Genomic DNA, 280,653 nt, shown 5'->3' with positions numbered 1-280,653 from the left:
ACTGCACACCAACAGTGAAGTTTGGAGATATTAACACACAAGGATGACTAGAAAAATGTACCAAGACATTCTTGATAAAAAGTCTGCTGCCATCTACCAGGATGATGAAGATAAAACGAGGATGGTCGTTTCAGCAAAACAATGATCTCAAAACACAGCCAAGGAAACTCTCAGTTGGCTTCAGAGAAAAGAAATGGCCCTGCTGATCACCTGAGCTGAATCCAAATGGAAGTCTATGGAAAGAACTAAAGCTCAGAGTTCATAAAAGGGGCCACTGAACGTTCAGGATTTGAAGTTTGTTTTTGTGGAAGAATGGGCCAAAATCCCAGCTGAGCAATGCATGCGATTAGTTTCTCCGTACAGGAGGCGTCTTGGTGAAAGGTTCTCGTTGAAGGAAAACATATAACCATACAAACCCTTAAGAACCCAGTAAGTACAAGCAAATAAAGTGAGTCACCTCACTTTGCAGTTTTGCACTGTCATGGGATAAAAACTCCCCGGAGAATTCTGTTAAAATCATTAATCACCATCCCTTTCATCCTGCGCTCCCACCCACATCCTTTCCTCTCTTTTCTCCTCTTTGTTTCTGATATTTGACTCAACCGCTAAATCATGCACCTTTTTTTAAGAACATTAGGCTTTCCACGTCATTTTTAATTTGGCTCATTATTTTACTAGATTTAATAGATGGCTTGGATCTGGAGAAACATGCACATTGCCAGATTGTCCCTCCAGTGAAATCTTGCGGAAAGAATATTTGACATGAAGTTTTCCAAAAATCTGTATAATTTAAACCTTTGTATAACTTAAAAGTCTGTGCCGAAATTAATACACCAGCTTTAACAATCCTGCTCACATCTGTTACACTGATGGCCAATAAGAATTAAAAGCAGAAATCTCAGTGTGGGTTGGTGTATGTGTGTGTGTTTGTGTGACACTGACTGATAAGTGATGGGTTTTCATGCAGTTATCAGCCACCTGCCAGTTTTATGACATCTCTCTCTCTGTGTCTTCTTCTTTCTGCTTTCCTTCAATCTCACCTTCTTTGACTGACACCTGTCTTTGGGCAAGATTAATGATCCATCTGTGTGTGTGTGCTCTCTCTCCAGGCCTGTGTGTTAGTCTCTATGTATATGTGTGTGCACAAGTGTGTGCTTTGTTCTCTTCATGCGCTTTCAGTCGAACATGCACTCAGCCAAACATGCAGTCAGCCAAACGCGGATTGATCGGGGTCTGGACCGGCGGGAATAGAGGTGGGAGTCAGCATTGATAAGGCAGTAAATGAAGTGATTGGCAGGATCAATAGAGGCCCCGAGGGAACAATGAGCATTTCTGCCTGCTGGTCTGTCTCTCTGTCTAAGGATGCAGGGATGGGAGTTAGGGGAGACAGAGTGCAGTGGGAGTAAGTGCACAAGCAGAATGTAATACATAATAGAGCTGGCTTCAGCCTCTCTGGCTGCTCTCTGTCCCATCCATCCATATGACAGGACAATGGAACAGCATGGTGAATAACTGAGGACTGGCTCCCAGTGTGAGGAAGTCAAAAGACTGGGAAACCATCCATGCACCAGAGTTAATCACTCACCTCCTCAGACATACTTTGTGTTATTGCAGCAGGCTTTTATGTATGTTGTTTATCATATTTTCACTGTGCTGTTTCATCAGTTATGTGATATAATAACTACTGTATGAAATGTATTGCTTACTTATCCAGGAGAGTTTCATTTTTGGTTATTGCAGTAAAGTGTCTCCACAATCTCCCAATTCATCTATCTTTGAGGACTGGAGGTCTATCGCAATTTAAAAGCTATCACATATGTTAGATAAATATCAGTGATAGAGGAGGGTTATCAAAATATCCAAAGAAATTGTAATCCTGCAGAGTTGTACAGTTTAAGTGTAATAAGTAGGAAAAGAGAAGCAATTTTATTTCTGTGCTTTCCATGCAAACTATTGGCAACCACAGAAATCTGCTAGCCATCAAAGCTATCACAGAGAGGTTTTTGGTGAAGCACCGTGTTTGCGGCCAACTTCACCAAGTGACAGCTGGAAAACAGGCAGGAATTATGGATTTTTCCCTCACCAGCTGGTTTCTAGGCCTGTGTGACTGATGCCTACGCTAGCATGTATGCAGACAATTATTGATAATGTGAGTATCCAACTTGCAAAAAAGTTTTATGTGACTTGCCTTCCACATCCTTGGTAGAATTCTCATAAAGTGGCCGTGTACATTTGTGTTTTTGGACTAATAAAATCTCTAAGATCTTCTTTAAGGTTTCCACTGCGCTTCATAAAGCCTGTGTGTCATTGTGATGGTTTGCATAGACCTCAAATTTAAGTATGTGTTGAACCCTGCTAATGATCTGTGGACAACGCTACTTCAAACGCCCCTGTATACCTGCTACAATGATTGCTTCGCTCGCTGCTGCAACCTCGCCTTTTATGCATGTCTTCTATCCTGTCTTCCTTCTCTCACCCCAACCGGTCGCAGCGGATGGCCCCGCCCCTCCCTGAGCCTGGTTCTGCCGGAGGTTAAAAGGTGTCGCCAAAGTGCTTGCTCACAGGGAGTCATAAGATTGTTGGGTTTTTCTCTGTAAGTATTATTGTAGGGTCTACCTTACAATATAAAACGCCTTGAGGCGACTGTTGTTGTAATTTGGCGCTGCATAAATAAAATTGAACACTTGTCGCTTGTATTTATACCCACTGTTAAGGTGCAGGAAGCCGCTGCAGCGTTCTCAATGAACAATACGTGTCACGCACTCAAGTTTTTTCCAACATCTCCCTCTGTATATCTGTATGTCTCTGAGCTTCTGTGCTGAAATATCATTAAAACGGTGGGAAAAACTGACAATCTTACCCTCGTGTCTTCAACCCAGCTACAGCTGCAACTGCGTCTGCAGCGCAGCATGCCAGGTTACAAAAGTTGAGAGGTGTATGACCAGCCAAAGTGCCAAAAAGACTATGTCGCAGGGCCCAAGACACCAGCGAAGCAAGCGGTTATTACAAAAAATAACAACAAATTTACTCAATCTAATATACATTTAAATAGTCTGCTCAAACTATCCATCATCCAGCTCATAAAAAGAACATCTCATAAAAGAAGCTATCAGAAAAGCCAGATAGAATAAATTTATAAAATTAAAAATACAGATAAATAAGGAAACCGAGTATTGTCCTCCATCACCTCATGCTTTTTAATCAACCAAGGAAGGTGGAAGACAAGGAACAGCTCAATCATTCTTCTAAAAGATGTGAAGAATTTGCCTAGTTTTTTAACAGAACAGGTATTATTATCTCAAACAGCTGCAATTCTTACAGAACAACCTTGTGTAAAATCACCAGCTGTGAACAAAACTTCTCTCATTTCTGTCAGAACTGTGTGAGACTGTGAATAAAAAAACTCCACCTCACCACTTAATCCTGTCCCCACTCCTCTTTTGAACTGTAGTCTTTAAAAATCAACCATCATTAACGAGTCCCACTACATTATTCTTTCCCTGTGTTCAAAATCACCTTGGTCAAAACTCTTTTCAAGAAACAGTAATATCCTTAGTCCTAGCAAATCTCAGCACACATTTAACTAAACATAACATCCTCAATGAATTCAGTCTGGCTTTCAAATAAATTTAATTGTACTGAACAAAAACAAACATGTGTTGTTAGAACATGTAGGAACAGGGTGTCTTCCTTCCCTGACCCCCAGCCCTTTAAGGTAGATGGCCGCCCCTCCCTGAGCCTGGTTCTACCCGAGGTTTCTTCCTGTTAAAAGGGAATTTTTCCTTCCCTCTGTCACTGAGTGCTGATTGCTGGGTTTTTCTGTGTTATTGCAGGGCCTTTACCTTACATTATAAAGCACAGTGAGCTGACTGTTGTTGTGATTTAGTGCTTTGTAAATAAAACTGAATTAATGTGAATTAAAACAAATGTGGTTCCTTAAGGCTGAAAATTAATGACAATTAACAATTGAAATTAAATTGCAGCAAAATCGAAATTATTTTACTTTGTCGTAAAACCAAATATTGGGCCCACTCGGTGTGTTAGTTACGCCTGATTTGAAAAAGTTTTGCTGTCTTCTAAACTCAAGTGCAATCACTTCATTTCAACATTACGCACAGTGCTAATTATCAGCGTGACTGGCAGTGAATTGCACGTCCCAAGCGTTAGTAAATCCCTTTGGATCTTGAGAAAGAGACACAAATGCAACAGGATCACTCTCACTGACATCTCTTTGTACATACTGCCGCTACTTTTTTATGCTAAAAATCAGTTAGCATTGTTGCAACGTGTTAGTAAATCAGGCCCATAATCTGTGAATTCAGAATCAGTCAGCGGGAGGATCTGTGGTGTAGTGGTTAACACATACAAGTTAGACACAATAAAGGAGACTCAGGGAGTCACAAGCTAATCGACTACTAACGTTGGTCCCAGACCAGGATAAATAGGGCTGCATATTTTACCTGAACTACTGGATCCCAGTATGCTTCTGAATTGGCTTTAAATTAATGTTACACATATAAAAACCCTTGAACCGTGTGACATTGCTGCAAGTTGTCAGTTTATGCCCTGACCCACACCTGCACATTATCCACTGTCAAATTAAGAGCGAAATTGATAACACAGTGGAAATTTTGTTGATCGTGCCCGCAAACTCTGGAGCAGCCTCCCTCTAAATAATGTTACATCGCTGACAAATGATCTCTCTCTCTCTCCCATGTGTGTCTGTAAAGCCTTTTGGCAACTGCAATATTGAGTTATGCAAATAAAATTGACTTGACTTTGTTGCACCACCGTACTCTTATGGTCCCTCTTCTCTTTAGTCCGGATGACACAGTTTCCATGGTTTCCAGCAAGAATTTGAAATTTTGATTGGTCACACCACAGGACAATTTTCCACTTTGCATGAGCAAACTTTTCACTTGTGTCTGTTTTTAATGCGCTGTCACATCAACATCAACATGTTTATTTTTTTTTAATCATTGCATCCTGTTTTTATTTTCACACTGTCCTAACCTGTAAATGGGGTTCCAGTAGTAATAGATGCTCAGTTTCAGCTTGTTACTTTTTTAAATAAATCTGTTATCAGCTTTCCTTCTGCACCTGTAATCCCAGGTTCAACAAATATCACCCCTTAGACCACAAGATTCTTGTATTAGATAATATTTCTTTCCTGTGAAGCAAGCCTCTAGTTTCACCTTTAGCAGCAGCTTCTTTATGAATATGGATTGCATGTATACATAAAGGATTAAGATCTCTTCTTCAGTTCCCTTCTACTACCTTTCCTTCCTCACTCTCTCTGTCTCTCCTCTCAGCTGTTCAAATATTGTCTTTCTATTTATACTGAGCTTGGGGAAATATTTACCCTGGGCCAGTGAAGCAGGGTGGATATGAATGGGCATCATTTCAGCTTGTCAAATTAGCTGCCGCTCGCTGCTTGCTAATGTCTCTGTAATTGGAAAGGCTGGCAGCACAGCCTGTCTGACTGCTGCTTTGGCATGGACGTCACGTGTCGCAACCTGTCTCAGAGGGTCGGGATGCTACGCCACAGCCACAGAGGGCACCTTACCAGGTACTTGATAAAAGCAGCTATGGCACTCATATCCACAGCGGCTTACAGGAGCTGTCCATCAAACTGTTGAAGGTTTGCTTATTGTAAAAAATGTGTGGATGACTTTAAAAAGAAGTCCTTTTATTTGCATAAAATAAAGTGAAAGTTTGCATTCCGTTTCATTTGGGGAGATTACCTGAAGGTAAATGTAAAATTGATATAGCAGAGTGTTTGAATGATTAATAAGAGGCCATAGTTTACTGTGAAAGAAACAATGTAAATGTAGGTTGTCAGTCATCCAGGTGATTGTAGTCTAAGGAGCTTGGAAGGATAATAACTGGACTAGGTGAAACGTCTTGGAGAAACTTAAAGAAGTCCAGTCACTTTCTTTCCAAACTCCGTAAACAACAAGTGTATTGAAAATGATACCAGTATGACTTTGGACTGTCTGCTACACTAAGAAGTGATGCCTGACTAGAGCTAAACTGAAACACAAACACATCCTACTCCCCCAGGGAAGGCAACAGGCATTTTCTGTTCTGTGCACCAGTCATTGTTTACTAGTAAGGAAACATTTATAAAGATAATAAATAGCCTGATCATTATCAACTGATGGTTTGAGTCCATATTCATATGCAGATACTGAAGTTACATTCAGACCATCCAAAAATGTAAGTTCAGCTTGCTGTGCATTGTACACTGGAGCTTCACATCTATTAACCATTTTTAACCTTGTTAAAGTATAAGCCATCATCAGTAATGATCCCCTGACCCCTGACCTAATCAGAATGTTCTTTCAGGTCCTGTCAGTTTTTGTTGTCCAGTTTCTTCACAACATAGGCTCATCAACAATGACGACTTATACATAGGATTAAAACTATCAACATGTTTGCAGCAGGCTCATTGACTTTGAAACATATTGATGCTGGAAACGTCAAACAAAAACCATACAAAGCTGATAGTACCCCATGACTTCAAGTAACTACTGGCAAAATAAGTGTTAGCAACGGGGCGGGGGGCGGGGCCTGAGATAAACTCTTATTATCCTTGAAGCGAGTGATTGAAATGACTGCCAATGAGAGTAAAGAATGCTGTTAATACATTTAAAGGTTACCTAGGCAACCAGAGCCTAAAGTCTGCAACCAACAGGCTACACTAAGCTTCAAAACAAGGAACGACTCATTCTCATTCAGTATGGATTAACCCCATGGGACATTCATGTAACATCTTAGCAGGTTAACAAATAAATTCATCAGCTGTTCCATTAAAACTATAATTTTTTTATACATAGTAATTATGTAAGTCCTTCTCAGAGGTCTCCCATGGGTATGAGTATGCACACAGGATGTCTGAGAGTCTTCTGCGGCACTGTGGCTTTAACTCATGTGAGGTGTAGGGTAGGGTCTCCATGGCCTTTTTTTTTTGCTCTTTAATCAGATCGGGATCTGGGGAATTTAGAAGCCAGGTCTTCGCCTTGTGATCTTCTTTAACGTTCTTGAAGCTGTTAAATAAAGCTTTTTGCAGTGTAACGGGTGCATATTCCTTTGTGGGGGAAGAAAGCCGCCATCGGGGAGTACCATCGTCAGTAGCAGTGTGTTAGGTGGGTGGTACATTTCAAAGTAAACTGTAAGTGAATGCCAGGGGCATTACACTGTAGCAAGATGATAAGTGGCTCCAATGTTGTGGCTGATTGGTGCATAGTACATGTGAGGGAGAAACAAGCTCTTTGTGTAAGCCAAAAAAGTCTTTCTGCTTTAGTTTACTCTTTTTTAGTCTTTGGTTTTCAATTTTTCTAAACTAAACAATTTGAATGAAGTTTCTACTTTTCCTATACAAACCCCGCCAATTTATAATTCACACTAACTGGTCTGAAATGCAGACACAAGCATGCATCAAGCATAGGTACCCTCCTGTCATGAATAATTCAGAAGTACCACATTGAATTATGTAAGAAAAAAAAGAACGAAAGAAAATAAGGCCCACAGGAAATAAAAAACAAGTGGGTGTTTACCCTTTTGATAACAGCTAAAAGCAAGCGGGCTGTAAAACTGTGATGGAAATGGTTAACAGCCACAGAGAGCGAGGGAGAGAGCTAATGGAGAGCCACATTTCCTACTAAAACGGATCCTACAGCAGACCAGGAGATGTGCTTGAAAGTGAGAAGAGAGGGGCGGAGAGGGAAGGGAAGAAAAGCAGCCGTGGAGCTGATATTGATCTTCTGTCAGAGAGATTGATAGAGCAATAAGGAGCTGAGGAGAGGAGAGATGAAAAGTGGAGTAGAGGTGGAGGGAGGTGGAGGTGGAGGAGGATGGCAAGGTGAGGGAGCGAGAGAGAGAAAGAGGATTGGAGGGTGTTAGATAAATGGATGGCAGGGCGTCGGAAGGGGAGATGAGATGAGAGGGTGAAGAAAAGAAGAAGGAGAGGGCTGAGAAAGTGATACAGAATGAAAAAGCAGGAGAGGAAAGAGAGGGAGAGGCGATGTTGATGAAGTAGCCTGCGAGTGACATCACTGAAAGGTGAAAGATCAGCTATCACTTCCCTAATTAGGTCAAGGAGAGCAGAACGACGGGGTGATGGATGAATCGGGGGGGCAGAGAAAAAGAGAAAGAGATGATTGGATTTTATGTGTGAGAACGAATGGTGTGTTAGACCAGCTGAGACACTAAAGGTGACCTCCAGTTGCCTAATGGCACAATACATATTCTTTAATGAAGTCACCAGCAAAGTGCAGTCACATATAACTACAGCTCCACCGGCAGCTCCTGTGTGCTGACTGAAGAGATCAGCAAGTGCGTGTGTGTGTGCACGCGCATGAGTATGTGTGTGTGCATGTGTGTGCAATAGAGCCTTGTCAGTGTGACATGTGAAGCATAGCACAGTACCATTCATTTGAAGCCCCAGGTGTGCGCATGTGTGTGTGTGTGTGTGTGTGTGTGTGTGTGTGTGTGTGTGTGTCAGGGTGATGTATGGGCATGTGACGCTGTGAGTAGAGGACCCGCGCAGCCATCACTCAGGTTCAAGGCCTAATGGAGAGTCCTGGTAGACAGCTGGCTGATAGATAGCATGACCACCACAGACACACACACACACACACACACAGTCATCAGATAACAGTACTAATGCCTGACCTCACTCACTACACGTCCTTCAGCGGCAAGAGGGAGAAGGGAGAGGAGGGGAAGGAGAAGAGAAAACGAAACAACTGTGTGTGTGTGTGTGTGTGTGTGTGTGTGTGTGTGTGTGTGTGTGCTTTCCTGTGGGTATGCATTGTGCATTGTGAGTAACTGACATGTCTACTGATATGATCTCAATTTCCTTGTTAGTCCCTTTCGCCAGTTTGTCAGGAGCCATTAACATCACCAGTGATCCCAACTTCCTTGGCACACAATCACACACACAAAAACACACACACACACACACACATATATATATATATATATATGTGTGTGTGTGTGTGTATGTATATATATGTATATATAAAAAGACTTTTTATATATATATAAAAAGACTATATATAATAAGACTATATACGGACAATTGTACCACAGCTGCATCGACCGCTGAAGCCACATGTGTTTCGTGTTGCTGCGGGCCGCAGTACACAGGCAGCCTTCACTCTTCATTAGCCTCTGTTTGAATGAGATGCTCAGAGACATTAAGGTAAAGTTACAGGCCAATTAAGTAAGTAAAGTCCCCTCAGGCGTCAGTGCAGGAGGCAACACTGTGGTGGTGGACAGAGACTACAGAGTGATCAGTAAGCAGGAGGCAGGTCTGAAGGAGAGGATGGAATTTGACACATTAAAGTCTTCACGACAATATTTGTAAATAACACTTCATTCCTGCATGGCCTTCATGAAAACACTCATATTCAGAGTGGGTTGTTTTTTTAAATTCATGAGATCGCAGCTTTAGACGTGTTTCCATTCTGTAAACAACACGGTCAGGAAACTAGTGAGACACAAACATGTCAAAAGATATTATCATCAGAAATACAGTACATCTGGGAGCTGTGTGGGTCACTGACCCCTCTCTCTGATGTACCATCACATAGCCTGAGTAATGATAGCTTTTAGAGAGACCGGCTGTCAAACAGAAAAGTAATGAATTACACTTGGACAACTTTTGCTACTGTTATTAAGCAGCATTTTTTCCTAGTTTTGACTATGTGGTCAAAGCCTCAAATAGTTGCTCCTCTGAGTCACAGAGCTCCATTGTTACAATAAATAATATAATACTCTCAGCCACATTGTTGCATCATAATCTTTCATCACATTAAATATGGTCTCTGTTATTGTTTTTGATCATCCCACACACACGTGACGCTGCCATGCAGTATAAACTCACTAGAACTCCAAATGTATGTAGATCCACAGGTGAAATGCATTTTCCTTCTGGTTAAGCAACGTTATCTCAAAAGTGCAGCGGCCAGCCTTTTTAAGGATACTATGGTGACATTTTTGTACAGACAAAACAATCATGTGTTTCTGAGAATTTTTTTAAAATGCAGATATGAATGAATGACACAATCGTGTCATTTGGGGAACTGGTGATCTACTCAAGGTGTTTCTGTATTAAGGCAACAAAGAGGCCTGTCAGTCTAGTGTTAACCAGTCATTAGTTACCGTTGCTATTCAAGCCAATACTCGCCACTTCTGATTAATGAGTTATTTTTTTCACACACATCTGAATGTGTTGTGTGTTTCCTGTCTAGAGAGGTGTGACCTCTGAAAGAGAACATTTTCACAGGACTCTGTGCAGACCTGTGAAAAGCTACGTACAACTCACGATTCAGTAGCTTGGGTACAGGTCTGGACTTTGACTAGACCAGTGCAACACCTCCTTTCTTTTCTTTTTCGGCTACTTTCTTGTAGATTTGTTGCTGTGCTTGGGATCACAAGCTTCAGTTTTTGGATTCACGTTTTATTCTGTAATACTTCACAGAATCAAATTTTTAGCTCCCAGATCAAGTGGGTGCAAAACAAGCACAAATCATCACTTCTCCACCACCGTGTTTGAGAATTGTTTGAGTTGTTGATATGTTGTTTATATGAAGTGTTTGGTTTTCATCAAACATGGACACGGCCCATTTCGTTCTTGTCTTTCCAAAGGTCATTGTTCCAGAAATCTTTTGGTTTATTTAGATGCCATGTACTTTTTATAGATAAGAAAGTTCTCCTAACTGTCATGAAATAATGACAGGACAGTTCATGAACATGTGCTTTTATAGAGGTGCTCACATTTGCTGATGATCATGTAATCAAGTACACTTGATTAGCAGCTTATCCTCTTAATGCTTATGAAAGCAGTAAGGGTGAATTTTTCACAGGTCCTGTGGGAGCTTCCTTTCACTCTGGGAATGCCATATTTGATTTCATTGGCGTTATTGTCATTTAACAGCACAGTTGAAGGCTTGTGGAAATACAATCAAAAAATCTCTTAATGGATCTCCTTTTCATTAACAGAAGCCTTTTCATTAAAGAAATTCTTAGAGTTTCTCCTCTTGTGTCTTTCCGTAGAATAAACTTGTAGCCGGAGCATCAAAGAGGAAGATATTAAACATCGGAATAATGAATATGGAGCTTTCAACTTAAACGACTGCAGACACATTAGGAATGGATCTTGCTTTGTGGACAATGAGTGTAGTCTCGCACCATTGATTTCTCACCAGCTTTTATTGCACTCCATCGACGGCTAATGCCCCTAAGATCCTGCTGCAGTCTGAATTATTCAGCAGGAGTGTTTTGTTTGTGTCAGGGCTGCGGGGGTAATTCTAGATCTGCGATATTTGATGATCTGCTGCAGGAGTAAAATGTCTCATGACTCTTTTTTTCCCCCCATACTAACTATGGGGTCTGATGTGTATGTATCAGCTGATGTGGAGCATCCATATCAGGTTGAGAAGAGGGCCTTGACAGTGATATTTAGCGTTTGGCTGCATTCCAGTTTTGTCCCGAGCCGCATCAAGGCTTTTCATTTCAAAATGAGACAGACAGGTGGAATGAGACGGAACAGGAGATGACCGACTTCTCAGTATCACGGGGGAATTAAAAGAGACATTGATGGAATAGCTCAGAAGAGGAAACAATAGCCAAAAAGAGAAGAGACAGAGACACACAGGAGCACAAAAACAGAGAGTGTAGAGCCACAGAGAAAACAAGGCAAAACCACTGAGAATATTGCAACAGCACAGAGGAGCTGTATACAGAGAGAGGCAGAAAGAGGGATCCACGAGGAGAGAAGAGAGACAAGGAGAGAGGACAAAAGTGCGTTGGTTAAGATTCAGGGCAGGCAGTGGCACGGGGCTATCATTACCATACATCAGGACAATAAATGAGGCTTTCAGCAGGCCGTAATAAGAGTTTGATAAATCATCGGGGCCAGAATTAACTAGACGTCAAAACAATGTGAGGGCTCTGACGGATGGCAGAGGAGGGGCCGATGGCACAGATTAGTCTAGCTAGGAGTGAAGGAGCACTGAAGGGATGAAGGGAGGGAGGGCGTGAAGAGAATGGGGGAGGCAAGGAAGGGGAGATAGGAGGAGAGGTGAGGTGAGGAGCACAAGGACAGAGGCAGGGAGACTGTTAAACAGAGGATTGAGATGGTGTCTGCTCTGTCACTTTGATGTCCATGAGAACGTTTGCATCATGCTATTGTGGATGTGTGATGTCAGCATTTTTCCTCCACCTGTGTCTGTTTATCTCTCCTCACCTCTAACCTCTGACCTAAGGAAAAAGCTATGCAATGTGTTGCTTTTTTATTCATCTGTGTGCATGTGCACGTTCTTTAGTATGTGTGTCATGCTTTCACCACCCCACAGCTAATCTTGTTGGTTATCATGATGAGTGGTTGGTACAGTGTTGTTACTGTCCTTGTTTCTCCCCCCTCCCCGCTGCCAAACCCCTATTCACACCCCCCAGTGGGTAGCTTTAATTGCCAGGCTCTGACCTTTGCCGAGCAGCGGTGACAAGGCCTGTCTGTTGCGGTGGGAGGTGGTAGCGGCTCGATTAGCTCTGACAGCAGAGCCGGGCAATCGGAGGGCGGGTAGGAGAAAAAGGGGGGCGCGAGGAGAGCCAGCGCCGACTAATTGGAGCCCCTCAACCTCGGAGCAGTGAGCTAGAGAGCAGTTGCACTCGTCCGGGGCATGGTGACGAATCGTGTGCATGTGTGTGTGCGTGCCTGCGTGTGTGTTGGGAGGGTAGTGGACTATGGGGAGAGTCACCTCTACTCTACTAAGCATGAGCCCAGTGAGTGTACATGCGCACACATGGTTTGTGTGTGTTGTGTCCAGTCTGTAGCGTGTCTGTTTAACCAGTCTTTCTGTGATGTGTGTGTGTGTGTGTGTGTGTGTGTGTGTGTGTGTGTGTGTGTGTGTGTGTGTGTGTGTGTGTGCATGACTCGACTGCGCTGTCTACCACACTGTAGTCACTGAGCCTTTTGCTTTTGGGGGGGGCTAGAGAGAGACTAAGTGGAATGGACAGTTAGATTGAACAGAACGAGGCACAATTACCAGGTGACGCTGAGAAGATAATGTTGTCCCAATCTAACTCGCCCCTCAGCCTCTTCTCCCTCGCTTACTCACACACACACACACACGCACACACACACGCACACACACACACACACACACACACACACTGACATGCACATACTTTTTTCTCTCCCTCTCTCTGTTGCTGTGTCCTACAGGCTGGAATCGAACGATCTCTAAAGAATCACAGGCTGAGCAGCCCTGCAGGCAGAGACCACCCAGCCTTTATCAGCTGTCTTCCTCCTGCTGCATGCTGGGAGGAGTGAGCTTTCGGGCCTGCTTGTTGCACAGACCTACCGGGAAAGTGAGTCATATAGTTTGATCTTGGTGACTCTGCCTGTCAACAGCTTATTTTATGTTTTATCTGCTCTGTCCAAGAGACTTTCATAAGGTCAAATTCAGACTGACAATTTCCTAGGATATCAGTGTCTAACATGAATGCTGCATTTCTTTTATTTATCTAACAATTTCATGAGTTTAATAAAGTATGAAATCACATAAGTGAAAAATGAGGTCATTGTGAAGGCACTAAAAAAACCGCAGTTCCTTCAGTGGCCACTTGAGACTGGCTCCAAAAGTGAGTAAGTCTCATAGCTATTTCCCCCTTCACAACAACTGTACAGGAGGTACCAGTTTAATGGTCAGGATATAAAAGCTTTGAGAGCACAATGCAGTCCATGAACTTCTGCTTTTATAGAGGTGCTCATATTTACTGATGATAATATTTATTGACGAGTGTGTCATTGCTGACTGCTGAGTGTTTTATTGGTCGCTTCCTTGGCACTTACTAGCAAGTATCTGTCATGGCTAGTGCTGTGTGGACTCAGAAACAGGGAGTAACTTAGGGCGCAGCTTTATTGCTGGAAAACTCTTAAAACAATAACCGTTACAACAAATAAAGCTGGGAGTGAATGTGAGCGCGAATAGTTGTCTATGTCTATGTGTTAGCCCTGTGACGGACTGGCAACCTGTCCATGGTGTACTCTCCCTAAGACAGGGACTGGGAACAGGAAACTAGAAGCTAAGAAAAGTCATGCTAGGAAAACCAACAGGGACACAACGAGAGGACACAGCAAAATGAGGGTACAACGCGACAACAAGCAGGATATGACAGAGGACTAAAATACATGGCGGAATAATCAGGAAACGGGAGACAGAAGGGGAACACAGCTGGGACTTATTAGGAATTAATTACGAGACAAAGAAAGCAAAACCGAATACACTGACATAACACCCAGACTTTCAAAGTAAAACAGGAAACACACCGAGTAAACTTACACACTCAGACTCAAAGACACGGCTTCACATGACTGACTTGAAACCAGAGAGAACAAAGAGACAAAACATAAGGACTAGAAATCACATGAACCATGAACAAAAAGACTATTAATGATAAACCGTGATGAAATCCCGTCTGTGTAATAATGATACAAAAATCAAAACACTGGGTCACCGACGCAGGACCGCGGCATTATCTGTGTCTGTGGTATGCACTCGTACAGTTAGGTACAGCTTTCTAATCAGTCATAGTAGCATTAGGTGATCACTTAACATTCAGTTTTATTTTTTAGGGTTGATTCATATCAGTCACAACTAGTTGTCTCAACACATTCAATCTCTGGTTCCTTTTTATCACCAAAATAGCCAAGCCCCCCAGAGAGCACCAACCATTTAGTTACTGTATCCAACTATATATAGTCTATGCATAAAGCTTGTTGCTGCTGTAAAAACTTGTAAAAACTTGTAAAAACGTGTGCAGTGTTTGGGCACTTTACTTAATATACCTGTCAAATTTAATGCAATACAACACAAACCTTGGGGGAACCTTCACGGCAATGAAGAGACGCCCGATCTGATACCGTCGTGTTGGTGTTGTTCCCAGATCATCATACTAAATGTTGTTCCAGGATCAACATTGCAAGTGACCAATCAGAATGTTGTGATGTCATACTCTGCGACTTCAGGAAAAACCGCCGTAAAACAAAAAACTGTAGTTAAGCTGCGAGAAACCGCCTCTGTCCGCCGATCAATGGACCCTGACCCTAACCGTAACCCTTTAATAAACGGTAAGAAGAATTGATATTGTCCTTGCAACATTGGAATTTCATAAATGCACGAATGGCTTGGCGCGCAAAAGAATAACATCACAACAATGTGATTGGTCACTTGCAATGTTGAACCTGGAACAACATTTTCATGATGATCTGGGAACAACACCAACACGACGATATCAGATCATCCATGAAGAGACACAGTGCTGAACTAAGTGCTAGCAGATCCGATCATATATAATGTGTTCTGATGGGTGCAACCATAATGCATAGCTTTGAATGGTAGGAATCCCCCCAGTTAAGCAAATAGCTTCTAAGACAAAACTCCTCATAGATCAAAAAGGGGACTGATGGTTTTTAATCCTACTGCGTGCATGGGTAAACTAACAGCAGTTTTGGTATTTATTTATAATTTTATCACTGAGTCCCAATGAATAAACATTGATGCAGCTACTCTATTGGGCCACAGTCAGCATTTTTTAAATAGTTTTTTCTAGCCTACTTATTTAGTAATTCACTACAAAATCTGAAATTCAATTGCAGAAAGAAATCTAATCTGTGAGTCAAATATTTCACTGCTGATGAAATTACTCAGCAACTTGGGTTCAGTTTGGGAATCATCGCCCTGGAATCGCAGCTTATTGAAATGCACCAAAGATCCGGTGTATGACAAGACGGTGTGGGAAACCCCACGCCTGGTCGTGCCTCAGTCCCACAGTCAAAATCCTTTTCAGACTCAGCTCATTTACTCCAATTCTTCCTTTAATCCTAAACATCATATATTAATGAGTGACACTAATAAAGACGACAGACTGGGTCCAATCCCCGTGGATCCTGGACACCACTAACTAACTAATCTAATTTTACTGGAACAAAATATCTCAGTGCAATTTATGCACTGTACATGCGTGGCCACCCTCAACTGCTTCTAATATTAAACTTAGTACAAGCACATACTGAATCTCCCACTAAATGTATATTGCTTGACACAGACGTTGGGTTTGAAACATTGCCAATGTAAAGCTGCCTGGTTTAGAGTCCAGCTCTATTTAGGATGGGCATATGCCTCTTTTCTGTCTAACCCTGTTAAATGTGATACTGCTGTCAGTTCTTTTATTAGTGCATGTGATGATAGACGAGGAGTGAAAGGTCTAAATTGGTTTAAGTTGACCCAGGTGAGGCTCATGGGTTCACAGTAGGGACAGAGCCAGCCCTGCTGGGTGTGAAAGTTCAGTGTCTCGAGGCAACAACAGTTTTTTAGTCATTATACATGGGAACAAAGGACGGTTAGAGGTGAGGGGTGAATAGTGCTGCTCTAAGTATTGGGTACAAAAGTCAGACATGAGGAATCACGGTGGCCTGAGCTAGTAGAACATCACGCAAACTTCACATCTGATCTAATCTAACTTTGCTGCAGGGGTATTTAGGTCCCAAAACTAATTCCCACATGTACCAACTCCCCCAGCTCTGTTAGTAATATTAACTAGCCCTTGACGGTGTGGTGTCAAGTCTTTGACTGACAAACAGCAGTGTAATGACAACCATCTGGCGTAGTAATGAAGCCAGCAGTGGGAATGAGATGTTTTAATTAATGAAAGCCACTCCATTAACTCTGATGAGTGGCTTATCAGCTCCGGCTCATTATGCAAATGGAATTAAGATAGCTGAGCAGCCTGCATCGTTAATAACAGAGTTGTTAAGGCATTTTGTTCAAAGTGACTTCCTTTGACCACGGCTTGCCAAGAAGTCAGCTGTTTCGACACATTATATGTCCACATGTATATGTACAGTGTCGGTCAGGACTTTTCTTAGTGTGTCAGTCTTTTTTTTTTCCCCAACCACAGTATTATATACCCTTAAGATTTTAAATATGTCGTCTAAGTTGCAGAGACAAGTGGGAGCAATTTGTAAGTCGCAGGTACCAAGTGGAGGTAAAGCATTCGAGCAGATACCCACTGTTGCCAAAACATGAGTAGAAAACCTGGAGGGTTTTTGACCTGAAACATCAAAGCTGTGAGCAGGTGCAGCTTTGTCATGTTTACACGTTTTGGTCTATGAATAAGCTAAATGATCCATCCATCCATATCTCCATGCTCGTTAACAGGTTCTGCCAGAAGGTCTCCTCCTACTTGGGTATGCCTGAAACACCTTGTGGCTAGCTGAACTACAGCTAACTTTTGTTAGCCTGTGGACGTCAGTGCTAGAGTTTGACCATTTCCAAAGTCCCTGCAGCAGAATAATCTTAAGAGGAGTTTAGGCTAAATTTCTCTAATGACGTTTAAAAATTGTCATTAAATTTGAAAGTAAATGGGTAAAAAAAATCTACAGACTGAATCTTTTTCATATTATAGCCTGTAATGCACACCATTCTATATTTGAACAGGAGAGATCATAGATCCTTTCGAGGTGCTCTTTTGAACACTATTGTGTGAAGTAAATTAGAAAAAATCCTTATAATAAATCTTCAAAAATAATGGGTCTTTTTATTAGCTGTTAAACAAAGATATATTTTTGATCTATTGAATCAAAGACAACTGGTCAAATTCCAAATGTGCTATGATTAATATGTTGAATCCCATCCCCGTTTTACCTCAGATCTGCAGAGCATTTTAGCTCCTTTTAGCCATTTATGTTGATCTTCTGGCTCACCGTAATGACTGAATTATGCTTCAGCAGAAAATTTACATTATAACCTATGACGTAACCAGCCACTCCTCTTAACCTTATGCCATAACCTTCCATGAAACCTAGCGTGCACCTTTCAAGAAACGTGACTACACACTGGGTTGATCCTGCTGATGCACAATTCAGCCATAACTCCTGGCTGCTGGTAACTTTCAGTAACAAAAAAAGTTACTGAACTTTTGATGTTTGTCAAATCACCGCTAAATGCAGACAAAAAGCAGTCGCTGTTGTCCATAGTACTGTACAGCATTTACCAGATGTAAAGTCATGTACCAGAATCTGAAAAAAAGGAAAAAGAATGGCATTGTATTCAACATGTGGTCAGAAAAACAACATACGAATGTGTCATGTTGGCTGCTGACAGATTCATTGTAACATAGATGAATGTGTTGTGTTATATGTGATATATTAAATTATTAAAGTATAACAAAAAGTCAAGAAGTAAATACTGTTTTATTTAAACTTTTTATCTTGCTTTACCTCTTTTTGCGCACTCTTGTGTCTAAAAATGTTCATGTACATCTGTGTGTTTGTGTGATCATATTTCTCTGTTCCTCTTGTGTGTGCGTGCATTCGCATGGGGGGAGATGGTGTGACTCTCTTTGACCCTGTGGTCATTAATCTCACTCGCTGTCAGGGTAATAGACACTGATGGACAGGATTGTGTTTGCTCACTCACAATCTCTCACACACAAGACACACACACACACTCACTCACCAGTGCTGACAGCCTCAAACAGACCCCTCCACACACACCCACACAATTCAGTCACTCATTGAAAGCAGCTGACGTCCATTCACTGAATAGTCCAAAAACAGCCTTCCGCTGGTGCATGTGGGTGTGTGGGTGTTCTCAAGTCATCTGTAACTACCTCTGCTGGTCACTCGGAGCGCTCTGCTTTTATTTAAATTGGTCAAACCTATCATTGGCCTGGACCGATTCGCTGGCCCACAAGGTTGCAACAGTTCTCCGAAACATCTGCATGTTACATTTCCAGCAGCACCCTGATACCGCCGCCACCATCGATGCTTTGTCCAGCCTGCTTGCTCACTTCCTCCACATTTCAAAGCAATTACTCCATGTTGATTTAGCTGTCATTTGGGGCATGTGTTAGAGCATGTGATTTATAGAGCACCCGCCCGGTGCCAGTTGACTCGCGATAAATTGCACAATATTCCAAAAGGCTCATTTGCTTAGCGCTACATTAGCAGGCCGATGATTGCTACACAAAGCCATGTAAATGAGTTCTGAGAGGGGCCCCATCACTCAACATGTCATGTAGCCAATCCCATTATTATTTATGACTGGAGCTGGGCCGCATTTCCTCAGAGGCCAGGCAAGACTCATATGTGTGCCGTGACAGCTCTGCTCTGCCTCTGTGTGCGCGCTTGTGTGCAGGAGAGAGACAGAGAGAGAGTTTGATATAGGTCATATCTGCATGCTGAGCAGGAAGGAGCCAGGCTGTCTGTGTTATCTGCTGGAGAGTGAAGATTAAAAGATGGTGATGATTGTACACAGGCAGATGGGAAGATGATGGAACAATGACCAACTAACTTATTAACCAGCTTCTTCTTTTTCCTTTTTTCTGCTTTGTCTGGTTTCTCCTCCTTCTGTAAACATAGATATACACAATCTGAACAAACCAATAAATCCAGAGATGTCTCCAAACAAAAGCCTCTTCAGTGCACCGACAACGGAGGAGACCACTGCGGCTCACTGTGTTTATTCACTCTTATCTTCTTCATGTCAGGGCCAGTGTGAAGAGCAGCCCGGTTCTGGGCCCTACAGTATTTGGCCTTTTTCATGGTCGCTCAGACATGTCATAACACTGCTACTTACATTCACTGCTGTCAAACATGTCAGCTCTCCAAACCATAACAAAGATAACAGAGGCTCTGCTCTCAGATCCATCGCTCAGCGAGTGGATATGTGCGTGTGCGCATGTTGACATTACAGCTGAGCTGTTATTTGATCAGAACCATGATCTAAGTGTCTGTGGTGATTAGGTGTAATCTGCTTTCCAGGGCTATGATCTATGGTCTGCAGCTGTGTGGGAAGGGTGTGTGTTGCAAGCCTGGTTATTGGGGGCAGAAGCGACAGCTTTAGACAGCACAGGGATCTTCAAAAAGCATACATTTCATTACTGAACGTGTATGAATGTACTGTAAATAACTCTAAACCTGCATGAGTCAGTCTAATGATGTCAGGGATGCATCTACCATAATGGTAAATAACTTTTGGCCTGTAGCTAAATGAATCACTGATGATATTCAATACAGTCTTTGTTGCTGTTCTCTCATTCAGTCATACCCAACAGTAAGCAATAAACTAAATAAGCTACTGTCATCACTGATGGCATGCTGCTACTTTTGAGAGGATCATTAGTAAGGTTGCCCTTTATATTATGGCCCATGACCAAGGGCATAATTTCCCTGTGATTAAATCAAATGTTAAAGGACTTTTATTGTGAAATTACAATGTAAATATGTGTATGTATAAATACTTAAAATTAGCCACATTAGAATGACGAGGTCATTTTTTAATTTCAAGCACTACGCAATTTCTGACAGTATTTCCTCATCTTACGTCGTAAACACACAGTATTTTTCAGGGCCATGTTATGAAGTGAACTGAGTGAAAAGCACACTGTTCTAGCAATGTAAGATATATAGAAATATTGTTACACAAAATTACTTCTGCACCACTTGTATTTATTGACAATGTAGTTAGTTATTTGCATACCTTCAGTTATTTTCATAACTGAAGGTATGCAAAGATCAGAATTATTCATGCTCTATCTAAAGTTACTTACACATAATACTTCAAATTAGTTACAGTCTTCTTAAGTGTACGTATAGTGTAATTATTTTCTTTGTTTCCTGTAAAAACCTGACCTGGAACCCGCTTATTCTAGTGTACTCAATTGAAAGTATATGTAGATACATTTAATTCATTGTCATTTCAATAAAGATACATTAAAATTCCATTTAATTGTAGACTCGCAGGCCGTAATATAAAGTGCTACCATTGGAAAATTAGCACACTCACTGGTGAATAGATATAATTTGTTAAAAGTGTAAAAGGAGTGATTGAAGATGTAGACAGTGTCTGTTTAGCAGTGGTTCCTGTGTGGTACAGAACATTCAAGTGGTAAGTGCTTTAGCTTTGGTGAGTGAAATACTGGCATGTTGTTATTGTGTTAGTAATAGCATTGATGCAGCTTGCTAATAAGCTAGCTTAAGACACCACCATCTTGTCTGAATATTGTAAATGAGCCCAAAACACTGACAATGAGCCCAGAAACCAACAGGTGATGGTATTTAACTTAACCATGATATTCCAAAGATTTTGTGCCACCGCTCACAGTGCATCTGTTGCACACACTGCAAGCTAAAACATTCTGCTGTCAAACAGGGCACAACATTAAGTGTTCGGCCTTTTTTTTCTACATGCAGCTCCAAGATTTGCGATCGCATCCTTTCTCACCAAACTAGGGGGCAACAAATCTCTGCCTTTTTTCTGCCTGCAAATAAAAAAAGGGAGCAACACAAAGCTGCTGAGAAAAGACCGTGACATTCTGCTGTTGCGCTGCTGAGAGCAGTAAGTGAGCCTTGAATTAAGAAGCAAAGATCATGAAAGAGGTACTGTTTTCACTACAGTGAAATGAATGTACTGCCTTCAATCAAAGCGGGATTTCTAACAGTCAAAACATTTCTGGGTGCAGTTTCTAAGCGTGAGACAGAGTGTGTCATTCTGTCAACCAAAACACAGCGAAGTCTGCTATCAACCAGAAGGAGACAGATTGCCTAACAGATTTTGAAATGCATCCAAGTTGCCCATCTTCATTCATGCACAACACGGTGCATACTCAGATTATGATACAACATATCAGGTGGCCTGGTGCTTCATATCTACAAATCCCCTGCCCTCCATCATTCAGACTTTGAGTCACTTCGAACACTGCCCATGGAGATAATATTTACAGCAGTGATCCAGATTGTTACATCAGCGCAGATAAGCCCAGAACTGCAAGAGTCATCACATGCAGCTGTTTAACTGTTTCCATCAACAGTGGAATTACTGGATGTTAGTAATAATCTCAGAGGAAACTTGAGACAAAATTCAACCTCCTCCAAATCAAAGAGAGGATGAACATTGTGCCCGTGCTGACGCCTGACGGCAGTAGCTTCAATGCCGTGCCTGCTGGAAGTTTGTGGCGTTGATTGACAGAACGTTCAGACACTTCTGACACTTTTTTGGTTTTTACAAGAGTCCGATGTCAGGGCGGAGAGGCCAAGCTTCCTTTAAAACCTCACGTCAAACATTTGATACTCTGATACAAAATAAAATACATTTTGAGTGGCACGCAGGAATAACTAGTGAATAATTCCAGATGGAGCATTTTTAGCTCATCTCACTCCATTCATCTCCTCTGCTGTCTTTGTTTCTACTCCTTTTTTGCCTTTTTGTCACTTACTTGCCTCTCTTGTGCCCTTCATTGCCTCTCCCTATCTCCTCCTCCTCCTCCTCTCCGCTGGAGCTTTTTGTTTTTTAACGGATGAGTTATTGACTTAAGCAGGGCCAATTAATCAGGGTGTAATGGGGCAGCAGGGAGGCCCAGGGAAGCCATGCATCATGGGCCAGAGATGAGCTCTGTCAGCCTGCTCATACAGCCCTCCTCAATCACTCCTACATTAACGCCAGGCAGAGATGATGAGGAGGAGGAAGAATTGGGAAAGAAAAACTGGCAGCCAAAAAGAGGCAAACAGATGAGAAAGGCAGCGGAGAGCAGTACACGTACGTGGTCACGCTGAGAGTCTGTGAGCTGGAGAAACCACACACACACACAAAAAAAAGCCCATGCCACCCAAGACCATCGGTTGTATTTGGCAGCTGTGTATCTGTATGTGCATGTGTGTGGTGAGGGTTGTGTTGTGTTGCGTCTGGGTCTGATGAGATAAAACACTTGACTGCACTTTACACCCAAACACAGCATGCCAGAGATCAAACCTACTTCATAACATACAAACAGCCTGACATATCAGTGGTGTCTGCTTTGACAGAACGTACACATTTATACCCTCACGTACACACACGTGCAGCTATAAAAGGAAAGGGGCATTGTGGTGGACTTGACGAAAACTCGCAGTTTTATTTGTATAGCACCAAATCACAATCGCAGCTTATTTTAAAAAGAGGCACTTTTTTAAAACGAGTCTCTGCTGTGACAACAAATCTCAATGTGACTCCAGCGGCCTGTGTTCACAGTACAATATAAATAACCAATACGCAGTCCAGAAACGTAACATTCAAAAATAGGTTTGTTATGTGATCAGTAAAACAGTTACCAATCATCTTCAACAGGGGCGAGAGGGGTGATCAGTCAGCCCCCAGCTGGGCCTCCCATTCCTCCTCAACAACTTTCCTGCCTCTGGGCAAATGCAGCACTGCGGCATCGACTTCATGTAAAATTCATAACCGACAATGTCAGACACATGTTGTTTCACTCAGCCTGATTGACTTATCTGACACCCATTGGTAGAGCTTTTTACAAATATCACTGACGTGTGTCAATCAGTGGCTTTAGGCCTACCAAGCAGCTCTGTGTCACATCATAATCCTCGCTGTCACGACACACTTACACTGGAGTAAAATATCCACTTAACATGCCGTCCATCACTTTTATCTCCTTCAGCTAGTCCTCTTCTTCTTTTCTGTCTGTCTGTGTCTGTGATGATGGAACTTTAAATATACATTTTTCAAGTTTCTCTTTTTTTTCTTTTCTTTTTTTTGGGGGAGAAATCAACGCAGGCAAGATCTGAGAAAGAAATATTTTTACCCATTTTTACCTCCATGAACCATTAATGCATGCGTCTTTAATACGACTGACCTAAGTGACAGCCGACTGCAGTCAATGTTAGTGGCACGTTCTGCCTATTGATATGCATTGAACCGCTTTACTCTGCAGGCTACACAAAAATACAACCCAGTTTACACGTTACCAAGGCTAACACATTTTACTCAGGCCCCTTATGAGATCTGGCAGCCTTGGAAAGAATACTAATTTTTATAATGACTGCTGCAAAGCAAGAACACAAGTTAGCTAGTTATAAGGAATATGCAGAGCGATGGCATCCTTCCCTTGGAGTTGTGGAAATCTGGCGCTTGGTGGTACACACTGTCTTTTTGCCTGGGGGGCTAAAATGTGTTGCCAAGCTAAACCTGAGACAGAAATGCAAAGACAAAGTGAAGGAGTTTGAGGCACCAGCAGCTGGCATAAATTGATTCTCAAACAATGTCCTCTGACAGTGTGTATCTGCAGTAAGCTACGATAATATCTTTTTCATTATTATGTGTAAAAACCCTGAACTATAATTGAACCTGCTACAATTCAGTGACAGCAAAGCCGTCTGATTATGACTCTACAGAAATCCAAAGTACAATAAAAGTACAAAGTGCCAGTACAAACTTTATTATACAAAAAATGCCCAAATAAAGGTACAGGCTTGGTGTTCAGTGATTTCATATACTCTACTGATGTTATTATAAAACTTGACATTATATATAACATGACAAATGGTTAAAGGAGGACACAACACAAGATGTGTTGCATTAAATTCAAATTAGAGGAATGGGGGACCAATCATAAGAAGTATACTGTATAAGCATCATCACCAGCTGGGTTTTTGGTTGGTTTTTTTGGACTACTTTACTACTTAAGCCCTCACTGCCTTTCTTTTTTAGTTTCTTGTTGCTTTTTGTTTGATTGTAAGCTAAAGCTAGCATTGGCTTGCTAGCTTGGTTAGCTAGCAAAATGTGTCCTTAAACCTGCATCCTATCTGAAGGCCACCAGATGGCAACAACTGCTGTTTCAAGCAGCTGACTTCAGTTCATGTAGAAGCCTATGGAGGACTCCTCCTTTGATCTCTGTTAACTTCTTGATGAGTTCATGGTCTCGGTCATTCGATTTGATTCTCATTAAGTAAAAAATAATATTTTACCATATTATGTGTCAAAAAGAAGGATAACCTAATATGTGTTAATTTGCTAACTACTTGTGATTGGCAAGACTGACAAGCAAGTGGTTTCACATACCGTTATTATTGTCCTGCCGGAAACAGCGGGGTGTCCAAATTCAGACGCTGCATTCTCCTGAGGACCCGACCTTCACAGTCTATGTGGGCCGTGTCACTACCCGATCGGTACCACGCATGTGCGAAAGGCCACTACTTCCACTCAAAGCATTTTATGATAGGAAAGGTGGAGAATAAACTTAACCTGGGTGTCTGTTGTCTTGTGTAGTCTGGGAGACGATTGAATGTTGGGGTGGGTACAGTTTCCTCTGCGGTGGGGTAGGGTGGGCTGCCCCGGGTCCTGTGGGGCTTGGCAGTGCTACCGTAGGCCCCGGTCTGGATGGACCTGGGCTCCCTTGCCTTGGTGGGTACCAGAGGACGGGGGTGCCTACTGGGGTCAGCGGGGGAGCTGGCCCTAGGGAGGGGCATCCTCCCCTCCCTCCTTTTCCTCCCCATCCCCGGCTACCTCCCTCTTCCCGCTCCACCACACTCACCCACACAGGTAGGGCCTTGGGGTGCGGGTGTGTCACAAGGGTGCAGGGGAGACACCCCCCCCCCTCTGTCCCCTTCTGGCCACCTGGGCCTCAATTTTATCTCACAACTTAGACATCCACATTACTTACACTCTCATAACACACACATATATATAGGGCCTTGAGGGTGGGCACGTTAACGGCGTCCAGTGGACGGTCTGTGTACTCAAACCTACCTCTGGCGCCGGTGCCCACCTCCCAATTTTAAATCCATGTAGACATTGAGGGTTCTCGGGAGGGGCCGTGCTAACACCTGCTGCTCTCTGGCAGCAGCACCATGCTCTCCCTTGTTTTAAATGCACTTTAGAACAACACGCAGCAACACTACACATGAGCGGGAGGAGGGAGGTATGGGGTCTTCACACACCCCCGTTCTCTGCTAGCCATTGGGGCGGGGGGGCTGGGAGGAGATGTTAGCTGTCCGATTGGCCTCCCTGCTGCTGCGGAGCCTGGGACGGTCTGCTTGCCTCCACCCCGGGGGGAAGGGTAACATCTCTTGGGTCTGGGTTCTGTTTCCCCCTCTGGGGGCGAGGGTACCTGGACCCGGGGTATAGAGTATGTTTGGGGAGTGTGACTGTGTGTACATGTCCATTTATATCAATCCTTACGTTGGGTGAGTGCTGAGTGTTTGTATATGTGTGCATGAGGGTGGGAATGCATGTTTGTGTCTGTGTGTGCCTGTTTGTCTGTGTCTATATGTCAGGTTGGGTGTTAGACTCCACCTCTCTGGGAACTCCCAGGCCCTCCAAGGCCTATCTCCCCTCACCACACTCCCTGCCGGTGACTGATGCCCTTAGGGGTCGTGCATTGGTGGTTCTTGGTGTCCGGGGCTGGGCACTCAGGTATGTACCGGCTCACTCCCGGTGGCTACCTGGCGGGGCCTGGCACCTGTTGCTCGGTCAGGCCTCCTCCGGGGTGCGGGGGGCCCTCGGGCCTCCGGCCTCTGGGCCTGTGGCTCGGTTCACTCTGGCACAGCTGGCTGCCGGCAGAGCCGGCGGGCACGCCGGTGCAGCCCCCTCTAGCTTCTGCTCGGTGGCTACTGGGTGACGCCTCGTCTGGGGATCCTCAGCCCTTCCCATGAGGGTGGCACGGATGCCCCTCCGGTGGTCCTCTTTGGGCTCTCGTGCTCTGGGAGCCTCTGGATGTCTGGGGCCTGGATCTCCTCCATGCCTGCTTCATGCCCTGGGGGACGGGGCTATGGCTCTCTACATCCTCTTGCAGACCATTACATGTGGAAACCATTTGAATACAAGCGCGCTGATCCACACAGGTATGCACACGGGTGTTCACTGTTCGTAGACTTAAATTACACCTTTCTTGGCTGCTACTTCAAAGCACATTGTGCGCTGTCTGTCCTGCGTGCTGCACAACAACATTGAATATTCAGTATTTACTGCTGTTTACACTTAGCTAGATTAATGCGATGGTGTTGTGTTTAGTATGTTGCTTTGGGTTTTTTTTTGCTTGTTTTCTATTCTTCTTCTCTCAACAGGTGATCCAGGAGATTTTTTTTTCTCCCCCCCTTTCTCACTGTCCCTCTCCCCTTCTGTTTTTCTTTTCCTTCCTCTTTCTTTCTCCCTTTCCTATCCCTCACTCATGTCTGTCCCGTCTGTAACATCTGAAAATAAAATATAATAAACAATAAAAACAAAGGTCGATCAAATGGACCAATACGGCAATGCCACGATGATCCATTTGGCAAAGTAAATCCATTGGGTATCCTTGTTGGTCTTCAGACAACAATTCTGACGGCTAAAGAACCAAATGGGACAGGCAAAAAAAAAAAGGAAAAAAAAAAAAAAGCATTTTATGATAGTTACGGGTCAGAGTATCTGTTAAGATGTTAACAATAATAAGTATCTCTTAAAATTTTTGCAGTAATGAAACATTTCAATATAATGTGGACAAAAACGGAAAAAAAAGATCGTTACAGATCAGGACTCCCCGATCCATGTGCAGATGTTTTCTTCTTCTTCTGTTTGTTTAATGGCAGTTTACTCCCCAGTGTACGAGGATACTGCCACTTGCTGACCAAGCGAATGAGCCCTATTGTAAACTGAACTAGGGTCATTACAAATCGTGTTTGTGTATGCGTTAAATCTGATTTAGTAATAGCCGAGTGTGTTTATGCTTGTCTGTGTGGAGAGGATTGATTGGAATAGTGATGATGATGTCCGCTATCACTGTCAGTTGTCAGTAAACACTTAATTTGGCTGATGAATCTTCACGTGACATATTGCTAAGTCTGTATTATTAAGTCTGTAATTAGGCGCCATTCTTCTTATTTTACAGCGCTGTTGTTCAATCGGGGGATGCTCTCTGTTGAGGAGAAAAGCATGAATTTGTTTGTATACGGATTATCCATTGTTTAAATGTCCCAGGAAGTTGAAAAGGATGCAGAGCTGTTGAGAAATGCTAGGAGCTAACTGGGCGCTAACCGTGTCATTCAAATAAATTAACTGTCGCAAATGTTGGCAAAAAGGCATGCGGGGTACGGATCGGGTTTCCGGTACGGATCGGGTAGCGACAGGCCGGGTCCTCCGAAAGCCGGGTAGGCCGGAAGTGAGCAATTGTGAAATTGGACGGTCTAGCCTTCAGAATTACGTCACAAGCTCTCTCGGTGGAGTGAAACTCTGCCATCTGCTCCTTGCGATCTAAAATATAATCGGACGCTGGCGTAAAGTTTCGACCATCTCAACCTTCTGTTTAATCAGTTTTCTGTTTGACGTTTATTCAGCTGTGTGAAAACCTCCCGAGGGATTAATGAAGTTTTATTTAATATAATATAATATAATAATTTTAATCTCAGCCAAACCAATTTACTCACAAACAAATAGAACACTGAAAAAAGCCAAACAATAACATTTTTAAGTTATCTATGACTTATATATCATGTCTGGAATTCGCTGGGCTGTGCTATGAATTCTGGGATATGGTTTTTCAATTTTGTTGTCCGGGTGGAAAATCGGGAGAAATTCGGGAGAATGGTGGCTCCGGGAGATTTTCGGGAGGAGCAGTGAAATTCGGGTTGGCATGTATTCCGTCTATTATGCTGTCTATGTATGGTAAGACATAAAAGCAGAGTGCCATTGCCAGCACAACAAAAATATTTAGCTATTCGTTGAAGCTAGCATTTAGCATAGAGCCTACTGCATCCTTTGTGAAAAGGCCTTTATTTTCCTAGCAATATATACCAGGTATGTGTGCCCAAGTACTGCAAACATACAGATTATGAATAATCAGGCTTGCATATGGGGCGCCGTTTGTAAAGTGAAACATGCTGAAATTAACGGTAACATTTTTCCACATTTAGCTCAAAACCTTACAAAAACATGTTTTTTTGACTCATTTTTTACAACATTTAGTAAAATATTTGTAACTTTTCATATTTAAAACATGTTAAGTTTAAATATAAATGTTAAATGTTAAATCTAAATAATATATTTAAATCTAAATCTAAATGTTAAATCTAAATATTACATTTAAATGTTAAATCTAAATGTTAAATTTAGATTTAACATTTAGATTTAACATGTAACATTTAGATTTAACATTTAGATTTAATAGTTAACATTTAGATTTAATATTTAGCATTTAGATTTAACATTTGAAATTGTGTTTCTAATATGAAAAGTTACAAATATTTTACTAAATGTTGTGAAAAATGAGTCAAAAAAAACATGTTTTTGTAAGGTTTTGAGCTAATTGTGGAAAAATGTTGCCGTTAATTTCAGCATGTTTCACTTTACAAATGGCGCCCCATATGCAAGCCTTAACCAACACCGCTACCCTGTCGTACAAATATGGTCATTAAAAAAAAAAAAAACTAACATGAAATTGACCAAAACACTAATCTTGAAGCTTCACATTGTGAAGACATAAAACTACTGGTTGACATCACCATAGATACATTGTACAAATAAAGTAACCAGGACCTGAACATCAACCTGAATCTTTTGTAAACAGTGCAGTTCATGGCAGGGACTTTAGGAGCTAACTTCAAAAACTACATTTAGTGAGTTTACTTGGGTTCATCACATGTATTTATATAATATAAATGCAAAAGCTTGCTAGATTTCTGTATGAAGTATAAATGTCAGAAAACTCCTCTTATTTATGTGAAAAATTGGTCATACAAGCCATCATACCGACTCATAAAACCTGTTGCTGTATGTCTCCAAACAGAAGGAAGATTATCTTAACTGATTTACAGTTTTTAAAATTTACTGTCCTCCTGTTGACTGACACACACAAGTACACAGCACATAATGCTATAACATTTCATGCTAGGGGCACTACGTGTAACTGATATCACCTTTTGTTGCTTGTGTGTTTGTGTGTGCGTGCGTGCGTGCGTGCGTGTGCGTACTGTCAGTGTGCTCATTGGCAGGAAATGGAGCTGAGAGTGTTGATTGTGCCTTTGGATAGGGACTGAGTGACATGAGAAGAATGGTGGCGGCTGGATTTTCGAGGGATGGGGGCTGTTGTTATGGAGCCCTGGGGCAGACTGAAAGACGTGTTTTGACATGTGGCTCTTAACTCCTGTAATCCAGCTTGATCTGACCGCTTTACACAGCCAAACACCTACTGTATTTTTCAATTTATCATAACAAGCATAAACAGAGCAAGAAAGGAACCTTTCTAAGCCACAGTCTAGTTAGTCAGATTTACCAGTCTTAATACTTGGTATGCACCTGGTGTACTTGGCAGGCTACACCAGGTGCATGTTTATATGCTTGAAGCACAAATGTTGTTTTAGCATCATTTAGTGTTAAGGTGCCAGATGAAATTAGACCCTAAAACACATGCTCCAAAGCTGTAAAACATTTTTTACATTAACAAATTATTGCTGTATTCATGTTAAAGAAATATTATAACTACCATGTGTAACCCAGGACCATGGCTGGACTTTAACATACAACATTTTAATTAATTAATGAAAAAGAAACACATTGTTAAAAGAGACATTAAAGCTCCAAAAACAATCAAGAACAGCTTTTTATTTCAGCTTTTTATTTTATTTTTATTTCTATCTGGGCTAAAATTTCAGAGGTTCGTGTAGTTTCAGAGTCTGTGTTTGCCCAACCTTGTTTGAAATACTTTTCATACAAAGTCAAAAAAAGAAAACCATGGCTTGATGTTACTATTTAGTCTGTCAGATTTATGTGACACTAAGTTGCTGACTGTATTAACAAGCGGAAACACTGTGTTGAATGTGTTCCATTCATGTTTATGAGTAGAAGAATGTTTTCACACAATTAATTAAATATACAAAGATACATGACCCAAACATGGAGAGAGTACATTATTTTATTTTTAATAAGTGGAACTTTAAACTTCTGCTTGTTAGCAATGAGGTGCAGGAGTAAGGGCTGACGTTTTTCCCTTTATGTACACAGACCTGTGACTTTGACTCAGAGAACAGCAGTAAGAGCTGAGTACAGAACTGAGGTTCAAGTTACTTGAAAATAGTAATTAGTTACTAATTACTCCTCTAAGAATGCAACTGTTACTTTACTGATTACTTATTTTCAAAAGTAATTAGTTACTTTATCACTTAGTTACTTTTTAAAAACATGATATGTAACTGAATACATAATAAAGGAACAGACCTTCAGCTCAATTTTATTTTTGAGCTGACTACACCCACACATAAGCTACAAGTGCTACAAAACACTTGTTTTACTTTATTTGTTGTTTTCTATGTTATTTTCTATACTCAGAGTTAAGTATACTCGTATGGAGGCATGTGACACACGACACAGGAGCTCTAGTTTTGCACTACAACTTTATTCACCTCCAAACATGAACTGAGCATATTGCGCCCAAACACAACAGAACCCTTCCTCCCAGCTTGGGTGTGAGTGGAGCCCTCTAGTGGGTCGCCACACACAACCCGACCGGTGAAACCGCTCGCACATCCTGTTAGCCTGCGGGTGGTATGCCGTGGTGCGGTGGACCGTGACCCCCAGGCCGTCAGCCATGGCGGACCAAAGTTCCGACACAAACTGAGGGCCTCTGTAAGAGGTATTGTCAGCAGGGGGACCAAAACGCGAAACCCACATGGACACAAACGCCCTGGCCACCACCTCAGCTGTCGTGGAAGCCAGGGGAACCGCCTCCGGCCACCTGGTGGTGCGATCCACCACAGTAAAAAGGTGTGTGAAACCCTGCGACTGTGGGAGCGGTCCGACCAAATCAACGTGCACATGGTCGAAACGCCTACCAGGTACGCGGAAAGGTTCAGGGGGGGGGCCTGAGTGTACCTGTGAACCTTCGAGCGTTGGCACGGAACACATGCAGCAGCCCAACCCGTAGACATTGCCATTTTACCTTTTAAAGCAGCATAGAGCGGTTGTAACAGGTGAGCAGCCCGGGGAAGGAAACGATTATAAAAACTGACCATCCCCAGGAACTCCTGTAACGCTTTAACCGAGGCTGGACGCGGAAAAGCTGCGACAGCTTGGACCCTGTCCGGCAACGGGACCACACCGTCAGTGGAGATGCAGTGCCCCAGAAAATCCAGGACCGGCAAACCAAACTGGCACTTCGACGGGTTGATGATCAGGCCATGCTCTGCTAAACGCTGGAGGCATGTGACAGATGAGATTTGTGCTGTCCCGCCGAGCCGCTGGCCACCAATATGTCATCCAGGTAGACGAAAACGTAAGGTAGCCCGCGCAAAACAGAGTCCATAAGTCGCTGAAAGGTCTGGGCGGCACCTTTCGGTCGCCACCACCCGTCTGGCTTGGGCACCATGTGAAGTGTAGAGGCCCAGGCGCTGTTCAAGTGCTGCACAATGCCCAGGCGCTCCATAGCCGCGAACTCCTCCCGAGCGACGGACAATTTTGCGGGGTCGAACACCGGGGGTCTGACCGCTCAACTCCGTGTTTTGCTGCCGCGCTGTAGAAATTAGGAGTTGACAGTGACGGAAACTCTAACAGCGAATGCTGAAACACGTCTCCAGAGGCCACTAAATTGGCCTGGATGAGGGGGTCGGCGGCCTGGGTAAAACAGGGTAGTGAAAAGAACGACAGAGCGTCGTTGAAACGTCTGTGGGCAACATCGACTAACAGCCCATGGGCACAAAGGAAATCGGCGCCTAAGATAGGCACAGAGCTGGTAACAACAACAAAGTTCCACTAGAATTCCCTGCTGTGGAAACTAACAGTCACTAACCTTTCTCCATAAGTTGCAATAGGAGAACCGTTAGCCGCAATCAGCCGCGGGCCGTGGCCTGCCACTAAACGGTCCGTGGCGGTGGGCGGGATGAGGCTCTTCTGGGAGCCGCAGTCCACCAGAAAACAGCGCCCGGAGCGTGAGTCTTCAATGAAGAACAGCCTTTCCATATCGTCAGCGACTGCGGCCACCACAGCGCGGTGGCAGCCTCATTTTCCTGAGCCGGAAAAAGAGCAGGGTGGCAGGCAGCGACGTGCTCCGGCACCAAAACGCTGATGGTAGAAACAAAAATCTTCCCCGCGGGGCCGCTGCGTAGCGATTCCTGCCATCAGCACCAGCTCGTCCGCTCCGGAGAAGGTTGATGGGGGTGTCGCCGGCAGATCCACGGCCGGGGCGTGCGGGAGACCAGCAGGATGCGATCCGCCTCTTCAGCCAACATTTTTCTTGTAAAACAAAGGGGGGCCTAGCAAAAAAAGTTTGGGAACCACTGAATTAACCTAACCTAACTCTAATAACTGCATGATTTTGAACTGTGGTCAACTCAAAGTAATGTCAGTACTTTCAAGCTTTAAACGCTGCATGGTCGTACTCTCTCCCGCACTCCATATTATCCTTTTTTGATCTACACACATCTGTTGCTGCCACGGGCGTCGTATGCTCGTACATCATTGTACAATTACGTTTTTGCAATAGTAATCCATTACTTTACTCGTTACTTGAAAAAAGTAATGGGACTGCCCATCTCTGCTGAGGAAACATCTGATGTGATGTTGACTAATTTGAAAACAGTATGAAAGGAGGAGATGGTGGGTTCCAAAGCAGCTTGCAGCTGTGCAGACGAGAGCAATTTATTTAGGGGGGCCCGTAATGACATTTGCCAATTAGATGTATACGAGGGCTTTGGCTGATTTTGGCTTCCATTGGAGCTGGACTTGATTTTATGGCCTGCAAACACTGTGTTTGATTTCTGTATAAATCAAATATTTGGTGGCTTTTCAGTGTAAGTGACATTATTAGTAGGGTTTCTTTACCCCACGAAAGGAACCAGCTTCTGTCAAGTGTCCTTGGGTGCCTCTAGCCCCCAGAGCTAAGAACCAGTGCACCTTACGAATCAGATCTGAGCAGGAGCATGTGGTTAATGGCTAAGAATACACATGGAAAAGTAACAAGGTGACAAACCATTGTGCCACTGTTTACTTGCAAGTGCCACACACACTCGCACACATATCTACAGCTCTATCCTCCACTCTACTCACACTTCCTCTCTCTCTCGGGTGCTTTCTGGGTAATGTCGAGTGACACGTTTTAAGCCGGAACTGTCAGCCCTGTGCATGTACCACTGAATGGCAGGGCCATTGAACGCCAGTGACAGATATACGCATACACATACACTTAATTTTACAATCCATACATACATACCCCCCTCCCCCGTTACTGTCACTGGAATATTTCAGAGAGGCCTCAGTCCAATTTGTACTCAGTTAGCATCTGCGCACACACACTAAACCAAACCATCCATAAGAAGTAAGCACGTGGTGTCATGTGCAGACAATCGCAAACACAGAGCTGACATTGGTTGTTATAAGGCCCCCATTTCTGTGCGTGCTTGCGTGTATTCGTTCATGAAACATTATCTACCATCACCCCACCACTTCTTCTCGTTCGCTCCTATCAGCGCTCAGATCTTCTCTCTCTGTCAGCTGTGAAGCAGTCAGCAGCGCGTCCAGCCAGCCAAAAGTGGAGAGAAGAAGGAGGAGGAAAAAAATCTGGAACATGATGCTCGGCGCTGTCAGGAATCTCTTCTTCGCTGACATTTGGATTTACACATCTCATTTTCTTGAGTGACAAAGTACATAAACACACGCTTCAAGTTGAGGAGCTTGGCAAGCTGCTCCCTTCCAGCGCACACACTCATGCAGACACACACACACGCATACATCCATACAGCCCTCACCATTTTTTTATTTTTTTTTTGGATGAATTTAAGAAAGGGGAGGGGGACAAGACATCTAGTCTTTGATCCATGCAGCTCGTGTAGTCTCGCTATGCTAGTGATGAGCGATGAGTCAAGTCAGATGGGGGATTTTTTTTTCATTTGGAGCATTACAGACGGTGGTAATAGGGAGGGGGAGTTAGCCGCAGGCTGCCTTTGTCCTACATAGGACTTCTCCAAGACTCCAACCAAACTGTGTGCGTACAGGAAGTGGCTCGGCCTGAGCCTCAACCAACCCGCTTCCTTCATCGTGTCCTCCTGCCTGCTGACAGCTTAAATGATGAGGTGACACACACCTGTCAACTGTGAGCCTGACACACCCTGACAGAAATACACAAACATCAGAGTGTGTGTGTGTGTGTGTGTGTGTGTGTGTGTGTGTGTGTGTGTGTGTGTGTGTGTGTGTGTGTGTGTGTGTGTGTGTGTGTGTGTGTGTGTGTGTGAACCAGAATTTAAGAACACAACTGCCCTGACCTGTATTTACACAGGAGGCAGCTGTGGCATACCTGAGAGCACAGTTTCATCTTCATTTTCCTGCAGGATTACTCAGCTTGTGTTTGACACTCTGACTATAAATCAGTCATGACTGTCTGGCTAACACCCTGACAGCTACAAAATCACCTGTAAGTCTATTTGCGAATGCCAGGAATGTGACTTGCTGTTGAAGCTGTACACAAAGTGCACAATAAAGCTGTCAAAGTTATAAACAGTGTGGCAGGGCTCTGAACAAGACTTGGCCCTGTAAAGTTTGTGTAGCATTGATATAATGGTTAGCTCAAATGTCAGGCAAGTGTTGTCACTTTGTGCAATTGGATGTCAGCTGGTCTGATGCTGTAAATGTTCTTTTGTTTTATCTGGCCTACTTTCAACAGTCTCCATTCAGCTCAGTGCAGCTCAGTATGGTGGACAGGCAAAAACTGCTATGTTTTCCATTCATTTTATTATAATCTTTGCATGAAATCTTAACATCCCTTTTCACTTTGTGAGAGAAATTCAGATTGTTTGAATTAAGTGACCCTCTAAAATTACATTTTAAAATATCTAGTGTAGTGCAAAAGTTAAACTGTGATTCTTTGTAGTGACCTGCAGGGGGCGATTCTGGTAGTTGAAAATAAGTTTTTCTTGTATTGAAGTATTGGCCCTAGGCTCCCTTGATTTGTGGCTAAGGTGGTAATGGTTAAATCACCTAGCAACTCCACAAACCAGTGGGGGGTGACATCAGGACGGCTACATCCACTCATACAGTCTATGGTGTGGAGGAGCATTCTGGACTCTGGGAAAATGCCATATATATATATATATATATATATATATATATATTAGGGGTGCAACGATACACAAAATTCACGGTTCGGTTCGATACTTTGGTGTCACGGTTCGATATTTTTTCGATACAAAATAAAATGTTCATGCCTTTTTAATTTGTCATTTATTAAAATTATAAATATATATTTTAACTCAAAAGTACAGTTTTTAAATTTAACCCTAACCCTTGTGCGTGTTTTTTATTTTGACAGCGAATGCGCACCTGCGGACCACTTATGTGCACCCCTGGTTATTTAGCTCATCATATCGCAGCCACAGAAATTATTTTGTCCATGAAACCATAAAGCTGCACTTTCTTTTTGCCTTATAGTCTGATTTGTCATAACTTTTCCGTTTTGTGGTAAGCTTTTCTTTGGCTGTCACTTCTTCACCCTGACCTCTCTTATTTGGCTCAGCAGAACTGAAATATATATCCTGCTGCTTTTACACACGCACTCACATAAGCTCAGCGATTCTCTGCGCGATCAACCTCTCACATATTTAAGCTTGCTGCGGGAGATTTCACTTGTCATGTTTGCATAGTAAGCTAACGATTAATAAGACAATGTCAGAGGAATTGGTGCGCAAATTATCATCACTCACCAATCAGTGCTGTCGCTCTCTATACACAGTTCACGCCATTGCAAAGTGAAAGCAAAAAAAACAAGCGCAAATTCAAACGCGATTTCAATATGTCACATATTGACAGTGGCTCACCGATGCCAATGACATAATTACCCAGCTACATTTCTGAAAGAATGCAAAAGCATTGACATATATTTTTCCTTCCTACAATAGCCGGACGGGCAGGGCAGAGATAGATTTTGGTAGCCCGACTGGAAAAATCGCTAGCCCCAGGACGTCGGGCTAGCGATTTTGCGAGCCCTGTATCTGATTGAGGAATCACTCATCTTTGGAAAAGAGAGTTTATTACAGAGAAATGTCTCTTTCCAAAATAAAAGCTATACTATCCGCTTCTTCTGGGCTATATTCTCAGCAGCATAAGGAGAATCATGTGCTAACAGCTGTCTAAATGACTCGGCTAAAGTTAGTAGCATGCTTGTTGTTTTTGTCTTTGCACTAGGATGATGTTGGCGTAAATGTGCAGTCATATTCGTTGTGTTCCCACTAGTGCTTTCAGGTTAACCTCGTTAAAATGACCTTGACGCCACAACACGGCAAATCTCCGTTAACGAGCTACTGCCGATCGCCCCGTGCATGGGGCTAGACGGCCAACACGTTAACGAGCTAACTGCGCTAACACACTAGCCCCCACCCATGTAATTGAGCATTGCGTGGCACATCCAACATACTGTTTTACTTTAGTCCATGACGCGCTTACCTTCAGGGTCATACGTCACATGAAAACCAAAATAGTTCCAAACGCCAGATCTGAATGAGGGTGGGGGAGGTTCAATTTGCCATGTAAGGAGAGCTTAACTTCTGTCTCGCTAGCTTGCACTGCGCTCTTCCTTCTGACTATGCTGTCTGTGTGGAGCGCTCAGTGGATCTGCGCTCGACAGTGCAGCCTAGGCGGAGTAGTCGAACGCAGATTCACTGAGCGCTCCACACAGACAGCATCGTCAGAAGGAAAGTTGATAAAATAAATTACAAATGTTGTATTGTTCGATACATATGCGTACCGAACCGAAAGCACTGTATCAAATGGTTCAATATCGATACGAATATCGTTGCACCCCTAATATATATATATATATATAGTTTCACTCCAAGTCCAGCACCCTGAGGCTGTACGCTAAGCGGAGGAAAGGGGGCCGGGGACTGGTGAGTGTCAGCACCACAGTCCAGGATGAGACAACGAACATCCAAGAATACATTGGGAAGATGGCCCCAACTGACCGAGTGCTCAGTGAATACCTCAGGCAGCAGAAACCCAAGAAAGAGGAGGGTAGAGATAGAGGAGGTGGCTGATATCCAGAAATCCTACCAGTGGCTGGACAAAGCTGGACTGAAAGACAGCACAGAGGCACTAATCATGGCAGCACAAGAACAAGCTCTGAGTACAAGATCCATAGAGGCTGGGGTCTATCACACCAGGCAAGACCCCAGGTGCAGGCTGTGTAAAGATGCCCCAGAGACAATCCAGCACAGCAGGGTGCAAGATGCTAGCAGGCAAGGCATACATGGAACGCTATAACCAAGTGGCCGGCATAGTGTACAGGAACATCTGTGCCGAGTATAACCTGGAAGTCCTGAGGTCAAAATGGGAGACGCCCCCAAGGGTGGTGGAGAATGACCGAGCTAAGATCCTGTGGGACTTCCAGATACAGACGGACAAAATGGTGGTGGCTAACCAACCGGACATAGTGGTGGTAGACAAACAGAAGAAGACGGCCGTAGTGATCGATGTAGCGGTTCCGAATGACAGCAATATCAGGAAGAAGGAACACGAGAAGCTGGAGAAATACCAAGGGCTCAGAGAAGAGCTCGAGAGGATGTGGAGGGTGAAGGTAACGGTGGTCCCCGTGGTAATCGGAGCACTAGGTGCGGTGACTCCCAAGCTAGGCGAGCGGCTCCAGCAGATCCCGGGAATAACATCGGAGATCTCTGTCCAGAAGAGCGCAGTCCTGGGAACAGCTAACAATGACAGCAGCATCAGGAAGAAGGAACACGAGAAGCTGGAGAAGTACCAAGAGCTCAGAGAAGAGCTCGAGAAGATGTTGAGGGTGAAGGTATCAGTGGTAATCGGAGCACTAGGTGCAGCGACTCCCAAGCTAGGCCAGTGGCTCCAGCAGATCCCAGAAACAACATCCGAGATCTCTGTCCAGAAGAGCGCAGTCCTAGGAACATCTAAGATACTGAGCAGGACCCTCAAGCTCCTAGGCCTCTGGTAGAGGACCCGAGCTTGAAGGATAAACCGCCTGCAGGGGCGAGATGGGAATTTTGTTTTTAGATATATATATATATATATATAACTATGTGCTGCAAAAGCACACGACAAAAGTGCAAACACAATAGAAATAGAAAAAAAAGTTCAAAAGGCAACTGTTTTGGGGGAGACAATAACATGACAGCAGAGCTACAGAAGTGACGCTTACAGTAAACGCTAATAACGTGCAGGTTTCTACAGTGTCATATGAATCATGCGATTAAAACACATACTGCGTGCAGCGTTTTATCTCTCATAGCGCTGATGAATCATTTGCTTGTTTTGAGCATGGATCAGTGCAATCCTTCACGTTTTGGTCATTTCCGTAGTTGTTCAGTCACGTTAAAATCCTCCCAAAAACTCTTCCATTGTGTTTTGTGAGTTAGTTTTTATTTTTACTTCCATTGTGGGTTTTTTCTATTTCTGTTGGATTTAATTCAGCTACTGGTATGTTTTGTGTGTGTGTGTGTGTGTGTGTGTGTGTGTGTGTGTGTGTGTGTGTGTGTGTGTGTGTGTGTGTGTGTGTGTGTGTGTGTGCTTTTGCAGCATTTCTTTGTAGTTGTAGTGCATTTGAAATCTCACAGCCAGCGTACATTTTATTAAACATGAGTTACTACAATCTTGAATTCAGGGTACCTCTAAAAAAAAATATGAGAAATTTTAATGGTCTTCAGCTGAATGTCTGTAACAGGAAAACTTGGAAATTTACTTGCAAACCTACTTTTCTTTTTTCTTTTTTTAAGAAATGAAGCGCGTTTTGTGGCACGCGTGTCATCTCCTTAGTTTATTTAAAGCTAGTAGCCCTTACCATCAAAGGTAAATATTGTTGTGTTGAACAAATTATGCTGAAACATTAAACAAGGTTTTTTTAATGGTAAAAGCTCAATGAGGGCACAGTTATTGCCACTCCACTTCTGTTTATCATAAGCCTTTTAGATGTTCTCTGGTATTAAACAAGGCAACAACAGCTTCAAGGAAGCACTGGACATGAATGCTGACATGATGTGAATGTCTTCAGCAATAATTTCCCAGTAGATGCTTCTAGCATATGTAATTTGTATAAAAATAGTCTCAGTGGGCTGCGGTCTGTGTTCAGATCTTGCTATACCCTTAGGCTCCCATGAAATTGAGATCTGCTGGTTACTCAGCAGACTCGCTGCACCAGCACAGGGAGAGAAAATCCAGAATCTGATAAGTAAACAATGGAGCCAGAGAAACTGAGATAAACAGAAAATTCACTACAAAAATATGTGGCTTTTTCACATTTCTGCAGCTTCTTATTTTCTGGTTTAGCTTGGCTTTCACATACTAGCTCAAACTGGTCTTCTTAAGCAACATTACATTGAAGCAAAACATTGAGGCATGGTGCATGACTTTTTTCTGCATGACTGCAGAACAACTGGCTTCCTCAGTCCAACCAGTTTCATTCAACCATTTCCCCGTCTCATTCACTCAAGTGTGAACATTGGCCTCGCAGTAGAAGCTAGGTGAACTGATATCTTTTTTGTCTTTTACTGTTTTTTAGCACCATGAAGCAACTTGCATGAGAGTGAGTGAATGAGAGTTAATTCATCCAAGCCAGAGACCTTATCAAATCAGAGTTAGTAAGACGAATGCATGTTTGCATACAATAATATGAGAACATGAGAACTAAGTTAGTGACATGTATAAGTCTGGACAGGGTTACAAATTCATTTCTAGGGCTTTGGGACTCCAGCGAACCACAGAGACAACCATTATCTACAAATGTTGGAAATTTTGAACAATGACGAACCTTCACAGGAGCAGCCGGCCTACCAAAATTACGCCAAGAGCACATCAACAACTCATCCAGGAGGTTGCAATAGAATCCAGAACAATATCCAAAGAACTGCAGGCCTCACTTGCCTCAGTTAATGACAGAGTTCATGATTCAACAATAAGAAAGAGACTGGGCAAAAATGGCATCCGTGGAAGAGTTCTGAGGAGAAAGCGGCTGCTGACCAATGTTAATTTTAAAAAATCTACATGGAAGATCTACAAAGAAGAGTGAACCAAAATCGACTTTATAGTGACAGAAAGACTCATTGAGCATTATCACAAACACTTGATTACAATTCTTGCTGCCAAGAGTGGCACAGCCAGTTATTAGGTTTAGGCGGCAGCTGCTTTTTCACACTGTGTAGGTTTGGACAACTTTTTTCTCTTATTAAATGAAATCATCATTTAAAAATGTTTTATATTTACTAAGGTTATATTTTTGTAATATTAAATTTTGTTTGATGACATTTGATTTGAGGAAACTTATAAGTGTGACAAATAGCGGGGCAAATAGTTTCACAGCAATGGTTTTACCAGTCTGGACCCCTGCATTACTCTCACATGAAGACCATATGATTAAGTGGTATTAATGTTTTTTTCTACTCAAGTGAGCCCTGAAAGTACTTTCTACCAAAAAATGTCATTCACACAATCACACAAACATTCATGTAGCCCAGGACAATACATCACAAATCTTCCACATGATAAAGAAATGCTGCTGCAGTAAATAAAAGGTATCTTTGGGTTTAAATTATACAAAGTAAATGAGTAAAATTATGGAACTTAAATATTTTGGTGTATTATGAATAGCCATGTGGGAGGGCTTCATCAATAGGAAAAGGTGTAAAACTTATAAATACAAATACAATTAAAAGTCGAACATTTCTGTTCTCCATCACATTTTCCAAAGCTATCCAGTGGCCCAGATTAGAGTCTTTCCTGGGCTGATTCTGGCCCCAGGCCTTATGTTTGACACCCTTGCTGCTGTAGGAGGAGTAGCAATTCATGTGACATGGACAGACAACAGATGCCATGCGATGGCTTGAGCTCGTTGGTTCTTTGGCGGGACGAGCCAAAATTTGCTGTAAACAGTTAATGCAATGTTTCTTTTTTTAACCACGTGAATTAAAGCTAAACATCTGCACTCCAAAAGCATCTTGACTGCGACGGTGTAAAAAAATGTTGGCACTGCCCAAATAGTTATGAACTTAATTGTATGTATGATGCAGTTATAAACTTGTTATGAACCCCCTGTGCAAAAAATTCAGGGGACAAGAAAAGCAATTATTTCCCTGTAGCTTTGGGCTGGGTGGGGTCCAACCCTCAGCTATGCAGTAAGTCTGCTGTTGCGTATATAACTGAATTAAACTTGAAGGCTCAGGGATGTGAGGCAATGAGGAATTCAGATGTGAGCGGTTAGTTTTTGATGTGCTGCCTTTTTAGATTTTTGAGAAACCTTCGAGGAACACCTCTCTGCTGCCAGTTTGTTCTGCGTATATTAGAACCCACACAGGCTGCGATAAAATCGTTGGAGGTGTTCAAGCAAATTCAATAAAACCTTCATAAGAGAAAGGTCATCATTTGACCTGCAGAAGTTCATTATCTTCAGCATTCACTGTGGGACCTTTTCAAAGGCTGCACATATGTACTGATTACACACTGATTACATTTCTAAACCTTTGAGTCCTTTTATTTTTGATCTTTTCTTACATTAAGGTTTAAGCAAAAGCAACAAATACAAGTTGCGTTAGCACAAGAGGAGCATTGCTCCCATCCTAGCATATACTGTATTTCCCTACCAGTCCTTCCAACACACACACACGATCATCACTGACTGCGTGTGTGACTGTGGTGTGACAGAATGCCTTAATTATGGATTAATTGTGTCATTAGCAGGTTTCTGCTGTTGGCACCACATTGGGCCTGTCAAGGTTAATTACTGGAACATGTTTATTTGCTGTCAGCCACTGCAGCAAGCTGTCACTTGCATGGAAACACAGACAAACACACACGGACCCTGTTCACTCAAACAATTCACAGGGCACCTCTTGTCCCACAAGCCCTTGCCTCTTTCCTCTGCGATTTTTTTTCTGACTCGGCACCCTTTGTACAGTGCTCAATCAGCCACCTGAAATACAAACACGCAGTCGCCCGGCGCTTTGACTCCATCCAAAAGAAACTGGCATCACGAGAAGAGGAGGGACAGACAGCAGCAGCAGGTGAAGAGGTTAAATATTTTTTAAATGACAACTGACAATTTACAGTGAATCTGTCGTATCCTTAGCAAGATTGGTTGTTCTCTGTGACCTCATGTGTAAACACAGTTGCAAACTGATACAAACAAATGCGTGAAACACATGAGCTGACATGAAGTGCCAAACACCTGGGAAAGAAGAGATATGCATTTTTAAAAATGAGATGAAGGCAGCATCCTTTTTGAACACATGGGTCTGTGTTCAAAGCGCTCGTTTCCAGTGCAGGGTTGCCCCATCCTCTACTTACTGCTGCAGGTGACCTACAGAAAGCCTGCGATGTTAGAGAATCTGTGAATCTTATACTGAAAGAACATATTCATCTGCAAGCAGTTGAATTTTGGCAAGATGGGCCGAATTTGTGGTGACTGACTTATATTTTTTCTTACAAGATATACACTCATCATCACCTGAAGTAGGCACACCTTGCTAGTAATGGCAACAGCATCACAGAGTTGCCAGGCAACTCTGACCGGACCGAGGCTTATATCTGCAGGAAATAAGGACTATGTAAAACATCCCCCATTATCCAGCGAAGGTCAAACTTTGAATGCAGTATAGACCACAAACAATGATAAGCCCAAACTATCAGAACAAACTGGCTATAAATGAAAATGCCAAAAAAACAGCGGTCCTTCTACACCAGGTGCACCAGGCTTTACTATGAGGGCAGATACAGTCTAGTATCGGTTTAAGCAGTGCTGGTGACATTTCCATGGTCAGTTTATTTCCATTATTTGCACACTTTTCACACTCACCAAGTTTAATGTCAGTAAACAGTAAAGTTAAGCTGACATGCAGATGGGCAGTTCACCTCTTAGCCTGCCTTTGTCCAGTGTGTTCACCAGGGTATACTTGGCAACATGGCTTGCACATAAAACCATCAATTATTATATTTTTCTACAGTATATGTACTGTTAACTGTGCTGAAATAAACAATAATGTGTTTTGGTCTTTGTAAGAGATAGAAGTTAGACAGAAGGTGTTGTTACAGCACAGACTAAGTCATTAACACAACAGTATTTTATAAACTGGAGTACTGCTCTCCTTTCAATCCTAAGGCCTGATAGACTCCTGCAGGTAGTCTTTGCAGTGCTTAACCTATGTAAGTGGCTAACATTGCTGCCGACATTTATGCTTGTGCTGGTGCGTTGTGTGTTAATTACCATGTGGTTGTGTCACTGGGTTTTATTTGTTGTTAAAACAAATAAAATGCTGGGACTTTTTTCCCACTTTGGGTGTTGCCTCACATCAGATCCAACAGTTTCAGCAATCTTCCTCCAGGAATTTCTGGCTTTTGTGAGTACTTAAATTGATGCTATGATTATATTTAAATATATAATTTGATACCCTGATTATTATTCTTTAACTGACACACTCAAAAACCGCAGTGGAAAATCGATGCTATTGAACAGATCAGTGACAATCGTCATGGGCTGCGTTGACCCGACGTGTAGTTGCCTTTCTCAGGAAGTGCACCCTAGATGACAAATTATGACGTATGGTTGAAAGGGATTTCTGGTCACATTGTAAGTTGTGATGCAGATTCCCTGCAGAAGCAGAATTCAGGCAGAGAAAGGGTTGTGCCGTAGGTTATGGTGTAGGGTTTGGGAGGGGTTTGCAGCTACAGCATAGATTTTGTCATGGATTTCCCGCTGAAGCCTAAATCCCCAGTAAGTCTGCTTTTGGGGTTTGGAAGAAACATTTTAATATCACAATATATTGAGGTCATCATAAAAAATGCATCATATGGATGTCTTGTGTTAAAATAATCCCATATGAGTCATGAAAAACATCGTCACCAAGTTTTTAAATATTGTGTTTTGCATCTCAAGGACATCATATTCTAATGATGGCCCAGTTTTGGCTCTTAAGCTAGTGATTAAAAGTAGCCTTTAAACTAAAAGAAATGTGTATATATAATATATCATGTTAGCGTTTTAAAAAATGAACATTTAACTGATGTAACTAGAGCTGAGACACTAAAGGTTAGAAGGCCTGAACGTGATAAAAGAACATTTACTCTGTCAGGGAGTGGATGTATTTCAGACCTGATGTAATACTTGATAAAAGGGCTGAAACAAAGATAGCTATAAGCTGTTAGATCACAACAGCAGAAGTGTTTTTAAATGTTTAATTAGATCTGTATCCTCGCTCCCACACATTCTTCAGCTTTCTTTAACCAGTATGTGAGTATATTTCAGAGCAAAGAGTGAGCCTTTTTGAATTTTTTGGGTTTTGTTTTGTTCGAGTGCCGCAATAACAGCGGCAGAAAAAGCTGAGAGAAAGGAAGCGGGACAGACAAAAAGAGAAACCGAGCATGGCTGCTTTGATTGATTTCAGCTGTAATCTGCTCACTAAGTCATCTTCTGACATCTCTCTCTCCCCCTCCATCTCTAACAGACTCTCCGTCCATTAAAGCCCAGTCGGGTCCTGGCTGAGCAGCTGTGAAGAGACAAACCATTTATCAGCCTGTCAGCTCTTGCTGCCTGTTATTCCAGCCAGCCAGACTGCATGGCAGTCCAAGACCCAATAACTCAGACTGAGGAGAGCTGGCACCGATACCTGACAACACCCATATGAACATACACATTAGTATATGTACAGCGCTTACTGAAATCTAAAGGACACCTGTAACGTTTGGAGTTTTTTATTAAGAAAAAAAGAGATAAACTTTCTATGTGTGTGTGTGTGTGTGTGTGTGTGTGTGTGTGTGTGTGTGTGAGTGTGTGTGAGAGAGAGAGAGAGAGAGAGAGAGAGAGAGAGAGAGAGAGAGCGTTAACAAGCTGTCACTCGCTCACTCTGATGTGACAGACAGCCATTTGACATGCTGACAGACTAACTGATGGTTCTAGTCACACTGTGCTAAATAACAGCTGCTCCACAGCAACCTGTAGGAAACATGGACTGAGGGCGCCATCTAGTGCCCAGGCCTTCATTCACAGGCCTCAAGCAGAGAGCCTGCAAGAATTCCAGTTAACTCATTTTAACTATACCGTTTTAGGAATATAGATCACGTGAGTGCCAATACATAATGAGCATCTCAGAATTAAAGGCCTGCGAATTGCTTACTGCACAGTGGAGCTGGGGCTAGTTGAGCCTGCTACTACAGGTCTGTGACCCGTTTTGTTTTCTGATAATCTAGCTGCCATATCACACCGTTCTGCCAGTTAAGAATGCATATGAAGTCACTGGTACCAAAGTCCAAATTCAGTTCAATTATATTCATATAGCACCAAATCACAACAGTTGCCCCAAGGTGCTTTATCTTCTAAGACCCTACAATAAGCTGTATAAACAGCTTACACAGACCCTTCAGGACCTGTGGTCCATTTGGTTTCTAAACTTGGATATAAGGAGCTTTAACCACAGACAGGCGGCACTGTTTATGCAGTATTAGCTTAAAAGTGCAGCCAGATCACTGTTGTGACGAGTGCAATTTACAGTATTAAATGTAGCATGAGTTTCTAAATGTGTATTTTTCTGTGATTTTGTTTTTTTGGTAAACAGTCAACTCGATCAGCAGCACCGTGGTGGAGTGAACGGTGCTGTAGCCTCATAGCAATAAAACATCAGGTTTTAAAATACCAGCTAAGAAGCATCAACAGGCAGCTTATAGCATTTCCCTTCCTAATGAACAATCAAGTTTCACTGGTATAAACTGTTGGTTGTGTTGATGAAACATTACTAAGGTGTGTAACCTGACAGTTACAGTGTGGCGACAGAGTAGATTTCCCATTGAAACATAAACCCCCAGCAAGTCTTTGCATTGTGTTTTCAGGGCTTCGAACAAACATCACTTTGAGAAAACACATGGTTGTGCTTTTAAAAAAAATAAAAATATCACTTACAAGTCAAATGTCCTCTGACAAACTGTAAAAAGCTCCAGCCAGAAGGTGGTGGTAGAACTGTGGGAAATCCTTTTTGTTTTATGAACTGGAATAAATGAGATTCTTTAATGAACCGAATATTAAAAAAAGTCTAACAGACAACCTGAAGGCACAGTTTGTTTGTTTTTTTTAATTAAAATTCAAATGTATCTTCAACTTTTTTTGTGCTGAAGCCATCTCGGCTGCGGCTCTGAAGGTAGAGCAGGTTGTATACCAACTGGAACATCTCTGGTTTGATCCGTGGCTGTTCCAGTCTCAATGTGGAAGTTATTGTTAAGCAAGACAACTGCAACTCCAAGTTGCTCCTGATACATCCATCAGTGTGTGTTTAAAAAAAAGTGTTGAGGTAAATGAGGATTGTAGTAACAGAGCGTTGTACATGTAAAGTTCATTTTCTTTATGAACTGTAACATTTTATGCACGAAGTACAATAAAAATAAAGCTTTAAGTTCTTTTATTTTAAGCTCTAGTTTTAGCTGCAGTGTGCCTGACTTACTGTAATATGATTCTAAAAACACTTATGTGCTTCATTTTCACCTTTGAAGCCATTAAGAGTTTTGCGATCACATGACCTGATTTATGTTTGACCACGTTTCTACATTTTGGTGAGATATCTTATCTGTGCGCTTTGGCACCAAATAAAGTTCCTCTGGTTCAGCCGGACAGAATCTAATGTCTTAAACACACACAAGGCTGCAGATGTTAGAAGATTAAAGCGACCGGTGGCTTAAAAAAAAAAAAAAAAAAAAAAAAAAGATTTGGCTGAACTGCACCATGATACAGATCAGCAGGTTTTCTTCATAACAAATATGGTCAAGTACTGGCAGGCTATAATCAGCAAGACTTTTCCAGATGTTTCGTGTGATGTGCTTAGAGTTTTGGACACAGTTGCCAAGATGCAGTATTTCCATTTGATGCTCTAATATGACCAAAAAGAAACAAAGGGGGGAAACAAACACAAAGTGTGGTTTATGTGCATTAGCATTTTAATTGGACAAAGCAAGAAAACATTGATTACAGTAGCAGAGTCATCAGTTCTCAGGACTAACACCTTTCGAAACAAAAAGGTCTGAAAAGGTCTGTAGGCACTGCCTAATTAAAAAGAGTATCTTGTCAGCTAAAAGAAACCAGCTCTATAAGGCAACAGTTACACAATGTAGGCCTCTCCATCTCTCTGGCAAAAAGAGCAAGTGTAAAGCTGAATACACTCAGATTTGTCTGATATAAAATACTGGCGTTTCAATAGATATTTTTAAAAAAAAAAAAAAAAAAAGAAAAGAAACATCAGAAGTGTCAAACATGTTCACACTTTAACGTTTGAATCGTGTTAAATTTTAAAGTATGCACTGCATAGCAATGCTGTCTTATCCCTGCATGGAAGAGTCGCGTGTTGCACTGTGCCAGTGTCACCTTTGATAGTGCCACTCTGCTACGTACAATGTTCGAGTTAACTGTCGAGTTATCAAAACAAAAAATGAAAAGCAAGCACCCACAGTTAACAGTAGCATTTTACTTACATCGTTTCAAATGAATGGATGGCTATTTACACGTGGCGAAAAAAGTTTTGAGGCTGTCAGAAAGATATGAAGGAGAAATGGAATGCAAAAAAGAAAAGAAAAAAAGAAAAATGCTCTTGGTAGTCAAATTTTTCTGGGAAATCCAAGAGAGGAAAGAACTGTGCAATATTAATCTGCCCTTACAGAGAAACAGCAGTGGCAACAATCCCTGCAATTGTTTTTAATCCAAGAGAAAATTAGAACAAATTTCCATTCCTCAGATAATTAAGGATCATAACTTAGCATGACTCAGTTCCAAAAAAAAGAAAAAGAAACCTCTCAGTGGTCGAGAGGAAAGAAGTGAAAATGGAGGCAATCTGTAAAACCCGGGAAAAAAAGAGATTCTCCTTTACAGTTTTATAATTCATTTACAGTTAACTTAAAAATGGTAAGAGCCCTGGTTCATGGACAGTCTTTCCTACCACAAATGGTGTAAATACCTGTGTGGGTCAAACTGCTGCTCCCTGGCTCCCGTTACCTCAGCCCACCCCAAGAAATCCCATTTACATCTCCACAGACATCACCCTTCTCATTAGATTCCACATCCCAGTAAAGTCTCAGTCCTGCCACAAAATGGAGGCAGTGTTACACAGCCCCGCAGGGCACCGTACAGCCAGCAAGAGGCTGATGGTTGACAAATCTCCCACCCTGCCCACTTATCAGTGTGTGGGGTATCCTGCGGCTCCCATACCGGGCTGGTTGGCTAGCATACTCCCATTCAATCCCTGTGTAGGCTCCATAACCCCACCGTTACTGATGGCGCTCATGCCAGTCCACCCAGCACTGGCCGGTAAGTGACTGCAAAACAAAAAAACGAGGTAAAGAAAGACAGAGAGAGAGAGAGAGAGAAGACAAAATGCCAGCAGGTTAGAAGAGACAAGGCGAAAGGGAGCCAAAAGAATAGTCTGTATTAAAGCTACTGGAATCTGGACAGGCTAGAATGAGAACAAGAAGGCAAACAGAGTTATCAGAGGTTATAAGGGCGAGGGGTGGGGATTCAAGCTAGATGAAAACAAAAACACAAAAGAAAAAAAAAAAAAAAGTGGAGGGCTTTTGGTTGGGGTGGGGGGTATCAAAAGGAATTTGATTATACATGGGTGGATAAGCAGACAGAGAGCATACAGGCTAAGTCCAGCGAGCTAAAGATTCCTTGCTAAACCCCCCTCCCAACTGCTGGTAACTACAAACCCTGCTGTAAGCAGCCTACAAACTGATGACAGTGCAAGCACATTCGTTTCTCTAAATTTGGCCACAAAGTATAACAAAGTAGCAAGTTCTCACCCGGTTTTCACAGGCTTTCTTTTTACTGCTTCTGTGGTTCAGGCAATAAAACTAAAGGTAAGTTCAGAGTGGAGATTCAGCGTGGAGACGCAGGTTAAAGTTCATCTTCAAATTTCAAGTCAAGAGGTGTAACCTCTGTCTGAACAAACTGCCCTGAACAGTCAAAAGACACTGAGCCCACATCTGCCTGACACTTTAGTGCAGAGTATTTAGAGAGCTGTTCACCACACATGTTAGATTATCAGCAACTTCAGGCCCGTCCTTTATTAATCTTGGGTGCACAAAACATCACTGCACATAAACTGTCCAGATAAAAGCAAAAGAAGGTAACCTGCACATCATATTCGACATTTCCAACATAACAAACAACATCAGTGAGGGGGGGAAAAAAAAAAAAAAAAAAAAAAAAAAAAAAAATCAGTGAAATCAAAAAGAAACATGTAAAAAGCTACAACAAAAGATCAAAACAAAAACAAAACAAACATGCAACAACAAAAAAAAGGAACAAGTGAAGAGTCTTGAAGATGTCCGTACACAGAAAGTGAAATGGATTCATCATCGGCGAGCTATCCCAAGAAGAGGATGGCAAGTAAAGAATAAGAAAAAACCCTCAGCTCTGAGCATGTGGGTTTTTTTGTATTTAGTCAATTACATTTTTAAAAAATCAAAAATTTTACTTTAGCTTGTTCAAGCAGCTTTTCGTATATCCGATGCTCTGAGCCATTATGGGCTATAAATCAAGTGACAACACATTTTGGAACAAAAGCTTTCAGGTTTTACGATGAACTATGTGCACAGTAACTATACACTGAAACATGATTACCCTCAAATCTTGAGTTCAGATTCTTTTTTTTTTTGGTGGTGGGGGTCTGTTTATTTCTCAATCTTCTGAAGTTGGCAGGCTCGTGGGGGAAGGAGGGAGAGGTGGGGGGGGGGGGGGGGGGGGGGCATTGGAAGGCAGAGGGAGGTCATAGCTCCCTCCTGTGGCCAAAGCTGGATCTCACTGGCCTGGTCTTGAACTGATGGTGTTGGAGTAGGAGGAGGCAGAGAAGAGGAGCCCTGTGCTACTTACTTGAAGCCCTGCTGGTTCCAAGCCTGCCCGTAGACACCGTAGGTGGGGACCTGCCACCCATTGGGGACATACTGGCCAATCTGGGGCCCGTTGCCGTACCACTGTCCCCACTGGCCATAAGGCTGGGCTGCAGCAAAGCCCATCTTGTTCTGCTGCAGGGTATAGCACAAAAAAGGATAACTTCAGAATGGTTTAACAGCAGCAGATCCCACAAAGAACCTTGCAGAATCTATTTAACAGTGGCATAGCTGGCATGGCTTTTTATTTGTTAAATTAACCACTTATTTGCATATCAGGTACAATATTAGATAAAGCTGTGAAGTCATTACTGGTGACTTTTTCTTCCTGCTTGGGACTCCTACAGGTGACCATGTTGCAATAACACAAGCCAATGGGTCACTTGCCCGAGTACATCACAGTATCTTAAATATATCAACTTCATGTACAGGATACTCAATTATCCCCATACTTTTTGTAACACTCACATACCCTCATATAGCAAAAAAGCTGATACTTGCGCTGAACTAGAGCAAGACATACTGCAGCACTATTTGTTTGGTGTTCTTTGCCATACCAAGTCATTATGTAATGCTGTCCCCTCTTACTACAGTTCATAGGACCCTTACTTGTGGCACAGGCATCTGCTGCATGGAGTTCATCATGTCTGGGGTCTCTTTACCCCAGTAACATTTGACTATGTGCCCCTCTATAGACGAGCCATTCACAGACACAATGGCATGGGCTGCTGACTCATGGGAGTTAAACCTGGACAAACAGAGGGAGAGAGAGAGAGAGAGAGAGAGAGACTAAGGAAACGCTGAACATCATTTCATAAATATCCACTCAGCAATGATGACCACAATGCATGTGTTTGTTAGCAAACTGAGAGGGGGATAAACCATTAGATTCCTTGGCTATTAATGGCTAAACTACTAATAGTACAGTAGACATCTAACATTCATCATGGACTAGAACTGATACAAATGTGTTGCAGCACAGACCTGTAAACAAAATCTGTAGGTGTATGTGATGCATATACGTCACACCATTAAGACATACTCCGTGTCCACAGCAGTGCTGCTTTTTGCTTCCATTTAGTGCTACTGCTCTTGCAGTACAGTTTATGAACCCACTGGAACAACCCGTTTTATATTTTTTCTTTATGTTAAGTGTTTTGGTGTTTTCCTTCTTAATCATGCTAACTGGTGCACATCAAGTTCCCCTGTTCAGGGCAATAAAGTGAACAGAACAAAGTAAAAATCTGTACTCCAGGCTGCAAAAAGTAATCACAATTACACTTGTCTATCATTATGACCAGGGCCGGGGGATCAAGCTCATTCCAAAGAGTTCATTAACCTTTTCTTTCAGCTGTAAACTTTAGCATCACCGTTTGATCAAGCAAAGAAATGAAGAAGAAAACAGAAAACATCCACATACCTGACAAATGAATATCCTTTGTCAGGAAAAACTCTGACTTCCATGATTTGTCCAAAGGGGGAAAAGGTCTGTCTCATTAGTTGCTCTAAAAGACATAAATAATGAGACTATTAGAGACCGTTTCTACTGCTACCCAGAATACATGTGGATATGCCACATACAGGTGGTCAGCACATTTATAATCAACAAGCAGAAACTAATAAACAGACTGGGCTATGTAGCTATACTTTACCTTTTCCGGCAGTGAAAAGGTAAAGTATAGCATTTCTATACCTACAGTGTAGTTATAGAGTACATCACATGTCTCTTTCATTGAGGTAAACACGATCTGAAAAGTTTATTTTGGGACAAACTGATGCTTTTCTTTTTTTGTTAAATCTCTGCATTTAAAATGAAGCATGTATGACTATGTTAAACTCACTGTGAACTCAAGCAGATGCACTGATGCTTGAGCAGCTTCTTTGAATCTCTCTGCTCTTACTAATAAATATATACTCATTTTAATAATAAAGATTTGACCACCAACAGCAAAAAGCTTTGGCTACCATGGGTAAAGACATTTATGTATTAATTCATAAACTAAATTATGCTTAAAAATTTCCACAAATCAGTAGGCCTCCTGAGCCAAACAGTTAAACTCTGAGGTCTATTTATATCAACATATTTGCACTATAGGATTGGGAAAATAAAGAAAGAAATAATTGAAGAGCTCAAGAGCTCACTTTGGCAGCAGACCAGTTCTTGTCTATCACCTACATGATGCTAGCAGCGTTAGCTTGAAAGCTGGGCAGACATTATGCAAGCTTTATTTTACATGTTGGCTCCAAATAAATGTTGAGTTTTAAATTACCTTCCTCCACAACCAGTGTCTCCTTTGCTCACACAGTGATGGGTTTAATTAGCCTGACACTGAGGAAATCACACTGATCATAACTACTAACTAATTTAATGGCTCATTCGGTTTTGGATAAGGTAAAAATATGCCCTTTTTCAATCTTCTTGCAGTACTGAACATGATGTAAAACCAAAGTTCATACCGAACAGTGACATTTGTGTATCGTTAAACTCGTATAGGGGTGAGGCATTTTGGTTTTTTCCTGCTTTGTTTGAAAGATCATTGACTAATAACGAAAAGCTTAAATATGAGCAGTCATATCCATCTGAATAGCAACAGATCTGCTGTAATTATCATAGTTATGTTGTCAATGGTACTCATATATTTCATTACCCGTCAGTCCTGTGCTGACTCCACCACAATACACAGTGCAGTTACTGGGGCTGGACTGATTCACTACCTCATCAAAAGAGAGATGCTTGGAGTTATCTGGTGAGAAAAGACAAGCTTCTGTTAATGAATCCATCCATCCGTACATATAAGGACACCTGTAAATCTGCATATCTTACAAATCCTGTATAACATACTTTCATGGGTGGTCTTTGGGGCAGGAGGCTTTCTTGTGGCCCAGTTAGTTCGAATCTGTCTACCTCCTAACCACTGCCCCCCCATGTGCTGAATGGCATTCTCTGCATCCTAGAATGAAGAAAAATAATCTTATTTCATCCACTGGGAGTCTTAACATGAAATCTAAAGTGCACCTCTTCAGAAGCACTGCAAACAAACCAACAAGCAATCTATGTGAAAATGTTAATATACAGAGAGAGAGAGAGAATTCATAGACACAAAGTGCTTCCGAGCCTCATTAACAGCAATATTAAACTCACATGACGCCTACTTACCCATTTGTTAAAGAAAGACACGAAGCCATAGCCTTTAGATTTCCCTGTAGCCATGTCTTTCACAACACGAGCATCTCTGCAGACAAAAATCACCAAACAGCAGCTTGTCACAAACATTCAACACAACCAGAAGTCTCTGCTGTAAGAGGACTATAGCAGGTCTCTAAATAAGACAATGGGCCCTCTCCTCCTCTGCCTGAGATTTATTTTATTCTTTTCTTAATATATCTAAATGGGAATATGTGGTCATGTGTGTTAACCCAGACTTGATCTTTGATAGTAAACATTAGTTTGAAACTTACGATATCCTGCCAAATGGACCAAAGGCAGCTTTGACGTCTTCTGTGGTTATTTCTGGGCTGAGGTCGCCAACAAAAACATGAAAATGATCTATTTGGAGGAAAAATGTGGTTTAGACCCACTGTGCATTAGAGTACACACTCCGTTTTAAGCTTTATACTTTCCAAGAACCTTAGTTCCTATTAGAGACCGCTGATTGCTATCAGTTTGTTAACAGAGGAAGGACAAAATAAGCATAAAATCAATCAAAAATCAAATGCTTAAGTTCTGCAGTACTTATTCAGCAATATTATCACAGGGACTCTTTTAGTGTGTTCAAGTTCAAAACTTCACTTCTTCATATACAAATAGTTTTACTTACTACTTGTGTCTTTTTTCTGGCTGGTTGGTGTCGTGGCCCAGTTGACTTTGACTTCCTGTGAGAAGAGCGGAGAAAAAAAGAAGGCAGGTGGAGTATGTTTACAATATACAGTAAAACCTGGTAATCTCCAATACACAAGTTAATTAAAAGCCAATTTTAAATTAATTGTTTTTTTGTTTTTTGTTTTTAAAGCTGGTCTTGACTCCAAATAGGCTTTCAATAACCTTAAGGAAAGCTATGCATTTTTATAAAGCCCGCAATATAACAATGAATGATTAAATGAATGATTTAATATAATATGTTAAATATAAATAAAAATTCAAATAGAATATAATACATACATCTCATCTAAGCAGACTGGTCGCTCAGCACATCTATTTGACTTCTAGGTTAAAGTCCCAGCACTGAACTCATTACTACACCATTCCTGCACCACTTTAATATTCTTTTATCAGCCCCTGGGGTCTCTTAAATGTTGCCGTTTACAATGTTAATTATTTCCTCTATTGTTCTAGATTGTAGGGCTTTATCAAGTTCCTCTGTTTTAGAACACTGTATTAAATTACTGCACTCTGCTTAAAATATTGAAAACAGAGAGCTCACACTTAACAAAAGAACTATGTAGATTTCCTCAACATAAAGACTGAGTGGCCTAGTGGAACCAGTTTTCATCATATAAAGAAACTGTCATCACTTGCTCAAGTAGCCGCCCCTCGTCATTTAGAATATCTAATCAATATTATATGGAATGCAGAAACCCACTAGTTTTTCTTTCATGTTAAAAATAACTTTTTTTTTTCTCACATTTTCCACACCCAAAGCCCACCCATCCCCACTCACCCTGTAGATACGATAGCTTACCTTACCCATTATTTTCCTTCCATTCATAGCTGCCAATGAGGCAGCAGCATGCCTGTGGTCATAGAACTCCACGAAGCAGTACGGATCATTTCCAGCTGTCTGTTAATGGGAAATCAAGACTGATTTTAAGTCAAATATTTAACCACTAGAGAAAATAAAAATCACCTAGTATAGATGGGTGTGAAAGGTCCGATATAATGGATTACAAGAAGAAGAAATGATACATTGGCCGAGACTTCCACAAGCAGCGCCATAACCGCTCACGCCACTGCTGAAAGACAGCCACACCACACTGTATACAGCAGAGACAATAGCACTCACATCGACTATCATTTTACAGCTCTTGCAGGGGCCTATCTGTGTGAAGACCTGCAGAATGAGGGGCTCGGTGACATCCCTGGACAGATTCCCCACATACCTGCAAAAGGAGAGAGATGGGGGAGTTGAGCTTTAGTCAAACAGGAAGTAGCATGCAAACAAAGGCTAGTTAACCAGGCTAGCTTACAACCCACAACAATGAATTATAGCAACATAAAAGCCATAAATGAATTGGAACAAAATATTGTCGGGGACAGTGTGTGCTTTACAAAAACAGTCAGTGATTTCACCCCCTCACTGGAGATGTCCCACGCCGTCTCCACGAGCGTTGACGTGGCTTGTCCGCCAGCTAGCTAAAGATACAGCTAACCGGTTTACGGGCCTCGAGCTAAGTGTCTTGGCAGCTAGACACTTTATAAAATACTATCCTTGTTGTTACATTTTCGCTAAAGTGTTTACACTATCAATAAAACAAAGCGTTTTATTTTATTTTAGCTATCATTGCACGCAAAATGGAGTACTTTCGAAGAACTGACTTGCTAGATGTGTTCGAATGTTTAGGAGGTGCTAGCTAGCATTAGCTAACAATTCACTTTCGTTTGCAAGCAAATTAAGGTTCCGTCTATTTATCCAAATAAACCCAACAAACAAGGAGCTACGTGCGTTGTATTACATCCATGAATTGTAGTATATAATAATAGAAATGAAACACCCTTAATGACGAGGTTTAAAAGCTTTTAATTGAAACAACAACGTGGAAATATTTCGGACGCGCAGCAGTTAGACGAAGCCTTCCCGTTCCAGGGCATAGACAAGGCCGCTGATACTCACAAGGTTCTGGGTTGATCGTCCTCCATCATCAAGGTTCAGTGGTTTCGTCCTGAGATAGCTTTAATCCAGTGACATACAAATGGTTTGTGCTGAACTTAGCGACCCGAACGTAAAGACTAAATCTACTATTTAATAATATATCTGCGGTCGACTCTGCTCTCTCTGGCACACACCGCAGACAGCCTCAGTCTGATGCAAACAATAGGAAGTTGAAGATGGCGGAGGAGCGGCGTCAGCAGCGTCAACCTGCGCGCTGAAATTAAGCCAAAATCAAGCGCTCCTGCTCCCACACACAAAGATGCGCCCCCGCATTTTTATTCTATACGTGTCACACAGGCATGGTTAATACAGGCTTTGAGGAACACATTTTTATTTCTCAGTTCCTGATCATTGCTCAATCCGCTAAAATAAATAGAGCCATCTGGAAATCATATTATGTGAGTAGTAGTCACGATGAAACGTCTAAATATTTTAAAGGGTACATTTGACTGTCAAACATTTTGATCACATTACAAATGTCTTGAGATTTAATCGCCGTTGTAAAAGAAGCGTGCGCCGCCCGGGAATCGAACCCGGGTCGCAAGAATGGGAATCTTGCATGATACCACTACACCAGCGGCGCTGCTGGAGAGAGGTCCGGGAACGGGATATATGAAGGCTGCTGAATCAGTTGATGTTTATTGAGGGGAGAGGTAAGTGCCGTCAATATGATTGAAGACGTTTCGGTAAGTACGTTTCTTGTCCAAAAAGCAAAAAAAGAGATTAAACCAAGATTAAACAACAGTCAGAATTAGCAGAGTGAGCAGAGCTACTGTAGCTCGGTTTATGGACTTGAATTAGGAGGGATAAGAAAAGTGACAGCAATTGACTGCAATCTGCAATCTACTGACATCTAATGGTGAGATTTTACATGCTGTAACTTTAATAAAAATAGAAAATAATAAGTCACCTCCTCTACAAAGATGACATCAAGGCGTATGCCAAGAGTGAATAAGACATCGATTCACTGATACACACCACCAAGATATACACCAACGACATCAGAATATTGTTCGGACTGGAGAAGTGTAGTCCGATGATAACAAATAGAGGGAAGGTATAGAACTGAGGGGATCGAACTACCAGAAGGCAACATTGCAGACACTGAGGACAGTTACAAGTACCTGGGGATCCCACAGGCAAATGGAAACCATGAAGAGGCCGCTAGGAAAGCTGCAACCACCAAGTACCTGCAGAGGGTCAGGCAAGTCCTGAGGAGTCAGCTGAACAGTAAGAACAAGATCTGGTCTATCAACACCTACGCCCTACCCATGATCAGGTACTCTGCTGGGATAATAAGTTTGCCAAAGGAGGAGATAGAAGCCACTGACATCAAGACAAGGAAAATCCTTACCATGCATGGAGGGTTTCACCCCAAGTCCACCACCCTGAGGCTGTACGCCAAGCGGAAGGAAGGAGGCCGGGGACTGGTGAGTGTCAGCACCATGGTCCAGGAGAGACAATGAACATCCATGAATACATCCGGAAGATGGCCCCAACTGACCGCATGCAGACAGCAGAAACCCAAAAAAGAGGACAAAGAGGAGGAAACATCATGGAAGGACAGGCCCCTGCACAGTGTGTACCACCGGCAGATAGAGAAGGTGGCTTACATCCAGAAATCCTACCAGTGGCTGGACAAAGCTGGACTGAAAGACAGCACAGAGGCACTAATCACGGCAGCACAGGAACAAGCTCTGAGCACAAGATCCATAGAGGCTGGGGTCTATCACACCAGGCAAGACCCCAGGTGCAGGCTGTGTAAAAATGCCCCTGAGACAATCCAGCACATAAAAGCAGGGTGAAAGATGCTAGCAGGCAGGGCATACATGGAACGCCATAACCAAGTGGCTGACATCTGTGCCGATTGCCAAATATGGCCTGGAAGTCCTGAGGTCAAAATGGGAGACGCCCCCAAGGGTGGTGGAGAATGACCGAGTTAAGATCCTGTGGGACTTCCAGATACAAACAGACAAAATGGTGGTGGCTAACCAACCGGACATAGTGGTGGTAGACAAACAGAAGAAGACGGCCGTAGTGATCGATGTAGTGATGCCAAATGACAACAACATCAGGAAGAAGGAACATGAGAAGCTTGAGAAGTACCAAGGGCTCAGAGAGGAGCTGGAGAACGTGTGGAGGGTGAAGGTAACGGTGGTCCCAGTGGTAATCGGAGCACTAGGTGCGGTGACTCCCAAGCTAGGCGAGTGGCTCCAGCAGATCCCGGGAACAACATCCAAGATCTCTGTCCAGAAGAGCGCAGTCCTAGGAACAGCTAAGATACTGCGATACCGTCAAGCTCCCAGGCCTCTGGTAGAGGACCCTGCAGGGGAGAGAGGGGATATATAACAACAGTTAAATGTCATACATAGTTTTTTTTTTCACAGTATCTCAGGAGATTTACCAAAGTACCCTAATTTACCTGAGTTCACCCTTGCTCTTTTGAAATTATGCTATGTTAAAAAAAAATCATATTGAGAAAAATATTGCAAAATATTCACCAATACAGTCAGAATTAGGTTGATAAGTAGTTCAACAATTGCACAGTCTTTTGTAACTTTGCCTCTGAACACCAGTGGACCAGCGACTCATGTACAGGCTTTAATTTAAAGGGTTTTACGAAAGTGTTGTATTAACCATTCATTACTCAGACGTTTTATCTTAATGTCAGTCCCCCATTTTAAGGTACAAAACATAATTGAACACACTAACATAAATTTAAATGTAAGAATTGTCATTAATGAGTGGATGACAATGATTCCCATTCAATAATTACCTTGAGTCTATAAGTCATGAGCATCACTAAATGCTGTGCCAGGTATTTACTACAGCCGCTGCTTGTTCGTGGGTTTCTCTGCTTTAATCCTTGTCTTCATTCCAAAATTATATGAAATGTGTCATTGTCCAAAAACATATTAATCTAAGTGTACACCTATGATAGATCAATATCAGCTGAGTATATTGGATAATTGCTTGGTCAGGATCCATGTATTGAGTATAATTCATGCACAGCTGTTGAACATGTATAATGAGAATCACTGGTTTTGGGTTATTGTCTTACTTAGTGATGCAATACTATATGTCAATACTCCTAAAACTGGCGATTTTCACTATAAATCTTCAGGAGCTACAAATGAATCATATGTGTACGCTATTTTAGCTCTTAAAAATTGCATGCAAATTATTCTCTTATTTGTTCCATAATATCTAAGAAAAAAGTTTTCTTCTGGATGCTTCAATAATTTCGAACCATTATTAAACCAGTTGATTCAGACTAACAGATTTTTTTTTTTTTTTTTTTTTTTTTTAACAGTTTATGTGACTACTTAGTCCATACAAACGTGGATTCCATAGAGGTAGGTGGGGTAAAGATGAGTGAGAGTGTAAATGGTGTGAAAGTGATGGGAGTTGTATACACTAACAAGCCAGATTCCATGACTGCCACTTGAAATCTTATTGAAGAAAACATATTCAGCTGATCCCACCTAAAATCAGTTCAGTTACCCTTCAGGTAGCCTTCTTCTTTTCAATACTAAGATACTACATTTATGGATGAAAATAGTAAATACTGATGGTAGGCCTTCTTGAAATGAAATATTTACTACGTGAGTCCAAAACCTTTAAATTAATACTTTAAAAATGCCTGAAAAAAGGTGTCAGAATAAAGCAAATTCCAAATTGTGTGGTATTCTAGGCTGTATCCATATAGAGGTCAGGTAGAATAAACCAGAAACCCTCTAAATCTGCTCTGTTTCTGTTCATAAAGTCTAAAATCCTTGCATCTTATTTACAAGCACAGTCCCAGCTCATTTACCATGGCATGCTTATTGGGTTTATGTGGTCATGGGTCTAAAGAAGAATGAAGAGGCTTGGAAATTAGGCTTAGACACTCATAAGCAAATCAAAGGCCACAGAAAAAGTCTGGTGCACAGCAATGTGGTGAGGGAAATGGAACACTAAAGCAAAGGGGAGGATTCTATATTATAAACAACAAGATTATTTCAGAAATAAGAAATGTAGATAAAGCAGGGAAACAATACAAAAAGAGAATATTTTAACTTAGAATGAATCTTGCTGGTCTGTGTGAACACTGTTAGGCTGAAAATGAGATCGCTATTTAGGCTAAAATGAACCTTAACCTCCAAAGACCTGAACTCTTCCACAGCATGCATTTTTAAATTCTCTTTGATATTTGGGCTGATTGGGACCTGATGAATGTAAAAACAAAGAATTATCAGCGGGGTTTTTTTTGTTTGTTTTTTTTATCTAATTTTTGTTTCTAAGAAAAATGAGAGCCACATATGAGGATATTCGCCCTCATATCCACATATGAGGATATGAGGATATTCGTTTAAAATTTTGATAGGACAGTAGCAGTATAATGTCCTCATAAGTGGATATCAGGCCCTTGTAGAGCAAAATTGAGTATTTTGGTCTAAATAACCCAAAATGTGATGTCCACATATGTGGACGCCAGGTCCTAGGAGGTTGAAGTTGTGTGGACATGTTTAATGTTCTTTAAGAGACAGTATTTATGGGCGCAATAAAATACTGTATAAAATAGTTTCTTTTGTTTTGTATTAATTTTGTGTCTGTTTGTTTTTCCGTTTTTGTGTTTTGAGTCATTGGGTAGGATTTGTACAGACTGCGATCCACATTCCGAAGCAGAGGTGGCGCTAATGCAACCTCAACGATGACATAATCAACAGCACAGGAGCCAACAGTGCAACGCTCTAGAGCGGAGGGAGAAGAAGAAGCATTCCATTTCGGGGTAAGCATGGCTGCTTCTGCTGGTTGTGATCATTACATTCGAAGCTGCTTATTGAAAGTGAGTAAAATGCTTTAAAAAATGTTCATACATTTGTCTTAAATATACGGTGGAGGCAAATAGGCTTTGAATATGCCAAGTTATAACTGTGCTATAACGATTATGTCGTCGGTATATCTCTGCTAGAGACTGTCATAGTTAGCTAGCTAGCTAGTTATTTAGTCTTCAGCCGGCAAACGTCGCTGTAACAGGGTTAAATAATAATAAATGTTTCAGACGGCATGATTTTGCATAATATCTGCACGGCGTTGTTGAAGCGAGGGGCTTGAGAGTTTCTGGAGCTTTTCTCGCCTCCTTCCCTCCGGTCTTAGTCCTTCCCATCATAATTACGCGCGGAGGAGACAAGGAAGCCTGCTCCCTCTCACATTTGACAAATAGGAAAAATGAGAGTTTATGTATTTAGCGCAAAAGAGCACAAAACTGAATAGAATTTAAAATTGTTGCCTTCCTAATCGGTTGTACTTGGCCTTGACAGATAACGTCAGGGGGGGTCAAGGAAAGGCGTGGGGAATTTATCATTTATTTTATATACGCTTTAATTACGTAACCTTTACACACTGTTTATATTTAAATCTTTTACATTGTGTCCAAATTTGATGTACAGATCTATTAAAAGTGTGTAAACAGCCTATCTGACGTTTGATAAGTTGATGACTCATCTTTATATTTTCAAACAGCAGGGAGAATGTACTTTTTTTTTTTTAGGTCTTGGAGCCAAAACGTCTGATGCCACACGATATCATGTCCTGTTTTACCTAACACGTGACGTGACAAATATATTTTATCCTCATGTCCTCATTGCTAATTTTTAATTAATTACTTAAGGGGTGGTCAGGCCGTGTCATTAGTATGGAAGCTCTTCACTGTGAGCCAAGACCTTTATAACAGCACGCCTAATCAGACACTTGATTAGTAGCTGAACATGGACATGTTGGCTAAAGCTGTTCAGAGTTCAGTCAGCCAGCAGCCTGGGTATGAGAATCCAAACAGCTCCAGTTATCAGGGGAATTTATAAATGTTGTTTTGTTATATATCACCAGCTTTTGTTTGATAAAGTCAAAGATGTCAAATAAAGGTGGGTGTACTGCAGCAAATTGTTATTTAATTATTTGTACTTCTTTCCAGTAGCAGAGCATTTTTTCAGTTGTTTAAGAGAGAGGGGCTTCTTGACTTACTGCTGTTCGGGAGAAATTTAAAGTTTATTCATATATACACATGCATATCATATTTTCAGACACACACATAATTTCCATGACAGTGCCAAGCTCCCTCTTGAACTTTGTCAGCACTGTTTAATAAAGAATTTTCAGAATAAGGATTACATTTAGGCGCGCGCACACACACACACACACACACACACACACACACACGCTTAGTGACTTATTGCTACAGCTACACAAACTGTGATAGGACTACTATATGGACTCAAATTGTGGTCATAAATATTTTGTACTTGTAAATCAGGATTTGTATGTGTAAAAAGAATTTGTGTGTGTGTGTGTAAAACAGATTTGTGTGTGTAAAAAGAATTTGTGTGTGCGTAAAAAAGATTTGTGTGTGGACTTAGCCAAAAAATACGTGTGAAACTCTGCACTTAAGTTTCAAGTTACAAGTATGAATTTTGACCCGATGTTTCTTCCTTTCATCTGATTGGCCAATGTCTTGTCAATCACAAATTTAACTATCCAATCAGAGAACAGGTGGGTTTGGCTATTGGAGGGGTGCTTTATGGAGCTTCAGGTCCTTGAAGGGAATAAATGCCCTTTTATTGAATATTTGAAGAACCAGCAAAGAAACCAGAAACTCTTGTAGAGGACATAAAGTCAGAGATAGAAATGACAAGGAGCAGGTGCATCTAGTACAGGTAGAGCTGCTGCAAAAACACACAGAGCTCAGCAGCCAGCGCAACAAATTCTGGATCCTTGGCTTTTAGTTAGCATTAGCAGCACATCCTGCGTCCGATGTGAAAGGACCTTTATGCTGCGCACTGTGACTCACAGCCATGGTCCCGGGTCAGCCCTGACTTTGTGTTAAACTAATCCTAAAGTAATAATGGTATTTCTAACCACTGATATACCACAACTTTATCCTTTCAACAGCTACTGAAAGTTTGGGGACCTAGCTTGTATAGGATATTTATATAGAGATCCTCCAGCTTCAAACTGTATTACCCTTCAAGGACCTGCAGTTCAAAAAAGCGCCCCTCCGACAGCCAAACACACCTGTTCTCTGATTGGATAGTTAAATTTGTGATTGACATGACATTGGCCAATCAGATGAAAGAAAGAAATACGGTTCAAAATTCGTACTTGTAACTTGAAACTTGAGTGCAGAGTTTCACACGTATTTTTTGGCTAAGTCCACACACAAATCTTTTTTACACACACACAAATTCTTTTTACACATACAAATCCTGATTTACAAGTACAAAATATTTATGACCACAATTTGAGCCCATACTACTATACCCATCCCTGTCTGTGCCCTGTGTAATCGCGTTTCTGCTGTACTGCAGGCACCTTGCTGCGGTAAACTGTACGTGTGTCGGCTGTGCCACGATGCAGAGGAGAACCACCAGATGGATCGATTCAAAGTCAGAGAGGTGCAGTGCTCAGCGTGTCTGACGGTGCAGCAGGTAACTGAGGAAAAGCTAGTTAACGTGTTTGAGCTCCACCGTCGGTTACAGCAGGACGTCTCGATGTCACCTTAGTGCTTGAGTTGTACTTTTGATTATGGTTAGCTCGGATGAAGGGAAAAAGCTGTACAAATGTTATACTTTTGTAGACACAGCAGACTTGTCAGCAATGTCATTTGCTGTTTGGGGAGTATTACTGCGACATTTGCCACTTGTTCGACAAAGACAAGAAGCAGTACCACTGTCAGCCCTGTGGAATCTGCAGGTAAGAAACTGATTCAATATATTTCATGTTTATAGTGTCTAAATATTTCTATGTGTAACTTTAGTAGTAATAATGATACGGGTACTGGGGAAATGTCTTCTTAACGTTCCCCACAAAATTTTCCCATTTTTCTTAATTCATTAAGAAACTGTCAGAGATAAAAATCACAGTGTTGTGTTATCATGCTGATATTTCACTGTTCCCGAAACACGTGATGGCAAAATTTGTCATTTAGTGAGTTTTCAAATGTGCCTCTACAGGATTGGGCCCAGAGAGAAGTACTTTCACTGCGAGAAGTGCAATTTGTGTTTAGCTCAGGATCTGCAAGGAAACCACAAGGTGACTATCGCTGTGTTCCTGACTCGCCTACATCTATCTGTATGTTGAGCCCTCACAGTTTTAATTTCCCTTTATTTTCTATGTTTCAGTGTGTTGAAAATGTTTCAAGGCAGAACTGTCCTGTCTGCATGGAGGTAACAGCATTAATGGGATAGAAGGCGAGGAGAATGGTGGCTCTTTTTTTAATCTGTTTTCTCCAGAGTTTAATATATATTTCTTTCTTTTTTTTTAATGTTTTTTTTAATGCAGGATATTCACACATCCAGGATTGGCGCTCACGTTCTTCCATGTGGCCATCTTTTACACAAGTAGGATTCCTTACTCTCTGGATACTGTCAGTTCAGGGTTATGGGGTTTAATAGTGTATTTTTTTAATTTCTACCAGTGGCACAAAATGATATTTAAAAAAACACACCGGGCATTTTTCTCACTTCCAACACAAAAAGTCTTTCACATCTTAATCTTTAATAATGACTGATTTTACTTTACTGGAATTAGTCCTGTTAGACTGATTTGGTGACTTATCCATTGTTTTTCTGTGTGAAATATCTCACCTACACGACTATGCTGGTGGAAAAATAGTTACAGTCTAATATCAAAATCAGGTCAACACTCCTGTTTCTCTTATTTGCTGCTGCTGATAGTTCAGTGTCGCTGCTCACACACACACACGCACAAATTAACTTGAAAGCATCCAGAAGTCTGTGGAAAATTTGTGACAGAAAACTATAGTGAAGCACACTCCATTTATTATTATGACTCTTTTAATAATATGAATGTTTAATGCATGTGTAGGGAAATGAATCACAGATATTTGAGTAGGATCAGGCACCTATCTGACCAAAATGTCAAATAGGTGCCTGATTGCAACACTGTCAGTTTGACAGTATCTGTTCACAGACAAACACATAGTACTCAAAACTGCCTTTGTAGTATATCCTGCTGCCACAGTCTCCAAGAACACAATTTTGCAGTAATGACAAAACAGACTCAGCACTGACAAACTGACTGCAGATTAAAATATCTTCACGATCTGTTGTGACATAATAGTAACAATGCGTTTGTTCTCTCTCTTCTACAGGACCTGCTTTGATGACATGATCAGAACAGGGTATGTTTAATGAACTCCTTTTTCTGGTAAAATAAAATGTTGTTGTAATTAAGGGACCGGGTTATAGTCTGCTTTTTACCCCTCAGCCGTAAAAGGCTGACGGAGTATTGTTGTCGCCCTGCTAAGCATGCAGGATGTGTCGACACAAGTTTGTAAACGAGACCATGTAAGATTTTGAAATTGATACAGTAGTTCCATCTACTAAAAAATCTCAGATAAGTTTGAATCTCAGTGACCTTGACGTCAAGGTCAGAGGTCAGGTTTTTGTGCAGGCTTCTGTAATTTGTAAAAGCTTGTCCAATCTACCTGGTATAGAGCAAAAACGGTTTCTGATCAGCTTTTTAAAGGCTACATTGTGGCAATGTAGGGATTTTTGTGTCCTCTTATTTGATTGCTGGTGGCCTTCCATATGATTGTTTTTTTCCCTCCCCTGTGTTTGTTTCAGAGCTTATCGCTGCCCACTGTGCATGCACAGTGCTTGTGACATGCAGAACCACTGGAAGGAGATAGATAAAGAGATCGCTCAGTCACCAATGCCCACTGAGTACCAAGGAGCAATGGTCAAAGTAGGCCTTCGATAACACAATAAAATGCTGGTGCATTTATCTAAATGTGAATATGAAACCGATATTTGTTCTGTTTGATGATTTATTTTTATTTTTTTAATGTCCTTACTGCAGATTATGTGTAACGACTGCCAAGCTCACTGTACGGTGCCTTTCCATGTGCTGGGAATGAAGTGCACCAGCTGCGGCTCGTACAACACAGCGCAGGATGGAGGACTCATCCAGCTGCAGCAGCCCGAGCAAAACATGGAGCCACAGCAGCACGATCAACAGTAGCTTCCACACAACATTAAGAGTACATGCTTGACCAAAACCGAAGGCATGTGATGTAGTAACGAGCATCTAGGGTAAAACTAGACTGAGCCGACTTCTCCAGTTTGTACATACAAAAATGTATTTATCTATTTTCCCTACCTGCTAACGTTCATCGTGGATGGAATTTTTCCCAGGATCCACTTGGTGGGAATCACTGGACAGGATCACCATACTTACAAAGAAAGACAATTTAGAAGCATAGTCCGTATGACCTGCATGTTTATAGGAGGCGGCACGATTGAATCATTCAAAGCCACGCAGGTGATGGTGACAGTGGTGTGCAGTTGTGGTTAGTTAGCCTGATACATCTGGTGTATGTGCCATAAATCTTATTTAAATGATCTGAGTAAGATAAAGTGTTAACTAATGTGTGTTTGTCATTGGCATTGGTCAGCCTGTGCTGTTACTTGCATAGTCTCCCTGTTAGTCAAATATTTAACAGATGGCATTGTTTCTTCATTAGAGTTCTAAATACATATTTTAGTTTATCATTGTGGATCCCTCTCTCTATGATTTTTAGTTGGAACTTGCTACAAGGGTTGAAAATGGTTTATTGTATAAAATTCTAGTTCAAATCAAACATTCATGCATATCTTAAAAAAAGGCTCATTATATATAAACTTGATGATCTATCTTTAAAGCTTTGTCTTTAAAGCTGTCATCAAACCCCACTTATAATTGTAAAATACTATATGTGCAATCTGAAATTTAAAAAACTAAATTACATACAAATGGAAATATATGTGAATTAAATTTAGATGGCTTTGTAATGCTCCACAGCTAGCCAACATCCTGTATAATTTCTGTTGTGCCCACAGACTGTATATTAAAGAAAGATGCATGAAACCTCAAAGATTTCAAAAGCGGAGTCTGTGAGGAAGTGCCTTGAATTTGCTTTCTTTCTACTGACCAGCAGGGGGCGACATCTGTTTGCAAAAAGAAGTCAGACTGCAAAAAACTCCGCGATGATTGCATACTTTATACTTGATTTGTGACCTCGGTAAACACATTCTTGATAGGTTTATGATCTTAATTGTTCAATTCTTTTTGTAAATTATGGTGCCCATTTTAGAGGAAAGGAGAGTGTGCTGTTTAGTGTGTTTGACAGCTGCTAACGCACGAGCATGTAGCATCTGTTTCTCACCGAATTACGTTCACTTTGAAAACATCAAGACAGCAGCTGCCAAAATGCTGAGGATGAGACTTCGGTCTTTTATATACAGTCTGTGGTTGTGGCTGCTGTGATAAATGGCCCTTGATTATTTTTGCATGTTTTCCCCTTGCAGGTATCAGGTTTGCTGAACTGTACTCTGACTGTAATACACACTCACATTAAACACTCATTTTACTAAACAGTTCACCGGATTTGAGACAAACATTTAATCAGTTTAATTTTCAGCTGTTTATTAATTTATTTATTGTGACTGTACTTTTGTTATTGCAACAGCTTTAGATGTGTTTATTGTATATATACAGCATATACATTAGCACCATTTTTTTTTTTTTCCCATTTGCCAAGGTTGAGGGAAAAGTGGCAAAGTAAAAGCCAAGTGTAGTTAGGACATCTATATAAGTATCAAGTCGAGGTTGTGTATATGTACAGCCATAATGTGGTCTGTCCTGGTCACCTAGGCTGAACTAAAACTTAAATGAACAACAATTTCTGTGTTCTGTTGGGGATCAAATGCTGTCTCCTCTAGGTGGATCTGGCTCAGCAGTTGTGACCTGGAAAGTGAAACAGACAGGACCACCATCTAGTGTTGTTCCAATAGGGAGTATCAGTGGTGGGGCTGTAGGTGTTGGTTGGATGACACATGTAGGAAAGGGTGGAGTGACACCCTGGGTGGATCCTTGGTATGTGGTAATGACTTGTGGTTGAATTGTACCTATGACTACACCAGTCTCTGAAAGCCCTGAAGGATGCGTGTTTGGTAGAATGTGGGTAGGGTTAACAGCGTTAACAGAGTCCTTTGTGGGACCAGAATTGGGCACATCTAAAGAAACATCAACGCTCATCGCAGTATGAGACGGATCTGGCACAAGTTGTAAAGCATCTGGGTCAGCAGAGGTTTTTGGGTCTTCAGGAGAAGTGGCCAGAGAAGGTCCTGCATCTGCAGAGGGAAGCGGTGCTGCATCCAGGGGGTTCTCTGTAGCATCCGGCGTGTTTGACTGCAGGGTTTCCTGTGAAGACCTATCATTAGTGGTGGTCTCTTCTGATGAACTGGATTCACTGGACTCTGATGACTTGGGTGAATCCTCACTTTCTTTCAGCTGGACCTGTTTTATAATGAAACTGTCACAAATCCACCAATCTTTGCTATACAGTGGGAAAATGTAGCAGTAAAGTAGTATAGCTACTCACTGGTTTAGCTGTCACTAGAGTCACCATGAGGACAGCGCAAAGGGTGGCCCCCAGGACTGCCATTGCTGTCCTTCCTGTATTTGCTGAAACAAACTAAAAGAACCATATTGGTAAACTGGTAGTGTGTACATCGAGAGACAAACAGAGTACTTTCTTCTTGGTTCAGTTAAAAATGATTTCCACCTCAAATATTGTTAAAAAAGACATTTCTGGAATCATGTTTTTCATGTTTGTAGTGGCACAGATCTTTTTTCTTTTTTGGGGGGGGGGGGGTTGATTTACATTTAAATTTGTCAACCCTTTGCTAATATTGCCTTTAACTGTCTCAAGCATAAAATTCATTAAGTTTTAAATGAGGGTATTGCTGCATCCACTAATCTATTACTATTTGAAGGAAGAGTAACACAAGTAAACATTTTAGAATTCAATTTAAATGCATTATTGAATGTTAGTAAAGTTGTTCAACATCTTGAACTACAACAAGTTCAGTAAAGTGAAATGCTAAGTTATGATTGAGAACCTACCTTAATGGTCGAGTGTCCTCACCATAGAAACGCTCCAGACTGATTACAGTAAATTCTCACTTCTGCTCAGTCCTCAGCAAACAATAGAACATCTGGGTTGGCCTTCTTTTTATATAGCCGTGGAAATGTGTGGGTACCGGGCCATCATTGGGTTCCTGTTCCTGGCAATATATTATGCACTGTAGTGCTGATTCCTAAAACCATGAAAGCTAAATCACCAAACACCCCCAGCTAAACTGAAATGACAGATCGCTAAAAATTCTAGGACAATGGTTGTAGAAGAATAAGTCCACCAGAAGTGCCTATTCATAAGCACAGTAAACATGTGTTTTGTGGTATTGGTTTAAACAATGGTTTAGAATTTAAATAGATGTAAAATACCTAAGGAATTTTAGACAAAGTTTCATGCATAGTGTTTGCACTGAGTGCAAAAGTACTAACGTGATTTGGATTGTTTTGATGTTCCATAGTATTAATTAAATATCCAGTGTCTCCGCAGACACTGAAACAACATATTCTATATACGGACACCGTTTTGTCTCCCTGTGTTTTACAGAACGGTCAAATAAGACAATTCAGGGGAGTAAGGATCACTGCAATTCAGTGTTTCCTAGCTGATTGTGACATCACCATGAAGACTACAAAGCCTTGCAGAGTGTCTGTCCACAAGTGTTACAAACCATATGTCTCCTAAATACCTAAATAAAACATTAATCATGATAACAATAATAATAGCTTCAACTGTGTGCCATGACACTTAAAAGTGACATTTCTGATCATTTACAGTCCTCTGTAGTCTTAAGCCACCACTCATTTCTTTGTTTTGCTTACAGTGAGCCAGACTAGTAATTTTTAAAATGTGATCTCTAGCAAAAGGTCGAGGTTTTCTGAAGGTGTTCCATTTGCTGCTTTCCCCCCACTCGATTTTAGTTCAGTATCTGTCCATTTTTAGAGGATTTTTTGTTTCCTTAGCTACGAGCCATTCAAGAGTTGAAAACACCTACACAACAGAAAATGTAGCAAAACACCAGTTTTATGTTGTATTGTAAGGCACATTGTTACTAACAGCTTGTTGCCCCCCCCAAAAAATTTTTTTCTTTAGTTGAATCTACAAAAATAAAATGCTAAGGACAAAAGTTTGAGAGGCGTACATTGTAATTTTGCAACAAAAAGCTGCTAGCCAGAAACTGGACAAATCAACATGGTGTGTGACGATGAAAAATGGAAGAAACTGGAGGAGAAAAAAGTGAAAGACCTAAACAAACAAACAAAACTCTACAAATGAACAGTAGCTGGAAGTAGTGTTCTTTGTAGGAAAAGCTCCAGCAGAGACCTGACGATCTGGCTGACCCTAAGTTTCATGGGAAACAGCCTCAGTGGAAGGGTGGCTGTCAAGAAGCCATTCTTTAAAGAAGAAAAGTCTGAGGTATGCCAAATTATACAAGTGGACAGGGAAAATCTGACAATATTTGGGATTCATCAATGAGTGACAAATCAAACTGCTGTCAATGTGTATGCAGGTAGTAAGGAGAAGAGTACAACAGTGTTTGTAAAACAGGCTCCGTCATGGTTTTGTGCTGCATTTCAGCCAGTGTTGTTTGAGAGCTTGTCCCAAAAAAAAAAAAAAAAAAAAAAAAAAAAAAAACACAACACACCACCACGGAATTATGAGGAAAGTACAGTCAGATTTTGCCAATGATCATGTGTCAGACTAAATACTGACGTTTAAGTTTGTTAGAATTCTAACAAACGATGTCTTTGCCTCGTATCATTTTTCCTGTGCATTCACAAGTTTCATTATGCCACAGCACCCATTGCCCATGTTCCTAGGAAAATCTTGTGAAATTAGGGCTGACTCAAGACTTTTGCACAGTAGTTATTTCAGTTTAAGTAATAGTCCCCCCTTTACACAACTGTAAAGGTCTTTTAGTCAAAACAAGGCATTAAAGTCAGACTTTCACATTTTACCGTCTATTATAATCCAAGTGTTCATTCTTATTCATGTCAAACTTCGCAATGATGGTCTAACAGTAAACAACCTGAAATAACATGACAGGAAACTGTGGAAAATGCAGACTGTTTATTTAAAACATCACTTGTTCATAAATCAGCTCGATTCCACAGAGGATACGGCTTCCAAAGCGACAAAACAAAACGGGAAGCTGCTGGTTTAAGGGAGGTCCACCTCTGGCTTTTCTGCTGAGGCAGTATGGGATGTGGGAATGGTCTCCGCTTTGCTCTCCAGGTCAGTCATGCTCATCTCCTTGCCTGCTGATGGTCCAGTTCCCCTGCAGCAAGAACATGTTTAATTCTGTGATGCAGAAAAGCTCTGTTCTCAAACTGTAGAAACACCAAGTTGTTTTTGCTAAAAGTCTGAATAAGAATCAAGTTCCTGACTTTGTTTTTAAATGAAAATGATGCACCATCCATAACCACACTTCTAACTTGCCAAAAATTAGATTATCCAAACGTAACAGCATAGTCTAGACTGGATAATTGAATCAGTGAATTACTATGCAAATCTGTGCTGAGATTCATGGCCCAAAGACTGAAGCCTGCTCACTTTTCTTATCAACCATGTTGGATTTTTTTTCCTCTCTCAAATATTATGGTAGAAAGACTACATTGCATTGGTTCAGTAGCAGACAAATGGACAGGACAAACATTTTTACTCCCGTTGACATCATTCCAAGTGGTTACGCCCAGTTTTAGCTTTGTAGTCACAGGAAAATATCCTAATGCAAAGACACTGTATATGGAAGGTGGACAGACCATATAAGAAATTGAACCTGCTATCATGAAATCACCACTTTGTTTATGAAGTCTCATATGAAACCTAAGATGTGCATTTTTGTTTTGACCATCTTGGCATTTTCATTGTACAGTGGTCCACCTTTCCCAGCTTCAGTGATTTTTTTGCAATTTTGCATGTTTTTTTTTTATTTTTTTTATTTTTTTTTTTAACAGCGCGATGTGTTCTGCGTCCTGATCGGCTGTAGGCCATTCTCAATCAATCTCCTCCGTGCCACGTCTCCTGCACAGTTCAGAATGCGTTCAGCTTGTCAAATTCTCATAAATCTTGGAAGTGCTGTACTGTATGTTTGTAAGTTTTCTGACAAAACGTTTTGCACCGTCAAAGGCAACCATGGGTGCCTTTGGTTTCATTCTATAATACTGGACTTATTGTTCTACGAATGTATGAACTTCTCTCTTGTTTAAATACTCAAAGTGTGAAAATGTTCATGCCTGTCTGAGAAAAGTGTATAAAGTGTGTAGTGAGGGGGTTTTATAACCTTAAAATAAAAATAAAGTTGGCTACTTCACGGATTTCACCTATCGCGGGCTATTTTTAGAATGCAACTCCTGCGATAAACGAGGGACCACTGTACAATGAAAATAAAGGCTTATTCTATTCCATTTTGAAACCAGATGTGCCGACTAAGGGATTGATATGGCATTTTAAAAACCACACGCTTGAGATAATTCCAAATCCAAACAAACAGATTTTTCACAAATGGACATCTGTTCTTGCAGATCACCACTATCCTTGTTTGCTGTATATGCTTAATTGAGAGCCAATAGAACTAACCCCCAATTAAACAGATTTCAAGTTATAAAATCAATATAGTAATAATATTTTAACCCACATCTAATAACGTTGATATAAATGCCATCCTGAGCGTTAGCATTCTGTTGCTAGCATTTCACACCATATAGCCACTCTGCCCAAGTCTTAGAGCTGCTATTAGAAGAGCTGTAAAATAGTTATCCATCACATCAAACCACCAGTAGGTCAATGTGTGCAAATGCTTCCCAGTAAGGTGTACAAAACTAAACATTGCTGCAACCCAAGGACACCATCTCCTATTGCAAAGGGACAAGTGTTGCCAAGTCTTGTAGCCCACCCACACCAAAACCCACGGAGAGAGAGAGAGAGCAAGGAAAAAGTTAAATTTGAGATTTAAATAAAGAAGAAAAAAAAAAAAACCTTAAGTTGGCACTCTTCTTCCTCTTCACCAGCACTATTACAACAATGATCACAACTGCTGCACAGAGACCCACGGCAGCGTAGACAATGGGACCCTGCATGGTTTTCACAAGCCGGTTTTCACAGGAATCACCGCTGTAGCCCAATGAACACACACATGTAATAACTCCCTTCGTCTCTACACAGTGTCCGTTACTACTGCAGCGCCTCTGGCTGCACTGCTGGGCATCCAGGTTCACACGCTGAATGCTGACATTCAGTGTTGTGTTCAGACCTGTGACTTGTGAGACAGGAGAGACACTGGAAGGAGGAGGAGGAGGAGAACTGTGAGGTTGAGTGGGAGCCAAGACCTCAGCTCCTGGGCGCTGCTGGGTGCCAACACCTTTATGAAAGGGGGAAGAAAGAAAAAAAAAAAAGTTTTAGCCATGGTGCAATAAGGTGTCATCTACAGGAGCAGTTTTAGTCTTTAATTTTGTGTCCCACAGTTCTCATCGGAGTGGTCCGTGCAGTCTGCATGTCCATCGCAAAACTTCTCCACAGGCAGGCATGAGAGGTGATCGAGGCAGGGCCTGCTGCCAGCTGGGCAGTGTTGCTCTGGGCTGCACCGAGTGGCATTCAGAAGGATGTGGTCATAAGAGCACTTGCATGTGCGACTTGTTGGGGTGGCGAGGCACAAGTGCTCACAGTTCCCATTGTTTTCTGTGCATGGGTTAGAGCCTGATGAAATCAAGCAGATAATTAGGTATGAGGTAGTTTGGTTTTTTTGTACATGACATGTAGAAACATCTTTAAAAAGGGCAGGTTAGCCTTTCCAGGTGTTCCGTTTGTGGTTCTTACATACCCATCTGACTCCGTTTGCTGAATGCCTTTAAGCCGACCACTTGTGTGCCAACCTCAAACCATAATTTCTTATCCTGCTGAGCGTCTTTGTACCAGAGTTGGGTCTTGTCTGAAGGAACAAAAAGGTCATAGTTGTACCACTAAATTATACTCAAAGATGTTGATTCCTGTGGAGCCATTATCCATGTTATGAAGTAGTCATTTACCAAAACTGCTCGGGCCAAGATGTCATTTGAATTTTAGGAATTATAGTCAGTTATTACAGTACATGCTTGGACTCTTACCAGTGACTGTAATCCAGAGGAGGATGTTGTCACTTACAGCCACAGCAGCCAGGCCGTCATCAACCTTCAGCTCTGTATATCCAGATCCATCAATCAGGACAGAGCCAATGGTCCCCAAACCTGAGAACATTTGACTCAAGTCATTAAGAGAACAACCTATTGGAACAACGAAACTAAAGTAAACTAGTGTCAGCTTACTCGTGTCAGCCCAGAAAATGTTATCCCCATTATTAGAGAAGACCAAAGATGTTGGTTGGACAGCATCCTTCCACACCACTCTTTGCTCACCACCATCCATGCTGGCGCACACTATTGTAGCCGTGCTGCCCGTAGCCTCCAGATCGATATTCGTGAAACAAACTCTTCCACTGGGTGGGTGAAGAGCAATCGAACCCACTCTGTTGATCCCCTCCTTTATGAGAATGGCTGTGTATGTGCCTGTGACAGCAGTGACCTGCAGGTGGGGCTGTTTGTAACTGCTCCAATAAATGTTGAGTGTTATCCAGTCAACTGCCATGGCAGTGACGGCGTCATCCAGCAGCTCAAGAAGCTGGCCCCGAGACGTCAGGAGTGAGTCCTTCAGCCTGAAAGAGCTGAGTGAAGAAGTGGCATCATCTGTCACAAATAGAGTGCGTTCCTTGAAGATGTAGTCCATGAGATTGGCTTTGTTCACGCTCGGTATCTGCAGGGCCAGATGCTCAGGCCAGCCCTTCAGCTCGGCTGCTGTGTGTTGGGACTGCAAGTAGATCTACAGAGATTACTGGGATTAGAGTATTTATATAATAATTAAGCATTTATATAAAAGTCTTTCCATTTTTAATGGCATTACTCTATTAGTGATGTAGCTTGCTGTGTGATACAGCCTGTCCAGAAGGGCAGGGGTGGAGTTTGCTTCACTTTTGAGTGAAGTTCTGTTTTAACAATTAGTTTAGAGCAGAGCAATTTGCCAAGTAACCTTAATAGCATTTCCTAATAAATGCATCTAAATCCAGTTAGTATTTGTCGTAAGTATTTGTCCAATGACAATCTAATGTTTGCTTCTGTTCATCACCACGGTTGACTTTAGAATCAAACAAAGATGTGAATGAAGTGCATACTTTCAGCTGTGATTCAAGAAGTCGTCAAAGTCAAAATTCTAATTTTACTGTGGTGGTGTGCAGACGCAAAACAGAATGCTCAAGAGCCCAAAACCAAGGATACACATAAAGGAAAGCTGCATCAGTTATTTATACACCATTTCTAAAGACAAAAAAAAGGATGCATTTTATACGGGGGGGGGGGGGGGGGGGGGGGGATCAGTTTGATTTTGTCCTCTTTCAGAACCCAATTACCATTTTGAAAGTTTGTACCCAGAACAGATCGTTCCAATTTATCAGACATTTGAGTTGCATATCCATATACAGCATATTCTGCCAATGCAGGTTACACTGAGTAAAATTAAGGCATTTAGCAAAACCTGAGTGACACTGGACAGAGACAGCAACAGCAGAAATGCCGAGTTGACCAGGTTGGAGCAGGTGAGGTCATCCTCTGCCAGCAAGAGACCAGGGGGACACTTGCACACAGCCCTGGGCCCAGGAGCAAGCACACACATGTGGGAACAACCCATCTTCTTGCAGGGGTTCACAGTGCCCATCTGGAGCATTGGGTGGATGATCTAAAAGAAGAAAAAAAACAAACTTCTAAGCCTGTTTGTAACATTTTAAATTAAAACCTCTTCAGCAAGCTTTCCAGGACTAACCGTTAGGGTGTGCCCAAAAACTTCTTAATTGCTTCCAACAAAAAAAAAAAAAAAAAAAAAAAAAAAAAAAAAAAAAGGGGGAAAATCTTCAAACATAATGGAATAGCTTTGTATGAGCACTTATCACATGAAAGGATCCAAAAATTGTACATTATGCTGCCCCATTTCCTAACATGCTTTAATTCCACATCACTCCTTACCTTCACAGCAAAAGGCTGTCTGGGCCTTTTCAGCACAACTTGATGGTTTTTACCAGAGATTTTATGAGCAGCCTGCACCACTCGTTTCTTGGCATCAGACCAGTAGAGCATGTCATTGAACACTGTCACAGAAAAGGGGTTTGTGGTCTCCTTTATCTGTAGAATCTGAAAACGGCATTTATATATAAAAGGGTATTAGTCACCAGTTAGGTTGGACATTTTTCATTGTTACACAAAAATCATCATCTCTATATTCTTGAGTCATTTAGGGAAAAGACTTCCCTAAATTCATTTTATTACCAAGTTACTGTGTTGTGTCGTATGTAGTGCTGACATGAGACAGTTTTCCAATTTCATTGAACAATGTATGACTGCGCAATGACAATAAAGAGGTATCTTATCTAAAGTGATATTTTTAGTTATGGAAGGAGAGCGTGATAACTAAGAGGTTTGGAAAGAAAAGCATCTGGACTTCTTTAAGTCGACTGAAGACGTTTCACCTCTCATCCGAGAAGCTTCTGCTTCTGAAGAAGCTTCTTCAGAGGCTTTTCTCTTCAAGCTCCTTAGACTACGATGACTGAGAGCCTTCACAGACAGAGCTTGATAACCTTTTTGCTAGAACAGCAGATTTAGGATAGGTTAAATAGATACATTTTACCCTAATGTCATCGCCATCCAGAGTTGCAGATCCAATCGCCTTCAGTCTTTCATCTGTCCAGTAGACCCTCTCAGAGACTGCATCTACAGCCACACCACCCGGCCAGCCCAAACTCGAGTTCACCAGTGCCCTCCTCTCTGACCCATCCATCCCAGCACGCTCAATCTTCACTACATTACCAATCTCTGTCCAGAACATCAGCCTGATGAAATAAGAGACCACAAATGCCGCTTACTGTAAAAACTGAAACAGCTCTGTCTTTTTTTTTTTTTTTTTTTAAATTCATATCAACCCTTTTTGTGGTAGCAGGGCAAGAGAGCGGGGCTGATCCAAGTCTTCATCCAAGATGATGCTTTGGTCCAGTGAGCTTGCAGAGGCTGCTGCCAATCTGATGGCAGCAATACAACTCTTCACCCCATTGATCCAGTACAGATTCCTCCCGACCCAGTCCACAGCTATAGAATCAGCCCGAACACCTGTGGAAACAAGATGCCATCTTGTTTCCACAGGTGTTCCTTGATACAACTTTCAGACATGAGTAAACTGACATTCCTCTGAATGCTCCAGCCACATTCGAGTTGTACGAACCTTTAATCAGACTTCCTGTCATCTTCTGATCTAGAGAAGACCACATTATAGCAGCCATCTCCAGACTGACCCAGAAGACCTTCTGACCTTTCCAGTCATAGTCTAGAGACAAGACTGCCTTCTTTGCAGAAGAGGGCAACGCAACCAAGCTGTGACTACGCAAGCCATACAAGTAGATATCTGTTTGGATTGAGGACAACAGGAGGGGCTCACCTGAGGGATAAGAAAATGATCATAATGCATAAGTTATTCGACACTGAGGTTTTTTGCTCCATTTCACCTTTTTAATGTTGATTTAAAAAAATATAAGACTCAATAAATGTGAGCAAAGTCTTGTGAAAAGGCAGGGGAGAGTCTTTCAGCAGAATGGCTAGATTTTTGTAATGCTATTAAACATGATTTTGTGGTTTACATATTTGCCTGACACACAAAAGATGCCAGTTTGAGGAGAGCAGGAAGTGAGTCCCTCAGAGGGTTGTATCAGGAAAGTCCTCCAGATAAAAATCAAATATGCAGATCCATCTGCTGTTGTCACCTCTGACTAAGGAAGCAGCTGAAAGAAACTTTTGTATAAGGACATTACAAAAATAAAAATATTTCACCAACTGTGAGCCCACTGCTTCTCCTCCCTCTGATCCTTGCCCTTATTTGGCGTGAGATTTCTTTGGGCAGCTTGTGAGCGTGAGAATGAAGTGAAAATGTGTCACACACCAGAAGAATGAGTGTTCCTCACCCTGTATTTACCCCCGCTTCCAGTTTGTGGTCTCCTGCATGTGGCTTAGTTTTTCAACAGACATGCATGCGTACTCGTTAAAAATGAAAATAAATAAAAATGGGTGCAATTCCCAAAATGTCCCGCTACCCATATGGAAAAGAAATAGAGAAAAACAACCTTATAAAAGACTTTCATAAGACGTGGCCTACTTCATATAGTGAATCATACAATGCTTATATGATTTACTCATGAAAGTGGCCACTTTCTCATTACTTTCATATGTTGTTTTAGTAAGTATCCAAAACATACAAGTTTCATTTATATAATCTTTCAAGGGCTCTTATCTGTTTTCACTTGTGTGCTTTTCATACAAGTTTCACACAAGACAGATACAAACTTTATATATAAATCTGCTTTTGTCATATTTAACAGAATGTAGCAAGAATGTTATTAATCTTGAAATGGGGCATGGGCAAAAGTCAAACCCATTTGATTTTTGTGTGGCTGCAGCGTGCTGACATTTTCAACTTTGTCCAGTTCCACTTCAAGAGTGACAACGCCATGCTGTTTATTAAAGGGAGCTTTACCAGTGATTTTGCAGTGGTGTCCATCTGCTTCCATTATAAAGCCCGGCTGACAGTCACATCTGTACGAGCCTGGAGTGTTGATGCATAGCTGACTGCACACACCTGGAGTCTGAACTTCACACTCATCAACATCAGCACAGGCCAGCCCATCCTCCATGAGCCTGAAACCTGCTGCACAGCGACAGCGCTAGAGACACCAAATGCAAATCTAACATTTAGATTACTCACTTCGAGTCACTGCAGGCTCATAGCCTTCATATACATCTTTACTGGATCAACAAAAGGGATCGTTTATCCAGAACAATCAGACTTTACATGGCAATATTGCTACATACACCCTTCAGTCCATTTTCAGGCACAGTCTCTGCTGGGTAAATTTGATCGAGCACACAGAATTTTAAAGAGACTTCTCACCGGTCCCTGAGGTGTGTTGTAGCAGCCCTGGGAGCAGTGCATGTTATATTCCTCTGCACAGTCTGTATGGCAGCTTCCTCCCTCATCTGAGCCATCTGCACAGTTTGTAATGCTGTTGCACACCAGGTTTGGATCCAGGCACTCCTGACTGCCACACTGGAACTGGTGAGGGGCACATGTTACAGCCGGACCTGTAAACATGAACAGCATTCATGTACACAAGTTTAAGCAGCAGTTTAAATTACATGACTATCCATTTACTACTCTTCAGCTAGAATTTACACATTACAGGCATTTTACAGCTCACATAACTAAACATCCCAATTTGAATTAAAGAATTGGGACAGTCTCATTCTGCAAATAGAATATTCTCAGACAAGCATCGACATATTTTAGGTCCTCTTTTATACTATGTGCTAAACAGATATAGCAGGTGGTAAAACTGGAATAAGATAAAGACCCTTACTGCTACAAGTTTTCACATTGATGTTTAATTCTGTGAATAATTCCAAATTTACTCACATTCAGTCTCGTCACTGCCATCATTGCAGTCCTTCATGCCATCGCACATCCAGGCTGTAGGGATGCACTTGGTCTTGGATTTGCACAACCACTGGAACTCTCCACAGTTCACTGGAGCCACAGGACAAGCCTGAAAGTCCAATTAAATTTTAATCACCTAAACATGCACTTTACCACTTCACGCCTGATCATGGAGGGAGAAAAAACAAAAAAAAAAACCCCACTCCCCAAATCATTTTTAAAAGATTTTTATGGTTGCTCCTCAAAGTTTAGCATGCATGAAGCTGCTTTTTAGCATCCACCTTCTCATCAGTGCCATCTCTGCAGTCCTGGTCTCCATCACAGATCCACTCCTGCACTAGACACTCCTTGCTCTGGGGACAGCGAAGTTTGGTGTTGCAGGCTGGCACTTTGGTGCAGTCTTCCTCATCCGAACGGTCCCGGCAGTCTGGGTGACCGTCGCAACGCATTGTGGCCAACACACACTGGCCACTGGTACACTTGAACTCTGTGTCACTGCAGTCCTCCTTTTCTATATTGACAAGAGGGAGGCAAACAAAGCATTAAAGATTACTCATATGCAAGCAAAGCTGAAACCAGGTAGGACATTAGTATGCCCACATACCACACTTTGCCTCATCACTGCCATCAGAGCAGTCACTTTCCCCATCACAAAGGAAGCTACTGGGAATGCAGCGGCTTTTGTTGTCGCATTGATGAGAACAGCCCTCCATGTACTTTGTGCATTCTGCTTCATCCGAGCGGTCCTGACAGTGAGGCACACCATCACACACCTGGCTCTTCTCAATGCACAGCCTTCCATGGGCACACTGGAACTGGTCTACAAAGGACAGATTGTATAATGATTTTTTATTATGTTCACATTAATGTCTCACTTGGGCTCAGGCTTGTAGTGCATACATCTGTAAATCTACAAACGCATAGACCATCCTACTGCATACACATTAGATTGTTTGTAACTGTCCATCTTATCTGCTGATACAAATATCATCTGGCAGTTTGAGCTTCAGTTACAATAAGAGATTTTAATCCCAAATTCCACAGTTAGGTCTACATTTATTGATCTGCATATAGTGCCCTGGCTCCATGTAATGTCAGAGTTTGCAGTGGCAATGCTGGGGGGCTCATCTCCCAATCATAATGTCATATATGCAGTGCCTTGTAATTAATATTAGTTGGATATGCTGTTTGCAAATGAAAGCAACCCTTTTCACATTTGCACATCTCAAATAAACTAGATAAACACTACAATTTTACATTCAAAAGCAACCTAATAAGATGGGTGACCAGAGATTTCAGGGTGGATTAGATTCCCAATTTTCCCAGCAGACTAGTGGATCAGAAGGTTAAAACTGGCTAATAATCTAGTGATTTAAGCTACATTACCTAACGTTTTTGATGCCATTTAGAGAACAAATAGAATTAAGCAGACATTTTATAAGCTGCATTATCAGAACAGTTTGAACTGTTGCTATATTGCAGTTAGTGCGTTTTAAATTTGCATCACTGATCTGTGTCATGAAATTACCTCAGCATCGTCTTTCTGGCGCAGGAACAAGAGTTATTAGACTGTTAATGACAAACCTGGCTCTGTGTGAGTACACTGTAACATCATGACATCATCAACACTGGATATCTAGCCTGTTTTCATTCCATCCTGTCATCTACAGAAAAGTTAGAAAAATATAACTTTTTAAGAAAATACTATTGCTATAGTAATTTTTAGGGGTGCTCTGATAGTAAAAAGCCAAAGTGTCAACTGGCCATGCACCAATACTGATGTGAAACTAGCGTTGCTCACTAGATGGCAGTAAAGCCATATTAATAACAAGCGAGATGACAAACAGGTTACCCTTTTCACAAGACGATGAGCATTTTGCCTCATCTGAACCATCTCTGCAGTCTGCTTCACCATCACAGAAATAGTGGTTCTGGATACACGCCGAGTTGTCACTGCATGGTATGAAGCCGAAAGAACACTTAATGGGGTGAGAAGAGGTGGACTGTTTAGAAGGGCCAACCAAGACTGTAGGCACAGAGGTTGTAATGGTCTCTTCTTCCTTTTTGTCTTCTCCTGGATACATAATAAAAATAAAATACAGCAGGGAAAGCATTATAATTCAAAACCAAAAAAATAAACAAATGCACAAGTCCAACATAAAAACGAGTGTCAATTCAGTACTACAAATACATCAGAAGGTACCACAAGTGGCTTCATCTGTGCCATCTGTACAGTCCTCCTCGCCGTCACACAGGAAGTTTGCAGGCAGGCAGCGGGTCTTGTTGTCACAGTGATGAACACAGCCCCTCATTAGCGTCACGCACTGAAGCTCATCAGAGCGGTCCTGACACTGAGGTACACCGTCACACACCTGGCTCTTCTCGATGCACATCTTCCCATGGGCACACTGGAACTGATCTGCTTGTGTGCAGGCATTACAGGTGTTAGTCACATGCACAATCGTAGTTCTTCATAAAACATAGTACCATAATAACCCCAATAGAGCACCTTGTCTCCAGAATTCTGGTTTACTTGTATTTCGTTAGCTTCATAGCATAAGTGCCTAAGTCATTTTTTTGTGTTTTCGGCAGGCAGACGGACAGGATGATGCAGCAGTGGTAGGGGAGTAAAGTTAGGCAAAAATCTCAATTTGACCAAAAAATGACTTAGGCACTTATGCTATGAAGCTAACGATTTAAAAGTACAATAGGAGGCAAAGCCTTCAGCCTTTAGGTCCCTTATCTGTGGAACCAGCTCCCAGCTTGAATTCAGGAGATAGACACCCTTTCTACTTTTAAGATTAGGCTTAAAGTTAAGGCTGGATCAAGTGACCCTGAATCCTCCCTTAGTTATGCTGCACTAGGTCTAGGCTTCATTGAGTGTTTCTACTTCACTCACCATGCATTTAATCATTAGTTATTAATCTCTGGCTCTACATCCCCTCACCCTGAACTGTTTGTGGCAGATGGCTGTCCCTTCCTGAGCCTGGTTCTGCCAGTGGTTTCTTCCTGTCAAATAGGAGTTTTTCCTTCCAGCTGTCACCAGGTGGTTACTCCTAGGGAGTAATCTGGCTTCCCCTCAATTATTGTATGGTCTTTATTTGTGCTTTCATGTGACTGCCGTTGTGATCTTCAACTACTTCTGCTACTCAATTTGTCTAATCTAACATACACACTGTCTCATACCTTTGCTGCATGATGTTTCACAATCCTCTTCATCTGAACCATCCATACAGTCCTGCTCTCCATCACACAGATACCTGTAGAGCACACACTCTGAACCATCTCTGCACAGTTTAGAGTCCCGGGTGCAACTTCTGAGACCACTTCCAGCAGAAACAACTACATGAATTAAGTTGAGAGAAAAAGGACAAAAAAAAAAAAAAAAATGTAGTCACTGCAAAATTAGAAGGTCTAGAAAAGCAGTTTTGGTAGCCCCACACTCACCCTGTAAGGAGCCTGATAATAACACCAGACAGAGAAACAAACAGCCACCCATTGCCACAAAAAACAAACACAGGCCAAAAGAGGTGGATAGATGTAGCGTTTTATAATGACACCAGGTGAAGCCAATATAACCTAATTGAACACCTGCCTGAGGGGAGGAGCTATTGCTTCTGACTAAATTTTCAGCAAACCTGATAGCTCTAAAGATACATTTTCATAAATAAGCCGGAGTGAAAAATAAAACTTATCCTATTTTTCAATTTACTATTTAATTGTGTTGGGAAAATGTAAATAATGATAACCCAAGTAATAAAAAATGCTGCTATGAACCGGTTTTGCTTCCAATCCTCCGTAAACGATGACAGATATAAACACATGCTGTCAAATAAACAAAGAAGATTGTCAAGGACAAGAGCCAGTATTCAGTTACGTCTTCGTCCGATCCTCCAATCACGTTTTTGATAGGTGGGCCTAATCGCTTGCCCGTAGCCAACAGGTTTGTTGTGTTGTTCCGGTCTAGCTAACATAGCTAACTAGCTTGTGTAGCATTGGTGGCAAGTTGAGAAGAGCCTTGTCAAAATTAGCTGCAGTACAGCAGCGTTCATGTATTTTTATGTCACCAAGGCGTTTAGAGAGGCGCACATCTCTTCCTTGGAAACTGGAAGCTGGAATTTTCAGACTGGGGTAATTATTGGAACGTTTAGAGCGGCTTTCTTGACTTTGAAGCGTGTTGTTTTGTGTGGGAGATGTAGCTCCGTTAGCCAGCGGGAGACAGGGCTCAGTTTGGAAGAGTTCGTCCAAGATGCTAGCTCATTTTACTGTGTTTGAGTAAAAGACACAGAGAACGGGTAGCTTTATTCAACTGATAGACTACATTGTGTATACCCTTATGGTGACATTTTGTGAGATTGGATAAATTGTGTCTTATCTGTATTTGACTGCCTGATGGTAGGTAGAAAAGTAGCGCGACTTGACTGTTGCGCATAGGAGGCTGTTTCGTGGATCACAACAAAAGGATTTTTGGTAACAAGCTGGCAGCTAGCTTGCTTAAGCTAACGTTAGCTGCCTTAGCTAGATTATGAATTCTCCGTAAACTACCTATGGTTTATTGAATTTCATTATCTGTGGCTTTTATTTGCATTTCGCTCTTTGCTTGATTTATTACAGAAATTCACAAGCTAGCTCTGATAAACTGATTTGGTGGTGACTTGATCCAGGCAGGGCCCCTATCAGGCAGCTAGCAACCGGCCTTCCAAAGCCAGTCAGTGTTAGCACTAACTGGCTGTCACAAAATGCTCTCACATTGATTTGATATGATTCACAGCGCCCTTTAACAGTTTGTCGTGCTAGTTTCTGGGCACGGAAGAGACACACCCGGTCTGCTAACTTCATTGTTTTGCAAGCTAAATAGTTGAGGTGCCAGGCAGTGTTTGTGACTAGCTAACATCAGGTGGGCATTTCTTTACTTCACACAAGAGTCAGTGCTGCTGACAAAACAGTCCTGCTTATTTCTTTTTGAAGTAACCGTGTCTAGTACAATAGTGTGCAAAAGGCTTGAGCCCGCCCTCATTTCTTAACATTTTGCTTTTGTTTTTTGAGTGGTTTTGAACAGTAGTTCTCCGAGCTTTCTGAGGGTGTTTCAAAGGTTTTCTTTGGATATTGGCTCCCTTTTCACTCATTTTTAGCCTAGACCCTGTCCCGTTGTTTGTTAAACCATTCTCACTGACCTATGACTCATTCATACATATTTGTATCTTAAGTGATGCCTAAAGTGTATCTTTAGGCAGCCTCATAACACAACTTGTTCCCATTCCTTTAGTTAAATATTTGAGAAATGCAAAAGATGACTTGCCAGCATAAACTAGTATTAAGTAGAAATAGCTGTGGTGTGCCACATTACACAAGAACTGGACTGGAAATCAGTGGCAACAGGGTTTTATGGAGTGGTGAATTCAAATTCGAATTTTTTTTGTTTATATCAATAAATACAGATATGGCATATTGGTGAGCACCTACAGCAATTTGTAAAACATGGTGGAGGCTCTGTCATGGCTTGGGGCTACATTTCCAGTAGCAGTGTTTGGTATCTTGTCAAAACCGGTGAAATGACAGGCATTAAAAAGTACCATCAAGAGCAAATCTGACTGGTTGCTGCTTAATTTTACAACATGACAGTGATCCCAAACACACTGCCAGTGCAGTAAAACCATTTCTGGTTATAAAAACACACAGTGGAGCAAAGTCAGTCATGGACTGGCTTCCACAGATCCTTGACTTCAGCATTATTGAACAAGCATAGGATCATCTTGAGAGAGAACAGAACAAAAGGCAGACAAAATCCAAAGAATACCATCAAATGTCCTTCGGGAATCCTAGAGAATTATTCCCGAAAAATACTTAAAGACCCTAAAGGTTTTTGCCTTATAAACTGTATTTCATTTCTGTTTATGTTTGCACACATTTTAGTTAATCGCTACACTTATTTCCCAGTTTCCTAGAAAAAGTATAAAGACATGAAGAGTATCTCAAGACTTTAGCGTTTCACTGTATATGCCTGCCTGTTATTTTTATAAGCTTAAATGCTGTTGCTTTTCTGTAGTTTTTTTTGTAATGATGTACTTTGTGTATGCCTCTCTCCCAAGGTGTCCGTCTCTTCTGAGTTTACACTGCTAGCGGTGGAGTTCATCCTGTGACTCAGTGGTCAGTAGAGGGGCTCCTGAGAGCAAGGACCTGAAACTGTAGCTCCCAGTCCCCTCTTGTCTGTGTGTGAGAGAAAACTTGTATTAAGTCCTGTGGAGACTCCTGGCTTGTCCAGCTTAAGATGTCCTCCATATTGCCATTCACCCCTCCTGTGGTGAAGAGGCTTTTGGGCTGGAAGAAATCAACTAGCAGCCCGGGAGGAGCGGGCGGCGCAGAGCAGAACGGACAAGAGGAGAAATGGTGCGAGAAGGCCGTGAAGAGCTTAGTGAAGAAGCTGAAGAAGACGGGTCAGCTAGATGAGCTCGAGAAGGCCATCACCACACAGAACTGTAACACAAAGTGTGTTACCATCCCCAGGTACAATAATACTGCTGATTGTTGGTGATTCTGCTTTTTCATGTTTCTGTGACTAAAAGCTTTTATTATATTTGCTGTTAGACAGTTTGCATTAGTCCCATGGGAGAGAAACTCTGAAAGCTCAGTTGATGTGGATCTTTGTCAGCCAGCCTTCATGACCCAGACTTGCATTCAGTGGGAACACCGTGTTAACAGACATCTTTCAATGATGTTCCACCAAGTACCACATCAAATGTTTGGATGTCTATAGATAACTGTTTTTTTTTATCTCCTGAGAGTTGTTCTAGGACATTTAGGTTTTAGTGATAGAGTGACTGGCTCAGTGTGAATGAAATGGTATCTACGTCAGCTAAAAGTAATGTCATTCAAGCAGCTGTACTTATACTGGTTTGTTTTATAGCGTTTAGTGACTTTGATAGGTGTCACGTTGACATTAGGTTGCAATCATGCAGTTTCCTGCAGTAGAAATTGCTAATAACACAACTTGATATTATGAGCTAAAAGTTTCTGGGGTAAGTGGACTAAAATGGATTTCCAGCTTTGTCTTGAGCCAGACGACTCCAACTTTAAATGTCAGTTTAGAGATCCCACTGCAATCACAAAGTCTAATGCATGTTGTTGTGTATTTTTAGCTTATAATGCGTAGCATCTGTTATTGTCCTGTTATTCAGAAGCAACTACTCTCCATTTGTCTTAATTTCACATTTTTCTGTCCATTTTCTTGTCAGTGTTTTGAGAATGGAAAGGTTTTTTCTTCTTTTTCTTTTTTGCCAAGGTTGCCACCCCCACCCCTTCTCTTGTGCCATTGTGTGTCTTCAGTGTTTGTTTGAATGTCTCCAGATAAGTTCTGACATAAACAATCATAGTGAAAGAGTTATTTTCAGTGTTTGATACAATGCCACAATGTGAAGAATGCCCTTTGTCTCACTCATTGTGCATGCTAGCAAATTCCATGTTTGGGTTTTGCTTTTTTTTTTCTCTCCCTTGATTCGGTTGAAAAAGGCTTCTCTTATTTGAAGTTCCCATCTTTCATTTTCAGAGCTGAAATTTGATGTCTTTCTTTTGCCATGAGACTCCAATAAAAGAGGCCTTTTAGTGTTTACATACCCATACTGATATTTCTGAATGAGTCATGTCCCATGTTTATCATTTGTTTTTTGTTTTTGTTGTTTTCTCTGTGTGCAGCAATTGCTCTGAAATATGGGGACTGAGTACACCAAATACGATAGAACAGTGGGATACATCAGGCCTTTACAACTACCCTGACCAAACCAGGTGACTATCTCAACTATTGTGTATACAACTTTGATGTGGGAGAGTTGTCATCATAGTGTTGGAGGTGACGGTTGCTGAGAACATCCTTGTTTCTCGTCAATCCATCTCCATTACCTCTCCTACCTGGCCATATTATGTATCACTCCTCCCCCTCTACCTCCCCTGTGTTCTGCCCCTCTCACCACCGTCTCCTGTTTGCTGTTCAATCAGATCCTTGGACGGCCGTCTCCAGGTCTCCCACAGGAAGGGCCTTCCCCATGTTATCTACTGCCGTTTGTGGCGATGGCCAGACCTTCACAGCCACCACGAGCTGCGTGCCATTGAGGCCTGTGAGTATGCCTTTCACCTCAAGAAGGACGAAGTCTGCATCAACCCTTACCACTACCAGAGGGTGGAGACCCCAGGTGAGCCAAATCGTGCCATTTGAATGTGAGAAGTTGTAATGAATGGTGAGCGGCAACATTTTAAAGCCATTTTTCTAAATATGTAAATCTCTTCTGGTAATTTTTCCCCAACACTTTAGTGCTGCCTCCTGTTCTCGTGCCAAGACACTCAGAAATCCTGCCAGAACTGCCACCTCTAGATGACTACACTCATTCCATACCTGAGAACACAAATTTTCCAACAGGAATCGAACCTCCAAACAACTATATACCAGGTGAGTTTGCTTCTTGTATTTACATCATGTCGGGAAAGAAAATGTGATTTGAGAGAAGACATGCTTTCAAGATTTGTTCAAGATCACTTTTTTTTGTGTGTGTTTCAACAGAAACACCTCCACCAGGCTACATCAGTGAGGATGGGGAGGCCAGTGATCAGCAGATGAATCAAAGTATGGACACAGGTACCCTAGACTAGTGGTCCTCCTTCCTTTCCTGTCTGTCTCACATCACTAGTCAGATGAGTCGCAATAGCTGCAGGTTATACCTGAATGCAGGTTGGAAGGTTGGTGCTTCGATCCCCGCCTGCTCCAGTTTGCATGTCAGAGTATCCTTGGATAAGATACTGAACTCCGATGCGTTCATTGGAGTGTGAATGTTAGATTGAAAAAGCTTGCTTCTATGTATGGGTAAATGAATGAGGCACGTTGTATAGTGTGCTTTGAATGTTCAGGTAGAGTGGAAAGGTTCTATATAAGGACCAGTCACCAGTTCAGTTACCATATATAACTTGTTTGAGTGATTTAAGTTGATAACTGAAGGTACTGAGTTTTGATTGATGATTATAATATTTTCTTAAGATCATTTTTGGGCATTTTTGCCTCTATTGGATGGTAGAGCAGTGAAGATGGACAAGAAAGTAGGGAGAGCGAGAGAAGAAGAAGACATGCAGTAAAGGGCGATAGGTCAGACTCTACCTGTGCTGCTGCACTTCCATGTGTCACGTAGTCACCTGATCTACCTGGTGATTATTTGTCATCATGGATTAGTACCAATGACATCTGTCCATCAAAGCTCATCCTAGATCAAGTATGCTCATAGTAACACATAGTTTTAGATTGTTGCGTCAAGAGATTACAGTCTTATTCACTTACTGGTTCAAAGGTGAGTTTTTGACTGTACCACGCACTGGCCTTATCAGGCCACTAAAGTGAGAGCTTGGTGTCATTCAGACATGGGTATGTATATACAACACAGGAAGGCATGAATAAGAACAGTTTTAAAGCTGCTGTTATTGTCAGACACACTGTAGCACCTTGCATCAATCTGTCAGTGCTTGTTCTTTATTGAAAGTGTCTTGATTCAGTCCTCCACCTTGATTCTAACTCTTGTGCTTCCCCCTCTGTTTTACCTCAGAGGGTTAAATGTGTCGTATCCTTCAATTTCTTAAAGAGGGTGGCAGGGACAAAATCCAGATTGAATCTTTTTAGATTTTTTTTTTTTCCCCACAGAAACATGAGCAAACATGAGAAAAGCATTTAAAGTTTAAAGTCACAGAAGTTAAATGTTTTATTTTGTAAGATTCTATAGCAGCGCTCGGTGTCTTGTTATGGAAATGGATGTAAGAATAAAGTAGCTTGGTGTGCTGTTAATGATAACCTCAACTGCAGCAGCGAGCTACTTACTGTTTTATAACTAATCCATTTCACCCTTAGTGCAGTGAAAGAAGCTGTAGCTCAAACTTTATCTTCTCATCTAGAAGATGTACAGATCGAGTGTTATGGCAACAGTAGACAGCATCTCTTCTGTTCACTGTAAAGCAAGCAGATGAGTTTTATGGTATCCTTTTGGCTTTTCTTTGCAAGACAGCCACCAGGTTCATTATAAGATATAATCCACCTTTTTGCATTTTAATGCATCCACACCCATGACTTCTTGTTTTCTGGTTAGGTTCTCCAGCAGAGCTCTCCCCCAGCACTCTGTCTCCTGTCAATCACAGCATGGGTAAGTGTTGTTTTTAACTCAAACAAATTGTGTAACTGAATATGTTAAATCTGACAGAATGGAAGGGAACCATGTGAAAAAAATTAAATTAAATTTGTTATTTAAAAAAAAACACAAAAACAAGTGTTTAGCTTATAAAGAACAGGATACATTTTTATTCAGTTATTTGGTGTTTTTTGGCATCGCTCTATGTACAACTGATAATGAAGATTAAAAAAAAACCCAGCATGATGAATTAACAAGTATGTGTTTGCATACATGAGTGAAGCGAACAAGTGCCGCAGACTTGGCAAAACCTACACATAGGGCGGGGATTTTGCTGGTAATCACAATAATGGTAATAAATTAGTGAGGTGGTGGTTTTGGATGGGTCTTGTGGTTGCCTGTCAGTAGGAAAGCAGACACATCTGTGCATACACAGAGAAAACTTTTCAGTGCTGGTCTTTGCTCTTCTTTCAGTGCAGAAATGCTCTGTGATTCTTTCGTAACTGATGTGTAGTTTTGCCTCTCCTGCAGACCTGCAACCAGTGACTTACTCGGAGCCGGCCTTCTGGTGCTCTATAGCGTACTATGAGCTGAACCAGCGCGTCGGGGAGACGTTTCACGCCTCTCAGCCCTCACTGACAGTGGATGGATTCACAGATCCATCAAACTCTGAACGCTTCTGCCTCGGCCTGCTGTCTAATGTTAACAGGAATGCCACTGTAGAGATGACCCGAAGGCACATAGGTATGGCACAGCTCAGTATGTGTTAGGAGTGTATAACTGTGTGTAGGAAACCTGTTGCACTTTCAGCCTTCAAAATTACTTTCTTTACATTCACACGATTCAGCATGTCTGAATAACTGGGTTCTATCTGTGTTTACAGGAAGAGGAGTTCGACTCTACTATATTGGGGGGGAAGTATTTGCTGAGTGCTTGAGTGATAGCGCCATCTTTGTCCAGAGTCCAAACTGCAACCAGCGGTATGGTTGGCATCCAGCAACAGTGTGTAAAATTCCTCCAGGTGAGATGCTTAAGAAAAAATACGATGATAAAAGTTTCTCTCTCTCTCTCTTAAAATTGTGTAGCATCCTGCTTTAAGGTGAAAATGGAAATTACACTCCCATTGTCTCCGCTTCCATAGCAACCTTTCATATCACCTCTGAAAGTCCACTTCTCTGCAATGCACTCAGAATGCTAATTCACAGTATATCAGAATAAAAAGATTTTAAAGGAGTTCTGTGGGAAAAGAGGAATTTAAAAACTTGCTAAATTAATCAAATCACTAACTGGTGAAGGCCAGCAGAATCATCACATAAGGTCTGTGTAATTAATAATTATCCACAGCAAAAACAATAACAGACCACTTCCAACCAAAGTCTCATTGTGATTCATCTTTTACCACCAGCGAAAACCGACGGCCCTGTTTTTTCTCTTTGTCCTTTCAGGTTGTAACCTAAAAATCTTTAACAACCAGGAATTTGCAGCTTTGCTGGCTCAGTCAGTCAACCAGGGCTTTGAGGCCGTCTACCAACTCACCAGGATGTGCACTATCCGCATGAGCTTTGTCAAAGGCTGGGGAGCTGAGTACAGGTGAACACTGGTCCAGAAACTGTGGAAATCATGGGATGTAGTCATACTTAATATGTGGAAATTTGATTTGAAACGTTAACAGTTAATCTTAGTGGAGCCTTGTACGCTGAACTTTAGTTGCACCCTATGGTCCTTTGTGGGCCTTATTACTGCAGAGTCATGGAGTAAACGTTTTTCTTCCTCGCTATCAGTTTTGTTCCTAGTGAACTTAATGACTTGACTAATTGATTAATTTATTAGTCAAGCTTGAGGGGACAAATAACAAAGACCAAACAGAGCGTTCATAGAACAGCCGACAATGAGCCCAAGTTAAAGAGTCCAAACTGAGTTTATTCACAGAGCACTTTAGAAAACAGCATAGTTGCCCAAAGTGCTTTCTAATTCAATAGCAATAAAATATAAAACCACATAGTAAACAAAAAGTAATAATGGTAAGCTCCATAAAATAAGGGTTAAGTTATTTGTGTACAAATATTGTGTGTTAAAGAGTCATTTCAAACTCATTAATATCCTTTATACCGCAAAGAGCTACACAATTCAGCAGCACTTAAACTACTGAGGGATTTTATGCATTGCTTTACAGCTTCGACACACACTGGATGCAAGAAATGATTCTTCTATAACAAAATAACTGCAGGACTGAGCTGGTTCATGGGGCAGGAGGGCAGCTTTTTAACAGCTTAGAGCCAATCACATACAGGATGTGGACCGGCCGCTAACAGGCATTGTACGACTAATTAGTGATGAAAAGTTTAACCAGTTATTTCTGTTACTGATTAACAAAGGTGGCAAAGAGGGCTGTTCGATATAACGATATGTATCGGATGATGATATAAAAACATCTATCGTTTCATTTTACGCTGTCGTTTGTTTCGTGGTGTCGCAAAATAAACTGTTTACGGCGATATTTTTTCATTGTTTTGATGGTCACTGTAGTGGCTATATTAATTTCTTAAAGTTCTCTCTTTCTCTTATATTTAATATAACCACACTACGGACGGACAAGCGGCTGTTTTTATGCGTTGTCATTAGCAACAACGACGGTAAAACCATCGCGTGTCCGCTTGTTTATTTTCCACATAAACCTTTCACAATAAAGCTCAAGATCCTGTTGAGACTTTTCAAAATAAACTGAATCACGTGAAAGAGGATGCAGAGTATTTACGGATGAAAAGCAACAAAGAGCCGTCAGGCGCTAAAAAATAAACCTTAGACTCAAACGTTAGAACAGGCTTTTCCCCGCAGCACGCCGTGTAATAAATACTCACAAAGAAAACGGCGGCTGTTACAACTTATGTCTAAAAATGTATAGCTTCATGCATCGGTTAAAACACTTGACTCCAGGTACATGACGCGCAGCTGGAAACACGTCACGCAAGAATTTACAGAAAATGTTAAAATTTTGTGATTTATATCGTTATCGGGACGATAGATGTCTTATATCGGGATATGAGATTTTGGTGATATCGCACAGCCCTAGTGGCAAATGTTGTTTGTTTTTTTTTGTTTTTTTTTTTGTTTTGTTTTGATGCATACAGTTTGAGCCATTATTAGTGACATCAGCTAATAATGACCTGAACTATTTCCATCACATGGGATGCAAATGGTCCAGGTTATTCCAGGGATGTGTGATCAGATTTTCAAGTAGTTTTTAAGAATTTCAAGTAGAGAGCTGCAAACCGCAACATCCTCTTCCTGTAGAAGAAGTTGTAGAAATGGGTGCTTGACTTAACAAAGCTCATCATAAAGCATCATAAGTCACATGTCGTGAAACATGAAATTATCTTTATTTTCCAGGCGGCAGACTGTCACAAGCACTCCTTGCTGGATCGAGCTGCATTTGAACGGGCCCTTGCAGTGGCTGGACAAAGTTCTGACCCAGATGGGTTCCCCATCCGCACGCTGCTCCAGTATGTCCTAAAATAGCCCCTCCCCCTCAAAAAAGCCCATTATAAAGCTCATTAAATTCTAAACATGTGAGTCCTTTCATTTAAAAAAAGGAAATCCCACAGATTGATTTTTCTGTGACATACTTCATAGTATTTGTGGCCCAGTTCCACATCCCTCTTTTAACTTCACATACACACACAGATACAGACTTTTGAGTAAAACAACAACAACAAAAATTGGCACTTTGTTACCCCTCTATGTCATGCACCTTGTTAAAACTGTTTTCCCAAAACCTTAATATTAGATCTATTTGTGGTACAAATAAAATGTATATTGGTTTTTAGTCTGGGAGGTAGAGGAGATACCAAAAATATCTGTGAATAGTTTCTCAGTATTTGAAGATTGCTTGTATGAGTAACATGATTTTGTTTTTTTTTTAAAGCCTACCCCAAACATTGTTAACATAAGTTTACTTTTCTCTGGGAAACTCTGCCCCGTCTCTTGCCAGGGGGAGGTGACTTAGTGAAGAAATGATGGCCTTGGTGGCCGTTCCCCTCGAGGAAACGCCACGGTGTTTTTGTTTTGTTTTTGTTAAAAAGTGATTTGATTGTCTTTGCCAGAACACCCCTTCCTCACACACACACACGCACACACATACACCTCAGTTTTTGTTTTTTTTATTTTATTTTAGTTTTATTTTAAGTCTTGATGGGTGTCGTTATAAGACATTCCTCGTAATGGAGAAAAGAGTGTTGGTTGAATAAATATTTCAAAAACGAAGTGCTAACTCAGTCTGACAAGAGTTTATGATTTTTGTCATTATATGGCACTCTTATGTGTCCTTGGCTTAGTCTAGTTACATCCCCCACTTGAACAGCCTGGTATGGAAGCTGAAGAGGTGGTGGGCCAGGCTTTGCAGGGTGCACTGGGCAGGGACCAGAGAATATCAGCTGTTAATCAAAAAGCTTCTTGTTTTTTTGACAGACACTGGGAGTCCTGGGACTCTCCAAGGTGAAGTAGAGAGCGGTTCACTGGGAGAATTTGAAGGTTTCAATGAATGAATTCATTCTGTTTTTAGCCTATATCCCCATTGTTTTGCTACTTTTGTATTCTCATGTATTTTTATATATAAATATACTTAAAATTTCTGTCGTCCACTTTTTATTAAAATAATATTATAAAGACCACAGTTGTTTCCAAAGTGACATGGAGGGCATGGATCATTCCTTCATATATTTTTTTTTTTCTCTCCCTCAAAACTTTCTAAGCAGCTCTTTGTCTTGGTTTAAGGAAAAAAAACATCACTGCCACACATGATGTGCAGCCTGTATCTACCCTTTTTTCTCTTCTGAAAAAATCTGGTGCATTTAAAGTACACTAAAACAGCAACAGATTTGCCTGAAATCAACTTTTCTGTAATGGTTTGAATGATTCCAGTGGCATGTAAAACTTTGTAATGGCCATTTGTTCATTCAGCTCAGCCGTTCAGTTCATTCAATTTTATTTTATTTTTTTCCCGCCCCCTTTCATTTTTGGAAAAAACACACATGACCTCTTGTAGCCTTCTGGTGCTTACGGCAGGCAGGTTAAGATGAACCAGATATAATTGGCTTTCAAAATGTTACAGGAACGTCGGAAGGAGAGTGTTTATTTTCTCCTGTGAGAGGAGCGAATGTGCCTGCACACTGGGACATTCTGTGTTAGTGTTTGTATCGTACTTGTTCTGTCTATAAAATACAGTATGTACAACAAGACTTTATGGCTTCAACTCATTTTGTGGCTGTTGCGAGTTTAACATGTCCCCGCCCCCAAAATATGTTTACCATATGGCAGTAGTGATTGTACTTTAAGTGCACCTAGTGAAGTTTGGATTTGGGGAACTGAACCAAGTGTTAGGGTCCGGTGTTACATTGTTTTGACTTTGGCCTACAACATATGAATGTGGAAAAAAAAATTGCATTACAAAAACTGATGTGGACCAGACATGCATATACATATATACATAACAGTAGTACAGTATGTGTGTATTTAACAGTAATCTTTTTGCAAAGCAGTCAGTACAGTAGATGTGGCAGTTGTTTTACCAGTAGAGGGCGGTATTGATAGAGCAGTTCTTTTTCTCTTTTGTTTTTTCCTTTTTTTTTTCTCTGACCATAAGCTTCTCAGGCGTGCGCATATTATGCAGACTTCATAAAACACTAATAAAGATTTTTATTCTCATGATTCAGCCTCTTGTGTTTCTTAAATCGAGGAGTTGAGAGAATTTGTACAACACTGATTTTTATCTCCAAGGTCCTGCTATTTGAATCGTCAAATTCAAGTAGAGATTACTAAAGGCAGCTGATGACATTTTCATCAAAGGCAGCTTGTGGAAAGTGGTACATTTCCGTAAGTAACACTCAAATACAAATTGGAGCTGTGCAGCATATAGAGCTAAGTTTGTATGTTCAGGTTATACATGGGGGGAAAAATAAATTCCACCATTAAATATGTATTTTTTTTAAACACATTACATGCCTTACGAAGTTATCCACCATGCCAGCCGTGGCATGACCATCAATAATGACACCATAATAACATCATGAGATATTACAGGAGGAAACATCCTGCATAAAGTGGTGTTTTGAGGCTATGTTGCACATAATGCTCGTCAAACAAGGCTGTGGGAAGTAGGGATATTGCAGCAGCCCTTACCTGCCAACTGCCACGGTTTTTTGTTTGTTTTTCAGGGGTGGTGGCACTATGGCATCCTCAATATCAAGACATTTCCCAAGGCTCTGTCAAACAGCAATTATTAAACGTTTAGCTCTTGGTTATACATTTGCATCTTGTTTTGGTCAAGTTTTATATGAGTGAGGGGCAGATTGTGAAAAGCTAACTGCAATTCACTTTTTGTACTTGAAAAGCCAGATTTCAGAAAGAGGCCTTGTTCTCAGCTGCCTGTATATTGAGGGAGTTTGGCTTTATGGCTTTCTGTCAGACAAGCTTCTAAAAATAAATTTAACAGAAATAGTCTTCTCCTGACCCTAACCAAACTGTGAGTAAACGCTACAAAAATATAAAAGAAAAATTTCTCACAAATGCCCAAGAGGCAAATATCTACCAGTAGTTGTGGGGCACGTCAGAAGTTGTTGCTTGAAGACAGATGGAGTCCTTCCGTAGCAGTTCTTACGGGAGGGTTCTGGATTGGACGCGCCCCGCCCACTCCCTAAGCCCGACGACCAATCAAAGCAGAGCGGCCTCCGGATGTAAATAGTGCCAGCTACAGCTAACATATAGCTAGCTAGCTACTTGTCGAGACAAGATGGCATTTACCTTATACTCTCTTATACAAGCAGCTATTCTGTGCATCAATGCTGTCGCTGTACTACACGAAGAAAGATTTCTAAGTAAAAGTAAGTGTCTGTAATTCAGATATTAGGCTCTCAAGAGGTCATGCATAGAATTGGCCCAGCATTTAAGCTGGCTAATGCTAAAGGGCTAGTCAAATAGAACAATTTAAATGGCAAAAGTTTGTGATTTCGCTTTGTTTAAAGTTGCTACACCACCTTCTATCCATTTGACAGGAAGACTTTATGTTGTTCGTCTATGTTTACATTTTGTACTTTTAATTCCCACTCTACTTAATACAAATCCGTTCGTTTTAACCATCTTCAGTTGGCTGGGGAGTGGATCAAAGTGTCGGGGGATTTGGTGATGAACCAGGCATCAAAGTCCAGCTAATGAATCTTATCCGCTCCGTCAGGACAGTCATGAGAGGTGGGTTTCCACTTTATCACACACTCAGTATTCTTCAGACAGAGTGACTTGGATCATTTTAACTTCTCTTGACTCAGACCATGTCATGTTTTATTTTCCCCTGCAGTGCCGCTGATCGCAGTGAATTCAGTCTGCATTGTGCTGCTGCTTCTATTTGGGTGAAGAAGTTTAAAAGCGGGGACGGGACAGATGAGTCAGGACATCTCCGTCACCTCAGGAACCACTGAAGAAGACACAATGTCCCCTTCAGCCTGGATATGAATGTTCTCTTTGTATATTTCTATACATGAGTTGTTGGATGGTTTTGTTTTGTTTTTTTTGTTAAGCTCTCTTTGCAGCCAATAAGAGTGACATCTCCCTTTCGTTTTGGAAAAATAAATAACGAATTGCTGAATAGTTTGAACTTTTCAGACAGTAAGCAAAAATAAATATTTTTACACTGTACTAGTAAATTGGTGAGAGGAGCCGACTATGAAACAGCTGTAATTTATACTCTGAAAAATATGTAAAATAATTGTGGAATAAGTGATTGTGCATCGACAGTAAAGATTTTTTAAAAACGTCACCGAGTGCGAGTTTCATTGCTGATGAGCCGAAAGCGCACTGTTTGTCCCAGGGCGCTTGCCGTACTGTTGCATGCACTTGGAGCTCACCTTGCTAAGCGGTGTCTGTGAGCCTACATGGATATTATAATCGATAATGGGGAATGCGCAGAGTTACATTGTGGCCTCACTGTCTGTATGTTCCGTGTATTTAGTTTACGTTCACGTTTACTGCGCTCACAAGCTGCTGAAAACAACCGAACTGCATAGCGACAAACTTCCGAGTGATGCGTATGTTTACATGAAATACCTGAGCAGAAGAGTGACCCGGAGAGCAGGCTGCTTATACGGTACAGAGAAACAAGAAGCTGGTTATACAGTGGTCAGCTGCAGGTGAGTGCGGCCTAACGTTTTACGCATGCATTTGAACTGTAAAATAGCTGGGAGTAGGTCCTCTTTGAGTTGGTGTATGTGTCTCTAAGGGTGGAGGATGCTCTGTTGCGGAGGTTCTGCAGTGCTGCAGGTTATGGTTGGGATTATCCAGACAGTGAATACAGAGACATCCCGCTGTGCTTCCTGGAGTTTCTCTGCGGCAGACCTCTCCTTATGTTGTTAACTCATGAAAACTTCAGGCTCAGCCCAGCAGGTAAGACATAGATAACATAAGACACACATTTATAGCGCTTCTTCAGGGAATGATAAAGTATTATGATTCTATGACACGGCGTCTTTAACCGGACTGATTCTTTTGCTGATATCTCAACTCAGTGGAAACTTGATGGGTACATTTTATTGCCAAAATTGCTTTGATTTCAATATTTGATTGTTGTACAAAATACTACATCAAAACTCTGTGGCTACATTTAAAAGTAGTGATCCCAAGTGGGCCGTACTGTGGGATCATCACCCACAAGAGAAGTTGTAATGGTCGTGTGCGATGTTTGATCCCTGGTTGCTGAGGCTGGCTATTGGGGCATATAACATCACCTCTCTGGTGGGGAAGGATGCTGAGCTTAGGTGAGAGGTTGGGAGATCTTTCCTAGATATAGTCAGTCTCACCTCACCGCAGTCTGCTGGACAGGGGCTGGAGTTTGTACCAATCCGGAGTTGCCCTCGGTGAGAGGCAGCAGGCAGAGGTGGGTATTCAACCCCGATTCACTACCCAGTTGAACTACAGTTCAGAGTACCCAGCCTTCTTGGGGTGCTGGAGAGTGTCCCTACAGTGATGAATTGCTCCAGGGATCTGCTGAAGATCAGTGTCAAGATGGGGCCAGGTGATCAGTGCAGAAGGTGGCACACAATCTGGACTTGGTGCCTTCCTGGTCTTTTGTCCCGTGAAGAGTTGACTCTTTCTTCAGGTGGTAGAAAATGTATGGACAGATGGATTTCAAACAAATAGCGAAGGCACCAGTATTGCAGGCTCAAATGAGTTTCACTAGAAAACAAACCAGCTAATGCAAGAACCCCACAAGTGCCATTTTAATTTGCTGAAGACATACTCACCTTGGAAAACCACAAAAAGTATCTATTTATCCATTTATTTCACTTTGCTCACAAAAGCAGTCAGTCACAAGTAAAAGCAAATTCAAATTTACTGGAAAACACAAGGACAGGAATGAAAACTAACCATTTTTACAAAGCTTGACTTAGTGCACTGACTACATTGTTTACCAAAAAAGGTGTTTTTCCCAGTAAAAAAAAACTTTAATATTTAAATGTTTTTAGTCCATCATTTGAAATTACATATTTACTTTTTTAAGTGATTTCAATCTTCATCATTTTATGTGTACTTCAGGTTTTAAAAGAAAATTATCCAACTTTGAGTGTTTTAAATGTTTTTTTTAGGTCTTGTCCATGTGCGTCAGAGTTTAAAAACCTTTCAGCCAATCGATGAGCTGAAGAAGGGTCCATTCACCCTGCGGGTGCAAGTCCTGGGGTACCAGCCGACTGATCTAGGGGTGGAGGTGGACATCTGTCTGTCTGCTACTTCCCGCTCCAGATGCGTAGTGTGGGAGAGCATCCTGACACTGCTTTCCGAAAACAAGCTTCACAAAGCCATCAGATGTTCACCTAAGAATGAAAATGAGAGTGAGTAGTGTCACGGTGGTTTCCCTTCAGAATATTTGTGCTTTTAAAGCGACGGCACACTTAGAGCTTTAACTCACCTGATCACCATGACTTTGATCTTTGTTCTGGCAGGTGAGAAAGATGAGCCAGCACCGGACACTCTGAAGCAGGTGGAGCTCAAAGTTCCCTGGACTCCTGACCTGAAGTGTACATGGAGTTTTCCATGTAAGCTCCTCTCTCTGCCGGCCAGGCTCTTTAGATTCACACCTCACAGAGTACCGAGTCTCTGGATGTTCTCTGTCTGCTTGGCTGAAATTGAAAAGCACAAAGGTAATGCGATTTATCAGACGATAACAGTATTAATTATCACTATGAAGGATGGCTTTGTCCTGTTCTAGGGTGTCAGCTAGCTGCTCTGTTTTGCCAACAGGGGTTAAAGTGATCACAGCTCCCATCACCGTCACTGCCCAGTTTAAGGAGCCTCTGCTGGTTCCAGGAAAGGTGACGGTCAGTTTTTGGGAGGCACCGGAAAATAAGCATCAGTCCCAAAGCCTCTACTTTCAGATGCAGCAACACAGAGGGGGCAAAGCTCACCTGGTGGGACTGATTTCTAGGTGTTGATGATTAACAAAGAATGTTGTTATTTGTTGTTCAGATTTTCACTGTTAACAGTTTGACTGTCAGTAGATTGGCAGGTTAGTCAACTGAATTCTGTTTTCTTACCCCTCCCAATTCAAGTGCATAATCTCAGCTACGGTGGCTGTTATAGAACAAAAAGTTTTAGTCACCTAAGAGAGATCAAAACCATTACATTTAGCCAGCTGCTGCTGGCTGGCGTGTTTCTACTACTGTTTGTGTAAAATGAATATATTTTTGTACACAGTATTTTTGAATATGTTGAATAATGTCAAACTTTTCTGAACTTTTCTGTCATAAGCGCTGCTGTTTTTTGCTGCTGTTAGTCTGCCAGCTGCTCTTGTTAGCTGCTTTGAAGTAGATTCAGACACTTGGCGAATTAACTCTCAGATGATGTGAGAATATAATCAAGCTGTTTATCAGAGGGAATGCTGGTTTCAAGGATACTTGATCCTATCGTTAGCTGGTATCGAGTTAGCTCATAACCAGCTGTTTTCGTTTAGTCTGCTCATTGTCGGCTGTTCAGAGGAGAGTTGTGTGTCTAATAAATGAGGAATAAATGAGCACGCTTGTGGATGTTTTCATTCTGTTCTGACTAAATATTACTTATATACTATATTACCATTCAGTGCTTACCAGTAAGCAGATAAGGTGTTTCCAGGTATTTCCTTGTGAGTAATAATATCATTAATTGTATCTCCGATCAGTTAAAGCAGACCTTCCCAAAGTGTGGAGCCCGCGCCCTAGGGGGGGCGCAGAGTCATTGCAGGGGGGGGGTGCTTGGACACTGCTAGCACGGGGCGCCCACACAAACGCAAAGCAGGAGATGAAGCATCACTGAATATGTTTCCAAACCAACTTCATTCTAAGCCAAAGACTAGAAAATATGGTGAAGCATATCTGCCCTTTGGTTTCACCTGCACAAATGCCGAGGTAGGTCTCCCCTGCAGAATTGGTTTTCCCTTCATCGGGAGCAGCGCTGGGCTGTTCAAATCACGGACAAACAGTATCCCACAGTTGTTTATGTTTTTAAACCCATTTTGCACAGAGAGGCATTTTTGAAAAATGTATTGATAACAATGTTGAATATTATTACACAGGAAAAAAACAACTACATGTAAAATAGTTACACTGTGAGGCCTCTGCCTTTCTAAATAGAGGGACAGTAACTGCGTGTGTGTAAGCGTGTAAAACCTGAAGATAGTCAGATTAACAGTATTTTGTCTCTATCTGCCATTCTGCAATTCATCTCATGTAAACAATAACGTGGCGCACAGCGTGACGTGAATAAAGGCACATACCTTTGACGTTGCGTGAGGAACTCTGTATTCCTCGTCCACACGTAAACGCAAAAAAGGAGTTTTAAAAAATCTCCGTTTTACGTGGACGAAACAGCTGCGTTTTCAAAAATACCCGCGCAGGTGTGGACGTAGCGTTAAAGAGTTAGATTATTTCCTTACTACCTGTAAATTATTGCAGATTACTTGTATTTGCTTAATTGTTTACTAAATGTTTGAGGTGTGAAATAAACCGCAATGGTGCAAAATATGGGTGTGTGTGGTTGGAGGATGTGTTTGTGCGTGCGTGCGTGCGTGCACCCGCGCGGGGGGCGCGAACATTTTTCTTGTAAAACAAAGGGGGGCCTAGCAAAAAACATTTGGGAACCACTGAATTAAAGTGTCCCATTAAACCATGGCAGCATGCACAATGTCAGGACCCTGAGGCTAAAGCAGCTAAATGGTATTCAGGCATCGTTTGATTTATTCATGTGCTTTTCCCTTTGTGACAAGTCAAAATGTCTCAAAAAGCTAAAGAGCAGCTGCTCTCTCAGACAATAAGAGTAAGAACAGAGAGTAGAAAGCACTGGTTTTCTAATTTAGAGCTGAGGTGCACAGTTCCCGTGCACAACCGCCTCTGACCTAAAAACCTGCTGGAAAATAAGAAATCACTTGTGAAAGATCAGACGCAGTTTCAACATTAAGTGTCCTCTGCATCAGTGCACCTGGTGCTTTAACACATGACTCTGGTGCATTCCTCGGGGTTTGCTGCAAATATTCTTGCATTCCTTGTTTGAGCTTTATTTAGTTTACACCAAATTGTTGTCAAACATAATCTTAAAGACTGTTTTTCCTTCAACATAAGAAATACATTTTCTGACACGTGGCATCTCCTTTGAGCCTTCTCTTTTGCTGAAAAAAATAAAGTAATCCCCAGTTTAGTTATTATTGTAAGGTCACAGTCTTAATTTTAAAGATTTTTTTGAAAGGGGTGTGATGTTTGCTTGTTTGTTTGTTTGTTTGTTTTACTTCACAATATTTGTTGAATAGCTGAAAAGTTTAAATTCAAAGATTTGTCACAATATTTAACACTGAGACTTAGAGCCTGTATTATATATTAGAAAACGTTCAGTGCATGGGATTGAAAAAAGTGGCGTTTTAAAAGGACAAAATCAGGACAAGTGTCTGTTGTAGTTCTGCGTAAACAAGAATTCAGGAAGGGACTGCAGGTATAATCTGACTTCACTGCCAGGTCCAGTAAAAGTTAGCGCCCTGCTGGTTTTATCTTATCGCAGGTTGGATAGTTAACACATATGAATGAGAAAACAATATTTATGCAGTCACTGATCAAAAGGATTAGTTTGACTTCATCCAAATTATTATCACTATTATCATTTTGGTAAATAAAACTAAAATATAAAAAAATGTTTTTAGAGCTATTAAGGGATCGGGGTAGATTAAACAACATAAGAAGTTATTGAGTTGCACATTTTTAGCTCGTTTGTCTGTTTTGCAATCAGGGTAAAAAAATCAGTTTGCAGGCAGGAAATAGATTTGAGAGCAAAGTTACAGATGGGACTAAAGAAAATGATTTTTTTTAATCCTTTTGTAAATGTTTAACTTTAGATTGACATTTTGATTTTAATTAAAAACTAGCTGAAAAGAGCCTGTATTCACTGTATAAGCGGTGTCTATTTTAATGTTGTTATTATTAACTGTCTGCGCATAAGCACGTTAGCATATTCTCCAAAATGGCAAATAATGTGCAATAAATTAACCTTTCTTCATTTCCTTGTTTTGGGTGGTGTTTGCCTTTTTGCTATTTCTAATTTAATGAAAACTCAAAAGTCAACTCTGGGTGGTTAACATGTGAAGCAGAATCAATATAAAGGTCAATCCATTAGAAAATCACAAAGTTTAAAATAAGAGACGCTCTGGTGTGAGTGCTTCGAGTCTGTGCCTGCCTCTGTGCAGCTACAGCTGTGAGCAGTTGTAGTGGATACGATGAGGGGAGGGCGTGTGTGAAGGATTTCTTGTTTGTAGACCACAAGGAATACTCTGCAAGCAGGAGACATCAGTTTTGCCAGCGGCACAGCAGAGCAGGAGGAAGCCTGCTTGATCATCCCATCTATGCCATGTGATTTTCCTTACATCGACCCGGGGAAGAGTTCAGGCTTAAAAAGCTTAAGGTAAAGGCATGTTTTTATTAAATTGATGTGTATTTTTGCAGAAATGTGGATGTTCATTGTTGCATCAGTTGTGTGTTTGATGTGTAAAGGACAGTTTTAAGTAATGTTAGCATTCAGATAGCCATCATCATACATTAAGTGTACTCTATACTGCCCAACATTTTTAAAAAGTCAACTCTGTGATATTAAATTATTGTCCATTTTCTCCTGGCTGTGCCACATAGTTCCTCCTCCCAGAGATAAAGCTTCTCCCAGGCTGCTCGTACTCACTGCTGAGACAAAAGGAGTCGCCAGCCATGTGAAGCTAAAGCCATAAACCAATGAAAGTGTTTAAAACATTATCTATTTTTCATCTGTTCTTGTTCTTGCTCAGTCACCTCTACAAACTGGAGCATTCCCACTCCAACATGTACACTGCAGATATTATTCATTTATAGAGTCCCAATTCTGTCTTGCAGGAGTCAGTCAAGTGTAAGAGGGTCAGTTTGTAAAGCTCCTGTGCAGAGTGCAGTGCATTTAGCACACAGAGCTATAAATCCTCTAGAAAAGTCTTTCAATACAGTTTCCAGTGTGCATATTTATTGCATATTCCCATTTGCATTTGTTTGCGCTTGTCCTTTCTTTAAAACGGGACTAAAGCTTGAAGATTTGCCCACTGACACGAATCTGTCAGCATTCCACACCCATAAGTAGGATGGCAGATTTCCAGGATGTTCTGATGAGCAGTGCCTTTATCACTTCATCTGAAATGTTTCTGTGTGGCAGCAGGGGAGGAGGAAGGTGTGTTTGAAAGAGATCAAACACTCACTTTCCTTGGTTTGTTAAAGCACTTTTGAGGCCTTCATCTGTCTCCACCTTCACAGAGCCGGTCCTTCGGGAATTCAGGTTATTTTTGCTTCCTTTAAAAGTAACGACTTCTTTTATTTATTCAGAGAGGCCAGCGCATAAAACAAGTTCACTATTTGTTGCCCCAGTTACACTGTTAGCGAAACACTGTACTATAATGTAACTGCATGATGTAGTCAGTTTGTAATTGTGCATTAATAATTCAAAAAGTAAATAAATAAAGTAGGGGTAAATTTTGTTGACCTCAAATCATGTAGCAGCACCTTTATTCAGACCTTAGTAATAACTAGATATGTGACACCAGCCATGGTTTCTTGACTATTTTATTCAAGGTCAACTTTGACCGTGGGCACTAACAGTGAAGGTCAAGGTCAAATGTTTAGCCAGTCTAGATAGACAACATTAAAAATGATATCTTTAAAACTGTGGTCACTGGACCGATAACGAACAGACAGACAGACAAACAAATGGAAACGATTACATACATAGGGTTTAATTATCATTTTAATATACATGATGCAAACATATGCTTATTTTGCACCATCAGTGTCCATGTTGGTCATGATGCCAGTTTGTTTGAGGAGTTTGGATCATTTCTGTGGGAAGCAGTTCGAGTCAGGTGATGCTCTGCACATCACTGTTTCCTGTGATGGATCTTCACAGACCCTCAGACGTCAGAGGGCCAGTAATTTTGTAGTGCCATGTTCTTGACACTTTCTTGACATTGGCATCAATTAATTTCTTTGGTGGAAATTCATCAGATTCATACAGTTGTATTACAGCTAAAAGATAAAATACCCGTCCAGGTGAACAAAGACTTTTTTTTTGTTTTTATACAGATTTCATGAGTCTTAAAAGACTAGAAAAGAATGAACACAATATACATAAAATAATGATACAATTCAGGGCACAAACCCCAGTTTTCTGGGTGAAAGGTATTTGGCCTCCTAAACTGAACTGTATTGCTTTTTCTAGAATCTGCAAAGAAAAAACAATTTTCCCGTTACATACAATGCAGACTCATAAAATCAATAAGCTTCCCTCCAAAAGCAGGGATGTCATAATTTAATCATTTAGACCATTTTGTTTACTATGTAGTAGTAATCTTAAAATGATTATATTAGTATTTATTGTTTGCTAAATATTCTCATATTGTTAAAGAAAAAGGAAGGCCTATTTACTGGATTATTCTATATTGTTTTGGGCTCACAAAATAAACCAGCCCCAGGTGTCTGTTGTTGTGAGCTGGTGTTACATAAATAATATTGAACTGAGTCTTGCAGTCGTCCTCAGTGAACAGACTACAGTTTCTAAGGTCAGAGACTAACCTCCAGTTTTTTGTTTGGTCTCAGTGTGAAAGGCAGATTTACATGAAGAAGCAAGGAAAAGGAAACACTGCCAGCATCCCCATTTCTTCCCCAACAGGGAGCAGCAGTGTGCAGGTCTACCATGACTATGAGAAGGTGGCCTTCAAGATGCATTCTGGAAATGGTCATGCTGCAGAAAACAGTTCTCATCCCAGGAGAGACCAGCTCTCCAGCCGAGCTAGTGCCAACGTTCCAGACATCAACTCCATCAGCCACGAAGAAAAGCGCAGCACGAAAGACGAGATTGGCCACAGGAGCTTCATAAGGACGATGGAGTCAAGCAGCCAGGGCTACTCGGGGCCAGAAGACAACTCAACAGACCCACATGAGACCCTGACAGAGACTTCAACTCTGACTTTTGTGGATGGACGCAGTACGGAGGAGTCAGCAGAGAGCCGCAGTCTCCACGGAGTGGGGATGGTTTATCTCAAGGAGTTTGTGCTCATAGATGATGATGAAGACGGGGACATGTCGCTAAGAGAGAAAACAGTGACAGACGTGTCCTTGATGGATGGAAAAGCTGCAGACCTGGTGTGCAGCAGGCTTTTGTCCACCTCCAGCGGTTCAGTGTCAGAGTACAAGGAAACATCTGCTCCTGACGCGCCTCCTCCTGAGGAGCCTGAAGCTGCACATGAAAAGAAAAGCTGCTGTTTGTGCACACTTTTATGACCCTTCAGGATCTCACAGCTTTGTGTCCATCATATGAACTGTGACACTGTCTGTGATAGAAACCTGAGCAGTCACTCGTGGTATGGGAAGCAGAAGAAGATTACATTCCTGACATGCTTTTTTAGCAACCAGCAAAACATGTTCATGTTCAAACATCAACCACTAATGTGTTTCAGTCAAACTGCTTTTTCATTTATAAATATGAAATGTAGGAAACAGTATGGTGCATTTGATAAAAGTTACAGTAAGAACGATTTGATACATGCATGTTTCTGCAATAAATGGCTGGTTCTTGAAATATCAGGTGCTAACAAAAAATATAAGAAATTTCAGTATTAAAATGTCCCGCCTACTTATATTACTAATGTCCCAGTGTCATTTTGTCCATTTGAGATAACGCCACCTTTAATAATTGTAACAGCAGTGCACAAAGATCACAATGACTGATCATGCAGAGAAAGTCTTAGGTTTAGGTTGCCCTGGATCCTGTTTTACAAATAGATCCTCTTTTTAACTGCATTGTTCCCTCACCATAAAATATGTTGGCGCAATGGTTCAGTGCTCATCAACAGCTGGCGTAGGCAAAAATAACTGAGTGCCACCTGAGTGTTATTTTTATTTGGAAGGAATATGTGAAACACATTTGTCAGAACTCAAAGATACAAACTGTGTGTTTCTTTAAGATACAACCCTTTTTTCCTTACATGCACTGTGTCCATGAACTTCTCTGGCTATTACACTACGTTTTTATGTGTGATAATGCAGGAGCCAGTGCATTCTGATCTGCTGTTTTTATTCAGCAGCTACCTGAAAGCACAAGGTATGCATGATGTCCAGTTGTGCTACTCTCACACCAGAACGGAGCTAGTGAGTGGTTACTTTCTGCTCTTGATGTGATTTATAGTGAGAGCCTGACTGATACAAACTTAAACGATCTCTAAAGAAGGACAAATTCAGACAGACTTGATTCTTTGAGACTGTCTGGAGTTCACCTTTGGGATTATTTTAAAGGTACAGTGTGTAAAACCTCACCACTAGATGTCAGTAAATTGCAGTCAACTGGATTATATTTTGTTACCCTTTCAATTCAAGTGCATAATCCTAGCTACAGTAGCTGCTGTAGAACAATCAGCTCTGGCCACTGTTTATCTGTAGTGAGTCTAGGCTGTCAATCCCCTGTTTATTTCAGCTGTCAATATGTATCCACGTCTATTTGCTTTGGAAGAGGCTGAAGACCTTTGTGAAAGGAGTCCAAAAAGAGTCGACGAGACAGCAATGCTAAATTCTGTCCTATGGCAGTATTTCTGAGGTGAGTTCTTGAGGATATCTTTAACTTTTCTGTCAGAAAGCACTGCTTTGAGCCTCTGTTAGGGTCTGCTCTCTCATACAATGTGAGAATGTAATCAAACTGTTTATCAGAGGAAAACTGTTTTTAGGGCACTTGCCCTAACATTAGCTGGTTAGTTTATAATGTTAGTTTTTAACCAGCTGTTGTTGTTTAGCCAGCTTGTTATCAGCTGTCTGGAGACTTGAGAGTTTCAAGTCTAATCTGCTGATGATAAGGAATTACCAATATCAGGAATAAATTAGCATGTTTATGCACGTTTTCATGTGTAAGAGGCCTGTCTTCAGTTCAGGGGTCAAACACATGCTTGTCACATGATGAGTTTGAGGCTGAGACAAGCTTGAACTTGTAGTCTGCTTCTTTACATGGTTTATTGTTCGTTTGTGCATGTTTTATTGAGGAAGCTCAGTTTTAAAAGGAACTATTTGGATGTTTACCTCATTTGAAACCTTGCTAAATACTCTTTTCCCCTCAGACTTGAGGGAACTTATGGAAAAGAAAGGAAAAACACTTGTTCATGTTTTACATATATTGTATGTCCCATAGACTTACATAAATATAATTGTTATTTATTCATAACGGTTGGACATTTTGCATTTATTTCATGCAATATAATTCTAAGGACCAAGTATAAAGAAGTATAAATTCAGTATTGTTTTGAGTAGTAAAAATGTGAAATGTCTTGATGCATGCTCAATCATCCAGGTAAGCAAATCCCAAAAAGTTTCCTATTGACACTTACCAGCCAGTGGACACTCTTTCAATGATGAGGATGTACACATCCTGAATGGGGAGGAAAGCTGGTTTGAGCACGAAGTCATGAGGCCATTTACGTGAAAAGGGAAAGACCATCTCTGAATCGAGGAGGGGCCCTAAAGGTACATCTTTTACCATCTTACAATGCTGTGATTAAAGCCATTCCCCAACTCTCTGTGAATGGTACTTCTGGCCACTGATAAATCGTTGTTGATCATTCGTCATGAGAATTTGCATATTAATGATCAAGGAACTGACCTCACAGCCCATTGTTCATTCACTGGGCTGGTTTCAGTCACTGTAGAAATCTACTGTTTATAAGTTTGGGGAAACCTGCAGTCAGCTGAGACTGAAGAAGTCACTTGGATGAGTGACGAAATGTTTCTCCCACTGAAAACTCTACGTCCAGATGAACAGAATCAACCTTTTGGGGAAAATGTGAAATGTTTGAGGAGAAAATTATATAAACTGTGTATTTAAACAATCATGTACTATTGGATTGTAAGTTTATTCAGTTTTTTATTCATTTATTTTTTTATTTTCTCTCTTTTCCACGTGATGTTACTCATTTGTTCAAAGGGGTCACTTCCTTAATGTTTGACTAAACTAATGGTTTTGTGATTACCCAGACCTGATGTGTGCTCACACAAACACACAGTTTTCACTTTGATCTTTAGTTTGGACAAAAATGTCTAAAACTGGCCCGTGAATATATAAACACACACACACAGACACACAGAGCCACAGCTATGAAGAGTTTAGCTTACTAATTTGAGTGACAGAAAACCCCAGTTAGGACCCTGCTGGGCAGAGAGATAGGAGCTCATCAGACTTATCTCCCCCTCCCACATCACCCACTGCAGACCCCTAGTTTCAACATGAATACAAAAACTTAAAACACCGCTTATATATTTATAAGTGAGCCGTCACTTAGCATCGGGTAAACTGCACTTAACCTTCATGAATCCATAAGAGCTGTGTCAGTGGTTAACACCAAACTGGTGTAATGAGGAGTTTAATATGCACAAAACTAACTGTTACAAAGTGACACCATGTTTTTTAAGAGGAAATTCAGCAGGTTTATGGGGCCAAATATAGCTGTTATCAGCTCCCACAGCTGAGTGGGCAGTCCACTGTGAGTAGTGAACATATCATCTGCAGATGCGAGTAGTAACTGAACATGCCAGACGATGACAGCTAAAACCACAAAACTGCTAGAGGACCATTGAGAAAGGAGTTTCTTTCCCAGGGTGACCTCAGCTCACCCACTCACAATTCTGGTTATCAAATGCGCTCAGCTTAATAATGGTGCACAAGAAGGAAGTACATAAATAAAATAAAAAAATAGAAAAAACGAAGATGAGGACGAAGAGGTTTTGTATCGGGTGAAGTCCACGGGGAGACTGGAAGGATGGATGAAGGAACCAAAAGCATGATTGTGTTCTTTCTGCTCCTCGTTTTTTCAGGTGAGAATCCTGGTGACGTTTTTCTCCCCACAATTCTGATTTTATAATTACAACGTATGATATATATGACATAATGAACAACTTTAAGTATCAACATGATAATTGGAGAAGAGTCCTCTCTATCCTCTCAGGTAAGCCAGCAGAGGGTCAGAGTCTGTTGGATGTGTGCTCAACCTGCCATGCTAATGCCACGTGTGACGACAAGTCAGATGGTTCGGGCAAAGTTTGTAACTGCAAGTACGGCTTTGTTGGAAATGGAAGAACCTTCTGTCAAGGTAGGAAAAAAATAAATATCTGTACTGCTGCTCCAGTTAATATATTAAAAATTAATCAAGTAACTTTATGTAATGTAAAAGAGGCTGCTCATAGGGATAAACCCACAGCGAATCAGCATCCACTTGTACAGTTTTCCAAGACTCCAAACAGCTCTTTAACGACTTTATGCTAACTATTTTGGTTTCATCAAATTTATCGTTTTTTACCACCAACATCAGGATCATTTCTAGCAACAGCAGTGATCTCTTAGCACTCTGCTGCTGCACAGCAATCAAACAGTATGTAACCAAACAGCCCACAGACTAAAACATTACACGTATCTACCTGTTGTACAGTTTTCACACAAGCATCTCCACTGTCAGCATCTTGGCAGCAAAATGAGGGATGTGAGGAGAAGAGGCGGTCTGATTGACAAAGTGTTAGCCAAAGTTTTATATCACAGGCAATCATTTTAAAACAGAGTATGACCACAATTAACAAAGTAGATGCCATTTTTATTCCATATGACCCCAAACTAGTATTTACAGAGTTTAACATGTTTATAGAGGTCACATCAGAAAGACTTCAATAGGTCTGGAAGTTACATGAGTTAAGACAAAGTTTCATTGGCTTTATTTTCCTAGCCTGAAGCTATATCCATGTTTTATGCTGGCTATGCCACAGGCGAGGTTAATAAGCTGGTGAGCATGATGGAGTATTTAGCAGCTCACAAGCTACAAATATAGCTCCAAATGTTGCTTTACTCAGTATGTTAACAACCCCTTGCTTCCTGACACTTGAAGGTATATCTTATTATAGTTTCTATCCAAGAGGCCAAAACTAGACAGAGTCTAATCCATACTCACAGCTCTATGAGGTTGTACCTGTATGGGCTATTCTTGGGTAATGGTGATTTGAGCTAAATGCTAATCTGAACTGGCTAATACTCGCAGTGATCCTAATTTAGCATGTTAGCATCATATTACATTTAATAATTAGCAAAAACACAAAATGCAACTAATGCTGAGGGGTATGGAAATGGTTTAGCAAGTTTAATAAAGGTGTGAATAAGTAAGAAGTATAAAAAAAATAATTACAGAGTTGTATTAATACATACTACTAAAAGGAATGAGTATTCAGGGCCAGATTTTAAAAAAAAATTTTTTTAAAATAGATTAAAGTCCAAATACTATTTTGAGAAAAAAGTTGAAATGTGGAGTCATATGAACTTGGAAGAGTTGGCCGGATATTGTACAAAAAATAAACTGGCTGGCAGTGGACAGATACAAGGAAACTGATGGTTACACCCTCATGCAATAAAGAGGATTTATGTTGTATCAGACAACCTGATCTTCTGATACAGCCTGCATCCTCTTTGCTCCACAGAGGTGTAACCACTGATATCCTCACATCTGTCCATTGCAGCTATTTCCTTTTGCACAGATGCAGTAAGATTCCAAGATTGTTTTTCCTTCTGAACAGATGTAGTTTTCTGCACCATCTCTTAAAAATCCTCGACAGAAGTATTTTGTAGAGGGTCAATGCTAATTTCATTAGTGAGATTTGAAACAACAACTTATTTATTAAAATACTTTTAAAAAAATTCTTTTTTAGTTTATTCTTTTAAAAAGTATATATTTTAACCATAATATTCTATCATGCAGTTACTTATCTCACATTATTTGGGTTTATGAAAATGTCTATAAACTCTAATGGTAATTATTCCCATGGACCTTTTCCACACCTTTGACTTGCAGAAAAAAAATTCTTATTGATCGTTTTCTTTGTTTCTCCAGACAAAGATGAGTGTCAGATAGGATCCAGTAAGATCTGTGGCCAGCACACCACTTGTCACAACACTTTTGGCAGCTACTACTGTACTTGTCTGGCCGGCTACAGCCCTTCTAACAACATGGCTGTTTTCATCCCAAATGATGGCACCCACTGCCAGGGTGAGTTTGCGCTGTACCCAGGGTTTTTTAAGCAACACCTATGATATTAGAAATACATTATTAAATGAGCAAATTTTAAGCCACATGTTCATCATATCTCTTTGGCTGTGCAGACATTGATGAGTGCGGGATCACAGGGCAGTGTGGAGAGGGAGCTCAATGCAGGAATCTTGAGGGCAGCTTTGACTGCAGCTGCCAGGTTGGATACAAAATCCACAATGGAGTGGAACCCTTTAACCCACTGAGAGACAAAGCTTCCTGCAAAGGTGTGCTCATATGTATTTATAGGACATTTTGTCACTCATCTAGAGTTCTGGTGTAATGTCAAAAATATATGGCTCTCGGTTTGGCTCTGCCACACTACTATCTGGTTACTATTATAATGAAGGCTAATGTGAAGGTTCTCAGTCATCCAGGTCATGGTAGTCTAAGGTGCTTGGACAGAAAAGTGTCTGGACTTCTTTAAGTTTCTTGAAGACATTTCATCTCATCCAAGAAGCTTCTTCAGTTCTAAGAGCAATTGGTGGAGACTCCCAGATTTTTAAGCCCTTTTGGGAGTGTCCCAAAGAGGGCCCAGGGCCCCTAATCACACAAGCCAAGGTGTGAAAATGGGTGTGGGTCACAATCAGCCAAGGTTTCCAGTGAACCCATTGTGAAACCTAACCCCACCCTGTCATGTGATTTATTGAGAACAAATGACCCAGGATGTGAGTGGGCGTTAAGTCGTCTGAGAAGGGATCTCACAACTGGATTATAGATGGCAGACAGTTGGTGTTGTAAGCCCCGCCCTCTGTTCAAAGATGGTTGTTCACAGTGGACATAGATGGCTTCTTTCACTCCTCTTTCAAACCATCTGTCTTCTCTGTCCAAAATGTGAACACTGACATCCTCGAAAGAGTGACCTTTGACCTTTAGATGCAAACGTACAGCTGAGTCTTGACCTGTCGAGGTTGCTCTATGTTGTGCCATGCGTTTATGAAGTTGCTGGCCCAAGGTGTTTGGAAATGTTGTAGGTGTTGTGAGGTAAGATGGCTGAAGAAGCCTCTCAGATGAGAGATGAAACATCGTCAGGACACTTAAAGAAGTCCAGACGCTTTTCTTACCAAGCTCCTTAGACAATGACAGTCAATCTTGAATTAAATCCATGCAACCAGTTGCTGCAAAGAAAAGCTGGATGTAAACCTAAGTTGTGTATAATCCTGTCCTGCTCAGTTTTTAACTGTGGCCCACTTGCACTACTGGAGGACACGGTGCTAGTGTCAGTCACAGGAACTACGTACAGCAGCGTGGCCACATTCATCTGCGATGAAGGCTTTGTGTGGAGGAGGGGAGACAACAGCTCTGTGTGTGGTGCTGAGGGGCTGTGGAGCAAACCTAACATGGTCTGTGAAGGTAATGAAACTCTTTGGTGCTTGTAGCTGTTGTGATGTTCGGCTCTGCTTAACATTATGTGTTTTAAAATGCATTCACTGATATTTTCATGCTAACACTGGAGACAACACTGTGAATCTCAAGGTGATTATCTGCCAAATTTTTACTTATTCAGAGGATTTCAGGATCATTAAGCTCATTACTCTTTTGTTTGGGTCACTTTTGATGAGGTACCCATTTGAAAATTCATCATTAAAGGTCCTTATTGTACATTTGTGTGTTTAAAAATATGTTAACCCTCTCAGAATTAACAATGACTTTTTACAGATGTGAAGAAACAAGCGCTATAACTTTATTTCCACAGCATCTATGAAATGTGCGAGATATGAACTGAAGCTGAACGAGAGCCGCACATGATACCAATCGGTACCACAAGATACATTTGAATGTAACCTTTATTTTCCAGGCTAGTCATTCAAGAGACACGAAAGCAAAGCCTGATGAGGAAATAGAGAGATTAGAAACAGCAGCACATATCAGAAAATATCTGAACACATCCACTGGTGAAATGCTGCCCCCTGGTGCTGAAAGTTTTGTTAAATTCCATAAACAGAAATGACTAAAACCTTAAAGTCATGTGTCACATTGGAGAGTGTATTAATGCTGATTTTCTTCCTAATATGCTTATAAACCTAAAAAATGTTTAGTTTAGGTTTTTTTTGCTGAAACAAGTTACTCTAATACTTGTTAAGAGTATTAATGCATTATTTTTACTAATGTAAAAACTTGCTTAATAATAATAATAATAATAATAATATTTGCATGTTTTTTCCAACATCCAGAGAGTTTTAGCCAGTGACAGGATTGTTTATGAAATGGATCAGTTTGAGTTGTTGGAGATTTTCAGGTGAAAACATTTTCACGCAGCATGTCACTACTTTGGCTCCCAGAGGTTGACTGTGGTTCTCCACCTGCCGTCCCTCACTCACGCTTGCTGTGGAATAAAAGCACAAGGATGGGCACTGAGGTGGTTTATCAGTGTAACTCTGGATATCATAATGTTGGAAAGGGAAATGTCTCCATCTGCACTGCAGCTGGACAGTGGGCGGGTCCATCTGTGCTCTGCCGAGGTACTGTCACTGTACTTTCATGCTGATGAGGACTATTTCTAATTGAAAATGATTGACTGATCAAATTAATCTGAATCCTTTGTGTTACGTTGTTGTGGTGATTGTCGTTCCTTGTAGAGATCTTGTGTGGAAATCCTCCTGTAATTGAATTCACTGGGCAGGTGTGGAGTTATAACTCCACCCCTGGCAGCACTGTGCTCTATTTCTGTAAAGACGGCTTTTATAACAAAGGAGGAAATAATGTATCCACCTGTCAGGAAAATGGTCAGTGGACATCCCCAACTTTGTCATGCCAAGGTAATCAAACAATGGATTGTTTTCTAATGAAAAAAAAAACAGCATTAAATTATTAAATTCAATTCAATTCTATATAGCGCCGAAAAAACAACTGTCACCTCAAGGCACTTTGTATTAACCACTTGGTGACAGTGGGAAAGAAAAACCCTCTTTCAACAGGTAGAAGCCTCTGATGGAACCAGGCTAAGAGGAGGAAGACGGGAAAACATCATAAGGACTTTTGAAAATAAATAAATAAATAAATAAATAAAGGTTTAATGTAGAGATTTAATGAGATAATTCAAGATTAAAGAGATTTTTTAAAGGTGGCACTCAGTAAATTGTCAATTTTAAAAAGTCACTTGATTTTAAGACCCGGTCGGTCCCCTTTGATTATACCTGTTTCTCTTGCTATGACAAACTAAACTATATTGTTCAATATCTTATTGCGAAGTAAATTAAAATGTCTTGTGCTTTCAGTTGTTTTTATAATCCTCCATAACTCCCCTTGTGTATCATTTCCCGTCATAGAGATATTATGTGGGAATCCTCCAAATCTGCCTCACACTGGACAAGTGTGGAAAGGTAGCTCCACCCCAGGAAGCACTGTAATTTACTACTGTAAAAAAGAATTTTATCACAGTGACGGAAACAATGTTTCAGTGTGCACAATTAATGGTTACTGGACAAAACCAGATATCTCATGCAAAGGTAACATCTTTCTTCTGGTGCTCTCGAGACACAAATAACTGTTTATTTTCTTCTGTTAAATGATAGATTTTTTTCATCTGTAGAAGTTGACTGTGGCAAGCCCCCACTCATCCCTAATTCAGTCATGCACTGGGATAAAATTTCCACTGTGGGCTCAAAGGTTATTTATCAGTGTAAACCTGGATATCTCAGTGCTGGAACAGGGAATGTATCTGTTTGTAGTGCCAGTGGAAAATGGGATGGAGCACCGATCCTTTGTCAAGGTGACATTTAGCTATAAACTTGTGTGTTAATTACTGTAAAGTCATTTTAAACCACTGTGCAGTTTAACCATACACAATTCAAAACTCACTGAAGCATTGCTGACAACATACATCTAGCTGTTATCACCCACAATGACCAGCTTTCTTTTTGTTGTAGAAATCAACTGTTGGGAGCCTGTTTTAAAACCCAATGCTAAAATGTTATGGGATGGCACATCACGCATTGGTAGTGTGGTTTATTACCAGTGTGCAGAGGGATATTACACCAGGAGCCTGAGAAACTACTCAGTATGTGGAGAAAACGGACTATGGGAGGATATTGATCTGTGGTGTGAAGGTGCAGATTATTACGTAATGCATGTTCAGGGGCTGTTGTTGTCGTTGTTATGGAAAAAAAGGCATGTTTGATGGAGGATTGGACAGTGTGTCTGTCTTGTTGCATTTCTTTATAGCCCACAGTCTGTGCTCATTCATGTCTGTGTGTCAGACAGAAATAAGCTGTGGTCCCCCAGTAGCCCTCCCCCACGCTAACCTCCTGTGGGGCCACAACAGCACACCGGGCAGCATTGTGCTGTATGAGTGTATGGAAGGATTTTACCAGGAGAGTGGGAATAATATGTCAACATGTTCACTATCAGGAGAGTGGGGGGAAGTATCTATAAAGTGCAAAGGTAGAGTAACGATCTCTCTGTATCTGTTCAGCAGTGGGAGCATGATTATTTCTGATTATTAGCATGCTGTTTATGTGTTTGCATGCTTATTAATTTGTTTGTCCCTGCATGCTCTGTGGGTCTTAATATTTTTCTTTATTTCTAGGATTTTGGTTTCCTTTAGGTGCATGCTGAAAAAACAATGAATAGCACTATTTCTGAGTCATTAAACAATTCACTCTTGCTATTTTCCAGCTAAATGTGGCCCAGCTCCTTTTCTTGCCAACTCAGAGGTCGTGTGGCATAATAGAAGTGTTGTGATCCACCGCTGCGTGGCAGGATATCACAGCTGGAGGGGAAGCAATGTCTCTGTGTGCGGGAGCTCCGGGGAGTGGCAGAAAGCTACTCTGAGATGCATAGGTAAGTGTCAGCATACAGTTAAAGCCACGGTTCTTATTGTTTCATTACAGGCATCTGGAGGAGATTCCAAATGTTTAACTTGTATTTAGTAGCTTTTCAGTGCATCTTTCATTATGGCCCAAAGAGATTCTGATGCAAGTTAACAAGGCTGAAAAGCCCCCAAAAAGGAAAACCTTTCATAATACCCAGATCAACAACCGGTATTGGTAAAACAGATTACTGGCCTTCAGAATACTCAGTATTCTTAAAAGGAAGGACTGTGCTGGCCAAAAGGCCTGAAAGACTGCAGAAGACAACTAAAGTGGCTGACTGCATAATTTTCATTACATCTAGCCAACATAAGAACATTCTTGATGAGGTAGGTGAATGATTGTTAAAGTCTGCAACAAAGACATTCCTTCATGGATGGAAATATAGTGTGTTTACAACAAGGTGCAAACCACTGGTTACACTCAAGAACAAGAAGGCCAGATTAGTCCTTGTCTGAAAAAACAAACTAGAGGCTGATCGGTTCTGGCAAAGATTCTTTTGATACAAGAAAGAGATTAAATTGTACCATAATGATGGCAAGAGAAAAGAAGGGAAGAGAATGAAAGGAACTGCTCATGTTCCAAAGCACAGCACACCATCTGTTAAACACGACAGAGCCAATGCTTTAGCATGGGATGGCTGCCAGTGGAATCAGGTCTTTAGTGTATGATTGATGACGTGACTGTTGATAAAAGTAGCAGGATGAATTCTAAAGTGTACAAGGCGCTACTCTCTACTCAGATTCAGCCACATGCTGCACAACAGACTGGATCGTGCTTCACGGTACATGTGGATAATGACCTAAAGCGTAGCTTTATGTTGCAAAGAAATGGGATATTCTTCAGTGGCCAAGTAAATCAGCTGATCTCAGTCCAATGGAGCATGGTTTTTATTAACTGAAGACAGAACTGATGGAAGAGTGCAGTATAATTGTCATAAACTTTGTGGATTGTTGTTATTTAAAGAATCAAAGACAGGAGGCAGAGAGAAAACTCAGTGTAAGCTTTGATTTTGATTTCCCAGGTGATAAACAAAGTTCAGAGTCCACAGAGCAGTTTACAGAAAACTAGGAATCCATAGATCAGGAAATACTAAGAATTCCAAACACAAGCAAACTCAGCACTAGATGATCCACAGTTAGAGGGATGACTTGACAAAGGACAAGGAGAAGCTGAAACAATAAATACAAGCTGAAAATAATAATGGAAGATGAGAAAAGGGAAGTAAAATAAAACAGGAAGTAATTACTCAGAGACAAAAGACTAACATAATACGACACAATAGAAAGAATAAGAAAATAAGTGACTGTGCCAAATAACCCTAAAGCAGAATATTAATGAAATAATCATTAACCAAAACAAATAATTGAGGCTCAGGATACTAAGAAATGTGATCATCAACCACAATCAACTAAGAACCAAATGGAACATTAAATAATAAACAAGAATTACATCCACAAATTAAACACTGGTTCTGAAACCCAGGACCAATACAATAATAATACAGTACAACAACTGCATGACTGTCCATGACCAGCCTGTAGTGGGTAAATACTGTGGTTGACATGTTCATTATATCCCACAAAATGCTTTTTTTTTCATCCACAGAAATCAAACCACCTATCAATCACCTGCTTATTTTTAATGAAAGCTGCCTGCAGTGGAAAGCAGAAAAGTACGAGGAGGACACAGAGGTTTACAAGGTCAGATAAAACATCACCTACCTTCTTTAGCAACCAAGACTTTTCTCCATGACACGTTTGGTTTAAACTTTCTAGGTGACTTACACTGGATCCAGGGACTACCAGAGATCCTTTTATGACAAAAGGAAGAGATTTCTGAGCTCCAAAGCAGACCAGCTGAAGCTCTGCCTTGGCTTGCTTCCAGTCACAAACTATAGCATCACCGTCACTGCAACATCTGCCAGGTTCACAGCCTCTGTCACCACAAACACCAGTCTACCAGGTAGCAATTTAACCTCAACTCTGCTGTAGTCTGATAAAATTATTTCCAATCAATGCACCAAATATATTTCATAATTAAATAAAAGTATTGTGCATTTTATTCCCTTTGTTCCCTTTATACTAAGCAAAATACTTTATAATATGATCTTAATCAATAGTACCTCCAGGACCAGTTGTCTACTACAGGGAATTTGACACTCCTCTACCAACGTTGAGTCTACGCAGATCACCCAACACACTGGACTTAATAAGGTATCAGCATGGCAAGGGGAAAGATATCTGATATCTCTGAATCCTTTCCAAACAAAATCATGAAATGTTGCATGTTAGAGTTAATTTTTTTGTCTTTTTTCTCCCAGTTTGTACCAAGTGTTTGTGCTTCCTGTAGAGGGGTTTATGATGTTTAACTGTTCCTCTCCTGCAATCGCGCCGCCTTTGAGCACACTTAAGTCACCAGCGGAGTACATCACTGCTCAGTTTGAAGTCCATCGTGTTGGAACAGAGATGAATCTTACTATAGGAGATGGGCTGCTCTATGGTGGCTTTTATAATGCACCACTGGAGAGTGGCAAGAACTATTATATCATTTTACGGGCTGTCAGTCAGTGGAAATCGGTGAGTGCAGCTATTCTATGGTTAAAAAGTAATGACTGAATATGTTCGACAGACTTTAGCTGCATGTCTTCTCTCCTAGGCCTTAAAAAGTTCCTGTGTCCTGTGGGCTAAAGTAACAGGTAATGCACTGTGAAGCAGTCAGCAAGATCATTTTATCCACCATTATGACACTCTCAATTTACCCCAGTTTCCAAAGTGTCACTTAGTCACAGAGACTTTTCATTCCAGCTACATCGTACGCTCTGAGGGTTTCATCGCTGTCTGCTGTAGCTACCATAGGGCTGGTTGCCGTGGTTATTTGGGGAGGCTACAGTATCCACTGGTATGGAAGATGGCACACACTTCATTACATTTCATTTTCACACTATTAACATAATTTCATGTCTAAGTAGACACACTGATCCATCAGTATATTAGTATAATGATCTATAGTTATAGTTATAGCGTAACGTCCCTCTGTCCTTGTTTCCAGGTGTTTCAAGAAGACATGATGCTCCTGAGTGCTGACGTGCTCTAATACTGTCCTGAGTTTCTAGCAGTACATTTTGTAAATAGTTATTATTTTATATTAAATATTATCACCATATTAAACTTATTAAAATCATTTTTTGACACAGACTCACATTGTGATTATTGGGTGTGCAGAGGTCCTCTCTTCTGTTCCAGGATCTCAGGGTCAGTTTATGATACTAAAGTCCTTTAAGAAGCAAGTCTTTCCTGTCTGCAGAGCACATTAAAATGTGTCAGAGCACTCATCAGGACACAGAAAGTGTGTGAGCAGAATGTCTCTCTCAACTTCTGGAAGACTATGTCCTGGTCAATGGTGTGATGAAGAAGAGACTTGGCTTCCACACGTTGACCTGTTGTTTGCTGGTCATCAGTGAAACCAAACATCCTTGGTGATGTGGGCCCTCTTAGTTCTACTCTGTTTTGTGATGCAGTCGTGGTTTTGGATTAACGTTGCACAGTTTTGACACACCACTCAAGAAATGCTCTGAATGTCATAGAAATGCTCGTAGAGAAAGAAAGAAAGTGCAGACAATGTAAAGTGTATATAAATATCTATATACCCCTCACACTTTGAAAGTCTTATCTCACACTACAGCTGCAGTGCAAACTCACATATCCCTTTTTGGAGCAAAGATCCTTCAAAGATGGGAAGAGTGACACGATTCCAAGTGCATGAAACTCCTTTGTCGCTTTAGTTAGAGTTCTCCTGCAAAAGCAGAAGTGTTGTTTGTGATGAGATTCTTACCAGTTTGAAAAATGAATGGAATAAACATCATGCCTCTTACCCTTCCTTTTCATGCATGTGAGCTACAATGATCTTCACCATTAATCGCCTGGTGGAATCTTTCAAACTCCCAGTTTATTCATACTCATGGATGACAGTCACCCCTGCTGGTTTGGAAGTTGGAATCTGCTCCACTGTCTAAATAAATTTGATACAAACCACAAAACAACTGACAAAAAAAGGAGACAATTTTAACCCAAACAACTATTTGTTTTCCTCTAATCTGTTTTATCTTCGTGTTTAAGCTTTTTCAAGTAATGGCCACTAAAGAGCCAAGTGTGAGCCTATTAAGTAATGTATCAGAATCAGAATACTTTATTGATCCCTAGGGGAAATTATTTTGGTTACAGTGCTCCAGTTCAAACAGTAACAAAGACAGACAGTACAAAAAGTAAGGAATAGCACAATACATACAATATATACATGCATATATATATACATATAAGTTACTTATTGATAAATAGCTGAATAAGAAAGAACATGTGCAAAAAGGGTGTAGCTATTGCAGTAAGTGTAAGTGCAATATGTATGTATCTGCATTTCTTGCATGTATGCTGTCCAATAGAGGCTGAACCATTTTGACATCCAGCATTGCTTGTGTCACTGCTCTGAATGCTGGTGGTTGACACAGACAATGTATCTGTTAGACTTGGAGAGGAGGGCTCTTCCAGATGTTGCTGCAGGACAGTCAAATATGAGGATCACAAATAAAAATATTAGAATATAAGGCATATACAATCAAAAATCAACCAAAACAAAACTACCATTTATGAAACTTTTTGTCTAAAAAGTTTACTTTTTGGACTACACCATTATGAATGATCCCATAGCCCATTTCTATCTCAAAAATCCTATTCATCATCCTAGTCCATATTTTTTTGTGCATGTCATTATTGATCACTAAAGAGTTATGACGTATCATAATTTTATGATATTCATAAAAATTATAACTGTCATAGACACATATTGCTTCCCAAGTCATTTGACAGGGGTCCATAAATCACTGGTTTGACATAGTGGTCTTTGTGTGTATAGGATCACAAGTCAAATCTGTCAAAATTCTTCCATAGATTTCAATTCAAGATTCAACTACCAGCTCGCTTTAGTCTAGACTTGCAAAAGAAGTGTATAACCTTTCAGATCACCTTCTCACCTTGAGCTTATTCTATGGCTGTGAGCACTTGAAATCATTCACCTGCAAACCACTAAATTATGATAATAATCGATTATCTGTCAGAGACCTAAAAAAAAAAAAAATGCTGCCACAAGAAATACTGAAATATTACGTTATTTTACAAAGGTTACACTCGGGACCTTCAGCAGAGACTGAACCTGATGACAGATCTGATGGAGCTTGGAAGCTAAAAAAATCTGTCCACACCAATTATATGATCTCGAAAGGAGAAAAAGATGGCGTATTAACGATGGGGCTGGAATACTACCACTAAACAGTATTATGGGACATATTTGAATGTGGAACGCGTTTCCAGAGACAAGCCGAGAGATGTGTGTACTGGGCCTTTAAAGGTGTTTTGCATCCGGAGCAGCTCCCTCATATCCCCCAGACAGGCCAACGTCTCACCTACAGCATCACAAACCAGTTTGTTTACAAGGGCTTAAGCAGGTACGCAACACTCAGTACTGCGAGGAAAAAGTGAAAGTGCCGTTTTAGAGCTCGTTATAAAGCAACAGTGAAGCATGTTATAGGACAGCCTGGGCGGCTGGCTGAACAGTAAGGAGTAGGCCGAGGGGACACATAGAGCTGTGTGATTGATGCCATTTAGCAACAGTACAGCTAACGTTAGCCATGGACGTGTTATACCAGATTAATGTATTTTTTAGGGGGGTTTACTCAGGTTTACTCTAAATAAAGGCCAGACTTTAACCTTGCGTTAGCTGGGCGCTACGCTAATATACTCAGACAACGATAGTCAAGTTGCAGTGTTCGCTTAAAACAGATCGATAATTTCATATTGTCTTGTTTATCGGTGCATTCTGGCAATATTGTATCATTAATACACCCACATTTCCTTTTAATGCGTTTCTGAGTAAGGCTGTAATGGCTATTCAACACTTTAATATTTAATTTAAATATTGCTCGTCAATGATGTTACCGCCGTGAAAAGCAGTTATAGTAGCAGCCGATTTAAATTAGCATTTTTTGTTGTCTTATGTCACACTGGTCAACGCCGAATTAAAGCGTGGACAGTCATTTTCAATAGGACATTGAAAGATAACCGCTAACTAAGAAACTTTTGAAAGCGATAGCCTTGTAATTATTAAATTGACCGGTTTGTGAATGGAGTCTGGCCTCGCGCTCTCCAGGCAGCACACGCAAGGTTGATTGTTGTGGTTATAATTGGTATGGCTGTAATTGACACAGGTGACGTTAACTATATAAACTATATAGTGGGCTGGTACATACACACACACATATATATATATATATATATATGCATGTGTCTGTGTATTTATTTTATTTTTTTACATTTTTTTTAACAAAATCTTTAAAATGTTTACATCCAGGTAAAACCACCTGCCACCTAAAGTTAAAAATTTTAATCGGTGTCCAGATAGTGCGAGACCTTAGAACAAGGGTGGGGGAACTCCAGGCCTCAAGGGCCAGCGTCCTGAAGGATTTAGATGTTTCCTTCATCCAACACAGCTGATTTAAATGGCTGAATTACCCCCTCAACATGTCTTGAAGTTCTCCAGAGGCCTGGAAATGAACTAATCATTTTATTCAGGTGTGTTGACCCAGGGTGATATCTAAAACCTGCAGGACACTGGCCCTTGAGGCTTGGAGTCCCCCACCCCTGCCTTAGAACTAGACTTGAGTCGCAAAATTTATAGTAGCCTATTCCTAGGAGAGATATTCAGTCTTTGTATTTTCATGTTGGTCTACTACAGCTGCTGTGGTCCCCTGGTTCACTATGGCCCAGAACCAAGTGATTCTGCAGTTCCGCTTCGCCACATTTGGAGACTCCATGCTACAGAAGATGAACCTTCTGAGACACCAGAGGCGCTTCTGCGATGTTACTGTTCGCATCAACCAGCTGGAGGTCCCTGGTCACAAAGTGGTGTTTGCTGCTGGCTCCTCTTTCTTAAGGGACCAGTTCATCCTTCAGCAGGACTCCAGGGAGGTCCAGATCTCTATGATCCAGGAGGCAGAAGTTGGCCGACAGCTGCTGCTGTCCTGCTACACTGGCCAGCTGGAGTTTCCTGAGCTGGAGCTGGTGCATTACCTGACAGTGGCCAGCTTCCTCCAGATGGGCCACATTGTAGAGCAGTGCACTCAGGCCCTCAGCAAGTTCATCAAACCACAGGCTTCACGCCAGCTGGAGGTGGATGTAAAAATGCGGAGGGAGAAGAGGGAGGAGAGTTTATCCTCCCAGGCAAAGATAGAACAAGAGCGCTCTCAGGTGCAGACTGTCCATCAGGAGGAGGAGGAAGAGGAGGAGGAGGAGGAGGAGGAAGAGGTAGTGGAGCAGGTGGAGCAGGATAATAACGATGATGAAAGCGAAGATGATGATGTGATTATACAGCCCAAAAGCCCTGTCCAGATCTTGACCAGGCGTCCAAGGCAAGGCATAGTGGAGAGTGACATCACTATAGTAAAGGTGGAGTCTGTGTCTGATGTTGCAGAGAACTCCATCACCGGTCACTTCTCCACCAACCCTCCTGCAGAGCTCCACTCCCCTGAGCCCCAGCACTCGCTCATTAATTCCACCGTTGACAGCCGCAGCAGTGAGATGGCGGTTCCGCCTGGTGTGGCGGGATACCCACTTAGCCCTCCTCCTTCATCTCCACCTGCAGAGAAACACATCGGACACCAGAGGAACTACGACAAGCCTCTCCAGTGGTACCACCAGTGCCCCAAGTGCGCCCGAGTCTTCCGCCAACTCGAGAACTACGCCAACCACCTCAAGATGCACAAGCTCTTCATGTGCCTGCTGTGCGGCAAGACCTTCACGCAAAAGGGCAACCTGCACCGGCACATGCGCGTTCACGCCGGCATCAAACCCTTCCAGTGTAAGATCTGCGGTAAGACTTTCACCCAGAAGTGCTCGTTGTTGGATCATCTAAATCTGCACAGCGGAGATAAGCCGCATCGCTGTAACTACTGTGACATGGTGTTTGCTCACAAGCCAGTTCTCCGCAAGCACCTCAAACAAATCCACGGGAAGAACAGCTTCGATAATGCAAATGAAGGCAGCCTGCACGACGGCGGGGTGGACTTTGAATTCGGACGAATATGAGATCACTTTGGACTTACTGGCTGTGCTGTTTGAGAACACAGTAACAAAGGCGGCCACGTGAGTGAGACGTTCACTGACATGGATGATGGGTTACCTAAAGGATACAAACATGAACAAAGTTTTTCTGATCGGCACATCACTGTAGCTTCATTACTGTGGACTATTTGTCTTTCTTTTGTACAATACAGTGTAGATGCCTTCATCTCATACTTGAAAATTGAAAAACACTGAAACGCATCATAATGTTTGAACATCATTAGTTTTATTAATGCATTGCCATGTCTTTGTGTCTACCCTGTCCTTTAAAGAACTGCACAATGAACAGTATCCATTTTTATGTTGTTTATGTACACAATCTGCTGTATGATTACTTTTTAAACTGTATGACTATGGCAACGTGGACTTAGGAGAAACTTGAAAGAGTGGAGATGCAACATTATTTCACATAAGGCAAGCTATGTCATTTTGTCTTGGTGGCCAAAGTGTCTGTTAGCCTAAGGGGTCTTCTTTTTTTAATAGAATTTATATCTGAGGTACTATTGGACCAAAGTGACATTGTATCTGTCCTGTGTTCATGGAAGTCAATGTGAGTTACGAATAAAGAAATATTCTTAACTGTTGCTTTTGTTTTCTTACCGTTACTCATTGCTTCATCGTTCACGCACAACAGAAAATTCCCATGTTAGTGTCCAGTCTGTAGTAATGGCCAATGCCGTTCTCAGTGTGTGCTGGTTTTTACAATTTTTAGTCAGATCGAGTTGGCAGTATCTCAAAGTGGCATGGAAATTTCTGGTGCGTTGTTTCAACAAAGGGTTCTGTGTTTCCTGCACTTTCAGTATTTCCACATCTTGAAAGAAGATGCTGTACTCTTTTAAAGAGAGGTTTCGCACCGCTTCACAAAATGGAATCAAATATTATGTCTAATTCTATGCTTTCAGTGTGTATCCGATGTTGAACAGCAGAGATGACAGTAAGAACCTGTTAGACCTCGTTTGCAGCCAGGTCTTGCTCACTTTGGAACTGGTTTATTTAACAGATGGGTCCACATGATTCGTCATAAAGGTGAAGGTGCACGGTAAGGTGAAAGACCCCACAACATCTGAGAGAAGTCCCCAATCATAAGCTGACCGTTTATAAGCAAGCAATTGGCAACAGTGGGAAGGAAAACTTCTTCTCCTGACAGAACCAGGCTCGTGGATGGGCAGCCATCCTCCACAACCTGTTGAGGGTGAGAAAAGGGAGATGTGTTTATACAGTTACGAGTGACATTTATGAAAATGTGTTAAATTAACCACTGGCGACCTGTCAAGGGTGCACCCTGCTTCTCTCACTAAGACAGCTGGGATAGGCTCCACCCACCCACCCCAAACCCCATCCCCACCCACCGTGACCCTGACAAGGATAAGTGGAAGAGAATGGATGGATGGATAGCATTACCTTTGAAAGAATAAAATAATATACAGTTAAAATGAATAGGCCTACTGTACCCAAGACTAGGTAGGCTTGCAAACCTTTAGCAGGACTGATATTTTCTCCAGTGTAGTTACTTATAGTTACTGCCTTTGTATATGTGTATTTATATTACTTAGATGTTGGCCCAACATTTATTCTTCAGAAGTAGAAAGGTGGCAGGAATAAATCCTTCTGTTTTCTTGAGCCAAGGCTGGCTGTTATTGCACTCGAGGCAGCCCTATGCTGGAGCGTTGTGTTTTGACCCAATATTTGTTTTGGCTTTCTACATCAAATAACCCAGTACAAGTAGTTAAATAATCTTATTTACAGCAATGTACTTAAACATGTCCAACAGTCTAATGTCAGCATAAAATAAGTTTACCATGACAGTATATAAGTTGTCTAAACTGGAATTAGTGTAAAAGCACTATGCTTAAAATTGTATTTGCCAAGCAGTAAATGTGATTTGAATATAATGAATTTGAATAAGGACGGCTTTGTCAAGTCGTCATTGTTTCACATATCTTCATTGGTTCGTGGTGTAGCCATGAGCAAGTCAGCAGGCTGCTGCAAGAGATTCCTGCACTATGCTTTTGACTACGAAACACCAAAAACGCTGGTTATTCCCAGCTTAGGTGTAGGATTTGTGTTCAGGTTCACCCAATTCTTGGTGGTGATGTATGTGGTTGGGTAAGTACCCAATAAAATCAGAGGAGGGGATTGATTGGTTGGGGATGTGGTAATATGTGGATTATGAAATGATGTTTTTGCTTGCACAGTTAAACTCAGACATTTCTGCAAACCTGCTGTAGGTATGTGTGTGTGGTGCAGAAGGCCTACCAGGATACAGATACTGTCATCAGCACCGTCACCACGAAAGTAAAAGGTTTCGCTTTCACCAACACATCTGACACGGAGCCTCGTTTTTGGGATGTGGCTGATTACATTATCCCTCCTCAGGTACTGAAATGTGCATTTTAGGATTTCTGTCATTTTATATGTGAGGGGGGAGAACAGCATAACAGGTTTTGGCTTTTTTCATTCCCTGGAAACTTTTTCCCTGCTCTACTTTCTGACAGAGTGATCATTCATTCTTTGTGCTGACGAATATGGTTGTGACCCCAAAACAAGTGCAGTCACATTGTCCCGAGGTGAGTCACTGCTGTTACAAAACAGATAACCAGAGCCAAGGGTCGGCCATGTCTTGCCAAACTCACACAACCATTGATGAAGACCATTAGAGTGCCAAGTACATGGTGATTGTCCTGTATTAACAGCTTATTTTTTTCTATTACTACATTTCTCTGTGGCTATTGTTTTTCAGTTGGGGGAAATCATAAATGTGATTATAAACCCTTTTAAAGTCAAGTGTATCATATTTCCTGTGAGTTTTTGAGACTTCTACACATCAGTGTCATTTTTTTTTCCCCACGGCAAGTAAATTGCACAGAAATACCTGATGCAGCTAATATGGCACAAATTACAACTCATATAGCCAAATGGATACTTATCTAATTAAAAATTGTTAGAAGACTCAAGAAACTTCAGGCTTTAAAGAGTCCTAAATTTCGCCTTCAAATATACACATTAACACTGGAGATTTTTCCTGCAGCTTCCAAGCCCATCAACTACTTGTGTGGATGACTGCAACTGTGTCGAGGGACGCAGTGATCCCCGGGGCAACGGTAGGCCTTCCTCCCTGATGATACAGCCCCTTTAATATTTGTGGCCTCACGCAGCAAAAACTCAGCGTGAAATTTATTTTCCACCCAGGCATACAGACGGGACTGTGTGAGAACTACTCCACCACTGCACGGACCTGTGAAGTGCTCTCATGGTGCCCACTTGAAATAGACACTAAGCTGCCTGAGTAAGAATATATTTACCATGTTAGAATATTTGTTACTAGTTCCAGGACTGTGGAGGCTTGATGTGTTGTTTCATGTCCCGCAGGCACGCGCTGCTGGTTGCAGCAGAAAACTTCACCGTGTTGATCAAAAACAGCATCACGTACCCAAAGTTCAACTTTCACAGGTCGGTGAACTGCATTTGAATGTAAGAGGGAGATCTGTAGATGCTTAAGCAAACATACAGAGTCACAGTTTTCCCCATTAAACCGGAGCCTTGTCCTCCTTCCTCCAGAAGAAACATACTGCCTCATGTGAACTCCTCATACCTGAAGAGGTGTGAATTCAGCCGTCTCACAGACCCACACTGTCCCATATTCAGACTCAAGCATATTGTCTCAGAGGCTGGGGAGGATTTTCAAGACATGGCTGTGAAGGTGAATCGAATGATCGTTGTCTTTCTGTACTGGAATTCATTGTTCAAGTTCCTGTATGGTCTTCCTCCAGTATATATGTCTCATAAGCAGGATGTGAGCCAGTACAGCCCTCAGGTTCCCTGGCTCCCGTCTGATAGTCACTCCCACAGTTAGTGTAATGTATGCATTTTTTATGTTCTCTGTGGTCACTCCAGATCACAAGGCAAAAACCTTTCTAGCTTCTGTGCTCTGTGCTGCGATTAAAGTCTACCATGGGAGCTGAGAACAGCTGGAAATGCTGAACTCTTAAAGCCATTTTTTGGCTTTCCATTAAGTGTGGTTGAGCACTATGGTTTATTTTTATGTAGCTGTTTCATCTTCATTGTAGGATACATTGTTTTACATGGTTGTCTCTTTAAACTCTGAAAAGCGGGTATAAGTTAACATTTCATTCAGTATTGCCATATTTGAACTTAATAATTATTGTCTTACTCTGTTTTCAATTGTAGTTGGTGTTTTCAACCAAATTTTAGGTCCTTACAGGTTCTTATCTATATATATTATGATCATGGTTGCCTAGCAATGGCCATTGAAGGTTTTTTTTTTTTTTTTTTTTTTTTTTTTGCATTTATGCTCCTACAATAAAACACATTTTACTATTTCAGTTTCATGGCCAAAAGCACAAGCAGTCATTAAAATACTGTGGCATAGGCGTGTACTAGTTTTATACCATTCTTTGTCATTGTTTTTTGTCCAAACACTACTTTTTGTAGTGACTATTATATTTTAATTGTTGTGTTTAATTACATCAGTACAGATCTAACCTAAATTTAAAGGTGCTAACTGAATAATCCTGAACTGAGTGATTTGTTTTACAGGGGGGTGTCCTTGGTATTCTTATTGACTGGAGCTGTGATTTGGACTGGTGGGCAGGGGAGTGTTTACCTAAATACAGCTTCCGGAGGCTGGACAACAAACATCCTGTCAACAATGTGGCCCCTGGTTACAACTTTAGGTGAAAAACGTTTTTGTTTTTTTTTAAACAGACAGGTACTGATGAATGTATAAGGCTGAATAAAAGAACTGCTAAAACTTCTGTCTTTTAGATTTGCTAAATACTACAAGACAGCAGATGGAGAGGAAACCAGAACGTTAATCAAAGCTTACGGGATCCGCTTCGACGTCATTGTGTTTGGAACTGTGAGGCCTGACTAATCTTGAAACAGCAATGATTTTATCAAGAACGGTCCGTGTTTTTACTTTAGTCTTATGGTAGTTTGGGGTTCTTACAGGCAGGAAGATTTTCCATCGTTCCAACCATAGTGAACTTGGGTGCAGCCTTGTCATTCCTCAGTTTGGTGAGAAGAGAAATGTTCAGACTAGCATCCGTATAAGTGATGAAACACCAAATTTGAAATGTTTTGACTATTTTCGTTCAGGTGCCCGTGGTTGCTGACTGGTTTTTGGTGACTTGCTCAAGGAAACGAGATCTTTACAGCAGACACAAAACAACACATCTCACTGAAGATGCAGACAGTGCATCGGTAACTGACTTTTCTCCTTCACTTTCACTGATGATCTTAGTACTGACTAAGATCTTAAATGTCGGTCTGTTTGTTTGTGTTTTTTTTGTAACACAGGTGTCAATGGGGACCACCTATGGAACCCAGTAGCAGGAACAACATTTTTCTACAGAGAAATTGGAACCCTCATGAAACGAGACATTAAAACATCATTTGAATATTTCACTAAAACCATTAAAATGTGATAATAGAAAGAAGGAGGATAAACAGTGATGGAGGAAGAACTCTGGCTTTTATTTAAGTAGCATCTACAAAACACTCACTAGTAAAAGTATAAATGTGTAATCTTCAAAATATAATTATAATACCAGCAGCAAAGATGGAGAATGAAAGGTTTCAGAATAAAATACAGCTCTGGGCTACTAATTACTGATCATTAATATGTTCTTTTACAGCTTGCAGAAATTATTTGATTTGATTTATTTGCACTTTTGAGTAGTTTCACCTAAAATAATGTATTATCAGTTACCAGGTAATTGTATTCAGTAATATGAATTGAGTCAAAAACATGTAGTTATGTGAAAATAAATGGAAGTGTCGTTACAGATTATTTGTATAATGTATTAGGACATGGAATCACCATCATTCATATGTGCAATAATGATTGCGGAGCATGGTGTATTTTATGAGCCAATTGTTTTTTCCTTTTGCCACGAATACATTTTTTAACACTTGAAGACACGACAGACAAACACTTGAATTTCCTGTCCCCCTATTCTTCTAGTCACATGACTTATAGTGAGTAGTATACATTAAAAAAAAAACATCGTCCGTTTAAAATGTTAGTGAATAGAAATACTTTAGTAAAGGTTGCCTACTAATAGTTCAAATCTATGGTTCAAATAGATAGTAGTAAAAGTGCGTGGATACAGTTCTCATAAGAAGCGTTAAAGTCTCCTCCACACCACATGGTGGCAGTATAACGCAAGCAAACACAAGAAGCGTCTCAGTACGTGAGTAAACACGGAATAGAGCAGAGGAGCGTCTCGTTTCGAGGCATCGGCACGAAAAACCGTCCTGAAAATGAGTTTTTGTTACTGTTTTTCTTGTTAGTTATGTGTGTGCGCCTCGCAGCGGCGTGAGTCACAGAGCTGTGCGCGTTTTATCAGCAACAGAGCGATAAATAGTGCTAGCCTGGACGCTTGTAGTCGGGGAGCTAGTTTTTTTTTAACTAGTTAGCATCGATGAGGGCACCCAGCCTCGCCCTCAGTGCTGCAAACAAGACTGACCAGCTGGTACTGAGTTAGTTACCGGGCGGTCTGTGGGAGAAAGAAACCAGCAGAATGACAGGTGAGTGAAACAGTGAAGCAGTCTTGTGACATCGCTAGTATTTGTTTTGTTGAAATGTGAAAGTAACTCCTCGGTTTACTCAGATGATGTCCTGCTGGATGTTCCTGTTATCCGGCAGCTGTACCACTGGGACTGTGGCTTAGCCTGCTCCAGGATGGTCCTCAAGTAAGAGCACATCAAGGTTTTTACCTTCAGAAGTCATGTTTTTATTACACTATGTACTGTAGCTGCCATACAGACTGCAGTGCTTACTGTACTGCCTGTCAGCAGGCTCTTTTCTGAATTGCAAATCAAAGGTGCCTTGGCATTGTGTGAGGGATTCACACTCTGGTTGTCTGAATGTGTAGGTACCTCCACCCTGTCAGCGATGATGAGTTTCAGAGGGCGTGCTGGGATCTGAAGCTGACAGAAAGTGTGTGGACTATCGACCTGGCCTACCTCATGTGCCATCTAGGAATCAAACACTGCTTTTGTACACAGACTCTGGGTGTAGATAAGGGCTTTAAAAACCAGGTACGTAGTCCAAACTAACAGTGTAATTCTAACCAGTTTTGAACATTTTGATAGTTACCTATGATTGTGTCTTGATGATGTTTTGTTGTTGTTTACAGTCCTTTTACAAGAAGCATTTTGATACTGAAGAAAACAGAGTGAATGAGCTCTTCCTTAAAGCGGAGAGCAAAGGTGTGGTGGTGAAGAAATGGTGAGCTTCCTGTTGATGTTAATTTACCCACCTACTTTTTTCAGTACCTTAAAATAAATATATGACCTCAGTTGTGTGTGCCTTCTCACAGTTCTGTGTCAGTTCAGGAAATCCAGTCTCATCTGGAGCAGGGCCACGTTGCCATAGTGCTGGTCAATGCTGTGGTGTTGACATGTGAACTGTGCTCCCAGCCTGTCAAATACTGCTGCTTCATGCCCGTGGGTCAGAAGTGTTTCTGCAGGAAGCCGGACTATCAGGGTCACTTTGTGGTTGTGTGTGGCTTCAACAGAACCACTGGCTCCATCTTCTACAATAACCCAGCGTATTCTGACCGTGAGTATACTTGTATTTCTACTTCTACCATAACTGTAAGTAAAATTAATCTGTGGTATGTAAGAGACCGTCTTAGTAAATGTGAATCCTCCTTCTTAGCCTTACCTGTCATGACACTGCTCGTTGTGTGGAAGTTATTGTAGAAAAGCTGCCAGAGAAGTGGATGGCTCAAGGTTTGCAGGTGATCTGCTAGATTGAACTAGATTTTAATATTCCACACAAATCCATACTGGGTGCACAAAATGTGCTCACTGGTGTTTTGAGCACCACAAGTAACTGCTGCCTGATTCCATTCACTTAAAAAGAAAAAATCTCAAAGGCCGGTATCTCCAAAAGTCTTCATGTCACACTGGAATTATCAGGATGGCCATCATCCTGCTGTTGCCTCACAGCAAGAAGGTCCCCACCTGCTTGCTGTATACTTTGCCCTGTTGCAGATGGTCAAGAGACCAATTTGAAAGCAGAAGAAAATAGATGGATGGATGAATAGCACTAAAGCAAAATCCTCTTAATTTGAGTTCTGTGAGCTGTTCTTTTTAAGGAATCTTCAGAAATAAAATATATATGATAAAATTTAAATAAAACCTACTGTTAGGCTTAGACTAAGAAAGCTTAAATTTTGGCACACAGCGATAGAGTCGGCCCTTAAACAGCAGCTGCTCTGCTTTCAGGTTTGGTGTAATGCCACTTTTTGTTGCAGCTGTTTTCAGTCATCGTGTGATTCGTGAACGTCAATGTTTCCATTAACATTAACAAACCTTGCTTGTTTCCATGTCACCGCATGAGCTGAACCCCTCACATGGTGAATGACAGAAATGCAGAAAAAAAGCTATGTTTAAAACAAACAAACAGATAAACCTCTAAACGGCGGACTTTATTTGCGGGGCAGCTGTGCTCTCTTTTCTTTCTCCTCCTTAGTAGTGACAGAGTCAATTCAAGCTGGTAGCACAAGTTTATGCTGCCTGGCTTGATGTTCAGTGGTGCATTTGTGCAGTTTCTGGAGTTAGAAATGGTTCATGTTTCACAAGTCATTGTTTTTTCCATAAGCAAGACTCTGTTGATCAGAGGCTTATTTGTTGTTTCATATGAATGGAGTCGTGCATGAGAAAGGTGAACACTTACTAAAGGTCCACTCTCGTATTGCTTCAGCATAGACAACATAATATATTCAGACCCAGCACTAATCCGAAGTAATTCTAATGAATCCAGAGGGAGCCACGAGGGTGTGGATCAAATTTCATGGTAATCCAGCAGGTGTTGAGACATTACGTATAAACACCATGGCTGGTGGTATTTACTGTATGGGCACCAGTGAGTTTTATAGCAGTCCATGAACATTGCCATCTATAGAGCTAACAGCAGACCCAGAGTGCACTTTTTGAGCAGCTTATTTATAAATGTGTTTTTATTTATTTAACTTGGAGCTGACAGATCTGTGTGTGTGTATTTTTAGGGGTGTGCTGCACCAGCGTCAATAACTTTGAGGAAGCTCGACGCAGCTATGGGACAGACGAGGATATCCTGTTCGTGTTTAAAGAGAGTTGATGGATTTGGATTTTTGTCATTATAGGAATATCAAAATGCTGCAGATCCCCAGTCTAATGACACCTCCTCCTGTCTGCTGTCACAGATCCCCCTTTTGCAGGCTTTTTTCCTCCGGTGCCAAAAAGCCTGCTCACATATATACATGTACTGTATATGCCAACACTACTTAACCTTTGAATGATTCACCCTGGGAAGAATTAGGAATCCAGGATGGATCCTTTTATTTCTGTTTTTGTGATGAACAGATATTTCAGATTCATCTTATTGTCAATGTGGAAGTTTTTAATGACTGCAGTTGTACTGGAATCTCACACTGAGTGTACAGACTTGCACAACTGTGGCAGAACTGCGGGAAACATGAGCAAGAGTAGAATTTACCAGGAAATTGTGTGCACATAATTCAGGGCCGATGTTGATAATACTTGGAGTGTTCATTTCTTTGTTCTGCTCAGTGTTAATGTGAAGCTGCTCATCCGCCCCCCCTCCAGCCTCGCCTCTACCTGCCTTTTAAAGATCCTCCCGACTCACCGCATTTTAATCAGACGATTCTGTAAACAGGGAAATACAGGAAGCAAGTCACAAGAGTATCAGGTAATTAATGCTCTAAATTGTGACTCAAATGATGAAGCAAGTTCAATGCAATACTCCATAGATGTATGGAACTCATGGACACTCAGCTCGGACGTGATGAAACGTGACTTCACCGGATTCAATTGCTTCACTGGAAAAGCAGCTCCGCATGTGTCCTGTGCCTTTGGGGAATGTGCTGGATACATGGATGTGTTAGGACTAGGATAAGTCATTTTGGTTTGTAAATGAAGACGAGGTCATTTCCTCATTGTCACGGAGTTTTATTTTTAACTTACATGTTTTTGCACTACACTTTCATACCAGACACGATTATGTTATTTAAATTATATTGCTTTTCCGAATCAAGGAAAAGTGGGTCCTGTCTGGTTGTGCTTCTGGGTGAAAACCACAAGTTTTATTTTTTTATTCAGTATAGATAGCGCTTTTATTATATGTTGTGATTAAAACATTTGAACAGCCTTGTTGTTTTCGTCTGCTTTATATAGGTTTAATAGTGAACTCATACCTTAAACCTCATGTTATAGGTCAAATCTTATATAAACAACATCAAGTGCTGTGTAGTTGGGACACTGTTTAAAAGGGAATTAAAAAGATTTGCTGTTGCCTGCACTCCAGCGTCGTCTCCGCACCTAAACAGAAAAATGAGTACGGTCAGGCATCTGTGACCACAGTGTACCCATCTTCAGATAGCTGCTTCCAACAAGATAACACGCCAGCTCACAAAGCTCAGATCATCTCAAGCAGGTTTCTTGAGCATCAGTTTGCTTTATTCCGATCACTTCACCACAATCACCAGACCTAAATCTAGTACAGCACCTGTTTGATGTGGTGGAACTGGAGATTCACAACAAGTGAGGCTACTGAATCAATGTGAACCAAAATCTCAAAGGAATGTTTGTATTCAAATAAGGATGTTAGCATATGTCTAGTTGAACTAGACTGGTCTAAACACTCCATTTCCAGTCACTTCTCTTTTGCTTTGTATGATGTCAGTAGGAGGATTCAAACAAACAAACAAACAATTTCTTTCAGAGGACGAACTGAATTGAGACCCAGTATTAGATTTTAAAAAAAAGTATTGTTTTAAGCCATTAAATATAGGGGTGCAACGATACTTGTATCAATATTGAACCGTTCGATACAGTGCTTTCGGTTCGGTACGCATATGTATCGAACAATACAAAATTTGTAATTTATTTTATCAACTTTCCTTCTGACGATGCTGTCTGTGTTGAGCGCTCAGTGAATCTGCGGTCGACTACTCCGCCTAGGCTACACTGTCGAGCGCAGATCCACTGAGCGTTCAACACAGACAGCATCGTCAGAAGGAAGAGCGCAGGGCAAGCTAGCGAGACAGAAGTTAAGCTCTCCTTGCAACATGGCAAATTGAACCTCCCCCACCCTCATTCAGATCTGGCGTTTGGAATTATTTTGGTTTTCATGTGACGTATGACCCTGAAGGTAAGCGCGTCATGGACTAAAGTAAAACAGTATGTTGGATGTGCCACGCAATGCTCAATAACATGGGTGGGAACTAGTGTGTTAGCGCAGTTAGCTCGTTAACGTGTTGGCCGTCTAGCCCCACACAGGGGTAGCTCATTAACGGAGATTTGCCGTGTTGTGGAGTTAACGTCATTTCAACGAGATTAACGCTGACAGCACTAGTGGGAACACAACGAATATGACTGCACATTTACGCCGACATCATCCTAGTGCAAAGACAAGTGGAAGCAGACAAAAACAACAAGCATGCATGCTACAAACTTTACCCGAGTCATTTAGACAGCCGTTAGCACATGATTCTCCTTATGGGGACCTGATATGTTTAATATTGTGGCGAGCTCAGACAAGGAGGAGACGGAGGTATCGTTTGGTCTTGCTTCCCGTGAGCTAGCCAGGGAGCACAGCCGTTTATTGACAGAGTCAATGCGTGAGTGTTAATTTAAACATTGATCTAGGGATTTCCACCCATTTAACACGTTATTTTATTATATTATATTATATTTTTTATTTTATACATTTGATTTTGTGATGTGATTTGAGCGCAGGTGCAACCCAACAGGCCCCAAACGTTCCTGGCAGCAAGTAAAAATGAAATATAAAAACATAGTCCAAACAGGTAAGGTGTAATTGTATTATGAGCCATAGTGCTTGGTCTGTTTGTCCGATGTAAATCAATTGCAGTCAGAGGCTACATTACTTCCCCCTCTGTAAGCACTTATTGAAATTATCTGAGCACATTACAAGTACATATTTGGTTACTCTGTATGCTCAAATGTGACCCGTTATAGCCAACAGAAAAAAAAGCGGAGGCCCGAAGAACAGGTGGGGGTCCTCCACCACCACCACTCACAGAGGTTGAGCAGTTGGCTTCCACATTTGTGATAATGTTGGCAGCATCACATATGATCTTCACAGTGCAGAGAACACAAATTAGCATCCATTACTATAATGAAATAATTTGTTAGTTTGAAATGCTACAGGGAACTATGTACCTGTACATTAATGCTGTGGAAAGACTTCCTGTTCACATAGTCTCCTTCATTTACTGAAGGAGCAATGATTGGAATGTGAGTGCCATCTATACAGCCAATCACGCCTGGGAACTGTGAGAATAAATGTAAAATTTAAGTAGTAGTTCAAGTATCACCACATCATGAATTAAGTTTTGTTCATCCTGATACCTGCAATTTTGTGGCATCCCTCTTTGATAAATCTTGTGGGTCTATGACCGGGGAACACCACAAACGAGTACACGAGACGTTTCAGTGCAACTGTAACATTCCTGACTGCCCGACAGACGGTAGCCTTGGAAACGTGCTCAGCGTCACCAATATTATACAGAAAGCTCCCGTTTGCAAAAAACCGAAGTGCAATACAAATAATATGTACAGAACTGAGAGGATGTCCGCGATGTGTCACATGAGCAATATTAGGCCTGAGGATGTTATTCAAATAAATTATAGATTGTGCTGAAAAACGGTAACGTTCACACAGGAAATCATCAGGAAATGATAAAATGTCCGAACGCGCTCTAATCACTCTCTCCCGGCGGAGAGCTCTGCGGAGAATTTGGGCTTCAACATCTACTGGCTCTTCAAGGAAGGAGCACGCCATGTCTGACACTTCCTACAGTCAGGTTTCCGACAAAGAGGCGGAGAACGTCAGGGTTAGTTGAAGTAAACCTGCTAGGGGGCAGGTTAGCTTCACGGAGTGTGTCGTTATAGTAACTCACTCAGATTTAATCTAAACTCGCTTTGTGAAACCGAAAACCCAGAGTTTTCGTTAACTCAGGGTATACTTACTCAGAGTTTGCACTAAACCGGCTTCCTGAAATAGGGCCCGGAAGGACACAACGTCGCAGCGAGAGGGCGTCACCCGTCACTATGGCAACATAAACAAAACATAACTGTACAAACAGAACCGCGAACAGCCCTGACCCGCTACATAGCCCCCCACCTAAGGGGTCAGTCGTCCCCGACGACCCCATTGACCCCATTGCCCCACACAAAGTCCTGCAAATGTCCAGGTGCCTTCTTTTGGCGCACCGGCCGGTCACGACCGGCGGGGGAAAAGTCACTCGGGTCAGAACATGGGGTGCCACCATCATCCCACTTCTGACACCAATGTGGCGAGCTCAGACAACGAGGAGACGGAGGTGTCGTTTGGTCTTGCTTCCCGTGAGCTAGCCAGGGAGCACAGCCGTTTATTGACATCTGCAGAAGAACACTGCCGCTAGCTAACTGCTCAGCGCGGCAACCGCACAGCAACAACAACACACAGGGCGCACCTCTGACCCCGGAAGGACACACCGTCGCAGCGAGAGGGCGTCACCCGTCACTATGGTAACATAAACAAAACATAACTGTACAAACAGAACCCCGAACAGCCCTGACCCGCTACAATATGCTGCTGAGAATATAGCCCAGAAGAAGCGTATAGTATAGCTTTTATTTTGGAAAGAGACATTTCTCTGTAATAAACTCTCTTTTCCAAAGATGAGTGATTCCTCAATCAGATACAGGGCTTGCAAAATCGCTAGCCCGACGTCCCGGGGCTAGCGATTTTTCCAGTCGGGCTAACAAAATCTATCTCTTCCCTGCCCGTCAGGCTATTGTAGGAAGGAAAAATATATGTCAATGCTTTTGCATTCTTTCGGAAATGTAGCTGGGTAATTATGTCATTGGCATCGGTGAGCCACTGTCAATATGTGACATATTGAAATCGCATTTGAATTTGCGCTTGTTTTTTGCTTTCACTTTGCAATCGCGCAAACTGTGTATAGAGAGCGACAGCACTGATTGGTGAGTGATGATAATTTGCGCACCAATTCCTCTGACATCGTCTTATCAATCGTTAGCTTACTATGCAAACATGACAAGTGAAATCTCCTGCAGCTTAAACATATGAGAGGTTGATTGCGCAGAGAATCGCTGACCGTTATGTGTGTGTGTGTAAAAGCAGCAGGATATATATTTTAGTTCTGCTGAGCCAAATAAGACAGGTCAGGGTGAAGAAGTGACAGCCAAAGAAAAGCTTACCACAAAACGGAAAAGTTATGACAAATCAGACTGTAAGGCAAAAAGAAAGTGCAGCTTTATGGTTTCATGGACAAAAGAATTTCTGTGGCTGCAATATGACGAGCTATATAACCGGGGCTGCACATAAGTGGTCCGCAGGTGCGCATTCGCTGTCAAAAAAAAAAAAAAAACACGCACAAGATAAGAAGTTGCAACGCGTGTTTGCATACATAAGATTTTCTGGAGGAGGACAGACATTTGTTTAAAACTCTTAAAGATGTCGAAGAAGCTCCTTTAAGCAATTACTTTGGTGTTCCTCCACCTCCAAAGAAATGTCAGAAGGAGTCCGAACCACAAAAGAAGCGCGTATTCTCGGAAAAGTGGTTGCAGGAGGTGAGCTGGCTTCAAACAAATGATGAACGCACAGAGATGTGGTGCAGAATGTGCCGTGAAAATCCCACTCTAGCGGACAAAAACAGTGCTTTTTATATGGATGCAAACGCGCGTTGCAACTTCTTATCTGGTGCACGTCTTTTATTTTGACAGCGAATGCGGACCACTTATGTGCACCCGTGTAAATAACATAATGTTCTGCCGGGTGTGTTGTTGGTTTTCTCTCGATTTCTGAGTCGACAAGCGCCTTTGTTACTGGGACCAGTCATTTTAAGAAAGGCCCCCATTAGAAGCCATGAGAAATGCAAGAAATGCATTATTGCTCAGTCTGCAATATCTTTCCCAGAACAAACACCAATTGCAAATAACATACTAAAAATAAACCTGAAAAATCTGTTTAGAACAGCGTACTATGTTGCAAAGAGTGAACTACCACTGGCAAAATTTAGCAGTCTTTGCAAACTTCAAAAAGCAAATGGCCTAGATCTTGGTTCCACTTGTCTCTTACCCGTGACTTCAGTGCAAATTTCAAATTCAGGATCTGACACAGACTGATTCATGTCCTACACAGTTCTTACAAGTTCATAGAAATTTCTGTTCAATTAGAACCAAGTATTTGAGTTGATGATTGTAATTTTTATACAATGTTGTAATTTGTTTTTCAACAATTTTTTGATTAATGTTTTGTTTCCTTTACAATATTATACTTTAATGTATAATATTGTAAAGGAAACAAAACAGGAAACAAAACATCAATCAAAAAATTTCTCTCTTTTTTATTCGGGCTACTTACATTTATTTTGGGCTACCAAAAACTGAAGAGTCCCTGCCCGAAGGGCTACCTGGGATTTTGAAATTTTGAGAGCCCTGAGATATATTTATTTTTTTAATTACTTTTGTTTCAGCAACATTAAATTTAAAAACTGTACTTTTGAGTTAAAATATATATTTATAATTTTAATAAATGACAAATTAAAAAGGCATGAACATTTTTTTTGTATCGAAAAAATATCGAACCGTAACACCAAAGTATCGAACCGAACCGAACCGTGAATTTTGTGTATCGTTGCACCCCTAATTAAATACTACTGGTGGCTCCAGTTGAGTACAATGGCAAAAATATGGAAGTGAAAATGTGCACAACCCATAAACCCCATAAATTATGTCTACTGTGATTTTCCATCTCAGGCCTACTTCTCACCCAGATAACTTCCTTAAGAAGATTTATGTGTTCATTCTGAATGAAATGATAAGAATCAGTTGTTTGAAACAGGGAACCACTTTTTCTAAACCATTAAAAAGTACTTCTAATACTTCTAGTACCGCTGCATTTCAACCCTGGTGGTACCTTTCCCCTTGTTAGCTGTCTGCCACAGGAGAGCTGCGGGCTACAACGCCAATTCAAAAGCCAGTGTGGCCTGTAGGAAAATGTCTGTTACAGCCAATGATTTAAAAGGTGATTTGAAACACCAGGTTCATAGGTGATCTTTAATTCAGCAATGTTTCAGTTTAACAGTTCAAATGAGAACAGGACAAAGGTTTGACTTTGAATGTTTTTTATCACATTAAATGATAGAAATCAGTCAGTCTGACAGACGTGATCTTTGTGTCAAATTAAATCTGAACTAAGCATGTTTCCTGCTGCAATAGGCTATAATAAATGTGCACTATTTGTAGAATATGTTCTACTCTTTTACTATTTTGGGTTTGAAGTCATGCTGAACAGCTTTGGCAAGTTGTTCTGCGTACTCAGCATACCGTCCAGTCATCTGCAAAGAAAAAGACACTGAAGAAGTCAGTCAAGGTTGCAAAGAATAGCTGAAGTGAATATACAACCATCCAGTCATTGTGCATAATTTACCTGGAGAATTGGAGGATGCACATATAGGTGTGGTAGCAGCAGACATACAGACATGTTTGAATTCTGCATACATATAATCTTTTTGTGCCACTCATTCATTACATTCAAGGATTTCTGAGGGAAATATTGTTCTTCTCATCTTTGTTTTTGGAATAATACGATCAGAGATTTTAAATGAAACTTTATTTCTAATCAAAATTTCTAACATTTTAAAAGGTTACAATTTGTTAAATTTACCTTGAAACTCCACTTGTCACTTATTTGTCTATTCAGGTTGAGATCCATTTCTACCACGAGCAGCCCATCCCGGGTCCTAGAGAGGCCTGGCGTGCGACTGCCGTCGGGAGCTGCCACGTAACTGGACCCATAAAAATGTCCGAAGTCGTGGTGAGCTGAAAAAGCCAAGAAAATTGAGCTAAATCAGAGTCAAAATGTAGTTATTTGAAAAAGTGATTTGAAGTTTTGATATTTAAAAAATTAAAACATGATTTTTTTCTTCATAAAAAATTATTTTTATTCGAGTCCAAAAACTGCACACAAAAAAAACACTTTTTCAAATCAATAAAATTTTTGACCCTGATTTAGCGCCATGCAAGAACACCAAATCATTTTCTCTTCTGTTCATTAAGGACACCTTAAAGAATTAACTCCCTCAGGCAGAATTAGCTTCATCCACTTCACCATACAGTCATTTTTTGATAACACCATATGAAGAGATACGTGCATACATCCTGGGACTTAAGAAAATAAAACCTTTACCTTTTTTCCCATCACCAGACGTGAATTCACTTTTGAAATGTTCCTGTAGAAAAGATTATTTTTGGCATGATTTCATATTTTGTCATTCATCAGAAATATGTTGGAATGATTCCTGCAAACTTACTGTCCCAACACGGTTAATGGCACACGTAAAACAGTGGTTAGCGATTGCTGCATTTCTGGCCTCTATAGACCACATGGGTTCACTGCAGAGAAGAAACCAATATTATCATTGCATTATTTAGATATACTATGTAATAATGGTAGCGGCATTTCAATGATAACATTGCTTCAACCTGAATTCAGGGTCTAGGTATGGCAATCTGAGTATCTAATCGAACCTTTTTCTGAACGTAGGAATATGGATGACTAAAGCACATTATCAGTTATCACAATACCTGGATCACAAGGGCTGTCTGCACCATAGAAAGCTTACTGTTCCACTATTATTTTTGCATTTTCTTAGCTTACCACTGGTACCATGTGAAGCAAAACAATACTGGACACCATGGACATGGGGAGGGGGGGGGGCTCCCTTACCTCAGAGCTCCAACTGTAGCCGAGGGGTTGAAGATGATCTCAGCTCCATTCATGCTGTACATGAACCAATTGAGTGGATGATGACGGCCGTAGCAAATATTCACAGCAATCTTCCCAAACTGTGTCTGGAACACTGTGTGGCCAGTGTTGCCCTCCATGTAATATGTAGACTGAGTAGAAAACACGAGAGAATGACAACAGCAGTTTTTCAGTTCCTGCACAGCCACAGTGGATCGTTTAGATCACTCACCTCATTAAAGTCCCCGATCCTGGGAATGTGGTTCTTCCTGCTCTTTCCCAGCACGTTTCCAGAGTTGGAGATGACCACCGCCGTGTTCCACAGGGTGCCGTGTAACTCCTCTCTCTCCAGAATCGGTGAAACTATGACCATGTTGTACTTTTTGGCCAGCTAATTGTAGAATTGCAGAACTGTTAGGTTTGCAGTCCCCAACGTATTAACCGCACTGCAGCAAAGCTCTACAATCTCACCTCTTGGCAGAAGCGTGTGGTGTTTCCTTCTTCAGCAGACTCTGCAAACTCTGTCCATGGTTCTTTCTCACGGGTGCAGAACGCAAAGGGCATGGCTGATAACGAAAGAAACAAAAACCCCAGTCTCTGTTGGTACCCATTCTGTATGTTTGTTGGATAGGTTTATAATTCTTGCACATGGACACTCACTCCAGGTCTCCTGAAAGCAGACAATGTTTACACCACACATGGCTGCTACCTCAACCATTTCACCAATTCGGCTGTGCATGGCACTGATCTGTGAAGGGAGAGCAGTGATAAAATATTAACACCAGTCACTTCTACCAATGAAATGGAGCAGTATTATTCATGGTATTGATGCTTTTCGTCAGGTAAATTATTTAAGCAGATACATGTTGAATACTTCTCTTGAACAATGATGTACATGAAGAGTTTTACAGAAAGTCATTCAGTCACCTTACAGCTTCCTGTCTGTATCTCTCTGCTAATGTACCTCAACAGGTTTGGTACATGTGGTCTTCTGGTTAGTACTGTAGTGTGTAACTAGTAACCTGATCCAGGACGGGGGCATCAGTGGGCAGAACAATGTGGTGCTGAATGAGTCCCACTCGGATGTTTCTGGGTGGCCTGAGTTGTTCCTGTGCTGCATCAAACTTATATCCTTTAAGCTCAAAGTCTCGCTCAGAAGCAGCTTCCACAGCACAGGCTGAGAGTACCAGCTTCCTGTAAGGAGGAGGAGTTTCAGCTCCTTAACATGTGCCACCCTTTTTTGACTCAAAGGCTACATCATTATCAATAAAGCAGATAAAAGGCCAGGAGTTGATTTGAGGTGTGGTGCTTGCATTTGGAAGATTTTGCTGTGAACAGACAACGTGGACAAAGTAGCTCTCCATGCAAATGAAACAAGCCAACCTTAAGCTGTGAAAACAGGAAAAAAAACATCCGAGAAATTGCTACAGTATTAGGAGAGGCAGAATCTACAGTTTGGCCCATCCTGAGAAAGAAAGAAAGCACCAGTAAACTCATCAATGCAAAAACACCGCACACCCATGGAAGACAACAGCGGTGGATGATCGCAGATTCATTTTCATGGTGATGAGAAACCCCTTCACAACAGCCAACCAAGTGAACAACACTGCTGTCCTGCAGCTTTTAGATGCATCCCTACTCCAACACAGCTGAATCAAATGGTTGGATTACTCTTCAGCATGCCATCAAGTTTGGGAAAGGCCTGATAACAAGTCATTCATTTGATTCAGATGTGTCAGAACAAGGATGCGTCTAAAAGCTGCAGGACAGTAGCTCTCGAGGATTGGAGTTGGACACTCCTGATCTAAAGTGTACTAAAAAAAAGCGTAAATTAAGGCCATCATTGCCATCAAGAGGTTTTCAACCAAGTATTAGAAATGAGCATTTTATTTTCAGTTATTGAATTTGTCCAGTTACTTTTGAGCCCCTGAAATGAAGGGCTTGTGTTAAAAAATGCTTTACTTCCTCACATTTTTATGCAATTGTTTTATTCAACCCAGTGAATTAAAGCTGAAAGTCCGAGTTGTTTCATTTAAAATTCATTGTGGGTAATTTACCGAACCAAAATTAGAAAAAAGTTGTCTCTGTCCAAATATTTATGGACCTAACTGTTTGTAGGGTTTTTTAGTCTATACATTTATCAAACCTGTCTCTGTGCTGGCTGTAAGTTATCCTTCAGCTTGATCAAAGTCCACTGAGCAGAATAATAATTTACCAGGAACCAGAACAACAAAGAAGGAAACATAAAGAGAAACGGGAAAGCCCGATACTTCCTTTAGTAAATTTAAAAGAAATGCAGTATAAGTACAACAACTCACTTTGTCTCCTTCCCAAATAAGATGCGTTTCACCTCCACCAACTCGGCCTCTGGCAGATGGGACTCCAGAGATTTCTCCAGAGATTCAAACTCACATGCGGACATCTCTGCAGGTTTCTGTTGGTTTTGCAGCTCGACAGCAGAAGCAGCAGTATTTAATGGGTTACTCTCGTTATATAATCCTTAGTGATTTCAAAAGAGTAGAGGAGCCCCCAGCTGTGGTTTGTGGAAGCCGGTCATTGACCTGAGACACGGCACTGCTGGCTGTGGCGTTTGTGTTGAGCTGCAGATTAACCGAAGAATTTGCTTGAATAATAAATGTGTTACCAAACTTAGGAGCAGGCTGAGCAGTAGCTATACTCTTCAATATTTCCACATCCTTCTGTAACAGCAAAATGAGAACAAATTTAAGTTTGCTGATTGATATTTAACATCAGTTTTTTCATTTTTCTCCTTGCAGCACAGCAAATCAAAATAATTACTCACAAATAAAAATCGGTGTTGAAAATGGCTTTAAAACACTGGGCGTGATTGTCATGTGCATCTCTGTGTTCTATTGGATGCTGATGCTGCACAAGAGTTTAAATAAACGAGTGAGTAAAAGTTAAAATCCCATGCAAATAGCTCAACAGTCCACAATCTGTATAATCCAAAAATACATTCAAAGGACCTAAATTATATCTAGAGATTATATTGATCGTAAAATGGCTTTTTTCAGGATCATATACATTATATATTTTAGATTGCGACTAATGATCTTTTGACATATATATGTTTCTTTAATGTTGCAGCGTCTGCTAATTTTAATGTAGATCATCTGGAAAATAATAAGTAAATAAAGATTCGAAATAAATGGACTGGAATATTAAAGAACAAATATTTACCTCCAAATTTACAAAAGTATCATAACACTGAAGTACTTAAAGTGCAAGTATATTAAACCCGCACTTAAGTAAACTGCTAAAGGTACTCGGTTACATTCCTACTGGTCCTATCCATGTGCTAATCCAGGGGTGTCAAAGTCATTTAACATTGCTGTCCACTTTGACTTTAAGTGGAGCCAGACCAGTGAAACTCCCCTTGCTGTCAGTGTAAAGAAGTTACATAGTAAACGGTTTTTCTACATGATAAAGAAAAAGCTTCTATGACAAAGAAAGAAATCAGTGTTTAAGATTTGGCCAAAAGTGTTTGATATGAAAAATAGGTTTTGGCCACTAAGAATTTGTTTTAGAGAATGGAGTCTAATGTTTTAGCAATTCAGAAAAATTGTAATAGCTGTCATTAGTTCATTTGTTCTCAATAGCCAACATATTTCAAGGAAACTGAAATTGAATGAGTTGTTTTAAATGTAGCAAAAATTTAAAAACAAAGAAAAGAATACATGTTTCTGGTTTATCAGAGTCATGTTGTAATGTGGGCAAGGCTTTGGGAAGTAGGGTTGCTGAGAGAACTACAGCACCCCCTGGTGGATGGTAAAGGCAACCCAGATAGCAAGACGACATTGAATTGATGTTGATTTTTCATCCGATCCGCCGTTATGGTTGAAATGCCAATGTTGTAACAACATTGAAATACCGTGGTAAACCGACGGTCTTACTATAGGGACGTTGTAATGATGTTGATTTACCTTTGTTTTTTTTGTCATTGATATTTGATATTTTTGTAGTCGACCAGGTGACAACAACAACATCGAGAAAACGTCTATTTATAGTTTACCATCATTCGGCGCCGGTCACCATCAAAAAGCCATCGATTTGTAGTTGAGCGTTAAATTGCATTGCAACTGAGCGGGTATAAAGTACCGGAGAAAGTAAAAAATTTATGTTCTTTTGTTATCAATGACTTTGGTCTAGTTCACCAGCTTTAAAAAATCGTGTCGACGTGCAATTTATGTATAGTTGACCGGGAGCAGCGATCACTTGGACTATTCCGCAGCACCCCTCTCAGTGGTACATCCCTCCAGGTAACCATTGTCTTGTACAGTAGAGCGGGACATTAGATTTACTTTCAGCGGAATTGACCGGAGAAGGGGCATCAGTTCATGCACTGCACTGGCCTGCACCACGATTAGTATAAGGTAAGAATGAATGACTTTTTTTCTATTCGTTATTTTGACGGTTGCATTTGAATAACAGTAAAAAACTGTTAATGTAAAGTTTCGGACAAAATGTTTGAGCCCGAAATTGTGTCTACTTTCATCTTACAATCCGGCAACAAATAAAGTGCAGTGCGAACAAAGTCTATCAACAAAGAAAACATTTCGTTTCATACTTTTCCGTGATATTCCCTTACAAAGCTAGCTTTAACGCTTCGAGGGTTCCTTTGTTCTTGCCGTCGCCTCGGCGCTTGACCCAGACTTTCGCTCTGTAGTTGCTTTTTAGCATAGTACTACAAAAAATTGTAAATCTGTGATATAGGATTGATAAACGTAAAGGTAACTGTATAAATGTGTTCAATGACTTTGTTACTTTTAATGATTGGAGAGCACCCGCTTCAATTCGCACTCAATTCAAACTTTAGTTGCACGCTCACCTAACTTGCGTTTGCACCTTTTGTCCACACGTAAACTGCGTTTTCGTTAACTGAAAACTGAGATTTTTAAAGACGCCTGCTGGGGTGGATATTTTTCGAAAACTCCGTTTCAGCATTTACGTGTGGACGAGGAAAACGGAGAAAACGCAGCAAAGGTGTGCGCCTATTTTGATGTCACACTGTACGCCACGTTTTTGTCTCGGTGCCATGAATTCCTACAATGGCAAACTTAGACAAAATACTGTTAATTTTATTATCTTCAGTGTTTAAATGCTTACATATACACATGCAGTTACTGTCCCTTCACACATAGGACTCGGTTCAGCTTCTATAAGCCGTCTTTGTATCTAGTTTTCCCTCTTTATTGACATTGTGCCCTATTTTTCCTCTTTTTTTCAGATCTGATTTGGTAACTTCCATCAATAAGTAAGAAACTCACGTCCTTAAATAAATTCCTAGTGTTAAACAATTTGCTTATTTGGCTATTTCCAAATATAGCACTATTTGTTTAATCTGATATACACTGACAATGACATCACGCTGGTCAAGGAGGCGCAAATTACGGAAAATGGTTGAGGCAGCAGAGTCCGATATACTCAGGCACTTTAAAGAGATGGTTACTGAAAAACAAAAACAAAACAGCAATGCACAAGTCGAAGTTAAGCGACCGCAGGTTGCAGAAGAGTCTGGTGTGTCCCACTGTTGTCACCCAGGTATAGACAGTCAAGTATTTACCAGTCGCTATGAGCAGATTTCAGAAGTATGTGAGACCTATGTATCACCCGACAAGGATAATGACTGTGACCGCAGTTTTCCCCCCCAGCCCACTGACAGCAGGCATCATAATGCCCAGCCCAGCTTCTGGCACCTTTCGCCACTCCGGCAAAACACACAAAACGACACAGCTTTGCGATCTCCCCAGCATGCAGAGTCAGATGTTGAGGACTTCTCTATAGATGGTATGCTTTTAAAGCTGAATCACAATGTCATTGTGCTCTTATCTTCAAAACACCAGTTTATACTCCTGAATGTCATCTTGTTGTGATTTTTTTTTTTTTTTTTTTTTTTTTTTTTTTCTGTAGATTCCAGAGACTCTGTGAGGCCACTATTACAAGGCAAGTTCAAAAATCTTGGAATTTCACATTTTACATGGTATAAATGGTAAATGGCCTATATTTGTACAGCGCTTTAACTAGTCCCTAAGGACCCCAAAGCGCTTTACACATTCAGTCATCCACCCATTCACACATAATTCACACACTGGTGATGGCAGCTACATATAGAAATATCAAATATATGTGACATGCAAAAACTAGCAAACACTTTTAGCAGTTAGAACAACTTATACTTGAATGCAGAATGTTACACCGTCACTTATGGATATATTAGTTTTTTGCCTCTCACTGCTTAAGCCATTAATCTTTCTAGAATTGTTCTTTGAAACAGATGCGACCTCACAAAAGATGTTAACGATGCTGTCAGACCTGACCAGAGCAGTTAACGAACTCCGTGAGGAGGTCAGAGCCATCCGCCATCCCTGCTGCAATGAATCGGTAGATGCTGGGGTACTGCCTCTGGATTTGCCCTTGCACAACATTGAGGAGCTAAACAATGCAGAGGCAGCTCTTCAATCACAAGAAGCAAATAAGGCAATGGTAAGTATATAAAGGTTATGTACACTTTGTAACTATAAAGTGTAATAGCTGTCAGATGTGATTTAAATACATAACAACAGCATGTTGATTATACACACAAGCACTTGCATACACATTTAGGACATGAGACACGCTAATTCCATCTCTTAAAATGTGTCTATAGGTGAGACGCTTTGCCTTGATTGGAGGGACCACACTGGAGGTGCGAGTCCGCCATGTAATGGCTTATGCCATTACAAACGAGCTGGCCTCGGTACTAAACTGGGCAGGGAAAAAAACCAAGGACCAGACAAAGCAAAAAAGGGCATTTAAAGATACAGCGCTGTGCAGATGCATATTTGGTAAGTTTTACTGTTTATTGTAGTTTTATGAGCTTAAAGTGAACAATAAAGGGATCAATTGATCTGCTGGGTGTGTTTCACATTTCCTATGTCCGGTTTTTGCTATATTACTTTGTCTTTCTTAATAACAAGACTTTCATGTCCGGTTAATCTGGAGATGGAGTCTTTGGTCTTTGGCTTGTTTAGTCCTCGGGTTGTAGTTTTTACAGCCCGAGGACCCCATGTTTATTTTGTTTTAAAGGATACACGGGACACCATGCTAAGACTTATCACTTTTTCCGCTCATAGCTCTTTGGGAATCAAATGCGGCAGTTTGCAGATTTACGCCTGGTGACTTTCATGTTTATCAGCCTAGGAGTTTACATACTTTCTCCCCGCTGAAGACAGTTAACAAGAGCTTATTCATGTGCTCTAATTCACTTTTGTGCGTGTTTGTGTATTTTTGTTCTAGATGGCCTGACGCAGCAGTTAGGGGCAAACTCTATGTCCGAGTTTGTCTTTGCACAAGCAGTGCAGAAATGGCTCCGATACGCCCCAGATCGTTTGGGTGGTGCAGGACGCACATCATGCATCCCCATCCCAGAGTAAAAAATTACAAACTTCTGTGAAACATATAAATGTAAATAGGAAACTGTCTTTTAATAAAGTATTCAGCAAACAAAACATGTCTATTGACCTTTCTTTTTGTTTAGTTTTTTTTCTCTGTTACATCACATGCAATGCTTTGTTATTTTAGGATATTAATATTGACATGATACATTGTGAGACATTTATTTTTATACATACATACATACATACATACATACATACATACATGGGTGTCCAATTTGAGAAATAACTACAATTATGTGTTTAGGTGGTTTCAGTGTTGATGGAAACATGCAGTAGTTTAGTATTGGTTAAAATACCTATAAAGAAATGTAGATTTCCAGTCATGATTTAACTGTTTTAATAAAAAGCAACAGTGCGAAAGAGGTGGAAAATCAACACCATAGCTCAACAGTGTTTCAATATCAGAATCTGACATTGTTTCATTGTCAACAGTATTAGAAAATATAACGTCGAATCAATGTCAGGTTTCAACATTGATTCAACATCAAAACCTGACGTTTCAACATTAAAAAAGGGTGCAAGAATGACGTTAGGTCAACGTCACACCTCAACGTTGATTCAATGACATCGCCTGATATTGACTCAATATTGTTTCAATGTTTCCTTGCTATCTGGGAACGCACAGCAGGAAAACTGGGTACAACGTTTTTTAATTAGCAAGACATCCTTTCATGGACAAACCTTGTGTTTTTAATTAGATTGTTCTATACTTATTTTAAATCAAATTCAAATTTTATTTGTCACGTACACAGTCATACACAGTACGATATGTAGTGAAATGCTTGGACAACTGCTCGTGACCTAAGGACCATAATCGCAGATGAAAACATGCATTGTAGATTTACACTTAAATGTTTATGTAAATCTTTTTTATATTTATGTTGAGAGCGCACCTTCCACATCCTGTGGAAGCAACCCCACCATCTAACACGTTCCCGCAGCTGTGTGCATGACTGAAAATCAGTTTAGTTCAATTTCTTTCGTTCCCTTGAGTTTTCCTAATGAACACAGCAAGCAAGTCCTCAATGCAGGCAAATCCAATCACATCATCATTAATTCTTTGGCAGTGCAGTATTAGCAGGGAGCGCGCAGACTGTAATACACCGCAGTTAGATTTCTGGTAAAGAAAAACCTGAGACAATTTTTCCATCAGTAATTCATTAAGCGCACTTATTCTGTTTGATTTCATTTTTATTTTTATATTATCTTTTTTTTTTTTTATTTAGCGCAAAGAAAAGTTTAACGCCAACTTGCAGAAAGTAGCGAAAGTTTAATCCAAGTGGTTCAAATTTCAAAAAATCCAAAAGGCAAAATGCAGGAAAAGAGGGAGGAAGAACTGTGGGAAAGGATTCAGACTAAATACACAATATGGAGAATATAAGGTGCAGGTGAATGAAATCTGACAATAAGCAGGGCGGGAAGAGAACAAAGGCAGGAAGTCAAGAAAATAGCAAGGAAACAGCTCTCAAAATATATCAGAAAGTCACTGAAAGACGGACAAAAAGGAACTCACACAGACAGGCAGGAAGCCACAAAAGACACGAGGAAAAGGAAAATGCTTAGAAACACAAGAAACTAGGAAGATACACAGCAGCTCATACTTCTGATTTACCTCTCTGTTCTGGTTACAGTAACAATTTAATGCAGAAATACAAAATCTCAAAATGTAACTTATTCTATTGAACTTCTTCAATATAGAGTTTTATTAACTAAAAAGAAATCATCCACTTCAGCTCAGTTAAAATAGAAATATAGCAAAGTATTCAGATTTATACATATAAATTGACAGTGTTAAATTTAGTGGCTCTTGCTGTTTGCAGGAATGTTTTTGGTCTGAGGCATCCGTCTCTTTCTAGTCTTTCTGTCTGGCTCTTTGTCAGTCAGCCTCTTCAGCAGTTCTACAACACAAGCAATGACAAACCACATGAGGTAACTTTATGTTTGTTTTGTAGCATTTTCACAATGGCAGGAATGGGTTTGTCCAGCAGGAGGCCTCAGAGAGCCACTTCCACAGCCCCGATGTTATTCTTATCATTAATATTATTTTATTGTTACCTGTTAATTCAGGATGACTTTGACTGTTGTTGTTCTGAAGGGAGACATATTTCTGACCTCCAGCCTCATGGTCTCCTGAGGGAGCACAAGAAGTCACGGGCATGCTTTCAAGCATAGGTAAAATCATACTTTACATTCAGCTTTCAAAAAATTAGGATGGCAACATGCATTTCATTCACGATACCCCTGAAAGCACCAGAATTAGTTTGTCCTGCCACTTACCACTTATCATTACATCAATATATTTGGAATCTAATTATTTAGATCAGACACTGATAACATAATTAGGTTTTGAAAATGCTTTTATAATCTGGGTGTTTGTTCCTCTGAAGTCCTGCTGATGGATGGACCAGACGGACTCACGGCAGACTCGCAGGAGGACGTAGTAGTGTCTGGCTACCAGCACACTGCTGGCCAGAGCCAAACTGTGCTGCTTGGCTGCCAGGTTCATCACTTTACCACTGCTGTCCATCAGGTCCACACAATCTGCAGGAAGAATTTTGTTGCTTTTAGAATTTGTATAAGAACAATTTAAAATGATCCAGCATTTCAGTCCAGTACCTTTGGAGTCCACACCGGCCCTCTCTTTCAAATGATTGAGGAAGTTTATCAGCTTACAGTTGAGATTGAACATTTCCATCCTGCCCTCTGCCAAGAAGTCATGCACATGCATTCACAAAAAATTTGGAACAAATGCTGTAAGGTGCAAAAAAAAAAAAAAAAAAAACACCTGCATGCCTGCAAACCTTTAAGCCTGCATGCACAGTATTAACATGCCCAGAAACTTTACTAACCTCCAAACAAGACAGTCACAAACATTTTCAGGTCCAGACTCCTGACAGCAGTTAAGCTCCAGTGATACTAGAGGTAGAAGAAGACTGGACTGGGCACAAAGTGGAACAATAAAAGCACTTTAGTGTTGTGGTCTGCACTTTTTCACACATCCACCACCCTGAGAGAGTTAAACACACACACACGCATGTTCCCTCATTTGCATCCACCTCTCCTCGCTCACAAAGCTTGAGTCTTTTAAAAGGTTGAACAGGGGACTGTTTCTGCTTGTATCCATGGAGTCTCTACACACAGTGAGACCGGCACTCTGGACTTAACAGCTGCATGGGCGGAGATGTCAGTATTGGAAAAAAAAGAGCTGGCTTTATTGTTTCCCGCCACAGACTGGAACCCAACACCATTTGCACTTACAGTAACTGACTTATAAAGACAGATACACCGAGATTTCATTTTGGTACCACAGAGGAAGGATAGAAGTTTAAAATAACAAAATTCAAATAAACAGCCAACATCAATAAAAGATAAGTTCTATCATCTGTTCATTTTTGGTGTATAGTTACATTACAGACACTACTACACTCAATCAAAAGCAATGTGGAGTCTCTGTAGCTCAATCTGCCACATGAATGACTGATTCCTTAAAGCCTCTGTAATTAGTATTTTATAAAAGATCTTTTCCTACTGGCTACTTTCAGCTGCTACTTGTCATACCTCAGCTTTAGGTTTGAGTTCATTCATTTGCTAATGAATACCAGAACACACAACAATGACACCTGTTCAATACCTGTCCAAAAATAACTTAGATTTGCCCAGAAGCAAAAGTCATTTCCATTTCCCCATTACTAGGCTGTAGTATAAGGCAAGGCAAGGCAAGGCAAGGCAAGTTTATTTGTATAGCACAATTCAACAACAAGGTGATTCAAAGTGCTATAAGAGACTGCAGGACCAGACTCACCTGGATTGATTACAAGAAGGCCTATGACTCAATGCCCCACACCTGGATCCTGGAATGCCTAGAACTATATAAGATCAACAGGACCATGAGAGCCTTCATCAGGAACTCAATGGGGATGTGGCGTACAACACTAGAGGCCAACCTCAAGCCCATAGCACAAGTCACCATCAAGTGCGGGATCTACCAAGGAGATGCTCTGTCCCCACTGCTGTTCTGCATAGGCCTGAACCCCCTCAGTGACATAATTGACAAGACTGGCTACGGATACCGACTACGGAACGGAGCAGTTGTCAGCCACCTCCTGTACATGGATGACATCAAGCTGTATGCCAAGAGTGAACGAGACATCGATTCACTGATCCACACCACCAGGATATACAGCAATGACATCGGGATGTCATTCGGGCTGGAGAAGTGTAGTCGGATGATAACAAAGAGAGGGAAGGTAGTCAGAACTGAGGGGATCGAGCTACCAGAAGGCAACATTGCAGACATAGAGGACAGTTACAAGTACCTGGGGATCCCGCAGGCGAATGGGAACCATGAAGAGGCCGCTAGGAAAGCTGCAACCACCAAGTACCTGCAGAGGGTCAGGCAAGTCCTGAGGAGTCAGCTGAACGGTAAGAACAAGATCTGGGCTACCCCTGCTGGGGTAATATGCTGGCCAAAGGAGGAGATAGAAGCCACTGACATCAAGAAAAGAAAGCTCCTTACCATGCATGGAGGGTTTCACCCCAAGTCCACCACCCTGAGGCTGTACGCTAAGCGGAAGGAAGGGGGCCGGGGACTGGTGAGTGTCAGCACCACAGTCCAGGATGAGACAAGGAACATCCACGAATACATCACAAAGATGGCCCCAACTGACCGAGTGCTCAGTGAATACCTCAGGCAGCAGAAACCCAAGAAAGTGGAGGAAGGCGAGGAACCATCATGGAAGGACAGGCCCCTGCACGGTATGTACCACCGGCAGATAGAGGAGGTGGCTGATATCCAGAAATCCTACCAGTGGCTGGACAAAGCTGGACTGAAAGACAGCACAGAGGCACTAATCATGGCAGCACAGGAACAAGCACTAAGCACAAGATCCATTGAGGCTGGGGTCTATCACACCAGGCAAGACCCCAGGTGCAGGATGTGTAAAGATGCTCCAGAGACAATCCAGCACATAACAGCAGGGTGCAAGATGCTAGCAGGCAGGGCATACATGGAACGCCATAACCAAGTGGCCGGCATAGTGTACAGCAGCGGTCCCCAACCCCCGGGCCTCAGACCAGTACCGGTCCGTGATTCGTTTGGTACCGGGCCACGAGAGTTGAGGCCCAGGTGTGAAATGTATGGTTTTCAGGGTTTTTATCGGTTTTCAGCATTATTTTGTTATCGTTTTTATCGTTAACTCGATTTTCCTGGGTCTTTTCACGTGTGTTATGAATAAATCTTCTTTTTTCGGTACCGGTACTAGTTTCATTTTGTTGTATTTATCCGCGACACCTTAAAGGCCGGTCCGTGAAAATATTGTCGGGCATAAACCAGTCCGTGGCGCAAAAAAGGTTGGGGACCGCTGGTGTACAGGAACATCTGTGCCGAGTATAACCTGGAAGTCCGGGGTCAAAATGGGAGATGCTCCCAAGGGTGGTGGAGAATGACCGAGCTAAGATCCTGTGGGACTTCCAGATACAGACGGACAAAATGGTGGTGGCTAACCAACAGGACATAGTGGTGGTGGACAAACAGAAGAAGACGGCCGTAGTGATCGATGTAGCGGTTCCGAATGACAGCAACATCAGGAAGAAGGAACACAAGAAGCTGGAGAAATACCAAGGGCTCAGGGAAGAGCTCGAGAAGATGTGGAGGGTGAAGGTGACGGTGGTCCCAGTGGTAATCGGAGCACTAGGTGCGGTGACTCCCAAGCTAGGCGAGTGGCTCCAGCAGATCCTGGGAACAACATCGGAGATCTCTGTCCAGAAGAGCGCAGTCCTAGGAACAGCTAAGATACTGCGCAGGACCCTCAAGCTCCCAGGCCTCTGGTAGAGGACCCGAGCTATATATATATATATATATATATATATATATATATATATATATATATATATATGTATATATATATATTTGTTTGTTTTTTTCATTGTTTTTTCATCCAATGTTAGCTGAGCTCGCCATATGAGTTATTTAGTGATATTTAATGTTAAGAAGTATTCTACTGACTTTATTTTGCAGTGTTGTGAAATTCAACTGTATTGCATTCAAAAATTTTCACTAGTTGTCTTTTGCATTGTGACTTTTTTTTTTTTATTAATACTGGGCTTTTTTTTTTTTTTTTTACACAATTTAACAATCATTGTTGTAACCTTTTATGATGTATCTTTTAAAAATTATAGAATCTGATTCAATTTGATGGTAAGAACGACAAATAAAAAATTTTGGCTTTTATCTCATTGTTTTGAGACATTGACATTCAATCATTGCCTCATAGTTCAGTGCAAAACAATGTCTTGAAAGTGCGTCTGTGGACCATCATTCAAAAGAACCACATCCAGAAAAGTATTTATTGTATGAAGCTAAAGTTTCACGGCCGTAATGCAAAAAAAAAAGTTTGCTTATTTGAGATGAAGTGATCCAGCTGAGGAGATAAGATTTACAGCTCAAAAGATCTCCTGTGTCCTTTGCCCCACAGGAGGACACAGGACATCTTTTTTGGCTGTGAAATCTTTAACAAGGAATAGGCCTCAAGAGCTGTTCTGATAAAAACTGCAAAAATAAAGAAACGCCAAGAAATGATGACAATTTAATCCACCATTTCTCCGAATGACCAAATCACGAGCCTGTCTGCTGAAAAGTCAGTGGGATGTCTGGAGGTGTTCCTGCAGCTCCTGAATAAAGACAGGGATATTGCGGCCATTGCAAAAATGTATACACAGCAAGCACACATTAAAAGTGTGAAAGGATTTATTTAAAGACAGCACTTGGTGCCAGTCTACTTGTGAGAACATAGAGGGCAGTAATGGACATCTGCAAATAATTTCCCATTATTCATCAAACTGTGTCAATTGTATCATCTGAATTTGACTTAAATAAGCATACATTAAAGCGTCATTATCACAAATGTATAAACAAAAGTAAAAGGAAACATTACAGCATTAGATTGCCAAGTTACTGGTCTTTGCTTTAGAAAATGTGAAGCATTTAACAGATATTCTCACAACCACAAACCTTCTGCTTTTAGTCCATTAGGAAACAGCAAATAGGAGCAATGGGCTGAAACATTCATCTGGAACGTGGTTATGTCTGTTAATCTCTACCAAAAGTGTGGAAATTACAAGTGAAGAGAGCAGAGTATGTTGTGTTTATGTTCAAATCCCTGAAAGAAAGAAAATAAATGTAATAATTTAAAGACACATCACATTCAGACCTGAAATGGCACACTGTGGTTAAATAAAGGTGGCTATCCTGACACGCCTACAATAAATGCTCCTATTCCATATAGACCATTCTATCAACTGCCTGCATTTTTACTGTATTTCAGCTGTTTGCAAAGAGGAAGTAAAAACATTCATGGATGGTGTTGAAATTTCCACAGAACAACTTGTGAAGTGGCTGCACATTACAAACCACCCCCGGTCATGTGGGTTGATAAGACGTAGCCTTCCGGTAACAATAGCGGTGCCTTTTAGACTTATTCTGAGTTAAATTGACATGTCACTGTATTTAAATAGTAGAGACAGTTTTCAGTCCTGTTTCATTTATCTCAGTGAGTGACATTCATTGTCTGTCATCTGTTTACAGTACTCCCATTGGAAATTAGAGATTCATGGTGATCCTGAGCAGACATTCACAACTAACTGCGAGGAATTAGCAAATGATCCCTGCGGCGCATAGATCAGTGCACTTTATCTAGCTCGCTACAGCAGCTCTTCCTGTCCTGGGTGTTGAACAGCAGTGCAACCTGTGCTGGAGCGAGGTTCTGTTTGCAGTTTTCCTCCAGGATCTCTGGTTCAGAGCAGTCGTTTCCCGCCGGGAGCTGAGTCTGCCTGAGGGCTTGAAGTGGACACGTCCCCACTTTGGGGCAGTGGGCGATAACAACTGACAGAGGCGGGTGAGACACTGTTGCCAGACCACCCTCTAAAGGGGAGATGTGAGCAGGACAGCGGCAGGAGTTCTCACAGGTACTGCTGCTCTGCTCTGTGAAAAGGTCAAAGCTGAGGCCATTTGCTTTGAGCCTGATGGAGTCCGTGATGCTGTTGTGAGTAGAGTTCCGCTTACTCCCGCTGCTCTCAAACACCTCCCGCTTCCCCAGGATGTGCCGCCTAATAATCCTACGGAAGGTGTGCCGGAACTCTCGGATGCGGTAGGCGTAGATGAAGGGGTTGACCACAGAGTTGGCATGGGATAGGATAATGGCTACATACATAACCAAATCAGGAGGACGATCACACTGAGGACAGAAGAGGGTGAAGCAGTTAATGATATGTAAAGGCAGCCAGCAGACCGCAAACAGGCCCACAATGATGGCCAGAGACTTGGCAGCCTGGACCTCTTTCTGCAGGACGGAGCGGGACTTTTCCCCATGAGACGCTTTTACTTCAATCAGCATGAGCTGGTGGCGAGCTGCCATGAAGATACACAGGTAGATGGCCAACATTAGCAGCAAGGGGATCAGCACACAAGCAAAAAAGTTGAAGTAGACCATGTACTCCATGTCGACAACAACCTCAAACAGGCACTTCATCATGCCCGGCTGGCAGGGGCTGCTTTTGGTTTCGTTGGTGACGTTTCTTGACTTCCCACCATGCCAGCCCATCATGGGGGTCAAACCGATGATGATGGATAAAATCCAGCATATGGCAATGATGCCTCGAGCCCGCTGTCCTGTCACCAAGCTGTTGTACCTGGACAGGGAGACAATACACGTGTCAAGCTTCAATTGTCTTTCAGCTCCTGAGAACTCAGAGATAAAGGTTTGTTTCCCTCTGCCACAATGACCTCTATAAACCTCATAAGAAAGCTTCCGTCCCTTGTTTGAATTAATTATTACTGTATACGAAAGTACCCCGCTGATTTATCATTTGCTTATGCGATCGTTCTGTGGAAGCAACTCTCATACCGGAACTACAAGAGACAAGAATAAACAAACTGAGTCTTTCAGGGCTCCTCAAAGGAAGGAGCCTATTTTTGGTTCGCCTGTAGCACAGTGTGGGAGAGCAGCTGAGACGTTTGGCTTGTTTCTATCACATTCTTCAGATGTTAAAGTGCAAAGGTTAATACTGCAAAAACAAGCGCCCCCCCCTCCTCTTTAGGGATGTACAAACACAACGCAGAAGAGCCCTCACGTACGTATGTTCGGCAGGAGGAGTGTGTTCGAGCCCTAAAGGGCGAGACGTCTGACCGGCGCAGCAGTGCGGTAACAATGAGGTCACAGCATCACTGTCACTGGTTTAGCCTGTCAGGTCTGCAGATGCACCGTCGTTGGCAAATTTGCATGTTAAATCAACATCTCACTGTGTTTGGAGTTTTTTTGTTGTTATTTTTACATTACAATAATAAAAGTAAGTTTACAAAACAGACTTACACAGTCTGTGTAAGCAATTAGAGCGATATTTGTTTGATTGCTCCGGGGGGAATTTGCCCTGTGGGAGACGCTGTTTCTGAACAGTCTTATTCAGCCATGGAATATCTGGTTCAAATGTCAAATGTTTTAACCGACAGAAATGAAATGAAACGTTGGGCGTCATCGTGCGAATTCTGCTGCTTCTGATTAAAAAAACACATTGGACCAAAGTAAGAATTAATTAAGAGTTAAAACATTCCTATCTTGTTTTCCAAATCTGATCTTTGTTTCTTTCTGTGCTTGGACATGTTGGAAAAAATGGTTTATAAGTAGTAATCAGCTGTTTTACTAATGCTAATCAACTGTTTATTGGTGCCTTATTAACACACGTAATAATGCAGTTATAAAGGATTTCACTCATTCTATTAACTCATTAATTTTGCACCAATAAATGATAAATGATCCATTTTTCCTCATGGTTACTGACCTGAGTGGTATCTTGATTGCAATGTAGCGATCTATAGCGATGGCCAGCAGACTAAAGATGGAGCTCTGTGTGAGAACCAGCACAAAGCACGCAATAAACAGGCAGCCATAGAAGTTGGAGCAGAACCCGATGCTGATGACGATGGCAAAGGGAATGGCCAGGACGCCCACGGCGATGTCGGCCACAGCCAGCGACACCACGAAGAAGTTGGTGATGCTCTGGAGGTTACTGTTGAGGGCCACGGCCCAGCAGACCAAGACATTTCCCAGCACTGAGAAGACGGCAATCAGCAGCTCCAGGGTGATGTAGAAAAATGTGTCCCGCATGATGAGGCAAACGGCGAAGAGGTCACTAATGCGGGGGGAGGAAATCTCACCTCAACGTCCATAGCTGCAGCCTAGCAGCTGCTGAACTCAGCCTTGTCACCTCCAGAGAAACAGCCACTAGATTCCACAAAACAGTGACTCCTTCACACCTGCTCAGCTTAAAATACTGAAAAAGAAAAATGAATCACATGGAGCTATCATCACTCCGCATGCAGGGTGCAGTCACCTCCATCCTGTCCTCATAAAAAAGCTCTTCTGCTGTCCTCTCCCCTCAGCTCCTTCCCCTCGGCATCCTTTTCCCACGAGCTCCTTGAAAGGCTGAGATGATGCCAGCAACGGACATCACAGTGACATCGCTCTGTCGGAAATAAAAAAAAAAAAGGTGCAAAAGTGAAAAAGAAGAAATGCTCCTACAGTAGAGGAAGTGAATATGGGACTTTGTATTAGGTATAAAGCGAGGCACCCTGTTTGCATTTGAAAGATCTACAAACACAATACAGGTTCCTTCTTATCAGTTATGAAGTACACTTATATGGGCGTTATAGGGTACACTTATATATAGTCACAATATTTCCAGAAGCATCAGTAGCTTTAATAAAACCACAGACACCTTTCATAAAGCCACATTACACTGCAAAAAAAAAGAAGCAATGTCACTGTTCGGTTGTGTGAGACTTTTAGTTGCTGATGCCTCCTATAAACAGTCTTTCTGACCCTGCAAAAGGGCAGTGGGAGAGCAACTTGTGTAGCCTCCATCAGCACGAGCATGCACGGCTCCACGTTGTAGCAAACTGCTGTCAAAATGCAGTTTGAATCATTTATACTGTGCTAAAATCCAATGTTATACTACAATACTGCAACATAAGTCAGATTTGCTCTGACAAGCACAGACTTGTGACAGTTTCTGATGTTTAAGTTCAGACACTCAATTTAGAAGTTTATATCCATTATGTTTTGTTTAGACTTTGATTGTCGTGGATTTGCGATGTGATTTCCAGCATTTGTGTAGCCAAGAACAGCAGACCTTGACTCCTGTGGTAGATAAAGATTTTCAACTAGTAAAAAAAACAGGGAAAAATAAGAAATGCGATCTTATCTTGTGATAATTCAAGAGAAATGGGCACTGAACTCAACGTGAACCTGTTTTATGGATTACTTCTGCAACAGTTGTGATCACATACAATAGAAAGTTCAGAGGTGTGACGCTGCATTGGCCTTAAGCCTGCTATCGTCTGAGGCACGTCCATGCAGCAGCTTATTTTGAAAATGTATATTAATATTACAGTAAAAATCACCTTTCACAGTTATAACAGTTAACTATGACCTTAACATAACTGTAGATGGTCAACTAAAAGGCTGGCTGTACTAAACTGCAAAGCCTCAATTCTACAAAGTATGTGAACATGTTAGTGTTGATTCCAGAAGCTGCGCTGTACACAGTGTAAATGCTACATGCTGGTAAATGTAGCTGTTAGATATTTACTGTTATTATTTGTTACAGGAGGTTCAGGACAAAAGGTTCTGCTACAGTGAAAATCCTGTGTGTCCAGTTTTATAATATATGCTGTACAGTATTATACGACGGCTAAAATGCGATTCTCTCAGTTCTGTGAGCGCTAAAACTAAAACGAAACATTGTGACCACAAAAAGTGCGCGTTGAGAGATGAGTCACACTCAGAGTATCGTAGTGGGTTTTGTAGCTGCTGTCTTTCAGGCAATTCAAAACAGATAAGACCAAAGATAAGTAAATAAATGCATTACTTGTGCTTTTATTAAAAAGCACAAGTGTGTGAATGTGAGAGTGAATGAATAGTGGAATTGTACAGCGCTTTGAGGTTCTCGAAAAGCGCTATATAAATGCAATCCATTATTATTATTATTAATATTATACGTGATTATATGACTATATGTGTATAAATGATCAATTCTTTGTTAGCAATTTTTCCAAATATGATTAAAAAGTAATATTTCAATATTAGGTTTGTTTTTACCAACCCAGGCAACGGTGAATACACACACACACACACACACACACAAGCCCGTCCAGCTATCTTCATTGACATAATGGTTTCCCTAGCCCCTTACCCTAAACCTAACCAGAACCTAATTGTAACCCTGACCCTAAAGCCACATTTTGAGCCTCAAAAAGGCCTTCAAACTTGTGAGGACCGGTCTGTGTGTCCTCACAAGTGACTGTTGGTTCTCACAAGTATAGTAGAATGCAGATTTTGGTCCTCACAAAGATAGCTAGACAGGAACACACACACACACACACACAAACAAAAGAGGGGAAAAAACAGAAGAAAAGAAGAAGAAAAAGTTAAGCTTCATACTTGAAAAGATTTCCCTATTTTGCAAAATATCATTAGGATGCAACAAAAGGTAAAATAATGATAAAACGGGAAGATGAACAGGGAACAGAAATAACCAACAAAGGAAAGGAACACATGTAATGTAATCTGATCTTGAAACTACCAATTCCTTATTTTGGAATTTGGAAATTTCTTTGAAAAACAAATATCGTTTTTGACCCCAGAAATGACTTCTAATGATCAAATAGGACTAAAGTCTTAATGCTGAGTACAGTGTATTTGTAGATAGCAGATGGCTTTAAGTCACATTAAATGATGCAATACAGTGAATCAAAGGGCTTTTTGTGCCATAAAGGAATTTATTTTCAAAAGCTCTGTTTTTAAAGGTAAAATATTTTATACTCACAAAATCTCTCATTGACCTCATCTGAGGTGGGAATGATATGATCGAAATCTTGAGAAAAAAAAGACTTAAACAAATAACAAAAAGGTGGATAAAACCGAACTCCAATCAAAGAAAATTAAACCTTTTACAAGAAACAGACAAAATGATCCAAAAGAGAATAAGCGAGATGATGGAAAATGGTAAATTCATATTTAAAATCTTCTTTTCTATAAGTTTAAATGGGTCGAAACACATTAGTATGGAACTGTGTCTGCAAGCCTGTTGGTAAAGTGTTGCGTTTAATGCATTTAAACATGAGTTTAGAGCATGTTTTTCTCTTTTCCGTGACTTGCAGTTTTGAATAGAGTTAAGTTTTGCTGTCAACAGGATAAGGAAGCTGTCAAAAAAGAAGTACGCTTCATACGAGCAGTATTACAACTCTGCAGTACAAAAGCAGATAAGAGCAAACACCTTTGTAAACATTTTTGGGTGAAATATCGTGGCGAGAGGGAAAAAAAGAATTGAAGCACAATTCTTGGAAGTTTGATATGGCTTCTGGTCTATTCTCAGTCAGACTATAGTTTAGATGCCTTGATAGCTTTGAGCCGTCAGCACGCAGCTCACTGAGCTTACAAATAGAAGCTGTTTTTGTGCTGCTGAATTCCCTCTGAGGGGATGTTTGTGAAGGTTAGACTGAGTTTTCAAAGATACCAGCTGTGATGGAACACAAAGGTCTTTGCTCTCCCAGTCATGCTTTTCCCTCAGGGTTAGATGAGCCATTAATACTAAAATACTGCTATTCCACGTTTGTGTGTCATCAGGAGATATCCTTTTAATTCCAAAGGACTTATAAATAAAGTTTTAACTGTTGCTGTTTTAAGAGATGTTGGTGTGCGACTAGAATTCCAGTGTTTTTTATGTATCAGTACTTCACAGTAATAATCCCAAAGGACAAGAAAGGAAATCATGAATTTCTTAAAACTGCACCAGTGATTCTCCCATGCTAGCCACACAGTAAGAAGCTGTCCTAAAATAAAATTATGAGACACATCAGAGAAGCTCCAGGGAGTAATAGTGAGACAGGGTTAGGGTGCAAGCTTTGGTTCACAGCAGCCACTTTGAGGGATGAAATCTGGACAAATATTGATATTTATTAGTATCTTTGTACTGAGAAAGATAAAGAAGAAGTCAGCCAATGCAGCACACCAACAATAAACCACAGCACATCACCACCCTTTACCACTGCACAAGAGAAAATTAAAACTTGAGCTTCCTGTCACCGCAGGCTCTCGCTATGCTGTCCATAAAAAGTGCCAATACTGCTGCAAGCACAGTGAGTCGCCTCACTATCTCTGAGCATCTGTGTTGACTCTTTTGCACTAAAGCATCGTAGCATATTGAGAAGCAGGGAACATTGATCAAAATTACAATCTGATTAAATAATATAATGAAATCTGGGCTTAAACAGATTTTATGGTGAGAGTGTGTCAAGAAATTAACAACTGGGCTAAAACGATTAGCTAAAAAAAATGGATTTTCAAGTCTGACCGATTTATTATCAAGGCAATGTCATTGTTAGCTATATGCCAATTTTTGGCTTCACAATTTGTAATGACTTAGAGCTGAAAATGTAAAAAGTAAAGACACAAAGGGAGAGACACCCTTCAAACAAAATGAGTGTTAGCTTAAACCATTAGCTTAGGCTCTAGATATAGTTAAAAATATACTGATAGCTAAGAGTAAGCTACTGGATAACAGGGATTTAAAGTAGCCTAAAACAGATGGATAAATGAGTGAAAATAGGGCATTGCAATTATGAATAAATACCTGTTAGCTGGAATTAGCAGGTAGCTGTAAACTGGATAATGGTATTGGATAAAAGTAGTAACTAAATATTTGGATATTACAGGTGAAATTGCTAAAGCTAACGACAAGAGTAGGTAGTGGTTGAAGCAGGTCATAGTTGTTAAATTAGACATAGTAGATAAATACTTAAATGTGTAGCTTAGAGTCGTGTAGCATAGAACTGGATAAATGAAAGCTAAAGATAAAAACTAATGGTTCAAAATTTTATGGATACGCAACTGCTGAAAAAAATGGAAACATTTCTAGATGAATGGTTAGAAAAAAGTTATGGATATTTTGTGGTAAGTGTTGAAAACAGGCCTACTGGTCTAAACAGTGACAGTTAACAGATGTCTACTTATAAAACCAGTCTTAAACAACACCCAGTTTATGATGAAACTAAACACACACTGAATATGTGTCCTACATCAAGTAACAGCCTGTAACAAATCACAAAAGATGAGTAAAGTAGAGTGGTCACTGCTGTGTGACACAGTCCACTTGACTCTGTCTTTGTGTCTGCACTTGACTCATGGCCACAGTTACTCACATGAAGACACCAGGGGCAGAAAGCAGCTGTGCACAGTGACCCCCCACCTGTTGTGGCAATCTCACTAATAAATCAAGGAATCTCTGTGTGTGTGTTCTTCACATGGAGACAAACGTTTATTCTTTCTGCCTCTGACCTGGTGGCTGTGCAGCTCAGGCCCTGACCAAGTGCACTGTCCGGTCGGGGTACTTTGAATGAGTGGTGTTCCCATTTCACAAGGTCTCTAGTTGCTAGGTAACATCTTTGACTTCACAGATGATGTCACACTGTTCTGTGACCACTGTCACCAGTTTATGTAACATAGTTTGTGAATCAACATCCTCCACTCTAACATGTACATGCTACTACACCTTAGGGAGGAGACTTGTTAAAAACAAATTAATTTAAGCATATGTAACATTTGACACTTTAATAGAGAGACCACAGCGCCAGCAGTGCTGTTATCATTTCATATGTTGCATTTTAGAAGAATTATTCAGATTATGTGTCATAAAAACAATGATTGCAGGACAACAGGGGTACCTGATACTGTCATGGTAATGTTTTGTTCGTTTGTTTTTGCTTTTTATGTCTTTTCTTCTTCTTCTTTTGCACTTGAACATGATGTAATTGATTGTGAGGACAAGCAAAGCTGCATTATTTCTGTGCAACATAAACTAATTACGGCACTACAGCTGTTTTATTACTGAATCTCGAGTCTTCCGGTTGCAGAGGAAGCCCAGGTCGCAATACAGGTTTAAGAGATGAAGTATTTCATTTATTAGGTTAAGTGTTCAACAGGCCGTGTTATAATAAGCTCACCGGGGATTTTGTGGACTCACTATCAGCAGACTTTTTTTCTGCAAGCCTCTGAGAAAACCCACAGTATGCAAATACGCACTAGACATCAGTTTCCACAGAAACCTCACCTGTTTCTCATCTTGCCGTGGGCACTAAAACAAAATACGACTGTTACATGAAAATGTTCATTCACGTGTTCATAGTGTGAAAACTGAAAGCACTGCCAGTGAAAGTGAAGTCTGCGTTTAATTCATTTTTGCGCAAGATGCAGTCAGTCGGCGCGCACGGCTTACCTTTCGCTCCGCAGGCTTCCTTTCCTACAAATGGCAAAGTTTTGATATCCAAAGGCCCTTGATGAAACGAGGCGACAGAAAAAGTCGACTTAAAAATATTACGCAAATGACGGTTTTCACTTCCCACTGAGCGACCAACTTCTTCAATTCACGCCTTAATTTTTCCGTCCAGCTGCACTTCACTTTTTTTTTCTTCTTTTTGTAAAGTTGACTTTAAAGCGCAGCTCAATAATAAAAACACACCATCGAGCTCTGATCGACGTGTCTCCACTGAAAGAAAGAAGACTCCTGCTTTTGTCACAAAGATGAGATCTGCTCTTTACTCTCGCTCTGCTCCGGTCAAGTGAGTGTCTCTCGCTCTCTCTCTCACACACCGTTCATAAAACAGGCTGGCTGTACCTCAGTTTCCTCTTCGGGGTCAGACAGCTAAAAGCATGCTGTGTATACGTGATGATGGTGATGATGTCACGCGTTAAACACGGTGTGTCTGCTGTGCAACTTGAGATGCTCTGAATCAGTTAAGCCGGTTATCTTTCTAACACAGAGGGACAATTATCCGGTTAGTGCTCGGTACCAGAGCTCTGTCGCGTTTTATTACCTGATGTGTGTTGAGTGGAAATGTAATGTTCTAGCCCCGGGCGAGGTTCAAACCCTGCGTGACATAAACAAAGGTGCAGATTTCAGGGGGATGTGCGCTCTTTTTAAACCCCGTCGTCCGGTATGAACCGTCACCACCCCTGACTCAACTCCGTCTCGCTTTCTCGCCTTTTCTTTAAAAGTCATTCTTTTAAAAGTAGTCTTGTCCAACAGTTCTTCAGGCTTCCCGAAAGTCTCCCAAAGGGTTTCTTTGGATATTTGCTGATTTTTCACCAACTTTCAGTCTAGTCGTTGTACCTGACATTTTATTAGAGACATTTTGTGTCTGTGTGCGTATTATGCCCCTTCACACTGACCTGTGAATCATTCAATTAAAAATACAAAGGAAAAGAAAGAAAAGGCACCTAACTCAACTGATGGAGTGTTGTGTGTGTAGACACAACAATAAGCTTTATCTACACATAACAGACAACTTGGCAAAGAATCAATTTTAAAATGTCTTTCTGTATTGTGTTACTATCTTGTTACAAAAGCACAGCATTTGCTCCAATTTCTTCATCTGAACACCAAAGACAGTCTGACAGGCATAAAATAGTGTTTGTACAGCAAGATTCTCAAAAAGATGTTAGCTAAAAACTTGGCATATCTTGATGAGACAGAAGTGTCATCAGAAATGGTGTCAATGAAAGGTTAGCTGTTAGGAAGCCATTCTTAATGAAGGGAAACAGAGAGGAAAGGACGAGGAAGTTACACAAGAACAAAAGTCAGTAAGTCAGTAAGGGGTCTTATGAGTGATGAATCCAATTCTGAAATTCTTGGTTTGTCATCAGTATGTACAGAGAGGTTGAGTGAGAGGGACAGGGAGTGTCTACAGCCATCTGTAAAAACAGTAGAGGCTCAGTGGTGTTGGCGATCTTTCCAAAATTGATGGAATTATGAAGACAGAAAAGTACTGGGTCAGATTTTGAACCACCATGTAACATCTGGAAACCATCTGATTGCCAACAACACCATTCTTGAGCGTGAATATGATCACTGCCAAAGCAATAAAAGCACACCTGGATAGACATTACTGAAGCAGTGTGGGATCATCCTGACAGAGAATGGAACAAAAGGCAGAAGAGTTCTGAATCTCTCAGTCTTTTTTATTATTGTAGGGTCTTTACCTGACAGTATAAATGGCCTTAAGGCGACTGTCTTTGTCATTTGGCACTTTAAAAACAAAGCTGAATTGAATGTCCTTGAAGAAACCTGAAGAATTGTTCCTGAACACTTCTTACAGGAATGACAAGAAAGCTGCCTAAGATTTTCCAGGCTTGTACCAAATATTGAAACTTGAAGTTTTGCAAAATCTGTTTTCCATACTGTATTTTCGAGCATGTTTGTACATGATTCAACAGATTTCTGCACCCATTTTCCATTTTCCTTGCAAAATCTAAAAAAAAATTGTTTGATTTGAGACTTTTTCCACAGTACTATAGTGTTGTGATCAGTCAGCTGGTACCATGTGTAAGCACGTCGATGACCATGGAAGAAAATGGGAGCTAAGGTTTAGTAGTAATTTGTTTTCCAATATAGAAGTGCTGTTTATCCAGTACTTCTGAGGTAATGTAGCCTGCTTCTTGTTTTCAGGCTACTTGGTAATAGATGAGATGTACTTGACTTCCTAAGACCATCAAAGGTATGTGATAAGATAACTGGAATGTTGGGAGGTTTTAAACATGAGCAATTAACTAAACATCCAGCGGGTTACACAATGAAACACATAAATCAGTCTAATACAAAACAGATAACTGGATAAGTGTTTTACTGTCATCCAGCCTTTTATCCTTAACAAGGTCGGGGGTGGGGGCGATAGGGCACCTGGAGCATATCGCAGCAGTCACAGGGCGAGAGACAACCACTTGCACTCACTCCTATGGCCAATTAACCTAACCCCACTAAATGCATGTCTTTGGTCTGTGGGAGGAAGCCATAGCACCCACAGAGAACCCATGCAAACATGGGAGAACATGCCAACTCCACACAGAAAGGCCTGCGCCAGGTGTTGGAGTCAAACTCAGGACCTTCTGGCTGTGAGGCAACAGAGCTAACCACCATGCCACCATCCTGCACTGTTTTGATCATTTGATCTGAAAAGAGGCCAGCGCAACAGAAGGACAAACAAGTAGTTCATACCCGTGTGTGTGTGGTGAACTATAATGAATGAGACGATCTGAAAGCCACACTGGATTATGGCCTACTTTATGTTTGTTATGTGGTACCTGATTTTTGTCCTTTAACTACAGACATTTGCACCACAGAACGATGCAGCAAACGTATAAACTGGTGCAAGAGAAGCAGAATGCAGGAAATAAAGTTTCTGATGCTCATCATTTCCTGGGGAAGGAACATCTTCTCCACCACCCCCACCTCCCCAAGCCCAGCCCACGGCTGAAAAAGGACAACAAACATGGCTGTTCAAATGGTCCTTTATAACTACGAGAGAAAAAACAAAGCAAAACCAGAACGCTTTTTTATTTCTTACAACTGATTATCATCATAGTGTGCACTTAATACTGTAGCTTAGTCCCTTTATACACACGCATACATACACACATTTATTCAATCAGCTTTCACTTAGCTGAGGGACTGTTTCAGCACTGCATGTAGTGTGATCAGGAAAGTAAATCCACTTCAACAACAATCTGCATCAGACTGTAAAAGGTGGTATTATTATTAAAACAACACGAAAAAAGGCAACATGGAAACAAAAAGACAAATTAAAGCATGTTCAGTGAAATTCTCAGAGCATTTTCAAGTATACAAGTAGCATGATGTAGTGGACCCACTAAAGACATAAAGCTCTCTTCACATCCTCTTTAAGGGCCTTTTTCCTAAAGGACCAAACAACGTCGTCCATCGCGGCTGCATCATGTGGCGGTGGAATGCGCGCCCTAGCTTTTGCTGGCCGTCTGGTCTCTCCTCAGCAGGCTGGGCTCGGCGGTCATCAATCACCACACGTCAGCACACGCTGGACGTTGTAAAAAAGAAACTGTCCCAAGATCACTAAAGCGTGATCAAAACACATTCCACTTTCAGGATCGCGAGGCTTCGAGTCTCCTTTGCGCCTCTCGTTCCTGTCGGGAGCAATAAAACACATGGGCCAGCGGTGGAATCAGGCAGAGCACAATGTTTTTTTAAAAGAAAACTAACAAAAGGCTGCTAATCCTCAGCGTCTCGCCATCAGCAAAGAGCCTCTGCCTTCAAAAGTCATTAAATAACTCAGTCTCACTCCATCTCGTACACAAACACAAACAGTCGATGTGACGGGCTCGTGTGCTCACTTCAGATCACTGGATGTCCACCGCTGTTTTACACACAGTAGCAACGAGCTTTTAGCAAACGGCTCGCTTCGAAAACAACACAGAAAAATGTCGTTTCTAATGCAGCTATCGATACCAGCTGGCAGCTCTACGCACTACAGTCACCTTAACCGGAGACATGAAGAGGAAAGTCCAACATCAGCTTCAAAAACAAAAAGATTCACAGCCATCGCTCATGATCAGCGTTTCTCGAGAGGCACCAACATGAAAGAGAGGGTTTTTCCACAAAACCATGTCCGCACTGTGAAACTGGTCTGGAAATACGGCTGCAGCTTAAAAATGTCACATTTTCAGTCTGAGAAATATCTGCTGAACTATTAAGGCAGGATATTATTGTGGAATACATTAAAAAAAAAAAAAAAAAGCTTATCTCAGTGCAGCTATTCAAAGTGTGTGTGTTATAAATCGATAAACATGTAAGACAACGTTAGCAATGACTTCACTATAATGCACTACGCAAATAAATAGAGTGAACTTGGTATGTTGAGGCACACAGCAGTCCGACAGCGTGACAGTAATGGTGCAGACTGAAGTTAGAGTTATTACATGGCATCGTGCTCCACAGTATTTCCTTAGTAATGCTTGGTCATATTATCAACTTTATTAACACTGCAAAAGCACAAAATCACCAAAACATTTTGCATATTGCAAAATGGATTACCTAATAATTTGTGTATAATTAAAATAAACGGCCTTGCAACATTTCTGGACGAAGAGTTTAAAATCTTGTGTAACATATGCGTTTGGTTTCTTGCTACGAGTTTGATCTTAATATGTCTGATTCCCCCCTTAAAGGTCACACGTTGTGCACCATTCATGTGCTTATTTGATTACCTTATGGAAGTCCAGTTCTAGCCACCTGCAAGTGCAAATATATAAATTCACCATAGACCTCGATTGTACACAGAAAGCAAACATCTGCATCGAAACATCCAGATTTTCACATCTGAGACACTCGGGGACAAAGCAATAAAGGGAGGTGCGGGTGCTTGTTGCTTTTTTTGACACATGGTTGTGCACCTTGATTTTGAACTCTTGACTCGAGGAAGGCAAGTGTTAACCACTACCATTTCCTTCTACAAGATGAAATTTAACTTAAAGGGTCACTGATTTGACACAGTACAAGAGGTCCTGTTTGCATCGCACACACACAAACATCCAAGTAGTCAGAACAGAATTTCCAGGGAAAGCTCTAAAAATAGCAGCTGAAGGCAGTCTAAAGGTGCAGAAGGAGGTGACCTTGAAGGGGACAGGTAAGGCGTTTGCTTTTCACAGACAGTTCACAGAACTTTTGATCACACTTTACAGATCAGAGCCAAACTGAGGTTTTCATGTCTGGTTACTGGCAAGAAAGCAGCAAAACGCATCACTGAAAACATCCACCTGCTGCTTTAACTGAAGCACTGCTTTGGCCTAAAATAAATTTTTAAAAAAAGCTCATGAAAGTGTCTAGTCTTGCTTCCTAAAACCAGAGCCTGGCATGAAATCTACAACTGAGTCCATTATCTAAGGTTCTAGTTTTCTAGTTACTCATAGCTTGATTATGATGAAATGTGTGCTGTATGTGCCCAATGAACGAAGTGCACGACGGCAACTCCAGGCCTATAAAATACAAACACATTATATAGTTCTTCAAATGAATATTAGTCTAAAGTCTTGGATCTATTACAGAAAACCTATCATAGTGTGTTAGTGCGGCTTAACAACAGAAAAGTGCAGCAGAGTTGTAGAACAAAGCGCACACCTGTCCTTGAAAGCAGTCAGTCGTGATCAGCATCAATGAATGAATGAATCTGAAACTAGTTTGGCAACTCCTCAAATCCTCAGCTTTACAAACTGGAGAAGAAGAAAAAAAAAAGAGCTTGTTTTCTGGTCTCCTGCATCAAAACTCACACAGGCACTTTATCCGTTGTATGAGAGGCATCTGTTATCGCACTGCAACATCTGGAAGACTTGGAGTAAAATCCTGCATCTGTCTCAAGTCTGACCAAAGGGAATTTACAAAGTTTTAGGGGGAAATTCCAACATGACTAACCTTTGGTTTCTTATAATGTAGAAACTGAACATTTACGGGGGGAAACATCCAGTAATTATTCCCCATCAAGAAGAAAAGCCTATGACAAACCTTATGCTGCAAAGCAGAGTGTTTAAAGTCAGATTTGATGGAATTCCCCTTGAACAAACTACAACCTGGAGAATGGGTGCAGAGCGGAGAAACGTATGCAAGACAAAGCCAGATAGAAGGCACTGAGACTTGGCTTCTTTTTCACGCTGCTACTTCAGGCATGAATTGGAGGAAAAGATGAACCACAGGTATTCACATCCTGTCCTTCTCATGGCTTTCTAGTATAATGGTAAACAAACAGGCAAGCCCCTGGACTACAACTCCACACAAGGGTCTCCTTAGCTGCAGTGTGAGGATGTGGCACTTGTCCAGCAAAGTCCTGGTCTGCAGTTAGTGTTGTTAAATAGCGTGGACACACTTGCAGCATGACTGAGTGTTGCTGTGATGCATGGAGAGGGAGTAAGGAAGAGTTGACCGTGCAGTTGGATTGTTGCTGAGAGCTCATGACGGTCAGTGTGGCTCTGATTGTGCTGCAAGAGAAGGGCGAGGGAGACGGTGAAGTCAGGTCTCAAAGTACTTGTAGATGGCTGTAACGTAAGTCATGACACTTTGCCAGTCTGGCCTCTCTGTGTGCACCATCTCATTAATGTCCTGGAAAAGACAAACAGACACTTTAGACACTACATATTTTATATGATGTTTTTCACTTCATTAAAGGGCGTTATTTATAATTTATCAATAATGATTATGGTTAAACACAACCAAGTCGTCTTGATAATAAGAGTTGCCAACTCCAGCTGTAACAGCAGTAAGTAAACCCTGAGTGAAGCATTTGATTTATGATATGTACCTACTGATGAACAAGGCCGGATAGCATTGGAGAGGATCCTGTATAATATTTACATTTTCAACCCATTCAAATAAACTTCCAGATGAGTTTGACATTCTGGGAAACTCCTTAGACTTGAACATAATCATGTTCAATGTGAGTCTACAGCTAGCACCTGGTCAGCATGCTTTCAGTTAGCATAAAGGAAAAACAGCTAACCTGGCTCTGTGGAATGGTAACAAAATCTACCTGTAAGCACCTCCAGATCTCACTGACCAACATGTTTCATCTCATTTGTGTAATCTCAAGCATCACCCTGAAGAACGAAGTCAAAAGCCATGCACCATAACTTCCTGATAAGCTGTCTCTAAAGCTAATATAACTACAAACACTACATTTAAAACACAACCCAGACATTTAAAATTGTATTAAGGCTAAAGTTAAGCATGATTACAGCTGGTCTCTACAACTAACAGGTGGCTGCTGTCACAGCTCTCTGCAAGGCTTCTCCTCAGCTCATTCAAGTCACTGCTGGACCTCCTAATCATGCCTGAGCCCCTCTGCAGCATTTTCAGGGGAGCTATCTGACAAACAGCACGAGGGTGATCACCCTAACACGCTATTTAAAAAGCTAGTAGCAGTATATAGATAGCAGTGATAATTTCATTCTTTAATAACCTTTGTAATAGTTTTTGTCAACAACCTTTTTTTGTGGAACAAGACGATATCTAAGATGAAATGTACTGACAAGATAAAAATAGAAGAAAAAAAAAATCCAATCAGAGCCTATCCGGTTGTTCAGTCTGACGTCACTAGCTGGGTCTGGGCCTAAACTCTGCTGCAGGTCCATATATCAAACGATCACTATGGCATTACTGAGAGTTGAAAAACTGTCTAAAGTCTTTCATCTTTAATAAAATGATCAGCGTTCTGCTCTACCAGGTGTAACAATTGAGTTTAACATCCAGGCATCCATGAAAACGGAATTTATGACATTTAACGGAGTTAGAAGTTAGCAGGGAGTTAGCTCGCTAGCTTCTATCTAAATACAATATAGCATGTCCTGACTGCGGGGTTTTGGAAACAAATTAAAACGTACAGCTCTGTTATCACTTCCAGCATAAATAAAGACAGAAAACTAAACAGCAGTGACGTTTGTAGGGTTACTGAAGTTGGGCTAGCTGGTGATGATGTGCTACGTGACCGCTAGCGACACAGCTATGTTAGCATAATATAAACAAGCTAACTTTTTTTCCACTCGATAAAAGTTAACGTGAGTGTTCTCGGTGGTCAGGAACAAATGTAATCGCATGGCAGGATGCTGTAAAAGGACCAAACTTCAGCCAGGAGAACAACTGAGATAATCCATCCACAATACGAGGTTAGTCATTCATATACTGCTGCATGGGCTGGGCTGTAGTTACATCCTAAGGTTTTAAAAACTGAGCTTAAATAAATGATTAGCGGTAATAAAAGCCGAGGGAGGTCAACAGTGATCACTGACTGTTTTAGGAGCTTTTTGAGATCAAATAGAAGAAAATACATAACATTAAACATGTTAACAACACAAAACCCATATTAAACGCAGACTACTTTAGGCCCGGAAGTAGGATTCGTAGCGTCATCACTGAACAACCGGATTAAGTTGTATACAAAGGCGGGACGAGTCTGGAATCAATCCAATCAGAAGTAATCTCCTTGTGCTGTAAAGCTTAGTAGCGCATATTTGATCTTTGTGACAAAATATCAGTGCTTGGGAGGAAAAGAAGAGCAGATATGGACACATTTCGCAATTTGATGTCATGGGTGCTTAGTGCGAGGTGAGCAACTCTCCCTGTTAAAAACAGGACAAACTTTATACTCTATATTTTAGAGATTACGAAGGTTGCCAGTCTGCAGTAGATAGCAATGCAGTAAGTCTTGGTTATTATGTCTGTTTTTTTATATATACAGTCTTTGCTTAACTGGTAAAAAGAATCAGAGAGTCTGTGACAGACGAAGTGAGGTTGACAGAGAACCAGTATACACTAAAAAAAAAAAAGAAAAAGAAGGAAGGCTTTGTAGATTCATATTAAGACCATTCCTTTTCAGGTAACCTTACCTTACGTTGACTTTTCATTGAGCCAACATGGTGTAGCAGTTAGAAATCCATGTTGGCTAAAGCCGCACATTGTTTAAACACATGTACGCTTGTACTAACTTAGGACGCTGTCCAAATTTGAAATAAAAGTCAGTGTATAGCTCAGATCTGTGATGATAGATGCACAAGCAGCTGAGTGAAGTTTATGAGGTTAAAAGCAGAACTATAAACGGATCACAATTAGAAAGCAGACTGCAGGTTAACTCCAGCCAGAGATCAGAACAAGCAATCTGTGCGAGCTTGGCTGCCGTATTGAAAAGCAATGGAAGAGTATATTCTCTATGCCATCCGTTCTAAATTTGTGTCAGGATTTTTGCTGTATTTTATCTTCATTCCTGGGGTTTTATTTTAATGAAGCTTACCAAAGTGCATTTGATGCCCACGCTCTCTGCGGCCTGGAAAGCTAAGGTGAAGTTTCTCCTCTGATGAAAAGAAGCCACAGTTTAAGTCACATGTAATGAAACCTGATGATTAAAAGAAGTTTGAGCTTTTCTTCCGAACGTCACTTGCCTTCTCCTGGCTGGTGAGCTCCTGGTACGGGATGTGTGCGGGCAGGTAGGTGTGGAGCACGGCGCAGAAGGCCAGGCCATCGTTCCAGCTGCTGCTGAAGTTGGTAATATCAATGTTCTAAAAAAAAAAAAAAAAAAAAAAAAAAAAAAAAAAAAAAAACACACACACAACACAAAGGTGATCCATTTAAACTTTGATCATACTCGACAGAACATTTACAATCCAGACCACAAATCAATAGGAAGCTATTTTCTGGGTAAGGTGTCAAACAAGACTGTACAACATTTCATCCTTTGGACCTTTACATCATGAACGTCACCGCCAGACGGCCGATCTCCACATCGTTTCAGACAACACTATTGCTCACAATCAATTCTGCTTTCACGGAACCATTTAAAATGATTTATCTGCTCGATCTGATGACGGTCCTGGGATTTTATATGAAGTGTCAACACTACCCATCCATATCATATCATATCTATCATCTTTTCCACTATCAGCTGCCATCTGACCTTTAAAATCAAAAGATTTACAGCATCCTGCAAACAACCACTTAAATTATATCCTCAAATATCTTTAATGTCATAACTATAATCTACACCATATGCAGTGATGCAGAGAGAGCACTGTGTTTTTATCAGAAAACTACATCACAGGATATACTAAATGTTGCCCACTTCCTGGTGAAGACCTAAGATGCCATGGTAACTATACCTTAGATCAAATAAAAAGGGTTGGGGTGATGGCAGAGGACTCTTGGCACATCTGTTTATTGCTGCTTAAATCACTCTGAGGTCGTCACTGGATTTATCTTTATTTTTTTAACCATAGCTTTAAAGAGCCTGCAGTGAAATTAACAAGTGAGACCTACGCAGAGCAGTCAGTCTGCAGCAGCATGTAAAGGGTACTGCAAAGTTAAAGGGTGTAAAGGGAGACAAAGAGTTCATCCCAACTCAGGAGTTAAAGTTGTGACATTATTTACCTTTCTCTACAATGAGGTATCGCTGCCAGTGGCAGAGTGCACCACTGCATCTACCTATGAACGAGGAAATGATGCCGCCTTCATGTTTTTCATTTTATCTCGCTGATAACAGTTTACTGTGCAATCTTAGCACCACATTAGACCTGCATCATGTTACTGCTTATGCACACCCTCCGCTGATTCTTCTCATTAAAAGCATTCAACTAGCATCTGCAAACATGTTTCCACAGTGTGAGTAGGTTGTTTTTACACTCATTTGGAGGATCACGTCCACCCCCTGATCATGCTAAGAAACTTTATACACAGAATCAGAACACAAAGATCGCAAACACACAAAATTCCAGCTTCATCTTTTTATTCTTGGACTCAACTAGAATAGCTTTCCATCACTGACAGTTCAATACAATCCTTATTTAGCTTCTACTGGGCTGTGTGCAGCCCCTCAGTTCATCCTCTATCTGACTGAAAAAAGCCACTTTAACTCCCATCTGACTAACAGCTCCTGACAAATAAAAGGTACTCAGAGTAATCTGAAACCTAAGCTTTTGGCTCACATACATCATTAACAGTACATACGCTGACCTCATTACATTAAACATGGGCCAATATGAGCCATTGCTACAGAAAGTTTAGTGCTAAAACCTTTAACTATTAGAATTGCAAAGGCAGTAATTTTCCACAAGGCAACATGTCAGAATGGTTGTGCAAGAAGCCTCAAGCGGAGATGAGGAGTGGGCTTCAGAGGTCTGGTGATCTCATTTCTTTCTAACTCCACACCCCCACGTTCTATTTTCAAACTTGAACTCAGCCTTTAGATTGTATGCAGCTCCCTCTAGAGATGCAGAAGCACTTTATATACTCTTTGTCACATATAGTGTACGACTACAGCTGCACTTCAACTGTAACTTTTGAAACACCTCAGTCAGCATGTACAGTTGCTTTTTATCATGGGGACACTGACAGAAGAGAGCTACCTGATAGCCCTCAGTCTTCTTCTGGCACCACTTCAGCAAAGCATTCCTCTTAGAGCCTCCGTACTCTCTGGCCAGTGCTGACAGCGGGTCCTTTCTCTCCTCTCTGTAACAGAAACAGAGGAAAAGCACAAGCAATCAGTTTTAAGACATTTTCCATACCAAAAAGGCAACAGATTACAAGTTCATCTGATTTACTTAATGAGTAAAGAAAAGCCATCATGAGCTGGACTATGAAAAAAAAACACAAAAAAAGGGATCAAGAAACATGAAATTAAAATCACTGACAAGAATGGAAACAGACAATGTTTTTTTTAAGTGCCAATGTGAGCACATTAGAAACACATCAGAGGTGAATCAGTGGATCAACATGTGGTACCTTAAGCGGCTGCGGGCTGTGGGAGTGATGGAGGCGGTTGGGGAGGAGGAGGACAGAGAGAGTGGGGAGGAGGCAGCACTCATCACCATCAGGGAAGATGACGAAGACCCCTCTGAGGCTGACATGTCCCTCTTAATCTCCTCACTGCTCCGGCGGGTCACTGTTTAAGTCACGGGAGAGGAAATCAAACAGCTTTTCGTACTGAACTACTGACCGAGTTACTTCATAATTAGTTCATAAAACATAGCCAGCATCTCTAACCTGAGATCGCCTTGGAGGAGTCAATGTTGGAGACCCTCTGGAGGGCAGATGGAGGTCGGCTAGCTGAGGTTCCCCTGAGAAGGTGCTCGGCTGTAAACATCACAGTAAACACATACAGAACAATTTACTCTATGAGCAACTTCCTCTGAAATTAGATGTCATGGTGGGGGCAGAGGTCAGTAGAAAGCCACATTCCAGTCCCTCCGAGTTCAGGGAATACCGACGCACAAGGCCGACACACTCACCAAGAAAACAATAAATCAGTGAAGAATAAATGGACGACTGAAGGCTATGGCCAAGACTGCACGTTCACATGAAACACTTGAACTCATTAGTGTTGAGAATGAACCGAGCAAACCAAGCACTCATTATTTCCTGCTTATCATCCTCTACACGTACAGGAAACCTGCTAAGGTCCAGGCCTCTGAGAAAAACAGTCCCTCCATATACCCTGAGAGAGGGGACAGCCCATTAATCCTATTAATCACTGTGACAAAGGACTGCAATATTATATGGGTAATCCTCATGAACAGGACAATATTCTGCATGTTTATATGCGTACACCCAGCAGCTATGAAAAGCAACAGTTCCTACATAAAGAAACAGATTTATTTTTATTTTTTTTATGTAGAATATGTACCTGGCATGGAGATGTCTGTGTAGCTGGGCCTCTTATCACTCAAAGAGGAGAGCGGCTTGGCTGATGACATTGACCCAGTTATGGAGTGTCTCTGAAACAGCAGAAAAACACCTTTTATTGCACAGTTTAAAAAAAAAAAAAAAAAAAAAAAAGGAAGAAGCATAAGCATGTGCTCAATGAGGAATATAATTTTTGACCTTGCACTAGTGTGAAATAGTATGTAAAGCAGTAAGCTAATAAGGGACAAAAATGCTAACATGTTAATTAAAAACCTTTTCCAGTACCTGCATGGGTGAAACAGCAGCTGCTGGGGGCGTCTTCATGGGACTGGGGCTGAGGGGGGTTCGAGGTAATGGAGCAGCCGGAGCTGTTGGAGGTGTTGGAGCCACAGAGGCACCATTTGACGTTGGACCTGAGATATAAAGAAGCAAAGGTTCACATCCAGTCATATAAAGTTTATTTGGGACCTTCTTCAGCAACCAGACAAGCCTGATATGTCAGGAGTCCTGTCTGCAGTAAATCAATAAAAATGCTGAAAATGTATTGAGAATATATTGTTGGGGGGGTAAGACTTAAATTTATGTCACTTGTCTTAGTCAGACTGGTGACTCTTGACAAAAAAAAACTAACTAACAATATGGGCTCTCTTTGGTGAGGGAATTTGGGAAAAAAAAAAAAAAATACAACAAAAGCAGCAGCGAAGGTCTAAAAATCTAAAACAAAGACAGTGTTGTACCTTGTGAGGCACTATCGAAGCTCTTGATGAGTGTTTTGACGGTGGGTGAGGGCTCCGAGGAGGTGGAGGATCGCCTGCTGAGACCCATCCCCTGTCTGAGAGCAGCTAGGTCCCTCTCCACTGCATTCATGTAGTTATACACTCTGCCCCTCTCCTCATCCTGCCTGGAAAACACAAAGCACTCCACTGAGCATGTGCACTCAGAGCACCTGTGGTGTCAGTTTTGACATTATCAATGCAAAAATGCCTCTGCTCAGTAATTTACTGAGATAGAAAACAGAATGTGTAATTCACAACTTATTTTTGTTGTTAATTCAACTTTGGATTTAGCACAAGCCCTGCTACTGAGCATCTAGTATCAAATTTTATGAAAATATGAAATATCCCAGTTTTTTCTCCTAAAAAAAAATAAATAAATCAATTAGGAGCTGACTGTTGCAGCTCTTCCACGCGTCTCTCTGTGGGTCTTACTTGCGACTCTTGACTTCGTCCAGCTCCTTGCTCAGCTTCTCGTTCTTCTCCTGTGCTTCCTGAAGTCGGCGCCGCAGGTCACCAATCTCCTCCTGTGCTTCCGACTTGATGTCATTAGCAATGACGACAGCGGTCTGCAGATCAGCCTGGAACTGACGCCACTCCATTGACTCCTCCTGCACACACACACACACACACACACACACACACACACACACACACACACACACACACACACACACACACACACACACGTAATGATACAAACAGCTGAACATTGTTTATGCTCATAACAGCAGACCCCTCAGCAGTATTTTATCAATACTGTATTTAGCAGTATGGATAAATTCTTTTGGCCACCAGAGGGCAGTTTTTCCTATTTGTAATGACAGACTTTCCTTATGACAGAAACATTAGCATTCATTTAAAATCAGGCCTTCATGAATTCCCCTTTGCGCTCCGTTTAAGTTTCCATCAGCTCCTAAAGGAAATATCTGCGCTTCTAAAAATGCCCTGCTTTGTTTACCAGTTAGTTGTTACGTTTTCTATCTGCTTTTTTGTGTCAAAATATCAGGGGATTCTGCAGCAAACCTTTTGAAAATTCCACAGTGATGGAAAAAATTTTGATTTGTGGAGCTAGAAGTCATAATACTGCATTTATTTAGTATCCAGATTTTATACAAAGTACTGTCTTAAAACCTAGTTTTTGTTCCTTCTAGTATAACCTTTACTTGCTCATAATCAAACAGCCTCAATCCACACTCTTTCACAAACATGTGCACGTTCACATTCTGTGTGGCTGACTTTGCAACAGCATGTTTCGATTTTGTATCCCAGAACTCCTGTGACAGAAGATAAAAGTTATGGCTGCTGTGATTACATTCCAGAGTTGCAAAAGTCCTTCCTGAAAGCACCACTGACTGCTGGACAATACTTTTTATTTGATAAGACTTCAAAACTCATTGTTCTGGTGCTACAGCTGTGCTTCCTGGATCATATTTCATCATCTTGGCCGGCTGACAATGAGACTGGGGGATTTTTTATGGCTTCATCTGACATGGTCAGTAGAGAGAGGAACAAAATATGGGAAAGGGGAAGGGAATGATATAGAGCAAAAAATGGCCCAGCACTACGTGTGACTCCTCAGGTCACTTCATGGGTGGCTCGTGTTGTTTGCACCCGAGCTGCGTGGCTATCAAGATTTTTAGGCTGTTGGATGTCAGCAGTTTTTAAAAGATGAGCACCTTTCAGTACGAATGTCCACTTACTCTCAGCCTGCGGTGAAGAATCTTAATCTCTCTCTCCATGTCGTGCTTCTGGTCCTGCAGCTTCTTCACAGAGTCTGAAATCAGAAGGCAATGTTTGGTGATGCTATCATTAAAGAACGCACTGATTCAAAAGCAGATGTCCTTTTCATATCAGAATCTCTAAAGCAAGCTGATGAGCATGCATACATGCTCACATTGTTCTACTACTTGATAAAAGTTGGCCTTCAGCACAAGCATCCACTCGAGTTAGAGTGTGTCTGCAGCCCACTTACTTTCCAAATCTGTGATAATGAGATTGTCGTGGAGTTTCAGAGCTCGGTGCTGCTCCACCTCATCCTCCAGTTCAAAGATGGTTTCCTTCATGTCAGCGATCTCTGTGTCCTTCTCCTGCAGCTCCATGCGCTGCTTCTCCAGTGCACGATCCTGCTCAGCCATTTGCTGCTGCGCCTGCTCCTGGAAGTCTCTGTATTCACTGTCCAGCTGCACACAAACAATTAAAGTATACTTCATTTAATTAGACAGTAGACAAGACATTAGGTAAAAACTGACTGCAATAAATCTTCACAATAACCTGCCTGCTATTATAACTACACATCTGTGCAGTTAGCTCTGTATAGTCTTGGAGAATGTGTACCATTCCTTGCTAAAGGCTGACTCTGGAGAGCTGGTGATACTAAATTTGTGATATCTGAGACACTGATGGACGGGTAGTAATAAAGCTGTAATTTTCATAACCCAAAAACTGAGAGTTGTTGCACCCTAGATTAAAGTAAAGACATTTAGGTCAAACGCCTCAATTTAGCTTCTATTTGCGTGAAGATCTCATGTTCCACTCACTGTCCTTGAACTAACCTTCCTGAAAGTCTCCTGCAGCCGGCTGAGTTCGCCGTGGGCCTGTTCCATCTCCTCCTGCATCTTTGCAGCTTTGGCCTCAGCCTCCTCTTTCCCCAGCCGAACACCTTCCAGCAGCTGACAGATGTCATTTTTGTCCCCCGCAGTGTGCAGAGAGTACAACTCGGCCACTCTCTGCCTCTCTTGATCCAGCTGGGCTCGGCAGCGGCTCAGCTCCGCCTGGTCGTTGCTCACGGCTGCTTTGTACTCTTCCAGTGCGGCCGCCATGGCAGCTCGATCCTGCCTCTCCGAATCCAGGAGGCGCTCCATCTGTTGGTTCCTCTCCTTCAGCACTCCCATCATCTCCTGAGCTTCAGCATTGTCCTGCTCAGCCATCTTTAACGTGTTGGATAGGTGCTGTTGCACCCCCAGTAGCTGCTCTCTCTCAAAGCGGGCATTATCTGCCAGATCTGCGTAACGCTGCTCCAGCTCCATGTAGCGCCCACTCTTGATGTCCTCCTCCAGCACGTAGGATATATGATGCTCTTCGAGGAGCGAGCGCAGGTATTCAATCTGGCGGCCGTAGAGCTCCAGCTTGTCGCTCTGCTGGCACAAGGAGTCCATGAGGATGACTTTCTCCTCTCCGAGCCGCTCGTTCTCTCCATTCAGCTCCTGTGTGATCTGCTGCAGGTCAGCCAGTTCCTGCAGTGTCGCCTGAAGCTCCTCAGCTGTGCTGTGCTGATTCTCCTCCATCTGTTGGATGCGCTCCGTCAGACAGGCTACTGACACCTCACTGGCATTGCCACTGCTACCCCTCCGTGAACGCTCCCTGCTAGGTGCACACTCTGACTCAGATGACGAGGAAGCTCCAGATGGGGCGTCTAGAGCATCGTCACTGGAGGTGACAGCTTGGTAGACCTCACTTGACTCACTATCCAGGTTGTCTGCCGAGCCTCCATGCTGATGTCCTGTGAGAAGATCCTCCAATGAGCCAGGGGCAGAGCCTTCCACTGAGGAGGTCATAGTACCTGTGCCACCACCATCGCTGTGCCCGCTGCCTGCAGCCAGTTCTGGACTCAGGGAGGAGTAGTTGAACAGCTTGTCAGAGCCATCCAGCCTCTGCTCCAGGGAGAATCCCAGAGCATTCAGCCGGTCTTTCAGCATGCGGTTCTCGCTCTTCAGCAGGTTGAGCTCCTCTCTGATGGCTTGATTCTGCTCTTGTAAGAGAATCAGAGTGGACTCCACATCAGCGGCCGTGATGGCTGAAACCTGGGGCTTCTCTTCCTCCCCAGCTTCTTCCTCCTGTGGCACCTCCTTCCCACCAAGGCCGAGTTGGGCCCTCATGTCCCTCAGCTCGCTGCGAAGGTGAAGGATTTCCACGTCTTTGCTCTTGGCCAAACCAAGCAGGTCTTTGACTTTGGCTTCCAGAGCCACTTTATCATTAATCTGGCCATCTGACTTAGACTTGCTCATACGACCTTCGGACTCTGCCAGGATCTGGCGGCGAGAGCGCTTTCCTGAGGCCACATCCCCAGCTACAGTCCCTGATGCAAGCTGCTTTTTAGCAGTGGATGACCGAGGGCGGTCTCGTAATGAACTTGGCTCCTTGGAAGTGGATGATGATGCACGTTTGGATGAAGTACCTACAAGAAAAAGTGAATTTCTTTTATCCTGGTGAAGTAACACTGAAAAAATTTTTTTTTACAGCTTATCTGAGAATATGAAGAGCTCAGTTTAGCAATGTTTTTGTCTCATTCTTTTTCTTTTTTTGCTAGTAGACAATTCCCATGCTCTTATTTTGACAACTAAGCTGCCGCTAAACAGCAGCTGCTGTTGTGATGATCTTCACTATCATTGTGCTGCTTGGGTCTCTCGCTCATGTCCCAACATCATCATTTTGGTGCCTCAAGGCACCTCCTATTGTAAGGTAAAGACCTTACAATAATACAGAGAAAAGGCCAACAATTAGATGAGCAATCCCTTGGCAACAGTGAGGAAGAAAACCTCCCCTTTAACATTAAGAAATCTCCGGCAGAAGCAGGCTCCAGGAGGAGCAGCTCCAGCCACGAATACATTCCAAACCTGTGGGATACATTTTTTTGAGATACCTGAAGTTGTCTTTGGCTTGCTGTCTAAGTTGCTAGCGCTTGTGCCAACAGACGTAGTCCTCTTGGTCTTAGTGACGGCACTACTTGATGAAGGATTCCCTCCAGCCATAGCCGCTAAGAGGTCATCATTGCTTTTAACCTGAAAGAAGAAAAAGTCAACACGCTCACAGAAAAATTAATGAAATCAGAAACCTTCAGCTGCTACACGCTCCATCACTTGATGAATTTTACCTTAGACAGAGGAGCAACGGTGGTGCTTTTGGCTGGGGGCTTTCCGCCGGTAGTCACGGCCTCTGACTTTCCTCGATCGGCGCTCCCCTTACTCACCGCTGGCCGGACCGTCTTCTTCATAGTGAGCTCTCTGATGCTGAAACATTTACGGCTCAATCTGTACACAAAAAGGAAAGGAGACAGAAGAAAGGTAATGTGCGTCAGCCTCCAGAGCAATAGCTCCAGTTTTCCATGGAAGAAGAATTCTTTCCACAGAGACAATTCCCTGAACTCTTAAGAAAAAAAACTGGGACCACATCAAATAGCTGAGCACTTCTCGAAACCTCTGCCTGAGCTCGGAAATTTATTCAATACAGCCGGTGTTTGGGAGCTAATTTTGCTTGTTTTTTTTTTAATTTATTTGTGAAGCCTACAATGATTAGTTTCTGGTGGATTGTTAGTTTTCTGCATATTTAAAAAATATCCCGTGTATACTGTACACCCCCAGATTCAGGAATGCAGAATAAATACTGACTTAATGGCCTCTAAAGGGCAGCCTCCACTAGATGGCTGTCATGTGTTTGTAATTGTTCTCTCAGTTAAGACTTTTAGCTGCAACAATGATACCAGAATAAGTGGCCGCTGTTGGGGGCGTATGTGCAAAGAATGTGGCTTTGCAGTCTTGGCCTCAGCACAAACAAACAGGAGGTAGGGAAAGCATCTTGCTATCATCGCAAAGAACGTTCAGCAGGACCAAAAAAGGAAAATGAGATTCCACCTCCCACAGATCAACTGAACGCTCAAATATCCGGCAAATCATGAGAGGCAAAAAAAAAAAAAAAAAAAAAAAAAAAGATTAAAAAAAAAACAACACCACAAAAAACCCAAAGTAATACATTTCACCTTGAGCTGCTAAGACATGACTTAGTGCCATTCTAATGTGAGCCACACATATACCAGTTCACAATCCTTGCTGCTTTATTTAAACAACCTGACAAACCAGAAAAGATTCCTAATGACGATTTAATCTAGGCTCCTGAACATACTTACATAGTGACAGACCAAATTAGTAACAGATGACACAACTATACTCTCTCCAACAAATGAAGAGCTTTTTACCTCTCACCAACAATGTGCTAAACCTGGCTATTAAAACAGACCCCCCCCCCAAAAAAAAAAAAAACGAGGAGGTTTCACTGAGGTTTTATTCGTAGAATCTGACTTGATGCCACGATAGCAAGAAAAGGGATTTGGGAAGCAGCTGGAGACAAAGAGTAAGTGCTTTTGCACAAACTTGGATGTCTTTGAGTTCACTTATGAGGGAAAAAGTGAGCTAAAGTGATTTATTGTGCACAAGCAAACCCAACTCCAATCTACCTCTGAGTCAGTGCTCTGTTATTTTCCCAAGAAAAAGTTTGCCGTTTAAAAATGGAAATAAATACACAGACACACAGTAAATCTGACTTTAAATAGAACGCTGTGAAGCTGACCAGCATGCTGCAGTGGGCCATAAATGTTTAGACAGTTAGGTGACTAAGCCTTTTTGCTGTATCACGGCTAAATAAATACACGTAGTAAAAATGAATTAATATTTAAAGTAAACTGCATCACCAGTTTATGTTTCCCGAGAACTCAGAATGACCTGCTACCAAGTCACAACTGTACTGTACTCAAAAACAAATACCTTTCTAACAAATTTCAGCTGTGCCTCCGGGGTGCAGGTGCTGTTTAAAATCTGCCATCCTGTATCAAGTCTTCTACACAGAGTCCTCAAAAAGATCCAGTTCACACACAGTCTTTACTATCACTCTTCACAGCCTTTCTTCACTATCAATATCAGTTATGAGGAGTCTAAATGTCCTTTGTGTGCTTTTTAAGTTGCAGAACACAAATACACATCACGTAAGGCTGTTTTCACACATGAACTCGGGGAAAATGTCAGGAGAATCAGGGAAGAGCATCCTCAGAAGTTTTCTTTTCATATATTTAACACACAGTTATGGAAATCTCTGAAATCTCCCTGATTTAGGAGACGGTGCTGTATGGGTACGCCTTATAGGAGGAAGAAAACAGAACAATTGTGCGTACTTTGCCACAATTGGACAGCAGATGGACATTTAACGTCCGATCTGTGATAAACACTGTTGGAAAGTAATAAAGAAAGCAAGCACAGCAATCCAATCATGTCTTGCTGTGTGTGTTGGGACCCTGTGATGGCAGGAATTTGCTGCAAGCAGGTGGGTGGGGCTTCCATGCCAACAGCCAGAGCTACATGGACGACATGACCATATTAAGCATGTCTCAGTGACATTAGACACAGCTTTTCTTATAGCAGTGAGGTTGAACTTGTTGAACTTGTTAACTAGTTACTGGCAGAATCATGAACTCTGAAGTGTGCAGAGAAACTCTGTATAGAAACTGAAAAGAAATCATCCACGATTGATGATGGAGATCCAGAGCATACTTAACCACCCAGAAGAACACTGGGGTCTTAAAATGGTATTCCTAGAACCCTGACCTCAATCCCATAGACCACCCATGGGAGCACCCTTGGGAAGCAATGGACAATAAAAGCCAGCTTGTTGGCGTTTCACTAGCTGATGATGACCTGAAAGCTTTGTTGGCTCAAACGAGGAGGAAGGGCTTGCCACAACTGCAGAATCGGCTGGTTTCAGGCCACAACCCTAAACAATTTGCATGGTTAAACTGATCTTGGGTAGGGTGTCCATTACCATTTTGTCTGCATTTTCAATGTGTATTTATCATTTTGTAATTTAAACCTAAAAACATGTTGCTGTTTTGAGAGCACAAGCAGACCATCCCACCCAAATGCCAAAACAAATCCACTGGATCCAATTCGGGAAGAGGTCAAGGGTTCAGGTTTTTCTTTTAAATTGTCACCAACGTGTATATTACCTTTTTTTAAACAGGGAAAGTTACTTTCAGCAGTCGTGGTATGCAAGTCTAAAACCAAACCAGACTGGTACAAAGAAACAAAGAAAAGCCCAAATGTGTACTTAACTGTGCAAGTCCAAACACCAGCAAGTAAGCAACATCTTTAGCTAAAGACAGCCAGAAATCAGTTACAGCCAGATTGCCATTTTAAGCAATATCCAAATATACAGTGCTGAAAATAAAAATATTTACTATTTTCTGATTTCTTTTTTTTTTTTGTATATTTTTCACACTTACATGTTTCAAACAAATCAATCAGATCAGTTCCAAGGGAAAAAACATTGCCAAAAAACATCTTAATGATCCCCAAGACTTTTTGGGAAAATATCATGTGGACTGACGACACAAAGGTTGAACCTTTTGGAAAGTTTGAGTCCCGTTATGTCCGGCACAAAACTAACACGGCATTTCATAAAAAGAACATCATAGCAACAGTCAAACATGGCGGTAGTAGTGTGACGGTCTGGGCTGCTTCGCTGCTTCAAGACCCTGGATGACTTGCCATAATAATAGGACCATGAATTCTGCTGTCTACCAGAAAATCCTGAAGGAAAATGCCTGGCAATCAGTTCATGGTCTAAAATGTAGAGCACTCTGGTTATGCAGCAGGACAATGACCCTAAACACACCATTAAGTCCACCACAGAATGATTCAAAAAAAAACTAAATGAGAGACCAAGTCAAAGTTTGGACTTTGAACAGGCCGTTCATGCCCGAGAATTAAAACAATTCTGCAACAAAGAGTGGGCCAAAATCCTGTTCCAGTTCTTGCTCCTCAAGGTGACACAATCAGTTATTAGGTTAAAGTGCCAATTGCTTTTTCGCATAGACACAGGTAGGTTTGGATAACTTTCTTTCTTTAATAAATTAAACTGTTACTTAAAAATTCACTTTGTATTTACTCATGTTATCTTTGTCTGATATTAAAATTTATTTGATGATCTGAAACAATTAAATGTGACTTATATGCAATCAATCAATCAATAAATAAATAAGAAAACAGGAAGGGGGCAAATACTTTTTCACAGCACTGTTTGTTCTGTGCTCACATTATAATTGAGCTCTGTTTTTTTCTCCTGAGCACTGGCGTGCACTCAACAACCAGCCAGTTTTCTGAATAGCTGAATGTTTTTGAATGCAGATGTCTGAAACAGAGAGCTGCTAGCTGGAGCACAACCCTTTTTCACTGGGTCTGAATAGACATGGGAGCACAGGCTGGGGACCAACAGAGCAGCTAAATAGGGCAGAGTCAGCAGCCTTTTCTTTCACTCTCCCACTCTTGAAAACAGTATGCTCTTCAACATGCACCACACACACATCACTCTAACTTGGTTAAATTTGTAGAAAAAAACATATATATAAAATAGCAAAAACCCGGTGTGTTTTCCACATTCCTACACCAGCATCTGTGATCAATTACAGTATCACAAACAACCTCGCCTAACAAACAACACTCCTGCTGACTCTACATTGTTGGACTGAGTGTTCATAGTATAACAACGTATTACGTGTTTAAATAAGGGACATTAGATAAGAGGAGACAGTGAATCCTGAATAAAAATCTATGGGAGAGTTCTGTAACACAAAAGAAGCGTCTCCCCTGCCCCTCATCCCGAGAGCCAATCAACAGATAAAAAGAAAAACATATCAGCCACTCATTAGAGTTTGGAATTTCAGAATTTATAAAGGCCACTAAGCAGGAGACGATAGAGAAACACCCTTCAACCATGAGTGTTGATGTTGCACAGAATGTCCACCAGGGGTCACTCTGGAACTCCCTTTTTAGCAATGCCACATAGGAAACAGGCAGCTGTTGGGCACACTTGGGCAGAGCAAGAACAAGTAAATAAGTAACTACTAGGGGTGCAACGATACACAAAATTCACGGTTCGGTTCGGTTCGATACTTTGGTGTCACGGTTCGATATTTTTTCGATACAAAAAAAATGTTCATGCATTTTTAATTTGTCATTTATTAAAATTATAAATATATATTTTAACTCAAAAGTACAGTTTTTAAATTTAACCCTAACCCTTGTGCGTGTTTTTTATTTTGACAGCGAATGCGCACCTGCGGACCACTTATGTGCAGCCCTGGTTATTTAGCTCATCATATTGCAGCCACAGAAATTCTTTTGTCCATGAAACCATAAAGCTGCACTTTCTTTTTGCCTTACAGTCTGATTTGTCATAACTTCTCCGTTTTGTGGTAAGCTTTTCTTTGGCTGTCACTTCTTCACCCTGACCTGTCTTATTTGGCTCAGCAGAACTGAAATGCTTTTACACGCTCACTTACATAAGCTCAGCGATTCTCTGCGCGATCAACCTCTCACATGTTTAAGCTTGCTGCGGGAGATTTCACTTGTCATGTTTGCATAGTAAGCTAACGATTAATAAGATGATGTCAGAGGAATTGGTGCACAAATTATCATCACTCACAGATCAGTGCTGTCGCTCTCTATACACAGTTCGCACATTGCAAAGTGAAAGCAAAAAAACAAGCGCAAATTCAAACGCGACTTCAATATGTCACATATTGACAGTGGCTCACCGATGCCAATGACATAATTACCCAGCTACATTTCTGAAAGAATGCAAAAGCATTGACATATATTTTACCTACAATAGCCCGACGGGCAGGGAAGAGATAGATTTTGGTAGCCCGACTGAAAAAAAATCGCTAGCTCCGGGACGTCGGGCTAGCGATATTGCAAGCCCTGTATCTGATTGAGGAATCACTCATCTTTGGAAAAGAGAGTTTATTACAGAGAAATGGCTCTTTCCAAAATAAAAGCTATACTATCCGCTTCTTCTGGGCTATATTCTCAGCAGCATAAGGAGAATCATGTGCTAACAGCTGTCTAAATGACTCGGCTAAAGTTAGTAGCATGCTTGCTTTTTTTTGTCTGCTTCCACTTGTCTTTGCACTAGGATGATGTCGGCGTAAATGTGCAGTCATATTCGTTGTGTTCCCACTAGTGCTTTCAGGTTAATCTCGTTGAAATGACCTTAACGCCACAACACGGCAAATCTCCGTTAACGAGCTACCGCCGATCGCTCCGTGCATGGGACTAGACGGCAAACACGTTAACGAGCTAACTGCGCTAACACACTAGTTCACACCAATGTAATTGAGCATTGCATGGCACATCCAACATACTGTTTTACTTTAGTCCATGACTCGCTTACCTTCAGGGTCATACGTCACATGAAAACCAAAATAATTCCAAACGCCAGATCTGAATGTTGCAAGTAGAGCTTAACTTCTGTCTCGCTAGCTTGCCCTGCGCTCTTCCTTCTGACTATGCTGTCTGTGTTGAGCGCTCAGTGGATCTGCGCTCGACAGTGCAGCCTAGGCAGAGTAGTCGAACACAGATTCACTGAGCGCTCAACACAGACAGCATCGTCAGAAGGAAAATTGATAAAATAAATTACAAATGTTGTATTGTTCGATACATATGCGTACCGAACCGAAAGCACTGTATCGAACGGTTCAATATCGATACGAATATCGTTGCACCCCTAGTAACTACATATAACAAATGTTACAAAAATCTGTTTGATTTGTGTGTCAAAGGAAAAAAAAAATCCAATATTCTATATTTTTAATTCACCAAATATCAATATTAGTCTTAAAAATCCTATATAACTTTGCTCTTCTACAGTGCTGACTGATGGACCAACAACAGCTCAAACAAGATTAGCCTACAGACTGATGTGTGTACCACATATTTTTGACCATGCTCCCATCTGATAGCAGAAGATCTCTGCAGATAGGCAGGGAGGCAGTCTGTAGCTGCAAACTGACTGCCAATGCGTCACAGCCGTTGAACCATAAATTTCCCCTCTATTGCTGGGTTGTTTCCCAACAATTTAAAACAGTGAGAGCAAGATAAAAAGACAAAAGGGCAATAGAGGATCTTAATGAACAGTCAAGCAACAGCAACAACCAGATACCCCACGTTTCAAAAGACAAGAACACTGTTGAGAAGAATTTGATAATATGGAGGTATTTTGGTTATTTAAAGTCCAACAAAGAAGCAGAGCAGCGTGCACTGCCAGTTGTATTGAGAGCGTGTTTCCACTAATGTTTTTTATCATCTGAAGCAGCACCATGCTTTAGAGCACATGCAATGCAAGACTTTACAGTTCCAGACATGTCCTTATGTACCAGAACTTACAATGGAAAATGAAGAGACTGTGATATGAGAAACGCAAGTCTATTTTACTGCAAAACAAGCCAATTAGCACAGTTGACAATTTGGCATTTAAGTGGCTGAGTAAAGTAACTGAACCTCATAAGCCAACTCCCTCACCATAAACATTTCTCTCAGATGCTACTTTTTTTTTTAGGATGGGCAGAGCCACTCTTCATGTTGGCTCATGTAACATCCTTTTATTCTATGAATGCATTGTGCAAATATAAAAAGCTTTTTAAGCATGATTTTAGTGTCACTATTTGACTTCTTTGTTTCTTCTATTCATACAGTTATGTCCCTGTAACCACTGAAATTACAACTATGGCTCTCTACCCATTCAGTCACATAGGTGCATCAAAATAGCTGCTCAAATACCTGCCTGGAGGCATTTTGAAGACGGCTGCCGGGTGGCTAAACTTACATTGAGCACAACCGGTTTAAATACAGCTCAAATATTTAACAAACAGCACAGAATGAAAAGGCCAAAGTCCACAATGTTTGCCTGAAACTGGCAGACACGTCTTAAATATTAGCCAGGCTTTTGACTGTTAATAGCATAAGTTTACAGTGGAGGAAGGGTGACTGCTGAACTGACATTCAGAATCTATGAAATACAAAATGACATCAGTTTAAATGTAATAAAGGTGCCTATTTTGATCAGGATGCTGTTGAAAGAAAATATTTATAAAATGTATAAATATGTCTGTGAATGTTCTCAGTCATTCAGGTCATTGTAGTCTAGGAAGCTTGGAAAGAAAAGCGTCTGGACTTCTTTAAGTTGCTTGAAGACATTTCACCTCTCATCCGAGAAGCTTCTTCAGTTCCAAGGTCAAATGGTGGAGAGTCCCAGATTTAAGCCCTATGGGAGTGTCCCTCAAGAGCCTACAAAGGACCCCCTAATGATCTCTACCTAATCACCCATTTCACACCGAGCCAAGGTGTGAAAACGGGTGTAGGTCACAATCAACCAAGGTTTAGAGTGAACTCATTGTGAAACCTAGCCCCACCCTATCGTGATTTACTGAGATCAAATGGCCCAGGAGTGGACGTTAAAGGGTCTGGGAAAGGATCTCAAAACTGGATTATAGATGGCAGACAGTTGATGTTGTAAGCCACCGCTTCTGTTCAAAGATGGTCGTTCACAGTGGACATAGATGGGGGAGTGAAAGAAGCCATCTATGTCCACTATGAACAACCATTTTTGAACAGAAGCGGTGGCTTACGACTTCCCAGACGCCTTAACGCCCACTCACTTCCTGGGCCATTTGATCTCAGTAAATCACATGATAGGGTGGGGCTAGGTTTCACAATGAGTTCACTCTAAACCTTGGTTGATTGTGACCTACACCCGTTTTCACACCTTGGCTTGTGTGATTAGGTAGAGATCATTAGGGGGTCCTTTGTAGGTTCTTGAGGGACACTCCCATAGGGCTTAAATCTGGGACTCTCCACCATTTGACCTTGGAACTGAAGAAGCTTCTCGGATGAGAGGTGAAACGTCTTCAAGCAACTTAAAGAAGTCCAGACGCTTTTCTTTCCAAGCTCCATAAATGCATAAAGGTGCAAAGCTCACTGTAAACCATGCAATTAAAGCTGAGATAAGCCAAGGGGCAAGTTCCCATTATTTCAAATTAACAGAGCTCTTGTAGTTGATTTCGCTGTCAATAAGTGCACTGGATCTGATCCAGGGTTGCACAAAAACATGAGCTTGAGACAAAGAAGAAACAGTGTTTGAGAAAGAGGTGGGGGGAAAAGCACAGTGGTCTAGTAAATAACCCTTCCCTGCGCTCTTTCTTTAACTGTGGGGAGGCACTTCCTTGCCATAACATCAGCTTCCTGTGGTGGCGTCTCCCAAGAAGAAGAAGAAGAAAAGAAATGTCGACCCTGCAAGGGTGACTGTTTACAAAGACAAGCAGAGATCAGTCCAGTTGAGACACAGACTTTTTCAAACCTCAAATTTGACTTAAAAATGTCTGGTTATTAATGCCAAACAGAAATGAACCATCTTATGACAAAGCTTTAACTATTTAAATCTATAGACTAGTGAGTGCTTATGGTTTTTGCACTCAGCTGTCAAGTGCACATTCATCTATGCAAAGGGGTATTTATGTACTGCACCCATACAATAATACCGTTCTCCTGTACACTGCTGTTACTGAGTCAGTCTGATCACCTCCTGCAGTGACACTTTCAGTCACCTGAGAAAGAGCGGCTCCTCTGTTTTTTTTTTTGTTTTTTTACCCCTTCACCACCACATAGCACTGATGCACAAAGAATCACAGCCAACAACTATGTGGTGTAACCACAATATCCAGAACTGCTGACTAACATCTTACTCATATATCTAAATCCAGTTATCAGTTTGGTCACAGTCCATGTTTAACCACTAACCATGTGAGCTCCTCTCCCAGCGGTGGACCCTCTTTCAAAGACGGGTAAATCCGGTGTTACTTGAATCCTGCCACAAACTCTGTGTCCTTGGGCCTGCTCAGCATATTTATAAGTGCCACAGAGCACGTTAAAAGTAACCGCTTAACTGATTAACTAGTCGTACATTTTCTGTGTTCGGTGCCACTAGAGAACAAAGTCTCCAAGACTGAGATTTCCCCAAAATGTGTTTTTGTTCTATTCTCAAAGACAAATCATTCATCGGCCAGAGACCACAAAGCTATATTTCCCCTTTACTATCTTCTGGAAACTAATCTCACGAGGAGACTGTGGTATATTGATCTCTCCAAACTGTTGACAAAAGTTGAGAGACATCTGTGGACACCTGGTTTTACATATAAATATATATATATGTATCTAATTTTCAATAAATGGAGTATACGAATAAGTCACATCTTTGAAACAGCACGGTCAACCAAAAGACAAGCTGAGATATCAGTAGTGTTGACTCCTCTGAAACAGCAACACAAACGTCAGCCCTAATACGACGTGTGAAATGTACACGTATGTCATTTAGCCATTTTATTTTAGGGAAAAACAATCTGCCCACACTACGGAATAAATGAACATTTGTACTACCCTAGGAAAAACAAATAGCATCTTAAAATTATTGACATAACCTAGCTAGCTAGTTAGCTGTACTGTCAGGCAGGCAGTTAGTTAACTTCCTGCTTTGCCTTTCAAAACTAAAGCACCAACCTAGACACGTAAGCACACCCCTCAACAGCTACTATCGAAAATGTCAACAGACGAGTGAAAATAACAGTTAAAGATGACATGAGGTATAATGCACGCAGACACAAGATGTATTTTTTTTAACTGCAGATACTTTTAGCTAATGAAAAATGTTCTGCAGCAAAAATCAGGACATATTTAAAACACTATTTAACAGTTAACAAAGCATGACGGCAACTTTATTTTGAGGGAAAATCTCGATTTAACAATAGCTCTGGTTTTACTGGCACACATGAAACTACTGTACGAATGCCCCCCGCCGAGACTACTTGGCAATCTACTTATTGTGAAATTATTTATGAGATGACTCAAAGCACGCTCGTTAGCTTGACAGCTTATCCAAAATCGGGTGTAAGGGTTAAAACAACATTTCAAGCAGTAGTTAAGCCAACACAGCTAAGAAAACTAGGCTTGGTTGTTCATGTGACCTCGGCGTAGGTGCCTGCGTTTCTTTTCAGTCTGTTAATTTCACCGCGCTGCCAGCAAGAAATACCAACAATTATGTCGCTAATGCTATTATTAAGCTAACAATGTTAGCATAGCCGGCAAAAAGACAGCGCCCCTCCACTTAACTGCAGAAATATTCCTACCTAAGGTTCTCCTTATCTCCCAGCTTGGCAGGTTAGGGCCCGATAGGCATCCATTTGCGGTCGCTAACAGTCTGCCTAGCCCACAACGTGTTACGGCAGCGGGCAGCACCGGTTTCGGATGTCGGCTCCCTTCTGTTGGCAGCAGCAGCCGCCGCATGAGCCTCTGCCCCCTCCCCGTGTTGGATCACCTCAGCATCACCCGCAGGAGGGACACTCCACTGCTTCCACCATAAGCAAATATGTGGTTAATTTGTAACCAAATTAATATAAATATATATGTATCTAATTAACCAAATGTGGTTAATTTGTAACCAAATTAACGACTTTACACGATCTAATTTAAAATGAAGAAACTGGAAAACCATTTGGATGAATGCTTATCCTCTTTTAATCTCTAAGACTAGTTTGAAATGTATCTGAAACCTCAAGTATTATCACACTATTTATGCGGGCGGAAAAGTATCAGGATATAAACATAGACAGGGACCCAGCCACAAATCCGGTCTCTGAAAAACTTTAAATTGAGCCTGATTAGGATCCTGTTCTCTCCTGTTTTCACTAATCTAATTTTCAGTGGAAACATTTCATACTCTTGAATGTTGTTTAGGCTCAGTTCAGTACATTTCATTCATTAAAGAGGAATACACCCCTTATCCTGATGACACTGTATACTGAAAAAGGACACAAGAAGAGTTTAATACTGCCAAGTATTTATTTACATATCACACTGGTCATCCTAAAAGTTATTGCTTATTTCACATGAATCAAAAGCCTTTAGACTTTGTGCTAACAAGTTTAAATACTTAAAATGATTTGGAAAAATGTGAATACACAGTGTTTTTTTTTCACAGAGCTTTAACTTACACTAGGTACAGCATGTCAATGATAAACTTATTAATAACTCTCACTACATGAGTGCATCACTATGCTTCAAGGATCCTACTGGGAAATGTTTGGTGCTCCAGATCATCATATCATTCCCAAGTGCTCTCATTTCTACAGCAGTGTGGTTTTTGTTATATAAAGGTGGAAGACTACAGAGAAGGAATGCAGAAAGTAACACACACATATATATATTGATTCCAGCTGAATACATCAGTTCAGAAAGAATCTAACCAAAAAAAAAAAGTGGATGCATGAATTATGGGTAAAAAGACAAGTGTGAAATTAACACACAGCACAGTATACATTCCATGGGTGGAAAAAAAGGGCTTTTTCTGGAATGATTTTTCCTTTCGCTTCTCTGTACCTCCTCCAAAAAGAATTGGTATGTACATGAAAGTTGGCCCGGACTCCACCAGAAGAACCTGTAAAAGGTCACTACACAAACTGTATAGCACAGAAAACAGTGTTGAGGTCAACATGCCTGCATGTTGCTGCATCTTAACTACAGTTTTCAGTCTTATACGTTTTAAATTCTGTACAAAATTCAGAGTGTGTAAACATTAGGATAACTGAAATGTTCTACTGATCGTCAGCAGGGAAACATTGGCACAGATGAGCTTGAAACCAAGTCAAACAGATCTACAAAAAACAAAAATATATTTAGACTTCAAAAATATAAGTCTGAAAAAGTCCATCCACCCCACATCTTATAAAATCCAGCAGAAGTCATCCCCTATGGATATGGAGCTGATGTGCACAGTGACCAAACAGAGCGGGGGTAAACATTAACATATCGTATTCTAATATTGCTTTTAAAAATGTAAATTAAAAAAAGAAATCATATATTTTGTCCACACATCATAATCAGATGCTTTTTACTGACACAGCAGGTAAGCTTAAACAGAACAGGGCATGGTCATTATAGCTCCAGGAGAAATGGCTTTGCTCATGGTGGCTGTTTCCAGTTTTCAGTGGGTCGAAGGCTCCCCCTGGTGGTTACATGAATAGGAAACCAGCAGCGTCCACCTGTTGAAGCAGCTGAGCTTCTTCCTCACAGCGGGACGTCGCTGTTATACTTCAGTAGAGAAGAGAAGGCTCTGACGTTTGCTGTCAGGTGTGGGAATGCTGTCAAGCTGAAGGAAGTAGAGAAGGACTTGGACCTATGGAGACACACGAAGAAGGGATCAGACCCATACGGGCTCTCTAAACGCTGCAGTCTCACTCATCACGGGTTTTACCTGAGCCATGACCTCTAGGGACCAGCAGTCGTTCATGGAGATTGGCTGCGAGCTGCTTGAGAGTTTGCTGTCTTTTTCAGACGGCCGAAGCAAAGTGGGGCCAAAGACGGTGGCTATGTTGTGCAAAGACATCTTATTGATGCTTTCATTTTCAGCCACCCTATAAGAATGATGTAAAAAAATAATAATAAAAATTAGTTTAGCAAAATCCTAACTAAACAGCACATCTTCACAAAAAGGTATAAAATGTAAATGCAAGAGATGAGGTAAAAAGCGATGTCAGCAAACTGATTCTGTACCAAAAGTGTGCAAACAATTACATTCAAATTAGTTACCATAACCATCTTTTACCACACAAAATTCATATTTAACTAAACTATGAAACATCCACCCATCTTCATCTGTTTGTGAGGCAGCAGGGTAAACAGGATATTCCGGATGTCCTTCTGGGCAGCAATGTTTTCTAGTACCTCCAGGGAGATTCCAAGATTTTCCCAGGCCAGATGAGATAAATTCGCTTACGGAAGTTCTGAGTCTACCTCAGGGTTCCCAGAAAAATCACAAAGATCAAGTACCACCAAGAACCATGTCTGTGGGGCTTTTCTGATGTGAAGAATCATTGGCTCTACTTTAACCCTATGTTTAAGGCTACATGTCCAGCTACCCTACAGAGTAAACTGATTTCAGCTGCTTACAACACTATTCAGAGCTCATGATCATATTCTGCTTTCTCAGTACTCTTTTCACAAAAAATGGCCCCAAGAGGCAAAAAAACCCTTGATATATAAATGTAATTCTTTGAAGATTTGACAGTCTTGTTTAATGTTCTTAAAGTGTCTTCTATTTTGATAACTCGGTACGTGCTATAACAGATTTAATGAAAGCTGGTTACCTTTTCAAGTGGTCAAGCAGGAAGAGAAAAGTCAACAGATTAGGCTCCGGTAGGGACAGCAGAAGGTTGACCATACAGCTCTCCTTGGCCACACTGTCAGAAAGAGCTGTAAGGCAGATGCACATATGAATATTCTGGTGACAAAAACAACAAATGTATCTCCTCCTGACCAACAAAGATGCTGTAGGGGTGAGTTAAACATGAGGTGGTGACTAACCAATGCCTCCAGCAAAGTTTGGGTACAACTCATCAGTGAAAAGAGGCTCCGGCAGCTCACGGAAATACAGCTTCAGTGTTCCAGCGATGGCGTTTACGTCCATCTCCCGCATCATGAGAGCCACGTCCTTGTTGTCTGCAAGACAAATGAGACATCGGTCAGTATATACCAAGGAATACAAGAGCTTTGAGGGGGAAAAAATATATATACTGAGCAGGGTGGAAGTTGATTTCTCAGGACTCTTTTCTTACATTTGTCTTCACATCAAGTATATTTGTTCTAAAACAGCTGTCTCTGTTTCCCAAGTTTAAAGTGAACTCACTTGAATCAAAGGCAGCCTTCAGCGCCTGAATGTCAGTTGCGACACCAGATACTCTGTAAATCCCAACTTCGTCCATGCCCCGTCGCTCAATCTCCTCTACACACTGGCGGACAATGAGCGGGACCTTGGAGCGTTCTCGCCTATTAATGACACAGTGGCACAAAAACAAGGTTACAGCTACTAAGAATTCCACAGATCGTAGAAACAGGGCATGTAAATCAGACCACAGCTGAATCTATTTACTTTATCACCAGTACTAATGTTTTTAAAGACCACATTTACATCAATCTGTTCTGACTTGTGGCGGTCTAGCTTCTTTCCTTTTGTTTTTTAGTTAAAGTCAAATAAGCTTTTTCCACATAAGGTAGTTTGGCATGTTTCTGGCGTGAATGACAAAATGAAAAAAATCCACTTTGGTGCTTCACCTTTAGGGTCCTGGTGTTACGCCAAAAACAAACAAACAAACTTTCACATATCCTGACATAATGAAACATGTTAAATCTTACAAATAGATAACAATGACAGTCAACACTTAACAGCTACTCACTTTGTTACTGCGTTGATTTTCACTCCAAAGACGCCAGACTGCTTCCTGGAAGGCATTCGCTTCAAACTGAACTCTCTGCCGGTGAACTTCATGGAAAGCTTCACCTCAATCTGACAAAAAGATTAGATAAAGTCAGCCTGAGTGATAACAACAAGTTCAATCCTAAAACATAACATAAAGAGGCATCAAAACGACTTGATGATGTCTGTTTTACTGGACTGTTAATCAAAAGTTAGCAACTGTTGGCAAGTGGGCAAAGCAGGCTGGCAAGTCGAGCCCCATAGACCTCCATATTTATATATTACCTTGGTTCAAGCTCATTTCTAGCGTCGATTTTTCATCTTGGACTCTACTAGAGTAGCTTTGCATGATTCACAGTTGAAGATTGTCCACAGTTATCATATTTATTTCATCCACCATCTGAAACAAGCTGCTCTCCCTCCCTGCCCTGTGTCCTTGCTTTAAGCCAGCTTTCTTTGGCCTGGCTGCCTCTCTCAAACTGAAGGTTTTAACAGCACGTCTGCGGGGCTTCTTTGCTCAGTGCAAGAGCTACTTGCCTGAGATGTTACCTACTTTCATTGCACTCGTCACTCAGCTTTTAGCTCACTGGGATTACTCGCACATGCTCTGACATCATTGTCTTAATCTTAATATGAGATAAGGAAAACATAGCTGATCTCCTTTAACAACGTGGCACAGTTGATTCCAGTTAAACAGAAACACAAAAACAAATGAACTGGTTAAACGGAAGATGATGGATGGCAGATTTGACACATCTTAAAGTGGGTTTTAAGCAGCCTTAATACTTTCTTAATATCTATTCATCATTAATAAGAGGAAATGGTGAGACAAACAAGGAGAACCAGCATTTAAATCTCAACATTTATCTTTCCAGTAAATTTTGTGTGGACTCGACACTGAAACCCACGCTGCCGACTTCGGTGTCATTCCTAATTTAGCCGGTTCTCTCTGGTCAGCTGGAAACACTCACCCCATTCATGGTGATGACTGTCCTCTGCCAGTCTTTACTTTGTAGCGTCTGTGGATCCAACTAGAAGGAAAGAAAAATAAATAAAAATGGACAATGAGTTCACAATTTAAAAAACAGAAAACATGCGCCTATTGATCTGAACTGAAAGTTAGTGAGCGAGAACAAATTTAGGGAAAATTTCAGTGTAATTGCACCACATGTCTCTGCTGGTGTTATCCCATTCCACTAATCTATTTGAGGCATGTGACTAACAGCAACTGCCAGCTTTTATTTACAGTGATCAGGCATGAGTAATGTGATAACATCACGCCCTCACCACTAAGCACCGTGCCTGTCCAATGCGACAGATGTTCTGTCACCCAAGAAACCATCGAATCTCACTGAGATAATCCTTTGCTCGGTGAAAAACAATTTTCTTATATAATGCTTCTTTATCCAAAAGATAAAAAAAACAATCACAGGCGCTACACTACACGTTCTAAACCTCAAAAGAGTTCAAGCCTGACAGAAATAGGGTTTTAGATATCTGCCAGAAGGAGGAAAAAAGTGCTTTCCGAGACAGCCTGCAGCTCACTTCCACATTACCACGTTACCTTTGGTCTGATCAGACTGCTGCGGACTCTCTCCCACAAACGGGCCCCTGTACTCGTGGGTTTTCTTAGAGTTGCGTCTCCCTCTTCTTCAAGCCTACCCTCTGCCTGATCCATGATCTCCTCTTCCTTTGGGTTACTCTCGCTCTTTATTTCTGGCATTTGCGTTTCTCAACTCCGAAAAGCTTTTTCTGCGGACTGATGGTTAACAAACAAAGAAAGCAGCACTGTTCCACGGATATCACAATTTTCCAAGCCGGCACACTAACAAGAGCAGCGGGTCCTTGTTCCCCGAATAACGAGCCATTGAAGAATATTGATCCTCTTCATTGAATCTTTAGTAAAAAAAAAAATTTAAAAAATCGTGTCCCGCTGTCCCATCTTCACATTCATGCAATATAAGACTCCATATCCTTTCATTCCACTGGAAGTCAGAAAGGAACAAAGCCACGCCAGTCAGCCACGTTTGCTTGTGTGTTGTTCTACCTCCCAGATGGATTTGGGGGATTAACTCCTGAGAATCCCCTCCTACCCTCATTACCAGCATGCTTCACCCCTGCCGCTGCAAGGAGTGTTGGCTGGTAAATTTGCATATCAAGTAGCCTAAAGAGGATCCTCTCAGCCTAGTTACCGATTAGCACTATTGACCTTTAACATCAGAACTAACACGTGCCTCGTCTTCCTCATATCTGACGCATTACTTAATATTCAAATCCACGATACACCCGACTGGTGCCCTACTTCGGAGCTGCTAGCAAATATCTGAATGCTACCCCCCACCATGCCCCCTCCTCTAAAGCTCCGCTGTGTTTTGACCCACCTGTCCAGCAGTGAAATCCCTTCACTGTCAGATCAAACAGAGCCGTGAGTCTTTCTCGCTCCATTATACTCTGGAGCAGTGCCAGCAGCTACATTCGGTCAACCCCAAACTCTAATCCTTCTCCTGTCACTACACCCAATCAGGGGGTCAAGCTGAAGTGACCCAGTGGCAACCTCAAGACTCATTTCTTTTTCCAAAGGCAAAGGGCTCCCACAGGGCAGGATTAGCCAACACAGATAAGACAACACTGTGAAGTGCCCAGAATCAACAGACTAGAGGGCGCAAGCTCAATTTACAGAGGCAGAGATTTGTGCGTGGAAATGTTAAGATTTAAAGTCGAGATCAGTATCAACACTGGTCTATAAAGACCAGGGGAAACATCGGCCAAATAGCTTTTATGTATACAGCCTTTAATTCACTCATTTTGCTGCACAAGTTCACATATGTAACAGAGTAAAAGGTTTACAAATGAAACTTTCAGTTGAGTTCTTTACTGTGATGAAGAAAAAAAGAGCCTGTGACAGGCTGAATTAATGAGACTCACTAATGCTGACCACAGTTTAAAGGGTTCACAAAATGTTATTCCCAGCTGGAGTTAGTGTGTTGCTTTGAGCTGTTTGTAGAAGTCTTTCTGCTGACTCTAGTATTCCTGCTGCATCTGAGAACCCAACGACTTGCTTCTTAAGTCAAAGTGTTGCATGCATTTATGCACATGCCATAATGGCGCCAACTTCATGAATTATAAATTGTAATAATAAATTATACCCAAAATGCAGACTGAGTACACCAGGACCTGCCAGCAAATGGCAGTGTTCACAAGTTGTTGTTTGTTTTTTACATCATACAGTATCCCAGTGTCCTGGCACAGACATCATTTTTGTTGACCAACTTTTAAAAAAAACATGTGTAGTCACGCAAAATATTATATAAACTGAACCATTTTCTAAACTCCCAGTTGTTCATACTGATTTGGACCAAAGGAAAGCTGCTATTGGTCAGATCTTGAACTGGTAAATCTAATAAGAAGTATCTTAAAACTGTAATCGTTCTTTGAAGTTGTTTTTTTATACAAACATACAAACTTCTGCTGTGACCCACATCTTCTGTGTTTTGTCTGTACCTTTATTTGTCCTTTAGCCACAATCTTGTCTGTGACCTCTCCGTCCTCTTTGCTTTGCTTCACTTTGCTGCAGCACTTCTCGTAGCAGAGCAGCCTCAGCGTTTGAGAGCCCTCCAGTTCAATCTCAAACTCCTTGTGCAGGAACAGAACAAATGCTCATTAGGTTTCAGCTGTGTGCACATTTGTGTGAATTTTTGAATTTCCTTGAGTATACAATGAAGGTTTTTTTTTTGAACTACTCAAATAATTTCATGCAAAATATGTGGGCGAGTTTTTTGCTTGAGTAAAGGGACGTCTTTTTCTGCTTACGGATTTGTCTTCTCACCTCGTTCCAGTTGGGCTCTGTGCTGTCTCTGTACACGCGTGTTTTAGCTTTGTTCACAAAGTAGCCAAAGGCATCCACCTCCAGAGAGCAGTACAGGTCTAGCGGGTGGAAGCAGAAGAACAGTTGAATCAAAGTGAAACTTAAAACTGAGCATCCACATTAGTCACCCAGCTGAGACATGCCCAGACTGTGCTGTGTGCTCCCTCTGTCTCTGCAACTGACTGCTGGCTTTGGACCAGAATCCTCTCTTTCTCTTTAGTTAATGTGACTCTGATATTCATTTCCCAGTAAATTTGTCCCAGTCAATATCACTGGCTGTTTCCTGGGAACTATTTTTTTTTAAAACACACTGTGACAAACAGTGTAAAGTTTCTCAAGCAGGCGGTGATTTGAGCACTCAAAGGTGTATTTGAAGAGGCTTGTTCATGACTAATCCCACTTGTTCTCCTGCAGCTGCCCTCCCAGCTGACAGCCGCAGAGAGACAGAGAAAGCGAAAGGGAGGAAGAGGGATGGGTCAACACACAAAGTGATGTGAAACTACATGCAACCTTTACAGTAATCAACAAAATGATTTCTATTTAGAAAAAAAACAAAAACTTTAAGACGCCTACTCAAGCTCTGTTTGAGCCCCGATGCAGAGTGGACAATGACATTCAGGAAGCCATATAAACCAGGTGACTCATCATCTGTGGAAGGAAAGGAGGCAGGGGGGTCAAATGTTAAGTACAACACAAGGCTGTATTAAAACGTAGATTTAATCCAATGCTATACAATCTTACCCTCCTTATTCATTGTCATTGGAATTGTGTGAACAGTCTGGAGCTTCACACACGAGTTGGTGAGCATCTGCAGCTCCAGAGAAGTCAGAGAGAAGCTTTTAAAGCCTGTATGTTACAGTGAAAGGGGGTGAAAATAGCATTGAAGCTGCTTCAACAGTGCTGCCATCCTGTCTTAAATTTTTATAAGAAAAGAAAAACATACACTTTTTCTGCTGCTCACGAATGAGCTCCCTCCACTCTGCACGCTCGTAATCAGAAGAGATCAGAAATGTGAAGCCCTGAAAGGCAAAAAGGGGGGGGAAGAGTATTTCAATAGTTTCTTGAGCTCAAATGGTGCAATTTCATTGTATCAACTGCAGAGGGCAGTAAAAACCAAATTAACAATGATAGAAAAAACCTATTTCATATAAAAAGTCTTTACTCCTTTCCCCAATTCCCTCCTAAGGACCCCTGACTCACTTTGCCGTTTCTGTTGGCCACCCTGAAAGCCATGTTGGGGGACATGAGAAGCAGCAGGGACTCTTGCTCTGACAACTTCTTCCTCAGTCGCTCAATCACCTTGGACCCTTTAGTGGTTCTCTGCAGATAAACAGGAGCAGCGTTAATGCAGTACAGGCCTGTCTAGACACTCAGCTCTGCTCACATGTTAATCTGTACTTCCTCAATTTATTTTTGCTTGTTTTTTTGGTACAAAGCAGTCATCACCCTGGTGGTATGATGCTGTTTGTTCTGAACTCTGTCACGTATGTTTCTGTAGTCACCTTCTCTCTTTGGATATCGTTCTTGATCTGGGAGATTTTGATCTTCAGTGCATCAATCTCCTCATCCTGAACGAGAGGAACGGGGCTGGACTCGCAGTCCTCGATGGTCTGAAAGGTCAGGTCAGCCAGGGGGATGTACCACTTACAGTCATACTGTTGCCCTTTCCTGTTGAAATACAAGATACAAGAAGGCTACAAATAAAAAAATTTTTAGCTGCCTTTAGAATCGCTTGTTAGCAGCGTCAGAGTACAAAAACTGTTTGTTCAAACTGAAATAGTTCTATTTTCAGCAAAGGACAATTTAAGTTCCTGGGAGGAGTCACTCTCATTTCCCCAACGGGGGTTTAAACCAGTGGATGTTCCAGGTCACATGCCTGCATCTGTAACCTCAGGCTGGACGCTGACCCAGACTCACCCTGCAGCCTGTTTCTTCAGCTTGGTGCAGAGCAGCAGGTCGGTGAAGAGGAAGACGTGACGGAGTTTCCTGGAACCTTCCACCAGCTCCACCATAAAGCGATCCCTCAGGAGCTGACGGTTCTGCCAAAGGAAACAAGGGATCAGTGTGTACAAAGCATGTCACATCTCAACCAGTATACCTATCCTGCTGCAGGGTAAACAGTGGCACACCACAGGAGGTGCTGAGAGTACACCGTCTAATTTAGGTTTGACGTTGTTGCGCCGTTTAAAATGGTTTCACATTATATAAGTGCTGATGGTTGTGAATACTTTAAACGCTGCGGTGTTGCTACTGCTCTCAGATGAATTCAACCCAGTAGTATTTATCCACCCAGATTGTTTTGAAGTGAAATGCCCAGTGCTGGAAATAAAGGCTATTACGACCTTTGCTTATATATAATGGAACTAAATGAAGCTTGCCTTGTAGTGTTCAAAACGCCAAAAAGTACAAGAGAAAAACTCAGCAGTAAATTCTCTTTCCAGAAACTTTAATCCAGTGAACTTTTGCTGTGGGCAGTTTCACAAAGGAGTTGCCATGTTGATACACACAACTAAACCACATTAATAAGCATCATTATTACTAGATAGAATATTGGTTTTAGTCTCTATGAATAGTTTGTCCCTTCCTGTACAAATGCTGGAGGGAGTAATTGTTTCAAAACAAACCCATTTGGATGTTGTTAAGGATTAAAGTTAGGGGAATGGTTGTATTGGCTGGTGGATGTAAACACAGACCGCTAATAGTTTCTCTGCTAGTTCAATTCGCTAACCAGGTTTCTTTTGCCATAGTTGTGTTTGCGCATCAGTTTTAATGAATGAATGTCCATCTTTTGTATACAGTTTATGCCCGTGAATAAAGGGTAGCTCTAGAGGCCGCATGATAGAATGTAAACATAACGGTGTCATCTGAGCATACTACCCACATATGCTCAGCTGCTCATTCACACAAATCGAATCAGTCAATCACATGGTAGAAACTCCTGTCATGAGTTTATCCATGTAGAGATGGTCAAGACAACTTGCTGAAGGTCAAAGTGAGCATCAGACTGGGGAAGAAAGGTGATTTAAGTGAATTTGAACGGTCTGAATATTCCAGAAACTACTGACCTACTGAGATTTTTTCACACGACTATTTCTGTAGTTTACATTGAAGGTTCCGGAAAAAAAGCAAATATATGCAGTGAGCGCTAATTCTCGGGGTGAAAATGCTTTGTTGATGCCAGAGGTCAGAGGGGAATAATCAGACAGCTTGAGTCTGAAAACAGTCAGGAAACAATAACTCAAATGCCCACTTGTTGAAACAAGATATGCAGAAGAGTTTCTCTGAACACAGCACATTAAACCTTGCAGAAGACCACACTGGGTGCCAGTCCTATCAGCTAAGAGAGGAAAACTGATGCTACAATTCACACTGGCTCCAAAATTGGACAACAGAACACTGAAAAAAATTGGAAAAACATTGCCTGGTCTGATTTGGTATAACCAGCATGAAAGAATGAAGCTTGATCTCGGGGGTGACTGTCTCTTTAAGCCTCTTATGCTCTGTGTTTCAGGTTCTTATTTGGCAATAGGTTCTGATACTGGAGCCTGAGCTTATGCTGTACAATGTGATGACACTAAGCTTTCCTGCAACAGCATGCATCGAAATTCCTTTTCTTCCCTCTGACCTCTGGGATGAGGCTGTTTACAGTGACACTGCCCATATGAGACACTGCCATCCCACACCAACCACAGTCTGACAAAAACAAGGAAATCACTGCAGCATGGTTTTCCTCTGCCGTTTTTACACCAGCTCAGTTCTGGCAAGTCACAAACACGCTGGTGAAGGACTCAAGCACGTTCGACACCGTCCTGGTTTCTGAAAGAGGTGGCAGGGTTACATCCGCTTATTGTTCTGCGACTTAAACAAGACCACAAACTGTCAATAATCCAATGGAAAAAAACAACAGCTGTCACTGCACAGAGTTCACACCCTTCTAATGCTATATGTTGCTGCACTAAAATGACAACTGAGGCATTCACACCGGAGGTGAAGCTAAACACGCTCGCGGGTTTAAATGCTCGGGCTAATTACAGGCGGTCACGTTGCAAAACATCAACAATGGATGCACATTTAGTCACGAGGTGAGCGCAAACAACAACAAACCCATATTTTCAATTGATAGCCAAGTCATGGCTTGTTATCTGTCGATCTCTCAGCAGGCGTTCAGACTTCCTGAACAATAAGCAAAGGAATGTTCTGGAAAACTTTCTTGAATTTGACATCCTATCCTGGTGGGCAGAACCGATTCCCAGGAAAAACAGAGGAAGTTCTCAACTGGGTCATCTGACTCAGACCGCAGAGGTGCGTGACGCAGGGGGAGACAGAGAGGTCAGGAAGCACTACTAAGCCCGTACACGCCCACTGCGAAAAGCAATTTAGACAGTAAAAGTTGATAAGGCGTCATTTCTGGGAAGCAGGGATGGACCAGCTCTGAGGGAAGGATGGGAGTGAGCACAGAGGTAATCGACGGATTTTCCTGGAGACCCCTCAACTCCGGTGTGTTTGCATGGCTTTGTCATGAGCTTCCTCTACGCTCCACTTCCTTCATGGCTACATCAGACAGGGTGAGATGACTCAGCAGCAACCTGACACACGCTTTTACAGCAGCTTCCAGGCACCTTGAACATTTTACTGTCAACAGTCCAGATAAAGTGGAAATTGCAGGCGTGGGTGTTCATTGAGAAAGTCAAATATATGAGCATAGTATTGATTAAACGCTGACCTCTCCTTTCTTTACTGTCATGGACTGCCTGCGCGGTGTGATCTCTTCATTTATACTGGACAGGAAGTTCTGGGAGATGCGCAGGGCATCCTGTAACAGCGGATAGTCTGGGTGGCTGGAAGGTGTGTGCTTCAGTAAGTCCTAGAATAGAGGAAATATGACAAACAGAGTTGTAGGAAAGTCTTCATGTGGATAAAATGAAGCTCCATATCCAACTTACATGCAGAACAAGAGTACTGCGCGTCACTCTGTCCACAGGCTTGTAGAGGAGAGCTGTGGGAGGAGGAGGAGGAGGAAGAGTCAGTTCAACAGGCCTCATCACAACTCAACTACTCCTAGCAATATTGATTAACGTGGAGGCGCTGTGTTCATCTGAGTCACTACTCACTTTCCAGTGAATATTTAGCCGACTGGTCTTTGCAATCCTTTGTGCTTCTGACCATGAGATTCTGCCAGGAAGTCAACACCAGAGGAAATATTTGGAATAAGACAAAAAAAACTTGAGAAACCACAGTAACTGACCCACGGAGCAATTAAAACAACTGCTGCAGTCGCTCAGCTCATTACACTGCGAGGATTGCCGAAAACAGCCCTGTCATCACTTGTCCCGGGGAGCTGCACAACATCAAACACTTGCCTGCTGCAGTCCTGCTGTGCGTAGCATGATTACATACCTCAGATATCTCTGCAAACTGAGCGTTTGCCTGGCAGCACTTGTCTGCCGTCTCCACAGCAACCTTATAGTTATCCACAAAGGCCCGGTACACTCCGAGCTGGCTGGCCTAAAGGGCACAAGCAGATAAAGCTTAGACTCTGATAGATTTTACTAGTCTGTTAGCACCACAGTGTCACAGTGCGCTGTGCCTGCTCAGGCACGAGTTGGCAGGAATACAGAGGCAACTGATAAAGCAGAGTGTGATTCAATGTTTGTGCACGTGTTTATAGAAATCCCTGCATGTATGCATCTTTAATCTTTCGTCATCCAGTGGCAAACACTGAGGTAGCTCTTATTCATTAACGTTCTATAGAGGATTTTTGCACTCCTTTACTGCTTGTCATGTGGCGAAACAAGGCTTTTATCTGGCCAGGAGACGACTCCAGGCAGTCTACTCAGATGTGCAAGATCCACTGAGGATTACATTACAGCCAACGACTCCCACCTTTCCCCTCTCCAAGTCTCCCCTCTTTTAACGCTCATTAATGATCAAGGAATGACATTTAAGGAGCACTATAATTAGCATCTGAAAGTTACTGACTTGAGAAATGGTGGTCTCTTTGATCAAAAACCAACATGCAATTTGGTGCTTGGAGGTTTCGTGTTATTTGATGCTTGCTCTTTTTATCCAAAGGAGGACTGAGTTTAGCTGAAAGGACTGCCACTCTTTATATGGTGGCTAAATTCTGCTTAAACTGTTACAAATCAAATCAAATAAAGGAATGTTTCACTTTTATCAGCTCATCAAACACTTTGTTGTTCACTGCGTTCAGACTTCCTTGTTTACTTTGTCTGTTTCTGCCGAATTCCAAGTTAATAGGAGTAACGGAAGAACATGTTCTGGCTAAAGCTTTTCATTCATGTGTCATAAAGCAACCGTCCATGAACAACAGGTGACATTTGTCTTTTTTTCTCAGCACCAGCTGTACCAGTGAGATCATTATGACAGAGGATGAGAGTTAACTGGAAGAGCAACATTCTCAACTTACAGTTATGTTGAGACTGACTTTTTTGTTTTCCAGCTCATCCCATTACATCAAACAAAGCTAAGTAAGTAAGCAAGCTGCTTACTTACCAGCTTCTGGAAAAGGTCGCCCACACACTGCTGGTGGCTCCAGTTCTCTACTCGAGGCAGCAGAGCATCATAGAAGTCTTTGTGGATCTCATGAAGCTCCGGTACTTTGAAGAAGATGGTCTCTATCTGCTGGATGGTCAGCATCGGTTGGGATGTTGTGGCTGCTGCCCTCAGAGGTTTCATGGGCTACAAAAATAATCACAACCATATATGACCATTTATAAAGAATAACTGAAGGCCTTGCAAAATAGTAACCACAGAACATGAGTCAATACAGTAAATACCAAAGGTGAATGACGTGTTTAGTAGCATTAGCTAAGATTAGCTAACATGAGATAATTCTAAAAAATGTGAACACTGTGTCTGCAAAAACACCAAAAAACAGTTAAGCAAAGAAATTTGTCATATAACTGCAAGTTATCTTGTTTGTTTGCATGAAGAAAATCTATTACTTACTATTAAAAAGGGTTGGACCAGTCTCTATGCTAACAAAATTAGCTTACGTCAGCTATCTTATCAAAAGTTATACAAAATAAGGTAACAAAATTGTAATAATTGGATTCATTTCTAGTGTGTTTCTAATGCTAAGTGTGCTAGGTTTCAAATTGCTTTTTCTAGTTTTATGACAAAGTATAAAAGTACTTTGCTACAAATCCTGCATCCATTATTTTTAAATACGCAAGTATTAGCATAAATATATTCAGTCCTGTAAAAAGTGAAGTACACCTTTCCTGCTTCAATAGGAAATATAAGTAAGTCACATTTTGATAATCAAATGCACTTGATTAATTGATCATCACCAAGTTTGAGCATCTCTATAAAATCAGAGGTTTAGGCAGTTTGCTGGTCCGGAGCATTCAGGTGTGTTGACAACACCACAGTCTTCAAATCAGCAGACAACCCAGCAAATTCACGCAAAGATAAGGCCGCACTATGATCAGATCAGGAAAAACAAAAAGCCAAACAAGAGCTACATCTCGGACTTCACCGGCCTCAGTTAGCATGTTGCAGTTTATGAGAGTACAATTAGAACAAGACTGAACAAGTATGGCTTGTTTGAAGGGTTTCCGGGATAAAGCCTGTTCTCTCTGACAAAAAACAAAACAAAAACGTAGCAGCACAGTCTAGGTTTTCAAAGTAGAATATGAGCAAACCACAAGACTTCTAAGAAAAATGTCCTTTGGAAATACAAGACCAAAGTGGAGCTATCTGGCCATAACACACACCGGCACTTCAGGGAAAACCCAAACACAGCATATCAGCACAAATACCTCATACCAGCTGTGAAGCACATATGAGGTGGTTAAGGTGAAGGGGCGATAATTTGATGGTTCTGCCTTGTTTTACAGCCACTGATCAGCATTGAACTCCAGAATACTTTGGTATACACAAGAGTGAAATATGAGGCCATCTGTTCAACAGGTAAAGTTTGGCCAAAACAGTCATGCAACAGGACAATGATCTCAAGCACAGCAGCAAATTTACAACAAAAGGGCAGAAAAAGAAAAGAATCCAGTTGCTGCAACGTTGTGATGAGGCCAAAGTCCAGGCTTCTATCTGACTGAAATGCTGTTCACACACAACTACTTCCAAAACCCGATGAACTGAAGCAACAACGTTAAGAAGAGGGGGCCAGAATTCCTCCTGGACGACATGAGAGACTTATAAAGTTGTACAGCAAACAACAATAACTTCAAGTTATTGTTGCTGTGATATCTTGTGGTTCTACACCCATTAAATCGTGGGGTCGGTTTTAGCTTTTCTCTGGATTGCATGTTCATGCACGTCCTTGTTACTTGTATGAACATGAAGACATTTTTTTTCCCCACAAAGTCAAAATGCTCATTGCTCACAGTGACTCATATTCATTCAGTCATTAGTACCTCACTTACAGGCGTTTCAATTCATTTACACATTGCTGAATACCTTATTCTAAAACATTATCAGTTTATATACTTTGTATTCGCCCACAAAATAACTATTGGCTGAATCTTTTAAAATAATACAATATGAAGTATAATACTTGCAAAAGTAGAATGTAGCATGACATAGAAATACTAAAGAAACGAATAAGAAAATTGAACTTGTTTAAAAATACTTACATTACACCACTAAATTAAGTTTAATTAAGAGGCCCTCAGGAGACAGGAATTAAAATAGCTTGTTTAAGACAAAGGAGGACTGAGTGGATGGATAAAAGGTGACTATAACATAACTGAGGGTTTTTGTGAACTGCAAGTCAGGCAAAGCTACACTAATGGATTCCCAGAATAAAATTATAAAACAGCTGAAAATGACCTTAATAGGTCCCATTTTCAGCTGCTACTAAACTAAAGCTAAGAATGTCTTTTAAAAGCCTGTTTTCATATTACACATACTATCAGCAGGGCCTCCAGGTGGCTGAGGTAGGTCTCTTCACTGGCCAGGATTCCTGACAGAACCCACTTTCTCATCTCTAACCCCTTCTCCTGATCCAGCTCCACCTGAAACAAACATGGGAAGAAAGAAAACAGTTGGCAAACAGGGAGAAATGGTATTCACCTACACAAAAGTCACACAGTCACAGTAATGACATGCCATTTATCAACGTGTTTGATCTTTACAAAAGCTGCCCGTGCACCTCTGCAAACCCCCAGCTGCAGATATTTTTGCTGTGGGATTATAGGAGTCCAGATTTGTAGGAGGTCTGTAGGAGTTTTACATTCCAAGAGGACAGCAGCAGAAACTCCTAGCATCTTGAGGAAGACAAATGTGTTTCTGATCCTGGAGTTGTTAGTCCAAACAGGTCAAAGACATCTGTCACCCCCAGTAGGAGTCATTCAATGAGAAACTCACTGGAGCACTGATTGCATCAAATGCTGCCATTATATTTGCTAAATAAAAAAAGAAGAAGAAGAAGAAGAAGAAGAAGAAGAAGAAGAAGAAGAAGAAGAAGAAGAAGAAGAAGAAGAAGAAGAAGAAGGAGGAGGAGGAGGAGGAGGAGAAGCTGCAAGTCAAGTGAGCCCACCCTCCACCATGATTTCGGCTTTGAAGATCACCAAGTGTACACATCAGAGGATAAGAATACCGCAGATAGGAGAGGGGCAGACTGGAGGGGGAGGGGAGCGCCGTCTCCTTTTAACATCTGTTTACACACAGTATGTTTGCTGAGTATGTATGGTCTTTTTCAGCAACGCTGAAAAGCATTCCCATCTGGGAGCTACATGGCAAACACGCACTGGATGTTTTATTGTTGCGGTATGGATGCCTGAGCTCGGGTATCCCTGTTAATGCCTCTCTGAAGGGCGCCTTATTTAGTTTGCTTGTCACTTTCAGTGGCTAAAATTTTTACATTTCAGCACCAGAAATCACAAACTGTGGGGACGTGCAGTTTGTAAGTTGGAGGCCTTTATTTAAGAAGGCAGGGTGTGACAGCAAATGCCAACAAGATATATTATGGGAAATATAGGATCACACTTTTTTTAAAGATCTTACTAAGTAAAAAAAAAATAAAAAAAAATGTAGCAATAACAATCTTTTAAAGATTACCACAGTGCTAAGACACCGTTATGTCATAAGACTGGCACTGTGCCACATTTTGAATCAAGTCATTTGTTCCTCCAGCATCAAGCAGCAAAAAGCAAATTCCTCAACATCGTGCAGCACGTTTATCATTTATGTGCACATAAAGCATGTGGGAGCAGAATCACAAGCAACAACAGGAAAACTGAAATGAAATGAGGAAGGCCTGGGCTTCCAAAGGGTGATATTGGAAGAAGTAACTTTTCCACAGAACTGAGAAACCACAGCTACGAAATACGTTTGGAGAGATGGCAATGAAGGACAGTGAGACAGCAGAGAAGAGGAGGCAGCACAGTTTACGTGTCTAACTGTAGTCATTAAAGCAACACTACCGACAGCGGGGAGTCCAGAGAACCAGATGACTGGTTGTCTCGGTTGTTCCTGATTTTGGAGCGGAGCCGTGGCGAGGAGGTAGGAGATCCCGTGAAGGACAGAGGTCCGTGGCGAGGCCCAAGCTCGTCTGAATGCTCCAGGTCGTAGCCATATGATGGAGAGTTTTCGTTGTAGGATGCCTCTGTGAGAAACAGTGAAACAAAGCACAATAGTCACATGGTGTGCTATTAAACTGTTAGGCCGTGTAGTTAAAGCAGAGAAAACATCATGGGAAATGCAGCAAACTGGAGCATCAGTTTTTGTCAATTGTGAATAAGCCAGAAGGTGCTAACACAGCGATCCTGGACATAGTGGGAGTGATGAAGATGTGCATTTAAAGCCTAGAAAAAAAACTAGTAAAAACTCCTTTTTAATGAAACAAGAATCCATATAATGTCCTGATCATGCATTTTACCATCATGCATCACAGATTTTATTAACACAGTGTCAAAGGGTTGTTAACTTTATACAAACTTTTTTCATCTCTTTCACTGAACAAACTGAGCAATATTCTAGTGTAGGCTGGAAAAAAGTAAGTAAACTATTGAATTTAGCAGTAACAACCTTCATCAGATATTTTCAGTAGCCACCTATAAGACTTGCAAAACAATGAAGAGGAATTTATGACTGTTCCTCCAACAAAACCATTTCAGTTCATTCATTTTCCGACATGTCTTGACTCAACAGCCCTCTTCAGGTGATGCCAAAGAATCTTTGTTCATTTAAGGCAAAGACATTTCTGTAATGTATTTATGTGATATTTTCCTGCCAGCGTGTGTTTATTGTTGGAAACCTGTTTTCAGAACATAGTTGCATGTATAACAGCGGGTATTAAAATAAGGAATGAGCTGTCTTTTCCTGCCATTTGTCTTCCTATTAAATCTTTTAATCTTTGTAAACCTGTTACCTACACAAATCTACCATACAGCCAGAGCCAGCCGCTGAGGGCTCCTGCCAGGTCATCGGATTAGCCTGGCAAACTGCACGAGTAACACACAAGCTCTTGTTATGCCAACCTTGGTATATCATGCCTCCTTCAGCTTTTTTATGTAGTGTTCAACATCACAGGAAATGTGAAAGATAGTGCTTTAACTGGGCATAATATTCAATTCCATTCAAATCCACTTATATTATATTATGTACAAAGAATTGGTCCCAACACAGAACCCTGTGGAACTCCTTATTTAACCCTAGTGTTTAAATTTACATGGATAAATTAGTGTCATTCTGGTAACATCAGGATGACATCCAGCTCACAGCATACGCTGTAAGCTATAACAATGACAAATTGAACATAAACTCTTTATGGGTCACAACATGCCCTCATATGCACATCTGTGCTATTTTGCATTTAGAGAGATCCAAAACAACAAAGCCGAATGACTGCATCCCACAGCGAAACATGTTATACTCCCTGGACCTTGTGAAATCAGATTTTTTTAAGACAGATAAAATCAGATCGCCAATGACTAGATCCTGTAATCAGTGTCAGCCAATCCTGACTCACCAGCAATTATTAGTATATCATGCTTGTCAAGCTGTGTGGAAGATCCAAAGCAGAGATGCCTATCCGCACAACAAAAAATAAAAAATAAAAATACCAATATGGAGTGGACACTTTAAAAAGACAACAATTCATAACAGTTTTATGGCTACAAGACTGGTTTGCCTCAGCTTGAAAACAGGAAAGAGAGGATTCCGGAGACTGGAGGAAGATAAAGACAAGTTTCCCTGGGGAGGCCTTGAAGACAGGCAACTGACAGGATGACATCCGCAGAGGCTGTGACAAAGGCGTCAAACAAACACACTGGGCCCAGCAGAGACAGAGAGCTGTATGAACTGCTTGAGGAGGAGACTACCGCAGTCCAAACAGCTACACAGCCCAGGGGGGGGGGAGTCCATGTGAACGGCTACTCTGTGCTTCGGTGAAATTATACATCGAGCCCGAGAAAGGATGACTAACGCATCCTCTCTCAGGCTGCAGGCTTTGGAGCCACAAACTATCTAAACTAAGAAATAGCCAGAGCTTAGAATACAGTCCAAACACAAATAAGTAAAAGGGAGGATTTAAAAATGTACCGAAGCCTTAAATACTGAGCCACTTGTGTTGTTTATAGGGACGTTTTTAAAAGCACAGCACTGACTTGGCTGTGGTCAGTGTGAGAAAGTGCACATCACAATGGACCCTCAGTGAGTGCTGTTGTTCTAGCAATCACAAGGGCCGATAGCGTGAAGGAAGTGTCCAGGCAAGTTTGTCCGGAAAATTCGGCAATTTGTCTGCTTCAGAGCGGAAACAGGCTCTCTGCACAAGGTCATCTTTTAACAAAGGCTTCCACTCCTAATACACACATTCGTCTACAGTCACAGCTATCAAATCTACATTCCAGCTAACAGTGACATGCCTTTTATAATTAAAGACTTTGCAGACAGCCCACACTTTTCAGACATACATGGAAACAGATTTGTACAGGTTCCAATAATTCACTGTGACTCACAATTTATGTCTCTTTTCTGCTTATACTAAGAAGAACCTAGGTGTCAAACAGACTTTTGAAAAAGGGGTGAGCAAATAAACCAAAGTAAAGGCTGCTCTTTCACAGCTACAAACTACCTACAAGATGCAGTTGTTAAACAACAGAGCCCGACCCAAAGTGTGCTATTATTTCACTGTTTAAAGCAGGGGTGGGGAACTCCAGACCTCAAGGGAGTCCTGCAAGTTTTAGATATCATCCTGGGTCAACACACCTTAATCAAATGTTTAGTTCATTACCAGGCCTCTGGAAAACTTCAAGACATGTTGAGGAGGTAATTTAGACATTTAAATCAGCTGTGTTGGATCCAGGACACACCTAAAACCTGCAGGACACCGGCCCATGAGGCCTGCATTTTAACCACACTTAAAGCAGTAATCCTGAAATTTCTGCCTAGCAACAAAAATACAACTAGCATTCGGAAAAATATTACTCAAACATTCAAATCTTTATAAGTGTTTTTGTCTGTGATTTGCTGAAAATCTGGTTTACTTCCTGTTAAGGCAGACTTCTTCTTCCTCAGTGTGGACAACTGCTTGATCATCTGATCGAAGAGGTTCTAACCCGGTACTAGCAATAAACTGGATAGTGATTGCAGGTTTTAAGAAATCTGACAAGCCATTAACCAAACTTTGACCAATCTTCAAGATTTATGCCACCTATTAATGTAAGTAACTTTGATCTAAGATGTGGTTAAAAAAAATTCAAAATCCATTCATTTTCAAGTACTTTGCAAATGCCTGTTCATTTTATTATGGCCCTTCTAGTCCAAGAAAATATTACTAAGAGCATGACCTGGAGTCCTTTTTTGCAGCTCTGCTGTTTTAAACAGATTAGCTTCAATGCAAAATGCCTGTTTAAATTTGAGGCTAGTCATATCTGCAACTCGAAATCTTATCTCGTTATAGACCAACGAAACTGAGGTAAATGTTATCTAGATTTAACAATTACTGCTAAGCTATCAGCCTCTATGTGCACATTACTATTCAATAAAGTACACATTTCAGTCAATTTAAGAGTGTAATGTTCCAGCCAGCGTTGGAAGTCACAGTGAAGGAGCTATGTTCCTATTTTATTATCAGCATCCCAACAGCTTCAAAATCACACAATAGAAAGTATCACACATTTAGCTGGAGGGTGGCAAAATAATCCTGCTGTTCTGTCTCATACCCAACAAATGGTTTCAGCTGTGCAATAGAGCCGTAATAAATACATTCTAATGACATTACATAAGATCGCTGAACCCGACAGCTGTGGTCGCGAGCTATGTGGAGCTGTGGATCAGACAGAAGCTGATTTCATTTTGGACCGTCACGGAAATCTGTAATTCCATGTTTTTGAAGGATTTCCTTTAGTTCCGTGAATCAAAGCAAATCATTTAAAAAGTATTATTACCTATTAATGCACAACACTGAATGTTTTGGTTTCCCACACCAGCACTCTGAGCACCACCCAAAAATAGATCTCAAGGATATATAAAAGGGGGCTCGGCCAAACAACTGCCAAGCCTGCTTCTGGGGAATAATCAGTCATCATGAAGCACTTTGCCTTCCTGCAGCATGTAAACAAGAGCCTTGCATAGAATACAGTCACAGCAGTTTTAATACCACAGGCATGCTGGATACACACTGGATATCCCACTGATGACAAAGCAAAGACATACACTAATCCTAATCCATAGAGATAAACTACGACAAAACACGCAGGGAGGGAGCGACAGATGTGCAGCAGAATCTTTGCGGCAGCAGCATCGGGAATTCTCTGACACAGGAATAATCATGTGGTCCCTTTTCACTACACAGCAATCACAGAAGAAGCAGGAAGTGTTATTTGGGACACTTTCATCAGAGTGAAAGTCTGTATTGGGTTTCTAAAAAATGGTTGGGGTTATCACATGGCCATTTTAAGGTCACAGCAGTTTAAAAAAAATATGCTGTTTTTTCTGGAAAGTAGTTATTTTTTCATCTGTGGTCATTTAGGTTCTGGGAGCACATCTCCCTGACGTTCCCCATTCATACACAAGAAGCCAGAGGAAGTGAGAACAACTGCACGACCCGAGCACAGAAGCAGGTACCAGTGGCAACAGACATGACACTAACTGGTTCAGACACAGCATGAGAGGGGGAGCTGGTGTGGAGATGGGTTGCAAAGCAGCTTGCAGATTTGGAGTGACTGTAGGCAGGCATCTTAAATACCTCCACCTGGTCGTAGCAGATGGCTGCCCCTCCCTGAGGCCTGGTTCTGCTGAAGGCTTCTTCCTGTTAAAAGGAAGTTTTCCCTTCCCACTGTTGCCAAGTGCTTGTTTACACTGGCGTCGTCTGATTGTTTAGGGTTATTGTAGGGCCTTTAGCTTACAATATTAAGAGCCTTGAGGTGATTAGGTGCTTTATAAATAAATAATATTGAACTGATTGAAGATGCACCACATGAGATAATTCGAAGAGTTTCAGCTGAGGGATCAGCTGATGTGGGCTGCAACTGAGATTAACTGATCTGCTGTTATTGTGGCTTGTGTGAATTAATGTCATTGTTTGAAAGTATCACAGGTAAAATTTCAATTCTATTTGACTGATGGGGGAAATTATCAGACAGCAGCTCCCAAAAATAAAACTTAGAGGGCAAAGAGGTTTATTGATCGAGCCTTGGAACTAGAATGGTAGCATCCATATTTGCCCATTTCAATGCTGGGAAAAGACAAATTGAGTCAATCCTCAATTACTGGACCCCGCTGTGAACATATTGACTATCCACCAAAATCTCAGTCAAAGGATGGATAGAATTTAGATCACAAGCTCCCATAAATAAACGCACACATATCAAATGGACTATTTGGCTCAGAAAAGGCTGGAACTGAAATTTTACAGTAAGCATCCATAATTTATTTACAAAGTTTAAAAAAAAAAAAAAAAAAAAAAAAAGATATGCTAAAGGACGGCCTTTCTGTTGCCTCTACAACGGTTGCATAGATCTGGAGAGGAAAGTATCACTTCTAGAAAAAAACGTAAGATAAGAGGCCAATGTGAGAGGTTGTTAAAAGCTTAGCACCACTTTATGGCTCCAAATGGATTCTCCTCTGATCTGTGGAGTCACTCGGGAAACAGCGGTGATAAGGAGGGCAAACACTGGGGCCAGTCAAAGGGTGACAGCCTTTCAAACACCTGATGTGGTGACCCCACTTCATAGCAAGTTGAGATGGACTTTACGATATGTGGTGACACAGGATAATCGGAATACAGAGTCTGAGAGTTTGATATCCGTCTATCACAGCAGACGATAATTAGCAACAAGCAACTTTATCCTCATACTGCAATTTATCAGAGGAAAAATGCCCTCAGAATTTAGGATTTTGACATTTCTAAGAAAAACATGACAGTTTTTGAGATTAAAGTAATTCATGTGAAAAAAAAAATGCATGTTATATCTGACATCAAAGCTCTTCTGAAAAACTTTAAATGCGTGCTAACATGAGCTGACGAAGTTTTGTAGCTAGCTGGTAACATAGAACTTTGCTCTTTGGTCTATATATGTCAAGAAAGAAAGAAAAAAGGCAACATGCCCAGGGGCCTAAACACTAATGCTAAGGTTCTAACACACAGAGACTAGTGCCCATCTTTTATATACAGTCTATGGGCGTAAGCAGAAAGGATGTATCTGTGGTGCGATGAGGTTTATCAAACCCAGTAAACTAAAGTTGGGTGTGTGAGAGGGGAAGAAAAGCAGTTTCATCCCCTCAATCATAAATTTTGTTACTTAAATCTCAAAGAATTTCTGATTATGTTTTTTATTTTTTTGCTCATTTGTGACGTCTGTGAGGTTATTCTCAGAGATTCGCAGTGTTTCTTTCAGATAAATGAAGGAATATCTCGGTTAAGATTTCCTTTCCCCTAATAGGCCATTCAAACTGTAAAAATGTTATCCGTCAATTCATCATCACATCTGTGCTCGTGTGGAGTGCCTGCTGGCCCGGGAGGTCCTTTAAACCACAGGCCTGTGGAACGCATTGAAGACCATCAGCACTCGCCTATGATCTGCTGTGGGGCAGCCTAAAATTAGTGCCAGTCATCGAGCGGTGTAGGTCAGAACTGGGCCGCCAAACACGGCACACCTACTAATCAACGTATGTAGAAATAGCTCGGGGTGGACACACTGCAGCTTGTAACGTGCCGCATAACAGAGCAAATAAAAGCCCCGATAACAGTTCCAGCCCGGGTAAATAAACGCACAACGGTGCAAAGGCGAACAGAAAGATTAACTCAAGTCCAGCAGCGAGGAATAATTAACACGAAGCAGGATTTATTTCATTTGCCAATTATTGTGACTTTTCAGGATGACACCTTCAAGTTTGTTCTTTGTAGCAGACACAAATATAACTGCTGAGTTTTCATCACATACTGATAACGGGCAGAGTTTTCAGAAATGTAAGCAGTGACAAGAAAAAAATTAAAGTGACCTCCTGGTGTAATGAAATATTCATTTGCATGTATGAATAGAATTAAATATTAGCGAATGGGCCTCACCTGATGTGCTCTGATGTGACTGGCCAGCGGTATTCTGCCTAGCAACACACGTTTTTACAGCGAATTCGCCTTAAGGTAAACTGTACCCGAGTGCAGGCACGTGGCAGAAAAGAATCAAATCATCTCAGATTCAGATGGTTTCATGGAAGTTACAACACTTTGAAAACTGCAGTATCGTTTGTGTTATTCCAGCTCAAAGTTACTAACCGGAAGTATAAAGTTTAAAACACGAGCATGATTAACAAGGGTTTTTGGTTCTGATACTGCTGCCTCTTCTACTTCGCCACTGAATGTTTTGCCTAAAATAAACGTTCTACTACAGGAAAGAAAGGTTGACACAAGCACCATGGGTCAGGCCGTTGTGACAGAGGTGAACTCGTTTAGCACATTACATTTCATTAGCCACTTCCCCCCACACCCCAACAAACAGCTGAGAAATTCCATAAACACTTGGCCTGCCAGCCAGCCGCACAGAGGGCCCTTTGAGGAGAGCTGAAGCCGCAGGAGCACAGGGCTGATGCTGAGCACGAGGGAGGATCACCGAGCCCGAGGAGGCTCGTAAACAGGCCCGAGCCTTTCCTCTGCATGTATGTTAGTAACTGCACAGAGGAGCTTGAGGAAAACCTAAAGTGAACCGTCTTGCATAGTTTCGAAACAAATGTTTTTGTTGAGTTTTCTGACAGAAACAAAAGGCCATTCATGGCTTTTACTGTGAGAGCAGCTGGCGATGCCTGGCCTGGTGTACTGATGGCCTGCCAGCTTTTGACCACTTTACCCAGTACACTGCACAGAAGAACAGGTGCCTCACTTGCTCACGCACACATACACGCACACACAAAGGCAGACTTGGCAGCCCTCAAGAGCTGCCAGCACTTCCTCTTGTAGGCTTACATTTACTTAAGGAAAGGGAGAGGCTGACTTCTTCCCCTTCTTTACCCACCAAACTTCAGATGTTGATACGTAGGTGCAACGATAGGCCTGTCTGGGCTTACACGGGGAACCTCAAATATTTATGAGTCCACAATTACCCGGAGGACCAGTGTGACTCCTGCTGAGGCAGCAAGTGGTGGTCTGAGGCAATCAGACGAACGTTAGTCACCTTCCAGATAGACACTTTCTATTAATGTCACAGCGACAGCAGACAGGCCCATCTACGCTCAGAAACGGTGCCATGTCCTGACTGAGGCAGGCTCGGGCTAAAAGCATCCTAAAAGACAATCTCCTGGTTTTTGCAGAGAGGATCACGATTAAACTAATGGGAGATTTATCATTTTCCCTTTTGGCTGACCTTTTTCTTTTACGCCCTCTCACTATAACACATTAACCACGAGACAGTCTACACACCCAGACTCTTCTTTAGCCACAGGCACGTCAGCGTTGTGATGATAATTAATTATGGCAAAATAAACCCATAAGAGAGCTGGCCTCCTTAAAGGTCCACAGCTAATCAGCAGCTCTATTCACAGTCAGGCTTGACAATTGGCCTAGTTAAACCAGAAACCAGGAGACAACACTTATTTCTTCTATTCATAGGAAAAAGTCCCCTGAGATTCATCAATTTTAGACTGGCCATTTCACAGAGTTCTCACAGCTGAGACACAGTAGGACAAGCACGCGTTTGTTTAGAGAAGTTCGGAGGTGTCACTAACGGTAAGTCACTCATTTTTTCCCCAGGCGCAGGCGGACTGCCACTACGGCACTCCCACAACAGCAGCACGGACCCTGCGAAATGACATGGTGACAGAGTGCAGAAAACCCCCCTACCACCACCCAAACATGTGCAGTATATGGCAGTTTGTCTAATGGTTACAGAATGTGCAGCTAACTGGACCATAAAGCGCCTTTACAAGCCTTCTTTACTCAGTCGTTTCAAGAGATTTTAGTCAATGCCGCAGTGCTTTGTGATAAATGCAACAAGAAAAAACACTTTCCAGCAGCTCCCTGAAAGTCAAGAACCACAACAAAGAGCAATTTATTGCAAAAGCTGGCCTCAAACCAGCTCCCTGCTTGAGGACTAACTTAACAACGTGCAAAAAATAAATAAATTATTACAACATGAAATCCAGACTTCTGGTAATCCACAAAGCAAGGTCCACATGACGCAGGTTTGCCATTATGTCAGCAACATGTCTCCTCTGAAGAAAAGAAAAAAAAAAAAAAGGCTGCACTTCAGACTCTTTCTGTAGTCAAAGTGTCAAACAGGCATTACGCATCAAATAGGGAAACACAAAAGGTCAGTTGATTGGTCATGGGATGCACTATTTGGCATAGAAAGTCCAAACCTTTGTAACTGCTAATTAGTTTTTATTTAATTAGGTTTTTGCTTTCGGTTCAGTTTAGTTTCAGAGATTTCTTACACCTAGTTTGAGTTTTTTTAATTAACTACAATAACATTGCTGTTTAGGCCTGTGACGAGAGCTGTGTGCTGACTCCGTGTGACACCTACACAGTAGGGAAAGGAGCAACATTTGGAGGTACCTGGAAAAACTAGTAGTGAGCCTTGAACACAGACTGTAAAGAAAAGATGGAAGCAGCCACTTTGCCGTCACTCGTTTGTGGACTACTGTTTTAAAGCTTCAGATATAGTATTTTGGCCATCACATCTTGTTTAATTTTTCATATTTGGATGATAAAGTGGAATGCCAAATTAGCAGTGTAGGCTAGCTAGCTTGGTTAGCTAGGTTATCCACAGAGGTACAGGACTAAATGGAGCTTAACTGCTTCTTGACAAAAAAAAAATAATAATAATTTATTTCAAAAATAAAATACCAATAATATTTCCAAATTAAAATAAAACATTTATGTTATTTATTTTTTCTTATAGGGAAACCTATAACAAGTTAGCATTTTGCTAATAAATGTCTTCATTGGCTTCATTTCTTAGCCCCAAAAGCTGCCGCTTGATCTCAACTTCTTTTGGACACTCCAACAACTCTTACACTTTATCCACAGGAGCTATTTGCTCGTCGCAGTTTGCTTGACTGGGCCTCAGCAGTTGACTTCACAGCAACTTCCAGCACCAACTCGCAACCAGTCTGGGAATACTAATGTTTCCCTAGCAACCAGTGGTTGCCAGGCAGTCACCAACCAGTCCCTAGCCCTTTGAGACTGTGGCCTAGCAGGCACACTGATTGTGTGAGATGCGCAGGGAAGATGCACTTTGCCCCTGCCTACACTGCTACAGTCACAGCCCCTGAATGACAAGGGCATTTTTATCTGACAAAAGGATATAACAAGAAAATTATTACAGGTGCATTATGGGTATTGGAGGCTACCTCAGTCACTACTGCATCAGTTTCTACTGCATCACTTATTTTTTGTTTTTGTTGATCATGCGATACTATGTTGCTTTATTGCAGCTTTAATGAGTATTGATTTGCAATTTTATACATAAATGTAGCAGCTATGAGTTTAAAAAATGACCAGAGGCAGCCATCCTGACAATATGCTTACAGGACTCAGCGACACATGGCACAACGGTGGAATGATGCAGACCCAGATCGAATGGATTTATGCATTTCAGTCATCCGAGCAGCGTGCTGGCTCTCACTTCATGCTGATTATATCACAGACGATCTGCTCACTTGTCACATGCTTTTTGTCAAAGAGCTTTGGACCGAATCACCTTATGTAACAAAAACACACTACTCTGCTCATCTGCTTAATCTGACCCTGAGTGGATAATGCTTCTTTTTTGGGGGGGTAGAGACACACAGTTTTCTAGCTCCAATCTTCCAACAAGCACTCTGCTTCCCAATCCGTCTTGGGTGAGGATCTGGCCTCAACCAGCGATGATGGGTGTCCTTGTGTATCTTTTATTATGACAAATGCTCCCGCCTGCCCTTCTGTCCTTGGTATTACCAAGTTACCCCAACCACTCTACTTATCCCTCCTAACAATGTTATATTGTTAACATGTCAATACTGCTGCTCAGTGAGTGATTCTCCTATTATGCTGGAGCATAACAACAGGAAACACCGATGGCGGGTGTTTTGATTGGAAGCCACATGACACACTTAAAGTCCCCTCGATCCTCCTCGTTGAGCGAGTTGTCAGCGCTTTTTTCCAACCCACCACCCGTAACAAAGAACCGCCCTAAATTTATCACGCTAGACAAACCCCTTTAAGTTAATTACACCACACTAAGGACAACAACGTTGATGCGCGCTGACACAAAAACACTCAGGGTGGATAGGGCTGAGCGACCGGGAAGCCCCGGGGGGCAGATGCTGTCTCAGCCAGAGCATCTCTGCGAGAGTACTGCAGCACTCAGTGGGGCAAAGAGCAGAGAGGGGTGAAAAGGAGAGGGCAGGCCTGCTTACAAAAGGGTAAAGAAAGCCCTGCTCAAAGAAGTGCAAAGGTTCTGCTGTTCGGGATATGCACACTAGGGCCACAGTTTGCTCACAAACAGCCTGATGGCAGCTGATGATCGAGCCTAACAGAGCCGGCCAGTACGGATGAGGCTTGTGAGGAGGAGGAAATAAAGCTCTCCTAACAAAAGAAGATGAATCTTCATTAAACCTAGCCTCCTTTTTTAAGGCAACTTTTATCGCAAAAGATAAGTAAGGCTGCTGAAAAGTCCTCTGGGTTATGGAAACGTTTTAGGACGGATTTAGTGTATCAGGCACAGAATGTTGAGACTTTATTTGAGTGATTACAGGTGCATTTTACACATCACTGACTAATTCGGGATCTGGGCCACCAAGGGCAGACAGACATGTTTCAGAGAGGGATTAGAGCGGGCTTTGGATGTGTATCATCTTCATGCACCAGACTCAATTTAAGTGTCAGATCACATTAACATTTGTGTATTAGAGACCTACCTAGATCTCCTTGAATGCTGTTGTCATGAGAGGTCCTGCTGGACGTGGTGGAGTCTCCATCACTGGGCCAGATGTGGCTCGCCTTGCGGAGTCCAGTGATGCAGGTGTCAGAAATCATTCCCTGCTGCTTCAGGCGAATCTGAGACAGAGGTGTGGGCGGGCTGCTGCTGTCGAAGGACTGCTGGGAGGGTGAACGGCTTTTCTCCCTGTACATCTGATAGGTGGTGGGGCTGGGAGACACCTGGCTGGACTGGCTTGAGGAGAAGTCCTCTTCGCTGGAGGTCAGGTTCTCGTTGGAGCTGCAGTCCGGCGTGTAGCCTCCTCCCACGTCGTCGAAGCTCCCTGGAGAGTAGGAGCGCCTCGGCCAGGTGAGGTGCGCGTCCTCATCTGTGCCGTGGTCCCTGATGTGGATGACTCGCATATCCCCATCACCCATCATCCCCCCAACGTACACGCTGGTGTAAGCGTGGCACTCCACCGGCTGCCGCTCAGATTTCCCCATAGAGTAGCGCCCCTCGCCTTCTTTTAGGGGGTGTGGGCTGACCTCGGAGTCTTCATATGACCCGTTGTAGCTGCAGTTCCCCTCGGTGGATCTGCCTCTCTGAACGGCCTTGCTGATATCCCCCGTGGCGGCTGACAGGTTCCCTGGGAGTGAATGCAGGGACCTCTTTCGCTCCATCTGCATGGCTTGACAGCCCAGGCTGCTGATCTTGTCTGAAACCTCCCTGTCGTTGACTCTGACCAGCCCTCGCTCTTGATGGTACTCCATGTTTACGTAGAAGGGTTTCTCTTGGCCTCCTGTCACTGACAGCCCCTTGCAATCTCCCGCTGTGTGGGAGTTTGCCCTCCTGATGCGCTCAAAGTTGGATCTAAGAGCTGCCACCGAGCCCGGACCCACTGGGAAATCAGGAAGCTCAGAGTCTTGGCGGACAGGTGACACCCCACCCTTCTGTTTGCTGTCAGGGGCACAATCCATCTCAATGTCTGCATGAGGTTTGCACTTGACTGTCTTACCAGGCCCCCTGTACTTGTGCTGCTGCTCCTCTGCTCCTGCCTCATCTATGCTGGACCTCTGGCTGTCTTCATCATTTGTCTCTGCCATCCTTTTAAACCCCCATCTCTGCCCATCGTAAGACTTCCTCTCCTTTGCGAGCAAAGTCTGCAGGTAGATCATGCGAAAGCGCTCCTTGTTTACTTCCTTCTCCAGGTGTTTGATGGATGACTTGCATTTGTCCAACTCCTGCTCAATGTCCCCCAGTGAGTTGAGCTCCATGCTAGGGGGATCAGACTCAGGGAACTGCGCTCTCCATGCTTCCACAAACCCAGCTGGCTCAACCATTATTACTCTGACACAAACTGTTCAATAAGCTACCAGCAGAAGCATTTCCAAAGCTCAACTTGACTCTTTCCAACAGCTTCCATCGTGCTACGAGTTCAAGGTGTTACTCAGAGTAATCCACTTAAAATGGAAATAAAACATACTTTACAGTCTTTACTCACAATCATAAGAATCAAATCCGCTTTACTCCGTTTAACAAAGTCCAACAAAATGCGAGGTTATCCTTTTCTCCAACTTGATCTCCTTCTTGCGCTGTTCTCTGGAGATCGTCTGCCTTCCTCTGTGCTTGGTGTCAGACTGAATCCTGCAGCTCTCTGGTGTTTTGCCTCTGTCAGTCGCAGCTGAGAGAGGCGGGGCTAAATCAGAGATGTGATTTAAACCGCAAACACATCAAAATGAACACTGCTGGTTTTCTGAATTGCTTCCTCTTAACCCCAAACTGTCTCCAGGTACAGACGGTTACAGCTGAAAAATAGGAATCCACCAGGAAATGAAAACTAGCATGACAGCACAGCTATTGCGAAATATGTGGTCTTATAAAAGGAGACAAACTGACACTTTCAAAGTAAGAAACCCTGCCTGTCCCACATGGTGAGGATTTTGTGATGTTGTGTGTGCAGAATCTCAGTTAGATGAAGAAAAAACGAGGTTCACAAAACTTTGTTGTAAGCGCAAATACAGCCTGACCTCTTTTTGAGAAACACACTAATCTTTCCTTCTTTCCCACCCAGCTCCTGGCGTGATATTTTGCAACACCGCACACTTGTCCTTTCAGTTGTGTTCTGAAAACTAGGGCTAATCCGACCAAAGTTCAGCGTGTAGAGAACTGAAATACAGTTAACATGCGGAAATGTCGCCTCCTGGCGGCTCAAATGTTTAAGTTGGTGCGTTCAGGTACACACCGGACAGATTATTGAAATTTTAGGACTGTCTAAACATTGTGTTGGAGTTACGGTTATTCTGTCCGTACCACACTTCCTATTCTCACGGGATAATTTAAACTTGATGCTCACTACATATTCAAGAAAATTGCGTTTTTATTCACTTTAGCTTGGGGAATTGAACTTATTTGATATGTTCACCTCAGGCATAGGGTTTATATATGGCATTGCGCTCATATATTTCGATCGTGAATGACACTAGACTGAGGTTTTCTTCATTTACTCCTCTGACCAGTGATTGTAGAATACTTTTATACCGCCACTGTTTTGTCCGTTGAACCAAAACTATGTTTTGGATTAGCTGAACACAACTCTTGAACGGACCGCAAGAGCGACTTCCGGTTAGCAACCAATCAGTGACGCCGTCTTTATGGTTTCCACAGTAACCGTTGCTTTTCCTTCTGCTAATTAACTAGCTGCTTAAAACTTGTGTAAGACGATTTTGCAATTGTTGTTATAATTTCTGAATAGTGACTTCTTTGCGCAACCAGCACGATTTTAAATAATTATTTTACGGGTTTGCGTGCTAAGCTAACTTAGTCGACGACAGAAAGCGTAGTTACGTTAGCGTTAGCTGGCTAATCAAGCAAAGAAGAGCCACTAAGTGCATCAAATCACACTTTTCCAAGATGAGCGAACAGTTGAAATTCATCGTCGAACAGCTGAACAGGGAACCATTCAAGAAGAACTTCAATCTCATCACGTTTGACTCACTTGAACCGATGCAGCTTTTGCAGATTTTAAACGATGTTCTGGCTGAAATCGACCCAAAGGTGAACCGATACATTTATCAGATATCTTTACCAACACTAGACGCTAAAGTTCATTACACTTGTTTCAGGGTTAACACCGAGTGATTATGTGTGGTGTTCATAGAAATAACGTGGGACTCTCACTGATGTTTATTATTATAGCAAGCCATAGACATCCGTGAAGAAATGCCTGAACAGACTGTGAAGAGAATATGTGCTCTGCTGGGGATGCTGAAATACAAACCTCCTGGTAACCTCTCTGATGTGTAAGTATCTGCAGGCACTTTCAGCTAAATTTCGCCTTATCGAATTCTGATGTTTATAATGTTGACAAGTTGTCGTTGTACACTATTTCTTGTTTCACTCAAAGTGTTTTGTTAGTTTTTTTTTTTTTAATTCAACATCTATAACATAAAATAGTTTCAGGGTAATTCTGGGAGACGGGCACCTTCTTGACTTTGTAGATTAGGCTTCAAATTTTATTTATTGTTAAAGCTTGTATAGTCACGGCTGGATCAGGTGATCCTGAACCAGCATGGTGCACTGAGCATCTCTTTCCACTCTTCAAGTGTCTCTTGCAAATAATTTCAGGAAGGGTCCCCACCCCTGGTGGAACGTTTTGTTGGTATTGTACATACCAGTACATATGGGACATGCCCATATGTACTGGGCATATGGGACATGCCCACAATGATGATTCAAAACTGTGTAAACACAGGATGTTTTGGCTTTTGATAAATGGGCCCTGTGAAAAATCTTAAAGTATAAAAGACCAATTGTTCGTATTTTGCCTTTGTTTCTCTATGCTCTTTATTTTGTTTCCACTCACCCTTCAGCCAGTTCTGGCACATTGCTGACCTCACTTAGTGTGGTTCTGCCAGAGATCCTTTCCTGTTAAAAGGGAGTTCTTTCTTCTTGCTGTCACTAAGTGCTTGCTCACAGAGGACTATGGGGCTGTTCTGTTTTTCTCTTTAATATCGTAGGGTTGTTAGCTTATGGTACAAAACACCATAAAATGATGGTTGCTGTGAACTAGCACTGTATAAATCAAATTAAATTAATTGATAAAATTAAACTCAACATGCACATCATTCATAGAGCTCTCATTTTTTTTCACCTTTTCCTTAGTTTTCACTGTTTACAGTGAATTCACATAAATAAAGTACCTTAAATCTTGTAATCACCTCACTACCAGTGAAACGCAGCAGTGGATCTTCCATGTTTTACCATTCACCTTCTGCAGTTTGAATCAGCTCTCTTCCTTCATCCCTCCCTGCAGAAGCAGCTTCAGACAGGGTCTGGTGACTGGCAGCAAACCTGTGATTCACCCAATCCTCCACTGGCTGCTGCAGAGAGTCCCTGAGCTGAAGAAGAGGGCTTACTTGGCTCGTTTTCTTGTTAAGCTCGAGGTGCCTGCAGATTTTCTGCAGGATGATATCATCAATGACACTTATCACCAGGTTTGTCAGCATATTAAAGATACATACACCTCCTGGATTACTGGAACTGCTATTTTAATAAAAAGGTAAATAATGTGTGTTGACAGTATGAAGAGCTGGTGGAAGGATTTAAGACTTATCATAAGGAGTGTGAGCAGCTGAGGACTTCAGGCTTCTCCACAGCAGAAATAAGAAGGGTAACAAATACAGTGGTGTGAAAAAGTGTTTGCTACCTTCCTGATTTTTTTTTTCTTTTTTTTTGTATGTTTGTCACACTTAAATATTTCAGATCATCAAACAAATTTAAGTATTAGACAAAGATAACACACATAAATGCAAAATGCAGTTTCTAAATGAAGGTGTTTATTATTAAGGGGGAAAAAAATCCAAACCTGGATGGCCCTGTGTGAAAAAGTGATTCCCCCTAAGCCTAATAACTGGTTGGGCCACCCTTGGCAGAAACAACTGCAATCAAGTGTTTGCGACAACTGGCAGTGAGTCTGCAGCGCTGTGGAGGAATTTTGGCCCACTCATCTTTGCAGAATTGTTGTAACACAGCGAAACTGGAGGGTTTTTGACCATGAATTTCCTTTTCAAGGCATCTCAATTGGGTTCAGGTCAGGTCTTTGACTAAGCCGCTTCAAAGTTATTATTATTTTTTCTTAAGCCATTCAGAGGTGGACTTGCTGGTGTGATTTGGATTATTGTCCTCCTGCAAATCCAAGGGCACTTCAGCTTGAGGTCACGAACAAATGGCCGTCATTCTCCTTTGTGATGCTTTGGTAGACGGCAGAATTCATGCTTCCATTTACTACTGCAAGACTTCCAGGTTCAGAGGCAGCAAAACATCCCAAACCATCACAATACCACCTCCAGGTTTTACTGTTGGCATGATGTACCTTTTTTTTTTTTTTTTTTTTTAATTATTATTATTTTTAAATGTGACATCAGCCTTTTTTCTTTTTGGGGTTAGGGTGTTCCTTTTGTGTTGTTTTTTTAAGATATTTGTGCCTGCTCCAGCCATCACACCGGTTCTGTTTTCCAAAAATGTCGTTTATCAGAGTTAATTCTTGATTTAACATGAGCGGTAATTAGTTTTCCACACAGGACCAGGTAGGTCTGAAAAACTTTTCTCCCTTAATCAATGAAATCATCCTTTAAAAACTGCATTTTCTATTTATTCTGGTTATTTTTGTCTAATGTTAAAATGTGTTTGACCTGAAACATGTAAGTGTGATAATTATGCAAAACACTAGAAAATCAGGAAGGGTGCAAACACTTTTTCACACTGTAGTCGCGCTTTACTCTTTACTACTCTTTACTACGACTACTACACTGCTTGTTAGAAGTTACTGATTATAATCTTTCGTCAGTATGAAACTCACATATTGATTTCAATTTATATTTGTTGTGTAATAAATGACAGAACTTTTTCATAAGCTTAACTGACATTCATGACATTAATTCATCTTTTCTGCAATAACAGGACATTAGTGCCATGGAGGAAGAGAAAGACCAGCTCATCAAACGTGTGGAGAGGCTGAAGAAGAGGGTAAGGCAGACTGCTCTGGGAGGCTGCGGCACTCCTGCAATGCTTGGAAGGCTTTAGAATTGACTGTGGAATGAAAACATGACCTCAAACATATATTATCAGCTCCTCTAATAAACCTGACAGGGATGTGACAGGCTGCAAGGCTGCTTAACAAGGCTAGAAGTAATGAGGTGCTGAATTTCTAGGTCTTACTTACAGGCCCTGTTAAAAGGTGAAACCTGACTCTGTCAGAGGGTCGCAGTTATTTTTGCTGACCCTCCGATGACTGCCGCAGCACTGAATGGTGTTTTCTTTCCACTAGGTGGAGTCGGTGTCTAACCATCAGCGGATGCTGGAGCAGGCCAGGCAGCTGCGGGTGGAGAAGGAGAGGGAGGAGGCGCTGACTCAACAGAAGCAAGAGCAAAAGAATCAGGTAAATACTTGGGATTACTTGTGTCATTTATCAGCGCTTTTGTTCATCACAGTATATTTTAGCAAGTCATGACAGTCAAGTTAAACAAGTTTGTGGGCCGTTATGCACACTGCCTTTTCTCACTGTCTTTTGCTTCTCCTTTCTTGCTCGATGGAGTTTAAAAAAACAAAACTGTGTCTGGCACAATCTGGGTTTGGATTTAATGTGGAGTTTTCTGCTCACAGAGTTTTTATTGTTTGTTTTAGTTTTTTGTTTTCATTTCAGTTTAGTTTTGGCTGATACATCACAAGAAAGAAACTGAACTGAAATCTGTGTAGGAATTCTGTAAGAACAAATATAATTTCTTGGGAAAAAGCTTTTAGAAACCTTATCTTGGGCCATTTTGGGCAACCTTTGTAAGCACCTTTTTATCACTTTTGGCTGTTGATTCTATAATAATTATCTGTCTGTGACTATTTTTGTTAGTGTTTAGTGAGCGTTGTCACACAGAATCAGCCCACCAAAGAGTCCAGTCTGGCCCACTGGCTGGCTTTGAACACTGTAAAGGAGGGTATAAATTTTGTGTTTGTTTGTAAGTTTTACAGCTTTTCCTGCTGATGTAGCCCTCACCCATGACCATTCATAATACACCAATGTCATTAACTAATAGAGAAACGGCAATGACAAAACAGAACAAGGATATTTTCTGTGAATTAACAAGTAATTATAAATGCAGGATATTCTGGGCAATGAGCTACCAGAAATTTTACTGTAATTTTAGACAATTATTTCTACAATTTAAGCCCTTTTTTTTAGTTGAGGTGACAGATTTCTGTCTTCTGTACACTGACAAAAAAGAGGTGTTTCACTGGTCACACAGTGAGCTGCATGCAACAAATGATATAAAATGAGTCTAATGTCTGTAGTTTAATGCTTTAAAATAACTGGCCAAATTGGTGCTCAGAGGATTTGCAGTGTGGCTGCCAGGTGGCAAAACTAGATTCTAGAAGGACTTACTTTGCTGAGTGAGTTTTCTATTTTTGCATTTGTCAGATTTTAGCATTTAACATAAGAAGTGTACAACAGCAAAAAAATACGATACAGCATTGCAAACAGTTGGCGCACAGTCTCATTGGTATCAAACACATCCACGACTGCTGCCTCAGGCTGACTAACACATGTTAAAGTCTTCTTTTTATTTTCACTTTCATTGTTTCTAGATATTTTATAGACTGAAAACTGGCACATCAATGCAGAAAACAGGAAGATGAGTTCATATGAAAATAGTGCTCTGATTTCCTGACAGTGCCTGTATCTGTGACTGTTTTTGTGTGTTCAGCTGTTTCAGGCTGAGCAGAGGCTGCTGAGATCAGAGCAGCAGTTGAAGGATTTGCGACAAGCTGCAGCAGATGCTAATCCAGAGAGTGAGTAGCCATGTCCCTGCTCCATGCATACAGCTGGATGGGTGGATTCAAGGTCACAACAGAGTGTGATGCGGGTGTCTCTCTGCTAACGGGCTTTCATCTGCTGAGACCCTCTGATTATGCTGATCTTTGAAGTGCTCTAATAGAGCTTATCTGATGGTGAAATTGTCGCCTTTTGTTCTCATCTGCTGTTGGCGTCTTTAGCCAAATGAGAGATTTACACATTTGCAGTTTCTAAAACGACTGCGGTGCAGACAGAGATGGACCTGCACAATTAAAGTCAATAATCAGAAGCGCTACAAATTTTTTAGGAACACTAAATGGGGCTGCTGATGTTTAGTATACATTTAATAAGCGCTTGTCTTTCTACAATAACATTTTGGCAGAATAGTTTTTTTACCATATATTTTTGTTATTAGGCACTGAATGCCTGAAAGAGGTTTAAAATAGCTTAAAGAAAAGATTGGTCTCTTTCAGGCTTAATGAAGCGACTCGAAGAGGAGATCAAGATCAACTCCTACATGGTCTCTGAGAAGCTTCCCAAGGAGCTGGAGGGCATGAGGCGTACCGTGCAGTTCCTGCAGAAGGTGGCATCAGAGCCTGCGATGGGCCAGGCTGATCTCCAGGAGCTGGAGGACAAGGTCTGGAGGACCAGGGTTTGGTATTATGCTTGTGTACCTTCAAGATTCTAAATGTCCTTTAATTTCCTCTTTCACAGATTAAAGAAGCAGATTCTCAGATAAACCAGCTGATTGAGAAGAGGATGATGAGATATGACCCCATGGATGACAAACTCTCCCTTTACAGGCAACAGGTGCTGACTGTGTTCATTCTTTCAGTCATCTTTCATTGTTCTGTCTAGTTTTGACTCTTTAATCAGATACATTTTTTTCCCACAGGTTAAAAGGAACCTTAATGTAATTCATGTTAAGAACATTGTTACTTCTGAGATCATAATATAAAGTTGTAGCCGAGCAATAACCAAACAAATTTTGATACAGTTGTGCCAAACATCATATTTAATTACTTTAAAATGAGGCTCTTAGGGAACAATGTCTCATTTTGTTAATTGCTTCTTCTGCTCACATCTATGGTAAGAGACACGAGGAGAGGAATCCAGGATGTGCAATTTGTGGTATGATAAAAGGGGCATGTCTGCACCAGTATAGTACACACACCATACAAACTGGAAATTTTGGATGTTTATGGAACAGAGACCTTTCAGAATCCACAAAAGGGACTACAGAATTATATTCATAACAGAGTTGGAGGAAAGATTGATTGCTGAGCAAATGGAGCTTGCATAAGTGTGCGTAGAACATGCAAATAGACCAAAGGATAGGCCTGAATGCAAAACATCTTACTGTGACCCTGTGTTTATTTCAGAAAACTCAAATTCTTAAGGTTTTTCACTCTAAAGATGTATATTGTACAATCATTCATCCCTTTGTCCATCTGTTCCTAAATAGGTTAAGATATTTTTCATTTGAAAGGTCAACGACTCAGTGTGTGTCATAGGAAAAATGTTTTTTTTTTTGTTTTTTTCAGCTCTTTCATTTTTTCATATTTTCCATGGATTTATCGTGTTTGTATACATCTATAACCTGACCCTTGTAGGCCTCCATCATCGCTCGAAGGAAGGAGTCAAAGGCAGAGGAGCTTCAGGAAGCAAGGGAGGAGCTGGCTGCGGCAGAGAGGGAGCTGAGGCAGAGGACAAACCAGACACAAGGCTCAGATGGGGAAGAGGTCATTCGTGGTGATGAGGTACACTGCCGGTTCACACACTCACTGCAATATTTGCTGGGGATTTTTGTGTGTGTGCGTGTGTGTTTTTTGTTTTTTTGGGGCTCCACAAAAAAGGAGTTTTTAGAAACAGGACACCGCTATCATCTCCAGCTTTATCAAAGAAAGTGCTAGAAGACTTGCAATCCACAGAAAACACAAGAAGCTATTTTTGTTCTTATCCAAACACAGACAGGCTCACTGTCTAATGTTACTTATCCCTTTTCCCTGCTCTCCCCCACATTCCCATGCACAGTCATAAATAGAACACAAAAGAGAGAATGTCCAGAACAAGGATTGTACTGGACAAACTTCCTGAAAGTTGGCCTTTTTCTTAATCTTTAGTGTAATCAGTCTCCTAATTCAAGTCAGCTGGACAAAAAAACCTTGTGCAGTCTTTGGGTATAGAGACTTTGCTCTCTATTTATATCCCATGACAAGATGTACTCCTTGTCCTTTCAGACACATGGTATGGTTTACTCATGCCGATCAGTTGAAGTGAACTTAACATAGAATAAACTTAAACAAAATCTGGCGCTTGAATCAAAAAAGACTTAAGTAATCACTTCTCAGCTGGCCAGTAGACTAAATTTAAAGTTACAGAGCTGACAGTGACTGCTCTGAAAGAGCAGAGAGATGCTAATGAATGGGAGCTGCGCTGGGACCATCAGAGCTCAATTTTCTAGAATCAGTTTCCATGGTTTCCTAAAGCTGACACCAGCACAGCACAGCAATATTGCTGGGCCCAAAGTTGGATCCATGATCCCTAAAAACAAAAACAAAAAAAGATTTTGTACACTGCGATTTTCATCCCAAAATTGTTAGTACAACCAGTAAAAGCATTTAGTAATGAGCCCCAAAACCTGTTGAAATCCAGGCTGTTCCCCAAAAGGCACCAAAGCCAGAACAGCTCTGCATTGACATTATGTTAGTGGTAAAGAGGCAATACTGTAGCATATGATGAAAACACAACAGACCTCACAGCAGAGTTTCCGTTTAATGTAAAATGGAAACGCGGCACTTTTGCAAATTCTTTTCCTGGGAGCGTACTGTTAGAGTGATGCAGATTCTCAGCTGAGGGAACACATTTTATATGGCAGCCTTTTGAACCACAGAACAAGCTGCATGAACTGTGTTGGCAAAGGAATGCATTAAGTTGCTGATGTGGAAAATGTGACTTTGTATGTAACTATTAACTACATTAATAGTATCATTATTTTAAACAAATGGACATGTTTGGTTACACAATAAATAGACACAAACTCTCCACCACGAAATATAGTTAGAAACAGTGAAGTATGAGGCACACTATTATATTTTACATTAGTCATGACAATGTATTACAATCAATTTGAGACTCTTTAACTGAAATTAGAGAGCTGTTTGTAGAAACAAAGAGGCCCTTGAGACGACACATGAATGAACTGAATGGAAAATGTTTTGTCAAATGTGGCTTATCAGACTCCTCCTGTAGTTTCGGGCTATCAGCCGCAGTGGAGATGATCACTTTATCAGAGGTATTTTCCATTCTGACCATTACGTGTCATCACATGCCGCCCACCAACTGCAGGGTCTCTCTGAGGGGGGATGACGGCATCTGTTCGTCATTGGTTGGAAAGTAACAAGAAACCATTTTAACCAGCATCCTCGTCACTCTGGTTAAATTTAGTCGTACTTCAGTCACAAATCAGACTAACGCTTTTTTTAAAAACTTGAAATAATGTGGATTTATTTTGATTTCCTGCTGTTTGTCCCACGTGCAGTTATTTGGAGCATACGCTGCACGGTTGAGGGTTTTGTTAACTGGTCTGCATGTGTGTGGGTGTACTGCTGAATGAGCCACCGTCCATTTTAACAGCAGTTGTTTTGGGGATACAGTGTCAGGAACACTATGCAGTATAATTCTGCTGTGTTAATTCCTCTTGCGGTCACGTCTGCCCTTGACGTTCCACAATACACAAAGAATAAATGTGCGCACAAACACACACGCATTGATCCGCATGAAGCACATTCTGTGATTTCTGGGGCTGTTCTTCTGTGTCCGTGTTCATTTATAGCTGCTCTTCATTGTGGAGGAGTTTCAGTGTGTCCCAGCAGACATTTGGGGTGGGGAGTAAGTGAGCATCCACTTAAAGCAGTTATTCTGTCAGATGAAGCTGTTTGCTGCACATAGCTGGCTGTGAATCTCAAAGGATCGGGTGACTCTTTCAGATCATAGCATGGCCTCCAGGCCTCCTCATTGCAGCCGCTGCTGTTCTCTAATCCCTTCCCTCCCCTGGCTCAAGCCATTGTCTTCTCCTGTAGCCTTTCATAGTATCACAGCTGTGCCGGACACCATGCCTCCAAATATAAACTGTGTTTAGGCCTCTTTCATTGCAGTTTCCATATCAACTTTACACTTTCTTTGTTACAGCAGGTTTTAATGTGCTTCACAGAACCATCAATAATATCAAAATGTATGTGTCTTGGTATTTTGAAGGACCTATAATCAATATTTACATTAGATAAATGGGGAGGGTTGCATCAGGAAGTGCAGGTGACGTAAATTCTTTGCCAAATCAAACACGCAGGTCATCAAGAGTGAGACTTCTATATCGGATTGGTCGGGTCCCAGGTCAACAACAACCACCTCCAGTACTGTTGGCCAGCAGTGTGCCAGTGGAAACTGTGCTACTGTTGGCCGGGGAAGCGTGTTCGGAGGTAGTAAGGGAAGGAAAGGCACGAGTGTGGGGGTGTGAATAGGGACCTGAAATGTAGGGATTATGATTGGTAGAGGGAGAGAGCTGATTGACATGATGGGGAAAAAAGGAAGGTGGATATATTGTGCAGGAGACTACTTACAGGGAAACAAGGTCAGAAGCATTAGAGATGTACTCAAGCTGTTCTCCCATAATGTAGATATGTAGAGAAATGAGCAGGGGTGAGCTTGCGTGAAGAGTAAGTGAATAGTGTTGTGGAGGTGAAGAGAGTGTCAGATAGGATGATGAGCTTGAAGCTTGAAATTGAAGGGGTGATGATGAATGTTGTCAGTGTGTGTGTGTGTGTCCAACAAATTGAATATTAGGTAGAAAAGAGAAAGGAAGTGGCAGAGAGGGGAGAGAGTGGTGTTTGGAGGAGACTTCAATGGACATGTAGATGAAGGACAGAGGTGAGGAGGTGGTGTTGGGCACGGATGGTATTAAGGATAGAAATGCAGAAAGACAAATGGTAAAGCTGTGGTGTTCACATACTTTAAGAGGTGATGTAAATGAGTGGAGGTAGGTGCATGCAGATGGCCTATATTCTATGCAGAAGGTACAATATGAAAGAGTTTGGAGACTGCAAGGTGGGGTCCAGGGAGAATCTGAGTCTGTAGGATCACATTAAGAAGAAGAAGCAAGTGAAGCCAGAGGCAAAGATTAAATGGTGGAAGCTGAAGAAGGAAGAATGTTGAGCCAGAGTTCAGGCAGGATTTGAGACAAGCTCAAATCCTGCCTGAACTCTGGCTCAACAAAAGTAGCGAAGAGTTACCAGATGAATTGGTGAGGAAAGAAAACAAGGAATTTGTCTTCTTTCCTGGAGGTATGATCTAGAGAGAAGAGAACTAAAAGTCGGTAGTAGTAAGACAGAATGGATACGTGTACTCGAGAGGGAGGCAGGTGGAAAGGTGAAGTAGCAAGTAGAGGTAGTAAAGTTAGTTGACTTCAAATATCTGGGAGCAGCAGCTCACAAGAGAGGTGAAGGAGAGTGCAGGCAGGGCGGCTGGGGACGAGTATCGGAGGTGACATTTGACATTAGGATAGCAGTGAGAGTGAAAGGGAAGGTTTACAAGACTGCATTGACACCTGCTATGATTTAATGTTAGCAGATGGTGGCACTGGAAAAAAGACAGGAGGCAGAGCTGTAAGTGCCAGAGTTGATACTAAAATCTTTGATGGAAGCGAGGGAAGTACTAGAAATGAACACATCAGAGGTACAGTCAGGTTGAGTTGTTTGGAGACAGTCAGAGAGGTAAGGCAGGGATGGTTTGGGCATGTGTAGAGGAGGGATAGTGGACATATTGAATATAGAGCTGCTGGGTATTTTCATGCAACCTTTGAGTAACACTAAGGCTACGTTCACACTGCAGGTTTTAATGCTCAAATCCGATTTTTTGATCAAATCCGATTTTTTTTTTTTTTTTTTTTTGTCTGCTCGTTCACACTACAAATAAAAGTGTTCTTATCTTCTCCGGCGCTGATAATTGGCGTCTGTCAGTGACGTAAAAGATGGATTTAATGCGACTTGACCGTTCAAACAGCAGTCGCTTTCTGAAACATCCGATATGTATCGGATTCAGTACCACATACGAAAGTGACCCAGATCGGATTTGAAAATATCGGATTTGTGCCGTTCACACTGTCATACCATGATCGGATATGTGTCGCATAGGGTAAAAAAAAATCGGATTTGATGCGCTTTCGCCTGCAGTGTGAACGTAGCCTAAATGATCTTGTTCACAGCTACAGCTAATTCAGATTCACTAATTAAGCAAACAAGCATGTCTTTGGACTGTGGGAGTAGGCCGGAGTACCTGGAGAGAACCCATGCAGCCACTAGGAGAACACGCAAATAACGCAAACGATAGAAAGGCACCGACTGGCCTGTTTCCTTTACAATCTGTGAGCTGGTTTTAATTCCAGTATTAATTACTGCACCACCAAAAAACCCAAAAGCAATAGCAATCTGCCCAAAATGTGTTTATCCAGGACTTACAGGCATGTCCATAATGTGTTCCTTCGCGTTTGTGACTAATGCCGAATTCTGTTTCATTGTTCTTCTAAGATGAAACGATTAGTGGCGAAACTCCGCAGCAAGGGAACAGTATACAAGAAGAAACGCCAGGAAATCGCTGAGCTGAAAGCAGATTATGGAGTCGTGCAGCGCACAGAGGAGATTCTCAAGCAGAGACATGATGCTGTCCAGCAGAAACTGGTAATTCCTGATTTTGAATTTCACGTGAGAGAAGCAGAATCATTCATTTATTTACAATAAAGCAGAGGAAGGACTGGGATTCACAACTTTACGTTACTTTCTGAAGACTATTGTGAGGGAAGTCTCATTAAAGACACCCTTCAGTAATAATTTAATATTTAGTATTTGGACCTGGACCAGAGAAATCTTCCTAACTGCTCCTGCTGTCCTCTCTGAACTGTCATATTCGTACAATAACCGCCCCACCTCCTCCCCCTTCGTCATACTGTCAGTCCAAATGTGTTGTTTTCACTTGATCCTCCCATTCACATACTCTCTGCTAACAGTGAAGTGGTAGAAGTTTCCTAGAAAGGGCTTCACACCTTTGTGTGGTCCCAGCACCTGACTTGTTGTTTGGGCTCTCTGACGCAGGCTGAGCTACTATTTCTGACAGTTCCATCTGCTGCTCTTCCTCTGTCTGCATCCCACACAAGGATTTGATAAAGCAATGGACGTTTTTTTTTTAAAGCATCATACCTCCTTATGCATTTCAGAGATCAAATGACAGACACCCTGTTAATGTTAATTTTACGTGGAGCAATATTCAGCCCCAATTCCATGAAATGTATAAATTGTAAATGAAAACAGAATGCAGTGGCTTGCAAATCTCATAAACCCACATTTTATTCAAAATGGAGTATTAAAACCTATCAAATGTTTAACGTGAGAACATTTTAAGAAATATATTAGCCTTTTTTCAATTTGATTGCAGTAACATGTTTCAAAAAATGCTGCAGCATGGCCATTTTTACCGCTGTTAGGCTGTTTACCTCTGCCTTCCTGCCCTTTTTTTATTTCCTCGATGCTCTTTTTATACCCAATCATTTATTGACCTGTTGACAGTAACACGATTGGTTCCTGAAATGGTGAAATGTTTCAGTTTAAACAGCTGGTATGTTTTCTTGGTTGTATTGTGAATAAAATATGGGTTTATGAGAATTTCAGATTGCTGCGTTCCGTATTAATTTGCATTTTATGCAGAATCCCAATTATTGGGGAATTTAGGTGGTATGTCTGAAATCAAAGACAATATTCCTAATCATTAAAAAACAATATCTGACTATTTGTGCTGTGTTTTAAAGCAAGCCGTGGAGGCTGAGAAGGGTATCTCTGGCTACAGTGATACTCAGGAAGAGCTGGAGAGGGTTTCTGCCATCAAGAGTGAGCTAGATGAGAAGAAGGGCCGCACTCTGGATGACATGTCTGAAATGGTGACTATACTTTTTGGGGTTTTTTTTTTAATCTGAAGTGCTATTTGACTTACTGTAGGCTTAGTAGTTACTATAGATACATACTGATTATCGATTATTTAGTCTGTTCTCAGTGAGTTCATATAAAGCCAGGAGAAGAAACAACTGAGTGTTTAAAGCAGTCTGCACTCTGAGCTTTTGATTGACATGGATTACTTGTACCTCATTATTTGAACTTTTAGCCATCTTGCTAAGAGCGTATGAGCAATCACTATTGGAACATTGTGTTTATGACAGAAAATAAGGAAAAGCAGAGCATGTCCAATTTAATGTTCTTCACATCTTCATTCGGACGTAGCCAACACAGTTACAGACAGAACCCCGATAAGCATGCAGTGTCTACCATAGGCGTAAAAGGCTTATTGCACATGTGCCAACAAATACTGTTAGCATTGATGATAAAGTGAACTTAAATGACATGATTGTCTCCAGTGTTGTCAGTTAAAGCATAACTTTAACTTTAACAATGTGTGTCTGTGTACATGTGTGTCTGTGTGTGTAGGAGAATATGATATGCCACTGAAAATAAAAGCACCAGTGTTGCAGTTTAATTGATTGAAGCCCATTTAGCTGATTCAGTTTTAGGGCCCTTGTATTGTGGATACAGGCTCACTGTAATTTGTAATAGACTTTTTTTTCTTTTCTTCTTTTACCGCCCACATTTTGTTTTCCCACAGCAGGGAAAAGGTGAAATTTATGATCCTGTCTTGAGCTGGACAGTGAACCAGCATGCACACACACAGTCCATGATTTGAACTATTCATTTAGCCACCATTTATTTATCTGCACTTTCCCTGGAGTTTGGCCTTTAGGGAGTTTATGAAAGTCTAAAATAACTACAGCCAAGTGAAAATTCAGCACAAGTTAGCAAATAATAACCTCTGTGTTGATGCTCGGGATATTTAATTAAAGCTGAAAGTTTGATTTTATTGTTATCAGTAATGGGAAGTTACAACAAGAATGCTAGTTCATAACTTCCATCATCATCCTTTTGTGTGGAAGCCCAGGACATCAGTTGTGACTTTTTTATGAATTCGGTAGCGTGTGTACTTCTGCAGACTGTAAGATTGCTTGTTAATGATGATATCAAATATACCTGGATCCATGCTGAAAGGACGCTGTTACACTAAAATTTTAAAATGGCATTTCAAACCCATAAAACTGAAATCTGGAATGTTTCAATCAATACTTACTTACTTACACACACACGCTATAGGCACTTTCTCCAAATGTTGATCTGGTTGACAATGCTGTCTAACTTCATCATTAGTCACAGTCGTATTACCTGCTGTTTACTCTTAAGTCTGTGAATGCATACAAAGGTACATGTGTGTGTGATTACTGTAGGACTCCTTTTTTGTGTTTTGTTTTTATTGTTAATGCAGTGTGTGCCGTTATCTTGTGTTTTTTGAAGGTGAAGAAGCTAAATTCAATGATAGTGGAGAAGAAGTCTGCGCTAGCACCAATTATTAAAGAACTAAGGTCACTGAGACAGCAGAGTCAGGTGAGCATCATCTGAATTATTAAACGAGAACTTCAAAGAAACCTCACGGCACATCAAACGGTGTTTGTAAAGGCAGTTTGATGTGCCAAAGACCACACCGAAACAAGGACCTTCAGCTCACATGACAAAGCAGCATCCCTGTTTAACACCCAGCCTGTCAGAAAAAGGATCCTGGCAAGAATTTGGTACGGATTTTTCATTACAGAGTATAACTTTCAGAAAGAGTGGGTAATTCATGCTCCAAAATATCTTCGGTGAGTCCTAATTCTGTTTCTGCGAACAAGTAGAAGTTCACTTTTATATTATGCTACCATGGACAAGGTCCATTAGGAGTAATTTGCATGATCCATAAATCAATGTATAATGGGAAAGCATCCTGCATCCCTGAGCTAGAGCAGAGGATTTAATTTTCCTACATGTGTGCCCAGAATTGCTCTTACATCTCAATGGGTCACGTCTGTTAATGAAGAGCTGCAACGGGAAGACATAAATAGACTCTGTAAGAAGTTAAAGTGCTAAAACTACAGCTGGGATCTTTTGTTGACATTAAACAGTGCTGTGAGCGGGACACGAGTGTTGATAATAGTGCATTTGTCTCAGTTCTGACTGTCTAGTAATGGATTTGCTTTTCTGTTCCGGTGTGTCCTGCTCGGATTCTTCATAGGAGTTAGGCCAAGAGTATGAAGAAAAGAAGGCACAGTATGAAAGCTGTGCTGCTGGTTTGGAGAGCAACAGATCAAAACTGGAGCAGGTATAATTATTATAGTGCAAGGGTTTCATATGCACAGCAGTTTAGGTGAATTTTACGTGCTTTTTTCCCCCCCGTGTGTTAGTACATGTTTGATCTTTAGCATGGTTATATAAGAACGCCCATCCTCTCTTTAAATCACAGGAGGTGAAAGCACTGAGGGATGAGATGGCACAGAAGGAAAACCGATACCATCATATCAACACCATGTCACAGGCAAGTATTTTGAAAAGATACAGTAGTTACTTAAAGCAGGACCAGAGACTGTGCACTGTTATCGCTGTTTTTAAGCCAAATTAGAAACATGAGTGCATACAATGTTGCAGCATTTTGTAAGCCACCTGCCCCCACAAGCACCCACTGGGACAAACTGTAAACTCGGATCTGTGCCTCTCTGTCCTCGGCAGATCCTTGAGATGCAAATACAGAGGGCAGCTGAGGAGATGAAGGCCTACGTGTCTCCTGATCCGCAAGAGAAGAAGAAAGCCATGAGGTGAGCCTGCTGAGCCAGGCCAGCCAGCTGCTTGCGAGATGAATGGCCTTTTTTATTTCAGCAGGCTCTCGTTACACTAAAGCCAGTTAATCTACTGCCACTGTTTCCTTGCTGTTGTGATGACACACCTTTATTTTTAATACATGGGGTGAAATCAGCTTGAGAAATGGCTGTTGCACACATGTTACTAATCTTCCTCTTGTTCACTGTAGGGAAGTGTACATGAAGAATATTTCCGAACAGGAGTTACTTGGCAAGGTGAGAAAAGTGTGCTGAGCGAGTGCTGACCCAGCAGATTCTAGGACGGGTCAATACTTGGAAATATTCCTTTATTCTGTCAAGAACATGATCTGAGGACACACAGGGTAGTCAAGGAGGTTTCACAGAGTTTGCTTTGGAAGTAAAGTAATGCATAGTAAGGAATACACCTGAACATTCACATCAGGACACAAAACCAAACAGTAAATTCTATGTATTACTCTATAAAAGTGCAAGCAAATTCTTTATAGAATTCTCTAGAAATGCCATAAATATTCATCTAGTTTGCTGAGTTGAGGTTATATTAACATATATGGCATCAAATCTGAATTCTATCTTTGAATAAATGCCAGTTGTTTTTATCTCAGGTCTACAGAGGACAGTAGAATGTCATAATGAGACAGATTTAACATACTTTTGTTTGCACCAGGTTGGCACAAATGTGATCATGTTGGGGTTCATTTAATTTTGAGCAAACTGAGTCTGCGCTGGGTATTTTTCACCAATATCTCTTTTCACGTGTGGTCTCCAGAAGTTGCGAGAGGAACAGAAGACGGTGAGGGAGAGCCACAGCGCCAACATGGAGCAGGTGAAGATGTGGCGTGACCTAGAGCAGCTGATGGAGTGCAAGAGGCAGTGCTTTATAAGGGCAAAGAACCGGGAGTCTATCGGTCAGATCATCCAGGAGGGAGGGGAGGACAGGCTGGTGCTGTGAGGAGTCATCTAGGAATGATGGGCTGTGATTCCACTGAGTTCAGCTTAACAGAGTTTCTGTCATCATTCTGTCACAGGCTTAATTTTCCTCATCTATCTCTTCTCTTTATACTCAGCTGTTGTTTCAGTTGGAACTTTAGAACCAGACCACTAACCTAAAGAGGTGGCGTGGTTTAAGATGCTTTTGAATCTCCAACTTAAAGAACACGTGCAGCGGCACAGGGGTTTTCACTTTCTGTGGCCCACAGGAGACTCCTTTCAATCAGAGTGTCCAAAGATAACAGGATACAAAGTGGTGCTCTTGGGATGTGGCCACAGTCAACTATTATTGGCACTGCCAACCATGACCTTGAGCATGGGTTGAGATTCCAGTTTTGGAATTCACTGGGAGCCCCCACTGCATTGAAACAGTCAAAATATTCTGCTTGTGGAATACTGTAGTGGATCCTTTTTTTCCAAGATGGTTGTTAATATTTTCTGTGTTTTTCTATTAAATATATTTAATAATGATTTTGACTCATGTTTTCATTGTGACAGAGAAAAATATATGAATGTAAATTAGGAAAGCTATGTAGACTGTTGGAGTTTAAAAGAGCAGTTGGTCTGTCCTATTCATTGCCTTCATTTGTTCTGTTTTGTTTTTTCACCATGAATCAATTTTGCATCATATCTGAAAGCAAAAACTTTTATTTGGATGATGAAGATTCATATCTTTTTTAGCAGGTAACACGACACACACGTCTGCCCGCTGACTTTTGAGTGTGACACGTCATTCCCAGCAAATGTCTTCATGGATGTTTCAGGGTCTCGACCTCCCCCTCTCCCACAGGAACTTAATCTGTTGTTGACAGCCAATGTTAGTGGCCCTTGTGCCAAACGGATCAAGTGTGCTTTGTAAAAGGCTGCTTGATGTCCAGCTGGCTGGTGCCATGTTATTGTTGTTACAACACCTTGTGCTTCTTGGGACCTTATTAAGACATTAACAGATGATGCACGCCAGTCCTGTAAAACATCTGACAGCACTACCCTCTGAAGACCCCAGAGGAGGGCGGGGGATCCTTTTACACCTTTACAGAAAATTGGACCTTTGTTTTGCAAACACCTTTCACTTTAAACCTTATGTTTTTTTAATGGTATTGGTATGTCTCTGCTACTAGCTGGTGTAAATAAATGTTCCAATTTTCTAAGACCATCTCAATTCCATCCTTTTTTTCTCTCTAATTAAAGCGGTGATACATTAAACGAGCAATGGACTTTTTGTATTTGGATGCCTTCATTCTGTCTGCATGAAGCTGCCTATAAAGCTGTATAAGCACATTTGGGCAGAGCATTGCAAGATTATTGTAGTTAATAAAAACTAAAAAGGTGTGTGGAATGATTTTTTTTTTAGGTAATTAAATATCATATTTGTGAAATTGTGGTAATATTTACTTGAGACTTAAACTGAAAAAAAAATCAAAAAGGCGTCTTTACTTTCAGTCTTTAGCTCTTGCTCGTCCCCTCGTATTACCTGTTTATATATATTTTTTATTAATACAGGACCATCAGGGCTGCCCATGTTCAGTGTTGAATGAAAAGGATATTGAGAGGACATGTATATAATCGCCAATGCTTAAAAAAGATTTTAAAAAGCAAAACCACCACCTTTGCTGCTGCAGAAATCTCCTTGAAATGTCATGTTTCTCTCAAAATATTATAATAAATTTCTGATGTTGTGTTTTTATTGTGATGTACGGAAGAGGATTAGGGCCACTGGAAAAAAAAGAATTCTGACTTTTTTCTCAGAATTCTTTTTTTTTCCAGTGGCCCTAATCCTCTTCCGTAGTAATGTCTATTCTCGACTTGTTTTTGAACAAGCTGTTAAACCTTTCCCCAGAAAAATCTGTCTATTAAACTATTAAACATTTTATACACACACACACACACACACATTATACATATATATATATGCGCCTCTGTTTCAACTTGGACATTCATAAAGCGGTGGAAGGGTATCTTAAGGAATAACTTGTCAGCCGTATAAAGCCAACTGATAGCTCCAGCACGTCACGTGTCACACCACTATAACAGTGTCACCTGCCAGGTACACTGAGGAAGACGTGGCGGGCAATATGAAACACTTAAAATGAATGCATAGTGACCCTACACACTGTACGAAGTGACCCAATCTTCACGGCTTACATAAAACAAACCCCCCGGTATGTCGGCCTCTCATTTCCTGGTTATGTTCCGGTTTTTTTCCGGCTCTCCTTAGCTGACGCGGTCGTCCAATGATATGAGTCCACATGCAGCGCAGGGAAGAGGGGCAGCAGTGAGGCGCTTTGATAAAACCAGACTGTCGGCAGCGCGTGAAGCCACTGAGAGCTGCGCCACGGTGAGGCAGGGTACGGCACGGGAGCACAGAGGAGGACTGGACCGGGTGAATGCAGTCCTCGGCACGGGACGCTGCTGCAGACACTTTCCCACTATTTTCGGACATAACGGGAGGCGCACAGTAACCACGCGGGGAAGAGGAATTTGGCTACAAAATTTCCGTCGTGAAGGAAATCTTAAGAGGGGCCGAGAAGAGAAAGGGACACGTTACACCTCTGTCAGTAGCTGCCGATAGCTATCCGAGCTGACAAAGTCCTCGTTGCTCTAAAAGTCCTCACAGGGTAGGAAGCCACAAGGTATCCTCCACCGGTGTTCTCGGGTACAGCTGAGTGAGAAGGAGCCGTCTATCCGCCATGGAGAACGCTCACACGAAGAGTGTGGAAGAAGTTTACAGTTATTTCAGCGTCAATGAAAGCACAGGACTTTCCCTGGACGAGGTGAAACGACAGCGGGAGAAATGGGGCCTAAACGGTACGACAGCTAAAAACCGCAAAGCGACGGAAAAACAAAAACGCTGCGGCTGCGAACGAGACACTGCGTGAAAGTGTCATGTCACGGTGGCGTGGGCAGCGCGAGCTCAGTTTTTGATATGCGGGGTAAAAGTCGCCGGCATCATCATCAGACCGTATGGTGATTTGGCTGACGTCACCTCGAGGGTTTCCCGTGTTTTACACAGTAACGAGTTAATCATTACTCAGAGGCCGTAGCTGTGCACGGTAACAGTGCGTGAGCCGCCTGTGATCGCGGCCACACTGCTGACAGCAGCGGGGAAATGTGGCGCGGTAGTTTCACACGGTAACCCTGTTGAATGTTCCTGTAATACATGTGCACTGGACACTGAGCAGTGGGTACAGGCTTACTGGACCAACACTGCCAAAGTTAATCTCTCTTGTCCCAGGCTTAAACAGCTGTTTTATATTAATATCAACTGGGAGGCCATGGACGGTATTCCCTCCTAGCTCACTTTGACCTTTGCACTGATTGGATTTTTATTTAAATATTTATTCCTGCTGTGTAATAAAGCATCACTGATGTAAATTATGTACCCTTGTTGGCGCTAGAAATGTGAACATGGGGTCTTGCATATAAAAGTATTAAATAGTTGCAGTGTGATTTCTTTCATGGGTTTAACAGTCAAACAGAGGCGTGCATACAGAAATTCCCCTCTTTTTCACTGTTTATGACTGAATAATCACTGAGCAAAAGTCTCACATGAAACTGAGAATAAGCTGGTGGCTTTGACACCTAAATGTGCCTGAGATTTAGAGCTATGAAAGTAGCGCTCACAAACATGCAGAGAGTTGCTGTTTCTCAAGTGGGAAACTTTTTGTTGTTGTTGTTGTGTTCATATATTACTTATATATATTTATTTATTTTTACTTCTTTACCTGCTTCCTGTATGATCCCCGGATTGACAACCGCATACCCACACACAGAGTTACCAGCGGAGGAAGGTAATCACTGCTGTCACTCACACCACTCCCATCATTTTTATGCTGGCAAGTTTCTGCGATTGGCTTGTTTTTCACTAACTCCCTCCTCTCTCTCTCCCTCTCTTTGCAGGGAAATCTTTATGGGAGCTCGTCCTTGAACAGTTTGAAGATTTGCTCGTTCGAATTCTTCTGCTGGCTGCATGCATATCTTTTGTAAGTATATGCTAGAGCGTTTGTTTTAATGTACCACACAGACTTGCTTTCAGTCATCTCATCCCAAGCTCAGTGAGCTGAAACTGAATTGCGGGCTTCTTCTCGAAATTCAGCTGAGCTTCTTAGTTTTATTCTCAGTGTTAACTCCCCTGTGCTGTCACCCCCTGCGTGTCCGCGTGATGATGTGCTAATCTTAAAGTCAGAAGAAACCTTTTCACATCCTTTAAATAGCTTCCTCTTTCCACCTCTGTCTGAAAGTGTTTACATGAAGCCAAAGCCGCAGATGGGATTATTATAAAGCCCGGTGTCATAAATGGCAGCACATTATTTATTCAGCGCATAGTGCTGAAGTGTGAACGTCTTCAGTTTGTATAACGTGCCTATGGTTACACTCACATATGGGAGCTAAACAGCTGAGAAGGCTAGCAGCCCGTCTGAGGAATGGTGACAACAGCAGTAGCAGCATTGAGTTGCTATCACCATGTGCCAAGTAAGACATTTGAGTCGCCAAGCGTGACTGCTGTGTAATAACTTGCACTCGGTCTCGTCCGGGCCGCAGGCATCCAGTGCTACATGGATATATGTTTGATGGCTTACACTTACATAACAGCGTCACTGCCATGTGTCTGAGCCAATTTATAAGCTAAGTGAAGTGAACATTTCCACATGGTATAAACTATAGATCCACCATGCAGCTTGCAGCCTATAAAATGTACCTGTCAGCTGCAGGGAAGCGACTTTTTAAAACAATCTTTTATGTCAAAGGTGGAATCATGGTTACCTTGCACATCTCTTCTTGTCTCTTAAGTTCTTCTACTGTGTTTAGATAAAATGTAACAAGTAAATGAGAACATGTTCTCTGATCTGCTCCCAAAAGCTAAATTGAGTAAAATAAAAATAAAAGCATTTTGTTTTGCTACATTTTGCTGTCAGATATGGTCGTGCTTTTTTCTTCTTCTTCTTCTTCTTTTTTTTAAAGCAGTCTTTAGCACTGCAAAGATTCATCCTTGCTATTTAATTCTATAAATGACTGCTAACTTAACAGATGGCTGAAGAAGACTTTGATAACTGAGGCTGCCTGTGTGTGTGTGTGAGAGAGAGAGCTGGTAAGAGTGGTGTCAGGTGATACAGAGGTGTCAGTCGCTGCTGTCTGACAGTGGAGCAGAGCACCACTCGAGACCAAATTTGGTTCCTCACCCCTCAGTGGGAGGGCTCTCTATCAGACAGAAGTGCACACCAGCGTCGGTGTATATTTAATGTGTATATAACCATCAAACCTCTTAGAAAACTAAAAACCATATCCAGAAGAATGTGCTTGGATGAGTGATTCACATTCGCCTGCTGCATGTTTAGCTTCTCTTTATGCAAATATCTAATCAGCCAATTACATGGCAGCAATGTCAGAGGGGCTGGTCTGAGTATTTCAGAGTGTATTATTTTAGTTATTATTTTTTTAATTAATTAAAAGTGTGTATGGATTTTAGATGGATGGATTTAATGTTTGAAGAGGCTACTCTGGTTTCTAACACACCACAGTTAACATTTCTTTGCTATTTCCTTACTAATCAATTCATCGACAAGCAGATTGCCATTATATTAAAATGAAGAGGGTAGCTGGTTAGAATAGTATCTTTACATGTATTGTATGCCATGACATACAATAGCGCATTATAAGCACTTCTGTGTTGAGACAGCTATTAAAGCATTATGCTTGCCTTTTTGAATTATGCCATTCAAAGGTCTTTGGCATCCACTGCAGTCAGACACTTGGGTCTTACTGAGGTTGATTGCTTTATACATTATGGCAGATTAACTAATTGCTTGTGACAGACAGAGTAATTTAAAGACCGTTTTCTCAGGAACAGCAAGCCAAATGAGACTCCGGGTCAATATACTGTAATTCTTTTCCTGGCAGTTTTGAGTGTGTGCGTGTAACAATGTTGAGACTGGTCCTTTGGTGTTCGTGATGTGAATTAAGTAAAATTGACAGGCTTAAAGTGTTAACTTAATGGAGGTCTGACCGTGTTAACCCCACAGCTTTCTCCACAGCCACCTGTTTGCATTATTGAATGAATTACTCATGAAGTAGCCTCTGTCCATATACAGCTTAGCCAAGCTTTATAGCTTTCAGAGCAACAGTAAAAACCAGTAATTACAATGTATGTATGTTTATATACCACTGTGCATATGAGTATATAACCAGCTGCTCACAATGAATAGAATAAATCCATTTCTAATGTTTCTAACCTAACTAGGAATTTTAAAGGTCTGCTGTTTACAACAAAACTCTGAACATTGTTATTCCATTTTAAATTGAGGACAAGAATGTGTTGTATTCAGGGATGATATGACATGTATGGATTTTAGCTGTGTGATGGGATATTATTTTCTCCCAGATATTGTATAACAATATGCTGCTGATGATCCTAAATTATTAATAATCTCAGAGTTTAATGTGAAGATTCTGGCAGATGGCTAAATCCTCACATAAAATCAACACGGCAGTATTAAAAAGGGATCTCTTTTTGAAAGAAATAACCAGTCAAGTTTTATCAGAGATATGAGCTTTTAGTTTTTTTTTTTCTTCCATGCAAAAACCGTGGTTAGTTCTTTCTGGATTTTGTCCCCTTTTTGTGAAGCCACAGTGGTAACAGTCGTACTCAGAGACACTTGACTTCTCTTGGATGAGAGCAGAGTTTTGTTTTTGTTTTCCCCGAAAAACTGACACAAAAGCTCACTTCAACTCAAGATTGTATTTGGTCTAAGGTGACCTTACAAAACACATTTCTGGTCATAGGATGATGATGATGTAAGGTTGATTCTGGACAGATGGAGCTGTGCTATATGCAAGCACGAGGCAGGGAGCTCTCTTTTCTGTGAAATGTCTAATAAATACTGATGGTTTATTTGACTTCTTTCAGGTCCTGGCCTGGTTTGAGGAGGGAGAGGAAACTATCACCGCATTTGTGGAGCCTTTTGTAATTCTACTCATTCTTATAGCAAACGCTATCGTCGGCGTGTGGCAGGTGAGAGCATAGCGAATCACGGCTTTGCATTTTTATTCGTACTTAATTCTGTTTTTGGACAGTTTGAGCACTATGTCTGAATATCATCAGGGTTTAGTGCATTTTTGTTGAAAAAAAATCTAATTTCATGAATATAAATGTGGTATTTTTAGCATTTCAAAGCAATGTGTTAAACTACAGTTATATTAGTATTGAAGGCGTGTCAGTGTGAGGAAAAAAATCCTAATAAAGCCGAGCTAAATCAGATGCCACCAATGTGACAGACTTCAAATAAATATCCCTTATCAGTTTACTAATAACCCCTATCAGTTTGATCCTGCGTCCAGTGCAGTGTAATCCAGTGCAACATGATCTGATCATCCAAAATGAAAAAACAAGCTCAAACTGGGTTCCCGATCTCCTTCAGAGGCTCGAGTACTGAAATCTACGTAACAGTACTGCATGTTTAATTAAACATTCCTTGTATCTGCGTTACAGCCCCGCTGTGAGTTGGAGGTTTTACCATTAAACTTCACAGGCAATGCAGAAAAACACTGCACTGAAAGTTATTTTTGTCTCAAAGAAGACTTCCTATTCAAAAGGAACAGGCTGCCGGTTTTCATCAGCAGCCTTTCTCTAGTTATTTATTTATTTTCAAATTGTGTGGGCTTGAGTGATGTTTTTCTTGCTGGTGAAGAGTAAGATTGGAAAATGAGAAAATTTAATACACTTAACACCTAAATGTCCCCAAACACAACCCGAGGAGAGATGCACGCACATCCGGCGAGAACAGTCAGTGCCCCTCCAAAGGAAGCGTCCAGCTTTCTGCAATCGTGATAGTTTGCTGTACAGCAACTCAGAAATATTTGCCCTGAGTCTCATCTTCTTCTCACCAGGAGCGCAATGCTGAAGATGCCATTGAGGCGCTTAAAGAGTATGAACCTGAGATGGGGAAAGTGTACCGACAGGACAGGAAAACTGTGCAGAGGATCAAGGCCAGAGACATCGTGCCTGGTGACATAGTGGAGGTTGCTGGTAAGTTGACCTGCATCCGTAATGCTTTTATACGCGTTGTTTAGGAACAAATAGATTTGGCTTTGACAGACCTTTCTCTCATAAAAGAAGCATCAGGGCATCACATGAACATGATAGAAATAAACCTTGAAATTCACAGAAAATTGGCAATTTAATGCCACAGTTTCACTCTGAAAGAGGCTATTTTTCCTTATGGCTTTTTTTTTTTTAAATATCAGAGACATCTGGTGTTTTCATAAGATAGCACCTCGTCTGTGTTTGGCTCTGCTTCAGGTAATGGTCAGGTCATATGAGTCCAGGTATGGACATGTATTATTTAGCACATGCTCAGACCTCCCCCATCCCCAAGTGCCACTGCAGCAGCACGGTGACTCACCCTGTAAGGCTGATGTATTTTGAGATTTTCCTATTAACCCATTGTCTCAAAGGGCTGCGCACACATGCTGTTAAGGCCCACTTACTGTAACTGTGCGTGTGAGCTTGCAAAGCTTCTAAAGTGTCATCCCAACTCAACACTTTCCCACCCTGCAGTCAGCGCATTTCAGCAGCTGAAATCCTCAGGATGTAAGGCTTTAGTTTTAATAGTGCAGTTTCCCCTACGGCATACAAACGTATGTAATACTGCAGAGGGATGAACGGGAACGCGTGTACGGAGTAATGAGTCCTTCAAACGCTGTCCTGATACTCTGTTTGAACCTAAGCCCCTCAAGTGATGCTTAGCGTTTTGGTGCATCGTGTGGGTTTTATTTTTAGCTTTCATTATGGATTATAGAATGCTGTATTTATAGAGGCAGTGACAGTCGTGAAGATGACAGGTGTCAGCCTCTTCCCCTCCCCTCCTGCTCGGGGGGAACATTGGTACAGCAGGTGACGTGGGACAGTGTTCAGCGGGACTCCTGAGTGACCTTGACAAGGGCACAGAAAGTAGGAGTGATCTGCATTTTAGCATCGCATATCCTTCTAGTTGGGATATGTTTCTATACTATATGTAAATTACTTTCTTGACAGTGCTAATCATGACATGTTAATTTAGGTTCATAAGAAGTTGAGTTCAATTTTTGGCTCCGGTTAAAACAGAAACTTGTGAGTCAGATGCTCTCGCATATTAGAGACCTAGTTATTTAAAAACTCTTGATGAAGGTAGCTGGAGGCTTTGCTGTCAGCAGCTTGAGCGCAACCCAGCAGGGAGACGACTTGGATGCTTTATCCCACAGTCAGGAGTTGCTCATCAGCTCTACTTACTCGCTTGATCCTCCAACTATCCTTTACAATGGTTCCTGTCAGGCTCCCTTTTTTTAATGAATAATATTTTCCTGAAGCTCCAAAGTGACCTTTGCCATGCAGAGGAGGATTGTGATGACGCAGATGCTGGCTGGGAGGCTGCTTAGCTGAGCTGCGATAGAGGACACAGAGATGAACCCTCTGTGGCTGCCTCAGCCGTGAGAAGAATAACCAGCAGCCAAACTGCACGGCTCTCTGTGAGGCTGCTGCCGCTGTGTGTTTAAACGCTGCCTCCTACTCGCTTATCAGCCTCACAGATGAACTCTTACTGAACATACAGTGGAGATGATTACGTTCTGTTAAATGCATTTTTCAGACGTTTATCTAAAGTAGATTTTTGTAATGGTTTTATTAATCAGACATTTACTATAGCATAAATATGAAGCGGTTTTAAAACGAGCAAATGCTGACATTGCTCAACCTAACTAATCCCTAAAAAGTCACATTGTCAGATAACGTGAAGTCCACTGAACTGAAGTCCTTTGCATGTAGCTGTCAGTTTACTTGCTGCTCTGAACACTCAATTGAAACCTTTTTTTCTGCTTTTGGCTCTATTATGACATCAGTGAGGTGAATATGTAAAGATATTTTTCATCCATCCATATTAAGATATGGAGAGCTCAGGTACACAGCTCTAGCTGTAAGCACAGAAGCCCAATCCACCAGGCGTACAAAGCTTGTGTTTGTGAGGGGAGGGGGATCTTAAACAACTGGTTTCAGACAGGATGAGCTGAGAGTCTCAACCAAGCTCCAGTATGAGCTATATAAATAAATACATTTTGAATGTGAGTCATGCAAAGCTACTCTGAAAGAGTCCAAGAATAAAAAAATATGGAGCTGGAAATGAGCGTAATAGCTGCCCCTTAAGGGTTTGCAGATTTGGATGTTTGCCTTTTCTCAGAGCGGCAGAGCTCAGTGTGTTTGTTCCCCGTTGCCTGTGAAATTGTGGAGTCTGGGCTTGTGGAGGGGAGTGCAGGGGGAGGATCTGTCATCTGCTCCTATTGTGCTAGAGAGAGATGACCTTATAGGGAAGTGCTTTGTGAATAACCAAACCGCCCTATCACGCTCAATGCACAGGGACCCTGCCCATCAGCACCAGCACCCTCCACTGAGATTCCAGACACCATGGATAGTATGTGGCATTTAATGTGGTCTGGCAATCGTCCGATGTCACTGAGGGACTGTCTTTTGGCAGAGGCTTCTGACTTTTCAGCAAGGCTGAGAGAAATGGTTTCATCCTGCCAGCCGGAGTAGCGGACTTCAAAAAACTCAACCCTCTGATGTAGTCCAGGAGGGTCACAGGGGTTTCATTCAAACTAAGCAGTGCACTGGTTGAGCTTGGGTTGATAAGAGTATGCATGGAAGTGTCTGAATAAATCACGTGTAACAAAGCTGCCTTAAGGTGCGGCGGTCAACCTTGTTTACCTAAACCGCACTCACGGCTGGGAATCTGTTAGTGCAGTTCAAAATGCTTCATTGAAGACTGATGAGCCCTTTAAGACGGAGCAAACATAAATGCTAATAAAGAGAAATAAAATAATAATAATAATTAAAAACAGATAACAAAGCTGTAAGAAGTTTTAAAAATAGCATTACTGTAGAATAAATGAGGGGGAAATAATATAAACCACACAAATAAATGAACTAGACAAAGCAGGTTAAAAAGAATGATGTAGAATAACATTTTTATTTGTAAAATAAATAGTAATTAAATGTATAATTTATTTAATTAATTAGTAAATAACATTTTAGTGTCTCAGTACTTCCACATGCTGAATTACTAACATAAAAATATGAGAAAAACACCTGGGAAATTAGCAGCAGCAGTCTTTGATGTAAGATGAAGCGATAGAAGCAGGCCTGTACATGTTATGCGCAGTATTTAAATTCGGGGAAGGCCGGGACCAGTGCACATTAAATACTGCAGAACTGGTTCAAGGTGGGATGAGATGTCAGACTTTAAGGAACCGCTTTGATGATGTCACCAATGAGCTTTTGTTTGCTCGTGTCACCTTTTATTGATTCAAGCTTTAAAGCCTATATACAAACTGTACTTTTCTTTTCTTTTCTTTTTTTTGTATACGTCTTGGCCTCTTTCGATGGCAGTGAGTTAAATGTCCACATCTTTGCATGTTTGAAGTAGGCTGTCGTAAATACTCATGTAAATTATTATTATTATGGTTGGATCTATTAGATCAGTACCTGATATGGCATTGTTCTCAGCTCAAATTTAAATTTGCAATGCCGAACATATGGAATTCCTACCATCCTCTGCTTGGCTAATTTTGGCTGGAACTTTAGTGCTCCTGGTCCTGGGATAAGATTTGTTACTATGGCAAGAGAAACACTTGCATGCTATGAAGAGCTCCAGCCAGCTGCTGCTGCTTAAGATTCATACCAGACAAAGAGCAGCAGAGATCCCAGGGAGACAGTGTGGAGATGGTGCTTGCATAACCGGGGTCAAAACTTGACACGTGTTTTGCATCTGTGACAACACAGAAGCAGGAAGTTAGAAAAATGTCACTTCTTAGATTATATTCATATCTCTCTCACCAGGCAGCAGCTAACTAAACATCATTTACTCAGGTCTTGTTTGCTGATCAGGGAAGAAACCCAACTGAATCTCACCCATTACTCTGGAAATGTGCTAGTGCAATGGCCAAAGGGCAAAGGAGACATTGGTACAACAAACTGTCCTTGCAAAAAGTAAACTTGCACAAATGAGACTGGTCGGTTAGGTTTCCCTGCTTTGGACTTCTTCCATTGTTGGTCCCAAATAGAGAAGCAAACTTTTAAACCCAATGAAAGGTTAGTGGCTTATCTGTTATAAACCATTTGCTAAATACCGGATCAGTTTGCATAAATATGTAAATGCAGACAGTGAGGTAGTTAGTCAGAGATGTGCTGGAAAGCTGCATTAAGCTTTGCCTGCTGACTCTTCTGAAACAGCCCACTCTACATGACAGGAGCTCAGGCTTTTGTTCAGCTGCCATCAGCACATGTAGCCTCCTGGCCGGCCCCAAGGAAGCCTGGCCAGCATAACCACTCGCTGTCCCTGAACGCACAGCAGGTGCAAGTGCCAGTCAAAGCTGGTACTTTCAGTTCAGTCATTGCTTTGCCTGTTCTGTTTGTAAGGCACCTCTGGGAGTCATATTGGTGGCGATGTATCACCAGGTCTTAGCTTTCACCACCGTTAAATTTGTAAACCGTTTGAGCCATTGGCAAGCCCTGAGGTGAAGACGTGGTCATGCCTCTGGAAATGCTTGGACTGCTACCAAGTAGGATGTTGACACAAAGGGACAGATGATATATACTCGCTTCACCAGAGCAGGTCTGCAGTGTAACACAGCCTCAAGACAGGTCCAGTGTGTCACGGCATCACAGAGCACTGGTTACTTTGCATGAGAACATCAGTAGGAACCTTTGTTAGCAGGCTGGCCCTCTAGCTCCTGGTGTCTTGGCTCAGCAAAGTTTGTATTTCTTTGAAAGTAATGACGTGACACAGGAAGTGTTATACAGCCAGAAAGGATGCAAGTTTGAGTAAAAGTTAGGTATGGGCAATTCTTTAATTCAATTCTAATGAAATTATTTGACATCTATAATTGAAGTAAAGTGTTACAGCTGTGTAACTAGGACAGTGAATTCAGGGGGCAGCCTTCAGCTCTTCCATATGTGAAGTGTTTTGCTCATTGATTTGTAGCTGACATTTGGTCGCTGGATGCTCCAGGCTCTGGTTGCATAGTTACCCGTGTAATGAATTCCTTGCCCTCGTATAGCTGTCCCTGTTGGTAGTCGCTTCAATTCTTTAGCTCAAAGTTTAACTTCATGTTGCTAATGGTTATTTCTCCTGCCATTGCTACAAGTCGGTGAATTTCACTGACATTTCACGGTCTCTGGTTTGCACATTGTTCTGTGAAAGCTCCCCTTTGGTTTCTAATGTGAAATGTCTTTGAGCCTGTGTCAGGCCATTTGATTCAGGTGCGTGACCTTCTCATAAGCAAATCTTCCATTGCACGTCTGTTTCCACATTGAGATAGTTTAAAGATGCAGCTGAGCTCAACATTTGTCTTCTCAGAAATCCTTTCATTGTCTGCCTTAATTGGCCAGTGCCTGCTGACAGATGAGTGTTTCTGGCACTCGGATGAGTTGATGATCATCCAACTTTACATAGGGTCATGCCTCCCAGTGAGAAATCAACCTTCACAGAGCAGGGGGGCTGGAGTACACATAACTAGAGCAAGGGTCTGCATTGGATTAGACTGTATAGATGCACTCATAAAATATGTTTGCAGCTTCTATTCCAAACATCTATAAGAAACTCCAAGGTAATGCAGACGAGTTGCTCCTGTGTTCTGCATCTTGCCTGTCTCTTCCTGTGGCAATGATGAGAACATGTCTGCCATCGTAGGGCCACATTTAAACCAGATCAGCAGATTGGGAAACAGGTTGAAATTCTTTTTCCTTTTTTGGCTGCATGCGTCAGTGGTCCCATTGCTATTTTCCCCCCTCTCCTCCTTCAAGGCCAAGGCTGGTTTAGCCATACAATACCTCCCTCAGTCTGGATCTGGACACTGGTACATTTGATAAAAATCACTATTTGTTTTTGGGTGAGTTTCCACTTCAGCCTTGTTTAGATGTTTTGTTACATTCTTAGATATTTGGCAGCCTAGTACCGTTTCCTGGATTCTAGCTATATTGTATTCAAGGAGTCTTTTGTAACAATGTGACACAATTTACATTTTTAACTAAGTAGGCCTGTATAAGTAGACTACACCCACAGAACTGTGCCATAGCCTGAGCCATTTCCCCAGTTTCCATTGCCTTTATGTAAGATTAGGAAGCTGAATTGGGTCACTGCAGTTCTGATGTACCCAAATTGGCCATTTCCTTTGAGACTAGCCTTTTATGGCTCACAAGTCCTTCATTTCCTTCTGTCTTTGGTTCTTCTTCTCTTTCCTACACCAATGGCAGCACTCCTTTGCTGCTGTGAGGCATAACAACCACGCTATAGTGAGCTGTGGTTCATAAATTTAGTTTACTCTAAAGCGGAGTTACTGCCTGTAGAAAATAAACACCACCTCATCTGTTAAATCTTCATTTGGCCAGTACACCCACCCACAAATGGTACTGTACAAGCAATGCATGGGTGGAGAGTTAAGAGTGCCCTTTCTCCTTTGTTGTTAGCTTTTGTTTTTTGATTGGATGTGTGATTGAAATCTTTCTCTCACGTGCTAAATCGTTTAGCTTTGAATGTATCCTGGAACTCGTTTGGAGGTAGGCTTTAGCGAAGTGACTGATTCACTGCCTAAGAATTTATGTCTGCCTTTGTCACGCCCTGAAGAAGACACAAGCCCCTGCACATCGATGCTTTTATAACAGGGAAACAGCATATTAACTGGCAGCAATCAAAACATGTACTGTTAGAGTAGGTTGAGCTGCAGTTACTCCAGACATGCTCACTAAAGTATGGGACAAGTTTGAGTATTGCATAGATGTTTGCAGTGTTTTGTAGGTGAAAGTTCATATTTAGCCATATATGCTAAAATTTACCACAAGCTTCTATGTTCGTTACTTAATAAGATGTAGCCTTTTGAAATCGGATGATTCTTTTTAATAAACCATTTACTGCTGAGCCATGCTGATGATAGATGTGCAATACTAGGTTTTACATTATCTTCCTGAAATAGGCAAGAACTTCACTGAAAAAGACCTTTTCTTAATTGCAGCTTCAGTGGTGTCTTCACTGATGCACAAGTCATCCAGGCTTTGCGCACTAATTCACCCATCCCTGTCACAGATGTTGACTTTAACTTGTATGCTCCACTCTTCTTGCATTTAATGTCCATAGTTTGTGGAACTCATTTAATATTTGGTTTAATCAGATCAGAGGAAAGTTTTGAACTTTGCTCCAGTCCATCTTAAATTAGCTCAGGCCCAGACAAGGTGGCAGCATTTCTGAATCTGGTTTACATTACATGTAATGAGTTTTAACTGGGATTTGTGGATGCAGCAACAAACTGGGTTCACTAACAGTTTCTTCCTGAGGCCATGAAGTTATTGCCTCTAGAGAGAAGTGTCTGTTTCCAATGTAGCTCCTCTTAATTGCCCAAAGATAACTACTGCTGTCAGTTTTGTTCCTTATATGCATAGATTGCAATGTATTTTCTCTAAATCTTTTAATATAATTAATCAACTTTAGATGATTTGTAACAATTTTCAGTAGCATTATCTTTGGTTTGATATTTGTATTTGTTCTTCTCATATTCATTTGTATGGGTTTTTCCTCTCTCTCTAATTATGGATCTGCTTTTTGTAGTTGGAGACAAGGTGCCCGCTGACATCCGCATCTGTTCAATCAAATCCACGACCCTCAGGGTAGACCAGTCCATCCTGACTGGTAAGATATTTTTGCTGATGGCAGACATCAAAGTTGACATTTTTTAATTATTTGAATGCTAATCATTGTTAAGTAATGGATAGATAGACTAAAGCTTACCTAATGACAAATGTTATTTTATTCTCTTAGAATAACTGCCCTATGAGATTGTTAATTCATTTTTTTTTTTTAAGCTAAAACACAAGTATCACCACAAAGCCTTTAAAGTAAGTTAAACCGAGGTCAGTCAGTTTGTCTGAATAAATGGTCAAAAAACAAAAAACAAAATTCAACTTGGTCGCTTTGAGTAACTGATGAACAGAATGAGCCCAGAGGTCTGCTGTGACGCTCTTCCCACTTAACACCTTTTTCCTCTGAGACATTCATGTGAATCATCACTGAAAGATGAATAACCAGCACTGCAGATTTGCCTGTGGAGACGACTGGCTGAGCGTTCTTCCTTAAATCATCTACAGAAGAATGCAAGCCGGTTTAACCCTCCTCTGTCCTCGTAGGTGAATCTGTCTCTGTCATCAAACACACCGACCCCGTGCCTGACCCTCGCGCCGTCAATCAAGACAAGAAGAACATGCTCTTCTCTGTAAGCCCGAGTCTGCATGAGTTATCACACACATCCTGCTGATTCCTATTACTTCTTATGTGTTTAGCTTCTGTACACTTCCTGGAAAAACAAGTTTCTGTTATTTGAGGATGTGCGCGATGATATCAGTTGCACTTGAGCCAACACGTATGTGACATGTTCTTTCAGGGTACCAACATTGCTGCAGGGAAGGCTGTGGGTGTGGTTGTTGCCTCTGGCGTTAACACAGAAATTGGTAAGATCCGTGACGAGATGGCAGCCACGGAGCAGGAGAAGACGCCCTTGCAGCAGAAGTTGGATGAATTCGGCGAACAGCTATCCAAGGTCATTTCCATTATCTGCATCGCCGTGTGGATCATCAACATCGGACACTTCAATGACCCCGTCCACGGAGGCTCCTGGATCCGTGGAGCTGTCTACTATTTCAAGATCGCTGTGGCGCTGGCTGTGGCTGCCATCCCTGAAGGTCTTCCCGCTGTCATCACCACCTGCCTGGCCCTGGGCACTCGCCGCATGGCCAAAAAGAACGCCATCGTCCGCAGCCTGCCCTCTGTGGAGACTCTGGGCTGCACCTCTGTCATCTGCTCTGACAAAACAGGAACCTTGACAACCAACCAGATGTCTGTTTGCAGAGTGAGTTTATCTCTCTCCCTCACACACACACAGAAACAGTGTTTTTGCATTACTGAGCAGGTTGGTCGTCAGTCCTTTGTCGTATTTGTTGTCCCTACTTTATGTTTGGATAAGGTGACGGCAGTTTCTTCCATTTATCTATAAAATGCTAATGCTCTCTGTAAGCAGAGAAATGGTAGTTTCTGGTTATTGAGCGAGAAGGCAGCTCGCTTTCACTGCTCTAATCTGCATCGAGCAGTTAGATGACTTACACTACTGCTGTTGCATAACTGACCTTGCGTCACCAAGCTGCAAAGCAGTGAGCTTGTAGTTTCTTTTTCTTCTCTTCCTCTCTCTCTCTGTGAGTGGCACCTCTGTGCTACTTGGCCCCACATAAAAAGGACATTTCAGCATTTATTAAAGTTTAATCCCCTTTAGTTGTCTGTTCACTGCTGTCTCAGAACTTTGCCACCCTTATTCAGGCTGTGCCATTCATTTACAGTTACTGTCAGTTGTTTCAGTCCCTGCACATTGAGTTGGCCGTGATTGAATAGCCTTGTGATTCTGCAGTTACTGTAGTGACTTATCGTAATTCACACAGAGTCGGGACATGCAAACAAAAGCCTTTAAAGAGGTGTGCTCACTGACTTTACACTCATGGTTACTAATAAAAAGCAACGTCTCATTCACTTGAATCATTTATTACAGATATACATTTGCACCCAACATTGTACAATAAAATAATAACAACATAGCAAAAACACCATCTACATTCATGCAGCCTAAATGTAGTTTGTGATTGTACGTCCTTTTTATTAAATCCTTTTCTGACAGACCACGATCATTCCTGAAAGTGTTCAACTGGTTACTGAAATAATTAATGGTTTGCTCTAAATATACTGCAGCAGGGCAGTGCCAGGATTTTATGTCTGGCTAGTCGTTGCAGGAGGGCTTGCTGATTGTCTTCATCCATTTTCTGATATAAGCAGCCTCTGTCTAGCCCTGTTTGTGTGTATACTGTGTGGCTTTGTACATCTTTGTTTGTGAGTGAGCGAAATGATCAAAGCTTCCTGCGGGAGTAGGCCTGGCACTGCGGCGTCTTCCTTTTGGGCACAGCTTCTCTCTTTAGTCAGGCTCCCTGGCAGCTTCTTCTGTTTACTTATGGAGAGAAACTAAACAGCCTTTTCTCACATTAGGCAGCAGGCCACCCAGCCTGCCCCTCACAGAGACACACTCTAACGTTGCAGCCAATTTACTGTCATTTTTTTCTGCTGCAACAGTTATTGTGTACTTTTAATATGAGCTGTAATAAAGAAACAAATCAAGTTTTTCCGACCACATCCCCCCATTGCTTTCAGTCTGTGGATGAGTGTTCATGTTCTCCGCTGTGATTTTTCAGGTTCTGAGTGCTTTCATTGTTTTGTTTTGTTTTTTTTAAAGTTGTCTCCCCCAGTTGTTTCTGGTTTAGCCTTTTAGTTTTTCATAGGCTAACTTTGAAGAATATGAAGAAGTTTGCTTCCTCATTCAAAAGGTCACAAAAACTAATGTTTTTTCTGTTGGTGTAAATTATATTTTTATATAATATACTAATTTGATTATTGCTTTTTTAACCTCTGAATATTTCTTGTATATGTAAAAATATCTTTCATCTTGTGTGACACAAAGGGAATCATCTGCATCAAGAATCTCACTTTAGCTACAGCGTCTCCTTAACTCAAGAGGTCTTCAGCTTTGGTCCCCTCTCAGCACAAATAAATCAAAATAATCATGCCTCACGTCTTAATCTGCATTTGTAGATCAGATGTGGAGGAATGCATTGAAAAAGAAATCTCTGCAATGCATTTATTTTCATCACCTCAGTTTTTGTGCCAGTCCAGATAGAAGGCAGTGGTTGGGCTTCAATCTCCCTGAATCTTGAATCTGGGTGTAATTTATTTTAATTATCTTAAATTATTTTACTATCACAGCTCCTAGATATTTGACTGTTATTACCTTCCAATTAATCTTTTTTTTTTTCCGCTCATTTTTGCTCAGAAGATTCATTTAATGAAAGGATTTTGAGTCTCTGTTAGATTTCATTCACAACCTGAATACTTGCCAAAGTCTTCTAGGATAACAGACAAACAATAGCATCATCTGCAAAGAGCCTAATAATATAATCTTATTTTTTTCCTTTAATCTATTCGAGTTCACTTGGAGGTTTTGTGGTTTGACAGTAAAGACTCTGGTCAAACACTGACATGATCTGTGTGATGTCTTCTAATGTCCCATGGACTCTTCTCATTTCCAGATGTTCATTGTCAACAAAGCTGAAGGGGACAGCTGCTCTCTGTCAGAGTTCACCATCACAGGTTCTACCTACGCCCCCGAGGGTGAAGTGTGAGTACTTTTATAGCTTCTCCATAACTGGCAGATCCTTAAATACATGGAAACATGATGTTCTGTACTTGTCCTCAGGTACCAGGATGGTAAACCAGTGAAATCCTCCCACTATGATGCTTTGGTTGAATTGGCCACAATCTGTGCCCTGTGCAATGACTCCTCGCTGGACTTCAATGAGGTCAGCACCTTTCCTGCTGCTTATTTTATGTGTTTTAGTGCAGTTTTCAGTTCTGGGGGAAAACGATTACATATGACTGCCTGTTTTGCTGCTACCCTTCTATACATTTGGATTTAAGTGAAATAATCTTTTTATGTTCGCTTATAGACTGTATATGAAAGATAGATGCAGCTTCCAGGGTTGAAAAATTCATCAAATTTTAATCTCAGCTGTGATTTTTAGCATCCCACAACTAAATGAGCACAACCGAGTGGTACTGGTCATGTGTGCTACACCAACAGAATGCAAACCAAAGTCTAGTGCTACACAAATCATTGCTTGATGACATACCCGCATGAGCCAATCACAACTTTTCCGTTGATATTAGTAATATACTACAAATAACAGACATTCAGAACAGTCATGATCATTTGCAATACTTCAGATTATGGGCAAATGATGTTTGGAAGAAATGCAAAAACACACTGCAAACTCCAGCATGATGAATTAATGAGGCAAACTAAAACAAAGCAATGGTTGCTAGCATGGATCGTCCAACTTCAGCTCATAAACGGGTCTGTACAGTGTATCCATCGAGCTCACAAAGGCACTGAAATCACCAAAGCAGTCGCACTCCATTTGGCAAAGATATGTGTAAGCTAAACACAGTGAGTAATTAAGGCTTGAGATCCATCATGCAGGTATCGTGAATGACGGAAAACACTATATTTTGCCAGGTGAATAAACACTTTATTCGTCTACAAAGATTAATGAGCAGGAATGTAGCACAATGTCACAGCTCCCCTTCACTCATCATCGAAACAACTACTGGTAGCCTTAACGATGGTTAAATCCTTCTTTGATGCACAGTCTTTGGGCAAATTTAAGATGTTATAGAAAAGAAATGAGTGAAAGTTTGGATGTTTCAGGTGAAGGGGGTGTACGAGAAGGTCGGCGAGGCCACGGAGACCGCGCTGACCTGTCTGGTGGAGAAGATGAATGTCTTCGACACTGAAGTTCACAACCTGTCAAAGATTGACAGAGCCAATGCTTGCAACTCAGTGAGTGACATCAGCTCCCTCACTTGCATGCGCTGCACATTCCCACCGTTCGTGCTCAGCAGCTTTTTCTCACTCTCTGTCTCTTTGTCTGATCAGGTGATCAAACAGCTGATGAAGAAGGAGTTCACCCTGGAGTTCTCAAGAGACCGGAAGTCCATGTCTGTCTACTGCAGCCCAAACAAGTCCCGCTCTACCATGGGCAAAATGTTTGTGAAGGTATACCCAGTGTAATACGTGCAGATGTTCGATCTGCATTCGCTGCAGTCTTCTGCTGTGTTGTTAATGTTTTATGCCTCTCTTCTTCCTCACAGGGAGCCCCAGAGGGAGTCATCGAGAGATGCACTCATGTCAGAGTTGGCAACAGCAAAGTTCCCCTCAGCCAAGGCATCAAGGAAAAGATCATGTCTGTTATCCGTGAGTACGGGACAGGTCGCGACACCCTGAGGTGCTTGGCTCTGGCCACACGAGACAGCCCACCAAAAATGGAGGACATGATACTGTCTGACACTGCCAAATTCATCGAGTATGAGGTGGATATACATTTGCGTAATCTACTTGTAGCACATTCTTTCCAGGAGCAGACTTTCATTTGAATCTTTGTCTCTGTGTCCAGTCTGACCTGACGTTTGTCGGCTGTGTCGGCATGCTGGACCCTCCCAGACAGGAGGTAGCTGCTTCTATCAAACTGTGCCGGCAGGCTGGCATCCGCGTCATCATGATCACCGGGGACAACAAGGGCACAGCTGTGGCTATCTGCCGCCGCATCGGCATCCTGACCGAGGAGGACAATACTGAGCACATGGCTTTCACTGGACGGGAGTTTGATGAGCTCACACTCGATGCCCAGAGGGAGGCTGTGACTTGTGCGCGCTGCTTTGCGCGCGTCGAGCCTTCACATAAATCCAAGATCGTTGAGTTCCTGCAAGGATTCGATGAAATCACTGCTATGGTATGAAGTTTGTCGTACTGATCAAAACTGCCCATTTCTGCGTGAATGGTTCATTCTCTTGGCTTTGTAAGGGTCGTGTTGATTGGGTTGATTTGCTGGTGTTACTGAAGAAAAAGGCAACACTTATTATAAAGAACATGTTTGTGTACAGACCGGTGACGGGGTGAACGATGCCCCTGCGCTGAAGAAGGCAGAGATCGGCATCGCTATGGGCTCTGGCACTGCCGTGGCCAAGTCAGCCTCTGAGATGGTCCTCGCTGATGACAACTTCTCTTCCATAGTGGCCGCCGTTGAAGAAGGCAGAGCTATTTACAATAACATGAAGCAGTTCATCAGATACCTTATCTCTTCCAACGTGGGTGAGGTCGTCTGGTGAGTCTTCTTCAGAGGAGATTAGAGCTCTTTATTGCTCAGTCTTCTGTTTTTTATGAAGCTGAGAAATAAAACCGTTGTTTTACAGCTTTACGTTCACACAGCAATGCTGTTGATAATATTAAGGTCATATTTGCTCCAGTTTATCATTAGCACTTTCTGACTGGAATAGTTTCTCCTGACAGCATCTTTCTCACTGCGGCTCTGGGGTTCCCTGAGGCCCTGATTCCTGTCCAGCTGCTCTGGGTCAACCTGGTGACAGACGGCCTCCCTGCCACCGCCCTTGGCTTCAACCCCCCAGATCTGGACATTATGGAAAAGCCTCCTCGCAATGCTAAGGAGCCCCTGATTTCTGGCTGGCTATTCTTCAGATATCTGGCTATTGGAGGTTGACTAAAATTGAGCAGGATTCGAGCTGTCTTGTTTTTTTGTTTTTTTTTTCCTGCAGTACATCCAGTGAGTAATATGATGATTTTGCTGTCTTTGCTTCCAGGCTACGTAGGTGCTGCCACTGTGGGAGCTGCTGCGTGGTGGTTTACAATCTCTGATGATGGACCGCAGGTCACTCTGTACCAGCTGGTAAGTACGTCTGTCTGAGAGAACATCCTTCAGCTTCCCTCCGCTCTTTGCCTCCCCCTCACTCTCCCCTCTTCCTCCACACAGAGCCACTTCCTCCAGTGTGGCCCAGACAACCCAGAGTTTGACGGCTTGGACTGCCACGTGTTTGAGTCACCCTACCCGATGACCATGGCCCTGTCCGTGCTTGTCACCATTGAGATGTGCAATGCTCTGAACAGGTAAGGGTATTTTTAAAGAGTGGAGGAGTTCTCATGAAAGAACCATTTGCAATGACACGATGATAGACAGATTGTATAACCAGATCCACCATCTGTGCGCTCCCTCCTGTCCAGCCTGTCAGAGAACCAGTCCCTGCTGCGGATGCCTCCCTGGGAGAACATTTGGCTGCTAGGGGCCATCTGTCTCTCCATGTCTCTCCACTTCCTCATCCTCTATGTGGAACCTCTGCCTGTAAGTTTAAAAAATAAGATGATGACATTGGCACAAGTCAAAGTGATCTGTCTGCTGCAGTTTTGGTCTTTATGTGGATTTTGATGCCCTCTAGTGGCCATTTATTATTGTTTGTTAGGGGGAAAATGACCTTGAAAGGTGGAGCATGAGGGGGGGAAACAGATCCAAATAACTTTATTTGACCTCCTAGGACCTGGTGTCCACATATGGACATCACATTTTGGGTTGTCTAGACCACAACACTAACTTTTGCTCTACGAGGGCCTGATGTCCTCTTCTCAGAAACTACATTGGCTAAAAAGATAATTCTTTATTTTTACATTCATCAGGTCCCGATCAGCCCAAATAGCAAAGAGAAATTAAAAATGCATGCCATGAAAGAGTTTGGGTCTTAGGAGGTTAAAGTGGAAATTCACTCCCAGTTCAGGCTAATGTTACCGGCTGCATAGCTTTGAACATTAAAAATGTGGGATGGAGCAGGCGTGGATATGTGAGGCCAGTTTCTCTGTAACATTTAAAGTGAAAAATGATGAGCAACACAGAATCACAAGGCACCGCTGCCACAGGGGGATCTTTGGACATGGAGGGCTTTCCCTCCATAATCCTCTGAAGTGGACATCAGTGTGGTGAAGTACCATTTGTATCCAGGCCAAACTGATTAGAGCCTTTGGCTTCAGCTTCAGAATGGCCAAAGATGAAGCTCTCAGAGCTGAGGCAATGCGAGTGCAAGAGAGGGATATGACTGCTGGTTTGGAGGGAAAGAGAGCAGTCTGCTGGTACTTTACAGACTTTAAAAGCAAAGTGTTAAACAATGTGCCAACATTTTAAAATAAATAATTAGTAAATAACAGTGTAAACTCCTGCAGAGGATGAATATCCATTAGTATACTTTCCATAGTTAGAGCCACTTACAAGCGAGGGATGGGGTGTGGATGGCCCACCTGTGATTACTGGGTGTTGTCAGGATGGGCTTTGGAAGTTTAAGGATTATTTAAAACAGCAGATGCCAGATAGAGCCATTTTCATCTGAAATGTAAATTTGTGTTTTTTGGAAAGAAATATCAATACTATACCAGTACTGATGTATTTGATGACAGTACAGTACTCTCTGACTGCCCTACATTTTCAGATACTTCATAGAAATTATTGGGACCACCTTGAAATAAAGGAACAGTATTTGAGTTTAAACATAAAAAAAAACATAACTCTGTATATGTTAGACATTTTATCTGGTAGGGAATAAACACCCAGGTGATCTCTTCACCGCTGTTTCCCATCTTTGAGGCTGACCATCTCCTGTGTCCAGCTACACATTGAGTGTACTGACATAAGAGCCGTGTTGATCGATCGACTCTGAGCTCATCACAAAGCAGTGTATTTTTATAAAAGCTGAATAAACGTCACCACACACTTCTTACGGTCATGTAGAAAACATTGGTAGAGTTTTATGTGTTACCCATGCGGTGATAATCCTCATAAATCTTTATCTCGCTCTCTTTAAAAAGCAGCTGTAAGTTATTTGCGTATTCCCTCCCAGGTCATCTTCCAGATCACCCCTCTGGATATGACCCAGTGGTTGATGGTGCTGAAGATCTCGATGCCCGTCATTCTCCTGGACGAGCTGCTTAAGTTTATGGCCAGGAACTACTTGGAATTCGGTAAACAACTGGAGAAGCCGACAAGCAAAGGCTGCTCTCTGTCTGCATGCGCCGAGGGAATCTCCTGGCCCTTTGTGGCCATCTCCCTGCCCCTGGTGCTGTGGATCTACAGCACCGACACTAACGTGTCTGCCATCTTGTGGCCCTGACTGACTCCAGTACACTACCCTCCTTGTGCACCAGTGTGAAGTGGACATTAACGCACACATCTAACACAGTTACATTAACTCGGAACAAATTACAGCAACAGCATTTACACCTTCTCCAACCGCTGTCAGAACGCCTCTGTTAAGTACATTTAGACTTGCACATATTTTTGGGTGGCCGGTGCTCGAGTAATATTTTACCGACATGATTTATGTTCCATGTTACCATTGTGCTTTTCTCTGTTTTGACCCCCTTTGAGAATAGCTAGAGAAGCCCACTGCGTTGGAGCGACATGTTGAGCTGTACAGAGAGAATTTATTTACTATTCTGTAATAATTAATATTTTATAATTTGGGGAATGGAGATTTCTGAGGACTGCGTAGTTTAGTTCAATACTAATTTAGGGGCAAAGACTTTCAGCAGAATACATTTGCCCAAGCATGAATCACATTTTGCATCGTACTCATTCATTATTTTCTGCAGTAGGCAGAGCACAGCTACCTCAGTGCTGCTGATTTGACCATAATGACCCATTTGTCCAAGCTGTCATTTCATATGTGATCATTTGAAGTGTTGAGGTAAGCACCAGTAGAGTCAAAATCTTCACATGTATTTTAATGTGCATATATATATAGAGAGAGAGAGATATATCGATATATCTATCTATATATAGATATATCTATCTATATCTAGATATAGATCTATATCTAGATATAGATAGATAGATATTTTTGTGTTCCTCTGTTATTTGAGGGAAGAGGGGACAAAGACATGTTACCAGCTTGATTTTGAGTAAATTCTTGGTACAGCCTGTTGTTAAATTTATTTACTTGAAGAAAACACATTTGTCTGTGTTGTGTGTGTGTGTGTGTGTGTGTGGGGGGGGGGGGGGGTGTTGTTTTTGGGTTGTTGTTGTTTTTTTAAAGTTAAATCTATGAGATTCATTCTAAGGTTTCAGTCCTAATTTTGTGTGTTAACGACAGTAATCTTTATGTATGTAAAATGTGCACATACTGTACTTGAATATGTAAAAAGGCACCAAGAAGCTGTTAGTCTTGCAAACTGAGCACAACGTGGACGGTTTGATAGGCGCTCAGACCTCTGATTGGCTGCTGTCGGAGGCGTGTGTATATCTGTACATAGAACACGAAGTAGACTCTATACATTTCATTTCTTCCTGCATACATTCACACCCGTTTACTCAAGCGTAGCCTTTCTGCATGCGCGCTCCGATAGACCAGAGAGTGTTTTTTGTTTTTTAATTTGAAAAGCTAACTGTTGTTTCTTCCCACGCCTTCCCCCTATTTACCTGCAGAGTGAGTACACTTTGACGTGCATGCTAACTACTGCCGCGCTCTCGTCTGTATGGTGGTTGCACACACAGCTTGTCAGTCTGTCATTGCTCGTGTCGAAATGACAGCAATAACTGCTCCTTGTGTTTTATCATGTAAATACTTTAAATGGTACAAAAACAGGAGCTTATAATGTCACTAAGTGCCAGATGCACACTGAGCAGAAATGGGAACCTTGTGCATTTTTAAACGGGCTCAGTGTTACTGCTGGTGCCGCTTATTTTTTGAATGTAGGCTTGCAGCATGTTTGGGCAACTGGCAGAGATGCTGGCATTTAAACGCCCCCACACCGTTACAGGACACGGTGTTGTATGTATTTCTTTTTTGAACTGCATTTGTATGAATCTTCTGCCCTCCTTTATTGCATGGCCTTTATTACTCTGAAATTCATTGAAATGATCTGCTGCTCAGATGCTTTTTACCTTGTTTTGTGATTTCTCGTGTCCATTGATCTGTTTCTTCCTGTCTCCTCTTCTTTTCTTTTTTCCCTTTACAGCAAAGTCCAAGTAAGCCCATCTCTCCTGTAAATTCCTAGCAGAAACTTTGGTTTGGTTTTGTGTTGTGCATGTGTGTTTTTCAGCACATCTTACAAGAGCTGAATGCCAGTGAAGTGATGACAGGGGCTCAGAAAGTTCACACATCATTTTTACAGAATGCCCATAAATGAATGTCTGATGGAAACTAGCCAGTTCCGCCTCATCAGTCCTTCCATCCTCCTGCATGAAGAGCCTTAGATTGCCATACAGTCCTCATGCCTTCATTTTAGACTAAGAGCTTAGTACCTTGTACAGTCAGTTGTACATTATTCTATGGTGCATGTCTGCTCAGTCAGCCATCTGTTTTACCAGACAAATGTAATAGATTATGTATAAGTTCAAAAACACAGTTCATCTTTCCTAAGGAAATACTTTTATGAGATAATAGATTTTTCTTTTTGCTTTACACTGAGATGAGCAGATTTTTTTTGCCAAATCTGGGAAGGCAGGTGTGCAGCGATGCTGATGTTTTACCCTTTTAACGGCAGGCGGTCCCTCCACTGGCATTTTTTGCCAAACTGCTGTACTGTATTTTCAGAAATGATTGTACAACGTATCACATGGACTTTGGTTTCAGGTAAATAAAATTAAAACTGTCATACACTAAGAGTTTGTCGCTGAGTTTTTACTGCTGTCCAGGACGACTGTAACAGGCCACAACAGTATGACTTTATTCTGGAGCATCAGTTTCATTTATCTCTGTTGGCTACCAGTTGTTAGCTCATCATCACCTTCAGAAAAGATGTGCTCAATACTATAAAATGCCTTTTTAGGAATGATCTCGACGCAGCTGTGATCCTGATGCTGGCTGGAAATATGAAGCAGCTGGAATTGAACAAAGGGAAGGGATGTGAATCAACATTTGAATTAATGTGTTTCAGCATCTCATCCCACTGCGTATCTGACCCAAGCCTGTTAAAATTAATTTTACTCTAAAACTAACCTAAATGTGAGGAAAAACTATTTTATGAAATAAAGGAAATGATTTTCAAAATAAAGATTAAGCTAATAAAAAGAAAATGTGCAGTTTTGGAGGAATGTGTGAGCACCCTTGTGCAAATATTTAGTGAGACTCCACAGTCCACCTTAAATCCAGCCCCCCTGACACACTCCATTTGAAATCCCTCCTGCACAGGTAGAGCAGAGCGGAAGAAGCCTTAGGATTTTCAAAATAAAGCATCACCTATTCAATCAGCTCAACTTTAATGTGTTTAGTAACTTATTTGCTTACTGTTAATTGTGGGTCCATGAATGTACCCTGTTGAGCTGTTTTTGCTCCTTCGCCCTCCCACTGAGCAGAGATATGGAAGAGAATGAACACACTGATCACCTGGTGATGATAATTTATAAGCAAGTGGGATGACTTTAGAAACAGCTCTGTGCACATCAGGTGTTTCATTATTTTATTATACATTTTAAAAATATGTACAAAATACTATAAAGTTTTGTTTTGAAATGATAAACTAAAATATTCCAAGTTATGTTATTTTGATACAGAAGGCAGACCTAATGGACGACACAAACACACACAAATAAGCTGAACTATTACATGACACAAAAACAGGTTTTAGAAAATTCATACAACAGATTTTAAAGAGCAGCAGAAATTCAATGTCACTTCTGGTATATGTGTGACCTTTATTGTGACACTTCAACACCCACCCACTGCCTCCTTTGTGGTAAACATGTCCCAAAATAAAAATATTACACAAGTCATAGTAACTCCAGTCATTTTTTTTTTTTTTTAAACTTCAAACCACAGTTTACTGAATCACCGTCTAATTTTAAACAAACTTCAGCTGCTCATTTACTTGCATCCTCCATTCCTGGGAACAACCTCTCAATGCAGGATACATGACTCACTATAAATAAATAAATAAATAGTATTTTTTATTTTTTATTTTTAATGTCTTTGTGGTGTATTGTGAACTGGCTGACAGGCAAGAAGGGTGCACAAATAGACAAGGTAATATAAGAACTTTGGGTGATTCCTGGATTTATAATGCTATGCATCAGACCTCAGAGTGACACTGCTGAGACTGTCAGACTGATGGGAAACAGCATTGGGGTCAAAAAAAAAAAAAAAAAAAAAAAAAAATGACTGGAGTTCTGCATCAAGCTGCATTTTAATAAAAGTTCTGACGGCTTCCTGTAGCTGTACTGCAAAGTTGAGCATCAGTTCATCCAGGGGCGCAAGCATTAATTGTTGTATTTAAGGTCTTAGCCGTGTTGTCGTCTTTAGGTTGGCAATAACCTCGGAGATCACGGAGGTTAAACATGCAGTACAACCTTCGTCTTGTTCCGTCTGACAGCCCTCATGGCTGAAGGCTTCCCGTGGGCTGCCGTGTGATACTGACAGAGCGTCTGTCAGTGGACCGGAGTCACTGCATACCAAACCACTGTTCCTGATCGGCCCACTGAGCCGCCTCACTGTCACTGCCCTCAAGATCGCCGTCCTCCCCGCTGCCTTCCATGTCGTCACCATCCAGCTCCACTGTGGCGTCTGTGGGGCTCTCCTCCTTCTCCATCTTCTGCATGCCTTCTAATGATTTCTGGTCATTGGGATCCAGGCTTAAGACAGAAAACCATACAGTGTTAAATTCATAAAAAAAATACTTACTAGATTTTATGACAGCATTTTCCCAGGATCAATAATCAGTGTTTACCTTAATGCTATACTGTACTGGTCCATGGCTTCTTGGTAATCATTGACCGCCACCAGGAAATCTCCCAGCATCCTGTGCAGGACACAGTCACTTTGATTGGCCAAGGCGTTCCGCAGGAGAGCGATCCCTTCTTCATATTTCTGTTCCCGGCCTTCAAAGAAGAAAGAAAAAAAAAAGCAAAAAGCAACAATTTCATCTCATCTGTATGTGAAGCTTCTTTTTCCTCCCTTCAAGTCATTAAACTGTAGATTTATTTATCATTGGGGAAAGGAGGAAAACAGAAATACTTAAGAGTCTTTTTTGCTGTACGTACTGAGGAGTTCAGCCTTCTTGACCACAGCCTTGGTGTAGTCAGGCCTCTGGGCCAGTGCCTTGTCTAAAAGGGTTTTGGCTTTCTCTTGAGTCACTGGGTCTTCCAGACACACTGTGGCGAGGATGGTCAGAGTCTGTGCATTGGCTCCTAAAGTCTTATAGATGTTGTTAGCCATTCCCATAGCCTCACGAATCCCATTGGATGCCAGATAACAGTCAATTAAACCTAGAGTCATTAATGCTTTGTTATTGCAAACGAAACAAAAACAATCTGAAGAGCCAAAAAAAGAAAGAAAAAAAAAAGCTAAAAGTAAGCCTACCTTCATAGCAGTCAAGGCGGCAGGGTGCCAAACGCATGGCCTCTCTGAAATGGATGATGGCTTCCTGAACTCGGCCCATGTTTCTCAGTGCCGCACCCTTCAGCAGCAGTGCCTGAACACTATTGCTGTTCAGCTGGATGGCCTTGGCTCCCAGGTAGAGAGCCCGGGAGTAACGCTTGCTATAAAAACTGTGACATCTGAACACCGCAAATTGAAAAGTTTAATGATATAAAACACGGAAACTACATGAGAGAGATTTTGTCTGAGAAAAGTAAGACTACTCACCCAGAGATCACCCACGGTTCAGCGTGCTGATCAGATATATTAAATAATCGACCTCCCAAGACTTCAACATCCTCCAGGTGTCCCTCACGGGCCATCAGGTAGCCATAAACATCCATACCTGAAAAAGCAAACATGTTTCCACGTCTGTCTTTATTAAGGCTACTGAGACTTGTGTGACACACAGATTCTGATATTAAAACTGTCATCAACTACAAAATACATGTGTAAGTCAAAACGTTCTCTCCTGTAACACACCTTTGATGAGGTAAGGGTCCAACATCTGGGCTTGTTCAAATTTGAGAATTGCATTTTTCGTGTCACCTGCTCTGAAATAGACATCTGCCAGGCTCACCAGGAGGTCCACGTTGTCCCGCAAAAGTGATTTCTTTTCCAAAGAGCTGAGAGTGTTTCAGGGAGGAAGTTAAGACTGTCACAAAACACGGCTCGCAATATTCACTCACTGTGTACAAATCATTATTGCTTTGCTCACCAAATGGTATTAATAGCTCTCTGGTTATCCCCTGCATGTATGAAGGCGTACGCTTTGATCCAAACAGACAGCCAGTCAAGGTTGGGGATACTCTGGATCGCATCCATAGTCATGGAAGCCACCTCGGCTCCTTTGACTGACAGAGAAAGAAGACCTAAAGGAAAAACACATTTTTCAATTATTTAAAAGAGATGCTAAATCCAAGCAGAAGGGTTTTTTTGTTTGTTTGTTTTAAAGTGGCATGGACATAGGAGAGCACTGCAGGTACAAACATCTTAGCAGATGAAGTGCTGCTTATGGGATTACAGAGTCTACAGTGAACATGCGTACCAATGATTGCATCCAAGGCAAGAGGGCACTGTCTGAGGACCTCTTTGTAACTCGTCACAGCAGATCGCTCCTGTCCAGCTTTCCTGTACAGGTTAGCTAGCATCATGTTGATCTGAGGCAGGAAGGAAGACAAAAGGTAATTACTACACCTTATACAAGTTACTGCACTTGAACTGGTTTCAAAAGGTTAAATAGAGCTTCATACAGTTCCATATCATATGAGCCCCATTTCAACAAAACTGGATGAATAACTTAGGAAAAGTGGAGATCTGAAAACTAGTATCCAACACTGCTTTGGGCCTAAATTTGCCAGAATTCAGGGGTCAGAATCAATGTAGGTAATTTCTGATTTCAATTGATGACTTCTGTTCTTATAACTGATACCCTAGCACAGAGGTTCCCAAAGTGTGGGGCCCAGTATGAAAAGAAAAGAAAAAAAAAAAAAAGAAAAAAGAAAGGAATGCTTGGACACTGCTAGCATAATGGACAGGTTTTTTGACGGGAGATGACGCGTCGCCAAATATGTTTCCAAACCAACTTCCTTCCATGCCAAAGACTAGAAGATATGGTGAAGCATATCTTCCCTTTGGCTTCACCTGCACAAGTGCCAAGATAGGTCTCTGCGACAGAATTGGTTTTCCCTGTGTCGGGAGCAGCGCTGGGCTCTCCAAATCCCGGACAAATAGTATCCCACATTCTTGATTTTTAGTTCACAAACGCTTCTTGTAATGACTAACTACTCCTGAAATTTTGGAGATGTCAGCTCTTTATACAGTAAAGTTACAGTGGGATACAAATAATATCAGGCTGATCCTGCCGTAATTTGTTCCCCCACTTCAAATCACGGACAAACAGTATCCCACAGTTGTTTATGTTTCTGAACCCATTTTGCACAGAGAAGCACTTTTTGAAAAATGTATTGATAGCCCGAAGATTTTTCTTGTAAAACAAAGGGGGGCCCAGCAAAAAAAGTTTGGGAACCACTGCCCTAGAATATCATGAAAACCAACCAACTAACAAATTTTAGCATCAGTGAACCAATTTTCGTAAAGTTTGTTAAGATTTATTTCAGTCGTATTTTGACTGTAGACCAGTCTTTGACTTCAAACTGCAACTGTCACACCATTTCCAATTAACAGATTTCATACTCCTAGTTTTTACTTAGAAGGTGATTTTACTTTAAAACAACTACTGCTGAATTGTTACAAAACCTGAACTTGTAGGTGCATTCATTATTTAGTTCTAAAGCAGCTATTTGAATTCACACAGTTACTAGTCTAATCAGTTACTATAAAAAATAAATACATAAAACTAAAGCATGAGGTAAACAGTGATTGACAGTCACTGTGTTAACAGACTGTACCTTCGGAGTCCTCTGTCTGGAGGGTATCCCATCGAGCACTGCAATGGCGTCTTTATCCAGTTTCAGAATGGTGTAGCACTCAGCTATTTTGTACTTTACCTCAATCTCTGAAGGCAAACTCTGAAAGACAACATTCATTGTAGATGAACATTATTCTAACCAGTCATCCTGTGCTCTGGATATACATATGGTGCTGCAGGACATGTAAAACCATCTTTACATTTAGAGCATTTTAAGCCTTAAATCACTGGAAGGATGAAAGGCTTAGATTTACATTGTGTGAAAGTAAAGTAAAAGAGATTTTAGTGTCGCAAAATTTTGTAAACATTATGTATAACAAAATAAATAAATTTAAATAAAAAAAAAAAAATCACAACTACAGGTAAAGTCACGACTCACATTACCAGAATTTTAGTGGCTGATGAGGATCTACATTACTCCTGTCAAACTTTATCTAATGTAGTTATTAAATGTTTCAGAAAGGCAACCTTTAATTACTATGGAAAAAGTCAAAAATTCGGGAGAGATGTTCAGCATCAGCAAACCTAATGTTCAATTCTGTGTCAAGTCAAGCCAAAGATTTCTATACCAAATTTTAAATAAAGAATAATAAAACAACAACAACAGGTGACCAAAATGCTATTATAGATTTCAGTTTGTTTTTGATTACACACCTGTGCCTGTATGTTAGAAGCAGCTCCACCAGTTGAAGTACGAACTTTTGATGTTTTGCTGAGCACCTTTTTCTGTTGCAGAGCCATGCTGTATTTGCAGGCAGCGTTGCGATACTCTTTGTCATGGAAGATGGCATCAGCATGGTAAACCAGCAGCTGGTACTTCTGAGCCGGCGAGAACAGCTCCCTTCCATTAAAAACACACCAACAATTAAGTGCTCAGACTGAGGAAAACCATTAAAACTGAATGACACACGAAGAAACATCAATGCAAAACTCATAAAAATTGTCCTACATAGCTACAGTTTTTAAGTCAGTCACTCTAAAGTGTCAAAAGTATGAATGGGTAAGACAACGACAAGTTTTCTAATACAATACTAGTTAAATTTCAAGCTATTTCATAGTAGCATTGTTAAGCGCATACGCTTGTAGATGCGACTATATCGTGAAGGAGTACACACACTGTAAACAATGTATATAATTTAAATTGCACTCGCATTTAAACACTATCCAATAATGAGTGGATAATGAAAAGCTTCGGTAGAAATAATAATGTTAGCTGTTGTTGACTAGTTAGGTTGGGGCTATCGCTACCACTGGTGTGGAAAAGCAGTCTTCGGGAATTAGACGGTTCCCGCTCAGACACGACTTACGGATTGTTGTTGCTCATCGTCAGCAACAAACTACTCAAAATCCGGACATTAGAGTAAAGGCCTGCTGCAGCCATATCCCGCACATAATCTATTACATTCATTTTGGATTATTTGAAGGGCTCGCTGTAGGTTTCCGGCTCAGGTTAAAAGTTTGGGCTCTGGAACGGCTAATGTTAGCTAGCATCTGACGCATAAGACGTCCAACGGCTGACCTTCCTTCCGCATAGTGCTGCGTTTAAATGCTCTTCAAAAGCTCGTATATTTTCAAAACTTTGAAATAAAAACCTGCCTGTGAAATCTTTGATGTTGAGTAAAATAAGTATTTTATCGACTTTACGTTTATCTTAGGGACGTTAGATGAGAAGTTACATTTTACGAAATATTTTACAGACCAAGGCGTCTTTATTTAATTATTCTAAATTTATC

The 280,653-nt window shown here is 41.4% G+C and overlaps 21 protein-coding genes and 1 non-coding gene across 37 annotated transcripts; 12 read left to right on the top strand and 10 right to left on the bottom strand.

Annotated features, from left to right (window-relative positions):
• Positions 1–47,691: 47,691 nt before the first annotated feature.
• LOC120745259 (nucleolysin TIA-1-like) lies at positions 47,692–56,730 on the bottom strand. The gene is made up of 12 exons (XM_040049977.1): positions 56,483–56,730; positions 55,655–55,751; positions 55,334–55,432; positions 54,473–54,527; positions 54,114–54,201; positions 53,812–53,887; positions 53,497–53,605; positions 53,303–53,398; positions 52,075–52,159; positions 51,264–51,402; positions 50,638–50,789; positions 47,692–49,082 (listed from the first exon to the last, which is right to left on the bottom strand). Exons 1-12 carry the CDS (start codon positions 56,509–56,511, stop codon positions 48,944–48,946), a joined length of 1,164 nt encoding a protein of 387 aa, XP_039905911.1. The 5' UTR covers positions 56,512–56,730; the 3' UTR covers positions 47,692–48,943.
• Positions 56,731–57,033: 303 nt separating this feature from the next.
• On the bottom strand, positions 57,034–57,104 carry trnag-ccc. The gene has a single exon. It is a non-coding gene; the product is annotated as a tRNA-Gly (tRNA).
• A 4,054-nt stretch (positions 57,105–61,158) lies between these two features.
• Positions 61,159–67,938, top strand: rchy1 (ring finger and CHY zinc finger domain containing 1). 3 transcript variants are annotated; one of them, XM_040049980.1, is made up of 9 exons: positions 61,161–61,292; positions 63,865–63,984; positions 64,134–64,249; positions 64,510–64,588; positions 64,678–64,722; positions 64,838–64,896; positions 65,670–65,699; positions 66,145–66,265; positions 66,380–67,938. In XM_040049980.1, the coding sequence occupies exons 2-9, from the start codon at positions 63,928–63,930 to the stop codon at positions 66,539–66,541; spliced, it is 669 nt and encodes a 222-aa protein (XP_039905914.1). In that variant the 5' UTR covers positions 61,161–61,292; positions 63,865–63,927; the 3' UTR covers positions 66,542–67,938. The 3 variants fall into 3 exon arrangements, with proteins under 3 accessions (XP_039905915.1, XP_039905914.1, XP_039905913.1); XM_040049979.1 differs by having other exon boundaries at positions 61,161–61,349; XM_040049981.1 differs by lacking the exon at positions 63,865–63,984 and having other exon boundaries at positions 61,159–61,349.
• Positions 67,939–68,024: 86 nt separating this feature from the next.
• LOC120745263 (proline-rich receptor-like protein kinase PERK12) lies at positions 68,025–69,548 on the bottom strand. The gene is made up of 3 exons (XM_040049982.1): positions 69,467–69,548; positions 68,943–69,035; positions 68,025–68,857 (listed from the first exon to the last, which is right to left on the bottom strand). The coding sequence occupies exons 2-3, from the start codon at positions 69,003–69,005 to the stop codon at positions 68,261–68,263; spliced, it is 660 nt and encodes a 219-aa protein (XP_039905916.1). The 5' UTR covers positions 69,006–69,035; positions 69,467–69,548; the 3' UTR covers positions 68,025–68,260.
• A 1,983-nt stretch (positions 69,549–71,531) lies between these two features.
• Positions 71,532–83,601, bottom strand: lrp13 (low-density lipoprotein receptor related-protein 13). 2 transcript variants are annotated; one of them, XM_040049970.1, is made up of 20 exons: positions 83,472–83,601; positions 83,211–83,366; positions 82,228–82,446; positions 81,877–82,098; positions 80,629–80,844; positions 80,306–80,535; positions 80,004–80,133; positions 79,482–79,672; positions 79,068–79,254; positions 77,766–77,978; positions 77,470–77,653; positions 77,178–77,379; positions 76,520–76,684; positions 76,035–76,235; positions 74,777–75,326; positions 74,579–74,698; positions 74,296–74,403; positions 73,938–74,171; positions 73,455–73,836; positions 71,532–71,754 (listed from the first exon to the last, which is right to left on the bottom strand). In XM_040049970.1, exons 1-20 carry the CDS (start codon positions 83,521–83,523, stop codon positions 71,637–71,639), a joined length of 4,080 nt encoding a protein of 1,359 aa, XP_039905904.1. In that variant the 5' UTR covers positions 83,524–83,601; the 3' UTR covers positions 71,532–71,636. The 2 variants fall into 2 exon arrangements, with proteins under 2 accessions (XP_039905904.1, XP_039905905.1); XM_040049971.1 differs by having other exon boundaries at positions 82,228–82,443.
• A 364-nt stretch (positions 83,602–83,965) lies between these two features.
• On the top strand, positions 83,966–95,875 carry LOC120745258 (mothers against decapentaplegic homolog 2). Of its 4 annotated transcripts, none has more exons than XM_040049976.1 (11): positions 83,966–84,155; positions 86,114–86,528; positions 87,714–87,803; positions 88,014–88,207; positions 88,327–88,461; positions 88,573–88,635; positions 90,134–90,187; positions 90,704–90,916; positions 91,056–91,193; positions 91,618–91,762; positions 93,560–95,875. In XM_040049976.1, exons 2-11 carry the CDS (start codon positions 86,293–86,295, stop codon positions 93,681–93,683), a joined length of 1,392 nt encoding a protein of 463 aa, XP_039905910.1. In that variant the 5' UTR covers positions 83,966–84,155; positions 86,114–86,292; the 3' UTR covers positions 93,684–95,875. The 4 variants fall into 4 exon arrangements, with proteins under 4 accessions (XP_039905910.1, XP_039905907.1, XP_039905908.1 ...); XM_040049973.1 differs by having other exon boundaries at positions 88,573–88,647; positions 93,560–93,683; XM_040049974.1 differs by lacking the exon at positions 83,966–84,155 and adding an exon at positions 84,183–84,921 and having other exon boundaries at positions 88,573–88,647; positions 93,560–93,683.
• Positions 95,876–96,888: 1,013 nt separating this feature from the next.
• Positions 96,889–97,976, top strand: LOC120745264 (immediate early response 3-interacting protein 1-like). Its single transcript, XM_040049983.1, has 3 exons — positions 96,889–97,047; positions 97,310–97,411; positions 97,518–97,976. Exons 1-3 carry the CDS (start codon positions 96,957–96,959, stop codon positions 97,571–97,573), a joined length of 249 nt encoding a protein of 82 aa, XP_039905917.1. The 5' UTR covers positions 96,889–96,956; the 3' UTR covers positions 97,574–97,976.
• Positions 97,977–98,003: 27 nt separating this feature from the next.
• si:ch211-12e13.1 lies at positions 98,004–101,220 on the top strand. The gene is made up of 5 exons (XM_040049978.1): positions 98,004–98,346; positions 98,436–98,599; positions 99,799–100,041; positions 100,153–100,350; positions 100,451–101,220. The coding sequence occupies exons 1-5, from the start codon at positions 98,111–98,113 to the stop codon at positions 100,639–100,641; spliced, it is 1,032 nt and encodes a 343-aa protein (XP_039905912.1). The 5' UTR covers positions 98,004–98,110; the 3' UTR covers positions 100,642–101,220.
• A 774-nt stretch (positions 101,221–101,994) lies between these two features.
• Positions 101,995–107,930, top strand: si:ch211-12e13.12 (paralemmin-2). Its single transcript, XM_040050118.1, has one exon. The coding sequence runs from the start codon at positions 106,339–106,341 to the stop codon at positions 107,002–107,004; it is 666 nt and encodes a 221-aa protein (XP_039906052.1). The 5' UTR covers positions 101,995–106,338; the 3' UTR covers positions 107,005–107,930.
• A 22-nt stretch (positions 107,931–107,952) lies between these two features.
• Positions 107,953–120,825, top strand: susd1 (sushi domain containing 1). Its single transcript, XM_040050107.1, has 19 exons — positions 107,953–110,571; positions 110,703–110,846; positions 112,623–112,778; positions 112,892–113,044; positions 113,991–114,170; positions 115,100–115,279; positions 115,397–115,576; positions 116,087–116,266; positions 116,350–116,529; positions 116,687–116,866; positions 117,021–117,200; positions 117,435–117,599; positions 119,237–119,331; positions 119,407–119,593; positions 119,751–119,844; positions 119,952–120,207; positions 120,287–120,326; positions 120,436–120,529; positions 120,680–120,825. The coding sequence occupies exons 1-19, from the start codon at positions 110,517–110,519 to the stop codon at positions 120,696–120,698; spliced, it is 2,718 nt and encodes a 905-aa protein (XP_039906041.1). The 5' UTR covers positions 107,953–110,516; the 3' UTR covers positions 120,699–120,825.
• Positions 120,826–122,995: 2,170 nt separating this feature from the next.
• Positions 122,996–126,380, top strand: zbtb26 (zinc finger and BTB domain containing 26). Of its 2 annotated transcripts, none has more exons than XM_040050108.1 (2): positions 122,996–123,125; positions 124,412–126,380. In XM_040050108.1, exon 2 carries the CDS (start codon positions 124,435–124,437, stop codon positions 125,758–125,760), a length of 1,326 nt encoding a protein of 441 aa, XP_039906042.1. In that variant the 5' UTR covers positions 122,996–123,125; positions 124,412–124,434; the 3' UTR covers positions 125,761–126,380. The 2 variants fall into 2 exon arrangements, with proteins under 2 accessions (XP_039906042.1, XP_039906043.1); XM_040050109.1 differs by lacking the exon at positions 122,996–123,125 and adding an exon at positions 123,151–123,233.
• A 768-nt stretch (positions 126,381–127,148) lies between these two features.
• p2rx4b (purinergic receptor P2X, ligand-gated ion channel, 4b) lies at positions 127,149–131,271 on the top strand. Its single transcript, XM_040050111.1, has 12 exons — positions 127,149–127,902; positions 128,025–128,172; positions 128,292–128,363; positions 128,825–128,897; positions 128,986–129,082; positions 129,166–129,246; positions 129,355–129,496; positions 130,354–130,490; positions 130,582–130,675; positions 130,768–130,833; positions 130,915–131,019; positions 131,116–131,271. Exons 1-12 carry the CDS (start codon positions 127,688–127,690, stop codon positions 131,146–131,148), a joined length of 1,263 nt encoding a protein of 420 aa, XP_039906045.1. The 5' UTR covers positions 127,149–127,687; the 3' UTR covers positions 131,149–131,271.
• A 653-nt stretch (positions 131,272–131,924) lies between these two features.
• On the top strand, positions 131,925–145,371 carry gucd1 (guanylyl cyclase domain containing 1). Of its 2 annotated transcripts, none has more exons than XM_040050117.1 (6): positions 131,925–132,348; positions 132,432–132,513; positions 132,696–132,861; positions 132,960–133,051; positions 133,143–133,384; positions 142,568–145,371. In XM_040050117.1, exons 1-6 carry the CDS (start codon positions 132,342–132,344, stop codon positions 142,570–142,572), a joined length of 594 nt encoding a protein of 197 aa, XP_039906051.1. In that variant the 5' UTR covers positions 131,925–132,341; the 3' UTR covers positions 142,573–145,371. The 2 variants fall into 2 exon arrangements, with proteins under 2 accessions (XP_039906051.1, XP_039906050.1); XM_040050116.1 differs by lacking the exon at positions 142,568–145,371 and adding an exon at positions 134,838–135,978.
• upb1 (ureidopropionase, beta) lies at positions 141,439–146,392 on the bottom strand. Of its 2 annotated transcripts, none has more exons than XM_040050113.1 (10): positions 145,130–145,205; positions 144,634–144,805; positions 144,272–144,359; positions 144,083–144,177; positions 143,844–144,002; positions 143,594–143,763; positions 143,178–143,259; positions 143,054–143,096; positions 142,532–142,686; positions 141,439–142,202 (listed from the first exon to the last, which is right to left on the bottom strand). In XM_040050113.1, the coding sequence occupies exons 1-10, from the start codon at positions 145,171–145,173 to the stop codon at positions 142,119–142,121; spliced, it is 1,092 nt and encodes a 363-aa protein (XP_039906047.1). In that variant the 5' UTR covers positions 145,174–145,205; the 3' UTR covers positions 141,439–142,118. The 2 variants fall into 2 exon arrangements, with proteins under 2 accessions (XP_039906047.1, XP_039906046.1); XM_040050112.1 differs by lacking the exon at positions 145,130–145,205 and adding an exon at positions 145,930–146,392 and having other exon boundaries at positions 141,441–142,202.
• Positions 146,393–146,706: 314 nt separating this feature from the next.
• LOC120745339 lies at positions 146,707–151,209 on the top strand. Its single transcript, XM_040050115.1, has 6 exons — positions 146,707–148,005; positions 148,860–149,419; positions 149,543–149,575; positions 149,907–150,115; positions 150,279–150,456; positions 150,908–151,209. The coding sequence occupies exons 2-6, from the start codon at positions 148,990–148,992 to the stop codon at positions 151,042–151,044; spliced, it is 987 nt and encodes a 328-aa protein (XP_039906049.1). The 5' UTR covers positions 146,707–148,005; positions 148,860–148,989; the 3' UTR covers positions 151,045–151,209.
• A 1,066-nt stretch (positions 151,210–152,275) lies between these two features.
• On the bottom strand, positions 152,276–154,832 carry LOC120745265 (uncharacterized protein C22orf15). Its single transcript, XM_040049985.1, has 5 exons — positions 153,918–154,832; positions 153,685–153,771; positions 153,487–153,609; positions 153,124–153,198; positions 152,276–152,966 (listed from the first exon to the last, which is right to left on the bottom strand). The coding sequence occupies exons 1-5, from the start codon at positions 153,940–153,942 to the stop codon at positions 152,866–152,868; spliced, it is 411 nt and encodes a 136-aa protein (XP_039905919.1). The 5' UTR covers positions 153,943–154,832; the 3' UTR covers positions 152,276–152,865.
• A 2,316-nt stretch (positions 154,833–157,148) lies between these two features.
• On the bottom strand, positions 157,149–168,351 carry adora2aa (adenosine A2a receptor a). Of its 2 annotated transcripts, none has more exons than XM_040050001.1 (3): positions 167,392–168,351; positions 160,900–161,583; positions 157,149–159,753 (listed from the first exon to the last, which is right to left on the bottom strand). In XM_040050001.1, the coding sequence occupies exons 2-3, from the start codon at positions 161,223–161,225 to the stop codon at positions 158,745–158,747; spliced, it is 1,335 nt and encodes a 444-aa protein (XP_039905935.1). In that variant the 5' UTR covers positions 161,226–161,583; positions 167,392–168,351; the 3' UTR covers positions 157,149–158,744. The 2 variants fall into 2 exon arrangements, with proteins under 2 accessions (XP_039905935.1, XP_039905936.1); XM_040050002.1 differs by lacking the exon at positions 167,392–168,351 and adding an exon at positions 163,945–167,384.
• Positions 168,352–170,443: 2,092 nt separating this feature from the next.
• On the bottom strand, positions 170,444–196,903 carry specc1la (sperm antigen with calponin homology and coiled-coil domains 1-like a). Its single transcript, XM_040049992.1, has 16 exons — positions 196,681–196,903; positions 185,776–185,932; positions 185,545–185,683; positions 183,458–185,079; positions 182,878–183,085; positions 182,606–182,679; positions 181,338–181,513; positions 180,867–181,030; positions 180,415–180,542; positions 180,131–180,221; positions 179,491–179,580; positions 179,230–179,389; positions 178,854–178,956; positions 176,898–177,014; positions 176,750–176,809; positions 170,444–174,069 (listed from the first exon to the last, which is right to left on the bottom strand). The coding sequence occupies exons 2-16, from the start codon at positions 185,893–185,895 to the stop codon at positions 173,980–173,982; spliced, it is 3,342 nt and encodes a 1,113-aa protein (XP_039905926.1). The 5' UTR covers positions 185,896–185,932; positions 196,681–196,903; the 3' UTR covers positions 170,444–173,979.
• A 470-nt stretch (positions 196,904–197,373) lies between these two features.
• On the bottom strand, positions 197,374–228,709 carry si:dkey-91m11.5 (PH_BCR_vertebrate and RhoGAP_Bcr domain-containing protein). Its single transcript, XM_040049991.1, has 23 exons — positions 226,984–228,709; positions 215,073–215,254; positions 213,558–213,662; positions 211,180–211,365; positions 210,064–210,171; positions 209,778–209,838; positions 209,610–209,662; positions 209,390–209,530; positions 206,584–206,705; positions 206,169–206,334; positions 205,867–205,986; positions 205,610–205,685; positions 205,408–205,512; positions 205,240–205,314; positions 204,628–204,725; positions 204,303–204,434; positions 201,773–201,832; positions 200,782–200,891; positions 200,235–200,374; positions 199,913–200,047; positions 199,696–199,801; positions 198,804–198,963; positions 197,374–198,725 (listed from the first exon to the last, which is right to left on the bottom strand). Exons 1-23 carry the CDS (start codon positions 228,320–228,322, stop codon positions 198,636–198,638), a joined length of 3,870 nt encoding a protein of 1,289 aa, XP_039905925.1. The 5' UTR covers positions 228,323–228,709; the 3' UTR covers positions 197,374–198,635.
• Positions 228,710–228,713: 4 nt separating this feature from the next.
• ift81 (intraflagellar transport 81 homolog) lies at positions 228,714–247,072 on the top strand. 4 transcript variants are annotated; one of them, XM_040049996.1, is made up of 19 exons: positions 228,715–228,887; positions 229,893–230,036; positions 230,178–230,281; positions 231,295–231,475; positions 231,562–231,651; positions 232,941–233,006; positions 233,308–233,418; positions 234,737–234,821; positions 235,299–235,462; positions 235,540–235,635; positions 236,439–236,585; positions 241,407–241,556; positions 242,678–242,806; positions 244,260–244,349; positions 245,014–245,100; positions 245,242–245,313; positions 245,505–245,590; positions 245,803–245,848; positions 246,381–247,072. In XM_040049996.1, the coding sequence occupies exons 1-19, from the start codon at positions 228,813–228,815 to the stop codon at positions 246,561–246,563; spliced, it is 2,106 nt and encodes a 701-aa protein (XP_039905930.1). In that variant the 5' UTR covers positions 228,715–228,812; the 3' UTR covers positions 246,564–247,072. The 4 variants fall into 4 exon arrangements, with proteins under 4 accessions (XP_039905933.1, XP_039905930.1, XP_039905931.1 ...); XM_040049997.1 differs by having other exon boundaries at positions 228,751–228,913; positions 229,054–230,036; XM_040049998.1 differs by having other exon boundaries at positions 228,754–228,887; positions 229,054–230,036.
• Positions 247,073–248,891: 1,819 nt separating this feature from the next.
• On the top strand, positions 248,892–273,741 carry atp2a2a (ATPase sarcoplasmic/endoplasmic reticulum Ca2+ transporting 2a). 3 transcript variants are annotated; one of them, XR_005698604.1, is made up of 21 exons: positions 248,892–249,406; positions 250,372–250,389; positions 250,499–250,581; positions 253,503–253,607; positions 254,483–254,621; positions 262,219–262,299; positions 262,794–262,879; positions 263,048–263,512; positions 265,782–265,870; positions 265,949–266,051; positions 266,960–267,091; positions 267,188–267,307; positions 267,403–267,621; positions 267,705–268,040; positions 268,192–268,412; positions 268,598–268,800; positions 268,906–268,991; positions 269,076–269,209; positions 269,324–269,441; positions 270,979–272,562; positions 273,095–273,741. XR_005698604.1 is itself a non-coding variant. In XM_040049995.1 (21 exons), the coding sequence occupies exons 1-21, from the start codon at positions 249,289–249,291 to the stop codon at positions 273,106–273,108; spliced, it is 2,991 nt and encodes a 996-aa protein (XP_039905929.1). In that variant the 5' UTR covers positions 248,893–249,288; the 3' UTR covers positions 273,109–273,741. The 3 variants fall into 3 exon arrangements, 2 of the variants coding, with proteins under 2 accessions (XP_039905927.1, XP_039905929.1); XM_040049995.1 differs by having other exon boundaries at positions 248,893–249,406; positions 270,979–271,099; XM_040049993.1 differs by having other exon boundaries at positions 270,979–273,741.
• Positions 273,742–274,523: 782 nt separating this feature from the next.
• anapc7 (anaphase promoting complex subunit 7) lies at positions 274,524–280,449 on the bottom strand. Its single transcript, XM_040050000.1, has 11 exons — positions 280,228–280,449; positions 279,575–279,761; positions 278,901–279,020; positions 277,538–277,649; positions 277,208–277,361; positions 276,973–277,115; positions 276,718–276,835; positions 276,433–276,629; positions 276,114–276,338; positions 275,801–275,951; positions 274,524–275,705 (listed from the first exon to the last, which is right to left on the bottom strand). The coding sequence occupies exons 1-11, from the start codon at positions 280,326–280,328 to the stop codon at positions 275,516–275,518; spliced, it is 1,698 nt and encodes a 565-aa protein (XP_039905934.1). The 5' UTR covers positions 280,329–280,449; the 3' UTR covers positions 274,524–275,515.
• Between the last annotated feature and the right edge of the window lie 204 nt (positions 280,450–280,653).

The sequence above is a fragment of the Simochromis diagramma genome, unplaced genomic scaffold (genome assembly GCF_900408965.1).
Source record: "Simochromis diagramma unplaced genomic scaffold, fSimDia1.1 OVJJ01000159.1, whole genome shotgun sequence".
In the NCBI taxonomy this organism is placed as follows: Eukaryota; Metazoa; Chordata; class Actinopteri; order Cichliformes; family Cichlidae; genus Simochromis; species Simochromis diagramma.
Note: the sequence above shows the minus strand (reverse complement) of the source record. Positions and strands in the feature narration are given on the sequence as shown.

Excerpts from the sequence above, each read along its gene's own strand:
- LOC120745259 (XM_040049977.1), bottom strand. The coding sequence starts at position 56,511 with ATGATGGAGGACGATCAACCCAGAACCTT. Across the intron at positions 52,160-53,302 it reads AGTCAGCACAGGACTGACGG|AGCAACTAATGAGACAGACC; the intron begins GTAATGAAATAT and ends TATGTCTTTTAG. Across the intron at positions 51,403-52,074 it reads AAAGGATATTCATTTGTCAG|GTTTAACTCCCATGAGTCAG; the intron begins GTATGTGGATGT and ends CTGTTTGTCCAG.
- rchy1 (XM_040049979.1), top strand. The coding sequence starts at position 61,299 with ATGGCTGCTTCTGCTGGTTGTGATCATTACATTCGAAGCTGCTTATTG. Across the intron at positions 65,700-66,144 it reads GATGACATGATCAGAACAGG|AGCTTATCGCTGCCCACTGT; the intron begins GTATGTTTAATG and ends TGTTTGTTTCAG. Across the intron at positions 66,266-66,379 it reads ACCAAGGAGCAATGGTCAAA|ATTATGTGTAACGACTGCCA; the intron begins GTAGGCCTTCGA and ends TCCTTACTGCAG.
- LOC120745263 (XM_040049982.1), bottom strand. The coding sequence starts at position 69,005 with ATGGCAGTCCTGGGGGCCACCCTTTGCGCTGTCCTCATGGTGACTCTA. Across the intron at positions 68,858-68,942 it reads CTCTAGTGACAGCTAAACCA|GTCCAGCTGAAAGAAAGTGA; the intron begins GTGAGTAGCTAT and ends ATTATAAAACAG.
- lrp13 (XM_040049970.1), bottom strand. The coding sequence starts at position 83,523 with ATGGGTGGCTGTTTGTTTCTCTGTCTGGTGTTATTATCAGGCTCCTTA. Across the intron at positions 83,367-83,471 it reads ATTATCAGGCTCCTTACAGG|TTGTTTCTGCTGGAAGTGGT; the intron begins GTGAGTGTGGGG and ends TAATTCATGTAG. Across the intron at positions 79,673-80,003 it reads TGGCAGTGACGAGACTGAAT|GTCCGGCTGTAACATGTGCC; the intron begins GTGAGTAAATTT and ends TCATGTTTACAG.
- LOC120745258 (XM_040049975.1), top strand. The coding sequence starts at position 86,293 with ATGTCCTCCATATTGCCATTCACCCCTCCTGTGGTGAAGAGGCTTTTG. Across the intron at positions 88,648-90,133 it reads GAATCAAAGTATGGACACAG|GTTCTCCAGCAGAGCTCTCC; the intron begins GTACCCTAGACT and ends TTTTCTGGTTAG. Across the intron at positions 90,917-91,055 it reads GATGACCCGAAGGCACATAG|GAAGAGGAGTTCGACTCTAC; the intron begins GTATGGCACAGC and ends CTGTGTTTACAG.
- LOC120745264 (XM_040049983.1), top strand. The coding sequence starts at position 96,957 with ATGGCATTTACCTTATACTCTCTTATACAAGCAGCTATTCTGTGCATC. Across the intron at positions 97,048-97,309 it reads AGAAAGATTTCTAAGTAAAA|TTGGCTGGGGAGTGGATCAA; the intron begins GTAAGTGTCTGT and ends AACCATCTTCAG. Across the intron at positions 97,412-97,517 it reads CGTCAGGACAGTCATGAGAG|TGCCGCTGATCGCAGTGAAT; the intron begins GTGGGTTTCCAC and ends TTTCCCCTGCAG.
- si:ch211-12e13.1 (XM_040049978.1), top strand. The coding sequence starts at position 98,111 with ATGGGGAATGCGCAGAGTTACATTGTGGCCTCACTGTCTGTATGTTCC. Across the intron at positions 98,347-98,435 it reads TATACAGTGGTCAGCTGCAG|GGTGGAGGATGCTCTGTTGC; the intron begins GTGAGTGCGGCC and ends TGTGTCTCTAAG. Across the intron at positions 100,042-100,152 it reads ACCTAAGAATGAAAATGAGA|GTGAGAAAGATGAGCCAGCA; the intron begins GTGAGTAGTGTC and ends TTGTTCTGGCAG.
- si:ch211-12e13.12 (XM_040050118.1), top strand. The coding sequence starts at position 106,339 with ATGAAGAAGCAAGGAAAAGGAAACACTGCCAGCATCCCCATTTCTTCC.
- susd1 (XM_040050107.1), top strand. The coding sequence starts at position 110,517 with ATGGATGAAGGAACCAAAAGCATGATTGTGTTCTTTCTGCTCCTCGTT. Across the intron at positions 116,530-116,686 it reads AGCACCGATCCTTTGTCAAG|AAATCAACTGTTGGGAGCCT; the intron begins GTGACATTTAGC and ends TTTTTGTTGTAG. Across the intron at positions 117,201-117,434 it reads AGTATCTATAAAGTGCAAAG|CTAAATGTGGCCCAGCTCCT; the intron begins GTAGAGTAACGA and ends GCTATTTTCCAG.
- zbtb26 (XM_040050108.1), top strand. The coding sequence starts at position 124,435 with ATGGCCCAGAACCAAGTGATTCTGCAGTTCCGCTTCGCCACATTTGGA.
- p2rx4b (XM_040050111.1), top strand. The coding sequence starts at position 127,688 with ATGAATTTGAATAAGGACGGCTTTGTCAAGTCGTCATTGTTTCACATA. Across the intron at positions 128,173-128,291 it reads ATTACATTATCCCTCCTCAG|AGTGATCATTCATTCTTTGT; the intron begins GTACTGAAATGT and ends ACTTTCTGACAG. Across the intron at positions 130,834-130,914 it reads CCTTGTCATTCCTCAGTTTG|GTGCCCGTGGTTGCTGACTG; the intron begins GTGAGAAGAGAA and ends ATTTTCGTTCAG.
- gucd1 (XM_040050116.1), top strand. Across the intron at positions 132,514-132,695 it reads TGCTCCAGGATGGTCCTCAA|GTACCTCCACCCTGTCAGCG; the intron begins GTAAGAGCACAT and ends CTGAATGTGTAG. Across the intron at positions 132,862-132,959 it reads ATAAGGGCTTTAAAAACCAG|TCCTTTTACAAGAAGCATTT; the intron begins GTACGTAGTCCA and ends TGTTGTTTACAG.
- upb1 (XM_040050112.1), bottom strand. The coding sequence starts at position 146,033 with ATGTCCGCATGTGAGTTTGAATCTCTGGAGAAATCTCTGGAGTCCCAT. Across the intron at positions 143,097-143,177 it reads CCATTAACCGTGTTGGGACA|GAACATTTCAAAAGTGAATT; the intron begins GTAAGTTTGCAG and ends TCTTTTCTACAG. Across the intron at positions 142,203-142,531 it reads GTGACAAGTGGAGTTTCAAG|ATGACTGGACGGTATGCTGA; the intron begins GTAAATTTAACA and ends TTTTCTTTGCAG.
- LOC120745339 (XM_040050115.1), top strand. The coding sequence starts at position 148,990 with ATGACATCACGCTGGTCAAGGAGGCGCAAATTACGGAAAATGGTTGAG. Across the intron at positions 149,420-149,542 it reads TGAGGACTTCTCTATAGATG|ATTCCAGAGACTCTGTGAGG; the intron begins GTATGCTTTTAA and ends TTTTTTCTGTAG. Across the intron at positions 150,457-150,907 it reads GCTGTGCAGATGCATATTTG|ATGGCCTGACGCAGCAGTTA; the intron begins GTAAGTTTTACT and ends TTTTTGTTCTAG.
- LOC120745265 (XM_040049985.1), bottom strand. The coding sequence starts at position 153,942 with ATGTTTGTGACTGTCTTGTTTGGAG. Across the intron at positions 153,772-153,917 it reads TGTGACTGTCTTGTTTGGAG|AGGGCAGGATGGAAATGTTC; the intron begins GTTAGTAAAGTT and ends ACTTCTTGGCAG. Across the intron at positions 152,967-153,123 it reads AAGTCATCCTGAATTAACAG|AACTGCTGAAGAGGCTGACT; the intron begins GTAACAATAAAA and ends CTTGTGTTGTAG.
- adora2aa (XM_040050001.1), bottom strand. The coding sequence starts at position 161,225 with ATGCGGGACACATTTTTCTACATCACCCTGGAGCTGCTGATTGCCGTC. Across the intron at positions 159,754-160,899 it reads GCAATCAAGATACCACTCAG|GTACAACAGCTTGGTGACAG; the intron begins GTCAGTAACCAT and ends CTCCCTGTCCAG.
- specc1la (XM_040049992.1), bottom strand. The coding sequence starts at position 185,895 with ATGAAGAAGACGGTCCGGCCAGCGGTGAGTAAGGGGAGCGCCGATCGA. Across the intron at positions 179,390-179,490 it reads CTCCTCCAAGGCGATCTCAG|TGACCCGCCGGAGCAGTGAG; the intron begins GTTAGAGATGCT and ends TGACTTAAACAG. Across the intron at positions 176,810-176,897 it reads AGCTCACCAGCCAGGAGAAG|AGGAGAAACTTCACCTTAGC; the intron begins GCAAGTGACGTT and ends TCTTTTCATCAG.
- si:dkey-91m11.5 (XM_040049991.1), bottom strand. The coding sequence starts at position 228,322 with ATGGTTGAGCCAGCTGGGTTTGTGGAAGCATGGAGAGCGCAGTTCCCT. Across the intron at positions 206,335-206,583 it reads CTGAAGAAACAGGCTGCAGG|GAAAGGGCAACAGTATGACT; the intron begins GTGAGTCTGGGT and ends GTATTTCAACAG. Across the intron at positions 205,686-205,866 it reads TGGCCAACAGAAACGGCAAA|GGCTTCACATTTCTGATCTC; the intron begins GTGAGTCAGGGG and ends TTTGCCTTTCAG.
- ift81 (XM_040049996.1), top strand. The coding sequence starts at position 228,813 with ATGAAAACTAGCATGACAGCACAGCTATTGCGAAATATGTGGTCTTAT. Across the intron at positions 231,476-231,561 it reads TCAATGACACTTATCACCAG|TATGAAGAGCTGGTGGAAGG; the intron begins GTTTGTCAGCAT and ends GTGTGTTGACAG. Across the intron at positions 241,557-242,677 it reads ATGCTGTCCAGCAGAAACTG|CAAGCCGTGGAGGCTGAGAA; the intron begins GTAATTCCTGAT and ends TGTGTTTTAAAG.
- atp2a2a (XM_040049993.1), top strand. The coding sequence starts at position 249,289 with ATGGAGAACGCTCACACGAAGAGTGTGGAAGAAGTTTACAGTTATTTC. Across the intron at positions 250,582-253,502 it reads TGGCTGCATGCATATCTTTT|GTCCTGGCCTGGTTTGAGGA; the intron begins GTAAGTATATGC and ends GACTTCTTTCAG. Across the intron at positions 269,442-270,978 it reads TCTATGTGGAACCTCTGCCT|GTCATCTTCCAGATCACCCC; the intron begins GTAAGTTTAAAA and ends ATTCCCTCCCAG.
- anapc7 (XM_040050000.1), bottom strand. The coding sequence starts at position 280,328 with ATGAATGTAATAGATTATGTGCGGGATATGGCTGCAGCAGGCCTTTAC. Across the intron at positions 276,630-276,717 it reads GAACCGTGGGTGATCTCTGG|ATGTCACAGTTTTTATAGCA; the intron begins GTGAGTAGTCTT and ends TGCGGTGTTCAG. Across the intron at positions 276,339-276,432 it reads CCGCCTTGACTGCTATGAAG|GTTTAATTGACTGTTATCTG; the intron begins GTAGGCTTACTT and ends TAATGACTCTAG.